At 46.7% G+C, this 266,044-nt stretch overlaps 3 protein-coding genes across 3 annotated transcripts in view; 2 read left to right on the forward strand and 1 right to left on the reverse strand.

Moving 5' to 3' along the window:
* Window positions 1–22,674, forward strand: part of LOC134983758 (zinc finger protein 271-like) — a 24,999-nt gene extending 2,325 nt beyond the window's left edge. The window contains exons 3-6 of the mRNA XM_063949399.1: window positions 3,083–3,161; window positions 3,283–3,380; window positions 3,537–4,029; window positions 17,531–22,674. Coding sequence (XP_063805469.1) covers window positions 3,128–3,161; window positions 3,283–3,380; window positions 3,537–4,029; window positions 17,531–19,431 — 2,526 coding nt within the window. The 5' untranslated portion in view covers window positions 3,083–3,127 and the 3' untranslated portion in view covers window positions 19,432–22,674. The remainder of the gene's footprint in view (window positions 1–3,082; window positions 3,162–3,282; window positions 3,381–3,536; window positions 4,030–17,530) is intronic.
* Window positions 22,675–101,353: 78,679 nt separating this feature from the next.
* LOC134983767 (zinc finger protein 585A-like) lies at window positions 101,354–242,199 on the reverse strand. The gene is made up of 7 exons (XM_063949409.1): window positions 242,155–242,199; window positions 228,064–228,253; window positions 227,136–227,212; window positions 226,916–227,017; window positions 226,140–226,775; window positions 199,477–201,198; window positions 101,354–102,983 (listed from the first exon to the last, which is right to left on the reverse strand). The coding sequence occupies exons 3-7, from the start codon at window positions 227,167–227,169 to the stop codon at window positions 101,608–101,610; spliced, it is 3,870 nt and encodes a 1,289-aa protein (XP_063805479.1). The 5' UTR covers window positions 227,170–227,212; window positions 228,064–228,253; window positions 242,155–242,199; the 3' UTR covers window positions 101,354–101,607.
* LOC134983765 (oocyte zinc finger protein XlCOF22-like) lies at window positions 157,005–162,834 on the forward strand. Its single transcript, XM_063949407.1, has 4 exons — window positions 157,005–157,077; window positions 157,196–157,293; window positions 157,578–157,824; window positions 161,284–162,834. Exons 1-4 carry the CDS (start codon window positions 157,044–157,046, stop codon window positions 162,501–162,503), a joined length of 1,599 nt encoding a protein of 532 aa, XP_063805477.1. The 5' UTR covers window positions 157,005–157,043; the 3' UTR covers window positions 162,504–162,834.
* Window positions 242,200–266,044: the final 23,845 nt, after the last annotated feature.

Below are 266,044 nucleotides of genomic sequence, written 5' to 3' on the forward strand. Positions count from 1 at the left end.
GGAGCTGTCCACCTTGGAATCCCTGACACCCGTGGTCTACTCGTTACATATAGTGGGGTGATGATCTGTGTTACCTGTCCCAGTATAAGCATAGCCCCACTGTAGATCCGTGGGTGTGGCTCCAGAACATACAGAAGTCCCGGTTATTGGCACCTGTCTCTGATAGGTGGGGGGTGCTTAGTCTTCCTAGTGTACCATTTCCAAGTTTAGGTGACCCTGCGCCCTCTCCGAGCTGCTTTCATCATTATACACCACCGCACTCTTTATGACTGCTACCCGGCTGGTCATTATCTAATGGATATAGAGTCTCTAGAGGTGCTATTTGTACTCCTCAGATCCACCGATTCTGCTGGTCCCTGTGCTACTGTGCTGGCGGCTGGTACTTTAATTGTTAAAGGATGATAGGAGAGTATGCAGATTAGCAGGATTTATATGGGGGCATCCTGCACTTACAATGATAGTGTGCCCGGTCTGGACCTCCCCCCCGACTCCGCCTCCACCAACAACCGGGCTCTTCCCGCGGGTTGGATGGGATGAGGGACACAGCTCTGCTTGGGGGGGGAAACTGTCTGCTACTGCTGGACTCCTGGTAGCTGCTGCCCGCACTGCGGTCTCCTCCCATGTACTAGCCTGCCCCGCCAGTGCTCTACCTCCCAGCATTCTCTGTGACAACCAGCCACCGGGTCGTCCCTACTCGGCGTCCACCAGGGGAAATTAACACAGCGCTTCTCACCCGCAGCGGAAGACATCCAATTCCTTTCCCCCACAGGGGCTCTCTCACTCGCAGGGAACCGTCTTCCTGTAATCTCCCTTGTCTCAGCCGCCAGCCTTTTTCTCTCCCCTTAGTCAGCCCACCAACAAAACCGCCGCTACACGCGCCCAGCCACCTCTCTCAGCACACGGGACCTCTGGAAGCTTCTCCGTGATCTCCCCCCGCGCACTGCACGCTAACCAGAGTCCCCTCACCTTCAGCAGGCACAGAATAATAACATGCATAAACACTATACATTATTGGATCACTAGAAAGATCCAAGTTATTATCACATATATGGTATACATCAGTTGGCAGCATCTCTATTACCTTATAGAGCTACACATTCATTAATTGATTTGCCCCCTCATAGTGTCCCAAGGCCTTCAGATCACTAGAGTACTACAGTAATAATACAGGGACATGACTGGGGAGGTGAGGGGATCTGAAAGTGTCACAATAACGTCACTTATATCTATAGTAATAATACAGGGACATGACTGGGGTCTGAGGAGACTTGGGAGTACAGTAACACCGGGGGATGTGTCTGGGTGATGACTGGAGAGGTGACTGCTGGGAATGGGACATTATACAGTAACACCAGGTGACGTGTCTTGGTGATGACTGGAGAGGTGACTGCTGGGAATGGGACATTATACAGTAACACCAGGGGATATGTCTGGGTGATGACTGGAGAGGTGACTGCTGGGAATGGTGCTTTATACAGTAACACCGGGGGATGTGTCTGGGTGATGACTGGAGAGGTGACTGCTGGGAATGGGACATTATACAGTAACACCAGGTGACGTGTCTTGGTGATGACTGGAGAGGTGACTGCTGGGAATGGGACATTATACAGTAACACCAGGGGATGTGTCTGGGTGATGACTGGAGAGGTGACTGCTGGGAATGGGACATTGGCCCTCATTCCGAGTTGATCGGTCGCAAGGCGAATTTAGCAGAGTTACACACGCTAAGCCTACGCCTACTGGGAGTGTATCTTAGCTTCTTAAAATTGCGACCGATGTATTCGCAATATTGCGATTACAAACTACTTAGCAGTTTCTGAGTAACTTCAACCTTACTCTGCCTGTGCGATCAGTTCAGTGCTTGTCGTTCCTGGTTTGACGTCCTAAACACACCCAGCGTTCGCCCAGACACTCCCCCGTTTCTCCGGCCACTCCTGCGTTTTTTCCGGAAACGGTAGCGTTTTCAGCCACACGCCCATAAAACGCCGTGTTTCCGCCCAGTAACACCCATTTCCTGTCAATCACACTACGATCGCCGGAGCGAAGAAAAAGCCGTGAGTAAAAATCCTTTCTGCATAGCAAAATTACTTGGCGCAGTCGCAGTGCGAACATTGCGCATGCGTACTAAGCGGATTTTCATTGCGATGCGATGAAAAAGAACGAGCGAACGACTCGGAATGAGGGCCATTATACAGTAACACCGGGGGATGTGTCTGGGTGATGACTGGAGAGGTGACTGCTGGGAATGGGGCATTATACAGTAACACCAGGGGATGTGTTTGGGTGATGACTGGAGAGGTGACTGCTGGGAATGGGTCATTATACAGTAACACCAGGGGACGTATCTGGGTGATGACTGGAGAGGTGACTGCTGGGAATGGGACATTATACAGTAACACCAGGGGATGTGTCTGGGTGATGACTGGAGAGGTGACTGCTGGGAATGGGACATTATACAGTAACACCAGGGGATGTGTCTGGGTGGTGACTGGAGAGGTGACTGCTGGGAATGGGACATTATACAGTAACACCAGGGGATGTGTCTGGGTGATGACTGGAGAGGTGACTGCTGGGAATGGGACATTATACAGTACCACCAGGGGATGTGTCTGGGTGATGACTGGAGAGGTGACTGCTGGGAATGGGACATTATACAGTAACACCAGGGGATGTGTCTGGGTGATGACTGGAGAGGTGACTGCTGGGAATGGGACATTATACAGTAACACCAGGGGATGTGTCTGGGTGATGACTGGAGAGGTGACTGCTGGGAATGGGACATTATACAGTAACACCAGGGGATGTGTCTGGGTGATGACTGGAGAGGTGACTGCTGGGAATTGGACATTATACAGTAACACCAGGGGACGTGTCTGGGTGATGACTGGAGAGGTGACTGCTGGGAATGGGACATTATACAGTAACACCAGGGGATGTGTCTGGGTGATGACTGGAGAGGTGACTGCTGGGAATGGGACATTATACAGTAACACCAGGGGATGTGTCTGGGTGATGAATGTATCACTGTGTGTGTCAGGTTACTATAAGGTGTCAGGATGTCACTGTCTATGTCTCCATGCAGGAGGGGGAGTATAAAGAGGAACACAGGGGTCTGTACAAGGACGTGATGATGGAGAATCACCGGCCCCTCACATCACTGGGTAAGAGGAGACTGTCATGTATTGTACAGGGGAAAGCAGGTATGGGGGCCCGCTATATAGACACATCATCTGATAATCACATATATATATACTGTACTCAGTCACTGTGTGTCTCCTACAGATGGGCCCAGTAACAGAGATACCCCAGAGAGATGTCCCCGTCCTCTGTATTCCCAGGATTGTACAGAGGAGAATCACAGGATCCCACAGGAGGATCAGGTAGGTGGGATTTAGGGTCTCCCCAATATACCAAAGTGACTGTCACTATATGATCTGTAGAGAAGCTGTGTGTGTCTTATACACTGATATTCTACTGTTTCACCTCAATTTAATCAAACAGAATGCAAATGCCATTGTATTTTTTGGGTTACTTAGGTAGAACGTCTTTCTCGTATAAAGGCAGAAGATAAAAGGAGAGAAGAAGAGACGTATGTGACTGATATAAAGGCAGAAGATATAGAGGGAGAAGAAGAGACGTATGTGACTGATATAAAGGCAGAAGATAAAAGGAGAGAAGAAGAGACGTATGTGACTGATATAAAGGCAGAAGATATAGAGGGAGAAGAAGAGACGTATGTGACTGATATAAAGGCAGAAGATATAGAGGGAGAAGAAGAGACATATGTGACTGATATAAAGGCAGAAGATACAGAGGGAGAAGAAGAGACGTATGTGACTGATATAAAGACTGAAGATATAGAGGAAGAAGAGACGTATGTGACTGATATAAAGGCAGAAGATCTAGAGGGAGAAGAAGAGACGTATGTGACTGATATGAAGGCAGAAGATACAGAGGGAGAAGAAGAGACGTATGTGAGGGGTGATCAGCAGTGTAAAGAGGAGGAGATCCCTACAGATATCAGCACAGGTGAGTAATAAACACTTATTACAGAAAAGAATCACATATTCTCCTTGCTCAGTCACTACAACAATCTCTTATCCTACACCCTCCTCTGTCAGTACAGACTAATGAGGGATATGTATTTGCCCAGTAGGGGAGTCAGGAGCCATCAGCCCCTATTATACTTTTGCTCTCCCCCTCACATCATGTCACTGTGTGTTACCAGCCCAGAGATCTGACCAGTCTCCTCCACACACTCTCTGGTGTATCTCATACATCAGGAGCCATCAGCCCCTATTATACTCCTGCTCTCCCCCTCACATCATGTCACTTTGTTACCAGCCCAGAGATCTGACCAGTCTCCTCCCCACACTCTCTGGTGTATCTCATACATCAGCAGCCATCATCCCCTATTATACTCCTGCGTTCCCCCTCACATCATGTCACTGTGTGTTACCAGCCCAGAGATCTGACCAGTCTCCTCCCCACACTCTCTGGTGTATCTCATACATCAGGAGCCATCAGCCCCTATTATACTCCTGCTCTCCCCCTCACATCATGTCACCGTGTGTTACCAGCCCAGAGATCTGACCAGTCTCCTCCCCACACTCTCTGGTGTATCTCATGCATCAGGAACCATCAGCCCCTATTATACTCCTACTCTCCCCTCACATCATGTCACTGTGTGTTACCAGCCCAGATATCTGACCAGTCTCCTCCCCACACTCTCTGGTGTATCTCATACATCAGGAGCCATCAGCCCCTATTATACTCCTGCTCTCCCCCTCACATCATGTCACCGTGTGTTACCAGCCCAGAGATCTGACCAGTCTCCTCCCCACACTCTCTGGTGTATCTCATACATCAGGAGCCATCAGCCCCTATTATACTCCTGCTCTCCCCCTCACATCATGTCACTGTGTTACCAGCCCAGAGATCTGACCAGTCTCCTCCCCACACTCTCTGGCGTATCTCATACATCAGGAGCCATCAGCCCCTATTATACTCCTGCTCTCCCCCTCACATCATGTCACTGTGTGTTACCAGCCCAGAGATATGACCAGTCTCCTCCCCACACTCTCTGGTGTATCTCATACATCAGTAGCCATCAGCCCCTATTATACTCCTGCTCTCTCCCTCACATCATGTCACTGTGTTACCAGCCCAGAGATCTGACCAGTCTCCTCCCCACACTCTCTGGTGTATTTCATACATCAGCAGCCATCAGCCCCTATTATACTCCTGCTCTCCCCCTCACATCATATCACTGTGTGTTACCAGCCTAGAGATCTGACCAGTCTCCTCCCCACACTCTCTGGTGTATCTCGTACATCAGGAGACATCAGCCCCTATTATACTCCTGCTCTCCCCCTCACATCATGTCACTGTGTGTTACCAGCCCAGAGATCTGACCAGTCTCCTCCCCACACTCTCTGGTGTATCTCATACATCAGGAGCCATCAGCCCCTATTATACTCCTGCTCTCCCCCTCACATCATGTCACTGTGTGTTACCAGCTCAGAGACCTGACCAGTCTCCTCCCTACACTCTCTGGTGTATATCATATATCAGGAGCCATCAGCCCCTATTATACTCCTGCTCTCCCCCTCACATCATGTCACTGTGTTACCAGCCCAGAGATCTGACCAGTCTCCTCCCCACTCTCTCTGGTGTATCTCATACATCAGGAGCCATCAGCCCCTATTATACTCCTGCTCTCCCCCTCACATCATGTCACTGTGTGTTACCAGCCCAGAGATCTGACCAGTCTCTTCCCCACACTCTCTGGTGTATCTCATACATCAGTAGCCATCAGCCCCTATTATACTCCTGCTCTCCCCCTCACATCATGTCACTATGTGTTACCAGCCCAGTTGGTTACTGGTCTCTTCAGGCGTCATAAAAACCATGGTGGCGGAAATGTCATCCCAGCTCGCTGGTAATAATCAAAAGACACAACAACTAAACTCTTGCCCATTTTGGCTTCCAGGGGGAATTTCTCACAGGAATCCAGGCCTTGTACTCGAGCCCTTCCGCCAGAGTATCTGTAAATGGAGTGCAGTCGGACCCTCTAGTTATCTCCAATGGTACCAGACAGGGCTGCCCACTCTCGCCTCTGATCTTTGCCTTAGTTATAGAGCCATTAGCAGCCCGCATTCGAGCCTCGCCCGACATCGGTGGGCTGAGGGTGGGGGGGTTCTACTTACAAAATATCTCTGTTTGCAGACGATGTCCTCCTATCGCTTTCCTCGCCACACACCTCTTTGCCGAACCTTTTTGACCTCCTCTTTGAATATGGCCAAGTCTCGGGGTACAAAGTTAACTGGTCCAAAACGGAAGCTCTCCCCTTCCACATCCCCCCTCCCCGATTATCCCACATGCAAAGCAATTTTAAATTCACCTGGTGCGCTTCTAAAATTCGTTATCTGGGGATCTTTATTACACGCCGCTACGGAGACTTATATAAGGAAAACTTTTCGCCACTGCTCAGAAACCTTAAAGCCGACCTCCATAAATGGCAATCACTAATTATCTCCTGGCTGGGTCGCATTGTAGCTCTGAAAATGAACATTGTCCCCCGCCTGCTTTATCTGTTTCAGACACTACCAGTGAAGGTTCCGGACTCTGTCTTAGCACAAGTCCACTCATGGTTGCTCCGCTTTGTGTGGAGAAACAAGGTGCCTAGGATAGGCTTCTCAACTCTGCGCAAACCAGTGCAGGAAGGAGGTAGAGGCTTTCCAGATATCCGTCTATACTATTTGGCCTCCCATCTCAGCCAGGCGGTGACCTGGTTTGCCCCTACACAGGCTTTACGCTGGCTTCAGCTGGAGACGGCGCTTAGCCACATCCCATCTTTGTCATCCCTACTCCTATCCCCTTTTAGAACTAGATCTCCCCACCTACAACTGCACCCGGTGCTAGATTTCACCTGTCAGATCTGGGACTACTGCACACGACGCTTTCACTTACTGTCATCTCCCTCGGCGCTTACCCCCTTATGGGATAACCCTTCTTTCGCACCGGGTCAGTCACTGACCCGCTCGCGTCCATGGGTGGAACGGAACATCCGCTTTGCCCTGGACGTGCTCTCCGACGGAACTTGTGCTCCTCTATCGGATATCATGACGAAATTTGACTTCCCGGAGGCGAACCCTTTCACCTATTTCCAGCTGAGACTCTTTGTCTCATCTTTATCAAACTCGTCCCCGTTCCAACCTCTCACCACGCTGGAGTCCTACTGTTATCACAAACCACTCGAACGTGGAATCATCTCTCTGCTGTATTCCCTTCTCCAGACTCGGGACCAGAAGACGACCCCGGCCTTCGTTCTCCAGTGGGAACGGGATCTAGGTCCGGTGCCTGATGGCTATGATTGGTCGGATATCTTCACTGCGGTCGCGAAGTCCTCTATCTCAACCCTGGTAAAGGAAAACGCATATAAAATCTTATACAGGTGGTATCTTGTCCCCTCAAGACTCCACAAAATGTTTCCCTCCTCATCACCCATGTGCTGGAGAGAATGCGGGGAACATGGCTCTTTCCTCCACATATGGTGGACGTGCCCTAAAATCACAATATTCTGGGACGCAGTCGCACGCCTGTTGAGTGCAGTACTCCAGACTCAGGTACAAAAAGACCCTTGGTCCTTCCTGCTAGGCCTCCCCATTACTAACGCGCCCCCAAACTCCGGTAAACTACTGACACAGATCCTAAACGCGGCTAGGTGCTCAATTGCCCTTCAATGGAAACAGAGGGAGCCCCCCCCCCTATTAAACAGGTCATCAACAAAGTATGGTATCTCGCAAGCATGGAAAAAATCACTGCATACCTCCATAATAGATCTTTCCAGTTTCTCCTGAATTGGGAACTATGGTTCGACTCACAGGCTCCCGCAAGTGGATTACGATCCCCCGGGAGCTCGATGGCTCTCCTGCTCTGAATTCGGTGATCTCCTACCCTGACGAGTAGTTACAAGCTTGCCCTTAAATTTGACCTTTTCGTGTCCCTCAGGTAGCACTTTCCCTTTTTATACTAACGCCCTATACGAGGTCAGCGGATCAAGGAGGCGCACTGGCGCCCCCCCCCAACCCTGGGTCTCTCTCCCCCCCCCCCCCTTATTCTATTCCCATCCCGTCTTGTCCCGTTCCCCTTTCTCTCTCTTCATGCTCTCTCTTTCTCTCTTTAGACTTCTTCTTTCTAATGCCATAGTTAAGTGTGTAATCTCCGGTTCCCATCCGACAGTAGGGTCTCTATTCACCCAGAGGTATAATCCATAACTGTTTCTCGTTTTAACAAATGTATGATTAATGGCTCATATGTTATCTTATTCTTCTTATTTACCTCCTCTCTTTCTTATCGCAAGCTGGGAACCGCATAATCTTTGTTCCAAGGTTATATCTCTGTTTTTGGTTGTATATTGTTACACGACAAAAGCTCACCCCACGTGTGGTGGGGAGCTGTGGTGATATTTATAACCTAAAAATTCAAATAAACAATTAAAAAAAAAAAAAGACACAACAACTGCAGCAGGCTGTAGCAGACCTAAAGTCCCTTTGGAAGACGCTGCAGTACAGCATTCATTTCTCTTACGTCCTAGAGGATGCTGGGTTTCCATTTAGTACCATGGGGTATAGACGGGTCCACTAGGAGCCAAGGGCACTTTAAGAGTTTAATAGTGCGGGCTGGCTCCTCCCTCTATGCCCCTCCTACCAGACTCAGTTTAGAAAATGTGCCCGGAGGAGCTGGTCACAGATAGGAGAGCTCCTGAGGAGTTTTTCTGTTTATTATTTTACAGGTAGGCTGGGTGTCACCAGCATGACTGCTTCGTGGCACTTAGGGGGGAGAACGGCCCAACTTCCTGATGCGTTAATGGTCCCGTTACTCCGCTGACTGGACACTGAGCTCCTGAGGGTCCTACTCGCAATCCCCACGGCAAGCGTACAGACCCGCAGCATGCTGCCACCCCTAACGAGCCAGAAGTAAGAAGAGAGGTGAGTATAATGCTGGCGTCCCAGCTAGTGGTTCACCAGCACAGATGGCGGCACATGGGTAGGAGCGCAGCGCTGCAAGGCTGTGGCTCCAGGCTTTCAGTACACACTGAGATGTGATCACACTGAGGGGCGAGCTGATAGTCACAATACCCAGGACACTGGCAGATACAGCCTTACAGGGGTCTTACCCATCGTGTAAGCATAAAAAGTACCTCAGGCCAGAATAAAATGCGGGAAGACCGTGCGCCATTAAGGGAGCGTTTTTTCCCCAGTAGTACTACAGGTACCAGCGGGCCCGTTTTTCACCCGCATGCTGGTACTTGTGGTTCTCCAAGTACCAGCTTGCGGGGGAGGCTTGCTGGGACTTGTAGTACTACTGGAAAAAACAATATCTTTTTATTATCACAAAAGGCTATCAGCCCCCCCCATCCGCAGCCCATTGGATGGGGGGGGACAGCCTCGGGCTTCACCCCTGGCCCTTGGGTGGCTGGGGGGGGGGGGGACCCCTTGATTGAAGGGGTCCCCACTCCCCCAGAGTACCCCGGCCAGGGGTGACTAGTTGGATATTTGATGCCACGGCCGCAGGGCACGGCATAAAAGTGACCCCCGGCTGTGGCATTATCTGTCCAGCTAGTGGAGCCCGATGCTGGTGTTAAAAATACGGGGGACCCCTACTCTTTTTGTCCCCCGTATTTTTGGCACCAGCACCAGGCGCAGAGCCCGGTGCTGGTTTTAAAAATACGGGGGATCCCTGGCCAATTTTTCCCCGGATTTTTAGAACCAGGACCAGCTCGATGAGCCCGAGGCTGGTTATGCTTTGGAGGGGGGACCCCACGCTATTTTTTTTTCCGGGTTTTTCACGGTTTTTACAGTTTTTTAAAATCGCGGCAAAATCCGCCAAATCGGCCGATTTTCGCCCGCGATTCTGGCGAATCCGTTTTTCATTGAATATGGTGAATTCCGGCAGGCACCTGCCGGAATTCACCTGGCGAATTGAGTCGGGAAAAAAAACGGCGAAAAATTGCCGCGATTCGCCGTGAATTGCATATACCCCATAGTGTGTTTTGTAGATAATATTCCCCTAAATAATGTCTGCGAGTATGTATAGTGTAAATGCTTCGTGGACATGGGGATTCCTCTTTGCATAATACGAAGGGTCAGACAAAGGTTGAACGATGGTGTTTAGTATCGATCTGCAGAGTATTTTATTAGAAACATTCCGGTGTTGGTTAGGAAGAGATTGTTTGCTCCTGCGTATAGTTATGTATAAAAGTAGTTTACAGACATTTACTGTATTTGCAGTTCATTATCCATGCGGTGGGAATCCTGAGGATACCTCCCACCTGAGCAGTCTGAAATAGTCACAGCCCACCTGTTCGAATCCACCTATGACCTTTTGTTATAATGCAGAGACACATTCCTGTGTCCAATGGACAATGAGATTGTAGGGACCATTGTATTGTACTGTAGGGTGTGTATATAAAGGCCACTGTTCCCTGACCGGCCAGTACTCTCTCTCATCAACGATCATCTGCTTGATATCGGAGGTCTGGGTCCGGGTTGCGCATGCGAGTATTCCCACGTATGGTATGTTCTCTGTAGCCACTTTGTTACCTTTTGTGTATGCCATTCATTCTCACTCTGTGTACTTGTGTTTACGATCGTTCGCTATTGTTTATATTTGTTTCATATTATTCTGTTTAGTTATTAATGTTAGGTCTGTAGTGTATAAGCTGTAACTGTTTTTCTCTGACGTCCTAGTGGATGCTGGGAACTCCGAAAGGACCATGGGGAATAGCGGCTCCGCAGGAGACTGGGCACAATTAAAAGAAAGCTTTTAGACTACCTGGTGTGCACTGGCTTCTCCCACTATGACCCTCCTCCAAGCCTCAGTTAGATTTTTGTGCCCGGCCGAGCTGGATGCACACTAGGGGCTCTCCTGAGCTCCTAGAAAGAAAGTATATTTTAGGTTTTTTATTTTACAGTGAGACCTGCTGGCAACAGGCTCACTGCAACGAGGGATTAAGGGGAGAAGAAGCGAACCTACCTGCTTGCAGCTAGCTTGGGCTTCTTAGGCTACTGGACACCATTAGCTCCAGAGGGATCGACCGCAGGACCCGTCCTTGATGTTCGGTCCCGGAGCCGCGCCGCCGTCCCCCTTACAGAGCCAGAAGCAAGAAGAGGTCCGGAAAATCAGCGGCAGAAGACTTCAGTCTTCACCAAGGTAGCCAAAGTAGCCATTGCTCCTCATGCACACCTCACACTCCGGTCACTGGTGGGTGCAGGGTGCTGGGGGGGGGCGACCTGAGCAGCAATAAAAACACCTTGGATGGCTAAATAATCACAATATATAGCCCCAGAGGCTATATATGTGATAATTACCCCTGCCAGAATCCATAAAAAAGCGGGAGAAAAGTCAGCCGAAAAAGGGGCGGAGCTATCTCCCTCAGCACACTGGCGCCATTTATCCCTCACAGCTCCGCTGGAAGGAAGCTCCCTGGCTCTCCCCTGCAGTCTGCACTACAGAAGGGTAAAAAAGAGAGGGGGGGCACTAAATTTAGGCGCAGTATAAAGATTATAGCAGCTATAGGGGATATAATTCAGTTAGTCCCTGTATTATATAGCGCTCTGGTGTGTGCTGGCATACTCTCTCTCTCTGTCTCCCCAAAGGGCTTTGTGGGGTCCTGTCCTCTGTTAGACCATTCCCTGTGTGTGTGCGGTGTGTCGGTACGGCTGTGTCGACATGTTTAATGAGGAACATTATGTGGAGGCGGAGCAGTTGCCTATAAATGTGATGTCACCCCCTGCGGGGCAGACACCTGAGTGGATGGACTTATGGAAGTAATTACGTGCAAGTGTAGACTCCTTACATAAAAAATTTGACGACATGCCAAATGCGGGACAGCCAGCTTCTCAGCTCGTGCCTGCCCAGGCGTCTCAAAGGCCATCAGGGGCTCTAAAGCGCCCGCTACCTCAGATGGCAGACACAGATGTCGACACGGATACTGATACCAGTGTCGACAATGAAGAGTCAAATTTAATGTCCACTAGGGCCATTCGTTGCATGATTGAGGCAATGAAAGAGGTATTACACATTTCTGATATAAACCCAGGTACCACAAAAAGGGGTATTATGTTTGGGGAGAAGAAACTACCAGTAGTTTTTCCCTCATCTGAGGAATTAAATGAAGTGTAAAGAAGCGTGGGCTTCCCCCGATAAAAAATTGGTAATTTCTAAAAAGTTACTAATGGCGTACCCTTTCCCGCCAGAGGATAGGTCACGTTGGGAAACACCCCCTAGGGTGGATAAAGCGCTCACACGTTTGTCAAAAAAGATGGCACTACCATCTCCGGATACGGCCGCCCTGAAGGAGCCTGCTGATAGAAAGCAGGAGGCGATCCTGAAGTCTGTATATACACACTCAGGCATTATACTTAGACCAGCTATTGCTTCGGCATGGATGTGCAGCGCTTCAGCTGCGTGGTCAGATTCCCTGTCGGAAAATATTGACACCCTAGACAGGGACACTATTCTGCTAACCATAGAGCATATAAAAGACTTAGTCTTATACATGAGAGATGCACAGAGGGAGATCTGCCGGCTGGCATCTAAGATAAGTGCATTGTGCATTGTCCATTTCTGCTAGGAGAGGCTTATGGACTCGGCAGTGGACAGGGGATGCAGATTCGAAAAGGCACATAGAAGTTTTGCCTTATAAGGGTGAGGAGTTATTCGGGGATGGTCTCTCAGACCTAGTTTCCACAGCAACAGCTGGGAAGTCAGCATTTTTGCCCCATGTTCCCTCACAGCCTAAGAAAGCGCCGTATTATCAGGTACAGTCCTTTCGACCCCAGAAAAACTGGCGGGGAAAAGGCGGGTAGGGGAAAAAGGCTGCAACAAACAGCAGGTTCCCAGGAACAAAAGTCCTCCCCCGCTTCTACCAAGTCCACCGCATGACGGTGTGGCTCCACAGGCGGAGCCAGGTACGGTGGGGGGCCGCCACAAAAATTTCAGCGATCAGTGGGCTCGCTCACAGGTGGATCCCTGGATCCTCCAAGTCGTATCTCAGGGGTACAAGCTGGAATTCGAGGCGTCTCCCCCCCGCCGTTTCCACAAATCTGCCTTGCCGATTACTCCCTCAGGCAGGGAGGCTGTGCTAGCGGCAATTCACAAGCTGTATTCCCAGCAGGTGATAGTCAAGGTGCCCCTACTTCAACAAGGACGGGGTTACTATTCCACACTGTTTGTGGTACCGAAACTGGACGGTTCAGTGAGACCCATTTTAAATTTAAAATCCTTGAACACATATATAATAAAATTCAAGTTCAAGATGGAATCGCTCAGGGCGGTTATTGCAAGCCTGGACGAGGGGGATCACATGGTATCTCTGGACATCAAGGATGCTTGCCTGCATGTCCCCATTTACCATCCTCCACCAGGAGTACCTCAGATTTGTGGTACAGGATTGCCATTACCAATTCCAGACGCTGCCGTTTGGACTGTCCACGGCACCGAGGGTGTTTACCAAGGTAATGGCAGAAATTATGATACTCCTTCGAAAAAAGGGAGTTTTAATTATCCCGTACTTGGACGATCTCCTTATAAAGGCGAGTTCCAAGGAGCAGTTGTTGGTCAGGGTAGCACTACCTCGGGAAGTGCTATAACAGCACGGCTGGATTCTAAACATTCCAAAGTCACAGCTGGTTCCTACCACACGCCTACTGTTCCTGGGGATGGTTCTGGACACAGAACAGAAAAAAGTGTTTCTCCCGATGGAGAAGGCCAAGGAGCTGTCATCTCTAGTCAAAGACCTCCTGAAACCAAAACAGGTATCGGTGCATTACTGCACACGAGTCCTGGGAAAAATGGTAGCTTCCTACGAAGCAATTCCATTCGGCAGGTTCCATGCAAGAACCTTTCAGTGGGACCTCTTGGACAAGTGATCAGGATCGCATCTTCAGATGCATCGGCTGATACCCTAGTCCTTGGAGACAGGGTTATCTCTGCTGTGGTGGCTGCAGACGGCTCATCTTATAGAGGGCCGCAGATTCGGCATACAGGACTGGGTCCTGGTGACCACGGATGCCAGCCTACGAGGCTGGGGGCCAGTCACACAGGGAAGAAGTTTCCAAGGACTTTGGTCAAGTCAGGAGTCGTCCCTACACATAAATGTTCTGGAACTGAGGGCCATTTATAATGCCCTAAGTCAGGCAAGGCCCCTGCTTCAAAACCAGCCGGTTCTGTTCCAATCAGACAACATCACGGCAGTCGCCCATGTAAACCGACAGGGCGGCACAAGAAGCAGGATGGCGATGGCAGAAGCCACAAAGATTCTAGGATGGGCGGAAAATCACGTCTTAGCACTGTCAGCAGTGTTCATTCTGGGAGTGGACAACTGGGAAGCAGACTTTCTCAGCAGACACGACCTACACCCGGGAGAGTGGGGACTTCATCCAGAAGTCTTCCAACTGATGGTAAACCGTTGGGAAAGGCCACAGGTGGACATGATGGCGTCTCGCCTAAACAAAAAACTAGAGAGATATTGCGCAAGGTCAAGGAACCCTCAGGCGATAGCTGTGGACGCCCTAGTGACACCGTGGGTGTACCAGTCGGTTTATGTGTTCTCTCCTCTGCCTCTCATACCAAAGGTACTGAGAATAATAAGAAGACGAGGAGTAAGAACGATACTCGTGGTTCCGGATTGGCCAAGAAGAGCTTGGTACCCAGAACTTCAAGAAATGATATCAGAGGACCCATGGCCTCTACCGCTCAGACAGGATCTGCTACAGCAGGGACCCTGTCTGTTCCAAGACTTACCGCGGCTGCGTTTGATGGCATGGCGGTTGAACACCGGATCCTAAAAGAAAAGTGCATTCCGGAGGAAGTCATTCCTACGCTGATTAAAGCCAGGAAAGATGTCACTGCAAAACATTATCACCGCATATGGCGGGAATATGTTGCTTGGTGTGAGGCCAGGAAGGCCCCAACAGAGGAATTTCAGCTGGGTCGATTTCTGCATTTTCTACAGTAAGGAGTGACTATGGGCCTAAAATTGGGTTCCATTAAGGTCCAGATCTCGGCTCTGTCGATTCTCTTTCAGAAAGAACTGGCTTCACTGCCTGAAGTTCAGACATTTGTTAAGGGAGTGCTGCGTATTCAGCCCCCTTTTGTGCCTCCAGTGGCACCTTGGGATCTCAACGTGGTGTTGGGTTTCCTAAAGTCACATTGGTTTGAGCCACTAAAAACCGTGGATTTGAAATATCTCACGTGGAAAGTGGTCATGCTGTTGGCCTTGGCTTCGGCCAGGCGTGTGTCAGAATTGGCGGCTTTGTCATGTAAAAGCCCTTATCTGATTTTCCATATGGATAGGGCGGAATTGAGGACTCGTCCTCCGTTTCTCCCTAAGGTGGTATCTGCTTTTCATTTGAACCAACCTATTGTGGTGCCTGCGGCTACTAGGGACTTGGAGGATTCCAAGTTACTGGACGTAATCAGGGCCTTGAAAATCTATGTTTCCAGGACGGCTGGAGTCAGGAAAACTGACTCGCTGTTTATTCTGTATGCACCCAACAAGCTGGGTGCTCCTGCTTCAAAGCAGACTATTGCTCGCTGGATCTGTAGCACAATTCAGCTTGCACATTCTGCGGCTGGACTGCCGCATCCTAAATCTGTAAAAGCCCATTCCACGAGGAAGGTGGGCTCTTCTTGGGCAGCTGCCCGAGGGGTCTCGGCTTTGCAACTTTGCCGAGCTGCTACTTGGTCAGGGGCAAACACGTTTGCTAAATTCTACAAATTTGATACCCTGGCTGAGGAGGACCTTGAGTTCTCTCATTCGGTGCTGCAGAGTCATCCGCACTCTCCCGCCCGTTTGGGAGCTTTGGTATAATCCCCATGGTCCTTACGAAGTCCCAGCATCCACTTAGGACGTCAGAGAAAATAAGATTTTACTCACCGGTAAATCTATTTTTCGTAGTCCGTAGTGGATGCTGGGCGCCCATCCCAAGTGCGGATTGTCTGCAATACTTGTATATAGTTATTGTTAACTAAAGGGTTATTGTTGAGCCATCTGTTACGAGGCTCCGTTAATATTTCATACTGTTAACTGGGTATAATATCACGAGTTATACGGTGTGATTGGTGTGGTTGGTATGAGACTTACCCGGGATTCAAAATCCTTCCTTATTGTGTCAGCTCTTCAGGGCACAGTATCCTAACTGAGGTCTGGAGGAGGGTCATAGTGGGAGGAGTCAGTGCACACCAGGTAGTTCTAAAGCTTTCTTTAGATGTGCCCAGTCTCCTGCGGAGCCGCTATTCCCCACGGTCCTTAAGGAGTCCCAGCATCCACTACGGACTACGAGAAATAGATTTACCGGTGAGTAAAATCTTATTTTTATTACTTTATTCAGCTCTTTATACACTTAACTTTGTGTTTAATATTTCAACGATTTATCTTACATACTTTACTGTACTTAATAAAGGTTATATATTATTTATTAGTGCGCAAACAGGACAGCACTTTCTCTTCTATGGTGTTTTATTATAGCAATGTCCATGTCACCTCTAGTAATCCCACATGAGCGCCTACGTCACCTCTAGTAATCCCACATAAGCATCCATGTCACCTCCTAGTAATCCCAGATGAGCGTCCATGTCACCTCTAGCAATCCCACATGAGCGCCCACGTCACCTCTAGCAATCCCACATGAGCGTCCGTGTCACCTCTAGTAATCCCACATGAGCGCCCGTGTCACCTCTAGTAATCCCAAATCAGCGTCCATGTCACCTCTAATAATCCCCCATGTCACCTCCTAGTTATCCCCCAAAAGCATCCATGTCACCTCTAGTAATCCCACATGAGCGCCCGTGTCACCTCTAGTAATCCCAAATCAGCGTCCATGTCACCTCTAATAATCCCCCATGTCACCTCCTAGTTATCCCCCAAAAGCATCCATGTCACCTCTAATAATCCCACATGAGCGTCTGTGTCACCTCTAGTAATCCCACATGAGCGTCCATGTCCCCTCTAGTAATCCCACATGAGCGCCAATGTCCCCTCTAGTAATCCCACATGAGCGTCCATGTCACCTCTAATAATCCCACATGAGCGTCCGTGTCACCTCTAGTAATCCCACATGAGCGCCCATGTCACCTCTAGTAATCCCACATGAGCGCCCACGTCACCTCTAGTAATCCCATATGAGCATCCGTGTCACCTCTAGTAATCCCATATGAGCGCCCACGTCACCTCTAGTAATCCCACATGAGCGTCCGTGTCACCTCTAGTAATCCCATATGAGCGTCCGTGTCACCTCTAGTAATCCCACTTGAGCGTCCATGTCACCTCTAGTAATCCCACTTGAGCCTTCAGTGTTGATCAAGCTCCAGTCTAAGCATCCTAGTTTTTTGTTTTTTAATAAACATAAAAGCACAGATTACAGGTAAAAATAAAAGTGTCAGTTATAGAATTATATATTGTATCCTGTTACATCCTGGGTCTTGTCTGCTCGTTTTATATATTAATGTATTTTATTTCCAGCAGATGGACCCACAAGCAGGAATATCTCAGAAGGACATCTAATGTTATCCCTGGATTGTGAAATAACAGATAACGACAGTAGACAGGATTCTCCAGGAGATAACCTCATTATCCCAATTATACATCCAGCTCTATCAACTGATCCCCCTGATCCTGGGAAATCTTCTCCTGATCACTCTGATATTGGTGCATCTATTACAGCTCTGAGATTAGATACAGAGTTTCCCTGTTCTACAGATGCCAAATGTTTTACACAGAACACAAACCGTATTACTCATCAGCCAGCTAAGGCAGGTGAGAGGCTATTTCCATGTTCTGAGTGTGGGAAATGTTTTACATATAAATCAGATCTTGTTACACATCAGAGACGTCACACTGGTGAGAAGCCATTTCCATGTTCTGAGTGTGGGAAATTTTTTACAAGTAAATCAAATCTTGTTGCACATCAGAGACGTCACACAGGTGAGAAGCCGTATTCCTGTTCTGAGTGTGGGAAATGTTTTGCACAGAAATCTGATCTTTTTAAACATCAGAGAAGTCACACAGGTGAGAAGCCGTATTCCTGTTCTGAGTGTGGGAAATGTTTTGCATCGAAATCATATCTTGTTACACATCAGAGAAGTCACACAGGTGAGAAGCCGTATTCCTGTTCTGAGTGTATGAAATGTTTTCCACAGAAATCAGATCTTATTACACATCAGAGAAGTCACACTGGTGAGAAGCCATTTCCATGTTCTGAGTGTGGGAAATTTTTTGCATCGAAATCAAATCTTGCTACACATCAGAGAAGTCACACAGGTGAGAAGCCGTATTCCTGTTCTGAGTGCGGGAAATGTTTTACATCGAAATCGGATCTTTTTAAACATCAGAGAAGGCACACAGGTGAGAAGCCGTATTCCTGTTCTGAGTGTATGAAATGTTTTACACAGAAATCAGGTCTTGTTACACATCAGAGAAGGCACACAGGTGAGAAGCCGTATTCCTGTTCTGAGTGTATGAAATGTTTTCCACAGAAATCAGGTCTTGTTACACATCAGAGAAGTCACACTGGTGAGGAGCCATTTCCATATTCTGAGTGTGGGAAATTTTTTACAAATAAATCAAATCTTGTTACACAACAGAGACGTCACACAGGTGAGAAGCCGTATTCCTGTTCTGAGTGTGGGAAATGTTTTGCACAGAAATCTGATCTTTTTAAACATCAGAGAAGTCACACAGGTGAGAAGCCGTATTCCTGTTCTGAGTGTGGGAAATGTTTTGCATCGAAATCAAATCTTGTTACACATCAGAGAAGTCACACAGGTGAGAAGCCGTATTCCTGTTCTGAGTGTGGGAAATGTTTTGCATCAAAATCAAATCTTGCTGCACATCAGAAAAGTCACACAGATGAGAAGCCGTATTCCTGTTCTGAGTGTGGGAAATGTTTTGTATCGAAACCAAATCTTGTTACACATCAGAGAAGTCACACAGGTGAGCAGCCATATTCCTGTTCTGTGTGTGGGAAATGTTTTGCACACAAATCATCTTTTGTTAGTCATCAGAGAAGGCACACAGGTGAGAAGCCGTATTCCTGTTCTGTGTGTGGGAAATGTTTTCCACAGAAATCGGCTCTTGTTACACATCAGAGAAGTCACACAGGTGAGAAGCCGTATTCCTGTTCTGAGTGTGGGAAATTTTTTGCAACAAAATCAAATCTTGTTACACATCAGAGAAGTCACACAGGTGAGAAGCCGTATTCCTGTTCTAAGTGTGGGAAATGTTTTAGACAGAAATCACATCTTGTTACACATCAGAGAAGTCACACAGGTGAGAAGCCATTTTCATGCTGTGAGAGAAATATATATGTTGAACATATTAGACATTACCCAAGCACGGAACCATTTAAATCTTCTGGAGTATAATTATCACTGTCATGCAATGTTCCTCAAGGGTCAATCCTATCTCCTATCTTCATGCAATATACAGTCTGGTCCATATATATTGGGACATCGACACAATTCTCATATTTTGAGCTCTATACACCACCACAATGGATTTGAAATTAAACAAACAAGATGTGCTTTAACTGCAGACTTTCCGCTTTAATTTGAGGGTATATACATCAAAATCAGGTGAACGGTGTAGGAATTAAAATGGTTTTTATATGTGCCTCCCACTTTTTAAGGGACCAAAAGTAATGGTACAAACTAAACAATCCTAAATCAAATATTGTAAATCAGATCAGTGCGCTCGTCCAGTTCAACAAAAAGTACTTTACTACTTAATGTGGTCGCAGCCCGGATCAGTGTTTCGTGAATTGAGCTTTCACATATTTTCCAAGGGCGATCTGATTACCATCTCCTAGATGAAGACCTGGATACAATATCCATACTGATATGCAAATATTTATCTGGTACGCATATAAATTTTGTGTGATAACAGAATTTAATCCCACATACGGAAATATACTATGCTATATAGCGATTCTTTGTGTCTCCTAGCAACATTTAGATCCCAGTAGTAACCTGGACTAAATAATGGGGGACTGATACGCCATGTGTCAAGCCGTAATCCGTACGCTATAATATTCTTGCGTGTGACAAAACTAGTGATAAGCGGATTCGGTTTTACTCTGTTCTCAAAACGGCATCTTATTGGCTTACAGATGTCATGTGTTTTGTATAGCCAATAAGATTCTGTTTTGAGATCCGAGTAAAACTGAATCCGCTCATCACTAGACAAAACTGATTGAAAAATACTACACCATAGTCGCTCTCTTGTTTCTTCCTTTGATTCCAAAATACTAAATCAAACTTTTACTTTTTAATATTTTGTTGCAAATCCTTTTGTCAGTTACAGCCTGAAGTCTGGAACGCATAGACATCACCAGATGCTGGGTTTCATCCCTGGTGATGCTATGCCAGGCCTCTACTGCAACTGTCTTCAGTTCCTGCTTGTTCTTGGGGCATTTTCCCTTCAGTTTTGTCTTCATCAAGTGAAATGCATGCTCAATCGGATTCAGGTCAGGTGATTGACTTGGCCATTGCATAACATTCCACTTATTTGCCTTAAACGATTTGGTTGCTTTCGCAGTATGCGTCGGGTCATTGTCCATCTGCACTGTGAAGCGCCTTCCAGTGAGTTCTGAAGCATTAGACTGAATATGAGCAGATAAAATTGCCCAAAACACTTCAGCATTCATCCTGCTGCTTTTATCAGCAGTCACATTATCAATAAATACAAGGGAACCAGTTCCATTGGCATCCATACATGCCCACGCCATGACACTTCCACCACCATGCTTCACTGATGAGCTGGTAGGTTTTGGATCATGAGCAGTTCCTTTCCTTCTCCATACTCTTTTCTTCCCATCACTCTGATACAAGTTGATATTTGTCTCATCTGTCCATAGGATGTTCCAGAACTGTAAAGGCTTTTTTAGATGTTGTTTGCAAACTCTAATCTGGTCTTCCTGTTTTATTGCTCACCAATGGTTTACATCTTGTGGTGAACCCTCTATATTCACTCTTGTGAAGTCTTCTCTTGATTGTTGACTTTGACACATATACACCTATCTCCTGGAGAGTGTTATTGATCTGGGCAACTGTTGTGATGGGGTTCGTGCTATTTAGTACACTAGTAGTGTACTAAATAGCATGAACAGCTTGTAACGTAGAGTGGCAAGTTTAATCTTTCTATGTATAATGGAGAGAAATAAAAGCTCCTCCCTAAGTTCCTGGATGCCAAATCACTGTCCTTAGTATCTCTGTACAGTTTTTTCTATTAGAGTACTAATTAGCAGGAACAGCTTATAATGTACAACACAGATTCTCTAACGCCGACGATCTACAGTACTGTGTTGCTCGAACAGTTAGTTGCGTCAGAATACACTAATTTATATCTACTGTTATGTCTATACGTGCTCATTACCTGCAGATTTACCCCGATTTGTGTGAAACCTGTGTGCACCCTTCTGTTGAATGTTTTACAATGGATTACACAAAAAAAAAAATAAAGTGAATGTCATTGGAACACAAAAAAAATTGACACTTTGGGAATCGAACCCGGTACTCAGCGTGGCAGACCGGAGCCTTCATCGCTAGCCCACAGCACTGCATGGAAGATTGTCAAGTTCATGTGTAAAAGTACTGCAAAAAGCGATTCCTCCCCATTGGTGTTTGTTTATGCCATTAGGGGACTCGGACACTCATTTTGTGCACTGTACATACTGTAAAGTCAATGAGCTACATTATTCCTTTCACACATTAGTTGTGTCTGCATACACAAGTGTTTTAACACGTTCATTTGCGTCTGTATAAACTATACACACAGGGATTTGGCATCCAGAAACTTAGGGAGGAGTTTTTATCTCTCCCCATTATACTTAATATTACGGGATTTGTACACTCGCATATCCCTAACATCAATAGACCATACTGTATCTGTAACACGTTCATTTGCATCTGTATATGCTGTACTATTTGCACCTTTACTGTATATACTGTTATATACTTTATGACATACTGTAGCATAATGTAGCGTAATGAGATGCACCAGTAAAGTAGTTCTTACGCTGTAGTTCAGTATTGTATTTTAATGGAGACCACACGCTTGGGCATTAGTGATTTAAAAAAGCGACATCTGGTGGATGATCTTATGTATTACACTCGAAGGTAACGCCAAATGCTCTGTGTGCCTTCCTACGACTAGGCGCGCCTCCTTGCGCCCAGGTACGCTGTGTATGCCTAATCGCGACTAATGCCTCAGCCAGCCAAGATAACGGAGGACCCGTCTGTATATTTAGTTCCTAAATAATACATCCCAAATGCTTAGGTCTTTTTTCTGCTGTTTATTTTGTATCTTGTGCTTTGTGTAACTGTGAATGTCTAATACCAGTTTGCACAATCTGTATTGCTACACGACAATATGGCGCCCATTGGAACGTGTTTTCACTTCTAGTTTGCCTAACTTGTTGCAGACACTCATCTTGATAAGGAGTGCCGAGTGTTTTCAGATACAAGATCCTATCCATATATACCCTGTACATTATCGTGTGCATTAGAGTCACCCGGGTTCCATCTGCGCTGGTTTGTTATATGTTACATCTATATGGTACGGATACTTCCCTGTATGATTACATAATAAAAGCTTTTGATTGCATCTAATTATTGCATTAAAGCTTTTATTTTTATTCTGTTTTATATTCCCGTCTGAGTAATTACGCCATAATGTCTAATCTCGGAGTGGACCCCAGAAGATGTAAAGAAACCGTGTAAGTGTTCCATCATTCTGTTTCGTGTAAGCATACAGGTAAGTGATGGCACGGTGGTCACTGTCCGTCACATTCAGGTGGTATAATGGAAGTGGGACTGTCTGGGCTTATTCTAGTCTGCTGAAATAAAAAAAATCAGCCTTTATCCTGCTTAAAAAAATGACAAAGCCCATAAATCAAGCTTGGTCGCACAAGACAGTCTCCACATTAATGGTGGCACATCATATAGGCTGAGGACCCATGCTTCTGCTATATATGGCATAACCCTCTTTGTCGACAAAAACCTTCCCTACACCATTCACAATGTCCACCATTGCCCTTTCAGAAGGGACACAACTTTGCTTGTTCCACCTACTTCACAGAGCCCAGGACCATCTCCATGACCATGTCATGTTTATCTGGGAGGTTCATTGCCTGAGATGACCACAGAACCACCAGGTAGCTGCCAAGGAGAGAGAGGGGGAGCGCTATCAATAGCAGCTGGTAAGAGGGGTGGTAAATCCCCTGGTGGATAAATATACAGCAAAAGAAAAGAATTACCAGCGCTGGCTGATCATGTATGATTAATAGGTACTATACATCCGAAAGGCTTAGTGAATTAAAAACCACAGTTATTCCACATGTAAAAACACACACAAAAAATAAATAAAAATAAATAACATTGAGAAATAAATTATTAAAAATTAGAATATGCCACAATATGCCTGTGTTGATGATTTAGATGTCCACATGAACTGCTAGTGATGGACATTTCCAGTGACATTGGTCCTCTCTGAGTGTAATTAGCCGTTGATGTGGACATCTAAATCATCAACTCAGGCATATTGTGGCATATTCTAACTTTTAATTTATTTCTCAATTTTTTATTTTTTTTTATGTGTTTTTACGTGTGGAATAAATGTGGTTTTTAATTCACTAATCCTTTCGGATGTATAGTACCTATTAATCATACATGATCAGCCAGCGCTGGTAATTCTTTTCTTTTGCAGTGGCCAAGAAGAACCCAGACTCCCCAGGAACTGGAGAGTCCAAAGATCCACCCCGCATGAGGTAAAGAAGGGACAACCACAGGGTCTGGCTCACCTATTTCCTTCCTAAAAGCTGCTCTTTACCCAGTTTGGTACCTGTGGGATCCCACTCCAATTTCCCTTGAGAGTCCTTACCCTCATTAATCCCTTCTGAACCTACCAGTTCCTTCCCCTTCCAACCACTCCTCCTTTTTAAGCTTTTCACCACCTGCTGTGTGAGTCCCATCCAACTACTCCATTCCTTGACTCATTGGTATAGCAACCCCCTCCCCCCCCCCCCCCCCCCCCACCACACTGCTACACTGCAGTTAAGCTGTGAGGCTTGCTGCTAGCAGTACTCACTACCCAGCACACTCACATCATGATTACACCGCTGTGCCAGAGACACTGTCTCGCTGACAACCAGGACGAGACACTCCCAGAAAGGCATGTATGTATGAGTACGGAGAGAGTGGGAGCAGTGGGGCTGCATGACTGACAACCAGGACGAGACACTCCCAGAAAGGCATGTATGTATGAGTACAGAGAGAGTGGGTGCAGTGGGGCTGCATCACTGACACCCAGGACGAGACACTCCCAGAAAGGCATGTATGTATGAGTACAGAGAGAGTGGGCGCAGTGGGGCTGCATCACTGACAGCCAGGACGAGACACTCCCAGAAAGGCATGTATGTATGAGTACAGAGAGAGTGGGCGCAGTGGGGCTGCATCACTGACACCCAGGATGAGACACTCCCAGAAAGACATGTATGTATGAGTACAGAGAGAGTGGGAGCAGTGGGGCTGCATCACTGACAGCCAGGACGAGACACTCCCAGAAAGGCATGTATGTATGAGTACAGAGAGAGTGAGAGCAGAGGGGCTGCATCACTGACACCCAGGACGAGACACTCCCAGAAAGACATGTATGTATGAGTACGGAGAGAGTGAGAGCAGTGGGGCTGCATCACTGACACCCAGGACGAGACACTCCCAGAAAGACATGTATGTATGAGTACAGAGAGAGTGGGTGCAGTGGGGCTGCATCACTGACACCCAGGATGAGACACTCCCAGAAAGGCATGTATGTATGAGTACGGAGAGAGTGGGCGCAGTGGGGCTGCATCACTGACCAGGACGAGACACTCCCAGAAAGGCATGTATGTATGAGTACGGAGAGAGTGAGAGCAGTGGGGCTGCATCACTGACACCCAGGACGAGACACTCCCAGAAAGTCATGTATGTATGAGTACAGAGAGAGTGGGCGCAGTGGGGCTGCATCACTGACAGCCAGGACGAGACACTCCCAGAAAGACATGTATGTATGAGTACGGAGAGAGTGGGAGCAGTGGGGCTGCATCACTGACCAGGACGAGACACTCCCAGAAAGATATGTATGTATGAGTACGGAGAGAGTGGGAGCAGTGGGGCTGCATCACTGACACCCAGGACGAGACACTCCCAGAAAGGCATGTATGTATGAGTACGGAGAGAGTGGGTGCAGTGGGGCTGCATCACTGACAACCAGGACGAGACACTCCCAGAAAGGCATGTATGTATGAGTACGGAGAGAGTGAGAGCAGTGGGGCTGCATCACTGACACCCAGGACGAGACACTCCCAGAAAGACATGTATGTATGAGTACGGAGAGAGTGAGAGCAGTGGGGCTGCATCACTGACCAGGACGAGACACTCCCAGAAAGGCATGTATGTATGAGTACGGAGAGAGTGGGCGCAGTGGGGCTGCATCACTGACCAGGACGAGACACTCCCAGAAAGGCATGTATGTATGAGTACGGAGAGAGTGAGAGCAGTGGGGCTGCATCACTGACACCCAGGACGAGACACTCCCAGAAAGTCATGTATGTATGAGTACAGAGAGAGTGGGCGCAGTGGGGCTGCATCACTGACCAGGACGAGACACTCCCAGAAAGATATGTATGTATGAGTACGGAGAGAGTGGGAGCAGTGGGGCTGCATCACTGACACCCAGGACGAGACACTCCCAGAAAGGCATGTATGTATGAGTACGGAGAGAGTGGGTGCAGTGGGTCTGCATCACTGACAGCCAGGACGAGACACTCCCAGAAAGAAATGTATGTATGAGTACGGAGAGAGTGGGCGCAGTGGGGCTGCATCACTGACAGCCAGGACGAGACACTCCCAGAAAGACATGTATGTATGAGTACAGAGAGAGTGGGAGCAGTGGGGCTGCATCACTGACACCCAGGACGAGACACTCCCAGAAAGGCATGTATGTATGAGTACAGAGAGAGTGGGAGCAGTGGGGCTGCATATCTGACAGCCAGGACGAGACACTCCCAGAAAGGCATGTATGTATGAGTACGGAGAGAGTGGGCGCAGTGGGGCTGCATGACTGACACCCAGGACGAGACACTCCCAGAAAGGCATGTATGTATGAGTACGGAGAGAGTGGGAGCAGTGGGGCTGCATCACTGACAACCAGGACGAGACACTCCCAGAAAGGCATGTATGTATGAGTACAGAGAGAGTGGGAGCAGTGGGGCTGCATCACTGACAACCAGGACGAGACACTCCCAGAAAGACATGTATGTATGAGTACAGAGAGAGTGGGAGCAGTGGGGCTGCATCACTGACAGCCAGGACGAGACACTCCCAGAAAGACATGTATGTATGAGTACAGAGAGAGTGGGAGCAGTGGGGCTGCATCACTGACCAGGACGAGACACTCCCAGAAAGACATGTATGTATGAGTACGAAGAGAGTGGGAGCAGTGGGGCTGCATCACTGACCAGGACGAGACACTCCCAGAAAGGCATGTATGTATGAGTACGGAGAGAGTGGGCGCAGTGGGGCTGCATCACTGACAGCCAGGACGAGACACTCCCAGAAAGGCATGTATGTATGAGTACAGAGAGAGTGGGAGCAGTGGGGCTGCATCACTGACCAGGACGAGACACTCCCAGAAAGGCATGTATGTATGAGTACGGAGAGAGTGGGCGCAGTGGGGCTGCATCACTGACAGCCAGGACGAGACACTCCCAGAAAGGCATGTATGTATGAGTACAGAGAGAGTGGGAGCAGTGGGGCTGCATCACTGACAACCAGGACGAGACACTCCCAGAAAGGCATGTATGTATGAGTACAGAGAGAGTGGGAGCAGTGGGGCTGCATGACTGACCAGGACGAGACACTCCCAGAAAGACATGTATGTATGAGTACGGAGAGAGTGGGCGCAGTGGGGCTGCATGACTGACCAGGACGAGACACTCCCAGAAAGGCATGTATGTATGAGTACAGAGAGAGTGGGAGCAGTGGGGCTGCATGACTGACCAGGACGAGACACTCCCAGAAAGACATGTATGTATGAGTACGGAGAGAGTGGGCGCAGTGGGGCTGCATGACTGACCAGGACGAGACACTCCCAGAAAGACATGTATGTATGAGTACGGAGAGAGTGGGAGCAGTGGGGCTGCATCACTGACCAGGACGAGACACTCCCAGAAAGGCATGTATGTATGAGTACGGAGAGAGTGGGCGCAGTGGGGCTGCATCACTGACAGCCAGGACGAGACACTCCCAGAAAGGCATGTATGTATGAGTACGAAGAGAGTGGGAGCAGTGGGGCTGCATGACTGACCAGGACGAGACACTCCCAGAAAGGCATGTATGTATGAGTACAGAGAGAGTGGGCGCAGTGGGGCTGCATCACTGACAGCCAGGACGAGACACTCCCAGAAAGGCATGTATGTATGAGTACGGAGAGAGTGGGCGCAGTGGGGCTGCATGACTGACACCCAGGACGAGACACTCCCAGAAAGGCATGTATGTATGAGTACGGAGAGAGTGGGCGCAGTGGGGCTGCATGACTGACACCCAGGACGAGACACTCCCAGAAAGACATGTATGTATGAGTACGGAGAGAGTGGGAGCAGTGGGGCTGCATCACTGACCAGGACGAGACACTCCCAGAAAGGCATGTATGTATGAGTACGGAGAGAGTGGGAGCAGTGGGGCTGCATCACTGACCAGGACGAGACACTCCCAGAAAGACATGTATGTATGAGTACGGAGAGACTGGGAGCAGTGGGGCTGCATCACTGACAGCCAGGACGAGACACTCCCAGAAAGACATGTATGTATGAGTACAGAGAGAGTGGGAGCAGTGGGGCTGCATCACTGACCAGGACGAGACACTCCCAGAAAGGCATGTATGTATGAGTACGGAGAGAGTGGGAGCAGTGGGGCTGCATGACTGACCAGGACGAGACACTCCCAGAAAGGCATGTATGTATGAGTACAGAGAGAGTGGGAGCAGTGGGGCTGCATCACTGACACCCAGGACGAGACACTCCCAGAAAGACATGTATGTATGAGTACAGAGAGACTGGGAGCAGTGGGGCTGCATGACTGACAGCCAGGACGAGACACTCCCAGAAAGACATGTATGTATGAGTACAGAGAGAGTGGGAGCAGTGGGGCTGCATCACTGACCAGGACGAGACACTCCCAGAAAGGCATGTATGTATGAGTACAGAGAGAGTGGGAGCAGTGGGGCTGCATCACTGACCAGGACGAGACACTCCCAGAAAGGCATGTATGTATGAGTACGGAGAGAGTGGGAGCAGTGGGGCTGCATGACTGACCAGGACGAGACACTCCCAGAAAGGCATGTATGTATGAGTACAGAGAGAGTGGGAGCAGTGGGGCTGCATCACTGACACCCAGGACGAGACACTCCCAGAAAGACATGTATGTATGAGTACGGAGAGAGTGGGAGCAGTGGGGCTGCATCACTGACCAGGACGAGACACTCCCAGAAAGGCATGTATGTATGAGTACAGAGAGAGTGGGCGCAGTGGGGCTGCATCACTGACCAGGACGAGACACTCCCAGAAAGGCATGTATGTATGAGTACGGAGAGAGTGGGCGCAGTGGGGCTGCATGACTGACCAGGACGAGACACTCCCAGAAAGACATGTATGTATGAGTACGGAGAGAGTGGGCGCAGTGGGGCTGCATGACTGACCAGGACGAGACACTCCCAGAAAGACATGTATGTATGAGTACAGAGAGAGTGGGCGCAGTGGGGCTGCATCACTGACCAGGACGAGACACTCCCAGAAAGACATGTATGTATGAGTAAAGAGAGAGTGGGCGCAGTGGGGCTGCATGACTGACCAGGACGAGACACTCCCAGAAAGGCATGTATGTATGAGTACGGAGAGAGTGGGAGCAGTGGGGCTGCATCACTGACCAGGACGAGACACTCCCAGAAAGACATGTATGTATGAGTAAAGAGAGAGTGGGCGCAGTGGGGCTGCATGACTGACCAGGACGAGACACTCCCAGAAAGACATGTATGTATGAGTAAAGAGAGAGTGGGCGCAGTGGGGCTGCATCACTGACACCCAGGACGAGACACTCCCAGAAAGGCATGTATGTATGAGTACAGAGAGAGTGGGCGCAGTGGGGCTGCATCACTGACCAGGATGAGACACTCCCAGAAAGACATGTATGTATGAGTACAGAGAGAGTGGGCGCAGTGGGGCTGCATCACTGACCAGGATGAGACACTCCCAGAAAGACATGTATGTATGAGTACAGAGAGAGTGGGCGCAGTGGGGCTGCATCACTGACCAGGATGAGACACTCCCAGAAAGACATGTATGTATGAGTACAGAGAGAGTGGGCGCAGTGGGGCTGCATGACTGACCAGGACGAGACGCTCCCAGAAAGACATGTATGTATGAGTACGGAGAGAGTGGGAGCAGTGGGACTGCATCACTGACAGCCAGGACGAGACACTCCCAGAAAGACATGTATGTATGAGTACGGAGAGAGTGGGCGCAGTGGGGCTGCATGACTGACCAGGACGAGACACTCCCAGAAAGACATGTATGTATGAGTACGGAGAGAGTGGGCGCAGTGGGGCTGCATGACTGACCAGGACGAGACACTCCCAGAAAGACATGTATGTATGAGTACGGAGAGAGTGGGAGCAGTGGGGCTGCATCACTGACCAGGACGAGACACTCCCAGAAAGACATGTATGTATGAGTAAAGAGAGAGTGGGCGCAGTGGGGCTGCATGACTGACCAGGACGAGACACTCCCAGAAAGACATGTATGTATGAGTACAGAGAGAGTGGGCGCAGTGGGGCTGCATCACTGACCAGGACGAGACACTCCCAGAAAGACATGTATGTATGAGTAAAGAGAGAGTGGGCGCAGTGGGGCTGCATGACTGACCAGGATGAGACACTCCCAGAAAGGCATGTATGTATGAGTACAGAGAGAGTGGGCGCAGTGGGGCTGCATCACTGACCAGGACGAGACACTCCCAGAAAGACATGTATGTATGAGTACAGAGAGAGTGGGCGCAGTGGGGCTGCATGACTGACCAGGACGAGACACTCCCAGAAAGACATGTATGTATGAGTACGGAGAGAGTGGGAGCAGTGGGACTGCATCACTGACAGCCAGGACGAGACACTCCCAGAAAGGCATGTATGTATGAGTACAGAGAGACTGGGAGCAGTGGGGCTGCATCACTGACAGCCAGGACGAGACACTCCCAGAAAGACATGTATGTATGAGTACGGAGAGAGTGGGAGCAGTGGGGCTGCATCACTGACAACCAGGACGAGACACTCCCAGAAAGGCATGTATGTATGAGTACGGAGAGAGTGGGAGCAGTGGGGCTGCATCACTGACCAGGACGAGACACTCCCAGAAAGACATGTATGTATGAGTACGGAGAGAGTGGGAGCAGTGGGGCTGCATCACTGACAACCAGGACGAGACACTCCCAGAAAGGCATGTATGTATGAGTACGGAGAGAGTGGGAGCAGTGGGGCTGCATCACTGACCAGGACGAGACACTCCCAGAAAGGCATGTATGTATGAGTACAGAGAGAGTGGGAGCAGTGGGGCTGCATCACTGACAACCAGGACGAGACACTCCCAGAAAGACATGTATGTATGAGTACAGAGAGAGTGGGCGCAGTGGGGCTGCATGACTGACCAGGACGAGACACTCCCAGAAAGACATGTATGTATGAGTACGGAGAGAGTGGGAGCAGTGGGGCTGCATCACTGACACCCAGGACGAGACACTCCCAGAAAGGCATGTATGTATGAGTACGGAGAGAGTGGGCGCAGTGGGGCTGCATGACTGACCAGGACGAGACACTCCCAGAAAGACATGTATGTATGAGTACAGAGAGAGTGGGCGCAGTGGGGCTGCATCACTGACCAGGACGAGACACTCCCAGAAAGGCATGTATGTATGAGTACAGAGAGAGTGGGAGCAGTGGGGCTGCATCACTGACAACCAGGACGAGACACTCCCAGAAAGACATGTATGTATGAGTACAGAGAGAGTGGGCGCAGTGGGGCTGCATGACTGACCAGGACGAGACACTCCCAGAAAGACATGTATGTATGAGTACGGAGAGAGTGGGAGCAGTGGGGCTGCATCACTGACAGCCAGGACGAGACACTCCCAGAAAGGCATGTATGTATGAGTACGGAGAGAGTGGGAGCAGTGGGGCTGCATCACTGACAACCAGGACGAGACACTCCCAGAAAGGCATGTATGTATGAGTACGGAGAGAGTGGGCGCAGTGGGGCTGCATGACTGACAGCCAGGACGAGACACTCCCAGAAAGGCATGTATGTATGAGTACGGAGAGAGTGGGAGCAGTGGGGCTGCATCACTGACAACCAGGACGAGACACTCCCAGAAAGGCATGTATGTATGAGTACAGAGAGAGTGGGCGCAGTGGGGCTGCATGACAGCCAGGACGAGACACTCCCAGAAAGGCATGTATGTATGAGTACGGAGAGAGTGGGAGCAGTGGGGCTGCATCACTGACCAGGACGAGACACTCCCAGAAAGACATGTATGTATGAGTACGGAGAGAGTGGGAGCAGTGGGGCTGCATCACTGACAACCAGGACGAGACACTCCCAGAAAGACATGTATGTATGAGTACAGAGAGACTGGGAGCAGTGGGGCTGCATGACTGACAGCCAGGACGAGACACTCCCAGAAAGACATGTATGTATGAGTACAGAGAGAGTGGGAGCAGTGGGGCTGCATCACTGACCAGGACGAGACACTCCCAGAAAGGCATGTATGTATGAGTACAGAGAGAGTGGGAGCAGTGGGGCTGCATCACTGACCAGGACGAGACACTCCCAGAAAGGCATGTATGTATGAGTACGGAGAGAGTGGGAGCAGTGGGGCTGCATGACTGACCAGGACGAGACACTCCCAGAAAGGCATGTATGTATGAGTACAGAGAGAGTGGGAGCAGTGGGGCTGCATCACTGACACCCAGGACGAGACACTCCCAGAAAGACATGTATGTATGAGTACGGAGAGAGTGGGCGCAGTGGGGCTGCATGACTGACCAGGACGAGACACTCCCAGAAAGACATGTATGTATGAGTACGGAGAGAGTGGGCGCAGTGGGGCTGCATGACTGACCAGGACGAGACACTCCCAGAAAGACATGTATGTATGAGTACGGAGAGAGTGGGAGCAGTGGGGCTGCATCACTGACCAGGACGAGACACTCCCAGAAAGACATGTATGTATGAGTAAAGAGAGAGTGGGCGCAGTGGGGCTGCATGACTGACCAGGACGAGACACTCCCAGAAAGACATGTATGTATGAGTACAGAGAGAGTGGGCGCAGTGGGGCTGCATCACTGACCAGGACGAGACACTCCCAGAAAGACATGTATGTATGAGTAAAGAGAGAGTGGGCGCAGTGGGGCTGCATGACTGACCAGGATGAGACACTCCCAGAAAGGCATGTATGTATGAGTACAGAGAGAGTGGGCGCAGTGGGGCTGCATCACTGACCAGGACGAGACACTCCCAGAAAGACATGTATGTATGAGTACAGAGAGAGTGGGCGCAGTGGGGCTGCATGACTGACCAGGACGAGACACTCCCAGAAAGACATGTATGTATGAGTACGGAGAGAGTGGGAGCAGTGGGACTGCATCACTGACAGCCAGGACGAGACACTCCCAGAAAGGCATGTATGTATGAGTACAGAGAGACTGGGAGCAGTGGGGCTGCATCACTGACAGCCAGGACGAGACACTCCCAGAAAGACATGTATGTATGAGTACGGAGAGAGTGGGAGCAGTGGGGCTGCATCACTGACAACCAGGACGAGACACTCCCAGAAAGGCATGTATGTATGAGTACGGAGAGAGTGGGAGCAGTGGGGCTGCATCACTGACCAGGACGAGACACTCCCAGAAAGACATGTATGTATGAGTACGGAGAGAGTGGGAGCAGTGGGGCTGCATCACTGACAACCAGGACGAGACACTCCCAGAAAGGCATGTATGTATGAGTACGGAGAGAGTGGGAGCAGTGGGGCTGCATCACTGACCAGGACGAGACACTCCCAGAAAGGCATGTATGTATGAGTACAGAGAGAGTGGGAGCAGTGGGGCTGCATCACTGACAACCAGGACGAGACACTCCCAGAAAGACATGTATGTATGAGTACAGAGAGAGTGGGCGCAGTGGGGCTGCATGACTGACCAGGACGAGACACTCCCAGAAAGACATGTATGTATGAGTACGGAGAGAGTGGGAGCAGTGGGGCTGCATCACTGACCAGGACGAGACACTCCCAGAAAGACATGTATGTATGAGTACAGAGAGAGTGGGCGCAGTGGGGCTGCATCACTGACCAGGACGAGACACTCCCAGAAAGGCATGTATGTATGAGTACAGAGAGAGTGGGAGCAGTGGGGCTGCATCACTGACAACCAGGACGAGACACTCCCAGAAAGACATGTATGTATGAGTACAGAGAGAGTGGGAGCAGTGGGGCTGCATCACTGACACCCAGGACGAGACACTCCCAGAAAGGCATGTATGTATGAGTACGGAGAGAGTGGGCGCAGTGGGGCTGCATGACTGACCAGGACGAGACACTCCCAGAAAGACATGTATGTATGAGTACAGAGAGAGTGGGCGCAGTGGGGCTGCATCACTGACCAGGACGAGACACTCCCAGAAAGGCATGTATGTATGAGTACAGAGAGAGTGGGAGCAGTGGGGCTGCATCACTGACAACCAGGACGAGACACTCCCAGAAAGACATGTATGTATGAGTACAGAGAGAGTGGGCGCAGTGGGGCTGCATGACTGACCAGGACGAGACACTCCCAGAAAGACATGTATGTATGAGTACGGAGAGAGTGGGAGCAGTGGGGCTGCATCACTGACAGCCAGGACGAGACACTCCCAGAAAGGCATGTATGTATGAGTACGGAGAGAGTGGGAGCAGTGGGGCTGCATCACTGACAACCAGGACGAGACACTCCCAGAAAGGCATGTATGTATGAGTACGGAGAGAGTGGGCGCAGTGGGGCTGCATGACTGACAGCCAGGACGAGACACTCCCAGAAAGGCATGTATGTATGAGTACGGAGAGAGTGGGAGCAGTGGGGCTGCATCACTGACAACCAGGACGAGACACTCCCAGAAAGGCATGTATGTATGAGTACAGAGAGAGTGGGCGCAGTGGGGCTGCATGACAGCCAGGACGAGACACTCCCAGAAAGGCATGTATGTATGAGTACGGAGAGAGTGGGAGCAGTGGGGCTGCATCACTGACAGCCAGGACGAGACACTCCCAGAAAGACATGTATGTATGAGTACGGAGAGAGTGGGAGCAGTGGGGCTGCATCACTGACAGCCAGGACGAGACACTCCCAGAAAGGCATGTATGTATGAGTACGGAGAGAGTGGGAGCAGTGGGGCTGCATCACTGACCAGGACGAGACACTCCCAGAAAGACATGTATGTATGAGTACGGAGAGAGTGGGAGCAGTGGGGCTGCATCACTGACAACCAGGACGAGACACTCCCAGAAAGACATGTATGTATGAGTACAGAGAGACTGGGAGCAGTGGGGCTGCATGACTGACAGCCAGGACGAGACACTCCCAGAAAGACATGTATGTATGAGTACAGAGAGAGTGGGAGCAGTGGGGCTGCATCACTGACCAGGACGAGACACTCCCAGAAAGGCATGTATGTATGAGTACAGAGAGAGTGGGAGCAGTGGGGCTGCATCACTGACCAGGACGAGACACTCCCAGAAAGGCATGTATGTATGAGTACGGAGAGAGTGGGAGCAGTGGGGCTGCATGACTGACCAGGACGAGACACTCCCAGAAAGGCATGTATGTATGAGTACAGAGAGAGTGGGAGCAGTGGGGCTGCATCACTGACACCCAGGACGAGACACTCCCAGAAAGACATGTATGTATGAGTACGGAGAGAGTGGGAGCAGTGGGGCTGCATCACTGACCAGGACGAGACACTCCCAGAAAGGCATGTATGTATGAGTACAGAGAGAGTGGGCGCAGTGGGGCTGCATCACTGACCAGGACGAGACACTCCCAGAAAGGCATGTATGTATGAGTACGGAGAGAGTGGGCGCAGTGGGGCTGCATGACTGACCAGGACGAGACACTCCCAGAAAGACATGTATGTATGAGTACGGAGAGAGTGGGCGCAGTGGGGCTGCATCACTGACACCCAGGACGAGACACTCCCAGAAAGGCATGTATGTATGAGTACGGAGAGAGTGGGAGCAGTGGGGCTGCATGACTGACCAGGACGAGACACTCCCAGAAAGACATGTATGTATGAGTACGGAGAGAGTGGGAGCAGTGGGGCTGCATGACTGACCAGGACGAGACACTCCCAGAAAGACATGTATGTATGAGTACAGAGAGAGTGGGCGCAGTGGGGCTGCATCACTGACCAGGACGAGACACTCCCAGAAAGACATGTATGTATGAGTAAAGAGAGAGTGGGCGCAGTGGGGCTGCATGACTGACCAGGACGAGACACTCCCAGAAAGGCATGTATGTATGAGTACGGAGAGAGTGGGAGCAGTGGGGCTGCATCACTGACCAGGACGAGACACTCCCAGAAAGACATGTATGTATGAGTAAAGAGAGAGTGGGCGCAGTGGGGCTGCATGACTGACCAGGACGAGACACTCCCAGAAAGACATGTATGTATGAGTACAGAGAGAGTGGGCGCAGTGGGGCTGCATCACTGACACCCAGGACGAGACACTCCCAGAAAGGCATGTATGTATGAGTACAGAGAGAGTGGGCGCAGTGGGGCTGCATCACTGACCAGGATGAGACACTCCCAGAAAGACATGTATGTATGAGTACAGAGAGAGTGGGCGCAGTGGGGCTGCATCACTGACCAGGATGAGACACTCCCAGAAAGACATGTATGTATGAGTACAGAGAGAGTGGGCGCAGTGGGGCTGCATGACTGACCAGGACGAGACACTCCCAGAAAGACATGTATGTATGAGTACGGAGAGAGTGGGAGCAGTGGGACTGCATCACTGACAGCCAGGACGAGACACTCCCAGAAAGACATGTATGTATGAGTACGGAGAGAGTGGGCGCAGTGGGGCTGCATGACTGACCAGGACGAGACACTCCCAGAAAGACATGTATGTATGAGTACGGAGAGAGTGGGCGCAGTGGGGCTGCATGACTGACCAGGACGAGACACTCCCAGAAAGACATGTATGTATGAGTACGGAGAGAGTGGGAGCAGTGGGGCTGCATCACTGACCAGGACGAGACACTCCCAGAAAGACATGTATGTATGAGTAAAGAGAGAGTGGGCGCAGTGGGGCTGCATGACTGACCAGGACGAGACACTCCCAGAAAGACATGTATGTATGAGTACAGAGAGAGTGGGCGCAGTGGGGCTGCATCACTGACCAGGACGAGACACTCCCAGAAAGACATGTATGTATGTATGAGTAAAGAGAGAGTGGGCGCAGTGGGGCTGCATGACTGACCAGGATGAGACACTCCCAGAAAGGCATGTATGTATGAGTACAGAGAGAGTGGGCGCAGTGGGGCTGCATCACTGACCAGGACGAGACACTCCCAGAAAGACATGTATGTATGAGTACAGAGAGAGTGGGCGCAGTGGGGCTGCATGACTGACCAGGACGAGACACTCCCAGAAAGACATGTATGTATGAGTACGGAGAGAGTGGGAGCAGTGGGACTGCATCACTGACAGCCAGGACGAGACACTCCCAGAAAGGCATGTATGTATGAGTACAGAGAGACTGGGAGCAGTGGGGCTGCATCACTGACAGCCAGGACGAGACACTCCCAGAAAGACATGTATGTATGAGTACGGAGAGAGTGGGAGCAGTGGGGCTGCATCACTGACAACCAGGACGAGACACTCCCAGAAAGGCATGTATGTATGAGTACGGAGAGAGTGGGAGCAGTGGGGCTGCATCACTGACCAGGACGAGACACTCCCAGAAAGACATGTATGTATGAGTACGGAGAGAGTGGGAGCAGTGGGGCTGCATCACTGACAACCAGGACGAGACACTCCCAGAAAGGCATGTATGTATGAGTACGGAGAGAGTGGGAGCAGTGGGGCTGCATCACTGACCAGGACGAGACACTCCCAGAAAGGCATGTATGTATGAGTACAGAGAGAGTGGGAGCAGTGGGGCTGCATCACTGACAACCAGGACGAGACACTCCCAGAAAGACATGTATGTATGAGTACAGAGAGAGTGGGCGCAGTGGGGCTGCATGACTGACCAGGACGAGACACTCCCAGAAAGACATGTATGTATGAGTACGGAGAGAGTGGGAGCAGTGGGGCTGCATCACTGACACCCAGGACGAGACACTCCCAGAAAGGCATGTATGTATGAGTACGGAGAGAGTGGGCGCAGTGGGGCTGCATGACTGACCAGGACGAGACACTCCCAGAAAGACATGTATGTATGAGTACAGAGAGAGTGGGCGCAGTGGGGCTGCATCACTGACCAGGACGAGACACTCCCAGAAAGGCATGTATGTATGAGTACAGAGAGAGTGGGAGCAGTGGGGCTGCATCACTGACAACCAGGACGAGACACTCCCAGAAAGACATGTATGTATGAGTACAGAGAGAGTGGGCGCAGTGGGGCTGCATGACTGACCAGGACGAGACACTCCCAGAAAGACATGTATGTATGAGTACAGAGAGAGTGGGCGCAGTGGGGCTGCATGACTGACCAGGACGAGACACTCCCAGAAAGACATGTATGTATGAGTACGGAGAGAGTGGGAGCAGTGGGGCTGCATCACTGACAGCCAGGACGAGATACTCCCAGAAAGGCATGTATGTATGAGTACGGAGAGAGTGGGAGCAGTGGGGCTGCATCACTGACAACCAGGACGAGACACTCCCAGAAAGGCATGTATGTATGAGTACGGAGAGAGTGGGCGCAGTGGGGCTGCATGACTGACAGCCAGGACGAGACACTCCCAGAAAGGCATGTATGTATGAGTACGGAGAGAGTGGGAGCAGTGGGGCTGCATCACTGACAACCAGGACGAGACACTCCCAGAAAGGCATGTATGTATGAGTACAGAGAGAGTGGGCGCAGTGGGGCTGCATGACAGCCAGGACGAGACACTCCCAGAAAGGCATGTATGTATGAGTACGGAGAGAGTGGGAGCAGTGGGGCTGCATCACTGACAGCCAGGACGAGACACTCCCAGAAAGACATGTATGTATGAGTACGGAGAGAGTGGGAGCAGTGGGGCTGCATCACTGACAGCCAGGACGAGACACTCCCAGAAAGGCATGTATGTATGAGTACGGAGAGAGTGGGAGCAGTGGGGCTGCATCACTGACCAGGACGAGACACTCCCAGAAAGACATGTATGTATGAGTACGGAGAGAGTGGGAGCAGTGGGGCTGCATCACTGACAACCAGGACGAGACACTCCCAGAAAGACATGTATGTATGAGTACAGAGAGACTGGGAGCAGTGGGGCTGCATGACTGACAGCCAGGACGAGACACTCCCAGAAAGACATGTATGTATGAGTACAGAGAGAGTGGGAGCAGTGGGGCTGCATCACTGACCAGGACGAGACACTCCCAGAAAGACATGTATGTATGAGTACGGAGAGAGTGGGAGCAGTGGGACTGCATCACTGACAGCCAGGACGAGACACTCCCAGAAAGACATGTATGTATGAGTACGGAGAGAGTGGGCGCAGTGGGGCTGCATGACTGACCAGGACGAGACACTCCCAGAAAGACATGTATGTATGAGTACGGAGAGAGTGGGCGCAGTGGGGCTGCATGACTGACCAGGACGAGACACTCCCAGAAAGACATGTATGTATGAGTACGGAGAGAGTGGGAGCAGTGGGGCTGCATCACTGACCAGGACGAGACACTCCCAGAAAGACATGTATGTATGAGTAAAGAGAGAGTGGGCGCAGTGGGGCTGCATGACTGACCAGGACGAGACACTCCCAGAAAGACATGTATGTATGAGTACAGAGAGAGTGGGCGCAGTGGGGCTGCATCACTGACCAGGACGAGACACTCCCAGAAAGACATGTATGTATGAGTAAAGAGAGAGTGGGCGCAGTGGGGCTGCATGACTGACCAGGATGAGACACTCCCAGAAAGACATGTATGTATGAGTACGGAGAGAGTGGGAGCAGTGGGACTGCATCACTGACAGCCAGGACGAGACACTCCCAGAAAGGCATGTATGTATGAGTACAGAGAGACTGGGAGCAGTGGGGCTGCATCACTGACAGCCAGGACGAGACACTCCCAGAAAGACATGTATGTATGAGTACGGAGAGAGTGGGAGCAGTGGGGCTGCATCACTGACAACCAGGACGAGACACTCCCAGAAAGGCATGTATGTATGAGTACGGAGAGAGTGGGAGCAGTGGGGCTGCATCACTGACAACCAGGACGAGACACTCCCAGAAAGGCATGTATGTATGAGTACGGAGAGAGTGGGAGCAGTGGGGCTGCATCACTGACCAGGACGAGACACTCCCAGAAAGGCATGTATGTATGAGTACAGAGAGAGTGGGAGCAGTGGGGCTGCATCACTGATAACCAGGACGAGACACTCCCAGAAAGACATGTATGTATGAGTACAGAGAGAGTGGGCGCAGTGGGGCTGCATGACTGACCAGGACGAGACACTCCCAGAAAGACATGTATGTATGAGTACGGAGAGAGTGGGAGCAGTGGGGCTGCATCACTGACACCCAGGACGAGACACTCCCAGAAAGGCATGTATGTATGAGTACGGAGAGAGTGGGCGCAGTGGGGCTGCATGACTGACCAGGACGAGACACTCCCAGAAAGACATGTATGTATGAGTACAGAGAGAGTGGGCGCAGTGGGGCTGCATCACTGACCAGGACGAGACACTCCCAGAAAGGCATGTATGTATGAGTACAGAGAGAGTGGGAGCAGTGGGGCTGCATCACTGACAACCAGGACGAGACACTCCCAGAAAGACATGTATGTATGAGTACAGAGAGAGTGGGCGCAGTGGGGCTGCATGACTGACCAGGACGAGACACTCCCAGAAAGACATGTATGTATGAGTACGGAGAGAGTGGGAGCAGTGGGGCTGCATCACTGACAGCCAGGACGAGACACTCCCAGAAAGGCATGTATGTATGAGTACGGAGAGAGTGGGAGCAGTGGGGCTGCATCACTGACAACCAGGACGAGACACTCCCAGAAAGGCATGTATGTATGAGTACGGAGAGAGTGGGCGCAGTGGGGCTGCATGACTGACAGCCAGGACGAGACACTCCCAGAAAGGCATGTATGTATGAGTACGGAGAGAGTGGGAGCAGTGGGGCTGCATCACTGACAACCAGGACGAGACACTCCCAGAAAGGCATGTATGTATGAGTACAGAGAGAGTGGGCGCAGTGGGGCTGCATGACAGCCAGGACGAGACACTCCCAGAAAGGCATGTATGTATGAGTACGGAGAGAGTGGGAGCAGTGGGGCTGCATCACTGACAGCCAGGACGAGACACTCCCAGAAAGACATGTATGTATGAGTACGGAGAGAGTGGGAGCAGTGGGGCTGCATCACTGACAGCCAGGACGAGACACTCCCAGAAAGGCATGTATGTATGAGTACGGAGAGAGTGGGAGCAGTGGGGCTGCATCACTGACCAGGACGAGACACTCCCAGAAAGACATGTATGTATGAGTACGGAGAGAGTGGGAGCAGTGGGGCTGCATCACTGACAACCAGGACGAGACACTCCCAGAAAGACATGTATGTATGAGTACAGAGAGACTGGGAGCAGTGGGGCTGCATGACTGACAGCCAGGACGAGACACTCCCAGAAAGACATGTATGTATGAGTACAGAGAGAGTGGGAGCAGTGGGGCTGCATCACTGACCAGGACGAGACACTCCCAGAAAGGCATGTATGTATGAGTACAGAGAGAGTGGGAGCAGTGGGGCTGCATCACTGACAACCAGGACGAGACACTCCCAGAAAGACATGTATGTATGAGTACAGAGAGAGTGGGCGCAGTGGGGCTGCATGACTGACCAGGACGAGACACTCCCAGAAAGACATGTATGTATGAGTACGGAGAGAGTGGGAGCAGTGGGACTGCATCACTGACAGCCAGGACGAGACACTCCCAGAAAGGCATGTATGTATGAGTACGGAGAGAGTGGGAGCAGTGGGGCTGCATCACTGACAACCAGGACGAGACACTCCCAGAAAGGCATGTATGTATGAGTACAGAGAGAGTGGGAGCAGTGGGGCTGCATGACTGACAACCAGGACGAGACACTCCCAGAAAGGCATGTATGTATGAGTACGGAGAGAGTGGGTGCAGTGGGGCTGCATCACTGACCAGGACGAGACACTCCCAGAAAGGCATGTATGTATGAGTACAGAGAGAGTGGGAGCAGTGGGGCTGCATCACTGACAGCCAGGACGAGACACTCCCAGAAAGACATGTATGTATGTGTACGGAGAGAGTGGGAGCAGTGGGGCTGCATCACTGACACCCAGGACGAGACACTCCCAGAAAGACATGTATGTATGAGTACGGAGAGAGTGGGAGCAGTGGGGCTGCATCACTGACACCCAGGACGAGACACTCCCAGAAAGACATGTATGTATGAGTACGGAGAGAGTGGGAGCAGTGGGGCTGCATCACTGACACCCAGGACGAGACACTCCCAGAAAGACATGTATGTATGAGTACAGAGAGAGTGGGAGCAGTGGGGCTGCATCACTGACCAGGATGAGACACTCCCAGAAAGACATGTATGTATGAGTACAGAGAGAGTGGGCGCAGTGGGGCTGCATCACTGACAACCAGGATGAGACACTCCCAGAAAGGCATGTATGTATGAGTACGGAGAGAGTGGGAGCAGTGGGGCTGCATGACTGACAACCAGGATGAGACACTCCCAGAAAGGCATGTATGTATGAGTACGGAGAGAGTGGGCGCAGTGGGGCTGCATCACTGACAACCAGGATGAGACACTCCCAGAAAGACATGTATGTATGAGTACAGAGAGACTGGGAGCAGTGGGGCTGCATCACTGACCAGGACGAGACACTCCCAGAAAGGCATGTATGTATGAGTACAGAGAGAGTGGGAGCAGTGGGGCTGCATCACTGACAGCCAGGACGAGACACTCCCAGAAAGGCATGTATGTATGAGTACAGAGAGAGTGGGAGCAGTGGGGCTGCATCACTGACACCCAGGACGAGACACTCCCAGAAAGGCATGTATGTATGAGTACAGAGAGAGTGGGAGCAGTGGGGCTGCATGACTGACAACCAGGACGAGACACTCCCAGAAAGACATGTATGTATGAGTACAGAGAGAGTGGGCGCAGTGGGGCTGCATCACTGACCAGGACGAGACACTCCCAGAAAGGCATGTATGTATGAGTACAGAGAGAGTGGGAGCAGTGGGGCTGCATCACTGACAACCAGGATGAGACACTCCCAGAAAGACATGTATGTATGAGTACAGAGAGAGTGAGAGCAGTGGGGCTGCATCACTGACACCCAGGACGAGACACTCCCAGAAAGGCATGTATGTATGAGTACGGAGAGAGTGGGAGCAGTGGGGCTGCATCACTGACACCCAGGACGAGACACTCCCAGAAAGACATGTATGTATGAGTACGGAGAGAGTGGGAGCAGTGGGGCTGCATGACTGACACCCAGGATGAGACACTCCCAGAAAGGCATGTATGTATGAGTACAGAGAGAGTGGGCGCAGTGGGGCTGCATCACTGACACCCAGGACGAGACACTCCCAGAAAGACATGTATGTATGAGTACAGAGAGAGTGGGCGCAGTGGGGCTGCATCACTGACCAGGATGAGACACTCCCAGAAAGACATGTATGTATGAGTACAGAGAGAGTGGGAGCAGTGGGGCTGCATCACTGACCAGGATGAGACACTCCCAGAAAGAAAAAACAATCTGGAACAGCGCTTAGCATTTAATAAAAACTTTTTTTATTTTATTGTCTATAAAATTAAATAAAAAATAAAAGATAATAAATAAAAAATAATAATATATATATGAAATTGCGGGAATTATGCAATTATACAGTTACCGGCCGGATTTCTTATAATATACATTCAATCCATAAAACAATTAATATGTATATAATACACAACTGTTGCACACAGCAAGAAATTTTAAAATAATTATATATTTAGGCACAACAGAATAAACTCCACTAATAGGAATGACTTTTTATGTTGACAGATATAACTTAGCAGGCGTCCCTGCGCTGTATAGTGCCACTTGTATTATCCGTTTAATTTGTTTGGACAAAACTTGTATAATTTATCCTTCCTTTAAGAAGCAAAAATGAAGCAACAGTCTCTGTGTGGAATATACGGCAATTCTGATGTAAAACTGTCCATGTATCAGCACAGCGGCATGATAGGAAAACTGTTATATGAACGTGGTAATTTGAGACTCCCTTTAACACCAGATAACGCACCAACCTCTATATAATGATGTTGTATAGCTCAGATGAAGGAGAGTCCTCCTTATTCCCCCTTAGCACTGGGGTCCGGAAAACCGGGTACTGAGATATGCGGTGTTTAAGAGGCAGTCAGCGTCTCCTGGAGTGAATGAATAAGCCGGCCGGCTGTAGCTCACTTGTCATCACATACGCGTTTCTCCGCCTTCATGTAACCTCGGCGGCTTCCTCAGTGAGGAAGCCGCCGAGGTTACATGAAGGCGGAGAAACGCGTATGTGATGACAAGTGAGCTACAGCCGGCCGGCTTATTCATTCACTCCAGGAGACGCTGACTGCCTCTTAAACACCGCATATCTCAGTACCCGGTTTTCCGGACCCCAGTGCTAAGGGGGAATAAGGAGGACTCTCCTTCATCTGAGCTATACAACATCATTATATAGAGGTTGGTGCGTTATCTGGTGTTAAAGGGAGTCTCAAATTACCACGTTCATATAACAGTTTTCCTATCATGCCGCTGTGCTGATACATGGACAGTTTTACATCAGAATTGCCGTATATTCCACACAGAGACTGTTGCTTCATTTTTGCTTCTTAAAGGAAGGATAAATTATACAAGTTTTGTCCAAACAAATTAAACGGATAATACAAGTGGCACTATACAGCGCAGGGACGCCTGCTAAGTTATATCTGTCAACATAAAAAGTCATTCCTATTAGTGGAGTTTATTCTGTTGTGCCTAAATATATAATTATTTTAAAATTTCTTGCTGTGTGCAACAGTTGTGTATTATATACATATTAATTGTTTTATGGATTGAATGTATATTATAAGAAATCCGGCCGGTAACTGTATAATTGCATAATTCCCGCAATTTCATATATATATTATTATTTTTTATTTATTATCTTTTATTTTTTATTTAATTTTATAGACAATAAAATAAAAAAAGTTTTTATTAAATGCTAAGCGCTGTTCCAGATTGTTTTTTCTTGTTTTAAATTAATTGTAGGCTTACAAACCAGGCCCCAGGAATGTGCAGCTAGCGTTTAATTCAAATATCAGCGCCCAATTCTGTTTTTGTTTTTTACTCCCAGAAAGACATGTATGTATGAGTACAGAGAGAGTGGGCGCAGTGGGGCTGCATCACTGACAACCAGGATGAGACACTCCCAGAAAGGCATGTATGTATGAGTACAGAGAGAGTGGGAGCAGTGGGGCTGCATGACTGACAGCCAGGACGAGACACTCCCAGAAAGACATGTATGTATGAGTACGGAGAGAGTGGGCGCAGTGGGGCTGCATCACTGACAACCAGGACGAGACACTCCCAGAAAGACATGTATGTATGAGTACGGAGAGAGTGGGCGCAGTGGGGCTGCATCACTGACAGCCAGGACGAGACACTCCCAGAAAGACATGTATGTATGAGTACGGAGAGAGTGGGCGCAGTGGGGCTGCATCACTGACAACCAGGACGAGACACTCCCAGAAAGACATGTATGTATGTATGAGTACGGAGAGAGTGGGAGCAGTGGGGCTGCATGACTGACAGCCAGGATGAGACACTCCCAGAAAGACATGTATGTATGAGTACAGAGAGAGTGGGAGCAGTGGGGCTGCATCACTGACACCCAGGACGAGACACTCCCAGAAAGACATGTATGTATGAGTACAGAGAGAGTGGGAGCAGTGGGGCTGCATCACTGACCAGGATGAGACACTCCCAGAAAGACATGTATGTATGAGTACAGAGAGAGTGGGCGCAGTGGGGCTGCATCACTGACAACCAGGATGAGACACTCCCAGAAAGGCATGTATGTATGAGTACAGAGAGAGTGGGAGCAGTGGGGCTGCATCACTGACACCCAGGATGAGACACTCCCAGAAAGACATGTATGTATGAGTACAGAGAGAGTGGGAGCAGTGGGGCTGCATCACTGACAACCAGGACGAGACACTCCCAGAAAGGCATGTATGTATGAGTACGGAGAGAGTGGGAGCAGTGGGGCTGCATCACTGACAACCAGGACGAGACACTCCCAGAAAGGCATGTATGTATGAGTACAGAGAGAGTGAGAGCAGTGGGGCTGCATCACTGACAGCCAGGACGAGACACTCCCAGAAAGGCATGTATGTATGAGTACAGAGAGAGTGGGTGCAGTGGGGCTGCATCACTGACAGCCAGGACGAGACACTCCCAGAAAGACATGTATGTATGAGTACGGAGAGACTGGGAGCAGTGGGGCTGCATCACTGACCAGGACGAGACACTCCCAGAAAGACATGTATGTATGAGTACAGAGAGAGTGGGAGCAGTGGGGCTGCATCACTGACAGCCAGGATGAGACACTCCCAGAAAGGCATGTATGTATGAGTACAGAGAAAGTGGGCGCAGTGGGGCTGCATCACTGACAGCCAGGACGAGACACTCCCAGAAAGACATGTATGTATGAGTACAGAGAGAGTGGGCGCAGTGGGGCTGCATCACTGACAGCCAGGATGAGACACTCCCAGAAAGGCATGTATGTATGAGTACAGAGAGAGTGGGCGCAGTGGGGCTGCATCACTGACCAGGACGAGACACTCCCAGAAAGACATGTATGTATGAGTACAGAGAGAGTGGGAGCAGTGGGGCTGCATGACTGACCAGGAAGAGACACTCCCAGAAAGGCATGTATGTATGAGTACGGAGAGAGTGGGCGCAGTGGGGCTGCATCACTGACACCCAGGACGAGACACTCCCAGAAAGGCATGTATGTATGAGTACGGAGAGAGTGGGCGCAGTGGGGCTGCATGACTGACAGCCAGGATGAGACACTCCCAGAAAGGCATGTATGTATGAGTACAGAGAGACTGGGAGCAGTGGGGCTGCATGACTGACCAGGAAGAGACACTCCCAGAAAGGCATGTATGTATGAGTACGGAGAGAGTGGGAGCAGTGGGGCTGCATGACTGACAGCCAGGACGAGACACTCCCAGAAAGACATGTATGTATGAGTACGGAGAGAGTGGGAGCAGTGGGGCTGCATGACTGACACCCAGGACGAGACACTCCCAGAAAGACATGTATGTATGAGTACGGAGAGAGTGGGAGCAGTGGGGCTGCATCACTGACAGCCAGGACGAGACACTCCCAGAAAGGCATGTATGTATGAGTACAGAGAGAGTGGGAGCAGTGGGGCTGCATCACTGACAGCCAGGACGAGACACTCCCAGAAAGACATGTATGTATGAGTACAGAGAGAGTGGGCGCAGTGGGGCTGCATCACTGACAGCCAGGACGAGACACTCCCAGAAAGACATGTATGTATGAGTACGGAGAGAGTGGGAGCAGTGGGGCTGCATCACTGACAGCCAGGACGAGACACTCCCAGAAAGGCATGTATGTATGAGTACGGAGAGAGTGGGCGCAGTGGGGCTGCATGACTGACAACCAGGACGAGACACTCCCAGAAAGACATGTATGTATGAGTACGGAGAGAGTGGGAGCAGTGGGGCTGCATGACTGACAGCCAGGACGAGACACTCCCAGGAAGGCATGTATGTATGAGTACGGAGAGAGTGGGCGCAGTGGGGCTGCATGACTGACAGCCAGGACGAGACACTCCCAGAAAGGCATGTATGTATGAGTACAGAGAGAGTGGGAGCAGTGGGGCTGCATCACTGACAACCAGGACGAGATACTCCCAGAAAGGCATGTATGTATGAGTACGGAGAGAGTGGGCGCAGTGGGGCTGCATGACTGACAGCCAGGACGAGACACTCCCAGAAAGGCATGTATGTATGAGTACGGAGAGAGTGGGCGCAGTGGGGCTGCATGACTGACAGCCAGGACGAGACACTCCCAGAAAGACATGTATGTATGAGTACGGAGAGAGTGAGAGCAGTGGGGCTGCATCACTGACACCCAGGACGAGACACTCCCAGAAAGACATGTATGTATGAGTACGGAGAGACTGGGAGCAGTGGGGCTGCATCACTGACAACCAGGACGAGACACTCCCAGAAAGGCATGTATGTATGAGTACAGAGAGAGTGGGCGCAGTGGGGCTGCATCACTGACACCCAGGATGAGACACTCCCAGAAAGGCATGTATGTATGAGTACGGAGAGAGTGGGCGCAGTGGGGCTGCATCACTGACAACCAGGACGAGACACTCCCAGAAAGACATGTATGTATGAGTACGGAGAGAGTGGGAGCAGTGGGGCTGCATCACTGACCAGGACGAGACACTCCCAGAAAGGCATGTATGTATGAGTACGGAGAGAGTGGGCGCAGTGGGGCTGCATGACTGACAGCTGAGCCTGTCACGTCAGTGAGGTGACAAAATGCAAGATATAATTACCTAGCTAAATCAGGCGCTAATGCAATGTTACATGTATTAAATGAGCACCAAACATATTGATTATTAGACAGCAGCTCCTATGCGGCAACTGGATGCCTTAGACGATATAGATTGTTTAAGTTTCAATAGAGACAAAAGAGCGCTGATGGTATATAAATAAAAATATTTCTAATATTTATTAGAGTTCAACACAATAAAAACAGTTATGCCAATAATAACCAGATAAAATGTAGCCACAATATTTCTGATTGTATATAAACTGTATACAGATTCAGCTGTAATCACTCACATTAGATCGATTGTATTTAAATGCAGCTGAATCAGCTGATATGTGCAGTACTGCGGTCCATTAATTAACATATTAGAGGTATATATATTAGGGGTATATGCAATTGCGGGCGAATCGCGCCTTTTTTTCGTCCGTTTAAAAATTCGCCTGCACTCGACAGCCACAGCCCTGCCGCCGGGACCATGAATTCACCATATGCAACGCAAAACGGATTCGACACACCCCTTGGCGGATAACGGCCCAATCGGCGAGTAATGGGAGTCCCGAATTCGACTTCCCGCCGAAAGCAGCCCTTTATTAGGGCTTGTTTGCTGCGTGCTCTGCAGCCATTTTGTGAACCTGCAGAGAGGTGTGAGGAGGTGCAGAGCTAACAAATTGGTTGTTTGCTGTGGTATTGTTTGGACACCCCAGCAGGCTTTATTCCAGGACAGACAGGAGGATACCTGTTACCCCGGAGGAGAGCCATTTTAGGAGCTTTTACTACATTTGCAGGTAAGTACCACATGTGGGTCTGGTGTTGCATGTATGTGTTTGTGTAGTGGGGGTTGCCATGAGGTGTACATGGGGTGTTTGGGTATGTGTGCAGGTATGTGTATAGCTCCTGTTAGTTTTGCTGCATTTTTTTGTGGAGATTTGTGTTTTGGGGTAGTTTTTCAAATTTTTTTTCTTTTCTTAAAATTACTTTTTGGGCCTTCCTTTTGCATTGGTGTACCTCCAGCATGTGCAGGATTGATTTTTAGCTAGCTTGGGCTGATTTTTAGTGTGTGTCGGTAGCAATGCGGTCGACATGTGGTGTCGTTTGTTTGCCAAACCTGTTTTTTCCCTCCTATTTTACCACTGGTGTACCTCCAGAGTGTGCTGGGATGATATCTGACTAGTTTAGGGTGATTTGGAGCAAGTCTGTGGCTGCCATGCGGTCGACATGTTGTGTCGGTTGTCAGTCAAACCTGTTTTTTCTCTCCTATTTTACCACTGGTGTGTCAGCCATTTTGTGTCAGACATTTTGTGTGTCAGACATTTTTGATTTCCAGTATGTGCAGGGATGGTGTTTTGGTCCTGCTTGAGAACTGGGGTCCCAGCAGCATGACATGTGATTGCATTTAATTATGTAATGTGGTAAATGTAAATTTATATTTATATATATATATACACACAGAGTAAAAACCACAGCACTCACCGCACCAGAAGCGGGGCACAGCTATGCACTTACCACTCACAGGGTGGGGTGCATGTAACACTGCACTCTCCACCACAGAAGCGGGGCACACAGCTGCACTTACCACTCACAGGGCGGGGTGCATGAAGCCCATGACCACATCGCTCTAATAAATACAAACAGAGGACCCAGCACTCACCAAAGTAAAGTCACTTATCCTTAACCTGTCTCAGCTGTTTTTTAGCAATCATCTTTGAGCCAGTGCAATAGGTGACTAGTGTGCCTTTAAAAGCCATAAAGTCTGTGGCAGGTACACATTACATCTAGCAGGCAGATGATGCAGCAGTGTGGTAGTCAGGTTTTAAGACTCTGTGATAGTGTAGGACCTGTATGAAGGTGGGGTACCTTGAATCGGTATACAGGCTTCCGTGCATTGGCCAATCCACCAACTAAACCCCCATCATTTATTTATTGAATTGTTGAGGATAAGTGAGTTTACTTTGGTGAGTGCTGGGTTCTCTGTTTGTGTATATATATATATAATTATTATTTTTTATTTTTTTGGTTCTTTTTAAAACAGATGTCCAGGAGGAAGAACCGCCCAGAAGATGGAAGAAGGCGGGAGACAAGCAGTCCAAAAGGAGGCCTGATGGTAAGAATACATTCACATGAGCTGTACTTCCCTTTAAAAATTTTGTATTTGCTAATGTGAGTTTTTTTTTTTTTCAGACAGGCCTGCCCAGAGGACATCACCTGCGCGCAGGACATCGCCAGCGCACGGACCATCACCTGTGCAGCAGGCATCGGCAGCAGCGCGCAGACCATCACCTGCGCAGCAAGCACCAGAAGCGCGCAGATCGTCACCTGTGCGCCACAGATCGTCATCGCGCAGTTTGTCACCTGTGCACCAGACGACGTCAGCGCTCAGACTATCACCTGTGTGCCAGACGACAGCGCACAGAACTTCACCTGTGCGCCAGACACCGTCGGCGACCACACCACAAGATGGGCGCCAAACTACTGCTTCTGCGCGCAGGCCATCACCAGATCGTCGTCTCTCCAGGAGCTCTGTGACTGAAGAACCTCACGACACAACCCTTGTGGACCCATCACCCGATCTGTTTGAGTCTACAGGGTTAACAGACGAGACTTTTCTTGGGTTTGAGGACAGCCATGCAGACGTATCCAGCCAGACCCTTGAAAAGTCTTCAGAAACGAGGACAAGTGAAGCTCCTGGAGCAGCGGCACCACAGGATTCAGAAGGTTTGTATTTAATTTGTGGGGGGGGGGGGGGGGTGCAGCTGTTTTGTATAGTTTATTAACTTTAAAAAAATTATTTTGCAAACAGTGGTGCCACGGACCAGCAGCGGACTAGCTTTGGGGATTGGTTCCTACTTCAGGCCGGATCTCCTCCTACAGGAGTCGTTAGAGGATGACGAGGTGGAAGTGCAGCAGGCTGCAGTTGCTACATCCCTGTGTGAGTAAATAGAATTGTGAGCCTTCAAACAAGTGTATGATGAATGTGTATAATATTTAAAATTTTTCTTTTCAGCTGCCCAAATGCAAGTGGTGGCAGACGTCCAGGAAGGACAGAATCCCTCAACTGTTCAGAGGGTTCACACCCTGGCATCGGAGATTACTACCCGCCAGGATACGTACACAAATGTCGTGGGAGGCAGACTGGACAACATTGAGAGGACAATGGAGAAAATGTCAAACAGTCTGCTTGAAATGCAGAAGGCTCTTTCCGACAGCACGGCCACAATGCTACAGGTCAGAATGGAAGATCATAGGGAGACAATGGACATCCTTCACATTCTGTCCGAATCCATGAGCCGGCTCGTGGAAAACACATCATGCCTGGCACACAGCAATACAAACATGTCGGAGAGCCATTGACAATCCTCATCCAGCCAACAGCTCATCGCAACAACACTGCAGATGATCTATGATAAGCTCCCAGGACCAGCTCATCAACATGCTGGTGATCCATCATTTCCGCCGTCGCAAGCCACAAGGACACCTCGTACCCTTCCTCCACTATCATCCCAGTACAGACAGTCACAGATGTACCAGGGATATACAGGGATGTACCCCACCCCCCAGATGCCTCCACCACCGGCCGCCACATCTACAGCCGCATGGGCACAGAGGCCCAGTCAACGCACTACCCAGCCTCCCAGGACATCGACGCCCCATCAGGGGGAAGAAGAGGATCCGGACAGACTTCCACCATAAGCCCGGTTGTATTGTTTTATTTACTTATATATGTTTTTCATGTATCCCTTTCTGCCCCTCCCATTAGTTTTTTTTTTCTTACTATTGTTTTTTCTGTGTTGGGCTTGCCCACCCGTGACCGGATACTACCAAGGAGCTTTGTGTAGGCATACATGCGCGGGCATGTATGCGGGAGCGCGTGGTAACGGATTAAAGCTCCTTGTGGTTACATGTATGATGGGCCAAAGAGCTATTCTGATACCACTTTTTTACCCAAAAAATCCTTTTTGTAATGGTGTACAATAGGCTTTCACTGTGTGAATTTACTATTCACTAGTGTGTGTTTTTGGCTTATTCATACGATTGGGTGGAAAATTGAAGTGGACGACTTAAGTTCGTGTTGTGCGTACCAAGGTGAGTAGAACCATGTTTCAATGTATATATTCAAGAAACTTTGGACCGCCAGCCTTTGTGGAACCACACAACCCAGCAATGGGTCATGCTGGGCTGTGTGGTTCCATGAATGTTAGCGTGTCGAAGTGCTGACCACTGACACCACTATTTCACTTTGGACCGCATGCCTTTGTGGAACCACACAGCCCAGCAATGGGTCATGCTGGGCTATATGGTTCCACAATTGTTAGTGGTGTCAGTGGTCAGCACTTTGACACGCTAACAATTGTGGAACCATATAGCCCAGCATGACCCATTGCTGGGCTGTGTGGTTCCACAAAGGCATGCGGTCCAAAGTGAAATAGTGGTGTTAGTGGTCAGCACTTTGACACGCTATTTCACTTTGGACCGCATGCCTTTGTAGAACCACACAGCCCAGCAATGGGTCATGCTGGGCTGTGTGGTTCCACAAATGTTAGCGTGTCAAAGTGCTGACCACTGACACCACTATTTCACTTTGGACCGCATGCCTTTGTGGAACCACACAGCCCAGCAATGGGTCATGCTGGGCTGTGTGGTTCCACAAATTTTCTTGTGAAAGAAATGAACATGACTTTAGTGTCTTTACTTAATATACTTTTTTCTTTTCCCCACAGATATCTATCTACACAAGAAAAGAATGTAAAGAAGAACAAACTACTTTTTTGTTTTAATTAACTTTCAAACTTTATTTAAAAAATAAAATCCTATTTTTCTTCAATAAATTTTTAAAAATAGAAGTTTCCTGTGGTTTTTATTAAAATTTGTAATGCAGTTGAATTGTACGTAAGTAGGTTGCCCAGGGAACATCAGGGGAACTGTGTCTCTTCACATCCACGCCACTTGGGAAGGATACACCGCAAGACCTGTGGAAGAGAAAAGTATGAGGTTCCAGCTATTGGTAATAGTGTCACCCTGGTACTGAAAAGAAGAGGTACAATCAACACGACACAAGCAGGTTACAGTGGGCCCAAATGCAACCCTCCGGCACTTGCGTCACTACACATCCAAACATTCCCTGACAAGCATTGGTGTATCAGGGAAAGTTTGGAAGTGCAGTTTTGCAAATTCCGGAGGGCTGCACTTTGGACATGCCGGGGTGATTTTGGACAAGGGAGTTTTGGTCAATACATCTCACCTGAGGGGGTTGTCTGCTACATGGTGGAGGGTCAGGTCCACATCACAAGTAGGTCGCCCAGGGAACATCAGGGGAAATGTCGTGTCTCTTCACATCCACGCCACTTGGGAAGGATACACCGCAAGACCTGTGGAAGAGAACAGTATGAGCTTCCAGATATTGGTAATAGTGTCACCATGGGACTGAAAAGAAGAGGTACATACAATCCACACGACACAAGCGGGGTACAGTGGGCCCAAATGCAACCCTCCGGCACTTGCGTCACTACACATCCAAACATTCCCTGACACAGCGTAAGCATTGGTGTATCAGGAGGGAATGTTTGGATGTGCAGTTTTGCAAATGCCGGAGGGCTGCACTTTGGACATACCGGGGTGATTTTGGACAAGGGAGTTTTGGTCAATACATCTCACCTGAGGGGGGTTGTCTGCTAACAGCCAGCCACCAGGCATGTTTCCTGTTTCGAACTTGTCAAACAGCGATGACTGGCTTAGGATGGAGTCGTGAGATGATCCAGGAAATCCCACAAAAATCTCATGTTTACATCACAGACATTACATTCAGGGAATGGAAATGTTTTCGGTTCCGAAAACATTCCTCCGAATTCCGTGGCGGTCTGATCTGCACGTGGGTACAGTCAATCGCGCCCAGCACATTGGGAAATTTGTACTTGTTGAAAAAGCCTAATTTAATCTCACGACATTCGCTGTCCGTCTCTGGAAATGTGATGTACTGGATCGTCAATTTGCGGAAAGCCCTAATGACCTGGGTTATACAGCGCGACAGTGTCGACTGTGAAAAACCGCATGTTTGAGACAGTGTAGGCTGGAATGTGCCTGACGCTAAAAAATGTAACGTCGCCAGCAGTTTCTGGAAACCGCTGACTGCACGATTTGTCCGTGCCCGAGGTTCCAGGTCGGCCTCCAACAGAGCGTACAGCGAATATATGTCGCGAGTCGATAAGCGATAATTTTGTATCACCTCGAACTCGCAGAGATCCCCCAGTTCACGCCTAGTGCGATACTGGCGTGGACGTGGAAATGAAACCCGCAATACTGGCTCACCCAATGCAGACATTTCCTGATCTGGATTCTGATGTTCAGCAGCACTTTCTTCCTCCATGCTTGCAGCCAGCATGAACATCACAATCTGGTCAGAGAAAGGCTCCATCATTGTAGTCAGTACAAAATAGGAATGTATTTTAAAACGCAGGAATTTTCCTAAAAAAACGATTCCACAAGAGAGCTGACTGTTATGGCTCCTTCTCCCTAGTCTCAAACCCGGGAGTGAGGAGATAGAAGGGGCTTTGCAGAAGTGTATCCTGGGTAAAACTGTGGAATCATGGGTAAATTTCCCTCACCAGAGTGAAGAAAATAAAATCTTTTTAAAAATCAATTAAATAATACTTGTGAGTCAAAAAAAGACAAACCAAGTAGATAATCCTTTCAAATATAAATAGATATGCTATTAGCAATCCTCAAATATTTAAAAAAAATCATGTACTAAAAAATGTTTATTAGATCCCGCCAGGCAACTGAGGCGGACTGAAATTGTCGACTTTGCGGTCGAAAAGCACTGTTGTCGAATTTCCAATTGAATTGAATATGCTTTTGTCGAATTGCAGCATTTGTACCATTGCAGAAAAGTCGAATTTGACAAAAGTCGAATTTCCAAAAGTCGAATTTTGAATGTCTGTGTTTTGTCGGAAAAGTACTGTATTGCATTGGCGATTTTTTTGGCGAAAAATTCGCAAAATTCGACAATTTTGGGAATTCGACCGCAATTGCATATACCCCTATGTCTCTTATAATTTTTTATCAGTCAGCTAATGCAGTATTGTTTAACGCTGCGTGTGGCAATGTGCGTTGCTTCTATTATCCCGTCAGCTTTTGAAGCGCTTCCACTCAAATATCACAGTGTGCAATATCACTTCTTATATTCAATAAAGATGTTGAAATTGTGATATTAGTGGATGCTCTCAACCATTGCTATCAGCATTATACACAAATTCACTATTCCAACGTGAACTTGCACATGACAATTGTCGTATATATGACTGCTATTGGCGTGATACGCCTAATCACATGACAACTTTATCTTGTAATATCACTAATAATTCTTGAACTTGAAATCTACAATATTTCTTAATATAGTGGAGCTTGATTCATATTGCTGAATTGCTATAATTGAGTGGTAGAGGGGATCCACTGCACTATCCCTGCATTTTATAATTAGGGCAGACTGGGGATTATTTCCCCACGTAATGCGCTGTATCAGTTGTATTGTCTGCAGCGGACTGAATTAATACAAGATTTCACACCTAGATATAAGATGTGTCCATAGTGTGAGGCATTAATTTCAACACGCTTGTCACAAAATGTCAGTGTCCTAAATACACTCCTCGAGCTATTATGGATCAGGCAACAGTTTATCCTAACGGATGGTCTGTGACTGTGTTCCACAGATTGCAGGTCCCACTCATCCATTCATTAAGGGGGAGCCATTACTTTATACATGTGGCAGTTGCAGTATGTTTGTAATGTATCACAGACAATTATATAAAAGTATCAAGTGGACACATTAAACTCTGTGTCTTAACCTGATGTTACACTGTTGCTATCTATTCAGCTGTTTGTTCACCTGTAACTAAATAATAGGCTGAGCTCTGGTAAGTATATGCTAAACCCTATCAGTATCACAGAGCATTGAGCACCAGAAGTACACTTTCACACAAATCGCACTTTGACTATTCCACACATAATTGGTATGCACAAAATGATGAATCACATAGGCACAGTGTGCATCGCCGACGTGCGTTTCACAGATATCGTTTTTTCAGATTTTTGCACAGCGGAGAGACTTTTCTCAAGGTGTATTCTGAGACTGATATCAATATCAGGCGGAAAATTACCAATACTATAAACACAGTTCAAACGAGGGATTCGAACTAGTGACTCTGACATCACTGCCTGCAGAATATATCACTGTGGGAAGGACACTTAACCATTAGGCTACAGAGCCTGCCCATGTTGTTGCACAGCGGAGAGACTTTTCTCAAGGTATATTCTGAGACTGTTACCAATATCAATATCAGGTGGAAAATGACCATTACTATAAACACAGGTCGAGCCAGTGACACTGTCATCACTGTGTGCAGGAGACTTTGGGGGTTATTCCGAGATGATCGCTAGCTGCCGTTGTACGCTGTGTAACAATCATATGGCTAATCTGCGCATGCATATGCACCGCAAAGCACACGTGCGTCGTACGGGTACAAAGTGCTTTGTGGTTTTGCACTGGTTCTAACGACGATACCAATCGCACAGCCAAAAGCAAGGAGATTGTCAGGAAGTGGGAGTTTCTGGGTGGCAACTGACGGTTTTCTGGGAGTGTTTGGAAAAATGCAGATGTGGCCAGGGCGGGTATCTGACGTCAATTCCGGGACCTTTGTTGCTAGAATCATCGCACACGATAAGTAACTACAGGGCTGGTCTTGTTTTGCACAAAATGTGTTTGCAGCCACTTGACTGCACAGGCGTTCTTACTTCTTCAGAGTGAAAATATACTCCCCTGTGTGTGGTGACAATGCGTTTGCACGGCTGCTAAAAGTAGCTAGCGAGCAACTTGGAATGAGGGCCCTTATCCATTAGGCTACAGAGCTGGTCCATGTTTTTGCACAGCAGAAAGACTTTTCTCAAAGCATATTCTGAGCCTGTGACTAATATCAACATCAGGCGGAAAATGACCTATAATATACAGGTTAAACCTGGGATTCAAACCAGTGACCCTGACATCATGGTCTGCAGGACACTTGACCATTAGGATACGTAGCCTACCCATGTCATAGTGCAGCAGAGTGACTTTTCTCAAGGTATATTCCGAGACTGTTACCATTATCAACATCAGGTGGAAAATGACCAATACTATGAACAGGTTGAACTCAGGATTTGAAGCAGTTACCCTGACATCACTGCTATTTAGGATGAATGTCAGACTGATATTAAGATAGACAATACAGAGGGAGAAGAAGAGACGTATGTGAATGATATAAAGGCAGAAGATATAGATGGAGAAGAAGAGACGTATGTGACTGCTATAAAGGCAGAAGATATAGAGGGAGAAGAAGAGACGTATGTGACTGATATAAAGGCAGAAGATATAGATGGAGAAGAAGAGACGTATGTGACTGCTATAAAGGCAGAAGATATAGAGGGAGAAGAAGAGACGTATGTGACTGCTATAAAGGCAGAAGATACAGAGGGAGAAGAAGAGACGTATGTGACTGATATAAAGGCAGAAGATATAGATGGAGAAGAAGAGACGTATGTGACTGATATAAAGGCAGAAGATATAGATGGAGAAGAAGAGACGTATGTGACTGCTATAAAGGCAGAAGATATAGAGGGAGAAGAAGAGACGTATGTGACTGATATAAAGGCAGAAGATATAGATGGAGAAGAAGAGACGTATGTGACCGCTATAAAGGCAGAAGATACAGAGGGAGAAGAAGAGACGTATGTGACTGATATAAAGGCAGAAGATATAGAGGAAGAAGAGATGTATGTGACTGATATGAAGGCAGAAGATATAGAGGAAGAAGAAGAGACTTATCTGACTGATATAAAGACAGAAGATACAGAGGGAGAAGAAGAGACGAATGTGACTGCTATAAAGGCAGAAGATATAGAGGGAGAAGAAGAGATGTATGTGACTGATATAAAGACAGAATATACAGAGGGAGAAGAAGAGACGTATGTGACTGATATGAAGGCAGAAGATATAGAGGAAGAAGAAGAGACTTAACTGACTGATATAAAGACAGAAAATATAGAGGGAGAAGAAGAGACGTATGTGACTGATATTAAGATAGAAGATACAGAGGGAGAAGAAGAGACGTATGTGACTGATATGAAGGCAGAAGATATAGAGGAAGAAGAAGACACTTATCTGACTGATATAAAGACAGAAGATATAGAGGGAGAAGAAGAGACGTATGTGACTGATATTAAGATAGAAGATACAGAGGGAGAAGAAGAGACATATGTGACTGATATAAGGGCAGAATAAATAGAGGGAGAAGAAGAGATGTATATGACTGATATAAAGGCAGAAGATACATAGGGAGAAGAAGAGACGTATGTGACTGATATAAAGGCAGAAGATACAGAGGGAGAAGAAGAGATGTATGTGACTGATATAAAGGCAGAAGATACAGAGGGAGAAGAAGAGGCATATGTGACTGCTATAAAGGCAGAAGATATAGAGGAAGAAGAGAATTATCTGACTGATATAAAGACAGAATATATAGAGGGAGAAGAAGAGACGTATGTGACTGATATTAAGATAGAAGATACAGAGGGAGAAGAAGAGACGTATGTGACTGATATAAAGGCAGAAGATACAGAGGGATATGAAGAGACATAAAGTGGGGATCGAAAGTTTTGGCACCCTAAGCAAAAATTCATTTTAATGTGCAAAAAGAAGCCAAGGAAAGATGGAAACATCTCCAAAAGGCATCAAATTACAGATTAGACATTCTTATAACATGTCAAAAAAAGTTTGATTTTTATAACATGTCAAAAAAAGTTTGATTTTATTTCCATCATTGACACTATCAAAATAACAGAAAACAAAAAAATGGCATCTGCAAAAGTTTGGGCACCCTGCAGAGTTAATACCTTGTACTGCCCGCTTTGGACAGCTGTGACCTGGCAGTGTCATGGATTGTTCTCAATCATCGTATGGAAAGACCAGGTGATGTCAATCTCAAAGGTTTTAAAAGCCCAGACTCATCTGACCTTGCTCCAACAATCGGCACCATGGGTTCCTCTAAGCAGTTGTGTAGAACACTGAAACTGAGAATAGTTGACGCTCACAAAGCAGGAAAGGCTATAAGAAGATAGCAAAGCGTTATCAGATGCCCATATCCTCTGTTCTAAATGTAATTAAGAAATGGCAGTCATCAGGAACAGTGGAAGTTAAAGCAAGATCTGGAAGACCATGAAAAATATCAGACAGAACAGCTCACAGGATTGTGAGAAAAGCAAGTCAAAATCCATGTTTGACTGCACTATCCCTCCGGGAAGATCTGGCAGACACTGGAGTTGTGGTACACTATTCCACTATAAAGAGATACTTGTACAAATATGGTCTTCATGGAAGAGTCATCACAAGAAAACCTCTTCTACGTTCTCACCACAAAAATCAGCGTTTGAAGTTTGCAAATGAACATATAGACAAGCCTGATGCATTTTGGAATAAAGTTCTGTGTACCAATGAGGTTAAAATATAACTTTTTGGGCGGAATGAGCAAAGGTATGTTTGGAGAAGGAAGGGCACAGCATTTAATGAAAAGAACCTCTGTCCAACCGTTAAGCATGTGATGGATAAATCATGTTTTGGGGTTGTATTGCAGCCAGTGGCACAGGGAACATTTCATGAGTAGAAGGAAAAATGGATTTAATAAGATTCCAGCAAATTTTGGATGCTAACTTGATGCCATCTGTGAAAAAGCTGAAGTTAAAGAGAGGCTGGCTTCTACAAATGGATAATGATCCTAAACACACCTCAAAATCCACGGTGGATTACCTCAAGAGGCGTAAACTGAAGGTTTTGCAATGACCTTCACAATCTCCTGACCTCAACATAATTGAAAATCTATGGATAGACCTTAAAAGAGCAATACTGTTACAATCACTTACCCTTATAATTTTCAGAACAGGGATGATTTCATGCGGGTTAATTTATATTTAGTGAATGGTATACCAATGACAAGCTCTAGTGGTCATATTGTAGACTGAATAGATATTTTGTAACATCACACCATCAAGTAATTTGAATATTTACAACATAGCGAAATAATTTTGTGAAATTGGTACAGCAAAGAATCACACGTGGACACGTTTTGTAATCTTTCATTCACATTTCTTTATTTTTTCTATTCACATACATGTTTGTTTTGTGATTTTAAACCTTGTTTCACTGCGTGTTTGGGATAAACATATCAACGTATGTCTCATTTTAATGTATATCTAATAAAGGATATTTCTTATGATATAATTGGTTCTGTCTAAGTGCATCAACGGTACAGATGACTTCTTCTTTTTCCTCCCCTATTCTAATTCATATATTACTGTAGTTGACAGCACCCCCTTATATATAGAATACCCAGTGGTGCAAGTATGCGGGTATGCTCGGGTACGGAGTACCCTTAAGAATTTGGTAGAGGGTACGCAGTACCACCTGCCACACCTTGCACCCCTGACCATTACCACAATTATAATGTACACAAAGCATCCTGGAGGCATTACTATTTATTATTATCAAATTGGGGGCATTACTATATGTATTTATTATACTGGAGGCATTACTATATATTTCTAGCCTTGCCCCCCGAGACCAAAGAAGAGGGTCTGTGTTGTTTGCTAGTGTCGTGTAGCCACTCCCACTAGTGACATGTGGCCACACACCCTCATAACACATAACTACGCCCATTTTTTGGCACTCAGTACCACTTAGAAAATATTTCTACTTGCACCACTGAGAATACCGCAAATCATTGGGGAAAAAGGGATCCTACCAAGTGGGTATATGATGATAAATTACATATACTCACGATATATTAGTATTATTTTGAGTGTGCAGATACCATATCTGTGTGGAGACTTAATAAATACAGACAAGTTATATAAAATCTAAAGGGGTCTCTGCAGACTGGAAACATCTATACATAAAAATGTGCATTTGGGGAAAGGTGTGATTTACATTATTCTTATATTACTGGAATATTCTAAAGTGGATCAATAAAGAATTTTATACATATTAATGCAGCTTGCCAGCGCTTTCTATTTGTCTGGTTTTTATAGTAACTATATGCATGCTCATTGCTAGTATATGCATGCTCATTGTAAGTATATGCATGCTCATTGTAAGTATATGCATGCTCATTGTAAGTATATGCATGCTCATTGTAAGTATATACATGCTCATTGTAAGTATATGCATGCTAATTGTAAGTATATACATGCTCATTGTAAGTATATGCATGCTCATTGTAAGTATATGCATGCTCATTTTAAGTATATACATGCTCATTGTAAGTATATGCATGCTCATTGTAAGTATATGCATGCTCATTGTAAGTATACGCATGCTCATTGTAAGTATACGCATGCTCATTGTAAGTATACGCATGCTCATTGTAAGTATACGCATGCTCATTGTAAGTATACGCATGCTCATTGTAAGTATATGCATGCTCATTGTAAGTATATATATGCTCATTGTAAGTATATGCATGCTCATTGTAAGTATATGCATGCTCATTGTAAGTATACGCATGCTCATTGTAAGTATACGCATGCTCATTGTAAGTATATACATGCTCATTGTAAGTATATATATGCTCATTGTAAGTATATGCATGCTCATTGTAAGTATATACATGCTCATTGTAAGTATATACATGCTCATTGTAAGTATATGCATGCTCATTGTAAGTATATGCATGCTCATTGTAAGTATACGCATGCTCATTGTAAGTATACGCATGCTCATTGTAAGTATACGCATGCTCATTGTAAGTATATGCATGCTCATTGTAAGTATATATATGCTCATTGTAAGTATATGCATGCTCATTGTAAGTATATACATGCTCATTGTAAGTATATGCATGCTCATTGTAAGTATACGCATGCTCATTGTAAGTATATACTTGCTCATTGTAAGTATATACATGCTCATTGTAAGTATATACTTGCTCATTGTAAGTATATACATGCTCATTGTAAGTATATACATGCTCATTGTAAGTATGTACATGCTCATTGTAAGTATGTACATGCTCATTGTAAGTATATGCATGCTCATTGTAAGTATATACATGCTCACTGTAAGTATATACATGCTCATTGTAAGTATATGCATGCTCATTGTAAGTATATACATGCTCATTGTAAGTATATGCATGCTCATTGTAAGTATATGCATGCTCATTGTAAGTATACGCATGCTCATTGTAAGTATACGCATGCTCATTGTAAGTATACGCATGCTCATTGTAAGTATACGCATGCTCATTGTAAGTATACGCATGCTCATTGTAAGTATATACATGCTCATTGTAAGTATATATATGCTCATTGTAAGTATATGCATGCTCATTGTAAGTATATGCATGCTCATTGTAAGTATATACATGCTCATTGTAAGTATATGCATGCTCATTGTAAGTATACGCATGCTCATTGTAAGTATATACATGCTCATTGTAAGTATATACATGCTCATTGTAAGTATATACATGCTCATTGTAAGTATATGCATGCTCATTGTAAGTATATACATGCTCATTGTAAGTATATACATGCTCATTATATAGTATATGCATGCTCATTGTAAGTATATACTTGCTCATTGTAAGTATATACATGCTCATTGTAAGTATATACTTGCTCATTGTAAGTATATACATGCTCATTGTAAGTATATACATGCTCATTGTAAGTATGTACATGCTCATTGTAAGTATGTACATGCTCATTGTAAGTATATGCATGCTCATTGTAAGTATATACATGCTCACTGTAAGTATATGCATGCTCATTGTAAGTATATGCATGCTCATTGTAAGTATATACATGCTCATTGTAAGTATATACATGCTCATTGTAAGTATATACATGCTCATTGTAAGTATATGCATGCTCATTGTAAGTATACGCATGCTCATTGTAAGTATACGCATGCTCATTGTAAGTATACGCATGCTCATTGTAAGTATACGCATGCTCATTGTAAGTATACGCATGCTCATTGTAAGTATATGCATGCTCATTGTAAGTATATATATGCTCATTGTAAGTATATGCATGCTCATTGTAAGTATATGCATGCTCATTGTAAGTATACGCATGCTCATTGTAAGTATACGCATGCTCATTGTAAGTATATACATGCTCATTGTAAGTATATATATGCTCATTGTAAGTATATGCATGCTCATTGTAAGTATATACATGCTCATTGTAAGTATATACATGCTCATTGTAAGTATATGCATGCTCATTGTAAGTATATGCATGCTCATTGTAAGTATACGCATGCTCATTGTAAGTATACGCATGCTCATTGTAAGTATACGCATGCTCATTGTAAGTATATGCATGCTCATTGTAAGTATATATATGCTCATTGTAAGTATATGCATGCTCATTGTAAGTATATACATGCTCATTGTAAGTATATGCATGCTCATTGTAAGTATACGCATGCTCATTGTAAGTATATACTTGCTCATTGTAAGTATATACATGCTCATTGTAAGTATATACTTGCTCATTGTAAGTATATACATGCTCATTGTAAGTATATACATGCTCATTGTAAGTATGTACATGCTCATTGTAAGTATGTACATGCTCATTGTAAGTATATGCATGCTCATTGTAAGTATATACATGCTCACTGTAAGTATATACATGCTCATTGTAAGTATATGCATGCTCATTGTAAGTATATACATGCTCATTGTAAGTATATGCATGCTCATTGTAAGTATATGCATGCTCATTGTAAGTATACGCATGCTCATTGTAAGTATACGCATGCTCATTGTAAGTATACGCATGCTCATTGTAAGTATACGCATGCTCATTGTAAGTATACGCATGCTCATTGTAAGTATATACATGCTCATTGTAAGTATATATATGCTCATTGTAAGTATATGCATGCTCATTGTAAGTATATGCATGCTCATTGTAAGTATATACATGCTCATTGTAAGTATATGCATGCTCATTGTAAGTATACGCATGCTCATTGTAAGTATATACATGCTCATTGTAAGTATATACATGCTCATTGTAAGTATATACATGCTCATTGTAAGTATATGCATGCTCATTGTAAGTATATACATGCTCATTGTAAGTATATACATGCTCATTATATAGTATATGCATGCTCATTGTAAGTATATACTTGCTCATTGTAAGTATATACATGCTCATTGTAAGTATATACTTGCTCATTGTAAGTATATACATGCTCATTGTAAGTATATACATGCTCATTGTAAGTATGTACATGCTCATTGTAAGTATGTACATGCTCATTGTAAGTATATGCATGCTCATTGTAAGTATATACATGCTCACTGTAAGTATATACATGCTCATTGTAAGTATATACATGCTCATTGTAAGTATGTACATGCTCATTGTAAGTATGTACATGCTCATTGTAAGTATATGCATGCTCATTGTAAGTATATACATGCTCACTGTAAGTATATGCATGCTCATTGTAAGTATATGCATGCTCATTGTAAGTATATACATGCTCATTGTAAGTATATACATGCTCATTGTAAGTATATACATGCTCATTGTAAGTATATACATGCTCATTGTAAGTATATGCATGCTCATTGTAAGTATATACATGCTCATTGTAAGTATATACATGCTCATTGTAAGTATATACATGCTCATTGTAAGTATATGCATGCTCATTGTAAGTATATACATGCTAATTGTAAGTATATGCATGCTCATTGTAAGTATATGCATGCTCATTGTAAGTATATGCATGCTCATTGTAAGTATATACATGCTCATTGTAAGTATATACATGCTCATTGTAAGTATATGCATGCTCATTGTAAGTATATACATGCTCATTGTAAGTATATACATGCTCATTGTAAGTATATGCATGCTCATTGTAAGTATATACATGCTCATTGTAAGTATATACATGCTCATTGTAAGTATATGCATGCTCATTGTAAGTATATGCATGCTCATTGTAAGTATATACATGCTCATTGTAAGTATATGCATGCTCATTGTAAGTATATACATGCTCATTGTAAGTATATGCATGCTCATTGTAAGTATATGCATGCTCATTGTAAGTATATACATGCTCATTGTAAGTATATGCATGCTCATTGTAAGTATATGCATGCTCATTGTAAGTATATACATGCTCATTGTAAGTATATACATGCTCATTGTAAGTATATGCATGCTCGTAAGTATATACATGCTCATTGTAAGTATGTACATGCTAATTGTAAGTATATGCATGCTCATTGTAAGTATATGCATGCTCATTGTAAGTATATACATGCTCATTGTAAGTATATGCATGCTCATTGTAAGTATATGGATGCTCATTGTAAGTATATACATGCTCATTGTAAGTATATGCATGCTCATTGTAAGTATATGCATGCTCATTGTAAGTATATACATGCTCATTGTAAGTATATACATGCTCATTGTAAGTATATACATGCTCATTGTAAGTATATACATGCTCATTGTAAGTATATGCATGCTCATTGTAAGTATGTACATGCTCATTGTAAGTATATACATGCTCATTGTAAGTATATACATGCTCATTGTAAGTATATGCATGCTCATTGTAAGTATGTACATGCTCATTGTAAGTATATACATGCTCATTGTAAGTATATGCATGCTCGTAAGTATATACATGCTCATTGTAAGTATGTACATGCTCATTGTAAGTATATACATGCTCATTGTAAGTATATACATGCTCATTGTAAGTATATGCATGCTCATTGTAAGTATATGCATGCTCGTAAGTATATACATGCTCATTGTAAGTATATACATGCTCATTGTAAGTATATACATGCTCATTGTAAGTATATGCATGCTCGTAAGTATATACATGCTCATTGTAAGTATGTACATGCTAATTGTAAGTATATGCATGCTCATTGTAAGTATATGCATGCTCATTGTAAGTATATACATGCTCATTGTAAGTATATACATGCTCATTGTAAGTATATACATGCTCATTGTAAGTATATGCATGCTCATTGTAAGTATGTACATGCTCATTGTAAGTATATGCATGCTCATTGTAAGTATATGCATGCTCATTGTAAGTATATGCATGCTCATTGTAAGTATATACATGCTCATTGTAAGTATGTACATGCTCATTGTAAGTATATGCATGCTCATTGTAAGTATATGCATGCTCATTGTAAGTATATGCATGCTCATTGTAAGTTTATGCATGCTCATTGTAAGTATATGCATGCTCATTGTAAGTATATGCATGCTCATTGTAAGTATATGCATGCTCATTGTAAGTATATACATGCTCATTGTAAGTATATGCATGCTCATTGTAAGTATGTACATGCTCATTGTAAGTATATACATGCTCATTGTAAGTATATGCATGCTCATTGTAAGTATATACATGCTCATTGTAAGTATATACATGCTCATTGTAAGTATATGCATGCTCATTGTAAGTATATACATGCTCATTGTATAGTATATGCATGCTCATTGTAAGTATGTACATGCTCATTGTAAGTATATGCATGCTCATTGTAAGTATATACATGCTCATTGTATAGTATATGCATGCTCATTGTAAGTATGTACATGCTCATTGTAAGTATATGCATGCTCATTGTAAGTATATACATGCTCATTGTATAGTATATGCATGCTCATTGTAAGTATGCACATGCTCATTGTAAGTATATACATGCTCATTGTAAGTATATGCATGCTCATTGTAAGTATGTACATGCTCATTGTAAGTATATACATGCTCATTGTAAGTATATGCATGCTCATTGTAAGTATATACATGCTCATTGTAAGTATATACATGCTCATTGTAAGTATATGCATGCTCATTGTAAGTATATACATGCTCATTGTAAGTACATACATGCTCATTGTAAGTATATACATGCTCATTGTAAGTATATGCATGCTCATTGTAAGTATGTACATGCTCATTGTAAGTATATACATGCTCATTGTAAGTATATACATGCTCATTGTAAGTATATGCATGCTCATTGTAAGTATATACATGCTCACTGTAAGTATATACATGCTCATTGTAAGTATATGCATGCTCATTGTAAGTATGTACATGCTCATTGTAAGTATATGCATGCTCATTGTAAGTATGTACATGCTCATTGTAAGTATATGCATGCTCATTGTAAGTATGTACATGCTCATTGTAAGTATATGCATGCTAATTGTAAGTATATGCATGCTCATTGTAAGTATATGCATGCTCATTGTAAGTATATACATGCTCATTGTAAGTATATGCATGCTCATTGTAAGTATATACATGCTCACTGTAATTATATCCATGCTCATTGTAAGTATATCCATGCTCATTGTAAGTATATGCATGCTCATTGTAAGTATATACATGCTCACTGTAATTATATCCATGCTCATTGTAAGTATATCCATGCTCATTGTAAGTATATGCATGCTCATTGTAAGTATATACATGCTCACTGTAATTATATCCATGCTCATTGTAAGTATATCCATGCTCATTGTAAGTATATGCATGCTCATTGTAAGTATATACATGCTCATTGTAAGTATATACATGCTCATTGTAAGTATGTACATGCTCATTGTAAGTATATACATGCTCATTGTAAGTATGTACATGCTCATTGTAAGTATATACATGCTCATTGTAAGTATGTACATGCTCATTGTAAGTATATGCATGCTCATTGTAAGTATATACATGCTCATTGTAAGTATATGCATGCTCATTGTAAGTATATACATGCTCATTGTAAGTATATGCATGCTCATTGTAAGTATATGCATGCTCATTGTAAGTATATACATGCTCACTGTAAGTATATACATGCTCATTGTAAGTATATGCATGCTCATTGTAAGTATATACATGCTCATTGTAAGTATATACATGCTCATTGTAAGTATATACATGCTCATTGTAAGTATATACATGCTCATTGTAAGTATATGCATGTTCATTGTAAGTATATGCATGCTCATTGTAAGTATATACATGCTCATTGTAAGTATATACATGCTCATTGTAAGTATGTACATGCTAATTGTAAGTATATACATGCTCATTGTAAGTATATACATGCTCATTGTAAGTATATGCATGCTCATTGTAAGTATATACATGCTCATTGTAAGTATATACATGCTCATTGTAAGTATATACATGCTCATTGTAAGTATATACATGCTCATTGTAAGTATATGCATGCTCATTGTAAGTATATGCATGCTCATTGTAAGTATATACATGCTCACTGTAAGTATATACATGCTCATTGTAAGTATATGCATGCTCATTGTAAGTATATACATGCTCATTGTAAGTATGTACATGCTAATTGTAAGTATATACATGCTCATTGTAAGTATATACATGCTCATTGTAAGTATATACATGCTCATTGTAAGTATATACATGCTCATTGTAAGTATGTACATGCTAATTGTAAGTATATGCATGCTCATTGTAAGTATATGCATGCTCATTGTAAGTATATGCATGCTCATTGTAAGTATATGCATGCTCATTGTAAGTATATACATGCTCATTGTAAGTATATACATGCTCATTGTAAGTATATGCATGCTCATTGTAAGTATATACATGCTCATTGTAAGTATATGCATGCTCGTAAGTATATGCATGCTCATTGTAAGTATATACATGCTCATTGTAAGTATATGCATGCTCATTGTAAGTATATGCATGCTCATTGTAAGTATATACATGCTCATTGTAAGTATATGCATGCTCATTGTAAGTATATGCATGCTCATTGTAAGTATATGCATGCTCATTGTAAGTATATGCATGCTCATTGTAAGTATATACATGCTCATTGTAAGTATATGCATGCTCATTGTAAGTATATACATGCTCATTGTAAGTATATGCATGCTCATTGTAAGTATATACATGCTCATTGTAAGTATATACATGCTCATTGTAAGTAAATGCATGCTCGTAAGTATATACATGCTCATTGTAAGTATGTACATGCTAATTGTAAGTATATGCATGCTCATTGTAAGTATATGCATGCTCATTGTAAGTATATACATGCTCATTGTAAGTATATGCATGCTCATTGTAAGTATATGCATGCTCATTGTAAGTATATACATGCTCATTGTAAGTATATACATGCTCATTGTAAGTATATACATGCTCATTGTAAGTATATGCATGCTCATTGTAAGTATATACATGCTCATTGTAAGTATATGCATGCTCATTGTAAGTATGTACATGCTAATTGTAAGTATATGCATGCTCATTGTAAGTATATGCATGCTCATTGTAAGTATATACATGCTCATTGTAAGTATATGCATGCTCATTGTAAGTATATGCATGCTCATTGTAAGTATATACATGCTCATTGTAAGTATATACATGCTCATTGTAAGTATATGCATGCTCGTAAGTATATACATGCTCATTGTAAGTATGTACATGCTCATTGTAAGTATATGCATGCTCATTGTAAGTATATACATGCTCATTTTAAGTATATGCATGCTCGTAAGTATATACATGCTCATTGTAAGTATATGCATGCTCATTGTAAGTATATACATGCTCATTGTAAGTATATACATGCCCATTGTAAGTATATCCATGCTCATTGTAAGTGTATACATGCTCATTGTAAGTATATACATGCTCATTGTAAGTGTATACATGCTCACTGTAAGTATATACATGCTCATTGTAAGTATATGCATGCTCATTGTAAGTATATGTATGCTCATTGTAAGTATATACATGCTCATTGTAAGTATATACATGCTCACTGTAAGTATATACATGCTCATTGTAAGTATATGCATGCTCATTGTAAGTATATGCATGCTCATTGTAAGTATATGCATGCTCATTGTAAGTATATACATGCTCACTGTAAGTATATACATGCTCATTGTAAGTATATGCATGCTCATTGTAAGTATATACATGCTCATTGTAAGTATATACATGCTCATTGTAAGTATATACATGCTCATTGTAAGTATATGCATGCTCATTGTAAGTATATGCATGCTCATTGTAAGTATATGCATGCTCATTGTAAGTATATACATGCTCATTGTAAGTATATACATGCTCATTGTAAGTATATACATGCTCATTGTAAGTATGTACATGCTAATTGTAAGTATATACATGCTCATTGTAAGTATATACATGCTCATTGTAAGTATATACATGCTCATTGTAAGTATGTACATGCTAATTGTAAGTATATGCATGCTCATTGTAAGTATATGCATGCTCATTGTAAGTATATGCATGCTCATTGTAAGTATATGCATGCTCATTGTAAGTATATACATGCTCATTGTAAGTATATACATGCTCATTGTAAGTATATGCATGCTCATTGTAAGTATATACATGCTCATTGTAAGTATATACATGCTCATTGTAAGTATATGCATGCTCGTAAGTATATGCATGCTCATTGTAAGTATATACATGCTCATTGTAAGTATATGCATGCTCATTGTAAGTATATGCATGCTCATTGTAAGTATATACATGCTCATTGTAAGTATATGCATGCTCATTGTAAGTATATGCATGCTCATTGTAAGTATATGCATGCTCATTGTAAGTATATGCATGCTCATTGTAAGTATATACATGCTCATTGTAAGTATATGCATGCTCATTGTAAGTATATACATGCTCATTGTAAGTATATGCATGCTCATTGTAAGTATATACATGCTCATTGTAAGTATATACATGCTCATTGTAAGTATATGCATGCTCGTAAGTATATACATGCTCATTGTAAGTATGTACATGCTAATTGTAAGTATATGCATGCTCATTGTAAGTATATGCATGCTCATTGTAAGTATATACATGCTCATTGTAAGTATATGCATGCTCATTGTAAGTATATGCATGCTCATTGTAAGTATATACATGCTCATTGTAAGTATATACATGCTCATTGTAAGTATATGCATGCTCGTAAGTATATGCATGCTCATTGTAAGTATATACATGCTCATTGTAAGTATATGCATGCTCATTGTAAGTATGTACATGCTAATTGTAAGTATATGCATGCTCATTGTAAGTATATGCATGCTCATTGTAAGTATATACATGCTCATTGTAAGTATATGCATGCTCATTGTAAGTATATGCATGCTCATTGTAAGTATATACATGCTCATTGTAAGTATATACATGCTCATTGTAAGTATATGCATGCTCGTAAGTATATACATGCTCATTGTAAGTATGTACATGCTCATTGTAAGTATATGCATGCTCATTGTAAGTATATACATGCTCATTTTAAGTATATGCATGCTCGTAAGTATATACATGCTCATTGTAAGTATATGCATGCTCATTGTAAGTATATACATGCTCATTGTAAGTATATACATGCCCATTGTAAGTATATCCATGCTCATTGTAAGTGTATACATGCTCATTGTAAGTATATACATGCTCATTGTAAGTGTATACATGCTCACTGTAAGTATATACATGCTCATTGTAAGTATATGTATGCTCATTGTAAGTATATACATGCTCATTGTAAGTATATACATGCTCACTGTAAGTATATACATGCTCACTGTAAGTATATGCATGCTCATTGTAAGTATATGCATGCTCATTGTAAGTATATGCATGCTCATTGTAAGTATATGCATGCTCATTGTAAGTATATACATGCTCATTGTAAGTATATGCATGCTCATTGTAAGTATATACATGCTCATTGTAAGTATATCCATGCTCATTGTAAGTGTATACATGCTCATTGTAAGTATATGCATGCTCATTGTAAGTATATACATGCTCATTGTAAGTATATGCATGCTCATTGTAAGTATATACATGCTCATTGTAAGTATATCCATGCTCATTGTAAGTGTATACATGCTCATTGTAAGTATATGCATGCTCATTGTAAGTGTATACATGCTCATTGTAAGTATATACATGCTCATTGTAAGTATATACATGTTCATTGTAAGTATATCCATGCTAAATGTGTTCTGTTCTGTTGTGTTTTTATGACTAATAATGTTTTTTTATTCTTCATAAAGGTAACAATGTTCCTTTCCTCCTGGGGTAGTATCTATGGATTTCCCCACAGCTGTAAGTGGATATTGTATTATTTAATAGACTGTGAGGAATGTTTTGGTAATATATTTGGATGTTGCTTTTACACTCTGATAAATGTGTCTTTCAGATGGTGGCGGCAGCATACCTGAATGCCTTATCCGGCCAACTCCAACCTGCCCCTCATCCTGAAAGGCAACGGAGGCGTGCAAGGCCTAGTATCTTCCGTACCCATGTCACCATTTTTGCGGCGCTATAGGCTACCCCCTCATGTCATCCTAGAAACTCTCTCAATAATATAGAGTGATCTAGAAAGTACAATTCGGCATCCTACAGCCATTCCACCACTGACACAGTTCCTTGCTGTTACATTTCTGCACCTCAGGGTCCTACCAGCACGTGGTTGGAGTCCTGGTAGGCGTCTCCCAGGCTGCATTTTCCAGGATCCTGAGGAGCATCATTGCTGTCTTCCTGAAAAGAATGAAGCAGTTAATTTCTATGCCATTGGATGTGGGGTCCCTAGCTGTGTTGAAGCGACAATTCTGTGAAGGGGGAGTCACTTCCCACACGTTATTGGGGCAGTGGATGGGACACATGTTACACTTGTGGCACCTAAACATAATGAAGAAATCTTTAGGAACAGAAAACTGTTCCACTCTCTGAATGTGATGGTTGTTTGTGGCCCATCCATCCAGATCCTTTTCCTGAATGCCCGGTACCCAGGAAGTGCCCATGATTCCCATGTGGTTCGGCAATCAGGGATATGGTAAAGATTAAGCTTTTTGGAATGCCGAGACACGTGGATATTGGGTGAGTTTGATCCGCATCCCGTAGTAAAGGTTACGTTTAGTTGGTGTATACTTGTTAGTCATATGTTTGATTTCTTATTGTTTTGTGTTTTTGCAGGAGATTGTGGATATCCTTGTACCCCCCTGGTTCATGATTTCTTACAGCAGATGCACTTTCAGCCACTAGGCAGCTGGTGGAGCGCACAATTGGAGTCCTAAAAGAACGCTTCCACATGCTCCACTGCACTGGTGGTGGCCTCACGTATTCACCGGAAATGGTAAGTAAAATCGTGGTCCTGTGTGCAATCCTCCACAATATCGCTGTAAGGAGGTGTGTGGAGCTGCCTCAGAATGAGGTATTGGCCCCAGAGGATGAGGAGCCAGGGGTTGGCCGGACATGGAGGCGGGCTCAGAGTCCCAGCGGGGACATGCCCTTAGGGCAAGACTAGTGCAACAATATTTCAGGTATGTAGCAGTTAAGAACACGTCAGACAAGTGTTTATGGGTGTATTTATACACATATTTCAGCAAGGTATAATGTGTAGGTACTGATTAAATTCCAAAAATGTGTTCCGATTTAGATTAATGTACAAATATTATTACTGTATTTTTTTATATTTGAAAAAATAAAAATTTGTAATCGTTTGAGGCTAAAAATAAAAGTAAAAATATGGTTTAAACATTAAAAAAGCATGTCAATATTTAATCAACACCAGTAGTGGTGTGTTGTCAACATATATATATGTATATATATATATATATATATATATATATATATATAGACTATATTAACAATGTGGTAATGTTTTTATTGACAATTTTTTTGTGTTTTTATTTTAAAATGCTGCATATATGTTTGTTATCATGCATTCATGTCTCTTAAGATATTTTTATTTTATAACATAAAATAAGAATTTACTCACCTGTAATTCTAATTCTTGTAGTCCGTAGTGGATGCTGGGGACTCCATAAGGACCATGGGGAATAGACGAGCTCCGCAGGAGAATGGGAACTCTAAGAAAGATTTAGGACTACCTGGTGTGCACTGGCTCCTCCCCCTACTACCCTCCTCCAAGCCTCAGTTAGGACACTGTGCCCGGAAGAGCTGACACAATAAGGAAGGATTTTGAATCCCGGGTAAGACTCATACCAGCCACACCAATCACACCATATAACTCGTGATAGGAACTCCAGTTAACAGTATGATAACAATGGAGCCTCTAAACAGATGGCTCGCAATAACAACCCAATTTGTGTAACAATAACTATGTACAAGTATTGCAGACAATCCGCACTTGGGATGGGCGCCCAGCATCCACTACGGACTACGAGAAATAGAATTACTGGTGAGTAAATTCTTATTTTCTCTAACGTCCTAGTGGATGCTGGGGACTCCGTAAGGACCATGGGGATTATACCAAAGCTCCCAAACGGGCGGGAGAGTGCGGATGACTCTGAAGCACCAAATGAGAGAACTCCAGGTCCTCCTCAGCCAGGGTATCAAATTTATAAAATTTTGCAAACGTGTTTGCCCCTGACCAAGCAAAGTTGTAAAGCCGAGACCCCTCGGGCAGCCGCCCAAGATGAGCCCACCTTCCTTGTGGAATGGGCTTTTACAGATTTAGGCTGTGGTAGTCCCACCGCAGAATGCGCCAGCTGAATAGTGCTACAAATCCAGCGCGCGATAGTCTGCTTAGAAGCAGGAGCACCCAGCTTGTTAGGTGCATATAGAATAAACAGCGAGTCAGTTTTCCTGACTCCAGCCGTCCTGGAAACATAAATTTTCAGGGCCCTGACTACGTCCAGAAACTTGGAATCCTCCAAGTCCCTAGTAGCCGCAGGCACCACAATAGGTTGGTTCAAGTGAAAAGCTGATACCACCTTCGGGAGAAACTGAGGACGAGTCCTCAACTCTGCCCTATCCATATGGGAAATCAGATAGGGGCTTTTACAGGACAAAGCTGCCAATTCTGACACACGTCTGGCCGAAGCCAGAGCCAACAACATAACCACTTTCCACGTGAGATATTTTAAATCCACAGTCTTAAGTGGCTCAAACCAATGTGATTTTAGAAACTCCAAGACCACATTGAGATCCCAAGGTGCCACCGAGGCACAAAAGGAGGCTGAATATGCAGAACTCCCTTGACAAAAGTCTGAACTTCTGGCAGTGAAGCCAGTTCTTTCTGGAAGAAAATCGACAGGGCCGAGATCTGGACTTTAATGGACCCCAATTTGAGGCCCAAAGTCACACCTGCTTGCAGGAAATGTAGGAATCGACCCAGTTGAAATTCCTCCATTGGGGCCTTCTTGGTCTCACACCAAGCAACATATTTTCGCCAAATGCGGTGATAATGTTTTGCGGTGACATCCTTTCTGTCTTTGATCAGGGTAGGGATGACTTCCTCCGGAATACCTTTTTCCTTTAGGATCCGGCGTTCAACCACCATGCCGCCAAATGCAGCCGCGTGAAGTCTTGGAACGGACAGGGTCCCTGCTGCAGCAGGTCTTGTCTGAGCGGCAGAGGCCAAGGATCCTCTGCAAGCATCTCTTGAAGTTCCGGGTACCAAGCTCTTCTTGGCCAATCCGGAGCCACGAGAATAGTTCTCACTCCTCGCTTTCTTATTATTCTCAGTACCTTGGGTATGAGAGGCAGAGGAGGAAACACATAAACCGACTGGTACACCCACGGTGTCACTAGAGCGTCCACAGCGAACGCCTGAGGGTCCCTTGACCTGGCGCAATACCTTTTTAGCTTTTTGTTGAGGCGGGACGCCATCATGTCCACCTGTGGTTTTTCCCAACGGTTGACCAGCATTCGGAAAACTTCTGGATGAAGTCCCCATTCTCCCGGGTGGAGGTCGTGCCTGCTGAGGAAGTCTGCTTCCCAGTTGTCCACTCCCGGAATGAATACTGCTGTCAGTGCTAACACATGATTCTCTGCCCATCGGAGAATCCTTGTGGCTTCTGCCATTGCCCTCCTGCTTCTTGTGCCGCCCTGTCTATTTACATGGGCGACCGCCGTGATGTTGTCTGACTGGATCAGCACCGGCCGGTTCTGAAGCAGGGGTCTTGCTTGACTTAGGGCATTGTAAATGGCCCTTAGCTCCAGAATATTTATGTGAAGCGAAAACTCCTGATTTGACCACAGTCCTTGGAAATTTCTTCCCTGTGTGACTGCCCCCCAGCCCCGAAGGCTGGCATCCGTGGTCACCAGGACCCAGTCCTGTATTCCGAATCTGCGGCCCTCTAGTAGATGAGCCCTCTGCAGCCACCACAGCAGCGACACCCTGGTTCTTGCCGACTGGGTTATCCGCTGTTGCATCTGGAGATGGAAACCGGACCATTTGTCCAACAGGTCCCACTGGAAAGTCCTTGCGTGGAACCTTCCAAATGGAATTGCCTTGTACGAAGCTACCATTTTTCCCAGGACTCGTGTGCATTGATGTACCGACACCTGTCCCGGTTTTAGGATGTCTCTGACTAGAGATGACAACTCCTCGGCTTTTTACACTGGAAGAAACACTCTTTTCTGGTCTGTGTCCAGAATCATTCCCAGGAACAGAAGACGTGTCGTCGGGACCAGCTGTGACTTTGGAATATTGAGAATCCAGCCGTGCTGTTGTAGCACTTCCCGAGAAAGTGCTACCCCCACTACCAACTGTTCCTTGGACCTCGCCTTTATCAGGAGATCGTCCAAGTACGGGATGTCAAAGTCAGAAAAATGTCTCTATGCACGTTGCCATATTTGCACCGCACACTGGTCCGCGCTGCGCATGCGTGCGCTCTCCCGTGAAGGCGCATACCCGCAGTAGCGTGCACTCGCAGGTGCGGTATGCGTATTTACGGTAGAGTTTATGTGGTCGTAGCGTGCGACTCATTCGTTACATATTTTCACAATTAATGTAGTTTATAGATCATGATCCCTTTGGTAGTTTCTGAAAGTTTAGTTAATATAGAAGGTCCCTGAGCTGAGGAATCCCTCTTTGCATCGTACGAAGGGTCTAACAGGAATCATACAGCAGTGTTTGGTACCCATCGGAAGAGTATTTAATTAGCAATATTCCGGTGTTGGTTTGGGGCGTATTAATCGCTCGTGCGAATAGTTATGGACATAAGAAGTTTATGTCCATTTCTATTATTTACTCATACTCAGGTATGCGGCGGGAAACCCAGTTTCCCACCCACCTGAGCTGTTGGAAATCGTCACAGCCCACCTGTATGAATCACCCTATGACCTTTTGTTATGATGCAGGGCCGAATTCCTTCGGCCAATGGACAATGGGATTGTAGGGACTATGAGATTGCATTGTGTGTGGGGCATAAATAGGCAGGCCGACCATATCCAACTTGACTCACTCTCTCATCAACGGTTATCTGCTGATAGCCGGGAGCTGGATATCGAGGCGCATGCGATCGTTACCCTTTGTGCGTAAGTTTTCTCTCCGTAATCATTGTCTTTCTGTGAGCCAATTTCTCTCTCTCTCTCTATCTCTCTCTCTCTCCTCTTTTCTCTTATATCTCTTATAGTATTATAGCATTGTATTGTATTGCATTTAGGTCAGTGTAGTATTGTCTTTTTGTATTTATAGTTTAGTTCTGTGGTTAGGAAGTCTCTGTTATATTGTAGTGTATCATTTGTACTGTTATCCCCTTTTACAAGTATATTAGATATAATACAGTTAATAGGCCTTGGAACCTAAACCAGTATCTGAGTATTTTCTATAGTGTTAAGTGTTCACTTGAGCGTCGGTGACGCTCAAGCAGCTTTGTAGTTAGTCAGGTTACACAAGGTTGCACTTACACCCTGTACTCACATTAAGGTATTCAGTGTATTTCATTGGTATAAGGTTTTAACATAAAGGTATAGTGTTGTGAGCGTCTGCATCGCTGGTGACCTCCTCGTGGTCTCGAGCGTAGGCTACGCTACAGCGAATCTTTCCCCTAGTCATAACCAATAACGTGTCCTGTGATCACTGGGCCGCGAGCGAACGTGACGCTTGAGCGTCTCGCCTACGGCTGAGCGATCGTTACGCAGATAGCGTACCATTACGGTACTTCTTAAGTAAACAGCGTACAGTGTTCTTAGCTTCATAAAGGGTTGTTTATACGACAAAGGAATTTGGCATTGTCAATTGGGGACTCGTCCGATCCTTCTCATATCTGCACTAGGTAGATCAGCAGACATTATCCCCCAGCAAAGGGTGGGAGATTGTCTCATAGTGCTGGCGGGATAAGCGTCTGCTTCGCTTAGATAAAGAGTGCTGAAGGAATCCGGTAACCGGAAGTAAGAACAAAACGCTTGTGTCTTTTTAAAACTGTTTATTTTTCTTTTGTCTTGCGTACGCACGCATATATCTGCATTTCTGTTTCATTTTTCGTATATCACTATTCCTGTTTGCCAATTTTATAGTTGATAGAAAGTGCTAAAAAGAGATTTGCTGTTATTTAATAGTAGAGGTAATAGTTAAAGTATAGAACAACACACGGTTTGTCTGAGATACAAGGCAGTCAGTGTGGATTGCGGTAGATGATCAGGGATCATTTACATTGATAAAAGTATATATTGTGTTATGGTGGATCCTTTGCATTGCGTACACGTGTCGCTAACAAAGACTAGCGTACGCAATCCAAAAGGCAAACGCACGCAGCGTTCATTACGCAACGTAGCGTCCGGTTACGCCCACGTAGCTCAAGCTGTGATAAAGTGAAGTAACGCAAAGGCGATAATTAACGCACAGCGGTAGATAACGCGACGCGGTAAATAACGCAAATCTATTTTTGGAAAATCTGAAATTTAGTTTAACAGATCCTGCTCCTAATTGGTAACACTTTTGGCCTAAAGACAATTTCTGCGCAGAAATAGATATAGAAACAAAAGTGTACATGTGTTGAGTGAGTGTGTTTTGTATACAAAAGTTTATATAACTTTAAGGTGGAACCAAAAGGAAAGCCGGGTACTCGTCAAGGGACATACGTGTAAGTGACATATACGGTGGCTAGGGAGGCATCCCTGGTTAAATAATATTTGAGCATTAGAGTATAGCGGACCGTAAGGTAACAAGACCAGGAGGTCATAAGGTAACAGACCAGGAGGTCATAAGGTAACAGACCAGGAGGTCATAAGGTAACAGGTAAAATAGACAAAGAGGTCCGCTATAAAAGTCCAGTGGCACAACGCCTGGGGTGTTGGTGCAGAACCCATATAGGCCATAAGCTCTTGCTGAAGGAATCGCGGCCGGAAACATCGATTCCATTGATCTTTCAGTACATGACAAGTAGTGCTTATGTACTGAACGATTGGACCGCACGTAATTGTGTGCAGTAGTTAGTAATCTGACCTAATACCATTAGAGTAAAGTGGTCACAAACGCTATTTGTACATTCTGACGTGATTTGTGTAATTTTTTATTTTTGGAAGGGAAGTTCGCTGGTCACTCAGGAACTATCCAACAACCGATACTTGCTGGGGAACGCGCCCCAGTAAATAAAGGTTCACAGGGGCCCTGGGTTGGGTACCGCAGCTCTGGATACAGTGATTGCAGCACAGGCCAACGTGGGCGAGAAGTAAGTGGGGTACTTGGTAAACCGCCACCGCCGGCCTGCCCAGGACTTCTTGGTTTGTTTGTAAGGGTTCGCTGAAAGCCTTGATATTCAAGGAGGAATAAGCAATGCCTGCAGATTATGGGGGCCAGTTGTTCAGGTAGGGGGCGATCAACCTCGGTTCGGGTTGATTCAGAGAACCGATCAATTGGGTCGGCAAGGTACATCATGTGTGAAAAATACGGAAGTCACACAGAAATTTTATGTGATGAATGGGAGAGAATGACTGTACAAGACAGGGACAAATTCCCAAGAATAGGTAGCTTCAGTCCAGTAGTGTTACAAAATTTAAGGAGGAGGATAAGTCTCATTGAACCAACGAAGAGACAAAATAAACATTATGAATATTTACAGTTATGGCAACAGGAAAGTGAATTACAAAGAGAGTCTATTGACTTTTCTGACTCTTATCTTGAGGGGAGAGACATGGCATCGGGAGAGGAGTTGATTGCGGAGAGAAAAGCACAAAAGTGGAACAATAAAAACGCTCTTAGCAACTGTAATATAGATTATAAGAATAAGTGTAATAAATGTAACAATGATTATTGTAATACTGTTGAATGTACAACTATTAACCTGTGCAAGCTGCACCCCATGTCAAACCTCCCTCAGGAATACAAACAAGAAAGTGAGCCCAGAACGATGTCAGCACCTCTTCCAGCAACCATCACAAAAGCCATCCAGGTGGACGCGACCAAATTGGTAAAGGCAATAATCGAACCCCCTAACGGAGGGTCAGGTGAGGTCGTGTCCACAGGTACGTACAATGTTTCATATCACGCACAAACAGATGTACCCCATATTGTAAGACCAACACAAGATGATGTAACTGAGCTCGATCTGGCCAGGGTGATCTCAGTCCCCAATGGGAAGACTGACGATCAGGGAATCATTCCCGTCAAGGACAGTGCAATGCGCTGTCTCTTGTCCCGGACCGAATTGAGATCAATTATGTCTGAATTACCCAGATCCTAGGAAAGATCTAACTGTATGATCAAAGATTCACAGAAGGTATATCAACTCCCTAGACAACAACATAATCATGGTATCCAAGGAATCAGGTAGGTACAGGGAAAGCGGTTGATGATGATGAGCATCCGAGCGTTTGAGGAGGCATCAAATCAACCAAAACCTCAGGTCATGGACACGTGGAGGAAGCCCAGGATTTGTTATCATTGTAGGAGAGAAGGGCATTGTGCTAGCAACTGTAATAACCCACATAAAGTTATACCCCCTAGACCAAGAAATGAGCAAAATTACAATACACACCATTATAATCAAGGATCACATAGGCAGGAAAGGTGATTATTAGGAATGGAGGCAAGCCTGAGGTAACGGTTAATAAATTGGGAGGTCATTCCCTGAAGACACAGGAATGACCAGGTGAAACGTTGTAAATGTATCTGTGAAATGTTTTTTTTTCTCTCTCTCTCTATCCCCATCTCTGACGAGTATTGGTAAGAATTCACACATTGCATATCCACTTGGTCCTTGCAGAAGTCTACCAAACCCCAGCATGACCTCCGCCACAATGTATTTCTGGCCAGATACAGACAGTGGAGTAATGCAGGTGCTGGTGGGGAGGGACTGCTCAAGGAGACCATTAGACACGTAGATATGACAGCCTGATAATCTGACAATGTTTTTCTAATGCTAACAATGTTTTCTTAATGTTGACAATGTTTTAAAAATGCTTTGTTTCTCTTTTCCTATTGATGGTTAATGTCGAGTTATGTAATATATATATGCATATGAATTGTTCTCTATCTCTTGTTTTTTTTTTTGTTTTCTCTCTCTTCTCACTCATGTTTTCATGGTTTAAAGATGGTATGTCACCCCTCAGTTGGACCAATGGTAATGCCAGATTTTTGCTCCTTACAGAAAGATCGTCGGTTAGGAAGGAATATTGCATCACCAGAATGATCGTTTTTGAAGACTGAGAGACAACACCTTTGAGAGGACAGCAGAACAAGAAGAACAACAAGACGAGAGAACTTATTATCGTAACGAGTTCTCTCCCCCTCAAACTGATTTTCTTATACCCCATTTACAAATTTCTTCTTTTCTCCTCCTGTAAGATGGACTTGCCCCAAGAGACTGTGATATGGATTTTTCCCGTTAACCATGATGTTGACCAGAGCAGTCTGTTTCGGTGAGAGTACCAGTGAGGTCGAGAAAGGATCCAGAAAGGTCCTGATGACTGAGACGGAGGTGTAAATTTCCAATAGCAACCCAATCACCAAGCAAAGGCGAGTACCGGGCACGATCTAACAACCATGTTATTTGTAAACAACTGTGAAGGAATGTTAGTTCAAAAAGAAAGTTGTATCTGTAGGCTCTGTAACAAAGAAATGCCAATCCAGTTTTAATATCCATATGGACCGGCATCCATTGAGTGACTATCACTCCTTAGTGGGTAGTGTGTTAAATAAAACAGATTGTTGGGTATGCTCTCAAGTACCTCAGGGTCATAGTAAATCAGGGCTAGTACCATTTCCTTTAACGGTAGGGGAGGTACTTGAGCTAAAGGGTGGGAGACCGGTGGACAGGAGGTTTAATATCTCCAGCCCTCCTAGTTTGAAGCTCCACCAATACCATGTGGATAGGTCCCTATTATGTTTTAATATCTCCAATCCCCGTAAGCCGGGAAATTGGGAAGTGTCATGGAGCAACCTTACCATGACCTTTTCACACAGAGCAGATAGAATGCCTACAGATACAGAGCTCGTACGCCACATAGCCAGTAGAGGAAAATCTTTCCGGTATCGATATACCTTAGGAAATAGGATTACTAGAGTTGGAGAGGTATCACCAGGATACTGTGCACATATCATACAAACTGATACGTGCATTAGGCAGATGGAAGAATTAGGGTCAGGAGATTTCACCTGGAAGGTTTGTAACATGGTCATGTCCTTCTCCGTCCCATATGTTCTCCCCGATGATGCATATTTCATATGCGGGAGAAAGGCGTACAAGTGGCTTGCCCCAAACTCTGAAGGATTGTGTTATATTGGAAAAGTATTGCCTGAAGTGATGACTGTTACACATGACAAAATGAAGGACATACACCGTGGTGCCCAAGCTCCTTATACTCACACTCATTACGAGCACCGAGTTAAAAGACAACTGTCAGAAAGGTTAGAGCATCCGGCCTCTGATCTTATCCATGAATCCACCGGGATTCAGTTTCTGGTAGCGTTAGATTTCACTCGTACCGCTCGGGGAGTGATGAATTATAAATACATTTCCGCACTCGCCAATTTGTTAGATAATATCACTGAAATGTATGATGACACGTTTAGATACACTGGAAGAGAACTTCAAGCTTACAAAACAGAACTAGTTCAGCATAGGATGGTTCTTAATTATCTTACAGCAGTAACAGGCGGATATTGTGTTACATTGGCAACACAGTACGGCATAAAGTGTTGCACGTATATCACAAATAGCACCGAGGATCCGGTAGAGGTCATAGACCAAAAGATGGATGATATTCTGCAATTAAAATGGGAATTTCGTCGAAAACACAATCTCACCCTTGCTGCTGTAGGTAATGAGCTGACTGGTTGGGTGTCATGGTTGAACCCGCGAAATTGGTTCTCCGGTTTGGGAGAATGGGCTCAAGGAGTCATAATGGATGTTGGAAAGTTTCTACTATGTATCTTGGGTGTCGTTATATCGATTGGATTGATATTTAGATGCGGGCAGGCTTTAATGAGGTGCAAACAAAGTACAAAAGTGATGAGCTTGAGGAGTGAGGAAACCGTAATTAACCTGGATTTGATTTATGACCCAATGATAGAAACCAGAATGTGATGAAAATGCGATTATACGGTCCGTTTCTTTCACCTGTTTTTCTGCTTTTCTCCAAGATACAAAGACCCCTTGGACGAGGAAGTTGACGAGACGGTATACAGACAAGACCAAAGATGAAGCTTTTGACCACTTGAGAAATGGACACTTGATGAACTTTGCCATGGATCCCCAGTTTCCCTAGTACTTTTAAACTCACGCTAGCCCAACATTTTTTGTAAATCTGATGGCTCAGACAAAGCTATTTGCTCATGCCCAAGGAGCAATACAGCGCAAAGAAGACGACTCTCAACAGATACCGAACACAACTCCGACGACAGATGTACATTTCCCTGACATAGAATATCATTGCATTTTCCATAAGTGTTCTTTATCTTCATCTCTACAACCCTCAGGTAATAACACACATAGTCGATAGGGAATACAGGCACAGATATCAGCAACCACATACCTCCCCCATTCATGTATCATCAACTAAAATGTGCATCCCCATTTTGTTACAACCATAGCCGAAATGAGCTCGGTAGAGTTTGACAGCCCATCCACAGACCCTTAGTACGGGATAAGAAGGAATTCAAATGTATACTTCGCAATACCTCGAAGCTTGATTTACCACACGTACGGCACGATGATACATGACCCTCCAAACATGGACTCATACACACATGCTTCTACTTTCTCACTAGGTCATACCCTTTTCACACCTACTCCTCTCTTCTTCCTTACCCCACCATGGAAATCAATTAACCCCTGACTTACATTTTTTCTCCTTAAATGTTTTGTGGCAGTTATTATTGACTGCCAAAGGGTGGACTGTCAAAGTCAGAAAAATGTCTCTATGCACGTTGCCATATTTGCACCGCACACTGGTCCGCGCTGCGCATGCGTGCGCTCTCCCGTGAAGGCGCATACCCGCAGTAGCGTGCACTCGCAGGCGCGGTATGCGTATTTACGGTAGAGTTTATGTGGTCGTAGCGTGCGACTCATTCGTTACATATTTTCACAATTAATGTAGTTTATAGATCATGATCCCTTTGGTAGTTTCTGAAAGTTTAGTTAATATAGAAGGTCCCTGAGCTGAGGAATCCCTCTTTGCATCGTACGAAGGGTCTAACAGGAATCATACAGCAGTGTTTGGTACCCATCGGAAGAGTATTTAATTAGCAATATTCCGGTGTTGGTTTGGGGCGTATTAATCGCTCGTGCGAATAGTTATGGACATAAGAAGTTTATGTCCATTTCTATTATTTACTCATACTCAGGTATGCGGCGGGAAACCCAGTTTCCCACCCACCTGAGCTGTTGGAAATCGTCACAGCCCACCTGTATGAATCACCCTATGACCTTTTGTTATGATGCAGGGCCGAATTCCTTCGGCCAATGGACAATGGGATTGTAGGGACTATGAGATTGCATTGTGTGTGGGGCATAAATAGGCAGGCCGACCATATCCAACTTGACTCACTCTCTCATCAAAGGTTATCTGCTGATAGCCGGGAGCTGGATATCGAGGCGCATGCGATCGTTACCCTTTGTGCGTAAGTTTTCTCTCCGTAATCATTGTCTTTCTGTGAGCCAATTTCTCTCTCTCTCTCTATCTCTCTCTCTCCTCTTTTCTCTTATATCTCTCATAGTATTATAGCATTGTATTGTATTGCATTTAGGTCAGTGTAGTATTGTCTTTTTGTATTTATAGTTTAGTTCTGTGGTTAGGAAGTCTCTGTTATATTGTAGTGTATCATTTGTACTGTTATCCCCTTTTACAAGTATATTAGATATAATACAGTTAATAGGCCTTGGAACCTAAACCAGTATCTGAGTATTTTCTATAGTGTTAAGTGTTCACTTGAGCGTCGGTGACGCTCAAGCAGCTTTGTAGTTAGTCAGGTTACACAAGGTTGCACTTACACCCTGTACTCACATTAAGGTATTCAGTGTATTTCATTGGTATAAGGTTTTAACATAAAGGTATAGTGTTGTGAGCGTCTGCATCGCTGGTGACCTCCTCGTGGTCTCGAGCGTAGGCTACGCTACAGCGAATCTTTCCCCTAGTCATAACCAATAACGTGTCCTGTGATCACTGGGCCGCGAGCGAACGTGACGCTTGAGCGTCTCGCCTACGGCTGAGCGATCGTTACGCAGATAGCGTACCATTACGGTACTTCTTAAGTAAACAGCGTACAGTGTTCTTAGCTTCATAAAGGGTTGTTTATACGACAAAGGAATTTGGCATTGTCAGGGATAATTAAAACTCCTTTCTTGCGAAGGAGTATCATCATTTCGGCCATTACCTTGGTAAAGACCCTCGGTGCCGTGGACAACCCAAACAGCAGCGTCTGGAACTGATAGTGACAGTCCTGTACCACAAATCTGAGGTACTCCTGGTGAGGAGGGTAAATAGGGACATGTAGGTACGCATCCTTGATGTCCAGGGAGACCATGTAATCCCCCTCATCCAGGCTCGCAATAACCGCCCTGAGCGATTCCATCTTGAACTTGAACCTTTTGATATAAGTGTTCAAGGATTTTAGATTTAAGATGGGCCTCACCGAACCATCTGGTTTCGGTACCTCAAACATTTTGGAATAGTAACCCTTTCCTTGCTGAAGGAGGGGTACCTTGACAATCACTTGCTGTGAATACAATTTTTGAATAGCCACCAACACTGGCTCCCTGGCAGAGGGAGTTACCGGTAAGGCAGATTTTAGGAAACGGCGGGGGGAGGGGGGGGACGTCTCGAATTCCAGCCTGTACCCCTGAAGTACTACCTGAAGGACCCAGGGATCCACCTGTGAGAGAGCCCACTGTGCGCTGAATTTTCTGAGACGGGCCCCCACCGTACCCGGGTCTGCCTGAGCAGCCCCAGCGTCATGCTGTGGACTTACCGGACGCAGGGGAGGACTTCTGCTCTTGGGAACTAGCTGTGTGTTGCAGCTTTTTTCCTCTACCTTTGCCTCTCGGCAGAAAGGATGAGCCTCTAGCCCTCTTGCTTTTCTGGGGCCGAAAGGACTGTACCTGATAATACGGTGCTTTCTTTTGCTGTGGGTCAGCCTGTGGCAAAAAAGTCGATTTCCCAGCAGTAGCTGTGGACACGAGGTCCGAAAGACCATCCCCAAACAGTTCCACCCCCTTATAGGGCAAAACTTCCATGTGCCGCTTTGAGTCGGCATCGCCAGACCATTGCCGAAGTCCATAACCCCCTTCTGGCGGCAATGGACATAGCGCTTATTCTTGATGCCAGCCGGCAAATATCCCTCTGTACATCACGCATGTATAAGACTGCATCTTTTATATGCTCAATCGTCAGCAAAATATTGTCCCTATCCATGGTATCAATATTATCCGACAGGGAATCCGACCACGCAGCAGCAGCACTGCACATCCAAGCTTATGCAATCGCTGGTCGCAATATAATGCCCGTGTGTGTGTAAATAGCTTTTAGGGTAGCTTCCTGCTTTCTATCAGCAGGTTCCTTTAGGGTGGCCGTATCCGGAGACGGTAGTGCCACCTTCTTTGATAAGCGTGTCAGCGCCTTATCTACCCTAGGGGGTGTTTCCCAACGTGACCTATCCTCTAGCGGGAAAGGGTATGCTGCCAATAACCGTCTTGAAATTATCAATTTCTTATCGGGGGAAGTCCACGCTTCCTCACACACCTCATTTAATTCCTCAGATGCAGGAAAACCTACAGGTAGTTTTTTGTCACCAAACATAATACCCTTTTTTGTGGTACCTGGGGTATTATCAGAAATGTGCAAAACATTTTTCATTGCCTCAATCATGTAACGGGTGGACCTATTGGAGGGTACACTAGTCTCATCATCGTCGACACTGGAGTCGGTATCCGTGTTGACGTCTGTATCTGTCACCTGAGGTAGCGGGCGTTTTAAAGCCCCTGATGACATTTGAGATGCTGGAACAGGCACAAGGCTATCCTATGTCGTCAAACCTTTTGTGTAAGGAGTTGACACTTTCACGCAATTCCTTCCATAAGTCCAACCACACCGGTGTCGACCCCGCAGGGGGTGACATCACATTCACAGGCATTTGCTCCGCCTCCACATCATTTTCCTCCTCATACATGTCGACACAGCAGTACCGACACACAGCAGACACACAGGGAATGCTCTTACAGAGGACAGGACCCCACAAAGCCCTTTGGGGAGACAGAGGGAGAGTATGCCAGCACACACCAGAGCGCTATATATCACAGGGATATCACCTATAAAAACGTGTTTTCCCCTTATAGCTGCATAATATATTTATACTGCGCCTAATTTGTGCCCCCCCTCTCTTTTTTACCCTTTTCTGTAGTGCAGGACTGCAGGGGAGAGCCAGGGAGCTTCCTTCCAGCGGAGCTGTGAGGGAAAAATGGCGCTAGTGTGCTGAGGGAGATGGCCCCGCCCCTTTTTCGGCAGGCTTTCTCCCGCTATTGTAAAAGTTCTGGCAGGGGTTAATAAGCACCTATATAGCCCCTGGGGCTATATATGGTGCCAGTTTGCCAGCCAAGGTGTTAGTATTGCTGCTCAGGGCGCCCCCCCAGCGCCCTGCACCCATCAGTGACTGAAGTGTGTGGTGTGCATGAGAAGCAATGGCGCACAGCTGCAGTGCTGTGCGCTACCTTGGAGAAGACAGAAGTCTTCAGCCGCCTATTTTCCGGACCATCTTCTTGCTTCTGGCTCTGTAAGGGGGACGGCGGCGCGGCTCCGGGAACGGACCGCGAGGTCGGGTCCTGTGTTCGATCCCTCTGGAGCTAATGGTGTCCAGTAGCCTAATAAGCCCAAGCTACCACCACTTAGGTAGGTTCGCTTCTTCTCCCCTTAGTCCCTCGATGCAGTGAGCCTGTTACCAGCAGGTCTCACTGAAAATAAAAAACCTAACAAACACTTTCTTTCTAGGACCTCCGGAGAGCCCCTAGTGTGCATCCAGCTCAGCCGGGCACAGAAATCTAACTGAGGCTTGGAGGAGGGTCATAGGGGGAGGAGCCAGTGCACACCAGGTAGTCCTAAATCTTTCTTAGAGTGCCCAGTCTCCTGCGGAGCCCGTCTATTCCCCATGGTCCTTACGGAGTCCCCAGCATCCACTAGGACGTTAGAGAAAACACTAATACAACAATCCTGCAATGTTTAGCTGAAGGAAGAGCAGAGAATTTTGGTAAGTTTGTTTGCAGAAGATCCACTAACAGTAGCATAGACTCGCAATTGCGTTCACAACTGAGAACACGTACCAGACTGTTAACTTGCAGTAATAGCAATAAAGTTTATCAATATATGTCAGCATCACAGCTGACGGCCAATCAACAGTAGGCAGACAGTATAAATATTAGCATTTGTGATGAATACGCCATTGGCACCATGCGAGCTGCCGCCTTTAGTATGCAGGAGCTTTGGCTCCTCACCATGGTCATGGACCACTGCATAGGTCGCACGGGCACATACGTGTTTAACTCCCGAAAGCATGTGGCCTACGCGGAGATCCGCATGTGGTGCATGGTCGAATGGTTCACACATGGCGGATCATTGTACAACTCGAGTGGCAGTGGTCTTACCTCTGCCGCATTTGCTGGTGCAGCTGCGCCACCAAATACTTGACAGTGAGTAATGCACACTGTGGCATTTATGTTTGCATGAGTGTGTTTGTTTTCAGGTAAATATATAGTAATATTTGCAGCCATAAATATGTGTTGTTTGGCCTGTAGATAGTGGTAGTGTATGTACAGTACCAGTCAAAAGTGTGGACACACCTTCTTATTCAATGGTTTTTATTTAAGTATTTTCTATATTGTAGATTAATACTGAAGACATCACAACTATGAAATAAAACATATGGAATTATGTTGTAAACATAAAAGTGTTACTGTACATCAAAATCTGTTTTATATTTTAGATTCCTCAAAGTAGCCCCCCTTTGCTTTGATGACAGCTTTGTACACTCTTGGCAGTCTCTCAATCAGTCTCCTGGAATGGTTTTCCAACAGTCTTGAAGGAGTTCCCAGAAGTGCTGAGCACTTATTGGCTGCTTTTCCTTCACTCTGCGGTCCAACTCATCCAAAACCATCTCAATTGGGTTTAGGTCAGGTGATTGTGGAGGCCAGATCATCTGATGCAGCACTCCATCACTTTCCTTCTTGGTCAGGTAGCCCTTACATAGCCTGGAGGCATGTTTGGGGTCATTGTCTTATTGAAAAACAAATGATTGTCCCAGTAAGCGCAAAGCAGATGGGATGGCATGGCGCTGCAGAATACTGTGGTAGACATGCTGGTTGTATGCCTTGAATTTTGAATAAATCACCAACAGTGTCACCAGCAAAGCATCCCCACACCATCACACCTCCTCCTCCATGCTTCACAGTGGGAACCACACATGCAGAAACTAGAGATGAGTGGGTTCGGATGGAACACCAGAATTAACGCCAGTTCGGTTTTATCCGGATTTTTTTTATTGGCTATCCCAAACATGTGATGTCCGTGAGCCAATAAGATGGCGTTTTGAGAACCGAGCAAATACAAGTAAACCGAACCCGGACATCTCTATCAGAATTCATCCACTCACCTTCTCTGCATCTCACAAAGACATGGCGGTTGGAACCAAAAATCTCAAATTTAGACTCATTAGACCAAAGTACAGTTTTCCACTTGTCTAATGTCCATTCCTTGTGTTTCTTGGCCCAAACAATTCTCTTCTTCTTGTTGTAAAATGGAGGTGGGAGTCTTCCTGGTGCTTCGTTTGGTACAGTGGCTGCCTCTTAATTTCACAAAAAGGACTTATCCCAACAAGTCCAAATTAGAACTATAGAAACAGGGGAATGTGAATAGGATGGCGCTACTGTGCCTATATAAATGGAAGTGTGGTAAATGATACAGAAAATTATATTGAATACCTATCCTAAGTTAATTATGATAACTGGAATTCCTTGATCCAATAGACATCCTCTTTTTGTGCTGTCAGAGTGGACGCACAGGGACATAGAAGACATAATGGTACGGAAATTATGTGTAGAAACTTCTGTTAGGGTAATAGGCTTACACCTTAACTATCAACGCCTTAGTAGCCCTTCTGTCTTGGAGATTCATGGTTCTGGATACAGCCGGCCGGAGAGCAAGAAGTCATACTAGACACAATGCCAGTATAACACTGCTCTGTCCTATGACAGAGAGAGCTTTTATTTATACCAAAAAAGAAGTGGGCTTTAACATGCCCTCCAATCACAGTGAAGTATAAAGTTAGCTAATCATATACATATTACAAGTTTCAGTGACATAGAAGGTAATATTCAGAAGACACAGTTCCAAAGTATTCCTGGAGTCTGTCTTGTCAAAGAATGAGCGATTGCTGAAGATCTCTATTTCTGTTATTCTCTATCTCCTGGCTTCACATTCTTATCTTGTAAAGTATTTTAAGGAAACCACCTGTTGTCTCACACATACAATACAAGCAACAATGACCTTATAATATATGTAAAGGGACATATATACAGTCAATATAGTGAAACAATAATACAGCAAAAGCATTTTTATCAATATTACTCTCACAAACCCCTCTTTTGATTAAAATCTTACTCTTATCCTGCCTTACACATATTGTAATAGTAATAACCTGAGCACTTCTGATACCTTATATCACCTCATATGTTATCATAAGAACCACATATGGATGGATGTCAACCGATCATTCGGAACCCATACTCCGATTAAACTATGACAACACTATTCCTTCTTAAACCATTAGGGGATGTGAGCAATACATACATGTACTTCTGTTTCCTATGTTAGGTCTTTTGCATTTGCTAAATGTTTCTTCCTTTGTGCTCACAACAAGCGCTTTTTTCTGGGGTCATACTTCTAGTAATCATTTTTCTGAAACTACAGGATAGATAACAGTTCCAAAGGATGAGCAGAATCAATAGTGCTATTATCCCTATCACTGGATGTATCAGAATGTTATGTGCTTTAGAGAATGATGGAGATTTACCTGTAAATATATCCCACCAATGATGCTGTACGTTTTCCCTTTAATTCTGCTGCTATTTCTGCAAATTTTGCTGCTTCTATAATTGTTTACATCTGAACGTGACAAGCTGAATAGTTTACTCTCTCTAGATGTAGTTCACGTTTTATCGTCTTGTTAATGGCATTGATAATACCTTGAACCTCTTTTGAGAACATCATTTGCCCCCCTGGTGTCACCTGTTCTTTAATATCTCTAAACTAAGTATTGTTATTAACACGTAAAAAGGATTCATGGTGACTTGATCTTCACAGCCAGCTTTACGAGGCATGTATTCAGGTCTCTTTTAGCTCAAGCTTGACTGCTGTAGGAGTAATTAGCAGACCCTGGAATGGACCATCAAAGCGTGGTTCTAGTGCTTTCTTTATATCCACTTAGTATAGACCCAATCTCCTGGTTTGTAATGAACATCATCCTACAATGGAGACAAGATCTGGAAGAGATGGAAACACTGTATTGTGTACATTAATCATTTGTTTGCTTAACAAGGTAACATAAGTAGTCATATCTCCATGATTACGTCACATCTGCTGGGGAAAATAACATCCTGTCTTAGGTGCTGTCAGGAATAACACTTCATATGGTGTCAGCTTGTGTTTCTTATTGGGTGTGGTTCAGAGTATAGGGCTATAGGTAGACACTCTAACCATATTTTCTTTGTTTCTGCCATTATTTCCTGTATCTTTTTTAATTTAAGGGTGCTGTTTCAGGTGTTCTACTCTGCCACTCGCCTCTGACCTGTGGAGGGGATGTGTGAAATGCCTAACTGATACCCAAGTCCTGCATTATGTGTTGCATTATTTCTCCTATAAAATTAGTTCCTCTGTCCGATCAATTGTTTCTGGAACCCCATATCTGCAGACCACATCTTCCATTAGTTTCTTAGCTGTTTGGTTTTCCACTATTACACACGCTGTTTAAAGTGCATTTAGTTCAGCTTCTTGCGCAGAAAAGTGTGGTTGGAGTTCTTGGACCAGGACTTCATCCATTGTTGTTACTGCATAAACTGTACATGGTGACCATTCATGATTATACCTGGATACATCCATAAACAGGGTAAGATCTGCATTGTCCAATACCAGTTCGATAACATTATCAAGAGGAGACTTCTCTGATTTCATAAGTTCAAAACAAACATGATGACATTTTTTTTTTTTTTGTGTGTATTTCCAGAGTTTGCTGTATCTTCTGTCATCATATAGTTCATCAGATAATGTGTACTTTCTCCCCTCTTTTGAATCCTCTACTGGTAACAATGTAGCATGATTCAATACCGTACAACTTGAAATGGTGACATTCGTAGGACTCAACAGCACTACTTCGTATTTGGTCAATCTAGCTCCTGAGAGATGTTTGGTTCTTGCTTGAATCAGAATTTCTATAACTGCGTGCGGTACCTGTATTGTTAGGGGTGGTTAAGCACAATATCTGAAGTCTTCTCTCTAAGTTTCAGGTGGACAGGTTGTACTGTCAGTAATCCAACATCTGTCTTTCCTTTGGACCAGAGTTTATGGTACCTGGTCTAGCCATTCTGGAAATTGATCACCTTGTGGCTTCTGTTCTTCCATCAACATTGTAGCAGCTAGTACAGCTTGTTGAAGTTTGTCGCTTGTTCTTGTGGATAATGTTATTTCTTTACTTGTATACTGTACTGTGGCTTGAATTGCTAAAATACATTGGTTCCAAATAAAATGACTTGACAGTCTTCAGAGATGAGGAACTGCACAGATACTAAAATGACTTCTTGTCCCACAGTTATTTTGCAGGATTGCTTTTCTTTAGAGGGACTGTTGTACTTGCCATTCCTGTTCCCAATATAGTTTCTTGTGCTTGCAGTTTTGTTGGTACCTCCTGTTATCTTAATATAGTTCATCTTGTTCTGGTATCTATAATACAGTCCAATTGTTCCCCTCCCGGTGGGGTAAGTGTGGTTGTTACTTTGGATCCAGGAGAGTCAATTACTTGGACCAAAAGGTACAGTTTTGGAGCGCCTGTTTCCTATGGGCTGGCTTCAGAGGCCGCCCTGTTCTGAGCCCATGTCTTGTATTTGGAACATTCCTTCCTCATATGTCCTTGTTCATTGCTAAAGAAACACAAACCCTTTGTCTTCGCTTCTTCTGAAGAGACTTTCCTTTAGGGCTTCTTTCCTGTGTTTCTGGACATCTGTTACTTGGATCTTGTTCCTGTTTCTTGCATACATGGACAGTTATTCTGGGTACAGAGCTCTTTTCTTTCTGTTTTCTTTTCTTCTCTTCTTGTCTTTCTTCTATGGCCTCTAAGACTTGTAGGAGTGATTCCATGGTTAAGGTAGAGGCTTCTGGTCTAACCTGGAACAATTCTCCTCTCAGGGCTTCTGTGAGATCATTTAAAAAATGTGTTTTCAAAAGCCTTTCATGTTGGGTATTGGCCACATCAAATCCTCCATCTATATGTCCTTGATGCACCATATCATGGTACTGTCTGACCACTCTTCTGTTTAACATCTGGAAATGCAGGTACTCTGTTTCTTTGCTGGTTACACCAGTGTTCTAATCTGTGCATGTACTGTTCCCCGCTTATCTTTGTCCTTTGTGCATCTTCTGCTAGTGGGGCTACTATGTTTGCAGCTGCTCCTGCTGGATATCCTCTTACTTCAGCTTCAGCTGATGAACCCAATAACACTGAGTTTAGTTCTTGAAGATCTATCCAAGATCCTGTCCAAACAAGATTTATTCTCTTCATATAATTCAAATATGCAATTGGATGCTTGTGTGGGTCTGGAGCTTTGGAAATAATGTCATTCATATCTGATGCAGCCCATGGTCTGTATTGTTCCTGTTGTCTAACAAAATTTCCTGCTAATCCCGTGGCATTAAGGTCTCTAGTGATTTGTACAGATACTGGGTATGCCGTAATAGTCTCTTCAGGATATGGTGGTGGCTGCATCTGATAAAACACCTGGACATGTGGTGCACAGGGATTACATGGACATGGTGTACTAAGGTCCCCTGATAGCATTTTCTTACACTGTTCTTTTCTATGTATTATCCTTGTCCCAATAGTCTGGGGACTATTTGCCAGAAACAGGTTGTTCTTAGAGATTATGGGTGTGTTCTGGCTATTGTCACAGTGTGGTTCGTTGGGGAATACCCAATTGTCACAAAAGGGGCAATGTTCATATCCTTCAGGTATACATTGGTGACATTGTGGACACTTTCTCTGTCTCAATTCCTTTTGCAGATCTGGATATATTGGATTGTATGGTTCTGAAGAAACCGTATACCACTTGCCATCTCTTTTCTTCAGTACCACATTAGGTTCTCGTGAGTGTAAGGGTGCTGCAGTTGTAGTCAGAGTTGGTGCTGTGTTAGGTACAAATGGTGGTGGTATCTGAATCAATGGTGTCACTTGTGGTGGTGGTGGGTTTACTACTGGTGTTGGTACTGGTATCTGTATGTCCCATGCTATGTTTTCTAAAAATGTTTGTTCTTTTTTGGGCAGATATTCTGCAGCTACTTTATTCCACATTTCTACTTGATGTTTCTTTTCTTTCTTTTCTATCCAAACATTCTGTTCCCTTAAAAATATTTCCCATCTCTTGAAATCTAGAGTTCCCTGAGGGGAAAATCCTGCCCTTTTGAATACTTTTTGTATTCCCTTAATGGCTTCAGGACCTTCCTTTTGTCTGACTATCTCAATGGGAGTCTTGGGCGCTAGGTCCGCCATACCCATGCTCCCCTGTGCCCCCATATGGGTTACTGGTCACAGTTACCTTAGTGCCCCCGTATGAGTTCCTGGTCACAGATACTTTATGTATAGTCTGACCCTTTCAAGGTCCTTATATTCCCCTCTCTCTAGATTCAATTACCTTATATACTGCAACTTCTATTACCTCCTGTATTATTTTGTAAAGACAAAAATATTTGCCCTGCTTTTATTCATGGGAAATTTAACATCAGTGATACCCAAATAATGCCTTGTAATTTCTTTAGATAATTGTGGTATGATGAGTGTGTTCTCTGACTAATATGGTCAGTGCGTATTGTGCCTTTATGTGATTCTCTAATGTACACCCCTGGAGTTGTTCCTGGAAGCAGGATTCCCTGTAAGTGTGGGTAGGGGATCTCCCTCTGTTTGGAATACTACAACTCCTGTACAATACACACAACTAAGATTAGACCCTTATTCCACCATTCAGTATTTTCCTAACACCTTGTACCCCCTGCCTAAGTTATCGAAGACAGTATAATATGACTAACAGCGCTTAGAGACACACTAAAGTAATTATCCCAATTTCTGTACCCTCCATCTAGAATCATAGAAAGAATGGGAAAATTGGAAACACTCTGCACCAGATAACAATTCCTTTTGTCATATCTATGAAAAGATCCTGACTAATATCCGTCAATAAGTTATGAATCTACTACTGGATATTCAGAGACAAAATTAGTTGACCAGTAGAAGAGAAAAGAATGTCTCTTTGTTGGTGCACGTAGAATAATTAAAAATTAACTTTTAATAAATACATAAAAAAATGTCTGATAACGAAATAAAAATAATATAACAATAATATATTTATCATACATACTTTTCAGTGAATAAAGTGGTTAATAAAGTGAAATTTAAAAAAATCAAGGCTCGCTACCTGTATCATGTATTTATTCATCAAATAGTTTGAATATATTACTATAGATCAGAGTCCAAATATCAATCTCTGATTGAACCGTTATGTGTGGAGAAAGAGGATATTAACAACCATCAACTAAATGTTCCATAATCACCACAAGAATAATTATTCAATGTTCCACATATACTGTGTCAATATATATTGTAGTCTGCCTGGTGATTATTTACCTCCATTATACTGAGCTCATACATACATACATACATACATACATATAGATAGTTCATACTATATAGATCACATTCATGTTATCTCTAAGTGAGAGCCTGCTACCTATGACAGATATATCTTTATAGACTTATTAAACTACCATCTATTCAATAGTGTTTACAGTTGTCACAAATTAATATAAGTGTAATTATTCCATCTGTTCAGTAATATGACTATTTATCAGAATTACTGAGTACTCCCTCCAGTTACATTTTCATAAGTTCACTAAGTTACTTATGAATTTTAATGAATTCCCTTAACTTCAGTATATAATACCCCAGTAGATCTCATAATATGTCTGATGGTTTTATTATAAGGTATTTGACAGCTTCCCTCATTAATATAGTGAGAAAACCTTTCAATAGTGCAGCCTTGTAAGTTCTCTACTGAATTCATACACATAAGTCATTCATGTTCAAAGAGTCTGTGCGTCTACTATTTCTGATGCTCTGAACTTCAGGGTATCCTCTTAAAAAAATAATGTTTCCTATATATGTATGTATATCTGATGCAACAGGTATATAGAGCTGGACCATAGGACACATACTATGTATCTATACAGAAATAAAACTTACTGGATAGTATGTGATCACCTTACACTAATCTTATCCTACATCTTGTGACAGATATTTTCTACTGAGATGTGTTCCTACAATTTTTGTTGCTGCAAAGACTTAACATTTAAGCAAAAACAAACAAATGCAGTTCTAACATAAATCTTGCAATCTAGACATATAACACAAATGTCATACAAGACACCCTCCAGCCTTAGGAGCCCCGTAGGGTCACCTAGAGGAAACGTGAAGGACCCTGACCTGGAATCGCGGGTACGTATCCGGACACCTTACATAAGAATGTCCACGTATCACTTCTTTCTCATGAGAGCCAAGGTCTATATGCAGAAAAGATCTTTGGACCCAGGGGCATCTATTCCCAAGAAGACAGGACAAGCCTTTAAGTTGCATTCAGGAAGGGGTAGTCTTTGGTCCTCTGATCAATTCTGCCAGCCTTTTATATTCATACAACACACTCATATCATGCAGTCATACACTGATAACAAGACAACTTATACTTTAAAGACAGAAGGTTACTGGATTCTTGGATCCCGCTAACCCGTCCCCACTGAGCCCCACCATACCTCAGGAAGAGCTGAAAGAGAGTAAGAAGGTGCCATAGCACTTGTCTTTGCTTACCCCACTGTACAGATTTATTTCAGCTGGTTCCTGGGCATCAGCGGTTGGTCTGGTCAGTGACGGCAGGAATGTAGGGGAATCGCGGACAAGACCCCCAGGAAATGTTAGGGTAATAGGCTTACACCTTAACTATCAACGCCTTAGTAGCCCTTCTGTCTTGGAGATTCATGGTTCTGGATACAGCCGGCCGGAGAGCAAGAAGTCATACTAGACACAATGCCAGTATAACACTGCTCTGTCCTATGACAGAGAGAGCTTTTATTTATACCAAAAAAGAAGTGGGCTTTAACATGCCCTCCAATCACAGTGAAGTATAAAGTTAGCTAATCATATACATATTACAAGTTTCAGTGACATAGAAGGTAATATTCAGAAGACACAGTTCCAAAGTATTCCTGGAGTCTGTCTTGTCAAAGAATGAGCGATTGCTGAAGATCTCTATTTCTGTTATTCTCTATCTCCTGGCTTCACATTCTTATCTTGTAAAGTATTTTAAGGAAACCACCTGTTGTCTCACACATACAATACAAGCAACGATGACCTTATAATATATGTAAAGGGACATATATACAGTCTTTAGAATATAGTGAAACAATAATACAGCAAAAGCATTTTAATCAATATTACTCTCACACTTCCAATTAAATATGTGGATGTATCTACAGTGGGGCAAAAAAGTATTTGGACAGCCACCGATTGTGCAAGTTGACCCACTTAAAAAGATGAGAGAGGTGTGTAATTTCCATCATAGGTACACTTCAACTGTGAGAGACAGAATCTGTAAAAAAAACAAAAAAAAAAACAAAAAAAAAACAGGAAATCACATTGTACATTTTTTAAACAATTTACTTGTATTTTCTTGAGGAAAATAAATATTTGGACACCTACGATGCAGCAAGATTTCTGGCTCTTACAGACCTGTTACTTCTATAAGAAGCTCTTCTATCCTCCACTCGTTACCTGTATTAATGGCACCTGTTTGAACTGGTTACCTGTATAAAAGACACTTGTCCACACCCTCAGTCAGGCTACTTCCTCTCCACCATGGCCAAGATCAGAGAGCTGTCTAAGGACACCAGGGACAAAATTGTAGAGCTGCACAAGGCTGGGATGAGCTACTTGACAAAAGGCAAGCAGCTTGGTGAGAAGAGATCAACTGCTGGAACAATTATAAAAAAATGGAAGAAATACAAGATCACTGACAATCTCCCTCAACCTGGGGCTCCATGCAAGATCTCACCTCGTATCAATGATCTTGAGAGTGGTAAGTCATCAGCCAAAAACTACACGGGGGGACCTGGTCAATGACCTCAAGAGAGCTGGGACCACAGTCACAAAGGTTACCATTAGTAACACACTACATCGTCGTAGATTGAAATCCTGCAGTGCCCAAAAGGTCCCCCTGCTTAAGCCAGCACATATCCAGGCCCATCTAAAGTTTGCCAGTGACCATCTGGATGATCCAGAGGATGACTAGGAGAATGTAATGTGGTCAGATGAGAGAAAAATCAAACTTTTTGGTATAAACTCCACTCGCCGTGTTTGGAGGGAGAAGAATGATGAATGGCATCCCAAGAACACCATACCCACTGCGAAGCATGGGGGTGGAAACATCATGCTTTGGGGCTGCTTTTCTGCAAAGGGGATAGGACGACTGATCCGTATTAAGGAGAAGATGAATGGGGCCATGTATCGTGAGATTTTGGGCAAAAATCTCCTTCCCTCAGTAAGAGCATTGAAGATGGAACGTGGCTGGGTCTTCCAGCATGACAATCACCCCAAACACACTGCACGGGCAACTGAGTGGCTCCGTAAGAAGCATTTCAAGGTCCTGGAGTGGTCTAGCCAGTCTTTAGCCCTCAACCCAGTAGAAAATCTGTGGAGGGAGTTGAACGTCCGTGTTGCCCAGTGACAGCACCAAAACATGACAGATCTAGAGAAAATCTGCATGGAAGAGTAGGCCAAAATACCTGCTACAATGTGTGCATACCTGGTCAAGAACTACAGGAAACGTTTGACCTCTGTAATTGCCAACCGAGGTTATATTACAAAGTATTGAGTTAAACTTTTTGAATGTCCAAATATTTATTTTCCGCAAGAATATACAAATAAATTGTTTAATAATCATACAATGTGATTTCCAGATTCTGTCTCTCACAGTTGAAATGTATGATGGAAATTACAGACCTCTCTCATCTTTATAAGTGGGTCAACATGCACAATTGGTGGCTGTCCAAATACTTTTTTGCCCCACTGTATTTTCAAGATTATTCCATAAACGAGACTATAATGCGGTACTCCTTATGAAAGTGAATGATCTTTTTTTAGTAGATTAGAGGTGGTGTACCTCACTTACACAATATAATGTGCTATAACCCTTATAATGGTTTCTTTATATCTTAACCCCACAAATAAGATATGCAGGTGATCTTAGGAACAGCATACCTCACTTACATAGTGAGGAACAGTATAACACACATCAAGGTATCGTTATAAGGTACGTCTCAAGCGTACCATTACTCACAATGAATACAGCATAACTCCACATATAAAGGTCTCTTTGCATCAAATAGACTTGTACAGTGATGCAATAAAGGTATAATTTATTTCACCAATGGTTTAAAATAGTTGTAAAAATAAACACACAAGCCTTAGGGAGGCTGTGCGAGATCCCAGCAAGGAATATATGATTTTGTTAAGCTGAGGTTCGGTAACGAAGCTCCAAATGCCAAATATATAGAAAGAAAATAGGTTTTACCTTACATGGGAGACACACATCCACCTCACCTGTGCAAAGACCTCCTTTGGGCAACACATTTCGAGTCTGCAGTGACTTTTTCAAGGCATGCCTTGAGTCACCCCAGACTCGAAACGCATACAGAAAGAGTCCCCCTCCCCCCCATAATGTCATCCCACTATTCAGATGAGCTGTCAAAATCGGACATAGCCACAATCACGAGTACATACAGTCACTACTGGTGGTTCTGGGCTCCGGCCAGTGCAAGGGAAATCGCACAGTCACAATGGCAGCGTGTGTACCCACCTTTACACACCAGATGGGGTATTTATACACAGCAACACTGATATTATGTGGACACAAAAGTAACAATACAAGTGACACATTAACAGGAAACTGTTTCTGTCACCATAGCGACAATTATCTGGAAATAAGATAATACACAGACACATAAAAAGACTCAACGGAAAACTTTTTTTAAACGACTTTATTTCATATCTTTAATACACAGATTTTTCTCTATATTTTAAACTTAAAAATACTTTTCTCTGCACAACAGCCTATGGGGGTCATTCAGACCCAGCCACAATAGCGGCCCACAGCAGTTTGCTGGTGTTGGAAAAATGCACACGCACAGCGGCTGCACAGACACACACATTGTGATCACATCCCTGAGGGGTGAACGCGAGCGGGCCGAGACCATTTTCCGGGGGGCTGCGTGATGTCACATCTGCGTTCATCTCTGATTAACCCCCTATAAGCTTCCAGAGTGCACCTCATATCTCATCTTTTCCTCAATTTTTGCAAGTTAATTCAAATGATATGAGATCGGTAGCAGCACTACTGTATTACACAGAACACACATAAAGGCTGACACAGCAAATAACTAACACATACAAGGGATTAATTAGAAATAAGGAAGCATAATCATCAAGTCTAAATATCAACTGATTCTGTGCGGGACCCATACACCTCTTTACTGCCTCCAGCATCCCCTGGTACTGCACTGCGGCCATCCGCCCTGACTCCCACTATCACCACCAGCCCTATCTCCCTAAAACCTTTCCCACCAGGACTGAGTCACAGCCAACTGGCATCACCCACACCTGGAGCTCAGCTAGACAACCATTTAGGATTGGTACTGGGCTCTCAGTACCCAGAGCAAAAGACAAGTCATCTGCATAGCAGTGGTAGATGAGGACATGACACCTGATTATTTCACCCTGCGGTAGCATGTATATTGCAAAAAGCATAGGATAGGATGAGAACCTTGAAGAACGCATGGCAATGATAAGTATACTCTAGAAGATTAAAATAGTTCCTCACCTGAGTGGTCTATTGTGTGCAATATGAGATGATTTATTTCTCAGAGTATGGAAATGGCCTCTCATCTGTGTGACTTCTCTGATGTATAACAAGATCTGATTTCTGTGCAAAACATTTCCCACACTCAGAACATGGAAATGGCCTCTCACCTGTGTGACTTCTCTGATGTCTAACAAGATGCGATTTGTTTGTAAAATCTTTTCCACACACAGAACATGGAAATGGTTTCTCACCTGTATGACTTCGCTGATGTTTAACAAGATCTGATTTGTGTGCAAAACATTTCCCACACTCAGAACATGGAATTAGCCTCTCACCTGTGTGGCTTCTCTGATGTCTAACAAGATGCGATTTGTATGTAAAACATTTCCCACACTCATAACATGGAAATGGCCTCTCACCTGTGTGACTTCTCTGATGTTTAACAAGATCTGATTTCTGTGCAAAACATTTCCCACACTCAGAACATGGAAATGGCTTCTCACCTGTGTGACTTCTGTGATGTATAACAAGACGTGATTTAAGGATAAAACATTTTCCACACTCAGAACATAGAAATGGCTTCTCACCTGTGTGACTTCTCTGATGTGTAACAAGACTTGATTTGTGTGCAAAACATTTCCCACACTTAGAACATGGAAATAGATTCTCACCTGTGTGACTTCTTTGATGTATAACAAGATGTGATTTCTGGATAAAACATTTCTCGCACTCAGAGCAAGAAAATGGCCTCTCACCTGTGTGACTTCTTTGATGTATAACAAGATCTGATTTGTGTACAAAACATTTCCCACACTCGGAACATGGAAACGGCTTCTCACCTGTGTGACTTCTTTGATGTATAACAAGATGTGATTTAAGGATAAAACATTTACCACACTCAGAACATGGAAATGGCTTCTCATCTGTGTGATTTCTCTGATGTGTAACAAGACTTGATTTGTGTGCAAAACATTTCCCACACTCAGAACATGGAAATAGATTCTCAGCTGTGTGACTTCTTTGATGTATAACAAGATATGATTTCTGGATAAAACATTTCCCACACTTAGAGCAAGAAAATGGCCTCTCACCTGTGTGATTTCTGTTATGGCTAACAAGATGTAATTTGTTTGCAAAACATTTCCCACACTCAGAACATGGAAACGGCTTCTCACCTGTGTGACTTCGCTGATGTATAACAAGATCTGATTTGTGTGCAAAACATTTCCCACACACAGAACATGGAAATGGCTTCTCACCTGTGTGATGTCTCTGATGTTTAATAAGATCTGATTTTTGTGCAAAACATTTCCCACACTCAGAACATGGAAATGGCTTCTCACCTGTGTGATGTCTCTGATGTCTAACAAGATCTGATTTGTATGGAAAACATTTCCCACACTCAGAACATGGAAATGGCCTTTCACCTGCCTTACTTATCTGTGGGTTAATAGGCTGTGTGTTCTGTGTAAAACATTTGGCATCTATAGAACAGGGAAACACTGTATCTACTCTCAGAGCTGTAACAGATGCACCAATATCAGAGTGATCAGGAGAACTTTTCCCAGGATCAGAGGGATCAGCTGATAGAGCTAGATGTATAATTGGGGTAATGGGGTTATCTCCTGGAGATTTCTGTCTACTGTCATTATCTTTTATTTCACAATCCGGAGATAACATTAGATGTCCTTCTGAGATATTCCTGCTTGTGTGTCCATCTGCTGGAAATAAAACACATTATGGTAATGTGATATTTTCTGTAACAATATTAATCTTGTAAACAATAGAAGACGACTCTCTGGGACACTTAATTGTAAATGTGTGTGTATAATAAAACATAACTTTTAATGAAGGCTTTATAATATTGTGTCTCAGACTATCATTGTGTCCACCCTCCTGAGAACACTCACAATAACAAATGTAATATTATAATAAGACTTAGATATATCTCTCTCTTGTACTGGTAACTAACCATGAAGAATAAATGGAGATGTAGTCACTCGCCAAGTCCTATGTCAGCACCAATGTAAAACAATGGATGGGGAACATATCGTATGAATTGGAGACTCTAGATCAGGGGTCTTCAACCTTTAAGACAGTGTGGGCCACATAAAAAAATGAAACGAAGCCGAGGGCCACTAAGCTATACTGCGGTATTTAGAATCTAAATTTTAATTTATGATTGTAATGAGACCTTTTCTAGACTCATAAGACCATAAAAAAGACTTCAAAAGATAATTATTGTAATTTAATGAATGAAACATGGTCTACTTTACCTTTGTTATTATAATAAGTTCATATCAGTGGGAAACTTGGCATTGTTTTTGCTTGGCCAGCTTGTCGATGTTGGCATCAATGTTAGAAGTCGCTATGCGCAGAGTATTCTCAAGATGTTGGTCTGTAAGCACTGAACTGGACTCATACGGCAGTATCACTGGACTGGTGGGTATAATGTGGGCATGCTTTCACAATATTGCTGCTGTCTGTCTGTGATGGGAGGAGGGAGGGTATGATAGCGCCTATGTCAAGACATAGGTGCTATCATACCCTCCCTCCTCCCCATCACAGACAGACAGCAGCATTGTCAAAGCATGCTCCCTGCCATCTCTGCTCTTAATACTTAATACACCCCCTGCTGGGTCCCCCGCCACGCCCCCTGCCCTCAATACTAATTTATTCACTGCCATGCTCAGGCTGCGCACCCCCGTCCCCGCCGCTCCCGCACGCCGGGTTCCTGCACTGCCCCCTGCCCTCAACACTTATACACTTTTATTCTCCTGCCGCAGCCCACCCCCCCCCCCCCCGCGCCGGGTCCCCGCCGCACACAGCCATGCTCAGGCTGCATACATGCTGCCGCACCCCCTCCGCTCCCGCCCGCCGGGTTCCCGCACTGCCCCCTGCTCTCAATGGTAACTTGCCGCACCCCCCCCAGCCGGGTCCCCGCCGCTCTCACCCACCTATTCAACACTGCAGGCGGAGGGAGACACAGGGAGGGAGACACAGTAAGGGTGACCAGACCACTGACCAGCCTAAGAGGAGCTACTCCCCTTCTTCACAGGCAACCAGTGACAGTGCGGGGGAGTCACATGACTCCGGGAAAGGGAAAAAAAAATATTTTTTTTGTGTTCACATGTGCGCTGCGGGCGGGCGCGTCGGCGGGCCATGGAAACCATAGCAGCGGGCCACCTGTGGCCCGCGGGCCACGGGTTGAAGACCCCTGCTCTAGATGAACAATAACATCAGTCATATGAGCTGATGGATCAGAGAAATGTCTCCTAACGTTACTCCTGGAAGCATTGGTAAGGTAGCATTCCTTTATGTGTGTGCTCATAAGCTGGTAAGCCTGTACATGTGTTACTCACCCATATATAAGGTATATTGCTACAGCAGAGTAGGTGTGGAACAAGGTACTTTACATGCAATACACCATATCATATCCTGTAATCATCATCATCTGCTAGGTTATAATCTACTTTCTTTTGCGTCCTGGAGGATGCTGGGGTCCATTTAGTACCATGGGGTATAGACAAGTCCTTTGGGAGCCACTGGAACTTTAAGAGTTTAATACTGTGGGCTGGCCCCTCCCTCTATGCCCCTCCTACCAGACTCAGTCTAGAAAATGTGCCCGGAGGAGCCGGTCACAGCTAGGGGAGCTCCTAGGACTTTTCTTAGTTTTTTATTTTCTAGAGCTAGTTAGGTTACAGGAAGGCTCCTGGCAACAGCCTCCCTGCTTCGTGGGACTTAGGAAAGGGAATAGGAACCAACTTCCTGAAGAGTTAATGGTTCTCTACTCCGCTGACAGGACACTGAGCTCCTGAGGGTGCTGATCGCAAGACCATGAGGCAAGTGCTCACTCCCGTAGCACAGCCGCCACTACCTAACAGAGCCAGAAGAAAGAAAAGTGAGTACAGTGCCAGCGTCCCGGTTAGCAGCAGGGTATGGCAGCACAAGGGTGGGAGCGCAGCTCTGACAGGCTGCGCTCCAGGAAGGCTCAGCAACACACAGTGTAGGCGCTTTGAGGGGCGTCCTGAGCCAGCACGGATAAACCCTACACTGGTCACGCAGCTAACAGGGGCTAATCCCCCTGTTATCACTAAAATCCTCAGGCCAGTATAAACAATCAGTGCGGGAAGCCGGGCACCATTATAAGGGGCGGGGCTTCCTCTCAGAGCGGATCCAGCACTAACCAGCACCATTTTCTCCCTGCAGAGACAATCTGTAGTGGGTATGAAGTATTCAGCTCCCACTACTTCATCTAATACCCCACCTACATACCCCAAAAACATATACTTTCCCAGATAATGCAAGCTGACACTGATACCGACTCTGTTACAGGGGACGGTGATGGGGATATGCAGGGGGAGGTGCATCTATTGCTAAAGGGGTGCAGCTAATGATTGAAGCCATTAGGGATGTTTTGCATATTTCTGAGAAGGTTCCAGGACAAGTAGAGGAATCTTATATTACAGTAAATAAGAAATCCTTGCTTACCTACCCTGCTTCTAAGGAGTTAAACTCTTTGTTTGAAAAATCCTAGGAAAACCCAGAGAAAAAATTCCAGATCCCTAAAAAAATTCTCATTGCTTTCCCTGAAGAGGATAGGAAGAAGTGGGAAAACTCACCTACAGTAGATGCTTCTGTATCTAGGCTGTCTAAAAAGGTGGTTTTACCTGTCCCTGATTCAACCGCCTTAAAGGAGCCGGCTGACTGCAAGATTGAGACTACGCTCAAATCACTGTAAACTGCTACAGGCATGGCTTTAAGGCCCACTATTGCTTGTGCGTGGATTTCTAAAGCCATAGTAAAGTGGTCAGGCACATTACTAGAGGATTTAGATACTATGTATAGGAGTGACATTGACTTTTTACGTCACATACAGGATTCTGCAGGTTTCATGGTGGAGGCCATGAAGGACATTGGCCTGCTACTTCTATGGCTGTCTCGGCACGCAGGGGACTCTGGCTACGCCAATGGACTGCGGATGCAGAATCCAAGAAAAGTGTGGAGAACCTGCCATTCACAGGTCAGGCACTATTTGGGAATGCATTGTATGCATGGATTTCCATGGCGACTGCAGGTAAGTCGACATTTCTTCCCTCCGCAGCACCACCAGCTAGGAAATCTTATCCTACACCTACACTGCAGTCCTTTTGGACCGCAAAATTTTAAAAATCCAAACCCCCTCCCACCTTCTTTAGTGGAGGTCAGGGAAGATCCAAAAAACCTCACCAACATGTTCCCAGGAACAGAAACCAGGTTTTGCTTCCTCCAAACACTCAGAATGACAGTGGACATCTCAGCCTGCAGATCAGGCAGGTGGGAGTGAGACTAAAAGATTTCAGTCACGTCTGGGCGTCATCATGCCTAGACCCCTGGGTGACAGATATTGTTACCCAGGGGTACAGACTGTACAGACTGGAGTTTCAGGAACTCCCACCTCACAGATTCTTCAAATCATGCTTACCAGCTTCGCTGACAGAAAGTGCTATTCTACAGGAAGCCATTCACAAATTGGTACAAACAAATGTCAATGTTTCAGTTCCACCTCACCCAAAAACCAAGGGTTATTACTCAAACCTGTTTGTGGTACCAAAACCAGATGGTTCGTTAAGGCCTATATTGAACCTGAAGTCGTTGAACCCCTAACTTGAGGGTTTTCCAAAACAAGAAGGAGTCTCTGAGAGCGGTGATCTCAGGTCTGGAGGAGGGGGAATTCCTAGTATCCCTAGATATCAAGGATGCGTACCTTCACATTCTGATCTGGCCACCTCACCAAGCCTATCTACGGTTTGCACTACAGGACTGTCACTACTAGTTCCAGACATTGCCATTTGGCCTCTCCACAGCACCGAGGGTGTTCACCAAGGTCATGGCGGAGATGATGCTCCTCCTACGCAAACAGGGAGTGAACATAATTCCATATGTGGATGATCTGCTGATAGAGGCATCTTCCAAGGAGAAGCTGTTGCAGAGTATTGCGCTCACAACAACTACTCTGGGATCATGAGTGGATCCTAAACCTTCCAAAGTCACATTTGGAACCGACAAGGAGATTGCCCTTCCTGGGGATGATACTCGACACAGAAGTGCAGAGGGTGCATCTACCGCTGGAGAAAGCGTTGGTCATCCAATCAATGGTCCGAGATGACTTGAAACCTCCCCGGGTATCGGTTCATCGGTGCATTCGCCTTCTGGGGAAGATGGTAGCCTCCTACGAGGCTCTACAATACGGCAGATTCCATGCACAGTTCTTCCAGCTGGATCTCCTGGACAAGTGGTCGGGATCTCATCTTCACATGCACCGGCGGATATGCCTGTCGCCGAAAGCCAGAAATTCACTACTCTGGTTGCTGCAAACTTCGCACCTGCTCGAGTGCCGCAGGTTCGGGATTCAGACTTGGATTCTTCTAACTACGGATGCAAGCCTCAAAGGTTGGGGAGTAGTCACCCAGGGGGAAAACTTCCAAGGAAAGTGGTCAAGCCAGGAATTGGTCCTTCCAATAAACATTCTGGAATTAAAGGTCATATACAAATGGCCTTCTACAAGCGGGCACCTGCTCGAGGGCCGCATGTTCGGGATTCAGACTTGGATTCTTCTAACCACGGATGCAAGCCTCAAAGTTTGGGGAGTAGTCACCCAGAGAGAAAACTTCCAAGGAAAGTGGTCAAGCCAGGAATTGGTCCTTCCAATAAACATTCTGGAACTAAAGGTCATATACAAATAGCCTTCTACAATCGGCTCATCTTCTGCAAGATCGAGTCATTCCGGTTTAGTCGGACAACATCACAGTGGTGTACTACATAAATAGGCATGGTGGAACGAAGAGCAGAGCTGCAATGTTAGAGGGAACAAGAATCCTCCGCTGGGCAGAAAGACACACTGGCGCTGTCGGCGATCTTCATTCCGGGAGTGGACAACTGGGAAGCGGACTTCCTCAGCAGACACCAGGAGAATGGAGCCTCCACCCGCAGGTATTTACAGAGGTAACAAGCCGATGGGGTGTACCTCAGATAGACATGATGGCCTCTCGCCTCAACAAGAAGCTTTGGAGGTACTGTTCCAGGTCACGAGACCCACAGGCAGTGGCGGTGGACGCCCTGGTGACTCCGTGGGTGTTCCACTCAGTGTATGTGTTCCCTCCACTTCCAGTCATCCCAAGGATTCTCAAACTAATAAAAAGATCAAGAGTTCCGGTGATCATCATTGCTCTGAACTGGCCAAGGCGGACTTGGTACGCGGATTTTCTGGCATTAGTGCTGGAGGATCCAAGGCCTCTTCCTCTTCACGAGGACCTTCTACTGCAGGGGCTGTTTGCCTATCAAGACTTACCCCAGCTACGTTTGACGGCATGGAGGTTGAACACCAGATCTTAGCTCAGAAGGGTATTCCAAATAAGGTTATTCCTACTCTGATCCAAGCTAGGAAGGGAGTAACGTCTAATTATTACAATCGGCTTTGGAAAAAGTATGTGTCTTGGTGTGAATCCAAAAAGTTTCCTACGGTGGAGTTTCAACTGGGACATTTTCTCCTCTTTCTGCAAGCAGGTGTGGATGTTGACCTACGCTTGGGTTCCCATCAAGGTCTAGATTTTGGCATTGTCTATGTTCTTCCAGAAACAATTGGCTGCTATCCCTGAGGTTCAGACTTTCTTGAAGGGAGTTCTGCACATCCAACCACCCTTTGTGCCTCCTATGGCACCTTGGGATCTTAACGTGGTGCTGTAGTTCCTGCAATCGGATTGGTTCGAACCTTTACAGGAGGTGGACGTAAAGTTTCTTACTTGGAAGGCGGTCACGTTAGCCTTGGCTTCTGCCAGACGTGTGTCAGAATTGGGGGCATTGTCGCACAAGAGCCCCTACTTGATTTTTCATGAGGATAGAGCTGAGCTCAGAACGCGTCAGCAATTTCTCCCTAAGGTTGTGTCGGCTTTTCATATAAACCAACCTATTGTGGTGCCAGTGGCTACTGACACCTCAATTACCTCAAAGTCCTTGGATGTCGTGCAGGCTTTGAAAATCTATGTGAAGAGAACTACTCGTCACAGGAAGTCGGACGCACTATTTGTACTTTATGATCCCAACAAGATTGGGTGTCCTGCTTCTAAGCAGACAATTTCACGCTGGATCAGGCGTACTATCCAGCATGCTTAATCCATGGCAGGATTGCCAATTCCAAAATCTGTTCAGGCCCACTCTACCTGTAAAGTAGGTTCTTCCTGGGCAGCTGCCCGGGGTGTCTCGGCTATTCAGCATTGCCGAGCAGTTACTTGGTCAGGGTCGAACACGTTTGCTAAGTTTTACAAGTCTTATACTTTGGCCTCTGAGGACCTCAAGTTTGGTCAATCAGTTCTGCAGGAACCTCAGCACTCTCCCTCCTGTACTGGGAGCTTTGGTACATCCCCATAGTACTAAATGGACCCCAACATCTTCTAGGACGTAAGAGAAAATAGGATTTTAATTACCTACCGGTAAATCCTTTTCTCGTAGTCCGAAGAGGATGCTGGGCGCCTGCCCTGTGTTACGTATTACTGCATTGTTACTTAGTTCAGTATTGTTGGTTCAGCCGTTGCTGAATTATTCCAAGTTGGTTACTTTGGCTTTCCTTTTTGTTATGTGTGAGCTGGTGTGAATCTCACCACTATCTGTGTATTTCCTTCTCTCAAAGTATGTCTGTGTTCTCGGGCACAGTTTCTAGACTGAGTCTGGTAGGAGGGGCATAGAGGGAAACCAGCCCACACTATTAAACTCTTAAAGTGCCAGTGGCTCCCAAAAGAACGGTCTATACCCCATGGTACTAAATGGACCCCAGCATCCTCTACAGACTACGAGAAAAGGATTTTTGGTAGGTAATTAAAATCCTATTTTGACATCATCAGTGTTTTACCTCTATACTCTCAATAGTAATAAGGATGCTGTGTGTACAGTAAGTATGATATAGAGAATTACATATCAGAATCTATACAGCTGCCGCCATACTTCTGCTTCTCATACGTGTGCTAATGGCAGCAGTGAACATCTGAGTGAGAGTGCAGGGAAGACAGCAGAGTCTGATGAGAAAGAGATTGGATCTGCCTTTGCAGGGATGTACCACACCTTCCACCCGTTAGTATATAAAATAATAAATAAGAGGAGAGTGGTCCATCCAGACGTGCTTTCTGGAGCTCACCTCACTAAGTGACTTCTTATCTACCCTACCTGATAGCTGTCAGCCACTGCTGGGACCCAGACCCAATCTATTAAGTCACCTACTCCTACTGCCCTAAAGCCGCTCACTCCGCTCACTCTGGGCACCGTTCACTGCCGCAGCCTAGTGACGCCTATGAAGCCATGGGCTGTATTCTGGGGCTATGTGCGCCCAGTCTTTCCTGTACGCTCCAGACACCTGACTTGGAGGTGCTTTTGGCTCAGGCAGGAGTACTTGCTCTTCAGATAACATAGGTGCTCAGCTCCCGCTACTGCTGGGGACAGAACGGGCTGCCCTCAGTCACCGGAGCCCGGCAGTGATACTGGGAAGTGAGATGACAGCCATTTTGGATCCTGGTGCCCGGCCAACGCATGCTTTGCCTTCTGCCTTCAATAAGGTTTAATATAAATATGTGTCCTGACGGCTGGACCGGGGTCACTACACTAAATTGAAGCATTTGCCTGGAGGTGAAACTACCTTCTATTTATATGGTACCACTATCATCTACTTCCTCTCAGTCTACATGCAGAGCCCAGTATCAAGTATCGTCTGAGTACAGCTCATTACACTCTGATTACAACCTCACAGTATATTATTTTGTGGATTTATTCACTGAATATATACTGCTCAAAAAATAAAGGGAACACTAAAATAACACATCCTAGATCTGAATGAATGAAATATTCTTATTAAATACTTTGTTCTTTACATAGTTGAATGTGCTGACAACAAAATCACACAAACATTATCAATGGAAATCAAATTTATTAACCCATGGAGGTCTGGATTTGGAGTCACCCTCAAAAGTAAAGTGGAAAAACACACTACAGGCTGATCCAACTTTGATGTAATGTCCTTAAAACAAGTCAAAATGAGGCTCAGTAGTGTGTGTGGCCTCCACGTGTCTGTATGACTTCCCTACAATACCTGGGCATACTCCTGATGAGGTGGCGGATGGTCTCCTGAGGGATCGTCTCCCAGACCTGGACTAAAGCATCCGCCAACTCCCGGACAGGCTGTGGTACAACGTGGCATTGGTGGATGGAGCGAGACATGATGTCCCAGATGTGCTCAATTGGATTCAGGTCTGGGGAACGGGCGGGCCAGTCCATAGCATCAATGCCTTCATCTTGCACGAACTGCTGACACATTCCAGCCACATGAGGTCTAGTATTGTCTTGCATTAGGAAGAACCCAGGGCCAACCGCACCAGCATATGGTCTCACAAGGGGTCTGAGGATCTTATCTCAGTACCTAATGGCAGTCAGGCTACCTCTGGCGAGCACATAGAGGGCTGTGCGGCCCCCCAAAGAAATGCCACCCAACACCATTACTGACCCACTGCCAAATCGGTTATGCTGGAGGATTTTGCAGGCAGCAGAACGTTCTCCTTGGCGTCTCCAGACTCTGTCACGTCTGTCACATGTGCTCAGTAAGAACCTGCTTTCATCTGTGAAGAGCACAGGGCGCCAGTGGCGCATTTGCCAATCTTGGTGTTCTCTGGCAAATGCCAAACGTCGTGCACGGTGTTGGGCTGTAAGCACAACCCCCACCTGTGGGCGTCGGGCCCTCATACCACCCTCCTGGAGTCTGTTTCTGATCGTTTGAGTAGACACATGCACATTTGTGGCTTGCTGGAGGTCACTTTGCAGGGCTCTGGCAGTGCTCCTCCTGTTCCTCCTTGCACAAAGGCGGAGGTAGCGGTCCTGCTGCTGGGTTGTTGCCCTCCTACGGCCTACTCCACATCTCCTGATGTACTGGCCTGTCTCCTGGTAGCGCCTCCATGCTCTGGACACTACACTGACAGACACAGCAAACCTTCTTGCCACAGCTCGCATTGATGTGCCATCCTGGATGAGCTGCACTACCTGAACCACTTGTGTGCGTTGTAGGGAGGTCATACAGGCACGTGGAGGCAACACACACTACTGAGCCTCATTTTGACTTGTTTTAAGAACATTATATCAAAGTTGGATCAGTCTGTAGTGTGTTTTTCCACTTTAATTTTGAGGGTGACTCCAAATCCAGACCTCTATGGGTTAATAAATTTGATTTCTATTGATCATTTTTGTGTGATTTTGTTGTGAGCACATTCAACTATGTAAAGAACAAAGTATTTAATAAGAATATTTCATTCAGATCTAGGATGTGTTATTTTAGTTTTCCCTTTATTTTTTTGAGCAGTGTATTTTGCCATTTGTGTCTCTCTGTGCTGAGTACTTCACGTCTGTGATCACGCTGACCTCTAGTGGAATTTCTCGGTCATTACTGTGTTATTTGAGTTGCATTACATCATGTTTACTTGAAATTTTGGCTCAGATACCCCCGTCACCCCGACTAAGAATGTAATTTTGAACTGAGTCATCTTGATGTAACCTCCTGACAGCGTACTACTGCTCCTTTTATTTATAGATCTTTGTATTTTCCTATCTCTGAGAGGTCAGTCTCTTTGTTGCCGGCTTATCATGCTTCCAAAAAAGGTTAAAAAGGTACCAAATCGGTCCCACCTGTCCATCTCTTTGGTACCTCAAATTCAGGTGGTCCTTCTGAGACCGCTACAACATCATCTGCTTCTTCTTGTCAGACGCACAGCCCAGCTGTAATGGCTGAAGACATCTTAAGACACTCTAGATGGTCCTGTTACTCTACGCTCTATACATTCTATGTTATCTAGATTTAAGGACTGAAATAACCTCAGAACTTAACTCTAATATTCAAGCTTTGAGGTCCAGTATCAGTGAGATTGGCACGCGTACAGACTAAGATGAAAGAGATTGTTGCGTCTCACAAAGATCTGATTTCAGCACATGACACCCTTCAGGAAGACCTGGTCTCTATTCGTGATAAAGTCATTAATTTAGAAGACTGGTCTCAGAGAAATAATATCAGAATAATGGGCGTTCTGGATTCTGCTACAAATGCTGAGCTTTATGATTATGCCACGGTTCTATTTTCAGAAACTTTCACAGAAGGCTTCTGCCGCAGACCTTCTTATTGATAGGATCCATAGACTTCCAAAGTACAAACAGGCCCCTATCCAAGCACAGAGGGACACTCTGCTCAGGGTCCACTTTTTTCATATTAAAGAACACATTCTACAGGCTTCTTTGTATTCCTCGTCCACAGCTGAGTGCCTGAATAATCTGTAGATATTTCTCCTGTGACGCTGGCCAAAAGGCGTCTATTCCACCCAAGGAAATGTGCAATACAAATGCAAAACGACGCCTTCACAGTGATACCTTCAACAGAGGATGGCCCTGCTATTCTGAAAAAATAGGATTTTAATACCTACAGGTAAATCCTTTTCTCGTAGTCTGTAGGGGATACTGGGATGGTCTTAGTACCATGGGGTATAGATGGGGTCCATTGGAGCCTGTCACTTTAAAACTTCTTCAGAATGTGCTGCTCCTCCCCTCTATGCCCCTCATGTAGACTCTTTCTAGGAAAACGGTGCCCGAGGAGACGGACATACTTTGAAAGGAGGAAAAGAGACAAGAAAGTGGTGAGAGAAGGAACCAGCACACAACACGAGGATAGCAACACTAACCACAACTTGAAAATAGGGACATCAAAACTAGACCCAAACCACAACACACAAGAACAACTCTTGCTGGAAAATATCAAAGCACAGAGGCGGGCGCCCAGTATCCCCTATGGACTACGAGAAAAGGATTTACCAGTATGTATTCAAATCCTATTTTCTCTAATGTCCAAGGGGATACTGGGATGGTCTTAGTACCATGGGTAAGTTCCAAAACTATAAACCGGGTGGGAGAGTGCTGAGACCCCATCAAAACTGACCAAACTGAAGGTCCTCAGTAGCCAAGGTGTTGAACCTTTAAAACTTTACAGCGTGTTCGAACCCAACCAAGTAGCTGCCCAGCATAACTGCAAAGCTGAGATACCCCGGGCAGCTACCTAGGAAGAACCCACTTACCATGTGGAGCGGGCCTGAATAAACCTGCTTCGAAGCAGGACAACCAATCTTTGAAGAATCATATAAAAAAAAAAAGCGAGTCTGATTTTCTGAGATGAGCTGGCCTCTTGACATAAATCTCCAAAGCCCGAACCACGTCCAAGGATATTGGTGTAAGACGTGCCAGTGACCACCAGAACCACCATCGGCCAAGTGATATGAAATGCTGACACCACCTTAGGCAAGAATGTCTAGCGAGTTTTAAGCACCGCTCTATCCTCATAAAACACCAGAGAAGGACTCTTACAGGATAAGGCCCCTAATTCCAAAACACACCTCACTGAGGCCAAGGCCAACAACATGATAGCCTGCCATGTCAAATACTCCATGGCCACCTTGTGGAAAGGTTTAATCAAACCGATTGGAGAAAGGCCAGAACCAAATTGAGAACTCACGTCGCTGTGGGAGGCACAAAGGGTGGTCGAATATGAAGGACACCTCTCAAGAACATTTGGACCACTGGGAGAACACCCAATTGTTCCCTGGAAGAAAAAGACATGGCTGAGATTTGAACTTTTATGGAGCCTAAACATAGGCTCACATCCACAACAGCCTGCAGGAAGTGCTAGAAATGTCCCAGATGAAAATCCACAGCAGAATACTGTTGACCCTCACACCAAGAGACACATTTCTTCCATATGCGATGGTAATGTTTTGATGCGACCATTTGGCCGGCTTTCAGCATAGTCGAGATAACCTTGCCCGGAATCTCTTTACTGGCAAAAATCCTCCCAATATATTTCCATTGCATCAAACGTAGCCGTGGTAAATCTGGATAGATGAACGGCCCTTGTGTAAGATGATCATCCTGAATTGGCAGAGGCCAGGGGCCTACGAGCAATAAGGCTAGAAAGTCTACGGGGCCAGTCTGGGGCAATCAGAACTGCCTGAACCCTGTCACTTTAAGTCCTTTGAGAACTCTTGGAATTAGAGGAACTGGAGGGAACAAGTACACCAACCAGTAAATCCATGGTGTCTCCAGAGCGTCCACTGCTGCGGCCTGTGGATCCCTCGTCCCAGAACAGTAATGCAGAAGCTTCTTGGTTAGCTGAGAACCCAACAAGTTGATTTGGGGGTAGCCCCACCGATGAAATATCTGCTGAAACACTTGCGGGTAGAGGCCCCATTCCCCCAGGTGCAGATCGTGTCTACTGAGGAAGTCTGCTCCCCAACTGTCTACTCTCTGAATTAATATGGGGGAAATGGCCTTGGGATTCCGCTACACCCAGAGGAGTATCTGTGACACCTCCCTCATTGCAGCTCTGCTGTTTGGACCTCCTTGTTGGTTTATGTACGCCCCAGTTGGTGCGTTTTCCGACCATACCTGTATGGCCTGATACTGAAGGATATAAAGAGGTCAGCAGAAGGGAATTGTAAATCGCCCTGAGTTCCAAAACATTTATCGGAAAGGAAGCCTCTTGATCAGAGCACCTTCACTGGAACCAAGCCCCTAGGGTCACTGCACCCCAACCATGGGGGCTTGCATCCATTGTCACCAGAATCCAATGATGAATTCCGAAATGTCGACCCTCTGGGAGGGAGATCAGCAACCACCATAAGAGGGAAATCCTGGCATTTGGTGAAAGGCATATCATCTGGCGCATATGCAGATGTGACCAGACCATTTGTCCAGCAGATTCAGCTGGAATGGTCATGCATGAAATCTTCTGTACCGAATTGCGTCGTAGGAGGCCATCATCTTTCCCAGTAAGCGTATGCAAAGATGTACCGTGATTTTGTTCAGCTTCAAAATGGAACGTACCATCGTCTGAATTATCTTTGCCTTTTCCATAGGAAGGAACACCTTCTGAACACCATGTCCAGTATCATTACCAGGAACTGAAGCCTCTGCGTAGGTTCTAGGTGGGATTTCTGCAGATTGAGAATCCACCCATGATCCGTGAGTAGTCGTGTTGGAAGGCTGATCTTTTCCATCAACTGTGCTCTGAATATAGCCAATATGATGAGAGCGTCCAAGTATGAAACGATGTTCACTTCCTGCTTGCGGAGTTGTAGCAACATCTCTGCCATCACCCCTGATAACACCCTCAGTGCTGATGAGAGACCGTAAGGCAAGGCCTGCACCTGGTGATGACTATCCTGCAGTGCAAAGCTGAGGTAAGCCTGAAGAGGCGGCCATATTGGGATGTGAAGATACGCATCCTTAATATCCAGTGAAACCAGGAATTCCCCTTCTTCCATGTCACGCTTGGCTTGAGTTGGGGATCTGACGACTGATAATTGACTGAGGGAGCAGCTATCGGCAAAGGAAGGAAACGAGGTGGCTGAAAGTAGTTCTTACTCATGGATTGAAGACTTAGGCCCGAAGATGTAGAGGGGTAGGCAATGAGGACAATGACCGAGAATGATACACTGAAGAAAGAGGAATTAAGTTTTAATGAGACCACAATCATACACAACGACTAGGAGAGAAGTCTGAGCGAAGAGCACAGGGCAACTTACAGCAGCAAGTAACTTGAAGTACTGGCAACATAGCTAAGCATCAATCCCTTTTTATAAGGGAAGCCGGATTGGTTGGACACAAACTGGGATACCTATTGTCTTGGATTGGTCTCCAACATGGTGGATCCCTGCACAGAGGACACATATGGAACCAGCACACAGCCACTACCTCTGGCCTCAGCCTCCCAGACGCTGCACTCCAGCAACAGGAAACTTGGAAACAGACACCTCCGGCTACCATGCTCCGCTCCCCAGGACCCGGACCCCGGCCTCCAGACCCCCGGCAGCCGCACCGGAGGACCTTGCTGCTGTAGTTCCTATCCATCGCAGCAACACCAGCCAGCTAAGAGGAAGGCCGCAGGGACCAGAACCGGTGTTTAGACTCCGGATACTCACAGTACCCCTCTTTTTAAGGTGGTCTCCGAACACCCACGCTGCTTAGTGGGATTCTTGGCATGAAAGGCACAATTCAGTCTTGGAGCATGAACATCCTCTGCAGCCACCCAAGATCTTTCCTCCGGACCATATCTATGAGATAATGGAGATGACCATACCTCTTGCAGAAGTCAAGAAACTTATGAACCTCGACTTACTCATTTTGAGCTGCTTGAACCTTGAGAGGTTAAGGGAAAGCTGCCTGGAAATGATTTAGTACAAGAGGCTTTAGCAGAGAAATGTGAAAGGCATTGGGAATTTTCAAATAGGGAGGCAGTTTCACCTTGTAAGAAACAGGATTCAACACTCTTAATAGGATATGGACCGATGAATCTTGGAGCAAACTTTTTGGAAGGAACTTTGAGTCTGAGGTTTCTGGTGGATATCCAAACACAATCTCCCACTTTGAGACTAGGAACAGCCCTATGTTTCCGATCAGCGTAGGTCTTTTATTTCTGGAAAGTATTAAGTAGCGCCTTATTTATTTGTCTCCAAATCTTAGTGAACTGATGAAGAGCGGATTCAGCAGCAGGAACCTCAAGAGGTGGGAGAGATTAAAAGGAAGGAACTAGTGGATGAAAAATATAGTTAATGAAGAAAGTAGTGGAATTGGTAGAAGAATGATATAGGTTATTGTATGCAAACTCAGCAAATGGGAGGTAATCCATCCAGTCTTCCTGAGCAGGGGACATGAACGTCCGTAAGAAAGTATCCAGATCTTGGTCGACTCTTTCAGTCTGTCCGTCAGTCTGGGGATGGTAGGCTGAAGAGAAGTACAACTTGATTCCTAGGACAGAGCTGAGAGCTTTCCAGAACTTGGTGGCAAATTGAGGACCCTGATCAGAAACTATTTCCTGTGGAAGGCCAAGCAAATTAAAAATATATGAGAAAAACAATTTGTATAGCTGAGGAGCAGAGGGAAGACCGGTGAGGGGTATGAAGTGAGCCTTCTTCGAAAATCATTCCACAATGACCCAAATGGTGTTGTGCCCTCTGGAGACTGGCAAATCGGTTATGAAATCCATAGAGATGTGAGTACAAGGCTTTTAAGGTGTTGGAAGTGGATGATTAAGACCTGAGGGAGATGTTCGTGGACTTTTATGTTGAACACACTTGGAAAAGGCTGCTACAAATTCAAGGACATCCGTTTTAAGATGAGGACACCAGTATAATCGCTGAATGAATTTGAGAGTCTTAAGACCACCGGCATGACCTATGAAATATGAAGAATGAGCCCACGTAAGTAATTTCATGCAAAATTTTGGTGCTACAGAAGTTCTCTCCGGAGGAGGTAGAGGAACAGTACGAGTTGAAGCAAATGAAGCCGGATTCATAATCAATTGTTTCTCAGAGGAGTTCAGTGAATCATCCGTTTGAAAAGAACGAGAAAGTGCATCTGCTCTTCGATTTAAGGTTCCTTGGCAGTTAAAGAGTTTGAAGGAGAACCGAGAGAAGAAGAGAGCCCACCTGGCTTGCCATGGGTTTAAACAACGAGTTTAAACAATGGGTTTAAGCCATCATGGAAGGACTTGGAGAAGACGGGATGGGAGAAGATTCTGAATGATCATGACTGGGGCTCAATGTTAGTTGATTAGGAAGAAAAGGTCTCAAGTCAGTTTGAGAGGATTCCTGTTGAGGACAAGGTTTAGCTTTCTTATGAGATGATTTTCCAGCTCTGCCCATTCTTCAGCATAACATTACGGAGATTAGAGAACAAGGTCAGGAGGCCAGTAGCGACATAGCAGAAGTATTGAAGTGTGGAAATAGGGAGACATCAGTGAGCATAGACCCACAGTGGCCATCGGTTACAGAAATATTGTGAGGTCAGTTGTTTATGGGTAATAGCAAGAAGATGCCATCCTTGAGCGGTAAAGTAATTTATAGGAGCCAGCAACTGGAGCCTGCTACTGCCCTGGACACATGGACTGTTTCGCCGTAGCTATACTGATGCCCCAAGAGCTCTAATTGGATCTTGCGGGGATTGAGGGAAGCAGGAGGGGGAAAAAACCCCAGAAGCAGTCATACAGTACGGAGGATGTAATCAGCACAGTCTGCCACCAGAGGGAGATGACAGAGCAGGAGTGGAGGCCAGGCAATAATAATAATAAAAGCAGTTCAGGCGACCACTTACTACCCAGGTAGGGCCGCAGCGGCAGAAGTCCCTGCCGGAAATCACTGAGGCTGTAGTGAAGGGCAGTGATCATGGGCTGGCAGTGTCTGTAGCTCCCAGAGAAGCGGCTGGTTTCAGGAGGGCATGTGGCTATATTGCCAGTTTTCAAGATGGCCACTTCTGGCAGGGAAGCCCAAATCAGAAGAAACTGGCCGGCTATGGTGGGTGAACCAGGTCAGTAATAAGGCAGGAGAGGAGAGGGTACTAGGATGCAGTGGCCCAGGGTAGCGTATCTGGATGCATAGGAATCCCACGTGTATGTCCTCTATAATTCACAGCTCCGCCAAATTCCCCCATAGCACCATGGGTTAGGAGGAGAGGGGGAGATGCCGGGACACTGCTGGAGTGATGACAGGCAAGCGCTCCATGTATTCCCCGACTCAGGGCTTCAACGGCCGGACAGTAGGAGAAGGCAGGCTGCAGGCGGGTGAGCTGACTAACCTGACGCGTCCCTGCTGAGGCCACCAATCCCCGTAGTATGCACTGCATCAGATGCCAGGAGAGCAGCTCCGCTCCGTGTCTCCCACCACGGTCACCGCTGATCCCCAGTCAGCCTCTCCACACGACTCCAACAGCATGGTTAGGCAGAAGAGTGGACAGGGCGCACAGCCCTCGGTGAGTAGCAGCGCTACCTCGCTGTGGTCTGGTCCGCGGTGGGATCACTGCACAACTTTAGTCCGCGGCTTTGGATCTGGGTGTTGGCCGCAACCTGCAAAAGCCAAATTAATGGCTCCCCGGCTCCGTAACCTACAAAACACACAGAGGGGCAAGAAAGGGCCCGAAATAGCCCGCAGGACAGCTGTAAAAGGCAGAAAGGACCTATATAAGCAGGAGCTCCTTTATACTGCTTCCTGCTGCCTTTCCAGTCAGGCCACACACCCCATGACATAATTTATTGATGTTGAAAACAAAAGTAATGTAGATTTTCACACCAATCTAAGACCTGCTAATCTACTTTGGGAGCCACCTCCCTTTTTTTTTAAACAGTCCCCAGCTGGACGAGTATAATTGGAATTCCATTTCTTGGAATTCTAACTTCCTACTGGGCGTAACCCAAAATTTCCATCAGCTGTTTTGGGACGTTTTAAACACAGTTGCCTTAGTTTTTAACACAGGCTCTACTGCCTCTTCTAAGGATAGAATGGCATACATAGCACTAATTAGCTTAGGTATGTCCACTGAGCGGAGACCTTCCGAAGGATGCTGAGGTCCATATTAGTACCAATGGGATGTACCAAAGCTCCCAGAACGGGCGGGAGAGCGTGGAGGTTCCTGTAGAACCGCTTGACCAAACTTGAGGTCATCAGAGGCCAAAGTATCGAACTTGTAAAACTTAGCAAACGTGTTCGACCCAGACCTAGTATCTGCTCGGCAAAGTTGCTGCGCCGAGACACCCCTGGCAGCCGCCCAGGAAGAACCCACTTTACGAGTAGAGAGGGCCTGAACAGATTTTGGACACGGCAATCCTGCCATAGAATATGCATGCTGGATGGTGAACCTGATCCAGCGAGAAATCGTCTGCTTAGAAGCAGGACACACAATTTTCTTGGGATCATACAGGACAGAGAGTTCGATTTTCTGTGACGAGCAGTCCTCTTCACATAGATCTTCAAAGGCCTCACAACATCTAAGGTCTTTGAAGCAATTGAGGAGTCAGTAGCTACTGGCACCACAATAGGTTGGTTGATATGAAAAGCCGACACAACCTTAGGAAGGAACTGTTGACGTGTCCTGAGTTACGCCATATCTTCATGGAAGACCAAACAGGGACTTTTACAGGACAAGGCCCTCAATTCCGATACACATTGCGCAGAAACTAAGGCCAACAAAGTGACAGCCTTCCACGTGAGAAACTTGACCTCAACCTCCTGTAGAGGCTCAAACCAATCTGATTGCAGGAAATGCAACACCACGTCCAAATCCCAGGGTGCCGTCGGCGCCACAAAGGGAGGCTGGATGTGCAGAACCCCTTTCAAAAAGGTCTGAACCTCAGGGAGGGCAGCCAATTGTTTCTAGAAGAAAATGGATTAAGCCGAAATCTGGACTTTGAAGGATCCCACTCTCTGGCCCATATCCACACCTGCTTGCAAGAATAGGAGAAAACGCCCCAGTTGAAACTCCACCACAGGAAACTTCTTGGATTCATGCCAAGACACATACTTTTTCCAAATGCGATGGTAATGTTCAGACGTTACCCCCTTCCTTGGAATAACAGAGCTCGGAATACCCTTCCAAGTTAAGATCAAGTGCTCAACCACGATGCTGTCAAACGTAGCCGTGGTAAGTCCTGATAGGCGAACGGCCCCTGTAGTAGAAGATCCTCCCGAAGAGGCAGAGGCCTTGGATCTTCTAATAGCAGATCTGCGTACCAAGCCCCACTTGGCCAGTCCAGGGCAATGAGGATTGCCAGAACCCTTGTTTTTCTTACCAGCTGTAGAATTCGTGGAATGAGAGGAAGTGGAGGGAACACATACACCGATGGGAACACCCATGGTGTCACCACTGCATCTACCGCCACTGCCTGCGGGTCACTCGACCTGGAACAGTACCTCCGCAGCTTCTTGTTGACGCAGGAGGCCATCATGTCTATGTGAGGAACCCCCCACCAACCGGTTACCTCCTCGAACACCTCCGGGTGGAGGCCCCATTCTCCTGGATGGAGATCGTGTCTGCTGAGGAAGTCTGCTTCCCATTTGTCCACTCCCAGAATGAAGATTGCCGACAACGCCACTGCGTGTTTTTCCGCCCAAAGGAGGATCCTTGACACCTCTGACATCGCAGCTCTGCACTTGTCGGTTTATGTAGGCCACCGTGGTCACATTCTCCGACTGCACCTGGACCACCCGATCCTGTAGAAGGCATGCTGCTTGAAGAAGGCCATTGTACACGGCTCTTAGCTCCAGGATGTTTATTGGAAGAAGGGACTCCTGACTTGATCATATTCCTTGGAAGGTTTCCCCTCGAGTGACTGCTACCCAACCTCTGAGACTTGCATCCGTGGTTAGAAGGATCCAGTCCTGAACTCCGAACTGTCAGCCCTCCAGAAGGTGAGGCAGTTGAAGCCACCAGAGGAGTGAAATTCTTGCTTTCAGCAACAGACGTATCCTCTTGTGCATGTGTAGGTGAGAGCCCGACCACTGGTCCAGGAGATCCAGTTGAAAGGGTCTTGCATGAAATCTCCCCTACTGCAGGAGGAGGCAACAATCTTTCCCAGAAGGCGGATGCATTGATGAACCGATACCCGGGTAGGCTTCAAGACATCCCGGACCATAGGTTGTATCACCAACACTTTCTCCTCTGGGAGAAACACCCTTTTCACCTCCGTGTCGAGGATCATCCCCAGGAAAGACAGCCTCGTTGTCGGTTCCAGATGAGATTTGGGATGGTTGAGGATCCAACCGTGCTCCCTGAGCAGCTGCATCGTGAGAGCAATGGACCTCAATAACCTCTTCCTGGAGGACACCTTGATCAGGAGATCGTCCAGATATGGAATTATGTTCACCCCCTGCTTGCGGAGGAGATCCATCATCTCCGCCATCACCTTGGTGAAGACCCTCTGTGCTGTGGAGAGACCGAACAGCAGTGCTTGAAACTGGTAGTGATCGTCTAGCAGTGCAAACCGGAGAAAAGCTTGATGCGGCGACCAGATCGGAATGTGGAGGTACGCATCCTTGATATCCAGGGATACCAGGAATTCCCCCTCTTCCAGACCTGATATCACCGCCCTTAGAGACTCCATCTTGAACTTGAACTCCTTTAGAAAGGGGTTCAGCGATTTTAGGTTCAAAATGGGCCTGACTGAACCATCCGGCTTCGGTACCACAAAAAGGTTCGAATAGTAGTACACACTCAAAATTACAGGACTTTATCTGGGCTTTACCCACTCTGTGGAATGCCCTCCCACGCACAATAAGACTCGCCTCTAGTCTCCAAACCTTTAAACGTTCCCTGAAAACTCACCTCTTTAGACAAGCCTATCAAATTCCAGACCCACCCACATAACCTTCAGTGCTTCCCTATCTAATTAAATCCTCTCTGTACAGTATACATAACATCACATATCTTGTCTTTCTTTACTCTCACACCCTCCTGACACTTGGCCAACATTAGGGGGTATCATCGTACAACGCATTAAGAACCTAGCAATCTGGTGGATCATTATGCAATAGATAGCATCTATCCTTGTGTATCTACGCCCATTTCCCTATAGAGTGTAAGCTTGTGAGCAGGGCCTTCCTACCTCTGTTTGTCTGTTTTTACCTAGTTTTGTTTTATTAATGTTGCTCTAATTGTAAAGCGCAATGGAATATGCTGCGCTATATAAGACACTGTTAATAAATAAATAAAATAATAGTAGCCTTTGGTTTGCCTGAGAGGAGGTACCGGTACAATGACCTGTGCCTCCACTAGCTTTCGGACAGCGTCTTGTAACACAAGATAATGCTGTCTGCCAACAGAGTCGGTAAGCCTGATTTGAAGAAACAATGAGGGGGGAGGTTCTGAAATTCCAGCTTGTATCCCTGGGATAAAATATTTAACACCCAGGGATCCAGGCCGGATGCAACCCAGACGTGACTGAAGTGTCTGAGTCTCGAACCTACCGGCCCCACCTCCCGCCTGCGCGGTCCACCGTCATGCGGAGGACTTTGGTGCAGCAGGTACCGATTTTGTTCCTGTGAACCAGTAGCGGCAGGTTTCTTGGACTTAACCCAACCTCCTTTAAAAAAGGTATTGGACGGTTTGGCCTTTCTAGACTTGTGAGGCCGAAAGGACTGCATAGCAGAAGAGGAAAAATACTTTCTGCACGGGTGCTGCGGAGGGAAGAAACGGAGACTTACCCGCCGTAGCCGTGGATATCCACGCATCCAGAGCTTCTCCAAAGAGAGCCTGACCTGTATAGGGTAGGGACTTCGCACTTTTTCTGGAATCCGCGTCGGCCGACCACTGGCGTAGCCACAGACCCCGAGCTGAAACAGACATGGAAGAAATTCCCGCAGCCATGGAAGCCAAATCTTTCATGGACTCTAACATAAAACCTGCTGAATCATGTATGTTGTATAAATACAATGCCACATCATCCTTTTCCATTGTATCCAAATCCTCAAGTAAGGTAGCCGACCACATTACTATAGCCTTGGCAATCCATGCACTAGCAATAGTGGGACGCAAGATGGCCCCTGCAGCAATGTACATTGATTTAAGTGTGTTATCAATCTTCCTATCATCCGGCTCCTTTAAGGCGGTAGATCCTGGAACGGGTACAACCACCTACTTTGAGAGTCTGGATACAGATGCGTCAACAATCGGCGGGTTTTCCTATTTTTTCCTATCCGCCTCAGGGACAGGAAACACCACCAGGACCCTTTTAGGGATGTGGAATTTTTTCTCAGGGTTTTCCCAACAGTACAATGCCGGACCCAGCCAAACAGTCCCACAGTCCCAGATCTGGTGAATTGGAGGGCCACGTGAGATGTGGTGGCACGTCAGACTGGTGCTCTGAAAACCAATCCAAGCCTTTCGGCCACTGTTCCGCTGCTGAGAGCATACCTTAAGTTTAACACTAATGCGATAGCTGTTTTTATGGTCATTATTTTGAGGCATAGCGTAGGACCTGCAGTATAGTGGGATCCCTTGTCGGGGGCTGCAGGCTTAAATGCACTGAGCAATACATGAACTAAAACTCCACTTGTTAGTTAATACAGTGAGTGCAAGACACATTTATGTATGTAGTAAGGCTACTGGGAGACCTTAGATTGAGCAATATTGGATCTGGCCATTACATTCCCTAAAGTCATAACCTCAGAACTGCACAGACCAGGAACTATTATTCACAAGTAATTAGGAATGTGTTCATCATGAACAAGTCCACAATTACCGTCTGAAGGTTACACAATTATTTCAAGTCTACACAATTTATATTTGAGGATAAAGCCTTTAACAGAAAACACCCCTGAAGAAGTCACTATTGATGAAACGCGTTGGTTGACACAATTTGGATTTAGAGTGAATTGGAGTGGATAAGTACAAGCCCGTCCATGCAAGGGTGACAACAAGTGCAAAACGCTTGTCTTGTGATTATAAAGATATGTACTTGTGATAAGCTTTTAATCTGTTTTACTTGAAGTTCTAGATTCAAATTTCTTTTTATTTCTGAATCTTATACGAATTGTATTTTGTGACCACAGGTCTACGGTATAGCAGAAAATATTTCATACCTGCATCATCTAACAAAATGCATATAAATTAGGCACTCCACAAAAAACAATACTAATTATATACATACATATATACACATTTATATATAATCACTAATAATAAACTTCTAATTGTTACTTTTAATAACATTATAGTATTGTGTGTAATAACTCTCTACATGTGAGATTTGTCATGGATAGCCTTGTGTTAGAAACACCCAACTGAGAACAGGGCTGATGGCGGAGGAGGGTGTAGGATAAGAGATTGCTGTAGTAACTGAGCGAGGAGAATATGTGACTTCTGTAATAAGTGTTTATTACTCACCTGTGCTGATATCTGTAGGGGTCTCCTCCTCCTTACACTGCTGATCACCCCTCACATACGTCTCTTCTTCTCCCTCTATATCTTCTGCCTTTATATCAGTCACATACGTCTCTTCTTCTCCCTCTATATCTTCTGCCTTTATAGCAGTCACATACGTCTCTTCTTCTCCCTCTGTATCTTCTGCCTTTATATCAGTCACATACGTCTCTTCTTCTCCCTCTATATCTTCTGCCTTTATATCAGTCACATACGTCTCTTCTTCTCCCTCTATATTTTCTGCCTTTATATCAGTCACATATGTCTCTTCTTCTCCCGCTATATCTTCTGCCTTCATATCAGTCACATACGTCTCTTCTTCTCCCTCTATATCTTCTGCCTTCATATCAGTCACATATGTCTCTTCTTCTTCCTCTATATCTTCTGCCTTCATATCAGTCACATATGTCTCTTCTTCTCCCTCTATATCTTCTGCCTTTATATCAGTCACATACATCTCTTCTTCTCCCTCTATATCTTCTGCCTTTATATCAGACAGACGTTCTTCCTAAATAACCCAAAAAATAATAAAATGACATTTGCATACAGTCAGATCAAACTGAGGTGAAACAGTATAATATCAGTGTATAAGACACACAGCTCCTCTACAGATCATATAGTGACAGTCACTTTGGTATATTGGGGAGACCCTAAATCCCACCTACCTGATCCTCCTGTGGGATCCTGTGATTCTCCTCTGTACAATCCTGGGAATACAGAGGACGGGGACATCTCTCTGGGGTATCTCTGTTACTGGGCCCATCTGTAGGGGACACACAGTGACTGAGTACAGTGTATATATGTGATTATCAGGTGATGTGTGTATAACGGGGCCCCCATACCTGCTCTCCCCTGTACAATACATGACAGTCTCCTCTTACCCAGTGATGTGAGGGGCCGGTGATTCTCCATCATCACTTCCTTGTACAGACCCCTGTGTTCCTCTATATACTCCCCCTCCTGCATGGAGACATAGACAGTGACATCCTGACACCTTATAGACACCTGACACACACAGTGATACAGTCATCACCCAGACACATCCCCTGGTGTTACTGTATAATGCCCCATTCCCAGCAGTCACCTCTCCAGTCATCACCCAGACACGTCCCCTGGTGTTACTGTATAATGCCCCATTCCCGACAGTCACCTCTCCAGTCATCACCCAGACACATCCCCTGGTGTTACTGTACAATGCCCCATTCCCAGCAGTCACCTCTCCAGTCATTACCCAGACACGTCCCCCGGTGTTACTGTATAATGTCCCATTCCCAGCAGTCACCTCTCCAGTCATCACTCAGACACATCCCCTTGTGTTACTGTATAATGTCCCATTCCCAATTCCTAGAAGTCACCTCTCCAGTCATCACCCAGACACATCCCCTCGTGTTACTGTATAATGTCAAGGGGTCAGCTTGCTGGGGGTAGCTTGCGTGGAATTTAATAAGTGTGGAATTAAGAAGTGTGATATCCGAACAGTTAAAAAAACAGTTGAACAAACATTGAGCACCATCAAGGAAAGGTAACTTACTTAAACAACCTATTCCTACACCACTTAACCCAAAATTATCTCACAAACGACCACAGCATGTTCATCAAACTACTGTTTCTTATTTCAATTCATGAAATTCTCACCAAATGTAACACGTTCCACACTCACCCTAAAACTCACCCTTCTGTGCACATTACAGCTTCTATTCTCCACCCCCTCTTCTAACCACTCATGAGCTTTATACTTACTTCTCTGCAAGTACTTTGACAACCACAATTGGCCACCAGAATAAACACTCGCAAACATCCACCAATATTTATCTCACTCTTCTGCTTTTATTAGCTGGTGCCATATCACCAAATCCATGCCCCAACCACCTGTCCCTCTCACACTCAGCTATCTCAAAACAACATAGAAATCCATCTAACCTCATAAATATCACGTGTCTCCCATCCCCCTCCAAGTCACTAAAATGTGGCTTATGGAATGCACGCTCTGTTTGTAACAAATTACCATCTATCTTCATATCTCACAACTTTAATCTGCTGGCTATAACAGAAACCTGGCTCACACAATCAGACACGGCCTCCCCTGCAGCACTGTCACACGGTGGTTTCCACTTCACCCCCCCCCCAGGCCTGGTAATAGTAAAGGTGGTGGGGTTGGAATCTTACTGTCCCAATTTTTCACATACACTGTTCTACCTCAGGTTCCATCACTCGCATTCACATCATTTGAAGTTCACTCTATCAGGATTTTCACCCCCTTCTCTCTGCGTGTTGCAGCTATCTATCGTCCTCCTGGGCAACCCAAACAACAATTTCTAGAAGATTTTTCTGCCTGGCTCCCACACATCTTATCCTCTGACATCTCCACCATCATTATGGGTCGATATCAATATAGCTTGACAGTCCACAATCTGTTCATGCATCCAAACTCCTCTCTCTAACCTCTTCTTTTGGCCTCACCCAATGGTCTGACTCCGCTACTCATCGGGAAGGCCACTGCCTTGATCTTGTATTCACCAGGCTCTGCTCAGTTTCTGAATTCATTAACACTCCTTTCCCTCTCTCTGATCACAACCTGATCACCTTCACAATCTCTTCTATTACTCTAAATTCTATGACACTAAAACCTAGCAAGCCTCCTCTAACCCGCAGAAATACTAACACTATACATTTTCAACAACTTTTCACTTCTCTGCAACAACTGCTCTCACCAATCTCTACATTTACCACACTTGACACTGCTGTATCCCACCTGCACAAGACCCTATGGATACAGAACAGGTCCAAATTCTATGCTGCTGTTGTAAATAGCCTGATCTTTATTCTCTACATTCTACTATCTGCAGAGCAATAATAACTACTCCACAGAACTACAATAACAGTGTGTTACTGTGGTGGATATATAGAAGGTAATATTGACCACGGATTTCATAGGTCAGGGATTTGTTCTCCTTATATCATACTCCTTTGATTCAGGACTCTCATTGGTGATTTGAGGGACCTCTCCACCCACGGCAGCTCCCCAGCTGGTGGGACAAGTGTCCATCACCTAACACCAAAAGCAGATCCACTTTATCTTTTCTTTCTATTTATTTCTGAACTCTCATCAATGATTCAGGAGATGGTTGCATAATAATACGGATAACCTGCTATCCTACCTCACTGCTCATGCCCAATACCGTCCGATCTTGGAAGCAAAACAGTTGAGGGCCAGGTTAGTACCCGGTGGGGGACCACCAGGAATACCTGGTGCAGTAGGTTCAGAACTAGGAGAAACTCCTGTCTAACATTGACACCAGATTCACACTTTTTCTATTATTCTAACTTGACTATCGGAGACATCCCACCTAAAATCCACCATAGCCTGTCTTCCAAACATTATCTTGATATACAGACTTTTGAGCCATTTTTGAGGCAAGGTTTGGAGATATTGTACTATTTAAACCAGTCTATCACAGTTTGTGTTTGGACAATAATTAAGTAATAAAATAAAAAATTCTCACCGCCGGTTTGGATTGCATATATTCTGATTAAAAATATGATATTTATTCTAAATATTTCACCGTTTATGCTTCCACTGCCAGACGCTTTTTACATTTGTCTTATAATTGTTCTGTTTGATTAGTCTGTAATTGTTATTTGTTTATTTGTTCTCAGGAGATTGAATAATTTCTTAATCATTTGTAATAAAAGTTAGGTTTTATTCTTTGGGAATATCTCATTATTTCTTCACAAGAGTGCGCCCACAAAGAAGTCTACTTTCTTTCTCTTGTCACTGTGACACTCCCAGGTCCCCCTCACCTGCCCAATCATGTCCCTGTATTATTACTATAGATATTAATGATGTCACTGTGACATTCCCAGATCCCCTTACCTTCCCAGTCATGTCCCTGTATTATTACTATAGATATAAGTGATGTCAAAGTGACACTCACAGACTCCCTCACCTCCCCAGTCATGTCCCTGTATTATTACTATAGATATAAGTGATGTCAAAGTGACACTCCCAGGTCCCCCTTACCTCCCCCAGTCATGTCTCTGTATTATTGCTAAAGATATAAGAGATGTCAGTGACACTCACAGACTCCCTCACCTCCCTAGTCATGTCCCTGTATTATTACTATAGATATAAGTGATGTCAAAGTGACACTCACAGACTCCCTCACCTCCCCAGTCATGTCCCTGTATTATTACTAAAGATATAAGTGATGTCAGTGACACTCACAGACTCCCTCACCTCCCCAGTCATGTCCCTGTATTATTACTAAAGATATAAGTGATGTCAGTGACACTCACAGACTCCCTCACCTCCCCAGTCATGTTCCTGCATTATTACTGTAGATATAAGTGATGTCACGGTGACATTCCCAAGAGTGTGATATACATTTGCTTCATACTGCTCCAATTATCATCTGTTACACATGCCAGGGATATTATGGTCTCTGCTTTAATATATCCTAGAATTTGAGCAATATTTTCAATCCCCACAATTACATATCATAATAATAATAATAATAATAATAATAACGACGACACTAAGGGCTGCACCCCAGTATAAAAATAATAAAATATGCTCCTGTATAATAATAAAAATGGACAACACAGACTACTTCCCCTATATTATAATAACAGGACACCAAAGGTTGCTCCCCCTGCATAATTATAATAACAACAACAGGCTGCTCCCTCTATATTATAATAATAATAACAATAAGACACCACAGGCTGCTCCCCCTGTATAATAATAATAATAATAATAATAATAGGCACCACAGGCTGCTCCCCCTGTATAATAATAATAACTGGACACCACAGGCTGCTTATCCTGTATAGTAATAATAACAGGACACCACAGGCTGCTCCCCCTGAAGAATAATAATAACAGGGCACCACAGGCTGCCCTCCCTGTATAGTAATAATAACAGAACACAAAAGGCTGCTCCACCTGTATAATAATAATAACAGGGCACCACAGGCTGCTCCCCCTGTATAGTAATAATAACAGAACACAAAAGGCTGCTCCACCTGTATAATAATAATATCAGGACACCACAGGCTGCTCCCCCTGTATGGTAAGACGCCATTACCTGATCTCCACGGACACTGGGAGGCTGCAGCAGTCGATGAAAACTCACTTCCTGTATGTGGAACGCACAGTCCGGAAGTAAGCTGGACCGCACAGGCCGGAAGTAGGGTGTGATTGGCACAGGCGATTCCTGGATACTGGCCCCTCCCCTCCTACAGCCCGGCCACAGCCCCGCCCTCTGTTATTACAATTACAATACATGTCCTCAGTGCAGGATGCCGGCGGCCATTTCTTGTAGACCAGTCCGGCAGCAGCAATAGGTTCCCTGGCCGTGTAATGACGTCAGGAGCGGCGGCCATTTTCCCCTGGTCTGAGCTCCGCCTTCCTTCTATCATTCCCACAAGGCAGCAGGAGCAGAGAGCAGCCATTGCTGTGTCTGGCAGCAGGTAATGATATTATTATTATTATTCTATAGGCTGAGCAGCTCTGGTGTCAGGTTCTGTACTACAGGGGGAGCAGCCTCTGGTGCCTTGTTATAGTGCAGCTGGAGCAGCCTCTGGTGCTGCATTATCCCTGTACAGGTGGCTGACACTCTAGTGTCCTATTACCGTAAGACAGGTGGCGCAGGCCCGCCGTTACCGTAATACAGGGGGCGCAGACCCCGCCGTTACCGTAATACATGTGGTGCAGACCCCACCGTTACCGTAATACATGTGGTGCAGACCCCACCGTTACCGTAATACAGGTGGCGCAGACCCCGCCGTTACCGTAATACAGGTGACACAGACCCCGCCGTTACCGTTCTGTCCTGTGGCATTGTACTATACAGGGGTAGCATCCTGTGCTGTCATAGTATACAGGGGGAGCGGCCTGTGTTGTCATAATATACAGGGGTAGCATCCTGTGCTTTCATAGTATACAGGGGGAGCGGCCTGTGTTGTCCAAATATATGGGGGTTGGCCTGTGTTGTCATAGTATACAGGGGGAGCGTCCATTGTTGTCATAGTATACAGGAGGAGCAGCCTGTGTTGTCATAATATACAGGGGTAGCATCCTGTGCTATCATAGTATACAGGAGGAGTGGCCTGTGTTGTCATAATATACATGGGTAGCATCCTGCGCCATCATATTATACAGGAGGAGCGGCATGTGTTGTCATAATATACGGGGGAGTGGCCTGTGTTGTCATAATAGTCAGTGGTAGATTCCTGTGCTGTCATAGTATGCAGGGGGAGCGGCCTGTGTTGTCATAATATACGGGGGAGTGGCCTGTGTTGTCATAATAGTCAGTGGTAGATTCCTGTGCTGTCATAGTATGCAGGGGGAGCGGCCTGTGTTGTCATAATAATTGGGGGTGGCCTGTGTTGTCATAGTATACTGGGGGAGCGGCCTATGTTTTCATTATATACAGGGGTAGCATCCATTGCTGTCATAGTATACAGGGGGAGCGACCTGTGTTGTCATAATATACAGGGGTAGCATCCTGTGTTGTCATAGTATGCAGGGGGAGCTGCCTGTGTTGTCATAGTATGCAGGGGGAGCGGCCTGTGTTGTGATAATATACAGGGGTAGTATCCTGTGTTGTCATAGTACAGGAGGAGTGGTCTGAGTTGTCATAATATACAGGGGTAGCATCCTGTTCCATCATAATATACAGGGAGAGTGGCCTGTGTTGTCATAATATACAGGTAGAGTGGCCTGTGTTTTCATGATATACAGGGGTAGCTTCCTGTGCTGTCACAGTATACAGGGGGAGCGACCTGTTTTGTTATAATATACAGGGGGAGCGACCTGTGCTGTCATAATTTACAGGTGGAGTGGCCTGTGCTGTCATACTATACAGGGGGATCATCTCAGTTTCGAGTTGGTGCCTGCAGTAGCAGGTCACCGAACAGGAGGGCAGCACTGGGCAGCCCTGAAAAGCTTTTCTCTTACATCCTAGTGGATACTGGGGTCTATTACTTTAGTACCATGGGGTATAGATCGGTTCCACTATAGCAGTGGTTCTCAAACTCTGTCCTCAGGACCCCACGCAGTGCATATTTTGCAGGTAACCCAGCAGGTGCACAGGTGTATTAATTAATCACTGACACCTTTTAAAAGGTCCACTGGTGGAGCTAATTATGTCACTTGTGATTCTGTGAGGAGACCTGCAAAACATGCACTGTGTGGGGTCCTGAGGACCGAGTTTGAGAACCTGTGCACTCTAGCCTGGCACTTAAAAACTTTTAGTGTGTATGTGTGTGCTGGCTCCTCCCCTCTTTGCCCCTTCCACCAGATTCAGTGTAGAAAAATGTGCCCAAGGAACCAGGTTATTTTCTCTGGAGCTCCAGAGAGTTTCCTTTATTTTTATTGTATTTTATTATGTTCAGGTAGCTCTGGTTGGCAGACAGACCACCTGCTTCATGGGACTAATGGTGTGTACACACGGCGAGATTTTTTCGGTAGCTAAAAGAGAGAGACAGATACCAAGAAGGCTTCTCAGCTCCCTCTAGTGGTTTCACTAAGAAATGTAAAATTACTCAGAGGTTTTTAACTACGTTTCGCCTCCCAGCTGAGGACAGGAAGGTATGGGACCCCCCAACCCCCCCGTCAGTCAATACGTTGGTATCCAGGGGCTATATACCTGAAAGAGCCGGCTGACCATAACATTGAGACCATGCTCAAGGCAATTTATACAGCAGCAGGTGCAGCACAACAGCACAACACCCCACAATAATTTGTGGGTGGAATTCCAGGGCGGTAGTCAAGCGGTCTGATATGGTTATTGAGTTTATACTCTCTGGTCATTACTCTGCTCCAACATATACAGAATGCTGCAAATTTTATGAGCGAGGCTATTAAAGATCTTCCCTTTCTGCAGCGGGGTACACTGGTATTCCACAGGGAATAACATTGGGGTGTAGAGTTGGATCTTGATGTGAGGCACCAACAGGCTAAAGCTTTGACTGTTCCCAGGATGCATAGCGCCGCCTCCTCTATAACCCCGCCTCCAGGCACTGGAGCGCAGTCTGTAAGTTGGTGCCTGCAGTGCAGGCAGGTAACAAGGGGGGGGGCGGCGCTAGGCAGCCCTGAAAAGAGCTTTCTAAGAAGAAAGAAGACTTCAAGGGCCGCAGCACAGGCACTTGGTGCTATATGTCATGCTGACCTTCCGTGCTGCGTCACCCTCACCTCCCCCAGCGGCGCTGTATACTCCTGTGCCCTGGTTACCGGGTACTTACAGGGGAGGCGCTCCGGTCCCATCAGGCACACATACCGCCGTTGCTCTCCTGGATCGCGTGGCCGCATCATCGGGAGGAGGTAAGAGGGTTTCCGAGGCGGGACCCGCCGAAATCACGATCCAGCGCAGTCTCCGGAGACAGTCCGCGCTGCTGGCGTGGACACTGTAGCCGTGCAGGGACCCCACTATATCCACCAGGGCAAGAGGCACAGGTCGGATTTACTAAATCCGTTTAGTATAGGCCCCGCAGTACCCGGTGAAGTCCAGCAGAGGGGATAATGTTCTGACCTGTAGCCCCTCCCCCAACCCCAGGCGCCATTTAGAGTAAATGTTCCCGCCCCGGAGCTGCATCTCTCTCTCTCCCTCACTCCCTGTCAGCGTTTGGGCGCCATTACACAGAGCTGCGCTGATTCTGGTACTGCTGGGCGATGTCTCCTCTGTAAAGCCGCCTGTCTCATCAGCGCTGTGCATTTACAGGACACTGAAGTATTCTACATGTCCTTTAGACAGTGCATACATTCAGGGATATTTAATACAAGTATCCTGTGATATACACCCAGTGGTTACTGTGCATTGTTATACAGGTTGCGTATCCCTTATCCAAACTGCTTGGGACCAGAGGTATTTTGGATATGGGATTGTTCCGTATTTTGGAATAATTGCATACCATAATGAGATATCATTGCGATGGGAGCTAAGTCTAAGCACAGAATGCATGTATGTTTCATATACACCTTATACACACAGCCTGAAGGTCATTTAATACAATATTTTTAATCACTTTGTGTATTAAACAAAGTTTGTGTACATTGATCTATCAGAAAACAAAGGTTTCACTATCTCACACTCACTCAAAAAATTCAGTATTTCGGAACATTCTGTATTTCGGAATATGTGGATATGGGATACTCAGCCTGTATCTGTATACGTACATACATAGCTTTACTTAGTATTGCTAGACCAGTGCAGTTTTATTATTGTTTGTAATAATTCCTGCATTGTACATGTGACTGTGTGTGCCTATAGCTGCTGTGTGGTTCCTATTCTGTGTATCTCACACATATTGCTATCACTATATTCTGTACCCTGAGGGGGGCTAAGTGCGTCAGTGTTTCACAGGATAGGGCAATCTGCTACCGGGACCGGGATCGTCGTACAGTCTGTCTCCTGGGTGCTCGGGTACGGCACACTGCAGACCGAGTACAAAGATTGTTGGGTGGGGTCGGGAACTACCCGGCGGTCTTGGTGCACATTTGCACCAACGACAAAGTTAGTGGTAGGTGGGATGTCCTTAAGCTGATGCCACGGATTGCTCGGAGGAAAACGTTGCAGCTGAGGGTTCAGGTATTGGGGGTTCTATACCCCCCCCAGTCAGCCTGCAGCACTGGGGGCACACGAAGACCCACCTTGGTCTGCTTTTTCCAATTACTGATTACGCTAGTAACGAGACTTAAGCCCCCTATGGGACCTCCTGTGCTATTGCAGCCACATATTGTCCCTGCAGTTAGTCCGCCATGGGCAGATACTCTGTCAACTCAGTTACAGCAATTAAATCAGTCTTTGGTTAAATAAAAACCTAACCCTCACCCTCCTAGGACCAAAGGGTCATCTAAGCGGGCCATTACTTCCACACAATCCACGCATGTTTCGGGTACTTCATCCGTATACACTGACCCCTCAGACACTGATGCAGGTGCTTCTTATGGGGAATCTATTACACAGGTGGATGTTCCTGACCTCTTGGAGGCTATCAAACTGATTCTTCAGATTGATGATGAATCTTAATCTCCGCATACGTCTAAGAAACCCGATAAGTTCAAATGTCAGAAGGCCACTAAATTAGTTTTGCCCCATTCTGACCATTTAGTTGACATACGTCAGGAATCCTGGGAGTCTCCAGGAAAGAAATTCTCCCTGTCTAAGAAAATACTCATTATCCCCTCGCTGCTGTCACAACTGAGGGATGAGGCTGACTGAGGGGAGCCTCAGATGTAGGGGTTGGCGTGTAGGTGAACCGTGGAGGTGAGATTAGGTTCCTAGACATACTGGATGATTAGAACACCATGAACCCTCAGATGTAAGGGCTGGCATGTAGGTGAACCGTGGAGGTGAGATTAGGTTCCTAGACATACAGGATGATTAGAACACCATGAACCCTCAGATGTAGGGGTTGTCGTGTAGGTGAACCGTGGAGGTGAGATTAGGTTCCTAGACATACTGGATGATTAGAACACCATGAACCCTCAGATGTAAGGGCTGGCATGTAGGTGAACCGTGGAGGTGAGATTAGGTTCCTAGACATACAGGATGATTAGAACACCATGAACCCGAAGGCGTGACCACAACAACGGAGTAAAATTATAACAGTCAGTTTATTGAACACCGAATAACTCCTGGCAATGAGATATCTTCAACAGTGAGTGCAGAATGAAATGCAGTACAGTTCCTGGGAGTGCAGCTGGTATTTGTGACTGTGGCTATGCAGAACAAGATGGTAAAGTCCTTGCCAAAATCCGGAGTTGGAAAGTCTGTGACCACAGCTAACCGCTGTAATGAGGAACGACAAGTACCACCCAGTAGGTGGCAGCAGGGCCGGATTAACAATGGGGCGGATGGAGCTGCAGCTCCAGGCCCCCCATTGCAAACAGGCCCACAGGAGACTGACAGCCATGACAGGAAAATAACTTTTTCCTGTCACACACTGTCAGCGACTGTCCTCTCTCCCATGCCCCGACGCCAGCACTCTCACCAAGAGCCACAGAACGGTGCAGGCAGTGTGGTGGCCACATCTCTCCCCCAGTCTCTCCGTCTCCGGGGTCCTGACTGAGCCTGTCACTCACAAGCTCCGCCCCCTCAGACTACACGAGGAGCTGCTGCTGCATGAAGCCTGGTAATTGTAAGTTGTACAATGGCTTCTGGATATGTAGCAGCCATTGCTTTGTGTACTGTGTGTGTAGTGTTTGTGTATGTATTTACATGTGATGGTGTGTAGTGTATGTCTGTGTAGTGTGCACTATGTGGTGATGTGTGTGCGTGTACTGTATGTTTATGTAGTGTGTACTGTGCATGTGTATATGCAGTGGTGTGTGTGTGTGTGTGTGTGTGTGTGTATATATATGTGGTGGTGTGTGTACTGTGTGTAGTGATGTGTTTGTGTACTGTATGTGTATGTAGTGTATACTGTGCGTGTGTATATGCAGTGGTGGTGTGTGTACTGTATGTGTATGTAGTGTATACTGTGCGTGTGTATATGCAGAGGTGGTGTGTGTACTGTATGTGTGTGTGTACTGTGTCTATATGTGGTGGTATATGTGTGTGCATGTGTATATATGGTTGTGGGTGCTTTATGTGTGTGTAGTGTGCGCTACGTGTGCATATGTGGTGGTGTGTGTACTGTGTGCATATGTGGTGGTGTGTAGTGTGTACTGTAGGTGTGTGCAATGTGAGTGTTTATATACAGTGGTGTGGGTGTGTACTGTAGGTGTATATGTATTTTGTCTATATGTGGTGGTGTGTGTACTGTGTGTGTTTGTGTATATATGGTTGTGGGGGTGGGTGTACTGTATGCGTGTGTATATGTAGTGGTGGTGTGTGTATTGTTTGTGTGTATATGTGGCAGTGGTGTGCGTGTACTGTCCGTGTATATATGTGGTAGTGTGTACTGTGTGTGTGTAGTGTGTGCTACGTGTGCATATCTGTTGGTGTGTGTACTGTGTGTGTGTATATGTATCGCTAGTGTGTGTGTGTATATATGGTGTGTGCGTACTGTGTGTATATATGTGGTGATGTGCGTGTGTGTGTGTACTAGGTGTAGTGTATGTGTGCGTACTGTATGTGTGTGTGTGTGTATATGTGGTGGTGCATGTTTGTTGTGTGTACTATGTGTGTATATGTGGTGGTGCATGTTTGTGTGTACTATGTGTGTGTATGTGGTGGTGCATGTTTGTTGTGTGTGTGTGTGTGTGTGTGTGTGTGTATATATGGTGGTGCATGTTTGTTGTGTGTACTATGTGTGTATATGTGGTGGTGCATGTTTGTTGTGTGTGTGTGTGTGTGTGTGTGTGTGTGTATATGTGGTGGTGCATGTTTGTTGTGTGTACTATGTGTGTATATGTGGTGGTGCGTGTTTGTTGTGTGTACTGTGTGTGTATATGTGGTGGTGCATGTTTGTTGTGTGTGTGTGTGTGTGTGTGTATATGTGGTGGTGCGTGTTTGTTGTGTGTACTATGTGTGTATATGTGGTGGTGCGTGTTTGTTGTGTGTACTATGTGTGTATATGTGGTGGTGCGTGTTTGTTGTGTGTACTATGTGTGTGTATATGGGGGTGGGCAGTCACCAGAACTGTTTGGCCAATGCTGTATTATTGTATGTAGAATTCTCATGTAATGCCGCAGTACTGTGATGCCAGGGATAAGTAATAGGGGGTGGTCTTCTGTATGCCGGCGGTCGGGCTCCCGGCGCCGGTATACCGACACTTATTTTCCCTTGTGGGGGTCCACGACCCCCATAGAGGGAGAATAAAATAGTGTGGCGCGCGTAGCGCGCCACCGTGCCCGTAGTGTGGCGAGCGCAGCGAGCCCGCAAGGGGCTCATTTGCGCTCGCCACACTGTCGGTCAGCCGGCGGTCGGGCTCCCGGCGCCGGTATGCTGGTCGCCGGGAGCCCGACCGCCGGCCAGCCGTAGTGAACCCGTAATAGGAATACCTAGGGCGTGCCATAACATATTTATTAAAAGTGAATATTACTGTACATACACATTATGCATACATAATAACAATACTGTATGTCATTAAAAATATATTAAATGAACAAGACTTCTCTTATTTCTAATCATTAAGGTTACCCAATAAGGGTTTATGGACAGAAATCCTAAAAAGTGCCATATAGAGTTTTAGTTTCAACAGTTGTATTCTGATAAAGTTGTTGTGCTTATTTATTCCAGCAATATCAGTCTCTGGAGGGGGGGGATCTGACTGTACGGTTCAAATAGGTAAATGTATTATAGCCACACGCATCATGCCGCTATAACACTTCCTGCGTCGCCTCATTACCGAGGCGAAGCAGGAAGGGACATCAACAAGATGTATTAACATCTTGTCTGCCGAAGCGCTCCCCCCTCCGGTGATGTCCCCCTGAGCACACAGCGCGTCAGCTCAGTGCTGAAGCGCTGTCTCTCCTACCCGGCCGGCTTCTCTGCGCATGCGCAGGAACTCACTACTCAGGTGAGAAACCCAGCGCAGTCCGGAGCTGGCACCCACCAAAGGCAGGGACAGCTCTGTCCCTGCTGTAGTGTATGGGCATCGCCACCTGCAGCTGTCCAAATCGGCAGCTGCAGGTGTCGGAATGGTCAGCGATGCTGACCGTTCATACATTGCCCACGCATATCCGCCTGCTATCTTTTAGATAGCCGCACGGCAGCCATCATACATGTGGGAGAAGTGGTATAGCGCACATCATGAGCGCTGATACCGCTTCTCCTCCATATTGCCAGTTCATACATTTACCCCAAAAAGAGCACGGCGCTATGCTCCACATCCTAGATGTTAAACGTATCTCCACAGCAATGATGTAACGGAATAACTTTTATGTGACAAAAGGAGGTCGCCGGGGCTCTGTAGGTAAACGTCCCAGCGCTATGCTCCACCTTTGATGATTGTAGTTACTGTACAAAGTTACTGTATATCCAAGATGCTATTAACCAACATTGGGAATGGAGAAGGAGAGCAGCTGCACAGTCTCACAATGCTGCCAGAGTACTTTACCCACGATGCTGTGGGGATAACTTTTAACATCTAGGAGGTAGAGCTTAGCGCCGCGCTGTTTTTGAACTGTACTGTCAGACGCCCTCCCTCCAGAGACTGATATTGCTGGAATAAGTAAGCACAACTAACTTTAATGGAATACAACTATTGAAACTAAAACTCTATTGTGGCACATTTTTAGGATTGGATACCATCGATTAAGGATTTCTGTCCATAAACCCTTATTGAGTAACCTTAATGATTTGAAGATAAAAGAAGTCTTGTTCAATTGTTAATTTAATATATTTTGAATGATATATTGTTATTATGTGTGCATAATGTGTATGTAATATACATTTTTTATAAATTTTGTTATTGTGCTCCCTAGGTATTCCTGATACCTTTTTTTGTTAGGGGTTAAAGTGGGTTGGAACAGGGCTGAACTGCGTTTCCGTCAGTTGTATGTGGAATAAGCGGCACTGCTACTGTGGGCATTTATTATGTGTATAAGCGGCACTGATACCTTGTGGGCATTATGGGTAGAAGCGGCATTGATACATACTGTGGACGTTAATATGTATGTAAGTGGCACTGCTACCGCGGACATTTATTATGTGTATAAGAGGCACTGCTGCCACTGGGAATTATTATGTGTATAAGAGGCACTGCTGCCACGGGGAATTATTATGTGTATAAGAGGCACTGCTGCCACGGGGAATTATTATGTGTATAAGAGGCACTGCTGCCACGGGGAATTATTATGTGTATAAGCGGCACTGCTATTTACAGGGGGTTTACTTTTGTTTTGTTAACTTTCACATTACACAGTTGATATGGCAATTAAGGTGACTGAAGGAAGGCCACACCCCCACACCACTAGCCACACCCCATGTGGTGGCTCACAATTAGGCCCTTTTTAAATTTCAGCTCCAGGCCCATGTGGACCTTAATCTGGCACTGGGTGGCAGACAGGAGACTGGGACAGGCGCTGATACACTGAGGCTGAAGAGATGTAGATAGGATTGCCAGAGACTACTGGACGGACCCGGTGTAAGGAAAGAAGTGCTGAACTCACCACTGGAGCAACAGTTCGATGGTGAGCATCGATGGATACTGTGGTTCGATGTTGTGTGGAATAATATGCAGAGCGATATATGAATACCGCTGGAGATGACGTGAAGCACCGCTGGATTCAGATGGTAACACCAATCACTGCTGGAAGCTGAGGGTGATGTGAGTGACGCGCTGGAAGCTGAGGGTGATGTGAGTGACGCGCTGGAAGCTGGAAGCCAGTGACACTTTACCACAGAAGCTAGTGAGCGATGCTGTAGATAATGGCAGCCATAATGATACCAGGACACCGCTGGAAGCTGGAGGCAGAATAGAACCAACGCTGGAAGCCATTGTCAGGACCGGGTGTGGTTCGTTTTATCGACAGTGCCTAGGTCGACAATGTTTAGGTCGACCACTATTGGTCGACAGTCACTAGGTCGACATGGATGGAAGGTCGACAGGGTTTCTAGGTCGACATGTGCTAGGTCGACAGGTCTAAAGGTCGACATGAGTTTTTTTTTTTTTTTTTTTGGTGTCGTTATCTTCGTAAAGTGACCGGGATCCCAAATTAGCGCACCGCGTCCCCTCGCATGGCTCGCTTCGCTCGCCATGCTTCGGGCATGGTGCCTTCGCTCCGCTACCGCTTCGCTCGGCACACTTTACCGTTCCAATCGTAGTCAACATGGATCGTTAAGTATGAAAAAATAAAAAAAATGAAAAAAAAATAAAAAAACTCATGTCGACCTTTAGACCTGTCGACCTAGCACATGTCGACCTAGAAACCCTGTCGACCTTCCATCCATGTCGACCTAGTGACTGTCGACCAATAGTGGTCGACCTAAACATTGTCGACCTAGGCACTGTCGATCTTCAGACCGGATCCCGTCAGGACCGCAGTAGAAAGCCAGGAAGCAGAGCTGGAACACTGCAGGAGTCAGGCTGCACCGCATGAATGGTAATTGGTGCCGGTCTCTTGGAGAAGCTGAATCACAGGAGCTGGAATCCCTGGAAAGTCAAGCTGAGAATTCACCAAACAGGAGAGACATGTATGCAGGATTGACAACCAAAGCACTGACCCTTATCCAGCCCCGGAGCAGGATATTTATACCAGCTGGTGAGCAGGGATTGGCTGGATAATTACACAGAGCCCAGACTGCAGTGGATAGGCTGAAAACAACATGTGATGCAAAACAAACATGGCTGCGCCCATGTTTGAAACTGGAGGGAAAGTCTGTTTGTATTTAATGTGTGAGAATCGGCAGTAATGGCGGCGGAGGCCGCAGAGGGCAGGAGACGCCATACTTTAAACAGATGGATGTTTTGTGTAATGTTGCCATGTCAGAGCTGCTGCGATCACAGAGGAGCACCTTGAGATACAGATATGCAGCGCGCTGCCCGCAGACAGCGCAGGTGGAACCCAGGCCTGGAATGCTGGGCCAGTCTCAGAAGGCACTTACCAGGTAAATAATGGGGGCTAATAACCCGGATCGTGACAGCTACAGAGTTAAGTAAAAATTGGGAAACACCGCCGCCGGTGGATTCGCAAGTGGCGCGTCTGGTGGTGTTATCTATGCTGCTTGTCACTTCTGTCACCTCTCTGAAGGAACCGACGGATAAGTGCATGGAGGGTTGCTTAAAGTCTATTTGCACTCTAGCGGGTGCTGTGCATACTGTAGTGGCTTCTTGGGCTGCGAAGGCTATTAAAGCCTGGATTCAAGAAGTTGAAGTGGAGCTACCTTCTAATTTTTCTGATATTGACAGACAGTGTCTTTCATATATTATCACAGCCTCTCATTATATTCAGGAGGTGGCCTCTGATGCCGGTGTCCTGGCGGCCAAAGCGTCTACTATGTCCATTATGGCACGCAGGGTTCTGTGGTTGTGGTCCTGGTCTGTGGATCTGGACTCTAAAAATACCTTGGAGGTGATCCCTTTTAAAGGAGACATCCTTTTTGGGGAAGATCTGAACAAGATTGTTGCTGACTTAGCGTCTGCTAAAACTGCATGTCTGCGTCATACTAATCCTTTGGTTCCGAAGGCTAAAAGTACCATCTTTTGTTCCTTTCGACCTCCAAGAAAAGCAAAGGGTCAGGCGTACCCGAAACAGGCACGCACTTCCAAAACCTCTAAGCCCAAACCTAAACGTTCCTGGGCTTCCCATCAGCCTGCTTCCAAACCAGATAAGCCTGCTGCATGACGGGGCGGGCTTCCCCTTGGGGGATCCCAGGGTGGGAGGCCGACTACTACGGTTTGCCCAGGTATGGTTACAGACCACTTAGGACTCCTGGGTAAGGGAAGTCGTCACTCATGGATACGCCATCTCTTTCAAGAAACGTCCCCTCGCCAGTTTTCCTAGACAAATATACCTTCGGATCCGGTGAAAGCAAAAACTCTCCATTTGGTGGTACAATCCCTCCTGGACACAGGAGTGATAGTGCCAGTGCTTCTGGCTCAGAGAGGCAGGGGGTACTATTCAACATTGTTCCTAGTTCCGAAACAGAATGGTTCCTCCCAGCCCATTCTCAACCTCAAGTCTTTGAACAAATTTGTGTAGGTATCCAAGTTCCGTATGGAAACTCTTCGCTCTATTGTTCTGGACTTGGAGCCCATGGACTATATGGTATCCCTGGACATACCAGGATGCTTACCTACATATACCTATTGCCATGTCACATCAGCAATACCTGCGGTTTTCTATTGGCAACCTACATTATCAATTCCAGGCCTTACCTTCTGGACTGACCACGGCTCCGCGAATCTTCACCATGGTCATGGCGGTTATGACGGCTCTGCTCCGCCGTCAGGGTATCGGGATCCTGCCATATCTGGACGACTTGTTGATCCTGGCAAACTCCCCAGAGGTTCTCCTCCATCATCTGGAACTGACGGTCCAATTCCTACAAGAACATGGGTGGCTCATCAACTGGAAGAAATCCTCCCTGGTGCCTGATCAGAGCATGGTGCACCTGGGGGCATTGTTGGACACACACAACCAACGGTTGCTCTTGTCCCAAGAGAAGGTCCTGCAGCTTCAGGACAAGATAAGATACTTCCTTTCTTGTCCGTGAGTGTCGGTACACTCGGCGATGCAAGTACTTGGCCTCATGGAGTTGGCTTTCGACATGGTAGAGTACGCTCAATTTCACTCTCGTCCTCTGCAGAAGCTAATCCTGGTCAAGTGGGATGGCCTGCCTCACTGGATCAGATCTAACACGATCTCCTTGATTCCGGAACTTTATCTGTCACTGAGCTGGTGGCTACAGGACCAACAATTGAGCAGGGGTCATCCCTTCTGGATCTCCAACTGGGTCCTTCTAAAGATGAATGCCAGTCTGCGGGGTTGGGGCGCGGTGTTATAGCAACACTCTCTTCAGGGTCGGTGGAACAGGGAGGAATCTCTTCTTCCAATAAATATTCTAGAGATGCTTTGATACTGGCCCTGCCTCTGTTACAGAACAGGCCTGTTCAAGTAAGGTCGGACAATGCCACCACAGTGGTGTACATAAATCATCAAGGCAGCATGCGAAGCCACATGGCAATGATGGAAGTGTCAAAGATTCTTCAATGGGTGGAACACCATCTGCCAGCCATATTGGCAGTGTTCATTCCTGGGTCCTCAACTGGGAAGCGGAGGTCCTCAGTCGTCAGGATGTACACACCGGAGAGTGGAGCCCTTCAGTCAGAAGTATTTCAACTCCTAGTGTACAAGTGGGGCCTACCATATGTAGACCTGATGGTGTCTCGACACAATCACAAGGTTCCGGTCTTCGGTGCAAGAACAAGGGATCTTCAAGCAGCGTTCATGGATGCACTGGCAATTCCATGGAACTTTCGGCTGCCGTACGTGTTCCCTCCGGTGTCACTTCTGCCCAGGGTGATAAGGAAGTTCAAGCAAGAAGGAGGAATACTACTTCTGATTGCTCCAGCGTGGCCCAGACGGCATTGGTTCTTAGACCTACAGGGTCTCTCGATAGAGCACCCTCTTTTGCTTCCGCAACGCCCAGACCACCTCATTCAGGGCCCCTGTCTCTACCAGGATTTGGCCCGACTGGCTTTGACGGCGTGGCTCTTGAAGCTTCAGTTCTGAGGGCCAAAGGTTTTTCTGAGGCGGTCATTCAAATGATGTTGAAAGCCCGTAAACCGGCTTCGGCTTGGATTTATTATAGAGTCTGGAATTCTTCACCCTGTGCGCGGCTAAGAATTTTGATGCATACAAGTTCAGTACTGCCAACCTTTTGGCATTTCTGCAACAGGGCCTGGAATCAGGCCTTTGTCTGGCCTCCCTCAAGGTTCATGTCTCAGCCTTGTCGGTGTGGTTTCAGGGGAAAAATTGCGACTGTGCCTGACGTTCATACCTTCACTCAGAGTGTTTTACGGATTTAACCTCCCTATGTTCCTCCTGTGGTTCCTTGGGATTTGTTGGTTGTTCTGGATGCCCTACAAGAGTCTCCGTTTGAACCTCTTGAGCCTGTGGACCTTAAATGGCTTACACTTAAGGTCTTGTTTTTGCTGGCTATTGCCTCTTCTAGATGGGTTTCAGACTTGGGTGCCTTATCCTGTAGGTCTCCCTTCCTGATTTTTCACAGTGACCGTGCGGTTCTAAGAACTCGCCCTGGTTATCTACCTAAGGTGGTGTCATCTTTCCACCTTAACCAAGATATTGTGGTTCCGGCCTTTATCTCTCCTGATTTGTCCTCCAAAAAGCGGTCTTTGGATGTGGTATGGGTTCTCCGTATCTATGTGAAGAGAACCGCTACCTTAGGAGATCTGATTCTCTCTTTGTTCTTTTTGGTTTTCACAAACATGGCTGGCCTGCGAATAAGCAGACCTTGGCCAGATTGATTAGTATGGTGATTGCACAAGCTTATTTACAGATTGGACTTTCAGCTCCTTTTACTATCAAGGCCCATTCTACTCGGTCTGTTGGACCTTCTTGGACGGCCCGCCGTGGCACGTCCCTTGAACAATTGTGCAAAGCGCCTACGTGGTCCTCAGTGAACATGTTCATTAGGTTCTATGCCTTTTATATTCTGCCTCCCAGGATGCTTCCTTTGGACGCCGGGTTCTTGTGCCCACTACAGTGCATCCCCTCCCATGAGGAACTGCTTTAGGACATCCCCGATGTTATTCCCTGTGGTATTCAGTGTACCCCGCTGCAGAAAAGGAGGTTTATAGTAAGAACTTACCTTTGTTTAATCTCTTTCTGCGAGGTACACTGGATTCCACAAGGCACCCACCCTGACGCACTTAGCTTCTTTGGGTTTGTATGGCATTAGCTGCTGGTACTTTCTCCTGTCGTGAGAATGTGGTGTCTGTGGCTACTAACTGTTGTCATCTCTTTTACCTGCACCCCAATGTTATTCCCTGTGGAATCCAGACTGAGCAGTGTTGTCAGCAATCTGCTTCACAATCAGCCACTGCAGATATATCAACCGACTGAGCAGTGTCGGCAGCAATCTGCTTCACAGTCAGCCACTGCAGATATATCAACCGACTGAGCAGTGTTGGCAGCAGTCTGCTTCACAGTCACTGCAGATATATCATCAGACTGAGCAGTGTCGGCAGCAGTCGGTTTCACAGCCAGCCACTGCAGATATATCATCAGTCTGAGCAGTGTCGGCAGCAGTCTGCTTCACAGTCACTGCAGATATATCATCAAATTGAGCAGTGTTGGCAGCAGTCTGCTTCACAGCCAGCCATCACAACTCAGGAGACCATACCGATTTGGGTGTCGGCTTTAACAGGATTTATGGCTGACCTATCCTCAGAATTGGCAGCTGCCAGGAGAGATAGGGAAATCCTTCATTCGCACACATTACACACCCCATTACACACCCCTGAACCTATCTGAGAGCAGAATGCGGCAAAGAGTTTTAGTTTTTAGTCATGGACAGGGTAACAAAAGAACGGTCACTCCCTGCAGTACTAAAATCGTGGTGATATGCCACCTCTAGAGAGAGGCACATTTGTGGAAGCTGAGGAGAAAACAGACTGAATCTTCCCACAAGGGCTTGAATCTCTACTAGAGACTGTGATGGGAGTCTCACAATTACCCAAGAAGAAAGGTGAGCTGCAGCAGCCTTCCTATTTGGTAGACAAGAGAGTCCCTGTGTGACCTTTCTGGTATCACTGGAACTAGATAGCCACAGTTCAAAGTCGGATAAGAAGTTTAAATCCCTAGGACAATTCTACTTTCTTTTCCTTTTCCTTTTGACAGTAGGGAACTAGGGAAAAATCCACCAACAGTGGATCCTTCGGTTACCCAGTTATCAAAGCCGATCGTACTTTTGATCCCAGGAACTCTCTTCCTTAAAGAAATCCTTATACATAAAAATCAGCAGTCTATCTCTGAGGCATCCAGGGATGTAGGACTGCTCACTCCAGGTGATCCTCGAAAGCATTTTCGGCGCATAGGATTTTGTGACTATCAATGGACAGCGGATGCAGAGTCAGAGAGGTGGAGCAGGCTTTCCATACGCAGGAGATGCCCTGTTTGGATCAAAATTGAATAAGTGGCTATCACAGGTCACGGTAGGTAAGTCTGCTTATCTCCCTTCTGCAGTCCCACCTCCAAGAGCACATACACTGGTCCTTTTCAGCTTACAGGGTTTAGAGGTAGAGCCAGGGGAGCCTCAAACGCAGAGGTGCCAGAGGTCATAGATGTCAGGGAGCCACTACTACCCATCAGAACCTGCAGCAGGACTCCCTCCCCTATTCTCAGGGATCCCAAGGTGGGAGCGTGTCCCAGAATTTTCAGTCACATCTGGGAAGGCACCTGCCGAGACGCCTCGGTCAGGGACCTGATCTGGGGGGGTTACAAACTAGAGCTCGATACTCCTCCTCTCAGAATTTTCCACACAGGTTGGCAGCTTCCCTAAAAAAACAGGTAACTCTGCAAGCGGCTATTCACAGGCTCCTGGAAGCAGAAGTCATTGTTCCAGTTCCAACACATCAAAGGAACTGTTCTTCTCAAATTTATTGGTGGTCCCTAATGACGGACAACTCGGTCAGTCACATCCTGCAACTGAATTCCCTGAATCCATACCTAATAGTCTACGGATTCAAGAGGATTCACTAACGGTGGTAATCGCGGCCTTGGAAGAGTCTGAGTTCTTGGTGTCATTTGATTTTAAGAACACATAGCTCTACTTCCCAATCTGACCTACACATCAGGTACTCCTACGGTTTGCCCCAAAGAACTCTCAGTGTCGGATCCAGGCACCGCCCTTTGACCTCTCGACAGCCCCGAGGGTTTTCACAGACGTAATAGCGGAACTGATTTATCTTACGTCCTAGAGGATAGTGGGATCCACATTAGTACCATGGGGTATAGACGGGTTCACTAGGAGCCTTGGGCACTTTAAGAAAATGATAGTGTGCGCTGGCTCCTCCCTCTATGCTCCTCCTACCAGACTCAGTTTAGAAAATGTGCCCGAAGGAGACGGTCACATCTCTGGAAGCTCCTGAAGAGTTTTCTACATTTAGTTTCTGAGTTTGTTATTTTCAGGCAGGACTGGTTGGCACCAGCCTGCCTGCTTCGTGGGATTTAGGGGGGTTAATGGCCCAACCTCTCTCAGGGTTAATGGTCCTGTTCCCCGCTGACAGGACACTAGTTCCTGAGGGAACTATTTGCAAGCCCCACCACGATGAGCGTACATTCCCGCAGCATGACGCCACCCCTAACAGAGCCAGAAGAATGAAGAGTGGTGAGTACTAAGCCTGCGTCCTAGTTAGTGGTTCGCCGGCCATTATGGCTGAGCAGCGGACACAGTACCTAGACTGGCAACAAAGACATAAAAGGAGTTGGTATCCATTTTATGCACATAAGACATACAGCCAGTATAAAGAAGAACGGGAAGACTGCGTGCCATTGAAGGGGCGGGGCTTCAGCATGAGCCGATCCAGCAGCTCACAGGCACCATTTTCCCTACTGCAGCTATACAGACGCTGACTGACAGGGAAGCGCAGCTCCTCTGGAGAGACTCCAGATTACTTCAGCGGTACCCGGGGGTCATAGCAGGGGAGAGCGATTATTAGTGTACGAAGTCCTTAATCTAGGTTATTAGTCTGCGACCCGGCTAAGCTTGACATCAGCGATAAGGGCGCCGTGTGCTGGTTCCATAATCTCTGTGTCTCCCTGGAAGGGCTCTTTGTGGGTTAATTGTGCATTTAACCTTTTCCTGTTTGTGTGTGTGTGTGTGTATGCTGTCACTATACAGTATGTCAGGCAAAGAGTGTGTTTCATGTAAGGAACAGCGTTCCTCTTGCCCAGGGGGTCACTAGTGTGCACTCAGTGTAGTATCCCTTCCCAGGCTAGTGGGGCTGAACCCGCATGGCTGGACTCCATTAGGGGAATGATTTCTTCCATTTATACTAAGTTATCTCGGGGGCTAATTCAGACCTGATCGGTGATGTGCATGTTGACACAGCAGCGATCAGGCCTGAACTGCCCAGCGACTGACAGGCAGAGGCGGTCGCTGTGCGGGCCAGAGGCATTTAGCCGCCATTTAGGGGGTGCGGTCCGTGCAACGCAGGCGTGCCCGGATCGTGCCGTGGGCGGGCAGTGTCAGCTGTGTGATGTCACACGCAACCGCTGCGACCCAAGCAGCGATGAGTAACTCCCAGCCAGTGCGCGAGAACTGCGCTGGCTGAGAGCTACTCCTACAGTACAAAAGCATGGCCGCTGTGCGATGCTTTTGTACTTGTACGACGGGGGAGGGCCTGACATGCTGGGCGGACTAGCCCTGTGCTGGGCATTCCCTCGCATGTCAGAGAAGCTGGTCGTAGTTGTGCTAAAAATTTAGCACATCTACGATCAGGTCTGAATCACCCGCTCGGAACGAGAAAGAGACACAATACTTAAGACAATCAAATGTTACAATTAAGACAATCCATGTCTGAGTTTCTGAAAAGAGACTCAGTACTCAAATCAGCGTCTCAGTCCCCTGCCATTTTCCGCAAAAACGTACTTTGGTCCATATCCTGCAGTCTGCCTCTGATGATGAGGGATCGGACATGGAGGAGGGTGAGGTGGACTCAGAGATGGGGGAGGGTACTCTGTCGCAGGGAATAGAGGCTCTCATAGAAGCTATCAGAGAAGTTCTGAATATCCCTGATAAGGTGACGGATGAGATTGAGGAATCTCATTTTAATATAAAGAAGAAATCCTCAGTCACTTTTCCTGTGTCAAAGGAACTAAATACCCTGTTTGAAGAACCATGGGTAAATCCCTAAACGGTTGTTATCATCTTTTTCTTTTTCCTCCTGAGGATAGGAAAAAATGGGAAAATCCACCAATAGTAGTTGCTCTCGTGAAAAATTGTATTGCCTGTCCTGGGTGCAGCCTCCCTAAGAAACGTCTGATTGTAAAATTGATTCTACACTTAAATCTTTGTATACAGCTTCAGGGGTGGCCCAGAAACCCATTATAGCATGTGGGTGGATTACACGAGCCATTGCTAAATGGTCAGGTAACATAATTGAGGGGTTAGATACCTTGCCTCAAGGGGAGATTATTTTGCTCCTGCAACGTATACAGGACTCTGCAAACTTTATGGTGGAAGCCATAAAAGAGATAGGCCTGCTTAATGCATGCACTACAGCTATGGCAGTGTCGGTACACAGGGGTTTATGGCTATGCCAGTGGACTCCAGGAAAGGCGTGGAAGGCCTACCTTTCACAGGCAAAACCTTATTTGGAGATGAACTTGACAAATGTATCTCCAAAGCTACTGTGGGTAAGTACACATACCTTCTTTCTGCAGCTCCCCCAGCTAGGAAAACCTCTTCAGCACCCAACCTACAGTCCTTTCGGATGGCCAAGTATAGGGGCAAGGCCAGAGGTTCTTCTGCCGCCGCCAGATGTGCTAGAGGTAAACCACGGAAACCTGCTACTTCAGGGTCGCAGGAACAGAGTTCAGGCTCTGCTTCCTCAAAACCTTCCGCATGACGGTGGACCGCAATGCCTGGAAGTCTGTCAGGTGGGAGCCCGGCTAAAATTCTTCAGTCACATCAGGACAAGATAGTGCCAGGATCCCTGGGTCATAGACCTTATATCCCAGGGCTACAGACTGGAGTTCCAGGAGCTCCCACTTCACAGATTCTTCAAATCAGGCTTACCAGATTCACAAGGTGCAAGAATAACCTAACAGGATGCCATTCAAAAACTGTTACAGACCCAAGTCATTGTTCCAGTTCTACCTCATCTACAAAACAAGGGTTACTATTCCAGCTTGTTTGTAGTACCGAAGCCAGACAGTTCAGTAACACTGATTCTGAATCTCAAGTCATTGAACCCATACTTATCGGTGCTCAAATTCAAGATGGAGTCTCTGAGATCGGTGATCTCATGTCTGGAGGAGGGGGAATTCCTAGTGTCTCTGGATATCAAGGATGCGTACTTTCATATTCCGATCTGGCCTATTCACCAGACTTATCTTCGATTGCACTGCAGGACTGTCACTATCAGTTCTCTCCACGGCACCAAGGGTGTTCACCAAAGTGATGGCAGAGATGATGTTACTACTCCGCAAACAAGGAGGGAACATAATTCCGTACCTGGACGATCTTCTGATAAAGGCACTGTCCAGGGAACAACTGTTGGAGAGCATTGCCCTCTCGACCAGACTACTTCTGGCTCATGGGTGGATTCTGAATTTTCCAAAATCTCACCTAGAACCAATGCAGAGGCTTCAGTTCCTAAAATGATACTGGACACAGAATCTCAGAAAGTATTCCTCCCCTTGGAAAAGGCGATTGTAATCCAGTGGATGGTTCGGGCTGTCTTGAAGCTGACTTGAATCTCAGTGCATCTCTGCATACGCCTTCTGGGGAAAATTGTGGCTTCTTACGAAGCAATTCAGTATGGGAGGTTTCATGTGAGACCCTTCCAGCTGGATCTGTTGGACAAATTGTTTGGATCACATCTTCACATGCACCAGGGGATTCTTTTGTCCCCTAAAGCCAGGATCTCCCTCCTGTGGTGGCTACAGACTGCTCACCTTGTCGAGAGCCGCAGGTTTGGGATTCAGAATTGGATACTGCTAACCACAAAAGCAAGCCTCAAAGGTTGGGGCGCAGTCACCCAGGAGGTACAGTTTCAGGGAAGGTGGTCAAGTCAGGAAGTCATCCTTCCAATAAACATCCTGGAACTTAGGGATATATACAACGCTTTTCAGCAAGCTGCATTTCTTTTTCAGAATCAGGCTATTCAGGTCCAGTCGGACAATGTGACGGCATTGACGTACATAAACCAACAGGGCAGAGCCGCAATGTCAGAGGTGTCAATAATTCTCCTCTGGGCGGAAAAACATGCAATGGTGTCGGTGGTCTTTATCCTGGGAGTGGACAACTGGGAAACAGACTTACTCAGCAGATACGATCTGGACCCGGGGGAATGGGGCCTTCGCCTGGAGGTGTTCCAGTGGTTGACACGTCGGTGGGGATATCCACCTATATCTCGACTCAACAATAAACTCAAGCGGAATTGTTCCAGGTCGAGAGATCCACAAGCAGTGGCGGTAGACGCTCTGGGAACTCCGTGGGTCTACCATCTGGTGTACGTGTTTCCTCCACTTCCTCTGATCCCAAGCATTCTAAACAGAATAAAAAGGGAAAAGGTTCAAGCAATCCTCATTGCTCCTGACTGTCCATGAAGGGCCTGGTATGTGGATCTTCTCGAGATGCTCCTCGAAGATCCGTGGCCTTTACCTCTTCGCGAGGATCTTCTACAACAGGGCCCGTTCGTGTATCAAGACTTACCGCGGCTACATTTATCGGAATGGAAGTTGAACGGCTGATTCTAGTCAGGAGAGGGATTCCTGACAAGGTCATTCCGACTATGATCCAAGCAAGAAAGGGGTTAACGTGTAAACATTACCAACATTTCTGGAGGAGAGCAAACAATATTCTACGGGGGAATTTCATCTGGGACGTTTCCTGCTTTTTCTGCAATTGGGAGTGAATGTGGGCCTACGCCTAGGCTCCATAAGAGTCCAGATTTGGGCCTTGTCTATTTTCTTTCAGAAACAATTGGCTTCTCTCCTTGAAGTCCAGATGTTCTTGAAAGGTGTTCTGCACATCCAAGTTCCAGGGACGTGCTGTCAGGGGAGGCAGTGCCTCTTCTGCCATACAATAGATACAGAGTTTTTATTATAAAAATCATCTGGACAGTACAAAGTAAATATTTCTAACTTGTAAGTATAATCTTTGTATTCGTCAAATAATTTTTATAATCTAGACTCACGTGTGTTGTGGTGCTCCAGGAAGACACAGAGAGAGGCGTGAGGCAGCATCAGCCTTCCCTGTGATAGTAAGGACTGCCTAGTGAAGGGGGGCGGGGCTCTGCCGTGGCCAATAATCTCATAGAGAAAACAGACCACGGGAGACAGCTACTACATCTGCCTCAATGATGATCAGCTGACCTATCCAGGACCTGACCAGGAAGTTCAGACAGCTCACTTCCGACAGAGCAGTCGGCACTGCCGCTGCCTTCATGCTCCTAATCCTCCAGTGCTCTGGCTAGGTAAGGTCCTGTAACATCCCTTTTCTGTGCCTCAGCTCTATATACTCTATACTGTATACAGTGAGTATGATCTGCACTGTTATCACACAGCTGATCTACCCTTCTCTCATGGGTAAGCTGAGCCTGCCTGCCGCCCTACACTGGTGCAGAGGACAAGGCTCATCGGCACTGGCAGCACACCCCTGTGCACAGCATGCAGCAGTCTCTGTGTGATACTGCTGGCTGGGACCTCTGCACAGGGGAACCGCAGGAGTTTGGCTCTGCACTGCAGTGCACCATTCCTGCTGCTCTAGGTCTATTAATGCTGCACACTACTAATCTGCAATTGTGTGTGGCCCTCCCATAGGCATATCATACTTGTTGTTTTGATAAATTAAATAGATTACTGTTAATAAGTGTTGGACAAAGTGATAAATCAATGCCCTCGAATAGCCACTGGCACATCAGGAGCTGCACTGACTGTCATCTGGTGTGTACAGTACTGCATGTAGCATACTCTGCACATTTCTACTGTGTGTGATTAGTGGGAGTGGCCTAGGTGGGACCTGTAGCTACAGTATGTGTCTGTTATATAGAATGCAGTTAGTGTGTGTATAGAACACTTTAAGGTGACTCCTTTAGTTAGTGTTGTTTTGTAGTGTTGCCCTCTAAAAATGAAATAACATTAACTGCAATTTGTGTTGTTATTTTTAGTTTTGTGTGTGATTTTACCACATAATTTCCAATATGTTTTTTCTTCTATTTGTCTACGTTGCATAACTGGAATAAAAAGTACTGTACCTTTACTTTGTATGCTCCCTCTTCACAATGCCGTAACTAGGCATTTTAGTACTGTGTACAAGAAACAGCACTGGCGCCCCCCTCCCCCCAATACAAGATAGGGGCAGTACGCACAGTAGGTGCGGGGAAAAAATATATATGGGCATGGCTTCATGGGGAAGGGGCGTGGCCACAAAATAATACCAATTCATACTACGGTGCACAGTAGTCTCCATTATTCAAATTACGCTGCACATTAGCGCCACTACACCAGATAGAGCCCTTTTTACACATTACGGCAGACAGCGTCCCTCTTTTTACACATTACAGCAGACAGCGTACCTCTTTTTACACATTACAGCCGACAGCTTCCCCCTTTTTACACATTACAGCAGACAGCGTCCCCTTTTTACACATTATAGCAGACAGCGTCCCCTTTTTACACATTGCAACAGACAGAATAGATAGATAGAGAGAGACAGACCGATACTTACCATCTCTTTGGTTTAGCTGCGGTGTTGAACCTACCCAATCAGCGCCTGGAGACAGTTACCCTCGGGTAATTTTCCCTTTTTTTGAATTATACAGGGAAATGACTGAGGAAGTGAGGGGATCTCGGAGTGTGATAGTAACGTCACATATAGCTATAGTAATAATACAGGGACATGACTGGAGAGGTAAGGGGATCTGGGAGCGTCACAGTGACATCACTTATCTATAGTAATAATACCTGGACATGACTGGAGAGGTGAGGGGGTCTGCGAGCGTCACCGTGACATCACTTATATCTATAGTAATAATACTGGGACATGACTGAGGAGGTGAGGGGGTCTGGGAGTGTAACAGTGACCACTTATATCTATAGTAATAATACAGGGACATGACTGGGGAGGTGAGGGGATCTGGGAGCGTCACAGTGACATCACTTATATCTATAGTAATAATACTGGGACATGACTGGGGAGGTGAGGGGGTCTGGGAGTGTAACAGTGATCACTTATATCTATATTAATAACACAGGGACATGACTGGGGAGCTGAGGGGATCTGAGAGCGGCACAGTGATGTCACGTATATATTTAGAAATAATACAAGGACATGACTGTGGAGGTGAGGGGGTCTGGGAGTGTAACAGTGATGTCACTTATATCTATAGTAATAATACTGGGACATGACTGGGGAGGTGAGGGGGATCTGGGAGTATATACATTGGTATTTGATGTTTCCCTCATTACACAGGATTACACAGTAGTGAAGACATCCAGTGAGTGTAAGACACCCAGCAGCTGTCCACTTGTGTCAGGAGGACTGAGCAGGACTCAGAGCCCCATCACAGTGCCTCCTCCTTACTCGCGGATGCATGAGAGACACAATGACCAGAAGATCCTGGAAATCACCAACAAGATCATTCAGCTGCTGACTGGAGAGGTGACTGCTGGGAATGGGGTATTATACAATAACACCAGGGGATGTGTCTGGGTGGTGACTGGAGAGGTGACTGCTGGGAATGGGACATTATTCAGTAACACCAGGGGATGTGTCGGTGATGACTGGAGAGGTGACTGCTGGGAATGGGAAATTATACAGTAACATCAGGGATGTGTCTGGGTGATGACAGGAGAGGTGACTGCTGGGAATGGGACATTATACAGTAACACCGGGGGATGTGTCTGGGTGATGACTGGAGATGTGACTGCTGGGAATGGGACATTATACAGTAACACCAGGGGACGTGTCTGGGTGATGACTGGAGAGGTGACTGCTGGGAATGGGACATTATACAGTAACACCAGGGGACGTGTCTGGGTGATGACTGGAGAGGTGACTGCTGGGAATGGGACATTATACAGTAACACCAGGGGATGTGTCTGGGTGATGACTGAAGAGGTGACTGCTGGGAATGGGACATTATACAGTAACACCAGGGAATGTGTCTGGGTGATGACTGGAGAGGTGGCTGCCGGGAATGGGACATTATACAGTAACCCCGGGGGACGTGTCTGGGTGATGACTGGAGAGGTGACTGCTGGGAATGTGACATTATACAGTAACACCAGGGGATGTGTCTGGGTGATGACTGGAAAGGTGACTGCTGGGAATGGGACATTATACAGTAACACCAGGGGACGTGTCTGGGTGATGACTGCAGAGGTGACTGCTGGGAATGGGGCATTATACAGTAACACCAGGGGACGTGTCTGGGTGATGACTGGAGAGGTGACTACTGGGAATGGGGCATTATACAGTAACACCAGGGGATGTGTCTGGGTGATGACTGTATCACTGTGTGTCAGGTTCCTATAAGGTGTCAGGATGTCACTGTCTATGTCTCCATGCAGGAGGGGAGAGTATATAGAGGAACACAGGGGTCTGTACAAGGACGTGATGATGGAGAATCACCGGCCCCTCACATCACTGGGTAAGAGGAGACTGTCATATATTGTACAGGGGAGAGCAGGTATGGGGGCCCCTATATACACACATCATCTGATAATCACATATATACACTGTACTCAGTCACTGTGTGTCTCCTACAGATGGACCCAGTAACAGAGATACCCCAGAGAGATGTCCCCGTCCTCTGTATTCCCAGTATTGTACAGAGGAGACTCACAGGACCCCACAGGAGGATCAGGTAGGTGGGATTTAGGGTCTCACCCATATACCAAAGTGACTGTCTCTGTATGACAGGGATGGAGAACATCCCAGCATGCTCTGCAACAGTTTTAGCTTAACCAAATTGCAAAACTGATGCAGGGCATGCTGGTATGTGTAGTTCATTAACAGCTGGAGGGCAAAAGGTTTCCCATCCCTGCTATAAGATCTGTAAAAAAGTTGCGTGTGTGTTATACTATTTCACCTCCGCTTCATTTGACTCTATATAAGTGTCATTATATATTGTTTTTTGGGGTTATATAGGTAGAAGATCTGTCAGATATAAAGGCAGAAGATATAGAGGGAGAAGAAGAGGCGTATGTGACTGATATAAAGGCAGAAGATATAGAGGAAGAAGAGACGTATGTGACTGATATAAAGGCAGAAGATATAGAGGGAGAAGAAGAGACGTATGTGACTGATATGAAGGCAGAAGATAAAGAGGGAGAAGAAGAGACGTATGTGAGGGGTGATCAGCAATGTAAGGAGGAGGAAATCCCTACAGATATCAGCACAGGTGAGTAATAAACACTTATTACAGAAAAGAGTCACATAGTCTCCTTTCTCAGTCACTACAGCAATCTCTTATCCTACACCCTCTGTCAGTACATACTAATGAGGAAAATGTATCTGCCCATCAGCCCCTATTATACTCCTCACCCCCTCACATCATATCACTGTGTTACCAGCCCAGAGATCTGACCAGTCTCCTCCCCACACTCTCTGGTGTATCTCATACATCAGGATCCATCAGCCCCCATTATACTCCTGCTCTACCCTCATCATGTCACTGTGTGTTACCAGCCCAGAGATCTGACCAGTCTCCTCCCCACACTCTCTGGTGTGTCTCATACATCAGGAGCCATCAGCCCCTATTATACTCCTGCTCTCCCCCTCACATCATGTCACTGTGTGTTACCAGCCCAGAGATCTGACCAGTCTCCTCCCCACACTCTCTGGTGTATCTCATACATCAGGAGCCATCAGCCCCTATTATACTCCTGCTCTCCCCCTCACATCATGTCACTGTGTGTTACCAGCCCAGAGATCTGACCAATCTCCTCCCCACACTCTCTATTTTATCTCATACATCAGGAGCCATCAGCCCCTATTATACTCCTACTCTCCTCCTAACATCATGTCACTGACCAGCCCAGAGATCTGACCAGTCTCCTCCACACACTCTCTGGTGTATCTCATACATCAGTAGCCATCAGCCCCTATTATACTCCTACTCTCCCCCTCACATCATGTCACTGAGTTACCAGCCCAGATATCTGACCAGTCTCCTCCCCACACTCTCTGGTGTATCTCATACATCAGGAGCCATCAGCCACTATTATATTTCTGCTCTCCCCCTCACATCATGTCACTGAGTTACCAGCCCAGAGATCTGACCAGTCTCCTCCCCACACTCTCTGGTGTATCTCATACATCCGGAGCCATGAGCCCCTAATATACTCCTGCTCTACCCTCACAGTGTGTTACCAGCCCAGAGATCTGACCAGTCTCCTCCCCACACTCTCTGGTGTATCTCATACATCAGGAGCCATCAGCCACTATTATATTTCTGCTCTCCCCCTCACATCATGTCACTGAGTTACCAGCCCAGAGATCTGACCAGTCTCCTCCCCACACTCCCTGGTGTATCTCATACATCCGGAGCCATGAGCCCCTAATATACTCCTGCTCTACCCTCACATCATGTCACTGTGTGTTACCAGCCCAGAGATCTGACCAGTCTCCTCCCCACACTCTCTGGTGTATCTCATACATCAGGAGCCATCAGCCACTATTATATTTCTGCTCTCCCCCTCACATCATGTCACTGAGTTACCAGCCCAGAGATCTGACCAGTCTCCTCCCCACACTCTCTGGTGTATCTCATACATCCGGAGCCATGAGCCCCTAATATACTCCTGCTCTACCCTCACATCATGTCACTGTGTGTTACCAGCCCAGAGATCTGACCAGTCTCCTCCCCACACTCTCTGGTGTATCTCATACATCAGGAGCCATCAGCCACTATTATATTTCTGCTCTCCCCCTCACATCATGTCACTGAGTTACCAGCCCAGAGATCTGACCAGTCTCCTCCCCACACTCTCTGGTGTATCTCATACATCCGGAGCCATGAGCCCCTATTATACTCCTGCTCTCCCCCTCACATCATGTCACTGTGTGTTACCAGCCCAGAGATCTGACCAGTCTCCTCCCCACACTCTCTGGTGTATCTCATACATCAGGAGCCATCAGCCCCTATTATACTCCTGCTCTCCCCCTCACATCATGTCACTGTGTGTTACCAGCCCAGAGATCTGACCAATCTCCTCCCCACACTCTCTATTTTATCTCATACATCAGGAGCCATCAGCCCCTATTATACTCCTACTCTCCTCCTAACATCATGTCACTGACCAGCCCAGAGATCTGACCAGTCTCCTCCACACACTCTCTGGTGTATCTCATACATCAGTAGCCATCAGCCCCTATTATACTCCTACTCTCCCCCTCACATCATGTCACTGAGTTACCAGCCCAGATATCTGACCAGTCTCCTCCCCACACTCTCTGGTGTATCTCATACATCAGGAGCCATCAGCCACTATTATATTTCTGCTCTCCCCCTCACATCATGTCACTGAGTTACCAGCCCAGAGATCTGACCAGTCTCCTCCCCACACTCTCTGGTGTATCTCATACATCCGGAGCCATGAGCCCCTAATATACTCCTGCTCTACCCTCACATCATGTCACTGTGTGTTACCAGCCCAGAGATCTGACCAGTCTCCTCCCCACACTCTCTGGTGTATCTCATACATCAGGAGCCATCAGCCACTATTATATTTCTGCTCTCCCCCTCACATCATGTCACTGAGTTACCAGCCCAGAGATCTGACCAGTCTCCTCCCCACACTCCCTGGTGTATCTCATACATCCGGAGCCATGAGCCCCTAATATACTCCTGCTCTACCCTCACATCATGTCACTGTGTGTTACCAGCCCAGAGATCTGACCAGTCTCCTCCCCACACTCTCTGGTGTATCTCATACATCCGGAGCCATGAGCCCCTAATATACTCCTGCTCTCCCCCTCACATCATGCCACTGTGTGTTACCAGCCCAGAGATCTGACCAGTCTCCTCCACACTCTCTGGTGTATCTCATACATCAGGAGCCATCAGCCCCTATTATACTCCTGCTCTCCACCTCACATCATGTCACTGTGTGTTACCAGCCCAGAGATCTGACCAGTCTCCTCCCCACACTCTCTGGTGTATCTCATACATCCGGAGCCATGAGCCCCTAATATACTCCTGCTCTCCCCCTCACATCATGTCACTGTGTGTTACCAGCCCAGAGATCTGACCAGTCTCCTCCACACTCTCTGGTGTATCTCATACATCAGGAGCCATCAGCCCCTATTATACTCCTGCTCTACCCTCACATCATGTCACTGTGTGTTACCAGCCCAGAGATCTGACCAGTCTCCTCCCCACACTCTCTGGTGTATCTCATACATCCGGAGCCATGAGCCCCTAATATACTCCTGCTCTACCCTCACATCATGTCACTGTGTGTTACCAGCCCAGAGATCTGACCAGTCTCCTCCCCACACTCTCTGGTGTATCTCATACATCAGGAGCCATCAGCCCCTATTATACTCCTACTCTCCTCCTAACATCATGTCACTGTGTGTCACCCGCCCAGAAATTTTACCAGTCTCCTCCCCACAGTCTTTGAGTGTTTATTATACTCCAGTCCAAGCTTCCTAGTATTTTTAATTAAACATAAAAGCAATGCTAGAACTATAGTACTGGTTAATGTCAGTTACAGAATTATATAATGTACCATGTAATATCCTGGGTCTTCTCTACTCATTTATAGTAATTTGCCATTTTTGAACATAAACTACAATATTTAATTTGTTTCATTCAAGTTTATTTGTGCATAATGTATTTTACTTCCAGCAGATGGACACACAAGCAGGAACATCTCAGAAGGACATCTAATGTTATCCCCGGATTGTAACATAAAAGATAATGACAGTAGACCGGATTCTCCAGGAGATAACCCCATTACCCCAATTATACATCCAGCTCTATCAGCTGATCCCTCTGATCCTGGGGAATGTTCTCCTGATCACTCTGATATTGGTGCATCTGTTACAGCTCTGACAGTAGATACAGTGTTTCCCTGTTCTGTAGATGCCAAATGTTTTCCACAGAACACAAAGGCTCTTAACTCACAGACAGGTAAGGCAGGTGAGAGTCCATTTCTATGTTCCGAGTGTGGGAAATGTTTTACATACAAATCAGCTCTTGTTATACATCAGCGAAGTCACACAGGTGAGAGGCCATTTCCATGTTCTGAGTGTGGGAAATGTTTTGCACATAAATCAGATCTTGTTACACATCGGAGAAGTCACTCAGGTGAGAAACCATTTCCATGTTCTGAGTGTGGGAAATGTTTTACACTGAAATCACATCTTGTTAAACATCAGAGATGTCACACAGGTGAGAAACCATTTCCATGTTCTGAGTGTGCAAAATGTTTTGCACATAAATCAGATCTTGTTACACATCGGAGAAGTCACACAGGTGAAAAACCATTTTCATGTTCTGAGTGTGCGAAATGTTATGCACATAAATCAGATCTTGTTGCACATCGGAGAAGTCACACAGGTGAGAAACCATTTTCATGTTCTGATTGTGGGAAATGTTTTACACAGCAATCAAATCTGATTACACATCAGAGAAGTCACACAGGTGAGAAACCATTTCCATGTTCTGAGTGTGGGAAATGTTTTACACTGAAATCAAATCTTGTTACACATCAGAAAAGTCACACAAGTGAGAAACCATTTTCATGTTCTGAATGTGGGAAATGTTTTACACTGAAATCAGAACATGTTACACATCAGAGAAGTCACACAGGTGAGAAACTATTTCCATGTTCTGAGTGTGGGAAATGTTTTGCACATAAATCAAAACTTGTTACACATCAGAGAAGTCACACAGGTGAGAAACCATTTTCATGTTCTGAGTGTCGGAAATGTTTTACACAGCAATCAAATCTGATAACACATCAGAGAAGTCACACAGGTGAGAAACCATTTCCATGTTCTGAGTGTGGAAAATGTTTTACACTGAAATCAAATCTTGTTACTCATCAGAGAAGTCACAGGTGAGAGGTCATATCCATGCTCTGAGTTTGAGAAGTAAATCAGCTCTGTTTCACACAATAGACATCACACAGGTGAGGATCCTTTTTATTCTCATCACCTTTGCCATGCAATTTTCCTCAAGGTTCTTATCCTATGTCCTATGCTTTTTGCTGCCACTGGGTGAAACAATAAGACGTCATGCTCTTGTCTACCACTGCTGTGCAGATGACCTGTCTTTTTCTCTGTGTACTCGGAAACCCAATACTAATCCTAAGTGTCTGTCTAGCTGAGCTCCAGGTGTGGGTGATGGTAGTTGTCTGTGGGGCAGATGTATTAAGCCTGGAGAAGTGATAAAGCAGTGATAAATGCAAGGTGATAATGCAGCAGCCAATCAGCTCCTAACCGTAAATTTAAATTTTGGAGCTGATTGGCTGGTGTGTTATCACATTACATTTATCACTGGTTTATCACTTTTCCAGGCTTAATACATCTGCCCCTGTGACTCAGTCCTTGAGTAACAGAGGTCTTTATGATAGAAGCTCACAAACAAAGGTCAAGACTACAGCTTCACCAACCAACTGAAGTTACGCTTTGGGGTTCAGTTACAAAATGCTGGTCATGGGCGGAGTCTTGGCATTGTCTTGGATTCTGTCTGACACAATATTCGAATCCTCGTTCTTTCATCAGTGGACCATATCCAAAATCAAGCACCTGATTCTTTTCGAAGATCTACCTGAAGTCATACATGCACTTGTATCATCACGCATAGGCTACTGCCATACCCTCTACCTGGGTCTCCCAGCAAAAGAATTGCACCGCTTGTAGCTTGTACCTAACCTTCCCGTTCCGCCACATAACACCCTTTCTCTGCTCCTTCCACCGGCTGCCTATAAGATGGGGACTGTATTACATAATCTTACTGACTCTCCCAGCCCTACATGACCAGGGTCCATGGTACCAGAAGCAACTTCTGCCTCCTTACTGCCCTGGTTACATCCATCTACAGATAAAGGACCTAACCAGCAGCACCAAGAATCTCCATTAATTCACTTGAGGATGATCTTTTAGCATTGTAGCCCTGACCATGGAACCTGCTGCCTCACACAGTCCAAGAGACCTCCACTCTGGAGACCACAAGCAGACTGATGATTGTGACTCACGCGTTTCATTAATGTTCCTTAATTTCTAAAATAATACATCCCACATGCTGAGGTCTTTATTCTTTTCTACTTATTGCGTATCTTGTGCTCTGTGTAAATGTGAATATAAAGTTCTGTGAGTGCTATTGGTAGGAAAGTGCTGTTTAAGTAACATTATTACTGAGGAGAATGACAGGAGTCAGATCTAGTTACACCATACGTTACATATACAGAAGGGGAAATGTATAAGTAACATTATTACTGGTGAGAATACCAGGAGTCAGATCTAGTTACACCATACGTTACATATACAGAAGGGGAAATGTATAAGTAACATTATTACTGGTGAGAATACCAGGAGTCAGATCTAGTTACACCATACGTTACATATACAGAAGGGGAAATGTATAAGTAACATTATTACTGGTGAGAATGACAGGAGTCAGATCTAGTTACACCATACGTTACATATACAGAAGGGGAAATGTATAAGTAACATTATTACTGGTGAGAATGACAGAAGTCCGATCTAGTTACACCATACATTACATATACAGAAGTGGAAATGTATAAGTAACATTATTACTGGTGAGAGTGACAGGAGTCAGATCTAGTTACACCATACATTACATATACAGAAGTGGAAATGTATAAGTAACATTATTACTGGTGAGAATGACAGGAGTCGGATCTAGTTACACCATACGTTCCATATACAGAAGGGGAAATGTATAAGTAACATTATTACTGGTGAGAATGACAGGAGTCAGATCTAGTTACACCATACGTTACATATACAGAAGGGGAAATGTAGAAGTAACATTATTACTGGTGAGAATGACAGGAGTCAGATCTAGTTACACCATATGTTACATATACAGAAGGGGAAATGTATAAGTAACATTATTACCGGTGAGAATGACAGGAGTCAGATCTAGTTACACCTTAAGTTCCATATACAGAAGGGGAAATGTATAAACATTATTACAGGTGAGAATGACAGGAGTCAGATCTAGTTACACCATACATTACATATACAGAAGGGGAAATGTATAAGTAACATTATTACTGGTGAGAATACCAGGAGTCAGATCTAGTTACACCATACGTTACATATACAGAAGGGGAAATGTATAAGTAACATTATTACTGGTGAGAATGACAGGAGTCAGATCTAGTTACACCATACGTTCCATATGCAGAAGTGGAAATGTATAAGTAACATTATTACTGGTGAGAATGACAGGAGTCGGATCTAGTTACACCATACGTTCCATATACAGAAGGAGAAATGTATAAGTAACATTATTACTGGTGAGAATGACAGGAGTCAGATCTAGTTACACCATACGTTACATATACAGAAGGGGAAATGTATAAGTAACATTATTACTGGTGAGAATGACAGAAGTCAGATCTAGTTACACCATACATTACATATACAGAAAAGGAAATGTATAAGTAACATTATTACCGGTGAGAATGACAGGAGTCAGATCTAGTTACACCTTAAGTTCCATATACAGAAGGGGAAATGTATAAACATTATTACAGGTGAGAATGACAGGAGTCAGATCTAGTTACACCATACATTACATATACAGAAGGGGAAATGTATAAGTAACATTGAATAAATAATCACCTGCGCTCCTTGCTTAAAGTCTGGCTGCAGAAATTAAATGTGACTCACACCAATCACTAAAACACAATATAAACACAAAAAACAAAATTCCTGTGCACTGATCAAGGGTATAAGAGACTCTGTTAGATGTCAGTGAATGAAAAAACCCATCTAGGTTTAGCGTTCAAAATGGATCCGAAAGAAAGTCTCAGTAGGTCAATTTCAGAGACAGTTAATGTTCAAAGATACTACAGTCAGTCCTTTTACTGATTTCCTTTGAATATAGAAGATCAGGCCGATAGTTTGAAGCAATGTCACAATAAAATGAATTTTAACAGTCAAATGTAAATTCTCTTATCTGGTCTCGTCCTGGGTCCTCCAACCAAAAAGTAAACGTGATAAAGCTTGAATTCAGTCAGCCCCACCGTTTTTCAATTCTTTGTCTCTGTCCTCAAGCAATGGTACATGAAAGACAAATGATCGGGAAGCATAGTGCAGACTTATAAAAGTTTATTTGAACACATTTACAATTAAAAGACTTAGCAAGCGTACCCTAATGCTGCTTCACATCGCAAAACCTGCTTTTGAAATGGTATTTGAAACGGTTCTTAAAATAGGTCTGAGCAGTTAAACCCCTTTCACATCTCATGTTGTAACCAGTAAATTACCATTTCATTACCGTTTTGGTACCTTTCACACTGAACTCGTTTCACCCATAGAAAACAGTGGTTGTCATTATAAATGGACTTTTCTGGCCCACACATTATTAATAATTATTAATTAATTATTAATAATTTGGATAGTCGTATGATGGAACCCAGCAGCTTGAAGCATTGTGCTATGTTTTTATATATGAGGGTATCCTTAACTGTCCCAGTAAATTGGCAGCAGATTTCCTCATCCCCTCTGATCCTAAAGCAGCTCCCTCACCTCTTCATCACTCCAATTAGACATTTTATAATGGCTTTGCAGTCTAAAAGTTTTTATAAAGCCACTCTCACATGTGTCTCCTGTGTTTTCCAAGCTGTTTCCTGGTTGTGGCTGCTGACATCACACATGGAGACAGCCTATGACCTGCTGGGGCTTGCAAATACCGTTTCAGACCCTTTCACACTGCACAGTGAAATGGGACTGAAACGGGTAGGACCCTTTTTTACCGTTTCAAAATACCTGTATTTTGAAAGCGGTAAATTGAAGGGGACCCTTTCACATCGCAGCTTGACCCGTTTAGGAAGCCAGTTAAAACTGCAAAATACCGGGTACAAGCTGCGGTGTGAAAGGGGTATAAGTAACCTTCGGTGGAAGGCATAGTAATAGACATATAGGGGTGATAAAGAAGCTTCCCCTATTAAGCTTTTACCTTCACCGAGTTCTGGGCCGCAGGAAACACCAACGCGTTTCAACCGGTATGGTCTTGATCAATGTGTATAGAGTGTATGGAGGACCAGGTATTTAAAGATAACCTAAACCACACCCATTTCCTGTTTACAATGGGCGGGGTTTACAAGCGAATTTCATAAAACAAACAGTGGATCAATGTTCCTACATATAATGAAAGGATTATTCTCCTCACTAATAATAGTTAACCTGGTGTTGGTTTCCAAGGCTAAACATAACTCAGAAAAGATATAAAACACCATACGTTCCAACTCCTGGAATGCATGGCGTGACTTCCAGTTCCGCCGGAAGTGAGGTAGCGGCCAGTCCGTTTCACCTGTGGGGGTACGCGACGTCACTTCCGGTTCCGCGGGAAGTGACGTTGCGGATAGCCGGGGATTAGTGAGAGTGTAACACCATCTCTTTCTCCCTCCGGAAAGTGTTTGGGCACCATTTTAAGTGTGGGCAGCATGGTAACCCTTTCCCAAATACGGATGGATGACTACATGAAACTGTAAAAAATGCATTCAGCGGCCATTACTACCCTCCACCATTCAAAATAGTAGTATCCATACTATTCTAAAAACAATAAAAATATACAGCCACATAATCATAAGTTTCCAATAACAAAACATTTCATAACCTCAGGATTCTGCTTACAGTAAAGAAATGGACACATGAAAGTGGAAGTGTTACGGCAACGCGGCTGGATTCTAAATATTCCAAAGTCGCAGTTGGTTCCTACGACTCGTCTGCCTTTCCTGGGCATGATTCTGGACACAGACCAGAAAAGGGTTTATCCCGATGGAGAAAGCTCAGGAACTCATGACACCGGTCAGGAACCTATTAAAACCAAAACAGGTGTCAGTGCATCACTGCACTCGAGTCCTGGGAAAGATGGTGGCATCATACGAGGCCATTCCCTTTGGCAGGTTCCATGCAAGGACTTTTCAATGGGACTTACTGGACAAGTGGTCCGGATCACATCTTCAGATTCATCGGTTAATCACCCTATCCCCCAGGACCAGGGTGTCATTCCTGTGGTGGCTACAGAGCGCTCACCTTCTCAAGGGCCGCAGATTTGGTATTCAGGACTTGGTCCTGGTGACCACGGACGCAAGCCTCTGAGGTTGGGGTGCAGTCATACAGGGAAGAAATTTCCAAGGTCTGTGGTCAAGTCCTTTTTTTTATATATAATACCTGTACCCTTGCTCTGCTGCCTCAGGTCAGAATATTCTGTGGCTACTGGTTATACTGAACTTGGAACAGTTTGTGAGTTCTTGCGATCCATATTCATACATAACTAAGTAACACATTACGGTACTGTTATGTCTTTTAAATGATTTTTCTCTGACGTCCTAAGTGGATGCTGGGGACTCCGTAAGGACCATGGGGAATAGCGGCTCCGCAGGAGACTGGGCACATCTAAGAAAGCTTTAGGACTACCTGGTGTGCACTGGCTCCTCCCCCTATGACCCTCCTCCAGACCTCAGTTAGAATCCTGTGCCCGGCTCGAGCTGGATGCACACTAGGGGCTCTCCTGAGCTCCTAGAAAGAAAGTATAGTTTAGGTTTTTTATTTTACAGTGAGACCTGCTGGCAACAGGCTCACTGCACCGAGGGACTAAGGGGAGAAGAAGCGAACCTACCTAACTGTGGGTAGTTTGGGCTTCTTAGGCTACTGGACACCATTAGCTCCAGAGGGATCGACCGCATGGAACTGTCCATTGATGTTCGGTCCCGGAGCCGCGCCGCCGGCCCCCTTACAGAGCCAGAAGCAAGAAGAGTCCGGGAAATCGGCGGCTGAAGACATCAGTCTTCTCCAAGATAGCGCACAGCACTGCAGCTGTGCGCCATTGCTACTCATTACACATTTCACACTGCGGTCACTGAGGGTGCAGGGCGCTAGGGGGGGGGGGGGGCGCCCTGAGCAGCAATAAATACACCTTGGCTGGCAAAAATATCACAATATATAGCCCCAGTGGCTATATATGTGATAATTACCCCTGCCAGAATACAGAAAATAGCGGGAGAAAAGTCAGCCGAAAAGGGGGCAAAGCTATCTCCCTCAGCACACTGGCGCAATTTCTCCCTCACAGCTCCGCTGGAAGGAAGCTCCCTGGCTCTCCCCTGCAGACTACACTACAGAAAGGGTAAAAAAGAGAGGGGGGGCACAAATTTAGGCGCAATATAAGTGTACAGCAGCTATAAGGGGATTAAATTTAGTTAATCCGTGTATTATATAGCGCTCTGGTGTGTGCTGGCATACTCTCCCTCTGTCTCCCCAAAGGGCTTTGTAGGGTCATGTCTTCTATCAGAGCATTCCCTGTGTGTGTGCGGTGTGTCGGTACGGCTGTGTTGACATGTTTGATGAGGAGGCTGATGTGGAGGAGGAGCAGGTGCCTATAAATGTGTTGTCACCCCCTGCGGGGCAGACACCTGAGTGGATGGACTTGTGGAAGGATTTACGCGAAAGGGTCGACTCCTTACATAAAAAATTTGACGACATGCCAAATGTGGGACAGACGGCTTCTCAGCTCGTGCCTGCCCAGGCGTCTCAAAGGCCATCCGGGGCTTTAAAGCGCCCGTTACCTCAGATGGCAGACACAGATGTCGACACGGATACTGATACCAGTGTCGACGACGATGACGCAAATGTAATGTCCACTAGGGCCACTCGTTATATGATTGAGGCAATGAAACATGTTTTACACATTTCTGATGTAACCCCAGGTACCACAAAAAAGGGTATTATGTTTGGGGAGAAAAACTTCCAGTAGTTTTTCCCCCTACTGAAGAATTAAATGATGTGTGTGAGGTAGCATGGGCTTCCCTCGATAGAAAATTGGTGATTTCGAAAAGATTACTAATGGCGTACCCTTTCCCGCCAGAGGATAGGTCACATTGGGAGACACCCCCTAGGGTGGATAAAGCGCTCACACGTTTGTCAAAAAAGGTGGCACTACCGTCTCAGGATACGGCTGCCCTAAATGAGCCTGCTGATAGAAAGCAGGAGGCTTTCCTGAAGGCTATATATACACACACTGGTGTTATACTGAGACCAGCTATTGCTTCAGCCTGGATGTGCAGTGCTGCAGCGGCGTGGTCAGAATCCCTGTCAGAAAACATTGACACCCTAGACAGGGACACTATATTGCTTAACATAGAGCATATTAAAGACGCGGTCTTTTACATAAGAGATGCACAGAGGGATATTTGCCGGCTGGCATCTCAAATCAGTGCGCTGTCCATTTCTGCCAGAAGAGGGTTATGGACCAGGCAGTGGACAGGAGATGCAGATTCTAAAAGGCACATGGAAGTTTTGCCTTATAAGGGTGAGGAGTTGTTTGGGGATGGTCTTTCGGACCTAGTGTCCACAGCAACGGCTGGGAAGTCAGCTTTCTTACCAAATGTCCCCTCACAACCAAAGAAAGCACCGTATTATCAGGTGCAGTCCTTTCGTCCCCAAAAGAACAGGCGAGGTAGAGGCGCGTCCTTTCTGCCCAGAGGCAGAGGTAGAGGGAAAAAGCTGCAGCATACAGCCAGTTCCCAGGAACACAAGTCCTCCCCCGCTTCCTCTAAGTCCACTGCATGACGCTGGGGCTCAACAGGCGGTGACAGGTACGGTGCGGGCCGGTCTCAAACATTTCAGCAATCAGTGGGCTCGCTCACAGGAGGACCCCTGGATCCTTCAAGTGGTATCTCAGGGGTACAAGCTGGAATTCGAGACATTACCCCCCCCGCCGTTTCCTCAAATCTGCCTTACCAACGACTCCCTCAGACAGGGAGGCTGTGTTAGAGGCGATTCACAAGCTGTATTCCCAGCAGGTGATAGTCAAAGTGCCCCTACTTCAACAAGGACGGGGTTACTATTCCACAATGTTTGTGGTACCGAAACCGGATGGTTCGGTGAGACCCATTTTAAATTTAAAATCCTTGAACACATATCTAAAAAGATTCAGGTTCAAAATGGAATCGCTCAGGGCGGTGATTGCAAGCCTGGAAGAGGGGGATTACATGCTATCTCTGGACATCAAGGATGCTTACCTACATGTCCCCATTTACCATCCTCACCAGGAGTACCTCAGATTTGTGGTACAGGATTGTCATTACCAATTCCAGACGTTGCCGTTCGGCCTGTCCACGGCATCGAGGATATTTACCAAGGTAATGGCCGAAATGATGATACTTCTTCGAAAAAAGGGAGTTTCAATTATCCCATACTTGGACGATCTCCTGATAAAAGCGAGATCCAGAGAGCAGTTGTTAGTGGGCGTAGCACTATCTCAGGAGGTGCTACACCAGCATGGTTGGATTCTGAATATTCCAAAGTCACAGCTGGTTCCTGCGACACGCTTACTGTTCCTGGGACTGATTCTGGACACAGTCCAGAAAAAAGTGTTTCTCCCAGAGGAAAAAGCCAAGGAGCTGTCATCTCTGGTCAAAGGCCTCCTAAAACCGAAACAGGTGTCAGTACATCACTGCACACAAGTCCTGGGAAAGATGGTAGCTTCCTACGAAGCGATCCCATTCGGCAGGTTCCATGCCAGAATTTTTCAGTGGGACCTCTTGGACCAATGGTCCGGATCGCATCTTCAAATGCATCGGCTGATAACCCTGTCCCCAAGGACCTGGGTGTCTCTCTTGTGGTGGCTGCAGAGTGCTCATCTCGTGGAGGGCCGCAGATTCGGCATACAGGACTGGGTCCTGGTGACCACGGATGCCAGCCTTCGAGGCTGGGGGGCAGTCACATTGGGAAGAACTTCCAAGGACTTTGGACAAGTCACGAGACTTCCCTACACATAAATGTTCTGGAATTGAGGGCCATTTACAATGCCCTGAGTCAGGCAAAGGCCCTGCTTCAAAACCAACCGGTTCTGATCCAGTCAGACAACATCACGGTGGTCGCCCATGTAAACCGACAGGGCGGCACAAGAAGCAGGGCGGCGATGGCAGAAGCCACAAGGATTCTCCGATGGGCGGAAAATCACGTGTTAGCACTGACAGCAGTGTTCATTCCAGGAGTGGACAACTGGGAAGCAGACTTCCTCAGCAGGCACGACCTCCACCCGGGAGAGTGGGGACTTCATCCAGAAGTCTTCCAAATCCTGGTAAACCGTTGGGAAAGACCACAGGTGGACATGATGGTGTCCCGCCTCAACAAAAAACTAGAAAAATATTGCGCCAGGTCAAGGGACCCTCAGGCGATAGTGGTGGACGCTCTAGTGACACCGTGGGTGTACCGGTCGGTTTATGTGTTCTCTCCTCTTCCTCTCATACCCAAGGTGCTGAGGATAATAAGGAAAAGAGGAGTAAGAACGATACTCGTTCCGGATTGGCCAAGAAGGTCTTGGTACCCGGAACTTCAGGAGTTAATTTCAGAGGACCCATGGCCTCTGCCGCTCAGACAGGACCTGCTGCAGCAGGGGCCCTGTCTGTTCCAAGACTTACCGCGGCTGCGTTTGACGGCATGGTGGTTGAACGCCGGATCCTAAAGGAAAAGGGCATTCCGGAAGAAGTCATCCCTACGCTGATTAAAGCCAGGAAAGATGTAACTGCTAAGCATTATCACCGCATATGGCGAAAATATGTGGCTTGGTGTGAGGCCAGAAAGGCCCCAACAGAGGAATTTCAACTGGGTCGATTTCTACACTTCCTACAGGCAGGAGTGACTATGGGCCTAAAATTAGGCTCCATTAAGGTACAGATCTCGGCTCTGTCGATTTTCTTCCAGAAGGAACTAGCTTCACTACCTGATGTTCAGACATTTGTAAAAGGAGTGCTGCATATTCAGCCCCACCTTTGTGCCTCCAGTGGCACCTTGGGATCTCAACGTGGTGTTGAGTTTCCTAAAATCACATTGGTTTGAACCACTGAAAACCGTGGATCTAAAATATCTCACGTGGAAAGTGGTCATGTTATTGGCCTTGGCTTCGGCCAGGCGTGTATCAGAATTGGCGGCTTTGTCATGTAAAAGCCCTTATTTGATTTTACATATGGATAGGGCAGAATTGAGGACTCGTCCTCAGTTTCTCCCTAAGGTGGTGTCAGCTTTTTACTTGAGCCAACCTATTGTAGTGCCTGCGGCTACTAGGGACTTGGAGGATTCCAAGTTACTGGACGTAGTCAGGGCCCTGAAGGTTTATGTTTCCAGGACAGCTGGAGTCAGGAAAACTGACTCGCTATTTATCCTGTATGCACCCAACAAAATGGGTGCTCCTGCTTCTAAGCAGACTATTGCTCGCTGGATTTGTAGCACCCTAAATCTGAAAACGCAAAACTTATCCTGCACCAGACTTAATATAATTAATTAACTAAATACTAGTTGAGCAAGCCCAGGTGGTGAAACGTACGTCCAAATTACGGCCCAATGCACGGTCTCCTCACTGCAGGGGGAGCCGTGATCAGCAGCAGCAGTTTCCAGCAATCGAGCGACTTTGATCAATTAACCGCGGCTAGCAGCGGGGGAGACGTGATCAGCAGGAGCAGCTCAAAACGATCGAGCGGCTTGGATCAACGGACCGCTGCCAGAGCTGTGACGGATAGCGATTTGCGCTTCAGACACAACAATCCGGTACTCCCCATACCCTTTCTTCTCTCCCTCTCTTATTTCATGGATGGACATTTGGTCTCCGGTGGCGCATCCGGACCCTGCAAGGCTAAAATAGCATCAGGGTCCGCCTAACACCACATACGGCTTCTCAAATGCCACCCGGTTTTCTTCTTTCACGGTACAGCCCACGATCCTACTCTCATCTGTCCTCCGCTCTTTTGATGAGGTCAGACAGCAGATGGGATCAGTGAACTGGAGTGCCTACTATCCCTTTTTTTCAGCCCTCACTAGCCAGGCATTTTCAAACACATTTTTCTAATAGGTATATGTCTCTTTGAAAGATATGGCAATGAGCAAGGTGCAACAAAGGTGGACACACCAATATTTGTACTAATTAGCCAATACTTATAAGGTTATATAATAAAACTAGCCTTTATTAATTGAGGAGCATTTCAGATGTGGGCAATTGCAGTTATAAAAATTAACAACTTTGCTTTAAAAACAAAAGTTTTATTGATTTCATTTTTTCATTAAGCTGAAAGCAAAAATTTAACCTTTACTCTGTAATACTTCCCCTTTTATTTTTATTTTCGGCCTCTGGCTCTGGCCCAAGTGGCGCATTTGGACCCTGCAAGGCTTGCTAGCATCAGGGCCCACCTAACACCACGACGGGGTCTTCAGCCAATGTGCCTGTCTTTCTCATTTCTACGGCACAGTCGACGGTCCCACTCTCATCTTTCCTCCGCTCTTGGATGAGGTTAGACAGCAGATGGGATCAGTTGACTAGAGTGTCCATATTTTTGTTTTCTCCCTTTCCCCCCCCCCCCTCCTTCTCCCCCGCTTTCTTTTGTCATATTACAATACAATTTTTGTCTATATGTTTGTAATGTATAACCCTTTCTTTCAATGAGATTATGTGCTGATCAAACTGTGACTGGAATCTGGCTTCAATAATAGATGGTCATTTATGCACCAACATCTGCTCTATACAATTGTGATATAATATATGTCAGTCTCTTGTTTAAAGAAGTCAGATTGCAACTTTGTACTCTTTATTCACCACACAGTTATGGATAGCACTACTGTTTTTCTCTATGAGAAAATATCAGTCTCTTATATATAAATTGATTGGATTGTGGGGAGAAGCTGATCTAAATAAATTTTCGAGTACTATCTATACCGCTTGATCGAATTCAGACACATATAACTGGTCTGAAAAATCTATTTTGTGATATTAAATACCCAAGAGGTATTAAAAATTTTTTTTGAGCATATGAGAGTAAGTAATATCACCACTGCTGCTTACCTGATTATTTTGATAGATTACTATCACTGTATTCTTCAATTTGTGGACAATTACATCATTATATAATAAACGATTGTAATTGTCCTTACTCACAGATTTTTACCACTGTTTAAAAGGGGACTCATCAATTATAGCATACCCCCTTTATAATTTTTTAGTCAAGTAAGGATTAATAAAAGTTAAGTTTTAATACGAACACATTTTTCAAAAATTCACATATATTTTTCAAAAGAGTGCTCCTAACAAAGGAATTTCTTTTCTTTTGGTGAGTTGTGGGTTCTTCTACATCCACCAAATTTATATGTATTTAGCACCCTAAATCTGTAAAGGCCCATTCCACACGGAAGGTGGGCTCATCTTGGGTGGCTGCCCGAGGGGTCTTGGCTTTGCAACTTTGCCGAGCTGCTACTTGGTCAGGGGCAAACACGTTTGCAAAATTCTACAAATTTGATACCCTGGCTGAGGAGGACCTGGAGTTCTCTCATTCGGTGTTGCAGAGTCATCCGCACTCTCCCCCCCCCCGTTTGGGAGCTTTGGTATAATCCCCATGGTCCTTACGGATTCCCCAGCATCCACTTAGGACGTCAGAGAAAATAAGATTTTACTCACCGGTAAATCTATTTCTCGTAGTCCGTAGTGGATGCTGGGCGCCCGTCCCAAGTGCGGTTTGTCTGCATTACTTGTATATAGTTATTGTTAACTAAAAGGGTTATTGTTGAGCCATCTGTTGAGATGTTATGTTCATACTGTTGACTGGGTATAATATCACGAGTTATACGGTGTGATTGGTGTGGCTGGTATGAGTCTTACCTGGGATTCAAAATCCTTCCCTATTGTGTCAGCTCTTCCGGGCACAGTATCCTAACTGAGGTCTGGAGGAGGGTCATAGGGAGAGGAGCCAGTGCACACCAGGTAGTCCTAAAGCTTTCTTAGATGTGCCCAGTCTGCTGCGGAGCCGCTATTCCCCATGGTCCTTACGGAGTCCCCAGCATCCACTACGGACTACGAGAAATAGATTTACCGGTGAGTAAAAACTTATTATTTCTTTCATCTCTCTGCACTGTTTATCAAGGCACTGATAGTACTGCATAGTATGCGTATACCATTGAGATAAAGGGAAATTGCCTCATCCTAACTGATGCCGCTGTATTATTATGTTATTTGATAGTCTAAAGTACATAGATAAGATATTGTAGGATTTATGCCGGCTTGAATAGAAAAGTGAGTTTAGTTTTGGATTTTGATGTTGTTTTAGTTACGGAATAGTATTCCCTGTGAAGGAATAAGGGAATAGAGAAGTGAGTCACTTGTTGATATAACGTATAGTTTGGCATCACAAATTTCTGAAAGACGCTCACGCACTGTCTATTTGAGACTCTTTGTGGCCACAGAGAGCAGTCCAGGCGACAAATTGGGAGAAATAATATACTGTGTTGTTGAAAAATGGGAAGCGACTCTTCAGAGAGTAATGACAGCACTGCTGTTACTTGTATGTTCAGCCTTTATGGACAACCGTGTGTCCAGTATGTTTCTAAGTGGAATGACATCACACAGGATGAGACCGTACCATTTCCTAAAACGGGCAGTTTTGACCCCGTAGTACTTCAATGCCTTGAGAAACGGGTAAAGTCAGTTATAAAACCTAATGAGCGCATTAAACATTTGCAAGTTTTAGATTTATGGAAAAAGGAAATGTGTAACTGGACTGCAGATAACGTTAAGATTAACCTCTGTATTGACACATGTACTGACACCAAACCCACACAGTAATCCTCCACCATACAACAATATCACAGCATCACCAGCATCTCTATATCAGTAAGAGAATTAGTCACTACAGAATACACCTAATGACATATCCAGCCTAGAGGATGACGCAGCATTCATCCAGTTTCCAGCTTTACACAGTGCAGTTCCTCCTGCTGTACAGCCTTCTTACATACCTCCACCAGCACAGGACGCCCAGGGCTCTGCCCCTCCTGTAATATCCACAAGTACACAACACATAGTCCATCTACGGCACATGGCTCTGACCAAAGAAGCCCACACCAAGAACAAGATGGTGACACAGAACAAGACATTGACATATTACAGGAAAATCTTACACCTTGTCTCTATAATCTCTGATGACTCTTCTGCTTCTCCTGTCTCCCATCCATCTGCTAACTCCCCTGATTTCTATCAGCTTCTGCTACCTAAGCTTTCCTTTGCTACTCCACCAGTGACCTCTCCTGTATATATAAGTGGTAATCAAGCATGTCTCAATGTCACCAGTATACCTGGACATATTGCACAGTCCATAAGAATACTCAGAGATGGACCCAGGTTTAATTACAGAATACTAAATAACACAGGACAGCGTGTATTCCACCGCATAGGGACAAGAGAAATCATTGAGGCAGACAAGATCAGCTTGCAGCGTACACCATACAAGTGCCTACAGACCAAGCCATCATAGATACTGACAGTGAGACCGTAGCACTGAATACTATGCACACAATGAAATTACTGGGTAGGGCAGAAGTGAAAGGTGAAGGCAATACTGTTGTAATCCCGGCTGTACCAGCTTCTTCAGTTGAAGTCAGTTGCCCACTATCAAAAACTGATCTGTTAAGTATAAAAGCTGGATTCCCAGACCCGAGGAAAGATTCAGATGCCACATGTAGGTACCTCTCACAGGAGTATTATGTACATAAGTTTACTTGCAGGGATCTAGAACAGATATATGCTTGTTTATATGAGGATTTAGCACAATCCCTCACAACCAGTATTGATCTCTCTGCAAATGATTATGGTGACCCAACTAAAGGAAAGATAGAGGCACTTAATGCTAAGCTGCGTGACCTATGCCCACCAGTCCCCAAATGGGATGGTTTGTTTAAGATCAAACAGGCAGATAATGAAACAGTGGATGAGTATTTTGATAGATTTAAGTTAATGGTGCCCACATTTACTGCTGGAGAAGTGATAGTTAAACCAAATGAGGCTAGTTCCATGTTTTGTGGAAGGTCTAAAGCCTGCAGTAATGTCCGCACTCAAGACTACTAAACTAGCATGGAGAGATGCCCCAATAAACACTGTAGAGGGAGAAGCAAGAGCTTGTGACCTTAATCTTGTCAAACCCATTCCTGTTCTTGTTGTAGATCAGATTGCTCCTACACAACCCCAGCAACTGACAAATATAACAAATCCCCAGGGAGTCCAAAACAGTCAGGGACCACCTGTGCAAAACCTTTGGGACCCCAGAGAGCCAAGGCATAGCCAGCAAAAGAGAAATTCATGGCAGGGACAACAAGGAGGTAAGTACACCACAAATAGAAACACAGGACCAACATACCAAGGTCCTAGACACCCAGACCCAATGCCATGCTTCATATGTGGTAAGTATGGCCATAGAGCTAGATATTGCAGAAGTCAAGTATCTTCTCAGAACAGGATGTACCCACATGGAAATGCGGGAACACCCAGCGGCCCTACACAACCCCCCCTACCACCAACATTATAATCAAGGACCCCAGATGGGCACTCATGCCCCACACAATGGTCCCCACAATCAGTTGTCACGCTGGCAGCAGCAATCATACTGATGTTTAATCCATCCAGTGTCTTCATTATGCAGCGTGCAATGCCAACACATTGAGGAACCCACGGTTACTGTGTATGTAAGCTGCTAAGTCACTACTTACCACTGCACTACCTTCACAGACGTTTTCATGGCACACGGTCCCAGCGATAGGAGCCTCAGGACAAATACAGCACTTACCAATACTAGCTGATAGTAATATACAGATGGGACCATTGAATGATACACACGCTTTCTTACTAGCATCCAACGCACCAGCAAACTTGCTTAGCCGTGACCTACTATGTAAACTCAAAGGCACCATTTACTGCACTGCGGATGGTATTTATTTAGACATTCCTAAATCGTTAAAAAGCAATGCACAAGTGCTGGTAGACACACCAGTCCCACTCCTGTCATTGCACCTTGAGCAAACCAACTCCCATATGCGTGAAACCATACTGGAAGCAGTTCCTAGCTGCTTATGTGCAAATTATAAGGATGAGGTAGGTTTACTTCAAGATGTGGACCCTATTATGGTAAAGCTGCAGCCAGAAAAGTCCCCACCATGCATTTCACAGTATCGATTGAAGCCAGAGATGGAGAAAGGGGCGTATCCATCCATCCACTCACTTCTGCACCAGGGGTTCTTGTGCAAATGCGTCAGTGCCACAAATTCTCTGATCTTTCCTGTCCAAAAACTGGGCCCCGCGCAAACTTACCGTATCGTGCAGGCCTTGCGCGCACTTAATGCAGTCATACAAGCTTGCCACCCTGTGGTGCCAAACCCGGCTACAATACTTACGCAGGTCCCGCCTGATGCGTTGTTTTTCACAGTTATTGACCTATGCTCAGCGGTTTTCTCCATTCCATTACATACAGGCTGTCAGTACCTGTTTGCATTTACATTTAAGGGTCAACAGCATACCTGGACGCGAATGCCTCCAGGGTTACTGGATGCACCGTTATTTTAGCCAAGCCCTCCATGATAAATTGCAGAATTGGTCCCCAACACACAACTCAGTACTTATTCAATATGTTGATGATTTGTTATTGTGTTCACAGACAGAGGAGGAATCCTGGGAAGACTCAGTGTCCCTGTTGACTTTCCTCACCTCCATGGGGTTGAAGGCCAGCAAAGCCAAATTGCAGCTGTCCCAGCAGAAAGTGCAGTATCTAGGTCACTGCCTCTCCCAAGGACAGTGTCACCTCTTACCATCACGCATCCAGGCCATACAGAATATGACTATGCCAGTCACCCAAAAGCAAATACGCACCTTTCTAGGGATGACCTCTTTCTGTAGACACTGGATACCAGGATATGCTGCTATAGCACTACCTCTCCAGGAACTGGTAGCCATAAAAAAGCCTGATCCGGTCATCCATGATGACACCACACTACTAGTGTTTCATCAGTTGAAGGAAGCCCTCACTGCCACCCCAGCCCTAGGCTTCCCATGTTACACTAAACCATTGTTTCTCTTTCGTACAGAGCTCGACGGCTGTTCTGCAGGAGTACTAACTCAGAAAAATGGGGACTGGCACCGCCCAGTGGGATATTACAGCACACAGCTGGATACAGTAGATAGGGGTGTGGTTCCTTTTGTCGACAATGTTTAGGTCGACCACTATAGGTCAACAGTCACTAGGTTGACATGGATGGAAGGTCGACAGGGTTTCTAGGTCGACATGTGCTAGGTCGACAGGTCTAAAGGTCGACATAAGGATTTAAAAAAAAATATTGTGTCGTTTTCTTCGGAAAGTGACCGGGATCCCAAATTAGTGCACCGCGCCCCCTCGCATGGCTCGCCATGCTTCTGGCATGGTGCCTTCGCTCCGCTACCGCTTCGCTCGGCACACTTTACCATTCCAATCATAGTCCACGTGGATCATTAAGTATGAAAAAATATATATATATATAAAAAAAACCTCATGTCGACCTTTATACCTGTCGACCTAGCACATGTCAAACTAGAAACCCTGTCGACCTTCCATCCATGTCGACCTAGTGACTGTTGACCTATAGTGGTCGACCTAGACACTGTGGATTTTCAGATTGGATCCCGTAGCTAGGGGGCTGCCGCAATACTTGTGCACGGTGGCTGCAGCAGCTACACTTGTTGACAAGACAGCATAGTTCTAGCACACACTCTACCTGAATGTTCCGCACGCAGTTGCTGCTTTATTAAATGGCTCAGCCACAAAGCACATCACAGCTTCCAGGATAACCAAATGGGAACTCGCGCTTCTTATGCCCCCTAACATAATATTGCAGCGCTGCACAACTTTGAATCCAGCAAATTTCCTCCCAGGTGTGACTGGACAGTCACAAAGTGGGGAGAAGGTAGATGATCATGATTGTAAAAAGCTGACCCAGACTTTATGCACTCCAAGACTAGATATAAGAGACACTGAGATACAGAATGCAGACCTGAACCTGTATGTTGATGGTAGCTGCCACCGCCAGAATGACATGGGCATTCTGACATCTGGATACGCCATAGTGGACAATACACGTCATTGAAGCACTCCCGCTTCCACCACCCCACTCTGCTCAAAAAGCAGAACTCATAGCATTGGGAAGGGCATGTTACTTGGCACGAAACAGAATTGTTAACATTTATTCAGGAAGTGACCAAGCCCGACGTACGGGCGAAACGCGTCTTCCATCCCGCTCGCCTGCCCTGCTGTCTACCAACATGGACTGATCCTCCTGCCACCTACTCATCTGAGCCATCTTCTGTCCCGCTCGTCTGCCCTGCTGTCTACCGAAACGGACTGATCTTCCTGCCGTCTTCCACAGCCGACCTGTTTGAGCCGTCTTCTGTCCCGCTCACCTGCCCTGCTGTCTGCCTAAACGGACTGATCTTCCTGCCATCTTCCACAGCCGACCTGTTTGAGCCATCTTCTGTCCCGCTCACCTGCCCTGCTGTCTGCCAACATGGACTGATCTTCCTGCCGTCTTCCGCAGCCGACTCCTCCGAGCCGTTCCACAGGGTCATACTCTCCAGGGAAACAGGAATCTGCATTGCGCTGGATTCCAGCCTCCGCAGCGGCACACTATTTCATTGGTAATCAAAACTTTTCTGCATTTTACATCAGAGACCACCGCTACGGGAGATCAATACTTATATATTATTTTTAAATTATCTACCAGCGGGGCACCACGTCTCTTTTATATTAATGAAAGTGATCCAAACGAGCTTATTTACATATATAGCAAGCCTGTCGCAGGATCAACCTGTGGCAACAATATTCACATTTTGATTAGACATATATTCTCCTAGCTTATCTCTAGTATTTTGCAACAATATTTCATTGCAGTTTCAAATGACATTTGTTATACTATAAAATCTCCTTTCTTCTTTTCTCTTTGTTTTCTGTACCAATTGATACAATATTTTTGTGCAACATTAGCAGTTCATTGAGTGTTTATATGGATCATTCACACCCCATCTTTCTGCTCGTGATTCATTTAGCCCTTTCTTTATCAGCTATAGTCCTCATAGCCACTAATTGTTAATTAAGCATCTCCCTTATTTTCTTAATTTTTACCACAGTATTACCTGATAACCCAGCAAGTTGCTATTGTGTGTTCATCCATACTGGTACTATTTACAGTATTCTTTGTTTGCCAATATCAGGACCTTTTTTAGCACCAGTTTCAGATTCCCATGTCAACATTACTTACTTTCATGTCTTTTCTATCTTTCTGGACTCTCACCAACGATTCAGTCTCCCATCTGTAACGCTGGCAGCAGATCCATCTATTCTCTTTCCACTTTACTTTTCTGTTGCCACCTTTTTTCATTTTTTTGTGAACTCTCATCAGTGACTCCAGAGTGACAAAAATCATCTATGTACCACTCTACTATCATACCACACTGGAAATGCCCGAATCCATCCCATCTTGGAAGCTAATCAGTGTCGGGCTGAATCAGAACTCAGGTAGGAGACTCCTGAGGAAGATCCAGTTTAGTAGAGCACAATTACCATGTCCAGTGTTTAACACTGACAGCAGATTCACACTTTTCTAATTGTTCTACTCTTAATTTTACTCACTCATCACCTTCTTTTGGCGGCTCTCATTGTCTGACCGAACAGATGTCTTGAAATTATTGCATAGGCTTAGGTGTGTTATATATCCCTTTTATCATCAAATTTGATTAAATTATGTACTGTGATCAATCTGTGAACCTACCATATGCAGGATAATCCTCAATTAACTACCAAAGCATGGCAGACAGTAGTGATTTGTAAATTATCACCAATCTTTATTGTTATTTTTGTTATCATTAATTTTGTTATCTTTAAATAATCAATCAAACTACCGATATATTTTAATAGGAATTTAATAAAACTAAATTAATTTAATATTTTCATGATTCATTACTTCTATTGACTTTCCTATGATACAAAGAGTGCACCCACAAAAGAGTCTTTTTCTTCTCCCTCTGTGTCTGCAAAGCTTTATACTGACTCAGGGTGCACCACCCAATGTAGATCTGGATAGAAAATATTATTTTCTCAGACTCCATTACTTTAGCTTGGTACTTAGAATCTAACATTATATCTAGCCTGTGCGGCATACCTCCATTGCTAACATTTATACCGACTCACAATATGCATATTGTGAGTCGGTATTAATGTTAGCAATATATACCCAGCGGTAGCCTGCACAGCACATTTTACAGCTAAGAAGCTAGTACAAGAATTTGTATCTAGATATGGTATTCCAGAGATCATTGAGTCCGATCAAGGCACACACTTCACAAGTAAGGTTTTCCAAGAGATGTGTAGGATCATGGGTATAGAGTCCAAACTTTATTGTCCTTATAGACCTCAAGCGGCAGGCCTCATATAGTTAATTATACCATAAAGAACAAACTTTCCAAGGTCATAGAAGAGACAGGCCTAAACTGGGTAGAGGCACTGCCCATCGTACTACACAGCATTAGAGTGACTTCCAAACCTCTCAGTCTGTCCCCTTATGAGGTGTTATTCGGAAAACATCCCAACCTGATGATAGGCCCAGAAGAAAGAAATTTCTTACGCTCTGGTTCATTTGTAAACAGGTGGGAGGGACCATACCAAGTACTGTTGACCATGCCCACAGCTATAAAGGTGGCAGAGAAATCGACTTGGATACATGCATTAATGTTATGATTCTAATACTCAGGTCTGTGGTGATCTTATATGAAGGGACCTGAATACCAGAACGTAATGCTGGGAATGGGGAAAGGAATGGGAATAGCCCCTGGCACCCTATCTCCGTTGTCTCGCCCGTGCTGTCAGAACACTCTTGCGAGACTATGGTTTCTTGGGCCCATGACAGCCGCGTTTGAAGGGCGGATTACGTCTGCCCAACTCCGATGCCCCCTTAGGTCTTAATGAGAGACAAAGAGTGAACCGAGACAGTGTGATAACAAGGGGCCCTCTAACTAAACAACAAGGCCAGGGGCTACTAACAAACCTAAAACTAAAGTATGCGCGGATTACCGCCAGGGAAAAGAACTACCAAAATATTTCACTTGTCCATTCTCCTACACGGCACCGCCGAGTACCAGAGAGGACTGTGGAAGCGGATACCTCCACAAATGCTACAAAACCAGAAAACAATGTGAAGCGGCCTAGGACGCAGCACGTGGCAGAGCCGCCACTCACGAAACCAAACGAGATTCTCTATAGACTGTCACAGGTAACTGAGGACCAGGAGAACTCCTTGGGATGAGATGACAAACACCAAGACTCAGAAACTCAGAGGACTGGAACGACCGGGCACAGCAGACCAGGAACAGACGTTCACCAATATGAGCAGCATGCAGGAAACTATCACCGCCGTCTGTGTGAGACCCTGAGAAGGCATTTAGCAGAGAATCCTCCAATCAGAGTACAGAACCTAATTACAATAAATGTCGTGCAGCTGCCTTGCTGCACGACCACAGAAACATGTGTGCACACTAATTAATTGACCCAGCAACGGGGAACGCGGTCCGCCTGTGGTGTCCCCGTTGCTAAGGTCCCGGCGGCTCGGCGCGCCCGGCGTCCTAGCGTTGCTAGGGACCCGGCGGCTCAGCACGCTTGACGTCCTAGCGTTGCTAGGGACCCGGCGGCTCAGCGCGCCCGGCGTCCCTAGTTGCTAGGCGCCGGGTAACGCTGCGCCTAACAATTGCATTGCAAGAAAGAGGATGGAAAGAGCAAAGAGTCCCAGAAAAGCCAACCAGAGGAAGAAGCTGCAGAAACATTAAACTTGCAGGCTCTTTTTGAGGAACCCCAGTAACCAGAGACTAAGAGATAAAATGGCCTGGTTTGGTAAGATGTATGTTTAAAATGATATGGGACAATCCGTGTTGCTAAACCCCAACCAGGTGCAGAAAAGATCCAGAAGGGCTACCGAAATTGGAGTATTGGTTCTAAGCCTGGGAGTAATAATATGGATGGGGGGATTGTTGACTTACTACTTACTAACTAGGATGACTGAGGGTCCAGGGCAGGGGCAGTCTGATGGGGTGCATGAGGTGGCTTCCCCAGAGGGTATGTTTCTGATGACCTTTGAGGAAGTAATACATCCCTATCCTAGTCATGTACCTCTCATCACACCCCTCGACACAAGAAACAAAAGAAAAGAGGAAAAAGAAGAGTACCCAAACAGATGTCAACAGCTACCCCTGATATCCAGATGTATTTGTAAATATTGCTGACAAAACCCTGAACAAAGATGGATAGATTGGTGCCATGATGATCCACTGTTTTTGGAGGTGCACGCACAGTCAGGGCCCCCATAGAATAGACTGAGTGCCACAATATGGTAAATGTGTATAGATGTATCTGTGTACACTGTGGGAGAATCCCCCAGAATGATTGTATAGTATGGTGTTATGAAGGTGAGGAGAGGAATCAGACACAACATTCAGACACACACCATACAATCCATGGGAGAATCAGGAATCATCAGGAATGGCTTCTCGTGGAAAGGGAAAATAAGAATAAAAACACAAAGACAGATGAAAGCCCCTATGAGGGCCCAGTGGAAAAAGCTAGGGTATATGAGAGGAACACCTTTGTAGAACTGGCCCCAGCTGCTGCCCATAGTAATGCTTTCTGTGTAGTACCACCCAAACATGTAGGAGAAGCTTACAAGACCTGCTTTATATGTATTCCAATAACAATAGAAGAAATGCAGAAGATAGAATTGCTACCAGGAAAAATATCACCTTTATAGACATTAACATGGAAACATTAGGGACCAACAACCCGGAAGATAAAATTGGGTGGTATCACACCACTGTCACAACTGAGGGCCTGAGCTGACGGGAGGCAGCCTCAGTTGTAGGGGCTGAGATGTACCGGAACCTGGGAGGTTGTATCAGACCCCTGGACATGTAAGTAACATGTAGAATAACTGCCCGAAGGCGTGACCACGACAACTTGGGTAAAAGTCAATTATGTTTATTTATGACAAACTCCGTAACACAGCAGCAGTAAAGAAAACATAAAAATCAGCAGAGGATAAATACAGTTCCTGGGTACTACAGGGTGGCAAGAGCCACAGGGCTCTGGTAGTGTGAGATAGTTCTTATAATCTTCTAGTTGGAAAGTCCTTACCAAGCCCGACTGTAGCAATGGAGATAGCCCAGGATCGTACCAGCTGGTGTTCCAGGAAAAGCTGGGCTGCTGTGGATAAAACGGCTGCTGTGGGTACTGGCTGGAACCAGACTGATGTTTCCACGGAGTGGATACTGGCTGGAACCAGTTAAATAATAAATGAACTTGAGAGCGATGAAATATGAGATGAAGTTTGGAGTTTTGAGAGCGGTGAAATTATAATGCCGGTGATAAATGATAATCTGCAGAAAAGGGTACCGGCACTTTAAGAAGAGCTGACCTCTGCTGGAAGCTGAATGCTGAAAGCAGGTGGATCTGTGGCTGGAAGCAGATGAGTCCAAATGGATAGGAGAGTCAGGCTACACCGCAGGTGGAATGCTGGTGCGGGTCTCTTTAGTGGAAGTGTGGAGACAGGAGCTGGAACCTGGAAAACAACCACAGGAGAGAGACAAACTGGAACTAGGTTTGACAACCAAAGCACTGACGCCCTCCTTGCTCAGGCACAGCATATTTATACCTGCAGCAAGGAAGGGGTTGGCTAGGCAATTATGCAAATCAACAATGCAGACAGCAGATTGGTGGAAATGAACAGATGACAGAATCCAAGATGGCTGCGCCCATGCAGACACTTGGAGGGAAGTTTGGTTTGTAATCCATGTGGTAATGAAAACAGTAATGGCGGCGCCGGCCACCGGAGACAGGAGACGGCAGGCTGATAAGTGCACATCTAAACCACGCGGACACAGCGGAGGCCGCGGCTGACGTAATCGCCACTCTGACACTCTGCATGCAGAAACTCAGGGACGGCGGCGGAGGCCGCGGGAGACGCCATGCCAGATGTAATATGGCGCTACTGTGACAGCGTCTCAGAGAAACAGGAGAGGAGGCAGGAATGTGGACATCAGGATAACAGATGGGATCCGGTCCTGGAGCGCTGAGCCAGCCTTAGGAGACATCTGATGGGTAAGTAATGGCGTCCAGAAACCCGGATCGTGACAACCACCAGGTATAAGCTGGAGATCCAGCCTAGTATATCTGAAAAGAACGGTTGGGATATTGTTGGTAAGCCACAGTTTGAGTCTTTAGGGGTTACCCCAAAGTATACTTCCTTGGTAACAATAAGCAGCCCTAGAATTGATATATACATGCCATGGGGCTTATTTTTAGTATGCGGAGATATTGCATTCTCCTATTACCCAGCAAATCACGGGAGTTTGTTATTTGCGCAGACTCACTTTTGTAGCAGCTCACACAAACATAACTACTTTGGACTCTCACAGTAAAGAAAAAAGGTGTTTAGATCCTGATTGCCGATCAGACTTGTCATGACTCAGCAAGGCACAATACTCAGCATTAGCCTTTTCACTCATAGGAGTCCCAGGACTCAGCCTGTATAACACAAGGGTGATAAATAGCATAGCTTGTGGATTGGCTAAAACCATAAATGCCACCAGTACGGCTATTGCTCTTATAAATGAAGAACTTAGAGAAGTAAGAGATGGTATGATACAAAATAGGGTAGCCATTGAGTTATTGCAGGATATACAAGAACATATGGCCCAATCGGCTGGTTGGGACCCCTTCGGATGGATGGGAGCCGGAATCTCAAAATGGCTTTACCACATACTACACTTCAGATGGATGGGAGCCGGAATTTCAAAATGGCTTTACCACATGCTACATTATGTTATGATACTACTTATAATTTGTAGAAGTTATGTAACAATCAAATGCCTGCCTGTCCTTGGACGATCGTGTGGGAAAGTATTCACACGGCCTGAAAGGAAGCCAAGAACCAAGCTTATGGTAATGACTCCCGTTACCTACACTGCAGTAGCCACACACAGTGAATCCGTAGTATTATCACACATAGTAATATAGTAGTATTATCACACACAGTGAATCAGTAGTATTATCACACATAGTAATATAGTAGTATTATCACACACAGTGAATCAGTAGTATTATCACACACAGTGAATCAGTAGTATTATCACACACAGTCAGATTATCAGAAATATACCCTAATAGGTACTTACACGCTCATGCTTCATATATGTACACTTAGTAAGAAGGAACCTCCACCTATAGCCAGGTTGAAGAAGACAAGAATACATCCTGTCGCTACCTCTTTCATTTCTCTTATCTGTCCAAGTTTTCTGGAGGGTTGAGACTTTTCGCATCGATACTCAATGGACTCGTGCCGGCGATTGCATCCAGAGAACGGATTTTCCTTTTCCTAGCTCATATCTCACACTCATTTGAAAATTAATTTTAATATAATGAATATTTGATTTACTATATGTTGTGTTTAGAGATTAAACAAAAGACAGGAATGATGGGAGGAAAAATCAAATATACATCTGTATTGCCTCAGAAATTGTGCTTTCAGACTTATAGGCCCTACACACTGGCCGATTTTCACTCCCCCCGTTACTGCCCCCCTGCCACCGGGTCGCTCGTCGGACGTATCCGCCGTCCGGCAGCTCGGCGGCGGGTCGGCCAGTGTGTAGGGCCCCTTACAGTTATATATCTGTAATTGGCACTTTAATTCCCATAATGGTCATTCTTTCTTACAGTGGAGTTTTCTGTCATCCTTTGTCCTAGCTTGTGACTAAGACTGTACGTGTCTAAATAGAGAGCCTTGTATTTAGATAACCAGAACTTAATGACATTTTATGGGGTTTGATAAATAAATATCAGATGAACCTTCAGCTCTGAAAAGAGCACCATGACATAGGAACAGGAATAACCTCTTTGCTGACGAAGCTTATTGAGCGACTCTATTGATGTGAATGGGAGATCCAAGACTCATGGAACCAGTCTGCCATCTTCAGGAGAAGATCAGCCATTACATCTAGCCCAGCTGACCATATTTGAGATTTCCTGTTGGTGACCAACAACCAATCTATAATCCCCTTGTTATCTGAATACACGCCCCATTGATTAATCAATGATGAATTATTGTATAATTCTGTACTATATATGTACGCCTGAAATCCCCTGAAGGGACGGACATCATTGATGAAGTCTGTGTAGGGTCACGTCTCTCTGCGCAGAAAAATATAGGCGTGGCCTCTTCTTTGATAATAAATTCTATATGCTGAATATTATCACAATGGAGACTCCCCAATTCCTTTAAAATAATTAGGCATTAACATAGTGATTGACATTAAGTGGGTGTTTCTGGGTGTCAACTGACCGTTTTCATGGAGTGTTCAAAAAAATGCAGGCGTGCCAGGAAAAACGCAGGCGTGGCTGGGCGAACGCAGGGCGTGTTTGTGATGTCACATCAGGAACAGAACAGTCTGAAGTGATCACAAGCGCTGAGAAGGTCTGGAACTACTCTGAAACTGCACAAAATTATTTTGCAGCCGCTCTGCGATCCTTACGTTCGCACTTCTGCGAAAGTAAAATACACTCCCAGTGGGAGGCGGCTTAGCGTTTGCACGGCTGCTTAAAACTGCTAGCGAGCGAACAACTCGGAATGACCCCCACAGTCCTCTGTACTGGACGATCCTCTTTTTTTACATTTATAAAAAAAAAAATTCTAACTTTTTTTTTAGCGGTTTGAAAAATTGTTGTTGCCCTTACCCTAGTCTCTTCCTCCAAGTGATCTGTATTGAGGTCATTAGTACCACAGCGTTGGTTTCTTGACCTCATTGTCTTGGACTTCTGATCATTGTGATCTATGCTCTTCTTGTGTTCCTTCGAAAAGCACTGTTCAGAAATCTGCACTTTATCTTCTCTCCCCAATGTATGGTGGCAGCGCTGATATTCTGTGGGATACGCCTGATTCCTCTACTGGTTACTGTTGGTATAGTCCTTGCTACAAAGGCTCTTGTTCTCCTGATAGAGTCACTGAATCCAGACCAGAATTGGTAATTTTCTTCTATTTTTTATATATAAAGTTTTTTTTTTTTTTTAACTTGTGTTGTGTTTTTCTTGTTTAATTAATGGCTGTTAATGCAAATGTCATTTTGTGTAACATATTTTTTTAAAAATCACAGGGTTAGCGAGACGTTATGGAGCCAATGTATCATTTACTATTTGCTTCTCATTCTCCCAAATGTAAGTAGAAGGAACTGAAGCAGGTATCTCCCATACCTTCATACATAGACATTTCCAGGCAAGGGTCAGGTAAGTTTTTTTTTTTAAAACAACAACCCTAATTCACCTACAAGTTGTCAAAGTAAAATTGCACATTTCGATAATAAGATTTTACTTACCGATAAATCTATTTCTCGTAGTCCGTAGTGGATGCTGGGGACTCCGTCAGGACCATGGGGAATAGCGGCTCCGCAGGAGACAGGGCACAAAAAAGTAAGCTTTTAGGATCACATGGTGTGTACTGGCTCCTCCCCCTATGACCCTCCTCCAAGCCTCAGTTAGGTACTGTGCCTGGACGAGCGTACATAATAAGGAAGGATCTTGAATCCCGGGTAAGACTCATACCAGCCACACCAATCACACCGTACAACTTGTGATTTGAACCCAGTTAACAGTATGATAACAACGAAGTAGCCTCTAAAAGATGGCTCACAACAATAACAACCCGATTTTTTTGTAACAATAACTATGTACAAGTATTGCAGACAATCCGCACTTGGGATGGGCGCCCAGCATCCACTACGGACTACGAGAAATAGATTTATCGGTAAGTAAAATCTTATTTTCTCTGACGTCCTAGTGGATGCTGGGGACTCCGTCAGGACCATGGGGATTATACCAAAGCTCCCAAACGGGCGGGAGAGTGCGGATGACTCTGCAGCACCGAATGAGAGAACTCCAGGTCCTCTTTAGCCAGAGTATCAAATTTGTAAAATTTTACAAACGTGTTCTCCCCTGTCCACGTAGCTGCTCGGCAGTAATGCCGAGACCCCTCGGGCAGCCGCCCAAGATGAGCCCACCTTCCTTGTGGAGTGGGCATTTACAGATTTAGGCTGTGGCAGGCCTGCCACAGAATGTGCAAGTTGGATTGTGCTACAGATCCAACGAGCAATCGTCTGCTTAGACGCAGGAGCACCCATCTTATTGGGTGCATACAGGATAAACAACGAGTCAGATTTTCTGACTCCAGCCGTCCTGGAAACATATATTTTCAGGGCCCTGACAACATCCAGCAACTTGGAATCCTCCAAGTCGCTAGTAGCCGCAGGCACCACAATAGGTTGGTTCAAGTGAAAAGCCGAAACCACCTTAGGGAGAAAATGAGGACGTGTCCGCAGTTCTGCCCTATCCGAATGGAAAATCAGATATGGGCTTTTGTAAGATAAAGCCGCCAATTCTGATACTCTCCTGGCTGAAGCCAGGGCCAGTAGCATGGTTACTTTCCATGTAAGATACTTCAAATCTACCGATTTGAGAGGCTCAAACCAATGGGATTTGAGAAAATCCAAAACTACGTTTAGATCCCACGGTGCCACTGGAGGCACAATCGGGGGCTGTATATGTAGTACACCTTTTATAAAAGTCTGAACTTCAGGCACTGAAGCCAATTCTTTCTGGAAGAAAATCGATAAGGCCGAAATTTGAACCTTAATAGACCCCAATTTGAGGCCCATAGACAATCCTGCCTGCAGGAAATGTAGGAATCGACCCAATTGAAATTCTTCCGTTGGGGCCTTCTTGGCCTCACACCACGCAACATATTTTCTCCAAATGCGGTGATAATGTTGTGCGGTCACTTCCTTCCTGGCTTTAATCAAGGTAGGAATAACTTCCTCTGGAATGCCCTTTTCTTTTAGAATCCGGCGTTCAACCGCCATGCCGTCAAACGCAGTCGCGGTAAGTCTTGGAACATACAAGGTCCCTGCTGAAGCAGATCCCTTCTTAAAGGTAGAGGCCACGGCTCTTCCGTGAGCATCTCTTGAAGTTCCGGGTACCAAGTCCTCCTTGGCCAATCCGGAGCCACGAGTATTGTTCTTACTCCCCGTAGCCGTATAATTCTCAGTACCTTTGGTATGAGCGGCATAGGAGGAAACACATACACGGACTGGTACACCCACGGTGTTACCAGAGCGTCCACAGCTATTGCCTGAGGGTCTCTTGACCTGGCGCAATATCTGTCCAGTTTCTTGTTGAGGCGAGATGCCATCATGTCCACCTTTGGTTTTTCCCAACGGTTCACAATCATGTGGAAGACTTCTGGATGAAGTCCCCACTCTCCCGGGTGAAGATCGTGTCTGCTGAGGAAGTCTGTTTCCCAGTTGTCCACTCCCGGAATGAACACTGCTGACAGTGCTATGACATGATTTTCCGCCCAGCGAAGAATCCTTGCAGCTTCTGTCATTGCTCTTCTGCTTCTCGTGCCGCCTTGTCTGTTTACGTGGGCGACTGCCGTGATGTTGTCCGACTGGATCAACACCGGCTGACCCTGAAGCAGCGGTTTTGCCAGGCTTAGAGCATTGTAGATCGCTCTTAGCTCCAGTATATTTATGTGAAGAGACGTCTCCAGGTTTGACCACACGCCCTGGAAGTTTCTTCCCTGTGTGACTGCTCCCCAGCCTCGTAGGCTGGCATCCGTAGTCACCAGGACCCAGTCCTGTATGCCGAATCTGCGGCCCTCTAACAGATGGGCACTCTGCAACCACCACAGAAGAGACACCCTTGTTCTTGGTGACAGTGTTATCCGCTGATGCATGTGCAGATGCGATCCGGACCATTTGTCCAGTAGATCCCACTGAAATATTCGTGCGTGGAATCTGCCGAATGGAATTGCTTCGTAAGAAGCCACCATCTTTCCCAGGACTCTTGTGCATTGATGTACTGACACATTTCCTGGTTTTAGGAGGTTCCTGACAAGTTCGGATAACTCCCTTGCTTTCTCCTCCGGGAGAAACACCTTTTTCTGAACAGTGTCCAGAATCATTCCCAGGAACAGCAGACGTGTCGTCGGGGTCAATTGAGATTTTGGAAGATTCAGAATCCACCCGTGTTGTTGAAGCACTACTTGGGTTAGTGCTACTCCGACTTCCAGCTGTTCTCTGGACCTTGCCCTTATCAGGAGATCGTCCAAGTAAGGGATAATTAATACGCCTTTTCTTCGTAGAAGAACCATCATTTCGGCCATTACCTTGGTAAAGACCCGAGGTGCCGTGGACAAACCAAACGGCAGCGTTTGAAACTGATAATGACAGTTTTGTATCACGAACCTGAGATACCCTTGGTGTGAAGGGTAAATTGGGACATGCAAATAAGCATCTTTTATGTCCAGGGACACCATGAAGTCCCCTTCTTCCAGATTCGCTATCACTGCTCTGAGTGACTCCATCTTGAACTTGAATTTCTGTATGTACAGGTTCAAGGATTTCAGATTTAGAATAGGTCTTACCGAACCGTCCGGCTTCGGTACCACAAATAGTGTGGAATAATACCCCTCTCCCTGTTGTAGGAGGGGTACCTTGACTATCACCTGCTGAGAATACAGCTTGTGAATGGCTTCCAATACCGTCGCCCTTTCTGAGGGAGACGTTGGTAAAGCAGACTTTAGGAACCGGCGAGGGGGAGACTTTTCGAATTCCAACTTGTAACCCTGAGATACTACTTGCAGGATCCAAGGGTCCACCTGTGAGCGAGCCCACTGCGTGCTGAAAGTCTTTAGTCGACCCCCCACCGCCCCTGAGTCCGCTTGTACAGCCCCAGCGTCATGCTGAGGGCTTTGCAGAAACCGGGGAGGGCTTCTGTTCCTGGGAAGGAGCTGCTTGCTGCCCTCTCTTACCCTTTCCTCTGCCTCGGGGCAGATATGACTGTCCTTTTGCCCGCTTGTTCTTATAGGACCGAAAGGACTGCGGCTGAAAAGACGGTGTCTTTTTCTGTTGGGAGGGGGTCTGAGGTAAAAGGTGGATTTCCGTTGCCGTGGCCACCAGATCTGATAGACCGACGCCAAACAATTCCTCCCCTTTATACGGCAATACTTCCATATGCCATTTGGAATCCGCATCACCTGACCACTGTCGCGTCCATAAACTTCTTCTGGCAGATATGGACATCGCACTTACTCTCGATGCCAGAGTGCAAATATCCCTCTGAGCATCTCGCATATAAAGAAAAGCATCCTTTAATTGCTCTAAAGTCAATAAAATACTGTCCCTATCCAGGGTATCAATATTTTCAGTCAGGGAATCCGACCACACCACCCCAGCACTGCACATCCAGGCTGAGGCTATTGCTGGTCGCAGTATAACACCAGTATGTGTGTATATACTCTTCAGGGTAGTTTCCAGCCTCCTATCTGCTGGATCCTTGAGGGCGGCCGTATCAGGAGACGGCAACGCCACTTGTTTTGATAAGCGTGTGAGCGCCTTATCCACCCTAGGGGGTGTTTCCCAGCGCGCCCTAACCTCTGGTGGGAAGGGGTATAGTGCCAATAACTTCTTAGAAATTAGCAGTTTTCTATCTGGGTTAACCCACGCTTCATCACACACGTCATTCAATTCCTCTGATTCTGGAAAAACTACAGGTAGTTTTTTCACACCCCACATAATACCCCTTTTTGAGGTACCTGCAGTATCAGAGATATGCAAAGCCTCTTTCATTGCCGTGATCATATAACGTGTGGCCCTATTGGAAAATATGTTTGTTTCTTCACCGTCGACACTAGATTCATCTGTGTCGGTACCTGTGTCGACTGACTGAGGTAAGGGACGTTTTACAGCCCCTGACGGTGCCTGAGACGCCTGGGCAGGTACTAACTGGTTTTCTGGCCGTCTCATGTCGTCAACTGACTTTTGCAGCGTGCTAACATTATCACGTAATTCCATAATTAAAGCCATCCATTCCGGTGTCGACTCCCTAGGGGGTGACATCACCATTACCGGCAATTGCTCCGCCTCCACACCAACATCGTCCTCATACATGTCGACACACACGTACCGACACACAGCAGACACACAGGGAATGCTCTTATCGAAGACAGGACCCCACTAGCCCTTTGGGGAGACAGAGGGAGAGTTTGCCAGCACACACCCAAGCGCTATAATATATATGGTAACAACCTTATATAAGTGTTGTTCCTTATAGCAGCTTAAATATATCAAAATATCGCCAAAAGATGCCCCCCCTCTCTGTTTTACCCTGTTTCTGTAGTGCAGTGCAGGGGAGAGTCCTGGGAGCCTTCCTCACAGCGGAGCTGAGCAGGAAAATGGCGCCGTGTGCTGAGGAGAATAAGCCCCGCCCCCTTTTCGGCGGGCTTTTCTCCCGGAGTTTTAGATATATGGCATGGGTTAAATACATACATATAGCCTCAATGGCTATATGTGATGTATTCTTTTGCCCTAAAGGTATTAAATATTGCTGACCAGGGCGCCCCCAGCAGCGCCCTGCACCCTCCGTGACCGTTTGGTGTGAAGTGTGTGACAACAATGGCGCACAGCTGCAGTGCTGTGCGCTACCTTCATGAAGACTGAAGAGCCTTCTGCCGCCTGATTCCGGACCTTCAATCTTCAGCATCTGTAAGGGGGGGTCGGCGGCGCGGCTCCGGGACGAACCCCAGGGCGAGACCTGTGTTCCGACTCCCTCTGGAGCTATGTGTCCAGTAGCCTAAGACTCCAATCCAGGTGAGTTGAAATTCTCTCCCCTAAGTCCCTCGATGCAGTGAGCCTGTTGCCAGCAGGACTCACTGAAAATAAAAAACCTAAAAACTTTTTCTAAGCAGCTCTTTAGGAGAGCCACCTAGATTGCACCCTGCTCGGACGGGCACAAAAACCTAACTGAGGCTTGGAGGAGGGTCATAGGGGGAGGAGCCAGTACACACCATGTGATCCTAAAAGCTTACTTTTTTGTGCCCTGTCTCCTGCGGAGCCGCTATTCCCCATGGTCCTGACGGAGTCCCCTGCATCCACTAGGACGTCAGAGAAATTTAGAATACACTATGGAATTTACCAATGGATGTGTCCACGATGCATGCGTCAAATACGCATGCTAATGGCTAATACGGTAGGGGGTGCGAATGACTGTAACGGCAAGTTACTGTGCGCATTACGGTAGAAGATGCATTTGTTAATAAATATACTGTAACAAAATAGCAAATATTTCTTACATACACTCAAATGTATTACAGCCAGAAATATAAATTCCTATAGTGTGTAACATACAGTATCAGATTGCTCTGTCCAAACAGCCATTGTTTCCATGGAAGATAGACCTTGGACTGAGTGAATGTGTAAATACCGTTGTTTGCCCCAATTGCTAACACGAACAATTGCGTCTTGGTCCCGTGTTGCTCTAACAAACAAGAAGCCAGATACGAAACAATAGCTAAAGATACGCAGATTCTTGATCGTGTGCTTAACACACATTCATGCACACCAGAATCCTGTGTATTTATATTCAATAATATACAGACCAGATATTGATACTTGTATTAAGAGTGATATGTCATATATATTATGTATTCTAGCTTTATGGTTTACACAGCACTGACCTGTCTCCTACACAATGAGTTATACATAGCCTTTACACAACTGGTTAACTGTGTGTGTGTGTATATATATATATGTATATAGGTATTGTTCCATTAAATATTAAGGACACCATGTATGGATACCGTGTGTGGGATCAAATTGTTCAGGGTCACATAAGTAATAATTCGGTGGTTGCGAGGATATTGTCACATATTACGGCAACAAGTTATTAGCAATACCAGATTCATGTATATTACTGTATGATACTGTGGTCGGTTTGAACTGGTCTTTAGGTGGGAGCCCAGAAGTAACCTGTAATCACATCACAAGATTAGGTGTCGCTCAGTGTTCCAGCTGACCAATGACCCACGGTGTACTGAATATGTCCCGCCCCTGGACCAATGGAAGATCTTACATTCCCCATTGTACTGTTATTGGAACATTGTATAAAAGGACGCACCTGGGCCAGGTTTCAGTCACCTTTCTCAGAGGTCATCTTGTAAGACTGAGGCCTGGAATCCGGTGGCGCAGCGTATGTATGAAGGTAACTGATCCTATTGTATTGGTATAGTTGTATTGCTAATTGTACTCGCATTTATTTCCCGTGTCGGTTGTATATTATTGTATGTATTACTGTATCTTTGAATTGTATTGTGTTGCTACAGTGCAGCATTGTTATCCCTTTGTGTCCGCTAGGGACTAATATATATAGTTATTGGGTTGGACCTCTAATCCTAATTTACCCATCTGTCTCCACTAAGTTATTTTGTTAATCTGGCGAAGCGTCAGGGACACTTCCGACACTATACTAAGGTCTAAGTGTGTTATATTGCTGTAGCCATATATATTCACGAAGGTGTTACGAGAGCGTCACACCGCTCAAAAGGTACGCTAAGTGGTGCTACACATAGCGTAACATTGAGGAAACTGCGCAACTGACTTATCGTCCATCGGTTTATTTTAAAAACAGTTTATCACAAAGTTAAAAAAAACAACAGTACATTTGAATAGACATAATTTATTTAAAACCAACAAATGATAAAACTATTTAATTACACAGAGAGACCCCCCCCCCTTCCCCCGTAATATCATCCAACTATTCAAATGAGCTGTCAAAATCAGATATAGCCAAATTAAACTGGAAATATTTTGCTTTTAAACAACTTTATTTCATATCTTTAACACATATTTTTGTCTATATTTTAAACTTAAAAAATACTTTACTCTGCACAACAGCCTATGGGGGTCATTCAGACCCAGCCGCAATAGTGGCCCGCAGCAGTTTACCCGGTGGTGGCAAAATGCACATGCACAGCGGCCACACAGACACACACATTGTGGTCGCATCCCTGAGGGGTGAACGCGGGCAGGGTGGGATGATTTTCTGGGGGGGCTGCGTGATGTCACATCTGTGTTCATCTCTGATTAACCCCCTATAAGCTTCTAGAGTGTACCTCATATCTCATCTTTTCCAAGTTACTACAAATGATGAGATCGGTAGCAGCACTACTTTCAGGATTATTACACAGAACACACATAGAGGCTGACACAGCAAATAACAGTAACACATATAAGGGATTAACTAGAAATAAGGAAGCATGATCATCATTAAGTCTAATTATCAACTGGTTCTGTGTGGGACCAATACACCTCTTTACTGTCTCCAGCAGCCCCTAGTACTACACTGCAGCCACCTGCCCTGTCTACCACCCACTACTGCCACTATCCTGTCCCCCCCCCACTACTGCTACCCACCTTGTCTCCCCCCAGTACTGCCATCCACCCTGTCTCCACCACTGCCACCCACCCTGTCTCCCCCCACTACTGCTACCCACCTTGTCTCCCTACCTACTGCCACCCATCCTGTCTCCCCCCCACTACTGCCATCCACCCCATGTCTACCCCCACTACTGCCATTCACCCCTTGTTTCCCCCCACTACTGCCATCCACCCCATGACTCCACTACCACCCACCCTGTCTCCCTGCTCTGACACTTCAGCGCTGCTTGGGGACGTTTACCCACATAGATACTGCCTACAGCAGCCCCCGCTACTGCACTACTGCCACCCACCCAGTCTCCCCGACATCTAAGCACTGCTTGGGAATCTATGGTACTGCTAAGTCCTTCATCAACAGATGGAAGAAGCTTGGGCAGTACGGAGGCAGAAGCTGCTTCTGGTACCGTGGTCATGCAAGGCTGGGAGAGTCAGTAAGATTATTTAAAAGCGGGTCTAATTCAGTAAGGATTGCAGATGCTACTAATTAGCAGAATTAGCAATCCTTTTCCTAGCGCGCTAGGGGCCGCCCATCACAGGGCAAGGCCACCCAGCATGCTGACCGCCGCCTCCCCCCTGATGAAGCAGAAAATGCGATTGCCTCACAATTTCTGCTTCATCGTAGAAGTTAGTGAAGCCTCCTGCTGCAGCTCAGTTGCGCCCGCAGGAGGCCCGACGCATTCTTCTCGAATACAGCGGCTGCATGTGATGTCACAAAGCCACCATGATGATGTCCGTTTGTCCGCCTTTGCCCTCTGTTCGCGCTACACTGCCCCCGCACCGATTCGCACCTCCCTGGAAATGGAGCATTGCCCACCAACCCTCGTGACCGCCTCTGCCTGACAGGCAATCACATTTTCTGTGGCCCCTCCGCAGAAAATGCGGGCGCATACGCATCATGGGCATAGCGGATGTACCCGCAACTTTTTCAGAATAATTCCATTTGGATCACACACTGCGATCCAACCTGAATTAGGCCCAGTCACCATCTTACAGGCAGCCGGTGCAGGGACCAGAGAATGGGTGTTATGTGGCAGGAACGGGCTAGTTAGGTAACAGCCTGGCTGCTGCATTCTGTACATGCTACAACTGGTGCAATTCTTCTGCTGGGAGACCCAGGTAGATGACATTGCAGTAGTCTATATGAGATGATACAAGTGCATGTACGACATCAGGTAGAGAATTAAGTGCTGGAGTCTGGCTATGGTCCACATATGAGGATCTGATTCTGGCTGATACCGGATGTCTAATGGTGTCACTCCACCATCCAGGACACTAATATTCTGCACATGACCAGCATTTTGTAATTCTGAACCCCCAAGCGTAAGTCTGGCTGGTAGCAAAGCTGAGCTGTAGCCCTGCCCTTTGTTGGTGAGCTTCTATCATAAGGACCTGTTTCACCAGGACTGAGTCACAGCGAACTGGCATCACCCACACCTTGAGCTCAGCTAGACATTTAGGATTGGTACTGGGTTCTCAGTACCCAGAGCAAAAGACAGGTCATCTGCATGGCAGTGGTAGATGAGGGCATGACACCTGATTATTTCACACTGTGGTAACGTGTATTGCAAAAAGTATAGGAGAGATGATAAGAACCTTGAAGAACAACACATGGCAATGATAAGTATACTCCAGAAGATTAAAATGGCTTCTCACCTGTGTGTCTTCTCTGGTGTGTAACAAGTTGTGATTTCTGTGTAAAACATTTCTCACACTCAGAACATTGAAATGGCTTCTCACCTGTGTGATTTCTGTGATGTATAACGAGAGCTGAGTTGTCTGCAAAACATTTCCCACACTCAGAACATGGAAATGGCTTCTCACCTGTGTGACTTCTGTGATGTATAACAAGATATGATTTCTGTGTAAAACATTTCCCACACTCAGAACATGGAAATGGCTTCTCACCTGTGTGACTTCTGTGATGTATAACAAGATATGATTTCTGTGTAAAACATTTCCCACACTCAGAGCAAAAAAATGGCTTCTCACCTGTGTGACTTTGCTGATGTCTAACAAGATCTGATTTGTGTGCAAAACATTTCCCACACTCAGGACATGGAAATGGCTTCTCACCTGTGTGACTTCGCTGATGTCTAACAAGTTCTGATTTCTGGGCAAAACATTTCCCACACTCAGAGCAAGAAAATGGCTTCTCACCTGTGTGACTTCGCTGATGTCTAACAAGGTCTGATTTCCGGGCAAAACATTTCCCACACTCAGAGCAAGAAAATGCCTTCTCACCTGTGTGACTTTTGTTATGACTAACCAGATCTGATTTGTGTGTAAAACATTTCCCACACTTATGACATGGAAATGGCTTCTCAGCTGTGTGACTTCTGTTATGACTAACAAGATCTGATTTGTGTGCAAAACATTTCCCACACTCAAGACATGGAAATGGTTTCTCACCTGTGTGACTTCTCTGATGTGCAACAAGAACTGATTTCTGTACAAAACATTTTCCACAGTCAGAACATGGAAATGGCCCCTCACCTGTGTGAATTCTTTGATGTCTAGCAAGTTGTGATTTCTGTGCAAAATATTTCCCACACTCAGAACATGGAAATGGTGATGTACCTGTGTGACTTCTCTTATGTGCATCAAGAGTTGATTTGTATGTAAAACATTTCCCACACTCAGAACAGGAATATGGTTTCTCACCTGTATGTATTCTCTTATGTATTACAAGAAGTGATTTGTATGTAAAACATTTCCCACACTCAGAACATGGAAATGGAGTCTCACCTGTGTGACTTCGCTGATGTTTAACAAGTTGTGATTTCCGGGTGAAACATTTCCCGCACTCAGAACATGGAAATGGCTTTTCACCAGTGTGATTTCGCTGATGTGTAACAAGATGTGATTTCAGTGTAAAACATTTCCCACACTCAGAACATGGTAATAGGTTCTCACCTGTGTGACGTCTCTGATGTGTAACAAGATGTGATTTCTCTGTAAAACATTTCCCACACTCAGAACATGGAAATGGCTTCTGACCTTTGTGTCTGCACTGATGTGAAACAAGTTGTGATTTGCAGGTAAAACATTTCCCACAGTCAGAACATATCAGTGGCCTCTCACCTGCCTTAGCTGCCTGATGGGTAATAAGCTTTGTGTTCTGTGTAAAACATGTGGTATCTATAGAACAGGGAAACTCTGTATTTACTGTCAGAGCTGTAACAGATGCACCAATATCAGAGTGATCAGGAGAACATTTCCCAGGATCAGAGGGACCAGCTGATAGAGCTGGATGTATAATTGAGGTAATGGGGTTATCTCCTGGAGAATCCTGTCTACTGTCATAATCTTTTATTTCACAATCCGGGGATAACATTAGATGTCCTTCTGGGATATTCCTGCTTGTGTGTCCATCTGCTGGAAATAAAATACATTATGGAAATGAGACATTTTCTGTAACAATATTAATCTTGTAAACAATAGGAGAAAATTACATTCTGGGACACTTAATAGTAAATGTGTGTATTAAAACATAACATTTAATGAAGGCTTTATAATAATGTCTCCTAACGTTACTCCTGGAAGCATTGGTAAGGTAGCATTCCTTTATGTGTGTGCTCATACGCTGGTAAACCTGTACATGTGTTACTCACCCTTATATAAGGTATATTGCTACAGCAGAGTAGGTGTGGAACAAGGTATTTTACATGCAATACACCATATAATACACTGCAATCATCATCATCTGCGAGGTTATAATCCATTGTTACACCCCCATCATCAGTGTCTTACTGTACCTCTTCTCTCAATAGTAATAAGGATGATGTGTGTACAGTAAGTATGATACAGAGAATTACATATCAGAATCTATACAGCTGCCGCCATACTTCTGCTTCTCATACGTGTGCTACTGGCAGCAGTGAACATCTGAGTGAGAGTGCAGGGAAGACAGCAGAGTCTGATGAGAAAGAGATTGGATCTGCCTTTGCAGGGATGTACCACACCTGTCACCCCTGTTATTATATAAAATAATAAATAAGAGGGGCGTGGACTATCCAGACGTGCTTTCTGGAGCTCTCCTCACTAAGTGGTTTCTTATCTACCCTACCTAATAGCTCTCAGCCGCCGCTGGGACCAAGACCCAATCTATCAAGTCCCCCACTCCTCCTGCCCTAAAGCCGCTCACTCGGCTCAGTCTGGGCATCGTTCACTGCTGCAGCCTAGTGACGCAGCTGAAGCCACGGGCTGTATTCTGGGGCTACGTGTGCCCAGTCTTTCCTGCACGCTCCGGAGACCTGACTTAGAGGCGCTTTTGCCTCAGGTGGGAGCACTTGCTCTTCTGCTACTGCTGGGGACAGAACGGGCTGCGCACAGTCACCGGAGCCCGGCAGTGTATTGGAAAGTGAGGTGATGATCAAGCACTCTTGCTCTTTCTCCAAATTCCACTAGCCGATCTGCTAAGATATCCGTGTCGAACCCCCTACCCCGGAGACGTTGGACCTCTGACCCTGCTAGGTATGAAACATAGCTGCTGCTAGGAGAGAGGGTGGGGCTTGTGGGGCTCACCGGTTCTGTACGAATGTCCACTGGTAGGCCACCATCTTCAATGCCAACGCCCTTAGCACTCTACCTCCGCCCAGAGGGACATCTCCAAGCTCACAAGTGCCGCCCTCATGATGCTTCTGGATGCGTTGAAAGGGATATCCACACCCTTCTCCTGATACACGATCTACAGATCGTCCTTAGACATTCCGCTGAAATCCACCATCTTGTGCTTTCTCCTGCGCTGCAGTTACTCCTATATTAACTTGGCTTCTCCAATCAGGTGACCGAAAAGCCACCTAGGATTATCCCACCGCTATGCTAGCAATTTCTGTGACCGGATGGTTCTCTATGAAAGCCCTCGCCCTGCATCGCGTCCCGCCCCAGTCACAGAATGGATGTTTAGGTCACAGAGGATCTGGCCAATTAGGGGATTCCCACTTACTGTCAGTAACCGCCTACTACTGACACCACCCACTGCGCAGTGGGCGGGTAATACACTGTTACCACTAGACTCCTTGTTGCCAGGGAGTCTGGAACCATGGTACTGCTCTGTATGCATCGACACGCTAACCACACCTGTGTGGTGTTGACGAATCACTAGTGGCTGGTCTAGGACTCTGCACGGTAGCTGGCGGGAGGCGGAGCTTGGAGACGCTGAGTGCACCCTGGACAGCCAGAAAACAGAACTATGTTCGGCATAGCTCTGCAGATCACAAGATGAAGCGGTCGTCTTGAGGCAGATGTTTATTCACCCAGTCTTAAAAAAGACTTCCCTATTGCTAGGGGCAACAAGAATACAGCAAGATGTTTACAGCAGAGTGAAAATTGTATAATACCTCTGGATGCTCATAGGCCTCCTCTTTTTATCTTACTCTAATATACATACCACAGGGGGTAAGTCCACCATGCTATTCTCAACCATTGTTTATCCATGTGATGTGCATGCCTTGGCCACATGCACAGCTACCATTGTCCTCTATGGACGGTGGGGAGTAGTCACTCTCCTTTGACCGTCCCATCCTGGAGGGTTAGTATCCGCCCTGGTGACGCTCAGTCTAGGCTGGGGGAAGTTTTCCCATCTAAACTACTTCCAGGAATCTGCCCAGGTACCCAGCTCACCATCTCCAGCCTAAAATTGGGCTCCAGAGATGGGCAGCCTAGATCCCCGGTCAGGGTTTCCTGCCCACCGAGGGTGATCGCTATGGAGCTCCAGAAAACCACTCAGCTTGTTTTAAAGCTGAGCTGCTCCTCTCTCTCCCCATGATACTTCCATGTGGGAGGCTAGAGAGGAAAGCATTCCATTTTGGGGGGAAAGTACTGGGGGAATCCAACAGCCTACACCAGGCATGTTCAAACTGCTGCCCTCCAGCTGCTGTGAAACTACATATCCCAGCATGCCCTGACAGTTTTGCTGTCAAAGAATTCTAAAGCTGTGTCAGGGCATGCTGGGATGTGTAGTTTCTCAACAGCTGGAGGGCAGCAGTTTGGACATGCCTGGCCTACACAGTTATGGATTCCCCCCTCCTGGAACACACAACCAAGTGCATTTCACTTTAAATACAATTCAAATACACTATACACATTGTTGCTTAAATATACACTGAGCCTGTGCCCTACACAGGCTCCACATACCCAGTCACTGCAGTGCCTCACCATACTAACTATATATATATATATATATATATATAGCGCATCACATGTCCATCCCGCAGCAAAGTCACTAGTATAGACAGGACCAGCACACTGTAGTCTAGTCAAAATGCAGTATTTACTCCATATGTGTGAATAAAGATACAAGGCTCAGCATATACTCATCGTTAGCAAGCACAGGGAAACCCAATAGACCTCCCGAACAGCCGTTTTCGGACTTAATCCATCATCAGGGGAACAGTCATCAAAAGTGCCATAGTGCCTTGTGCAAAAAATGCCTGTATAAAGTGCCAAAACCAAGCTCACTTGTGTGCTCTATTTAAGCACACCTAATGGCGCTTACCTGCCGCACCTGTGATCTCCACCACCGCCCCCCCCTCCCCCCGATGATCGTATCCACCACCCTGCCTGTCTGGGTCCCCCGCCGTTGGAACGCAGTGGTGCAATGTGAATTGGTACTATGATGTGGCCACGCCCCTTCTCCACAAAGCGATGCCCCTACATTTTTGATGGGCGCACACTGACTTTGCTTTACAATATGGGAGGGGGAGCACCAATGCACTTTCTGACAAATTGTCTAGTTCCATCTCTGGTGCAGAGTGTCCGGTATAGCTACACAGCCCAGCAGCACTGTCACCCCCTCCCTCCCCCTTGCAGCACTGTCACCCCCTCCCTCCCCCTTGCAGCACTGTCACCCCCCCTCCCTCCCCCTTGCAGCACTGTCACCCCCCCCCCCCCATCCCCCTCCCCCCTGCAGCACTTTTGTAGTGTCCAAATCAAGGCTGAGTTTTTATATTTAAATCATTAATAAGAACCTTAATTCCGATGGAACCCAGAAAAGCACAGGTAGGACCCAATTTTGAAAAGTGAGGGGTCCCTGGGACCCACTTTTTTTTGGGATCATCGCGATCACTCGCTGGAGTGCTGAGGTGCCGGGAGCATAGCTCCCAGACCCCAGCGCCCTACGATCCCCCGTGAGTGGCGCACACTCCTGCAGCTTGGGGCGCTCGTACCGGCTGCCGTGGCTTGCCACCTCTGTAGTGCTCCGCTCACAACGGCACACACAGCGCTGCCGCAGGATCTGATCTCCTGGCTGCAGTGGTTCCGCTCTTCCCCGGCACACCGGGGGGGTTTCCCTCACTGCCGCGGTCGCCGGAAAGGTCCATACATTTTAAAGATGGCACCTAGCGCCAGTATACACCACCGTTCAAAAGTTTGGGGCCACCAAGACAATTTCGTGTTTTCCATGAAAACTCAGTTATTTATCAAATGAGTTGCACAATGAATAGAACATATAGTCAGGACATTGCCAAGGTTAGAAATAATGATTTTTATTTGAAATAATAATTTTCTCCTTCAGACTTTGCGTTCGTCAAAGAATGCTCCCTCTGCAGCAATTACAGCATTGCAGACCTTTGGCATTCTAGCTGTTCATTTGTTGAGGTATCTGAAGAAAGTTCACCCCACGCTTCCTGAAGCTCCTCCCACAAGTTGGATTGGCTTGATGGGCACTTCTTGCGTACCATACGGTCAAGCTGCTCCCACAACAGCTCAGTGGGGTTGAGATCTGGTGACTGCGCTGGCCATTCCATTACAGACAGAATACCAGCTGCCGGCTTCTTCCATAAATAGGTCTTGTATAATTTGGAGGTGTGCTTTGGGTCATTGTCCTGTTGTAGGAGGAAATCCCTTTTACCTTGTACAAATCTCCCACTTTACCAGCACCAAAGCAGCTCCAGACCATCACATTACCTCCACCATGCTTGACAGATGACGTCAGGCACTCTTCCAGCATCTTTTCACTTGTTCCGAGTCTCACAAATGTTCTTCTGTGTGATCCAAACACCTCAAACTTCGATTCATCTGTCCATAACACTTTTCTCCAATCATCCTCTGTCCAATGTCTGTGTTATTTGGCCCATATGAATCTTTTCCTTTTATTGGCGTTTTCTTTGCCACTCTGCCTAGAAGGCCAGCATCCCGGAGTCGCCTCTTCACTGTAGACGTTGACACTGGCGTTTTGCGGGTACCATTTAATGAAGCTGCCAGTTGAGGACCTGTGAGGCATCTATTTTTCAAACTAGAGACTCTAGTGTACTTGTCTTCTTGCTCAGTTGTGCACCAGGGCCTCCCACTTCTCCTTCTGCTCTGGTTAGAGCCTGTTTGTGCTGTTCTCTGAAAGGGTTATGAACCACAGGTAGTGGTTCATTCCTGTTTTCCGTATTTTATGTTTATAGTTGTCTTGCAGGCCAGGATTTCCCGTTGCTCTGGTTTAAGAAGATTCTTGTTTGCTGCCAGTGGTGAGTCTGTGTAATTGCAGCTCGTTCCCATGTGTTCAGCCTCACCTGTCTGTTGATTGCACCTCTCAGTTGTGCAGCAGGGCAGCTGCACGACATAATTAATTAAGACTCTCTGTTATATTTTGGCTCAGTGCAATTCACAGACGCTGGTGATATTTCCAGGGTTCCAGAGTTCTGAGCTAGTCCCTGCCAGTTCCTGAGCTCCTGTCTAGCAGTGTCTGTCTAGCTGCTTCCAGTGTCAGTTCCTGAGTGTCAGTTCCTGTGTCTGATTCCGTGTCCTGCCATGAAGCATTCCTGTCCAGAAGTCCTGTGGCTTTGTCTGTGCCTGGTCGAATATCTGGCTTCTTGTTGTCCACCAGTCTGTCGTTTGGGACTCTGCCTGTTCTCCAGTTCTGAGAGTCTGTGTCGGCTACATTGGGGGTTCCTGTCCGTTTGCCAGTATTTGTACCGGTTCCGTGAGTAGCGGCTTTGCTGCATCCGTCGGCCTAGGCCGCAGTATTCTTTAGTTATATTTAGTTACTGGTGTTTTGCAGAGGGTTCTGCTTATGCTGTCACCGCCGGTATGCAAAAGTATTGTGTCGTCGTGTGGACAACATTTCCTTTGTTGTTCTTTTCCTTTGGCGGCGTGCCGCACATATATTTAGTTTTAGGGTAGTTAGTAGCCCCTAGCTTTCTGTTTTAGTTAGAGGTCCGCTTTTTATTATCCTGTCTCTATTCACGCCTTGTTTCACACAAAGACCTGGGGGCATCGGAGTTGGGCAGACATAATTCGCCCTTCAAATGCGGCTGCCATGGGCCCAAGAACCCATAGTTACTCAGGCGTGAACTGACCACAAGGGTAAAACAACGGAGGTAGGGTGCTAGTGGCTATTTCCACACCACACCTTATTTCAACGTCACGTTCTGGTGCTCAGGACTCACTACGCAACATCTCCCTTGTTCTGAGCACCAGGAACCTAACATTATCACCAGCCATACCACAAAAAAGAAAAGAAAAAAAACTTTTTTTGGCCCAGTCCAGTGTCTAGTCTAGAATCCAGTCTTGTCAAAAATCCAGTCCTGTCTAAAACTCAGTGTGCAGAATCCAGTCCGGTGTTTAGAATCCAGTCCTGTCTAAAACTCTGTGCAGAATCCAGTCCGGTGTTTAGAATCCAGTCCTGTCTAAAACTCTGTGCAGAATCCAGTCCGGTGTTTAGAATCCAGTCCTGTCTAAAACTCAGTGTGCAGAATCCAGTCCGGTGTTTAAAAATCCAGCCCAGTCTTATCTTGTTTAAAAGTCCAGTCTAATCTTGTCTTACAATCTTGTCTTGTCTAGTTTGAAATCCTCCTATGCAAGCCCTGCAAGCATCTCTCAGCCCTGAACTCTGCTTTCAGTGCTTTGAAACCTGAGTGGCTGGAAGTTTTGCAGCAATCCTTAAGGCAACTGCAAACCTTCTGACCAAATTTTTGCTTATTTTGCCAGAAGTTGTTGAGAGTTCATCCTATAAAGAGACTCTTGCTCACAGTATGGTGACAAGTGAATCCTCAGGTTTAATTAAAGAGAAAAGGTTTAAAAGTTTTCCACGGCCCAGGCTAGTCTAGAATCCAGCCCTGTCTAAAACTCAGTGTGCAGAATCCAGTCCGCTGTTTAAAAATCCAGTCTTGTCTAGTTTAAAAGTCTAGTCTTGTCGTGTCTAACAATCGTGTCTAACAACAATCGTGTCTAACAACAATCGTGTCTAGTCTTGTCTTTTTTGAAATCCTCCTATGCCTACTATGCAAGCCCTGCAAGCATCTCTCTCAGCCCTGAACTCTGCTTTCAGTGCTTTGAAACCTGAGCAGCTGGAAGTTTTGCAGCAATCCTTAAGGCAACTGCAAAACCATCTGACCAAAATTTTGCTTACTTTGCCAGAAGTTGTTGAGAGTTCATCCTATAAAGAGACTCTTGCTCACAGTATGGTGACAAGTGAATCATCAGGTTTAGTTAAAGAGAAAAGGTTTAAAAGTTTTCCGCGGCCCAGGCTCTCAGAATAGGAGCGTCTGCATCGCAGAATCTTAGATTTATGCCTATATTGTGGGGGTTTAGGCCACTATTTGCAGACCTGTGAGTTGAGCAAGCCAAAGTGTGGCGACAAGTCATGCCCTCTGGCCAAGTTGAGTCAGGATACATGACCTACTCCTGTCAACTGTGGCAGAGGTGCTTGTCACACAACCCACACTAAAAAGCTCTCTGTCCTATAATTGGGGTTTTTGGGCTAGGGAGCCCCATTATAGATTCAGGAACCAAAGGAGAATGTTTCTCTCCTCTCTTGATTTTCCTGTGGAAGCAGAGTTGCAAACCCCTGGAGCCGTGCCCAATGCCCAGAGTCCTGGAGCCGTGCCCAATGCCCAGAGTCCTGGAGCCGTGCCCAATGCCCAGAGTCCTGGAGCCGTGCCCAATGCCCAGAGTCCTGGAGCCGTGCCCGGTGCCCAGAGTCCTGGAGCCGTGCCCGGTGCCCAGAGTCCTGGAGCCGTGCCCGGTGCCCAGAGTCCTGGAGCCGTGCCCGGTGCCCAGAGTCCTGGAGCCGTGCCCGGTGCCCAGAGTCCTGGAGCCGTGCCCGGTGCCCAGAGTCGTGCCCGGTGCCCAGAGTCCGGAGCCGTGCCCGGTGCCCAGAGTCCTGGAGCCGTGCCCGGTGCCCAGAGTCCTGGAGCCGTGCCCGGTGCCCAGAGTCCTGGAGCCGTGCCCGGTGCCCAGAGTCCTGGAGCCGTGCCCGGTGCCCAGAGTCCTGGAGCCGTGCCCGGTGCCCAGAGTCCTGGAGCCGTGCCCGGTGCCCAGAGTCCTGGAGCCGTGCCCGGTGCTCAGAGTCCTGGAGCCGTGCCCGGTGCCCAGAGTACCGGGTGCTCTAGGTTAGAGAGGGACATCGAATATTATAGCTCAGGTGTCAATACCAGAAGGGGTCTCAGAAGCTGTTACCCCAGGTAAGGACTTGAAAAGAGCAACCCCAGAAAGGGTATCTAAAACCATATAGTTCCAGAAGGGAACTCGAGAAGCAAAACTCCAGAAGGGATCTTTGAAGTAATATCCCCAAGTGGGGTCTCGAGAGACGCAGCCCCTAAGAAGGGTCTAGAGGTCGCTTGTCCAGGAAAGCACTTAAGAGGCATAGCGTTAGTGGAGGTTCTGAAGGTTATAGCTTCAGCAAAAGTCCCGGAAGTCATAGTCCCGAGAGAAGTTTTTACTGGAACCGACGGCCCGGTCCCAGTAAAAGAATCCGAGGTGCTGACAGCAGCGGGGTTCCCGAAGGCCACTGACGCAGCGGGGTTCCCGAAGGCCACTGCCCCGGCGGGGTTCCCGAAGGCCACTGCCCCGGCGGGGTTCCCGAAGGCCACTGCCCCGGCGGGGTTCCCGAAGGCCACTGCCCCGGCGGGGTTCCCGAAGGCCACTGCCCCGGCGGGGTTCCCGAAGGCCACTGCCCCGGGTGGGGTTCAGAAAGTCACTGCCCCGGGTGGGGTTCAGAAAGTCACTGCCCCGGGTGGGGTTCAGAAAGTCACTGCCCCGGGTGGGGTTCAGAAAGAGTCTCAGCCCATTGCTTTGACTACAGGATGTGCTTTTCTGTCATCTTCTAAAGTTTCGGTACCTAGGGGAATGCAACCAATCTATGGTCTGCTCTCAGATTCCGAAACTGATAAGGTTTCTTATATGCCGGGGCACTCTGGTAGGAGACGGAAGAAGCATCTGATTGCTCGACCTATATGTTTTGAAGAATGTTATGAGCCAGAGATTTCTTCCTTTCCTGGTGTCGCCAAGCAAGCACAGGGTAAAAAAGAAAAATAAATTTCTCTTTCATCCACTAGGGGACACTGGAGTCCTATACAATAGGGGTGTGAAGCTTGCAACCGGAGGTGTGGTACAATCTAAAATTAGCATTGCCTGCACAGCCGGTTCCTCCCCCTTCACATCCCTCCTCCCTCAGTTTAGAAAATTGTGCCGAGGAGGTAACAGGCACTGAAGAGAGCTCCTGCTCCATGAAGTTTTGTTTATATATTTATTTATTTTTAATCCTTTATGACTGGCCCAATCCCTCCTAACTAAAGGGAGGGTGCAGGTCTTAAAAGACAAGATGGTAAATGCCCTATCCCACCTAAATGAAAGGGGGTGCAGGCTTTACCAGAAGTGAAAGCTGCGTCCCCCTAATAAAAGGAGGACAAGGTTCAGGATTGAGAGACAAGGATTCCTTCTAAAGGGGTCTGCATCTCTCTCAACATACAACTGTGAGTACTGGTTGTTTTATTGCAGGCGCGCCGGACAGCGGTCAGTGTGGGGCGGGATCCCCTGTCAGCAGGTGCCGCTACGGGACCCGGGGAGAGGAGGAGAGCGGTCCCGGTGCATGCCGTCTAAAACATAGTGCTGCGCGGTTGAGATCCTTCAGCCACGTGTGGGGGAGGCCAGCGGGGAGCGCACAGTAGATAGCGCACTTTAAGTCTTCCCTGCCAGCAGAGAAAGACGCCGCTACGGGAGCTGTGAGAGCGGTCCCGGCGCGCGACGGCCAGCGGGAGATTTGTATTACAGCGCTGTGGAGCACTTAACCTCAGCCGCCGGAGGCGGGGAGGAGACGCTACAGTGAGCACGAAGCTGAGGAGAATTCCTCAGCCGCGTGAAGACACGGCCATAGAGTGTAAGCAGGGGGGCTCACCAGTGGAAGATCCCCCTTCTAAATAAAGTGTCCAAAATTTTTAATTGTCGGCCATCTTAAAAATCATGCAAGCATGGAGTGCACCTCCCCCTATTATAGATTAATAGTAACACAGCGCACCCTGCTGGTGAAATGTTATATGAGAATCTCCTGAAGAATATAATGGGATTATGAGGTCTTTTCAAAGGAACTCTATTACAAAGAGCCTACAGAAAATACGTAGAAGCAAGTGAAGCCAACTCTAACACCGTAGCTGACGTACAGTTGGGTGTGAGGCGGTTGCAAGTCGGCTGGTGTAAAGACAAAAGAAATTAAATATTTTTAATTTATTTTTTATTTATATTTTCTTCTCTACAATATAGAGATATTTCCAGCCAGGCAACTCAATACCTTTTGCTTCCGTCATATATCACAGTCTTTCTCTTCCTAGTTTAAAGGGTGAAAGCGCTGCGACGCGGTCTGGTAAGGGGTTTGGTCAACATGTCTAAAACACCAACCAAGACATCCAAGACCTTTTATGTTTGCATGTAACGGAATGAGCATGCGGATGGCAGCTCCGAGGTGTGCGATTCCTGCTTAGACAAGGACATTCCACCTGAGAGCAGTGCTCCGGCTAGGTCATGGAAAAATAACCTTGCAGATAAAATCTCCAATGAGATGGCGGACTCCCGCACACAACAATCAAAGGCTGCAGGATTCTCAAAGACGATGGAACACGTTCTCATCAGGTTAACGCCGCCCGCACAAGCCGTAACAAATGTATGCAGGGCAGTTAAAAGGCCTAATCCTCTTGTACCAGAAGCAGAGGAGAAAAGGGTCTTCTCATTGATACAGAGGAGATGAGTTCATTGAATCTAACCTAGCTGCCGATTTTCCAGAAGAGGACACGGCAATTTCAGGTATTGATTCTTTAAGCGAAGCGGTGAAGGCGATCCTAAACTTTAAGGTAGCAGAAGTAAAAGGAGCCAGAAGAATTCAAATGGTTCGAATCCCACAAACCGCGTTCAGCAGCGTTTCCTATTTTTAAATCCCTCCAATCTCAAATGGAGGAGGCTAAATGGAGACAGCCTGACAAACGTTTTCAATTTTTGAACACAGTGTTTCAAGTACCTTATCCCCCACCTAGTGGTGTAATGGATAAGTGGGAGACTCCACCGGTAGTGGACGTTTCCCCAGGAAGGTTGTCAAAGATGACAATCTTACCGTTACCTAATGTAACGACTTCACGAGGTTGACACAGCTTTAAAGTAAATTTTTGTAGTAGAAACTGAGACCTACTGTCGTCTACGCTTGGGTTACCATGGCCAGGGGCACATGGTCTGGACGTATTGTACAGGCTATTGAAGAAAAAAATTGCTTGGCAGAAATTACCCAACTTGCGGAACACATTCAAGAATCCGCTTCATACTTGCGTCAAGCCTCTAAAGATATTCGCAGGCTAGCATCGCGCATCTCTGCATCAGCCATAATCGGCTAGACGGACGGAGAATGGTGAGAAGACTGACACCAAGAGGGCGGTAGAATCCATCCCCTTTGGGGGTGAGATACTTTTAGGTCCAGAGTTGGACAAGTGGATTTTGCAAGCTACAGCAGGGAAGTCCTCTTTTCTGCCTACTCCTTATACAAGAGCCACTCCACAAGTTAGGAGAGGTTATTCGGGAACAGCGTTTAATTCATTTAGATCGCCGTCCTTGCGAGCCAGAGGAAGAGGCTTCGGTACACAAGTACGTGGGGGCAGAGATAGAGGCCGCTCACAGGCAGCAGCCAAAAAGATAAACCTGCTGAAGAGACGAGACCAGGGCAGGACGGTCTCCCGGCTCACCTGAGATCCCCCTTGATGGTGCACATCTGGACGGTTTCGGAACATCTGGGCCAACACCGCACCAGAATTTTGGATAAATTACCTAATCTCCCAGGGGTACAACCCGTGTTTTCCCACAGAGGCCTCACAGTCAGTTTTTTTTTTTATACAAGGATTGCCTCTGTGCCCTCAGTAAGCAAAAGCACGACTGCCTGCATCAAACATTGCTGCGGTCAGAGGTCATTATTCCGTTTCCCGCCTCTGAGAGGTACGGGTCTCTATTCCAATTTTTTGTCATGCCAAAGCCAGATGGGACGGTCATGCCGATACTCTATTTAAAAGTTTTAGACCAGTTTCTAAGGGTCTACAGATTCCAGATAGAACCACTCCAGTCGGTCATTGCAGGCTTAGAACAAGACGAGTTCATGGTATCCATGGACATAAAGGCTGCATATCCCAATCCGGGCCCTTCACCAGGCTTACATAAGGGTCGCACGGGTGACGGATCCCTACCAATTCAGGGCCTTGCCGTTCAGTCTATCATCGGCCCCAAGACTCTGTACGAAGATCATGGCAATCATGGTTTCAGAATCGGGACTATTGAGGGTTACGTTTAGTCCTTATCTAGACGATGTACTAATCAAGGCATCCTCTCGGGAACAGTTGATCAAGGATGTTCAGACATCTCATCAATTTCTCATTCAACATGGATGAATTGTGGATTTCCAGAAATCCTACCTCATGCCAACTCAACGGATTCAATTCCTCGGTCTCATCTTGGACACGGTACAATTAAGCGTATTCCTACCAGAGAATAAGGTCCAGGACCTATAGAGATCAGTGGCTCCGGTACTGAGGTCACAAACGGTTTCTCTACACCTCTGGGTGCAACTTCTCGGGATGATGGTGACGTCTGTCTAAGCTCTCCTGTACGACAGACTTCATTCCCGACCATTACAGATGAACCTCATTGCTCAGGGAGCAGGGTTGCACCGGCTTCCACATCAAAGAATACGACTTCCAAGGCAAGAGATTCGGTATTTGGGATTGGAGGATCCTGACAACAGACGCCAGTCTCAGAGGTTGGGGTGCCGTTTTAGAGATTGCTACTGGAGAGCAGACTTACCCGTAAACATTCTCGAACTAAGAGCAGTTTAAAATGCACTTTTCTTAGCCGAAGACCAAGTCATGGGCCAACACATAAGGATGCAGTCGGTCAAGGTCACGACGACGACATGCATAAACCGTCAAGGTGGAACACGGTGCAGGGTGGCGTTAAAAGAAGCCACACAGATATTGTGGACAGAAAAGCGAATCATCCTCCTCTCTGCAGTGTTCATTCAAGGTGTGGAGAACTAGGAAGCAAATTATCTCAATCACCAGGACATGCATGACAGTGGTGCCTACATCCACTGAATTTTATTTTTTATACATGGTGGTGAAGAGATGGGGTCTACCTAAAGTCGACCTAATGGCGTACGACAATACAATCTGCTGCCCAGATATGTGTCCAGGACAAAAGATCCAGCAGCACATGGAGTTGACGCATTCACACTTCCTTGGTGTTACAGGAAGGTTTTACATTTTTCCACTTTTCCAACTCGTACCCAGGTTTTCTGAAGACGTTAAAACGAGAGCGAGTGTGGTCGGTTCTAACCGCACCAGATTGGCCCCGCAGGAGTGGGTACTCAAACCTGCGAGGGTTACTAGCGGAAGATCCTTGACGGATACCTCAGAGAGAGGACCTGCTATCTCAGGGACCGTTCCAACACCCAGACCTGAACGGGTTACGTTTAACGGCATGGCTATTGAAACCATGGATGTCAAGAATGTGGGTGGAATTCGACGAACTTCCACTTTTCCAGACTTCTACTTTTCCTTTCGGCCGGTCTGGAGGTAGGACTGAGGCTGGGCTATCTGAAGGCTCAAGTTTCGGTTCTCTCCATCCTATTTCAAGAACGGTTAGCATCCTTGCCAGAGGTTCAAACCTTTTTACAGGGTGTTCAGAGGATCCACCCCCCTTTTTCGTCCTCCCACTGCACCTTGGGATGTAAATTTGGTGTTGGAATTTTTGTGACCACCAACTTTTGAGCCTATAGGAAGAACGGTCCTGACATATCTACTCTTGGATGTTCGCATTACTGCTTGCCTTAGCTTCGGCCGGGCGGGTTTCTGGGTTGGGAGCCTTATCGTGTAAAGGCCCCTTTTTACATTTTTCATGAGGATAGGGCAGAACTCCGTACAAGAGCAGATTTCCTTCCTCAGGTTGTTTCGGGGTCTCACGTAAAACAGTCACTTGTGGGTCCATCTTTCCAGGATCTCGCAGTTGGGGACGTGTCCTGGGATGTGGCCCGAGCTTTACGGGTAAACGTACAGGTTACGTCGTCTTTCAGATATTCAGGCTGTTTGTCTTAAGGATGGGCCAACGAAGGGTTGACCAGCATCTAAATAGTCTTTGTCTAAATAGATTAGACTTGCCATTTCGGCAAGCTTATATTGCCTGTGGGAAACAGGTTCCGGTTCAGATGGGTGCTCATACTACCCGCTCAGTGGGTGCCTCAGGGGCGGCTGCCAGAGGTGTTTACACTACTCAACTTGCAGAGCGGCATTGTGGTCCTCAGCCCACACGTTCGCGAAATTTTGCAAGTTTGATGCCTTTGCGTCCGGAGACTCTACGTTCGGACGTTTGGTTTTGCAGACCACCGACAGCACTCCCTCCCTGGAAGATAACTTTGGGACGTCCCCTATTGTATAGGACTCTAGCGTCCCCTAGTGGATGAAAGAGAAAAGAGGATTTTGGTACTTACCGATAAATCCATTTCTCTGAATCCTCTAGGGGACACTGGACGCCCGCCTCGGTGCTGTCGACCTGCTGTGTTCAAAAGTTCTTGTTAAAACAGTTTGTGCAAACAGCGTTAGTTTTTCTGTCAAAAGAGTTATTGGTTGCTGTTTGCTTTGTTGTACGGTTCGGTTATGGGCTCTAGTATCATGTCCTATTCTCTCGGTCAAATTTTCCAAACTGAGGAAGGAGGGATGTGAAGGGGGAGGAACCGGCTGTGCAGGCAATGCTAATTTTAGATTGTGCCACACCTCCGGTTGCAAGCTTCACACCCCTATTGTATAGGACTCCAGTGTCCCCTAGAGGATTCAGAGAAATGGATTTATCGGTAAGTACCAAAATCCTCTTATTGCTGACTCTTGCCTTGTGGTGTATATAAAAAAATAAGAAAAAAAACAACATTTTTTCCCTCGTCTTGTGTCCAGTGGCCACCGTCAAGAGGGGGGCACTGTTACAAGCTGTTGCCACAGCTTGGGGTAAATTTACTAAAGTTGGGAGATTTTTAGAACTGGTGATGTTGCCCATGGCAACCAATCAAATTCTATTTACCATTTATCAAGCTGCTTCTAGCAGATATAATCTGATTGGTTGCTATAGGTAACATCACCAGTTGGTAAAATCTCCCACCTTAGTAAATTGACCCCCTTGTTTCTGTTTCTTGTCTTTGTCTGTTTGTTCCAGTGTCAGGTTTATTAATGTATACCTTGTTTTAGAAAGTCTGAATTTTGGGGTCCTTTGGCTCCTCCTCAAAGTGGGGGTAATGTTATGAGCGACAGCTGTGGCTCATTCCTGTTTTGCATTTTGGTTATGTATTTTATGTTATACTTCTGTTTATGTTCCCCGTGGGTGTCATGGGGTGTTCGGAGCTCACCCTTAAGGAGAGGGTACTGTTATGAACCACAGGTAGTGGTTCATTCCTGTTTTCCCTATTTTAGGTTTATAGTTGTCTTGCAGGCCAGGATTTCCCGTTGCTCTGGTTTAAGAAGATTCTTGTTTGCTGCCAGTGGTGAGTCTGTGTAATTGCAGCTTGTTCCCATGTGTTCAGCCTCACCTGTCTGTTGATTGCACCTCTCAGTTGTGCAGCAGGGCAGCTACACGACAATTAATTAACTCTCTGTTATATTCTGGCTCAGTGCAATTCACAGACACTGGTGATATTTCAAGGGTTCCAGAGTTCTTGAGTTCTGAGCTAGTCCCTGCCAGTTCCTGAGCTCCTGTCTAGCAGTGTCAGTCTAGCTGCTTCCAGTGTCAGTTCCTGTGTCTGATTCCGTGTCCTGCCATGAAGCATTCCTGTCCAAAAGTCCTGTGGTTTTGTTTGTGCCTGGTCGAATATCTGGCTTTTTGGTGTCCACCGGTCTGTTTGGGATTCTGCCTGTCCTCCATTTCTGAGAGTCTGTGTCGGCTACATTGGGGGTTCCTGTACGTTTGCCAGTATTTGTAACGGTTCCGTGAGTAGCGGCTTTGCCGCATCCGTTGGCCTAGGCCGCAGTATTCTTTGGTTATAATAAGAATTTACTCACCGGTAATTCTATTTCTCGTAGTCCGTAGTGGATGCTGGGAACTCCGTAAGGACCATGGGGAATAGCGGCTCCGCAGGAGACTGGGCACAAAAGTAAAGCTTTAGGACTAGCTGGTGTGCACTGGCTCCTCCCCCTATGACCCTCCTCCAAGCCTCAGTTAGGATACTGTGCCCGGACGAGCGTACACAATAAGGAAGGATTCATGAATCCCGGGTAAGACTCAAACCAGCCACACCGTACAACTTGTGATCTGAACCCAGTTAACAGTATGATAACAGAGGAGCCTCTCAAAGGATGGCTCACTACAACAATAACCCGATTTAGTTAACAATAACTATGTACAAGTATTGCAGACAATCCGCACTTGGGATGGGCGCCCAGCATCCACTACGGACTATGAGAAATAGAATTACCGGTGAGTAAATTCTTATTTTCTCTGACGTCCTAGTGGATGCTGGGAACTCCGTAAGGACCATGGGGATTATACCAAAGCTCCCAAACGGGCGGGAGAGTGCGGATGACTCTGCAGCACCGAATGAGAGAACTCCAGGTCCTCCTCAGCCAGGGTAACAGATTTGTAGAATTTAGCAAACGTGTTTGCCCCTGACCAAGTAGCTGCTCGGCAAAGTTGTAAAGCCGAGACCCCTCGGGCAGCCGCCCAAGATGAGCCCACCTTCCTTGTGGAGTGGGCATTTACAGATTTTGCCTGTGGCAGGCCTGCCACAGAATGTGCAAGCTGAATTGTACTACAAATCCAACGAGCAATAGTCTGCTTAGAAGCAGTAGCACCCAGCTTGTTGGGTACATACAGGATAAACAGCGAGTCAGATTTTCTGACTCCAGTCGTCCTGGAAACATATTTTCAGGGCCCTGACTACGTCCAGCAACTTGGAGTCCTCCAAGTCCCTAGTAGCCGCAGGTACCACAATAGGCTGGTTCAGGTGAAACGCTGAAACCACCTTAGGGAGAAATTGAGGACGAGTCCTCAATTCCGCCCTATCCGTATGAAATATCAGGTAAGGGCTTTTATAGGACAAAGCCGCCAATTCTGATACGCGCCTGGCTGAAGCCAGGGCCAACAGCATTACCACTTTCCATGTGAGATATTTTAAGTCCACAGTGGTAAGCGGTTCAAACCAATGTGATTTTAGGAATCTCAAAACCACATTGGAGATCCCAGGGTGCCACTGGAGGCACAAAAGGAGGCTGTATATGCAGTACCCCCTTGACAAACGTCTGAACTTCAGGAACTGAAGCCAGTTCTTTCTGGAAGAAAATCGACAAGGCCGAATTTTGAACCTTAATGGACCCTAATTTTAGGCCCATGGACAGTCCTGTTTGCAGGAAATGCAGGAAACGACCTAGTTGAAATTCCTCTGTAGGGGCCTTCCTGGCCTTGCACCACGCAACATATTTCCGCCAAATACAGTGATAATGATGTGCGGTTACATCCTTCCTGGCTTTGATCGGGGTAGGGATGACTTCATCCGGAATGCCTTTTTCCTTCAGGATCCGGCGTTCAACCGCCATGCCGTCAAACGCAGCCGCGGTAAGTCTTGGAACAGACAGCGTCCTTGCTGGAGCAGGTCCCTTCTTAGAGGTAGAGGCCACGGGTCCTCCGTGAGCATCTCTTGAAGTTCCGGGTACCAAGTTCTTCTTGGCCAATCCGGAGCCACGAGTATAGTCCTTACTCCTCTCCGTCTTATAATTCTCAGTACCATGGAAATGAGAGGCAGAGGAGGGAACACATACACTGACTGGTACACCCACGGTGTTACCAGAGCGTCCACCGCTATTGCTTGAGGGTCCCTTGACCTGGCGCAATACCTTTCTAGTTTTTTGTTGAGGCGGGACGCCATCATGTCCACCTTTGGTTTTTCCCAACAGTTTACAATCATGTGGAAGACTTCTGGATGAAGTCCCCACTCTCCCGGGTGGAGATCGTGTCTGCTGAGAAAGTCTGCTTCCCAGTTGTCCACTCCCGGAATGAACACCGCTGACAGTGCTATCACATGATTTTCCGCCCAGCGAAGAATCTTTGCAGCTTCTGCCATTGCCCTCCTGTTTCTTGTGCCGCCCTGTCTGTTTACGTGGGCGACTGCCGTGATGTTGTCCGACTGGATCAACACCGGCTGACCCTGAAGCAGAGGCCTTGCTTGACTTAGGGCATTGTAAATGGCTCTTAGTTCCAGGATATTTATGTGAAGTGACGTTTCCAGACTTGACCACAAGCCCTGGAAATTTTTTCCCTGTGTGACTGCTCCCCAGCCTCTCAGGCTGGCATCCGTGGTCACCAAGACCCAGTCCTGAATGCCGAATCTGCGGCCCTCTAGAAGATGAGCACTCTGTAACCACCACAGGAGAGACACCCTTGTCCTTGGAGATAGGGTTATCCGCTGATGCATGTGAAGATGCGATCCGGACCATTTGTCCAGCAGATCCCACTGAAAGGTTCTTGCGTGGAATCTGCCGAATGGAATCGCTTCGTAAGAAGCCACCATTTTCCTCAGGACCCTTGTGCATTGATGCACTGACACTTGGCCTGGTTTTAGGAGGTTCCTGACTAGCTCGGATAACTCCCTGGCTTTCTCCTCCGGGAGAAACACCTTTTTCTGGACTGTGTCCAGAATCATCCCTAGGAACAGCAGACGTGTCATCGGAATCAGCTGCGATTTTGGGATATTTAGAATCCACCCATGCTGCCGTAACACTACTTGAGATAGTGCTACTCCGACTACTAACTGTTCCCTGGATCTTGCCCTTATCAGGAGATCGTCCAAGTAAGGGATAACTAAAACTCCCTTCCTTCGAAGGAGTATCATCATTACTTTGGTAAAGACACGGGGTGCCGTGGACAAACCAAACGGCAGCGTCTGAAACCGATAGTGACAGTTCTGTACCACAAACCTGAGGTATCCTTGGTGAGAAGGGTAAATTGGGACATGGAGATAAGCATCCTTGATGTCCCGAGACACCATATAATCCCCTTCTTCCAGGTTCGCAATCACCGCTCTGAGTGACTCCATCTTGAATTTGAACCATTGTATGTAAGTGTTCAAGGATTTCAGATTTAAAATAGGTCTCACCGAGCCGTCCGGCTTTGGTACCACAAACAGCGTGGAATAATACCCCTTTCCCTGTTGTAGGAGGGGTACCTTGATTATCACCTGCTGGGAATACAGCTTGTGAATGGCTTCCAATACCGCCTCCCTGTCGGAGGGAGACGTCGGTAAAGCAGACTTTAGGAAACGGCGAAGGGGAGACGTCTCGAATTCCAATTTGTACCCCTGAGATACCACCTGAAGGATCCAGGGGTCCACCTGTGAGTGAGCCCACTGCACGCTGAAATTTTTGAGACGGGCCCCCACTGTGCCTGAGTCCGCTTGTAAGGCCCCAACGTCATGCTGAGGACTTGGCAGAAACGGGAGAGGGCTTCTGTTCCTGGGAACTGGCTGTTTGCTGCAGCCTTTTTCCTCTCCCTCTGCCACGGGGCAAAAATGAGGAGCCTTTTGCCCGCTTGCCCTTATGGGGCCGAAAGGACTGCGCCTGATAATACGGCGTCTTCTTAAGTTGAGAGGCTACCTGGGGTAAAAATGTGGATTTCCCAGCCGTTGCCACCAGGTCTGTTAGACCTACCCCAAATAACTCCTCCCTTTTATAAGGCAATACTTCCATATGCCTTTTGGAATCAGCATCACCCGACCACTGCCGCGTCCATAACCCTCTTCTGGCAGAAATGGACAGCGCACTTACTCTTGATGCCAGTCGGCAAATATCCCGCTGTGCATCACGCATATATAGAAATGCATCTTTTAAATGCTCTATAGTCAGTAATATACTGTCCCTATCTAGGGTATCAATATTGTCAGTCAGGGAATCCGACCAAGCCACCCCAGCACTGCACATCCAGGCTGAGGCGATTGCTGGTCGCAGTATCACACCCGTGTGAGTGTATATACATTTTAGGATATTTTCCTGCTTTCTGTCAGCAGGTTCCTTAAGGGCGGCCGTATCCGGGGACGGTAGTGCCACCTGTTTAGACAAGCGTGTGAGCGCTTTATCCACCCTAGGGGTGTTTCCCAACGTGCCCTATCCTCTGGCGGGAAGGGGTATGATGCTAAGAACTTTTTAGGAATTAACAGTTTTTATCGGGGGAAACCCACGCATCATCACACCCTTCATTTAATTCCTCAGATGCAGGAAAAACTACAGGCAGTTTTTTCTCACCAAACATAATACCCTTTATAGTGGTACTGGTATCAGAAATATGTAAAACATTTTCCATAGCCTCAATCATGTAACGTGTGGCCCTACTGGAAGTCACATTCGTCTCTTAATCGTCGACACTGGAGTCAGTATCCGTGTCGGCGTCTGTATCTGCCATCTGAGGTAACGGGCGTTTTAGAGCCCCTGATGGCTTTTGAGACGCCTGGACAGGCACAGGCTGAGTAGCCGACTGTCTCATGTCAATCTTTTGTAAAGAGCTGACACTGTCACGTAATTCCTTCCATAAGCTCAGCCACTCAGGTGTCGACTCCCTAGGGGGTGACATCTCCATTACAGGCAATTGCTCCGCCTCCACACCATTTTCCTCCTCATACATGTCGACACAATTGTACCGACACACAGCACACACACAGGGAATGCTCTGATAGAGGACAGGACCCCACTAGCCCTTTGGGGAGACAGAGGGAGAGTATGCCAGCACACACCAGGGCGCTAGCTAGATAGATAGATATATATATATATATATATATATATACACACACACATATATATACACACACATACATATATATATATATATATATACATATATACATATATATATATATACACACATATATACACATATATACACACATATATATATATATATATACACACATATATATATATACATACACACACACACACACACACACACACACACACACAGGGATAACCTTATAGAAGTGTTTTTCCCCTTATAGCTGCTGTTTTATTAATACTGCGCCTAATTAGTGCCCCCCTCTCTTTTTTAACCCCTTTCTGTAGTGTAGTAACTGCAGGGGAGAGCCAGGGAGCTTCCCTCCAACGGAGCTGTGAGAGAAAATGGCGCCAGTGTGCTGAGGAGATAGGCTCCGCCCCTTTTTCAGACTTTTCTCCCGCATTTTTATGGATTCTGGCAGGGGTTAAAATACATCCATATAGCCCTGGGGGTTATATGTGATGTATGTTTGCCAGCCAAGGTGTTTTTATTGCTGCTCAGGGCGCCCCCCCCCTAGCGCCCTGCACCCTCAGTGACCGCAGTGTGAGGTGTGTATGAGGAGCAATGGCGCACAGCTGCAGTGCTGTGCGCTACCTTGGTGAAGACTGGATGTCTTCTGCCGCCGATTTTCCGGACCTTTTCTTGCTTCTGGCTCTGTAAGGGGAACGGCGGCGCGGCTCTGGGACCGGACTCCATGGCTGGGCCTGTGTTCGGTCCCTCTGGAGCTAATGGTGTCCAGTAGCCAAGAAGCCCAAGCTGGCTGCAAGCAGGCAGGTTCGCTTCTTCTCCCCTTAGTCCCTCGATGCAGTGAGCCTGTTGCCAGCAGGTCTCACTGAACATAAAAAACCTAAAACTAAACTTTCACTAAGAGCTCAGGAGAGCCCCTAGTGTGCACCCTTCTTATAGAGGGAGGAGCCAGTGCACACCAGGTAGTCCTAAAGCTTTACTTTTGTGCCCAGTCTCCCGCGGAGCCGCTATTCCCCATGGTCCTTACGGAGTTCCCAGCATCCACTAGGACGTCAGAGAAATGTGTAATACATTTTTCATTGCCTCAATCATGTAACGGGTGGACCTATTGGAGGGTACACTAGTCTCATCATCGTCGACACTGGAGTTGGTATCTGTGTCGACATCTGTGTCTGCCATCTGAGGTAGCGGGCGTTTTAGAGCCCCCGATGACATTTGAGACGCTGAAACAGGCACAAGCTGAGTAGCCGGCTGTCCTATGTCGTCAAACCTTTTGTGTAAGGAGTTGACACTTTCACGTAATTCCTTCCATAAGTCCAACCACACAGGTGTCGACCCCGCAGGGGGTGACACCACATTCACAGGCATTTGCTCCGCCTCCACATCATTTTCATCATCATACATGTCGACACAGCAGTACCGACACACAGCACACACACAGGGAATGCTCTGATAGAGGACAGGACCCCACTAGCCCTTTGGGGAGACAGAGGGAGAGTATGCCAGCACACACCAGAGCGCTATATACCACAGGGATATCACTATACAGAGTGTTTTCCCTTATAGCTGCATATATATTTTATACTGCGCCTAAATTTGTGCCCCCCCTCTCTTTTTAACCCTTTCTGTAGTGCAGGACTGCAGGGGAGAGCTAGGGAGCGATCCTTCCAGCGGAGCTGTGAGGGAAAATGGCGTCAGTGTGCTGAGGGAGATGGCTCCGCCCCTTTCTCGGCGGCCTTTCTCCCGCTTTTTTAGTAATTATGGCAGTGGTATTTTTACACCTATATAGCCCCTGGGGTTATAGATGGTGTTAGTTTTGCCAGCCAAGGTGTAAATATTGCTGCTTAGGGCGCCCCCCCCCAGCGCCCTGCACCCATCAGTGACCGCAGTGTGAGGTGTGTATGAGGAGCAATGGCGCACAGCTGCAGTGCTGTGCGCTACCTTGGAGAAGACAGAAGTCTTCAGCCGCCGATTTTCCGGATCTTCTTGCTTCTGGCTCTGTAAGGGGGACGGCGGCGCGGCTCCGGGAACGGACGACGAGGTCGGGTCCTGTGTGCGATCCCTCTGGAGCTAATGGTGTCCAGTAGCCGAAGAAGCCCAAGCTGCCACCAGTTAGGTAGGTTCGCTTCTTCTCCCCTTAGTCCCTCGTTGCAGTGAGCCTGTTGCCAGCAGGTCTCACTGTAAAATAAAAAACCTAAACTATACTTTCTTCCTAGGAGCTCAGGAGAGCCCCTAGTGTGCATTTAGCTCGGCCGGGCACAGAAATCTAACTGAGGTCTGGAGGAGGGTCATAGGGGGAGGAGCCAGTGCACACCAGATAGTCCTAAATCTTTCTTTAGATGTGCCCAGTCTCCTGCGGAGCCGTCTATTCCCATGGTCCTTACGGAGTCCCCAGCATCCACTAGGACGTCAGAGAAATTAATATATCTATTAGCACACGCCGGTCTATATGGATTATCTATAGACCGGCGTGTGCTAATAGAGACACTCAGGGCATGTAATACCATAGGCTGAGGTACTGCTAGCACACAGTATGGCTGCTGGTGACAGTGACATGATGTGAGGGGGAGAGCAGGAGTATAATGGGGGCTGATGGCTCCTGATGTATGAGATACACCAGAGAGTGTGGGGAGGAGACTGGTCAGATCTCTGGGCTGGTAACTGTGACATGATGTGAGGGGGAGAGCAGGAGTATAATGGGGGCTGATGGCTCCTGATGTACGAGATACACCAGAGAGTGTGGGAGGAGACTGGTCAGATCTCTGGGCTGGAAACTGTGACATGATGTGAGGGGGAGAGCAGGAGTATAATTGGTGCTTGCTGTCGGAGGCCCTGGCGGCCACATGGTTAATAGCAGCCGTGGCACTGAAGGGGTTAACACTAAGTGTCCGGCGCCATTTACAGGACACTAGGCGCTTGGTGACACTTTTAAAATGCACTGACGCTAGGCACCAGGTATTGAAATGTAAAAAAATCATCGATGGCGCGCTGCTGCGGCCCGGATCCTCTCCAGTGGCAGCGAAGTGGTAAACCCCCACGCGTACACACACCAGCGCCAGAGGGGAGAGTGCTGCAAGGCGCCGCAGCTGGGAAACCAGGACCTCCGGCTCTAGGTGTATGCGCCGGAGAAAGGAGCCACAGATGACCAGATTGCGCCACAGATGGGGGACCAGGCTAGCCGGCTCCCTGTGCGGCGGGAGGAGACAGGTGCTGAGGTCCAGGAGCTGGGCTCCCTGCGCCTCAACATTGCAGTGGGAGAGGGCCGCGGCGGCCAGTATGAACGTCATGGGCTGCCGGGCTCCAGGAGGGAGCAGACACGGACACCGTGGGTGCGCCACTCACAGGGGACCGGGCTAGCCGGCTCCCTAGCGGCGGGGGGATCCATAGAGATCACCCTCGGTGAACAGAAAACCCTGACAGAGGATCTAGGCTGCCCATCTCTGGAGCCTGAATTCAGGAAGCAGCTGGTGAGCTAGGTCCCGGGCAGATTCCTGGAAGTAAGTTTCAGCAGGAAAACTTTCCCCCAGCCCAGACTGATCATCACCAGGGTGGATCCCAACCCTCCAGGATGGGACGGTCAAAGAAGAGTGACCACTCCCCACTGTCCATAGAGGACAATGGAAGCCGTGCATGTGGCCAAGGTTTGCACAGCTCATGAGTAAATAGTGATTGGTTACCCCCTGTGGTACTGTGTGGAACATGGACATAAAAAGGAGGCCTGCGAGCCTCCAGAGTGTGTTATACCATTTGCGTTCTGCTGTAAACATCTGCAGTATTGCCGAGTCTTTTTTAAGACTATTTTGGGCAAATAAACATCTTCTGCCTCAAGATGACCGCCTCATCTTGCGACCTGCAGGGCTAGGCGAAACCTAGCTCAGTTTTCCGGCTGTCCAGGGTACACTCAGTGTCCCCAAACTCTGCCTTCCGCCAGCTACCGCGCAGAGTTCTAGACAAGCGACAAGTGGGGAATAGTCAGCACCACACAGGTGTGGTAAGACAATGTGTCGACGCATACAGAGCAGAACCGTGGTTCCAGGCACCACAGCAGGGTAGGAGTCTGGTGGTGGCATCATAGTCGGTAACATGCGATTACTGACGGTAAGTGGGAATCCCCTATCTGGCCAGGTACTGTGTCACCTAAACATCCATTCTGTGACTGGAGGCGGGACTCGAGGTGGTGAGGGCCCTCTTACGGAACCGTCAGGTCACAGTGCTGATGGCTCCTGACTCCCCCCACTGGAAAAATACACATTCATTAGTTTGTACTGACAGAGGAGGGTGTAGGATAAGAGATTGCTGTAGTCACTGAGTAAGGAGAATATGTGTTTATTACTCACCTGTGCTGATATCTGTAGGGATCTCCTCCTCCTTACACTGCTGATCATCCCTCACATACGTCTCTTCTTCTCCCTCTATATCTTCTGCCTTCATATCAGTCACATACGTCTCTTCTTCTCCCTCTATATCTTCTGCCTTTATATCAGTCACATACGTCTCTTCTTCTCCCTCTATATCTTCTGCCTTTATATCAGTCACATACGTCTCTTCTTCTCCCTCTATATCTTCTGCCTTTATATCATTCACATACGTCTCTTCTTCTACCTCTGTATCTTCTGCCTTTATATAATTCACATACGTCTCTTCTTCTCCCTCTATATCTTCTGCCTTTATATCAGTCACATACGTCTCTTCTTCTACCTCTGTATCTTCTGCCTTTATAGCAGTCACATACATCTCTTCTTCTCCCTCTATATCTTCTGCCTTTATATCAGTCACATACGTCTCTTCTTCTCCCTCTATATCTTCTGCCTTTATATCAGTCACATACGTCTCTTCTTCTCCCTCTATATCTTCTGTCTTCATATCAGTCACATACGTCTCTTCTTCTCCCTCTATATCTTCTACCTTTATATCAGTCACATACGTCTCTTCTTCTCCCTCTATATCTTCTGTTTTAATATCAGACAGACGTTCTACCTAAAAACACAAAAATTTGCACAGTCAGACTTAACTGAGGTGAAACAGTATAATATCAGTGTATAAGACACACAGCTTCTCTACAGATCATATAGTGACAGTCACTGAGATATATTGGAGAGACCCTAAATCCCACCTACCTGATCCTCCTGTGGGGTCCTGTGATTCTCCTCTGTACAATCCTGGGAATACAGAGGACGGGGACATCTCTCTGGGGTATCTCTGTTACTGGGCCCATCTGTAGGAGACACACAGTGACTGAGTACAGTGTATATATGTGATTATCAGATGATGTGTGTATGTAGGGGCCCCCATACCTGCTCTCCCCTGTACATTACATGACAGTCTCCTCTTACCCAGTGATGTGAGGGGCCGGTGATTCTCCATCATCACGTCCTTGTACAGACCCGTGTTCCTCTATATACTCCCCCTCCTGCATGGAGACATAGACAGTGACATCCTGACATCTTGTAGGAACCTGACACACACAGTGATACATTCATCACCCAGATACATCCCCCAGTGTTACTGTATAATGTCCCATTCCCGGCAGTCCCCTCTCCAGTCATCACCCAGACACATCCCCTGGTGTTACTGTATAATGTCCCATTCCCAGCAGTCACCTCTCCAGTCATCACCCAGACACATCCCCTGGTGTTACTGTATAATGTCCCATTCCCAGCAGTCACCTCTCCAGTCATCACCCAGACACATCCCCTGGTGTTACTGTATAATGTCCCATTCCCAGCAGTCACCTCTCCAGTCATCACCCAGACACATCCCCTGGTGTTATTGTATAATGCCCCATTCCCAGCAGTCACCTCTCCAGTCATCCCCCAGACACATCCCCTGGTGTTACTGTATAATGCCCCATTCCCGGCAGTCACCTCTCCAGTCATCACCCAGACACGTTCCCCGATGTTACTGTATAATACCCCATCCCCAGCAGTCACCTCTCCAGTCATCACCCAGACACATCCCCTGGTGTTACTGTATAATGTCCCATTACCAGCTGTCACCTCTCCAGTCATCACCCAGACACATACCCCTGGTGTTACTGTATAATGTCCCATTCCCAGCAGTCACCTCTCCAGTCATCCCCCAGACACATCCCCTGGTGTTACTGTATAATGTCCCATTCCCAGCAGTCACCTCTCCAGTCATCCCCCAGACACATCCCCTGGTGTTACTGTATAATGTCCCATTCCCAGCAGTCACCTCTCCAGTCATCATCCAGACACATCCCCTGGTGTTACTGTATAATATCCCATTCCCAGCAGTCACCTCTCCAGTCAGCAGCTGAATGATCTTTTTAGGGAGTTCCAGGATCTTCTGGTCAATGTGTCTCATGTGTCAGTGAGTGAGGTGGAGGCACCGTGATGGGACTCTGGGTCCTGCGCAGTCCTCCTGACACACGGGGATGGCTGCTCGGTGTCTCACACTCACCGGATGTCTTCTTCACTACTGTGTAACCCTGCGAAATGGGGGAGACATCACTGTAAATACACACAGATCCCCTCACCTCCCCAGTCATGTCCCTGTATTATTACTACTGTGCCAATAGACACACTCATCCCAACCCATACAGTGCACCTGTCCTATAACGGGCACACTTACCTCTGCATTATGGTTACCTCCTTTCTACTCAATGCACCTACCAGACATACACACCAGGGACGTGCGGTGAGGTACATTTATCAGGAGGCACTGGCTAGTACCAGAGCCAGATTTACACACAATATATGAGCCCAAGGATTACACACAGGTGCAGCAGGATACACCCGTGGGCACTTACACAGGTGCAGCGGTATACACCCGTGGGCATTATACACAGGTGCAGCGGTACACACCCGTGGGCATTATACACAGGTGCAGCGGTACACACCCGTGGGCAATATACACAGGTGCAGCGGTATACACCCGTGGGCAATATACACAGGTGCAGCGGTATACACCCGTGGGCAATATACACAGGTGCAGCGGTATACACCCGTGGGCAATATACACAGGTGCAGCGGTATACACCCGTGGGCAATATACACAGGTGCAGAGGCATGCACCCGTGGGCATTGTACACAGGTGCAGAGGTATACACACCCGTGGGCATTAGACACAGGTGCAGAGGTATACACACCCGTGGGCATTGTACACAGGTGCAGAGGTATACACCCGTGGGCATTGTACACAGGTGCAGAGGTATACACCCGTGGGCATTGTACACAGGTGCAGAGGTATACACCCGTGGGCATTGTACACAGGTGCAGAGGTATATACACGTGGGCATTAGACACAGGTGCAGAGGTATACACACGTGGGCATTAGACACAGGTGCAGCGGTATACACACGTGGGCTATATACACAGGTGCAGAGGTACACACACGTGGGCATTATACACAGGTGCAGAGGTATACACACGTGGGCATTATACACAGGTGCAGAGGTATACACACGTGGGCATTAGACACAGGTGCAGAGGTATACACACACGTGGGCATTAGACACAGGTGCAGAGGTATACACACGTGGGCATTATACACAGGTGCAGAGGTATACACACGTGGGCATTAGACACAGGTGCAGAGGTATACACACGTGGGCATTAGACACAGGTGCAGAGGTATACACACGTGGGCATTAGACACAGGTGCAGAGGTATACACACGTGGGCATTAGACACAGGTGCAGAGGTACACACGCGTGGGCATTAGACACAGGTGCAGAGGTATACACACGTGGGCATTAGACACAGGTGCAGAGGTATACACACGTGGGCATTAGACACAGGTGCAGAGGTATACACACGTGGGCATTATACACAGGTGCAGAGGTATACACACGTGGGCATTATACACAGGTGCAGAGGTATACACACGTGGGCATTATACACAGGTGCAGAGGTATACACACGTGGGCATTGTACACAGGTGCAGAGGTATACACACGTGGGCATTGTACACAGGTGCAGAGGTATACACACGTGGGCATGATACACAGGTGCAGAGGTATACACACGTGGGCATTATACACAGGTGCAGAGGTATACACACGTGGGCATTGGATACAGGTGCAGAGGTATATACACGTGGGCATTGTACACAGGTGCAGAGGTATACACACGTGGGCATTAGACACAGGTGCAGAGGTATACACACGTGGGCATTGGATACAGGTGCAGAGGTATATACACGTGGGCATTAGACACAGGTGCAGAGGTATACACACGTGGGCATTATACACAGGTGCAGAGGTATACACACGTGGGCATTGGATACAGGTGCAGAGGTATATACACGTGGGCATTGTACACAGGTGCAGAGGTATACACACGTGGGCATTAGACACAGGTGCAGAGGTATACACACGTGGGCATTAGACACAGGTGCAGAGGTATACACACGTGGGCATTAGACACAGGTGCAGAGGTATACACACGCGGGCATTATACACAGGTGCAGAGGTATACACACGTGGGCATTATACACAGGTGCAGAGGTATACACACGTGGGCATTATACACAGGTGCAGAGGTATACACACGTGGGCATTATACACAGGTGCAGAGGTATACACACGTGGGCATTAGACACAGGTGCAGAGGTATACACACGTGAGCTATATACACAGGTGCAGAGGTATACACACGTGGGCATTATACACAGGTGCAGAGGTATACACACGTGAGCTATATACACAGGTGCAGAGGTATACACACGTGGGCATTATACACAGGTGCAGAGGTATATACACGTGGGCATTATACACAGGTGCAGAGGTATACACACGTGGGCATTGGATACAGGTGCAGAGGTATACACACGTGGGCATTGTACACAGGTGCAGAGGTATACACACGTGGGCTATATACACAGGTGCAGAGGTATACACACGTGGGCATTATACACAGGTGCAGAGGTACACACACGTGGGCATTATACACAGGTGCAGAGGTATACACACGTGGGCATTATACACAGGTGCAGAGGTATATACACGTGGGCATTAGACACAGGTGCAGAGGTATACACACGTGGGCATTATACACAGGTGCAGAGGTATATACACATGGGCATTATACACAGGTACAGAGGTATATACACGTGGGCATTAGACACAGGTGCAGAGGTATATACACGTGGGCATTATACACAGGTGCAGAGGTATATACACGTGGGCATTAGACACAGGTGCAGAGGTATACACACGTGGGCATTATACACAGGTGCAGAGGTATACACACGTGGGCATTATACACAGGTGCAGAGGTATACACACGTGGGCATTATACACAGGTGCAGAGGTATATACACGTGGGCACTATACACAGGTGCAGAGGTATACACACGTGGGCATTAGACACAGGTGCAGAGGTATACACACGTGGGCATTATACACAGGTGCAGAGGTATACACACGTGGGCATTATACACAGGTGCAGAGGTATATACACGTGGGCATTATACACAGGTACAGAGGTATATACACGTGGGCATTAGACACAGGTGCAGAGGTATATACACGTGGGCATTATACACAGGTGCAGAGGTATACACACGTGGGCATTAGACACAGGTGCAGAGGTATACACACGTGGGCATTATACACAGGTGCAGAGGTATATACACGTGGGCATTATACACAGGTGCAGAGGTATACACACGTGGGCATTATACACAGGTGCAGAGGTATATACACGTGGGCACTATACACAGGTGCAGAGGTATACACACGTGGGCATTAGACACAGGTGCAGAGGTATACACACGTGGGCATTATACACAGGTGCCGAGGTATACACACGTGGGCATTATACACAGGTGCAGAGGTATATACACGTGGGCATTATACACAGGTACAGAGGTATATACACGTGGGCATTAGACACAGGTGCAGAGGTATATACACGTGGGCATTATACACAGGTGCAGAGGTATACACACGTGGGCATTAGACACAGGTGCAGAGGTATACACACGTGGGCATTATACACAGGTGCAGAGGTATACACACGTGGGCATTATACACAGGTGCAGAGGTATACACACGTGGGCATTATACACAGGTGCAGAGGTATATACACGTGGGCACTATACACAGGTGCAGAGGTATACACACGTGGGCATTAGACACAGGTGCAGAGGTATACACACGTGGGCATTATACACAGGTGCAGAGGTATACACACGTGGGCATTATACACAGGTGCAGAGGTATATACACGTGGGCATTATACACAGGTACAGAGGTATATACACGTGGGCATTAGACACAGGTGCAGAGGTATATACACGTGGGCATTATACACAGGTGCAGAGGTATACACACGTGGGCATTAGACACAGGTGCAGAGGTATACACACGTGGGCATTATACACAGGTGCAGAGGTATATACACGTGGGCATTATACACAGGTGCAGAGGTATACACACGTGGGCATTATACACAGGTGCAGAGGTATATACACGTGGGCACTATACACAGGTGCAGAGGTATACACACGTGGGCATTAGACACAGGTGCAGAGGTATATACACGTGGGCACTATACACAGGTGCAGAGGTATACACACGTGGGCATTATACACAGGTGCAGAGGTATACACACGTGGGCATTATACACAGGTGCAGAGGTATACACATGTGGGCATTATACACAGGTGCAGAGGTATATACACGTGGGCACTATACACAGGTGCAGAGGTATACACACGTGGGCATTATACACAGGTGCAGAGGTATACACACGTGGGCATTATACACAGGTGCAGAGGTATACACATGTGGGCATTATACACAGGTGCAGAGGTATACACACGTGGGCATTATACACAGGTGCAGAGGTATACACACGTGGGCATTATACACAGGTGCAGAGGTATACACACGTGGGCATTAGACACAGGTGCAGAGGTATACACACGTGGGCATTAGACACAGGTGCAGAGGTATACACACGTGGGCATTAGACACAGGTGCAGAGGTATACACACGTGGGCATTATACACAGGTGCAGAGGTATACACACGTGGGCATTATACACAGGTGCAGAGGTATACACACGTGGGCATTATACACAGGTGCAGTGGTATATACACGTGGGCATTATACACAGGTGCAGAGGTACACACACGTGGGCATTATACACAGGTGCAGAGGTATACACACGTGGGCATTAGACACAGGTGCAGAGGTATATACACGTGGGCATTATACACAGGTGCAGAGGTATATACACGTGGGCATTATACACAGGTGCAGAGGTATATACACGTGGGCATTATACACAGGTGCAGAGGTATACACACGTGGGCATTATACACAGGTGCAGAGGTATACACACGTGGGCATTGGATACAGGTGCAGAGGTATATACACGTGGGCATTATACACAGGTGCAGAGGTATACACACGTGGGCATTGGATACAGGTGCAGAGGTATATACACGTGGGCATTATACACAGGTGCAGCAGTATATACACATTTGGGCATTATACACAGGAGGAGTAGTATAAATTTGGTGAGTGCGGGTAAGGTAGGTGGAGGGGGGGGGGGGGGCACTGCCTCACCTACCATAGAATTTTTACTTCAGACCTTTGACTACAGAAATAATTAGAATAATTCAAAGATGATATTTATATGTTCTTTGTATTTTACATATACTGTATATAGTGAAAACTGTGGTGTATACGTTAGTATGACAGGAACAGCTCCGTCTCCCCGCACGTCACTGATACATAGGAACACCCAACCCCATGTGTGCGGAGCGTTCTACCCTCACTTCTGCTGTGCACACTTCTCCCACCACAACCTAGCTGTGATGTGTGCGCATCCTACCCTCACTGATGTGCCTACTGGTCACCTACCCCGCACCCATGTAGCCACCTGACACGCACCCCTCCCCCATGCAGCCACCGGTCACACATCCCACCCTCACTGATGTGCCTACTGGTCACCTACCCCGCACCCATGTAGCCACCTGACACGCACCCCTCCCCCATGCAGCCACCGGTCACACATCTCACCCTCACTGATGTGCCTACTGGTCACCTACCCCGCACCCATGTAGCTACCTGACACGCACCCCTCCCCCATGCAGCCACCGGTCACACATCCCACCCTCACTGATGTGCCTACTGGTCACCTACCCTGCACCCATGCAGCCACCTGACACGCACCCCTCCCCCATGCAACCACCGGTCACACATCCCACCCTCACTGATGTGCCTACTGGTCACACACCCCACCCCCATGCAGCTACAATCACACATCCCACCCTCACTATGCTGTGCCTGCTGGTTATACCCCCAATGCAGCCACCGGTCACGCAACCTCACCCCCATGCAGCCACCGGTCACGCAACCTCACTCCCATAAAGCCACCGGTCACGCAACCTCACCCCCATGCAGCCACCGGTCACGCAACCTCACTCCCATAAAGCCACCGGTCATGCAACCTCACCCCCATAAAGCCACAAGGTCACACAACTCCTCCCTCATGCAGCCACCGGTCACACAACTCCTCCCTCATGCAACCACCGGTCACACAACTCCTCCCCCATGCAGCTAACGGTCGCGCAACTCCTCCCCCATGCAGCCACCGGTCACACACACACAACTCCTCCCCCACGCAGCCACCGGTCACGACGACAGGTGACGGCCGGGGGAGGGGGGGGGGGGCGGGGAAACGACAGGTGACGGCCGGGGGGGCGGGTGTTGAAACGACAGGTGACGGCCGGGGGGGGTGGGCGCGTCGAGTACGACGACAGGTGACGGCCAGGGGTGGGGGAACGACAGGTGACGGCCATGGGGGGAATGCCAGGTGACAGTCAGGGGGGACAGCAGGTGATGAAAAGGGGGTGGCAGGAGAGGAAGATGTGTCAGGGTACAGCCAGGCAGATGCAGGAGAGGCAGGTGATGAGTAGGGGGCTGCAGGTGAGGCAGCAGGGTGCAAGCAGGAGAGCCAGGTGACGGACATGTGGGTGGCAGGAGATGCAGGTGGTGGAAGATGACGGGCAGGGGGTGGTAGAAGAGGCAATGGAGGAAAGGTACAGGCAGAGAGGCACAGGTAAGACAGGCGGTGGCAGGTGAAAGACAGCGGGTGGTAAAAAGGCAGGTTACAGGCAGGAAAGTGGCAGGTGATGGGCAGGGGGGTGGTAGGAGAGGCAGGTGGTGGCAGGTGACAGACAGGGGGTGGTAGGAGAGGCAGGGGGCAGCAGGAATGTCAGTCAACTGGCAAGCGGCTGCAGACGACTGGCAGGGTACAGGACAGGGTGGTAGGGTATAGACTGAGGATGGCAGGTGGTGGCAAGAGAGGCGGGTGACAGACGGGGTGGCAGGGGTGTGGTAGGGTACAGGCAGGGGGTGGCAGGAGCGGTGGGTGACAGGCAGGGGGTGGCAGGAGTGGTGGGTGACCGGCAGCGGGTGGCAGGGTAGAGGCAGGGTGTGGCAGGAGAGGCGGGTGACATACAGGGAGTGGCAGATGACATGCAAGGGATGGCATAAGAGGTGGGTGACATGCAGGGGGTGGCAGGAGAGGCAGGTGACATACAGGGAGGGGCAGATGACAGGCAGTGGACGGCATGAGAAGTGGGTAACAGACAGGGGGTTGTAAGGTACAGGACGGGGTGGTAGGGTATAGACTGGGGGCGGCAGGAGAGGCGGGTGGCAGGGTACAGGCAGGAGGTGGAAGGAAAGGTGGGTGACAGGCAGCGAGTGGCAGGGGGAGGCAGAGACATGCAGAGGATGGCATGAGAGGTGGGTGACAGGCAGGGGCGTCAGCAGAGGCGGGTGACATACAGGGAGTAACAGATGACAGGCAGGGGATGGCATGAGAGGTGGGTGACAGGCAGGAGTGGCAGGGTAGAGGCAGGGGGTGGCAGGAGAGGCGGGTGACAGACGGGGTGGTAAGGTACAGGCAGGGGGTAGCAGGTGACAGGCAGGGGGCAGCAGGTGAGGAGGCATTAGGAGAGTGTCAGGGGCAGCAGGTGATGGGGCATTAGGACAATGTCAGGGGCAGGAGAGGGGGCATTAATAAGGAGAATGTCAGGGGCAGCAGGCATTAGGAGAATGTGAGGGGCGGCAGGTGAGGGAGCATTAGGAGAATGCATAGGCAGCAGCTAAGGGGGCATTAGGAGAATGCAGGGGCAGCAGGTGAGGGGGCATTAGGAGAATGCAGGGGCAGCAGGTGAGGGGGCATTAGGAGAATGCAGGGGCAGCAGGTGAGGGGGCATTAGGAGAATGCCAGGGGCAGCAGGTGAGGGGGCATTAGGAGAATGTCAGGGGCAGCAGGTGAGGGGGCATTAGGAGAATGTCAGGGGCAGCAGGTGAGGGGGCATTAGGAGAATGTCAGGGGCAGCAGGTGAGGGGGCATTAGGAGAATGTCAGGGGCAGCAGGTGAGGGGGCATTAGGAGAATGTCAGGGGCAGCAGGTGAGGGGCCATTAGGAGAATGTCAGGGGCAGCAGGTGAGGGGCCATTAGGAGAATGTCAGGGGCAGCAGGTGAGGGGCCATTAGGAGAATGTCAGGGGCAGCAGGTGAGGGGGCATTAGGAGAATGTCAGGGGCAGCAAGTGAGGGGGTATTAGGAGAATATAGGGGCAGGTGGGAGGCTATTAGGAGAATATAGGGGCAGGTGAGGGGGTATTAGGAGAATATAGGGGCAGCAGGTGAGGGGGCATTAGGAGAATATAGGGGCCGCAGGTGAGGGGGCATCAGGAGAATATAGGGGCCGCAGGTGAGGGGGCATCAGGAGAATATAGGGGCAGCAGGTGAGGGGGCATTAGGAGAACATAGGGGCCGCAGGTGAGGGGGCATTAGGAGAATATAGGGGCCGCAGGTGAGGGGGCATTAGGACAATGTCAAGGGCCGCAGGTGAGGGGGCATTAGGACAATGTCAGGGGCCGCAGGTGAGGGGGCATTAGGACAATGTCAGGGGTCGCAGGTGAGGGGGCATTAGGACAATGTCAGGGGCCGCAGGTGAGGGGGCATTAGGACAATGTCAGGGGCCGCAGGTGAGGGGGCATTAGGACAATGTCAGGGGCCGCAGGTGAGGGGGCATTAGGACAATGTCAGGGGCCGCAGGTGAGGGGGCATTAGGACAATGTCAGGGGCAGCAGGTGAGAGGGCATTAGGACAATGTCAGGGGCAGCAGGTGTGGGGGCATTAGGAGAATGACAGGGGCAGCAGGTGAGGGGGCATTTAGGAGAATGCAGGGGCAGCAGGTGAGGGGCCATTAGGAGAATGCAGGGGCAGCAAGTGAGGGGGTATTAGGATAATGTCAGGGGCAGCAAGTGAGGGGGTATTAGGAGAATATAGGGGCAGGTGAGGGGGTATTAGGAAAATATAGGGGCAGCAGGTGAGGGGGTATTAGGAAAATAATAAGATTTTACTTACCGATAAATCTATTTCTCGTAGTCCGTAGTGGATGCTGGGACTCCGTAAGGACCATGGGGAATAGCGGCTCCGCAGGAGACAGGGCACAATAATAAAAGCTTTAGGATCAGGTGGTGTGCACTGGCTCCTCCCCCTATGACCCTCCTCCAAGCCTCAGTTAGGATACTGTGCCCGGACGAGCGTACACAATAAGGAAGGATTTATGAATCCCGGGTAAGACTCATACCAGCCACACCAATCACACCGTACAACCTGTGATCTGAACCCAGTTAACAGTATGATAAACGCAAAGGAGCCTCTGAAAAGATGGCTCACAACAATAATAACCCGAATTTTTGTAACAATAACTATATACAAGTATTGCAGACAATCCGCACTTGGGATGGGCACCCAGCATCCACTATGGACTACGAGAAATAGATTTATCGGTAAGTAAAATCTTATTTTCTCTGACGTCCTAGTGGATGCTGGGACTCCGTAAGGACCATGGGGATTATACCAAAGCTCCCAAACGGGCGGGAGAGTGCGGATGACTCTGCAGCACCGAATGAGAGAACTCCAGGTCCTCCTCAGCCAGGGTATCAAATTTGTAGAATTTAGCAAACGTGTTTGCCCCTGACCAAGTAGCTGCTCGGCAAAGTTGTAAAGCCGAGACCCCTCGGGCAGCCGCCCAAGATGAGCCCACTTTCCTTGTGGAATGGGCTTTTACTGATTTTGGCTGTGGCAAGCCTGCCACAGAATGTGCAAGCTGAATTGTACTACAAATCCAACGAGCAATCGTCTGCTTTGAAGCAGGAGCACCCAGTTTGTTAGGTGCATACAGGATAAACAGCGAGTCTGATTTTCTGACTCCAGCCGTCCTGGAAACATATATTTTCAAGGCCCTGACAACGTCAAGCAACTTAGAGTCCTCTAAGTCCCTAGTAGCCGCAGGTACCACAATAGGTTGGTTCATGTGAAATGCAGAAACCACCTTAGGTAGAAATTGAGGACGAGTCCTCAATTCTGCCCTGTCAGAATGCAAAATTAAGTAAGGGCTTTTATATGATAAAGCCGCCAATTCTGACACACGCCTGGCTGAAGCCAAGGCTAACAGCATCGTCACCTTCCATGTGAGATATTTTAAGTCCACAGTGGTAAGTGGTTCAAACCAATGTGACTTTAGAAAACTCAACACAACACTGAGATCCCAAGGTGCCACTGGAGGCACAAAAGGAGGCTGTATATGCAGCACCCCTTTTACAAATGTCTGAACTTCAGGTACTGAAGCCAGTTCTTTCTGGAAGAAAATCGACAGGGCCGAAATTTGAACCTTAATGGACCCTAATTTTAGGCCCATAGACAGTCCTGTTTGCAGGAAATGAAGGAAACGACCCAGTTGAAATTCCTCTGTAGGGGCCTTCTTGGCCTCACACCACGCAACATATTTACGCCAAATGCAGTGATAATGTTTTGCGGTTACGTCCTTCCTGGCTTTGACCAGGGTAGGGATGACTTCATCTGGAATGCCTTTTTCCTTCAGGATCCGGCGTTCAACCGCCATGCCGTCAAACGCAGCCGCGGTAAGTCTTGGAACAGACAAGGCCCCTGCAGTAGCAGGTCCTTTCTTAGAGGTAGAGGCCACGGTTCGTCCGTGAGCATCTCTTGAAGTTCCGTGTACCAAGTCCTTCTTGGCCAATCCGGAACCACGAGTATAGCTCTTACTCCTCTCCTTCTTATGATTCTCAGTACTTTTGGTATGAGAGGCAGAGGAGGGAACACATACACTGACTGGTACACCCACGGCGTTACCAGAGCGTCCACCGCTATTGCCTGAGGGTCCCTTGACCTGGCGCAATATCTGTCCAGTTTTTTGTTTAGACGTGACGCCATCATGTCCACCTTTGGTTTTTCCCAACGGTTTACAATCAGGTGGAAGACTTCTGGGTGAAGTCCCCACTCTCCCGGGTGAAGGTCGTGTCTGCTGAGGAAGTCTGCTTCCCAGTTGTCCACTCCCAGAATGAACACTGCTGACAGTGCTATCACATGATTTTCCGCCCAGCGAAGAATCCTTGCAGCTTCTGCCATTGCCCTCCTGCTTCTCGTGCCGCCCTGTCTGTTTACGTGGGCGACTGACGTGATGTTGTCCGATTGGATCAACACCGCCTGACCCTGAAGCAGAGGTTTTGCTTGACTTAGGGCATTGTAAATGGCCCTTAGTTCCAGAATGTTTATATGAAGAGATGTTTCCATGCTTGACCACAAGCCCTGGAAATTCCTTCCCTGTGTGACTGCTCCCCAGCCTCTCAGGCTGGCATCCGTGGTCACCAGGATCCAATCCTGAATGCCAAATCTGCGGCCCTCTAGTAGATGAGCACTCTGCAGCCACCACAGAAGAGACACCCTTGTCCTTGGCGACAGGGTTATCCGCTGATGCATCTGAAGATGCGATCCGGACCATTTGTCCAGTAGATCCCACTGAAACGTTCTTGCATGGAATCTTCCGAATGGAATCGCTTCGTAAGAAGCCACCATTTTTCCCAGGACCCTCGTGCACTGATGCACTGACACCTGGCCTGGTTTTAGGAGGTTCCTGACTAGCTCGGATAACTCCCTGGCCTTCTCCTCCGGGAGAAACACCTTCTTCTGGACTGTGTCCAGAATCATTCCTAGGAACAGTAGACGTGTCGTTGGAATCAGCTGCGATTTTGGAATCTTTAGAATCCACCCGTGCTGACGTAACACTACCTGAGATAGTGCCACTCCGACTTCTAACTGTTCCCTGGACCTTGCCCTTATCAGGAGATCGTCCAAGTAAGGGATAATTAAGATGCCTTTTCTTCGCAGAAGAATCATCATTTCGGCCATTACCTTGGTAAAGACCAGAGGTGCCGTGGACAATCCAAACGGCAGCGTCTGAAACTGATAATGACAGTTTTGTACTACAAACCTGAGGTACCCTTGGTGAGAAGGGTAGATTGGGACGTGGAGATAAGCATCTTTGATGTCCAGAGACACCATATAGTCCCCTTCTTCCAGGTTCGCTATCACCGCTCTGAGTGACTCCATCTTGAATTTGAACCTTTTTATATAAGTGTTCAAGGATTTCAGATTTAAAATTGGTCTCACCGAGCCGTCCGGCTTCGGTACCACAAACAGCGTGGAATAATACCCCTTTCCCTGTTGTAGGAGGGGTACCTTGATTATCACCTGCTGGGAATACAGCTTGTGAATGGCTTCCAAAACTGCCTCCCTGTCGGAGGGAGACTTTGGTAAAGCAGACCTGTATATTATTACAATACAGGCCACTACTCCTGTATACTATGACAGTACAGGACGCTGCCCCTGTATATTATGCTACTACCCCTGTATACAATGATGGCACAGGATACTACCCCTGTATATTATGACAACACAGGCCGCTCCACCTGTATACTATGACAGCAGATGATGCTACCCCTGTATATTATGTAAAGACAGGCCACTCCCCCTGTATACTATGACAGCACATGATGCTACCCCTGTATATTATGTTAATACAGACCGCTCCCCGTATACTATGACAGCACATGATGCTACCCCTGTATATTATGAAAACACAGGCCGCTCCTCCTGTATACTATGACAACACAGGCTGCTACCCCTGTATATTTTAGCAACACAGGCCGCTTCCCCTGTATACAATGACAGGACAGGCCACTCCTTCTGTATAGAAAGCCAATACATGCTGCTCTCCCTATATAAAAATAGTAACAAGACACCACAGGCCCCTCCCCCTGTATACTATGACAGCACAGGCCGCTCCCCCTGTATTCAATGACGGCACAGAATGATACCCCTGCATATTATGACAATACAGGCCGCTCCCCCTTTATACTATGACAGCACAGGATGCAACCACTGTATATTATGACAACACAGGCCGCTCCTCCTGTATACTATGACAGCACAGGATGCTACCCCTGTATACTATGACAGCACAGGCCACTCCTTCTGTATAGAAAGCCAATACATGATGCTCACCCTATATAATAACAGTAACAAGTCACCACAGGTTGCTCCCCCTGTATACTATGACAGCACAGGCCGCTCCCCCTGTATACAATGACAGCACAGGCCGCTCCCCCTGTATATTATGACAATACAGGCCGCTCCCCCTGTATACTATGACAGCACAGGATGCTACCCCTGTATATTATGACAATACAGGCCGCTCCCCCTGTATACTATGACAGCACAGGATGCTATATATTATTATTATGACAACATATGCTGCTCCCCTGAATATTAATACAACACAGGCCGCTCACTCTGTATAGTACAATGCCAAGGACACAACACCTGTAATGTTCCGTTTATGGAAATACAATAACGGAGGGGTCAGCGCCACCTGTATTACGGTAACGGCGGGGTCTGAGTCACCCGTATTACGGTAACCGCAAGGTCTGCGCCACCTGTATTACGGTAAGTCCGGGGTCTACGCCGCTTGTATTACGGTAACGCCGGGGTTTGCACCACCTGTATTACGGTAACGGCGGGGTCTGCACCTCCTGTATTACGGTAACGGTGGGGTCTGCGCCACTGTATTACAGTAACGGCGGAGTCTGCGCCACTGTATTACAGTAACGGCGGGGACGGCGCCACCTATATTACGGTTACGGCAGGGGCTGCGCCACCTGTAATACGGTATCGGTGGGGTCTGCGACGCCTGTATTACGGTAATGGCGGGGTCTGCGTCACAGTATTACGGTAACGGCAGGATCTCCACCACCTGTATTACGGTAACGGCGGGGTCTGCGCCCTCTGTATTTCGGTAACGGCGGGGTCTGCGCCACCTGTATTACAGTAATAGGACACTAGAGTGTCAGCCACCTGTACAGGGATAATGCAGCACCAGAGGCTGCTCCAGCTGCACTATAACAAGGCACCAGAGGCTGCTCCCCCTGTAGTACAGAACCTGACACCAGAGCTGCTCAGCCTATAGAATAATAATAATAATATCATTACCTGCTGCCAGACACAGCAATGGCTGCTCTCTGCTCCTGCTGCCTTGTGGGAATGATAGAAGGAAGGCGGAGCTCAGACCTGGGGAAAATGGCCGCCGCTCCTGACGTCATTACACGGCCAGGGAACCTATTGCTGCTGCAGTTGATGCCGGACTGGTCTACCATAAAATGGCCGCCGGCCTTCTGCACTGAAGACTTTTATGGTTTTTGTCATTACTGGGGGCGGAGCTGCGGGCGGGGTGAAGGAGGGGAGGGGCCAATAACCAGGAAGCAGATTTTGCCAATCATGCCCTACTTCCTGCCTGTGCGTTCCACCTTACTTCCGGATTGTGCGTTCCACATACAGGAAGTGAGTTTTCATCGACTGCTGCAGCTTTCCAGTGTCCGTGGAGATCAGGTAATGGCGTCTTACTATACAGGGGGAGCAGCCTCTGGTGTCCTGTTATTATTACTATACAGGGGGAGCAGCCTCTGGTGTCCTGTTATTATTACTATACAGGGGGAGCGGACTGTGGTGTCCTGATATTATTATTATACAGGGGGAGCAGCCTGTGGTGTCCTGATATTATTATTATTATTATACAGGGAGAGCAGCCTGTGGGGTCCTGTTATTATACAGGAGGAGCAGCCTGTGGTGTCCTGTTGTTATTATTATTATTATTATTATTATTTTACAGGAGGAGCAACCTGTGGTGTCCTGTTACTATTACTATACAGTGGGAGCAGTCTGTGGTGTCCGATTATTATTATTATACAGGAGGAGCAGCCTTTGGTGTCCTGTTATTGTTGTTGTTATTATTATTATTATTATCATCATTATAATAATACAGGGGGAGCAGCCTGTGGTGTCCTGTTATTATTATTATTATTATTATTATACAGAGGGAGCGGCGTGTGGTGTCTTGTTTTTATTATTATACAGGTGGAGCGGCCTGTTGTGTCCTATTATTATTATACATGGGGAGCGACTTGTAGTGTCCTATTATATTTTTTCTGGTGGAGCAGCCTGTTGTGTGATTTTATTATTAATATAAAGGGAGCAGAATGTGGTGTGCTGTTGTTTTTAGTGTTATACAGGGGGAGCAGGTTTTTGTGTACAGTTATTATTATACAGGGACAGCATCTTGTGGTGTTCTGGTATTATTATTATACATTGGGAGTGATGGTGATTTCCTACAATACAGGAGGAATGGTCGGTGGTGTTCTGCTTTTAAATACATCTGTTATTATTTTTATACTGGGGTGCAGCCTTTAGTGTCGTTATTATTATTACTACAGGTTGAGTATCCCATATCCAAATATTCGGAAATACAGACTTTTTTGAGTGAGAGTGAGATAGTGAAACCTTTGTTTTTTGATGGGTCAATGTACACAAACTTTGTTCAATGCACAAAGTTATAAAACAATATTGGCTAAAATGACCTTCAGGCTGTGTGTATAAGGTGTATATGTAACATAAATGCATTCTGTGCTTAGACTTGGGTCCCATCACCATGATATCTCATTATTGTATGCAATTATTCCAAAATACGGAATAATCCGATATCCAAAATACCTCTGGTCCCAAGCATTTTGGATAAGGGATACTGTGGGGATTGAAAATATTGCTCAATATCTAGGATGTATTATAGCAGAGACCGTAATATCCCTGGCATGTGTAACAGATGATAATTGGAGCAGTATGAAGCAAATGTATATCAGACTCCTGGGAGTGTCACAGTGACATAACATATCTATAATAATAATACAGGAACATGACTGGGGAGGTGAGGGGATCTGGGAGTGTCACTATGACATCACTTATATCTATAGTTATAATACAGGGACATGACTGGGGAGGTGAGGGCATCTGGGAATATCACAGTGACATCACTTATATCTATAATAATACAGGGACATGACTGGGGAGGTGAGGGGATCTGGGAGTGTCACAGTGACATCACTTATATCTATAGTAATAATACAGAGACATGACTGGGGAGGTGAGGGGATCTGGGAGCGTCACATTTACATTACTTACATCTATAGTAATAATACAGGAATATGACTGGGGAGGTGATGGGATCTGGGACCATCACAGTGACATCACTTATATCTATAGTTATAGTACAGGTACATGACTGGGGAGGTGAAGGGATTTGGGAGTGTCACTATGACATCACTTATATCTATAGTTATAATACAGAGATATCACTGGGGAGGTGAGGGGATCTGTGAGCATCACAGTGACATCACATATCTCTAGTAATAATACAGGGACGTGTCTGGGGAAGTGAGGGGATCTGGGAGTATTTGCAGCGATATTGATGTCTCCCCCATTTCGCAGGGTTACACAGTAGTGAAGAAGATATCTGGTGAGTGTGAGACACCCAGCAGCCATCCTCGTGTGTCAGGTGGACTAAGCAGGACCCACAGCCCCACCACAGTGCCTCCACCTCACTCACTAATACATGAGAGACACAGTGACCAGAAGATCCTGGAACTCACCAACAAGATCATTCAGCTCCTGATAGGAGAGGTGACTGCTGGGAATGGGGCATTATACAGTAATACCGGGGGATGTGTCTGGGTGATGACTGGAGAGGTGACTGCTGGGAATGGGGCATTATACAGTAACACCAGGGGATGTGTCTGGGTGATGACTGGAGAGGTGACTGCTGGGAATGGGGCATTATACAGTAATACCGGGGGATGTGTCTGGGTGATGACTGGAGAGGTGACTGCTGGGAATGGGACATTATACAATAACACCAGGGGATGTGTCTCGGTGATGACTGGAGAGGTGACTGCTGGGAATGGAGCATTATACAGTAACACCAGGGGATGTGTCTGGGTGATGACTGGAGAGGTGACTGCTGGGAATGGGACATTATACAGTAACACCAGGGGATGTGTCTGGGTGATGGCTGGAGAGGTGACTGCTGGGAATGGGACATTATACAGTAATACCGGGGGATGTGTCTGGGTGATGACTGGAGAGGTGACTGCTGGGAATGGGGCATTATACAGTAACACCAGGGGATGTGTCTGGGTGATGACTGGAGAGGTGACTGCTGGGAATGGGGCATTATACAGTAATACTGGGGGATGTGTCTGGGTGATGACTGGAGAGGTGACTGCTGGGAATGGGGCATTATACAGTAATACCGGGGGATGTGTCTGGGTGATGACTGGAGAGGTGACTGCTGGGAATGGGGCATTATACAGTAACACCAGGGGATGTGTCTGGGTGATGACTGGAGAGGTGACTGCTGGGAATGGGACATTATACAGTAACACCAGGGTATGTGTCTGGGTGATGGCTGGAGAGGTGACTGCTGGGAATGGGACATTATACAGTAATACCGGGGGATGTGTCTGGGTGATGACTGGAGAGGTGACTGCTGGGAATGGGGCATTATACAGTAACACCAGGGGATGTGTCTCGGTGATGACTGGAGAGGTGACTGCTGGGAATGGAGCATTATACAGTAACACCAGGGGATGTGTCTGGGTGATGACTGGAGAGGTGACTGCTGGGAATGGGACATTATACAGTAACACCAGGGGATGTGTCTGGGTGATGGCTGGAGAGGTGACTGCTGGGAATGGGACATTATACAGTAATACCGGGGGATGTGTCTGGGTGATGACTGGAGAGGTGACTGCTGGGAATGGGGCATTATACAGTAACACCAGGGGATGTGTCTGGGTGATGACTGGAGAGGTGACTGCTGGGAATGGGGCATTATACAGTAATACCGGGGGATGTGTCTGGGTGATGACTGGAGAGGTGACTGCTGGGAATGGGGCATTATACAGTAATACCGGGGGATGTGTCTGGGTGATGACTGGAGAGGTGACTGCTGGGAATGGGGCATTATACAGTAACACCAGGGGATGTGTCTGGGTGATGACTGGAGAGGTGACTGCTGGGAATGGGGCATTATACAGTAATACCGGGGGATGTGTGTGGGTGATGACTGGAGAGGTGACTGCAGGGAATGGGGCATTATACAGTAATACCGGGGGATGTGTCTGGGTGATGACTGGAGAGGTGACTGCTGGGAATGGGGCATTATACAGTAACACCAGGGGATGTGTCTGGGTGATGACTGGAGAGGTGACTGCTGGGAATGGGGCATTATACAGTAATACCGGGGGATGTGTCTGGGTGATGACTGGAGAGGTGACTGCTGGGAATGGGCCATTATACAGTAACACCGGGGGATGTGTCTGGGTGATGACTGGAGAGGTGACTGCTGGGAATGGGACATTATACAGTAACACCAGGGGACGTGTCTGGGTGATGACTGGAGAGGTGACTGCTGGGAATGGGGCATTATACAGTAACACCAGGGGACGTGTCTGGGTGATAACTGGAGAGGTGACTGCTGGGAATGGGGCATTATACAGTAACACCAGGGGACATGTCTGGCTGATGACTGGAGAGGTGACTGCTGGGAATGGGACATTATTCAGTAACACTAGGGGATGTGTCTGGGTGATGACTGGAGATGTGACTGCTGGGAATGGGGCATTATACAGTAACACCAGGGAATGCGTCTGGGTGATGACTGGAGAGGTGACTGCTGGGAATGGGGCATTATACAGTAACACCAGGGTAAGTGTCTGGGTGATGACTGGAGACGTAACTGCTGGGAATGGGGCATTATACAGTAATACCAGGGGAAGTGTCTGGGTGATGACTGGAGAGGTGACTGCTGGGAATGGGACATTATACAGTAACGCCAGGGGACGTGTCTGGGTGATGACTGGAGAGGTGACTGCTGGGAATGGGACATTATACAGTAACACCAGGGGATGTGTCTGGGTGATGACTGGGGAGGTGACTGCTGGGAATAAGGCATTATACAGTAACATAAGGGGATATGTCTGGGTGATGACTGAAGAGATGACTGCTGGGAATGGGGCATTATTCAGTAACACCAGGGGACGTGTCTGGGTGATGACTGGAGAGGTGACTGCTGGGAATGGGGCATTATACTGTAACACCGGGGGACGTGTCTGGGTGATGACTGGAGAGGTGACTGCTGGGAATGGGACATTATAGATTAACACCAGGGGATGTGTCTGGGTGATGACTGGAGAGGTGCTTGCTGGGAATGGGACATTATACAGTAACACCGGGGGATGTGTCTGGGTGATGACTGGAGAGGTGACTGCTGGGAATGGGACATTATACAGTAACACAGGGGATGTGTCTGGGTGATGACTGGAGAGGTGCTTGCTGGGAATGGGACATTATACAGTAACACCGGGGGATGTGTCTGGGTGATGACTGGAGAGGTGACTGCTGGGAATGGAGCATTATACAGTAACACCAGGGGATGTGTCTGGGTGATGACTGGAGAGGTGACTGCTGGGAATGGGACATTATACAGTAACACCGGGGGATGTGTCTGGGTGATGACTGGAGAGGTGACTGCTGGGAATGGGACATTATACAGTAACACCAGGGGATGTGTCTGGGTGATGACTGGAGAGGTGCTTGCTGGGAATAGGGCATTATACAGTAACACCAGGGGAAGTGTCTGGGTGATGACTGGAGAGGTGACTGCTGGGAATGGGACATGATACAGTAACACCAGGGGATGTGTCTGGGTGATGACTGTAGAGGTGACTGCTGGGAATGGGACATTATACAGTAACACCAGGGGACGTGTCTGGGTGATGACTGGAGAGGTGACTGCTGGGATTGGGACATTATACAGTAACACCAGGGGATGTGTCTGGGTGATGACTGGAGAGGTGACTGCTGGGATTGGGACATTATACAGTAACACCAGGGGATGTGTCTGGGTGATGACTGGAGAGGTGACTGCTGGGAATGGGACATTATACAGTAACACCAGGGGATGTGTCTGGGTGATGACTGGAGAGGTGACTGCTGGGAATGGGACATTATACAGTAACACCAGGGAATGTGTCTGGGTGATGACTGGAGAGGTGACTGCTGGGAATGGGGCATTATACAGTAACACCAGGGGATGTGTCTGGGTGATGACTGTATCACTGTGTGTGTCAGGTACCTATAAGGTGTCAGGATGTCACTGTCTATGTCTCCATGCAGGAGGAGGAGTATATAGAGGAACACAGAGGTCTGTACAAGGACGTGATGATGGAGAATCACCGGCCCCTCACATCACTGGGTAAGAGGAGACTGTCATGTATTGTACAGGGGAGAGCAGGTGTGGGGCCCCCTATATACACACATCATCTGATAATCACATATATACACTGTACTCAGTCACTGTGTGTCTCCTACAGATGGACCCAGTAACAGAGATACCCCAGAGAGATGTCCCCGTCCTCTGTATTCCCAGGACTGTACAGAGGAGAATCACAGGATTCCACAGGTGGATCAGGTAGGTGGGATTTAGGGTCTCCCCAATATACCAAAGTGACTGTCACTATATGATCTGTAGAGGAGCTGTGTGTATTATACACTGATATTATACTGTTTCACCTCAGTTTAATCACTATGTAAATGCCATTGTATTTTCTGCTGCGGGGTATACTGGGCTCCACAAGGATTAACATCGGGTGTAGAGTAGGATCTTGATCCGAGGCACCAACAGGCTCAAAGCTTTTGACTGTTCCCAAGATGCTCAGTGCCGCCTCCTCTATAGCCCCGCCTCCTCTATAGTCCCGCCTCCGTGCACAGCTCAGTCAGTAGGTTGGAGTCTTGCAGTAAGCAGGCACATAACAGGGGTGCTGCATTAGGCAGCCTATTGATGGGTTTATTGTAAAGGAAAAGACTGAAGATTCTTCTGACAGAGTAACAGGGCTGCAGCCGGTAACGTCTCACAGACGTCCCTGACTGCAGCTCCATCACCCCCAGCGGCGCTGTATACTCCCGCGCCCTGGTTGCCGAGTCACTGCAGCAGAGGCTCCGGTTCTTTCACAACATCAGTCACACACACACCGCCGTCCTCCCGGATCGTGGGGCCGCAGGTACGGGGGAGGTAAGGGGTCTCTCTGGCCGCACTTTACCGCGATCCAGCGATCTAGTAAAGGGTATTTCTCTAACGTCCTAGTGGATGCTGGGGACTCCGTCAGGACCATGGGGAATAGCGGGCTCCGCAGGAGACAGGGCACATCTAAAAAGCTTTTTAGGTCACATGGTGTGTACTGGCTCCTCCCCCTATGACCCTCCTCCAAGCCTCTGTTAGGTTTTTGTGCCCGTCCGAGAAGGGTGCAAACTGGATGGCTCTCTTAAGGAGCTGTTTGGTAAAGTTTTTTTTTAGGTTTCTAATCAGTGATTCCTGCTGGCGACAGGATCACTGCAACGAGGGACTTAGGGGAGAGACTTGCAACTCACCTGCGTGCAGGAGGATTGAAGTCTAATAGGCCCTACACACCTAGCGATAATTTGAAAGATATGAACGATCTCGTTCATAAATGAACGAGAACTCGTTCATATCTTTCAGTGTGGAGACTACAGCGATGAACGATGCGCGTCCCCGCGCTCGTTCATCGCTGATCTCCCGTCGGCTGTGCATGCAGGCCAATATGGACGATCTCGTCCATATTAGCCTGCACTTCAATGCAGCCGGGTGACGGGGGGAGTGAAGAAACTTCACTCCCCCCGTCACTACCCCCCCGCCGCCGGGTTGCTCGTCGGCCGTATCGGCCGTCGGGCACCTCGGCGGCGAATCGCCGAGTGAGTAGGGCCTATTAGGCTACTGGACACTGAGCTCCAGAGGGAGTCGGAACACAGGTCAGCCTGGGGTTCGTCCCGGAGCCGCGCCGCCGATCCCCCTTACAGATGCTGAAGAAAGACGGCGGAACGGAGGTCCGGAAACAGGCGGCAGAAGACTTCACAGTCTTCAGAGAGGTAGCGCACAGCACTGCAGCTGTGCGCCATTGTTGTCACACGGCTCACTGACATGGTCACGGAGGGTGCAGGGCGCTGCTGGGGGCGCCCTGGGCAGCAATATAAATACCTATTTGGCAAATAAATACATCACATATAGCCATTAAGGCTATATGTATGTATTTTAACCCAGGCCAGTTCTTAAAAAAACGGGAGGAAAAGCCCGCCGAAAAGGGGGCGGAGCTTATTCTCCTCAGCACTCAGCGCCATTTTCCTGCCCAGCTTCGCTGGTGAGGAAGGCTCCCACTCTCCCCTGCACTGCACTACAGAAACAGGGTTAAAGAGAAGGGGGGCATAAATTGGCGATATAATTATATATTAAGAGCGCATATATAGAAACAACACCTTCTAGGGTTGTTATATACATTATAGCGCTTTTGGTGTGTGCTGGCAAACTCTCCCTCTGTCTCCCCAAAGGGCTAGTGGGTCCTGTCCTCTATCAGAGCATTCCCTGTGTGTGTGCTGTAGGTCGGTACGTGTGTGTCGACATGTATGAGGAAAATTGTTGGTGAGGAGACGGAGCAAATTGCCTGTAATGGTGATGTCACTCTCTAGGGAGTCGACACCGGAATGGATGGCTTACTTATGGAATTACGTGATAATGTCAACACGCTGCAAGCCGGTTGACGACATGAGACAGCCGGCGGACAAATTAGTATCGGTCCAGGCGTCTCAGACACCGTCAGGGGCTTGTAAAAACGCCCAATTACCTCAGTCGGTCGACAGACACTGACACGGACACTGACCCCAGTGTCGACGGTGAAGAAACAAACGTATTTTTCTTTTAGGGCCACAAGTTACATGTTAAGGGCAATGAAGGAGGTGTTACATATTTCTGATACCACAAGTACCACAAATAAGGGTATTTGGTAGGGTGGGAATAAACTACTTGTAGTTTTGCCTGAATCAGATAAATTAAATGAAGTGTGTGATGATACGTGGGGTTCCTCCGATAGAAAGTTATGGGCGGTATACCCTTTCCCGCCAGAAGTAAGGGCGAGTTGGAAAACACACCTTAGGGTGGATAAGGCGCTCACACGCTTATAAAAACATGGCGTTACCGTTTCCAGATACGGCCGCCCTCAAGGAGCCAGCTGATAGGAAGCTGGAAAATATCCTAAAAAGTATATACACACATACTGGTGTTATACTACGACCAGCAATCGCCTCAGCCTGGATGTGCAGCGCTGAGGGGGCTTGGTCGGATTTCCTGACTGAAAATTTTGATACCCTTGACAGGGACAAGATTTTATTGACTATAGAGCATTTTAAGGATGCATTTCTATATATGCGTGATGCGCAGAGGCATATTTGCATTCTGGCATCAAGAGTAAATGTGATGTACATATCTGCCAGACGAAGACACGGCAGTGGTCAGGGGAGGCAGATTCCAGACGGCATATGGAAGTATTGCCGTATAAAGGGGCGGTCCATTGGACCTGGTGGCCATGGCAACAGCTGAAAAATCCACTTTTTGTTACCCCGAGTCACATATCGGCAGAAAAGGACACAGTCTTTTCAGTCTCAGTCCTTTCGTCCCCATACGGGCAGGCGGGCAAAGGCCAGTCATATCTGCCCAGGGGTAGAGGAAAGGGAAAAAGACTGCAGCAAGCAGCCCATTCCCAGGAACAGAAGCCCTTCACAGCTTCTGCCAAGTCCGCAGCATAACGCTGGGGCCGTACAAGCGGACTCAGGTGCGGTAGGGGGTCATCTCAAGAGTTCAGCATCACTCGCAAGGGAACTCCGGGATCCTACATGTAGTATCCCAGGTGTACATTGGAAATTCGAGACGTCTCCCCCTCACACAATTCACAGGCTGTATTCCCAGCAGGTGATAATCAAAGTACCCCTCTTACAACAAGGAAGGGGGTATTATTCCACACTATATTGTGGTACCGAAGCCAACCGGCTCGGTGAGATCTGAAATATTTGAACACTTACATACAAGCGTTCAAATCAAGATGGAGTCACTCGGAGCAGTGATAGCGAACCAGGAAGAAGGGGACGATATGGTGTCACTGGATATCAGGGACGCTTACCTACAGGTCCAAATTTGCCCTTCTCACCAAGGGTACTTCAGGTTCCTGGTACAGAACTGTCACTATCAGTTCAGACGCTGCCGTTTGGATTGTCCACGGCGCCCCGGGTCTTTACCAAGGTAATGGCCGGAATGATGAATTTTCTTAAAAGAAACATGGACGCTTTCCTGATAAGGGCAAGGTCCAGAGAACAGTTGGAGGTCGGAGTAGCACTATCTTAAGTAGTTCTACGACAGCACGAGTGGATTCTAAATATTCCAAAATCGCAGCTTTTTCCGACGACACGTCTACTGTTCCTAGGGATGATTCTGGACACAGTTCAGAAAAACGTGTTTCTCCCAGTGGAGAAAGCCAGGGAGTTATCCGAGCTAATCGGGATCCTCCTAAAACCAGGAAAAGTGTCAGTGCATCATTGCACAAGAGTCCTGGTAAAAATGGTGGCTTATTACGAAGCAATTCCATTCGGCAGATTTCCCGCAAGAAATCTTCAGTGGGATCTGCTGGACAAATGGTCCGGATCGCATCCTCAGATGCATCAGCGGATAACCCTATATCCAAGGACAAGGGTGTCTCTCCTGTGGTGATTACAGAGTGCTCATCTTCTAGAGGGCCGCAGATTCGGCATTCAGGATTGGATGCCGGTGACCACGGAGACCAGCCTGAGAGGCTGGGGAACAGCCACACAGGGAAAAAATTTCCAGGGAAGTGTGATTAAGTCTGGAGAATTCTCTCCGCATAAATAAGCTTAGAGCAAATTTATAATGCTCCAAACTTAGCGAGACCTCTGCTTCAAGGTCAGCCGGTATTGATCCAGTGGGATAACATCACGGCAGTCGCCCACGTAAACAGAAAGGGCGGCAGAAGAAGCAGGAGGGCAGTGACAAAACTGCAAGGATTTTTCGCTAGGGAAAATCATGTGATAGCACTGTCAGCAGTGTTCTTTCCGGGAGTGGACGACTGGGAAGCAGACTTCCTCAGCAGGCATGACCTCCACCCGGGAGAGTGGAAACTTCATAGGGAAGTTTTTCAGCATGATTGTGGACCGTTGGCAAAGACCAAAGGTGGACATGATGGCGTCCCGCCCGAACAAAAAACGGGACAGGTATTCCGCCAGGTCATGAGACCTTCAGGCGATAGCTGTGGATGTTCTAGTAACACCGTGGGTGTACCAGTCAGTGTATGTGTTCCCTCCTCTGTTTCTCATAACCAAGGTATTGAGAATTATAAGACATAGAGGAGTATGAACTATACTAGTGGCTCCGGATTGGCCAAGAGGGACTTGGTACCCGGAACTTCAAGAGATGCTCACAGAGGACTAAGGGCCTGGGGAGCTAAGAAGGGACTTGCTTCAGCAAGTACCATGTATATTCCAAGACTTACCGCGGCTGCGTGTGACGGCATGGCGGTTGAATGCCGGATCCTGAAGGGAAAAGGCATTCCATAAGAGGTCATACCTACCCTGGTCAAAGCCAGGAAGGAGGTGACAGCACAACGGCATCACCACATGTGGTGAAAATATGTTGCGTGGGTGAGGCCAGGAAGGCTCCACGAAGGAAATTCAACTAGGTCGATTTCTACACTTCCTGAAAACAGGAGTGTTTTGAGCCTCAAATTGGGGTTCATTAAGATTTAAATTTCGGCCCTGTAGATTTTCTTCCAGAAAGAATTGACTTCAGTTCCTGAAGTCCAGATTGTAAAGGGTGTATTGCATATACAGCTCTTTTGTGCCTCTAGGGGCACCGTGAGATCTCAACATAGTGTTGGGATTCCTTAAAATCATATTGGTTTGAACCGCTCAAATCTGTGGATTTGAAATATCTCACATGGAAAGTGACCATGCTGTTGACCAATATCTCACATGGAAAGTGACCATGTTGTTAGCCCTGGCCTCGGCCAGGCGATTGTCAGAATGGGCGGCTTTGTCTTACAAAAGCCCATATTAAAATTTTCTATTTGAACAGGGCAGAACTGGGACTCGTCTCCAGTTTCTTCCTAAAGGGGTGTCAGCGTTTTCACCTGAAACAACCTATTGTGGTGCCTGCGGCTACTAGGGACTTGGAGGACTCCAAATTACTAGACGTTGTCAGGGCCCTAAAAATATATATATATATATATATATATATATATAGTTAGGACGGCTGGAGTCAGAAAGTCTGACTTGCTGTTTATATTGTATGCACCCAACAAGCTGGGTGCTCCTGCTTCTAAGCAGTCTATTGCACGCTGGATTTGTAGTACAATTCAGCTTGCACATTCTGTGGCAGGCCTGCCACAGCCGAAATATGTAGATGCCCATTCCACAAGGAAGGTGGGCTCATCCTGGGCGGCTGCCCGAGGAGTCTCGGCATTACAACTTTGCCGAGCAGCTACGTGGTCAGGGGAGAACACGTTTGTAAAATTTTACAAATTTGATACTCTGGCTAAGGAGGACCTGGAGTTCTCTCATTCGGTGCTGCAGAGTCATCCGCACTCTCCCGCCCGTTTGGGAGCTTTGGTATAATCCCCATGGTCCTGACGGAGTCCCCAGCATCCACTAGGACGTTAGAGAAAATAAGAATTTACTTACCGATAATTCTATTTCTCGTAGTCCGTAGTGGATGCTGGGCGCCCATCCCAAGTGCGGATTGTCTGCAATGCTTGTACATAGTTATTGTTACAAAAATCGGGTTATTACTATTGTTGTGAGCCATCTTTTCAGAGGCTACTTCGTTTTCTTATCATACTGTTAACTGGGTTCAGATCACAAGTTGTACGGTGTGATTGGTGTGGCTGGTATGAGTCTTACCCGGGATTCAAGATCCTTCCTTATTGTGTACGCTCGTCCGGGCACAGTACCTAACTGAGGCTTGGAGGAGGGTCATAGGGGGAGGAGCCAGTACACACCATGTGACCTAAAAAGCTTTTTAGATGTGCCCTGTCTCCTGCGGAGCCCGCTATTCCCCATGGTCCTGACGGAGTCCCCAGCATCCACTACGGACTACGAGAAATAGAATTATCGGTAAGTAAATTCTTATTTTCTCTGACGTCCTAGTGGATGCTGGGAACTCCGTAAGGACCATGGGGAATAGCGGCTCCGCAGGAGACTGGGCACAAAAGTAAAGCTTTAGGACTACCTGGTGTGCACTGGCTCCTCCCCCTATGACCCTCCTCCAAGCCTCAGTTAGATTTTTGTGCCCGGCCGAGAAGGGTGCACACTAGGGGCTCTCCTGAGCTTCTTAGTGAAAGTTTAGTTTTAGGTTTTTTATTTTCAGTGAGACCTGCTGGCAACAGGCTCACTGCATCGGGGGACTAAGGGGAGAAGAAGCGAACTCACCTGCGTGCAGAGTGGATTGGGCTTCTTGGCTACTGGACACCATTAGCTCCAGAAGGACCGAACACAGGCCCAGCCTCGGAGTCCGGTCCCAGAGCCGCGCCGCCGGCCCCCTTACAGAGCCAGAAGCAAGAAGAGGTCCGGAAAATCGGCGGCAGAAGACATCCTGTCTTCACCAAGGTAGCGCACAGCACTGCAGCTGTGCGCCATTGCTCCTCAGCACACTTCACACTTCAGTCACTGAGGGTGCAGGGCACTAGGGGGGGGCGCCCTGAGCAGCAATAAAATCACCTTGGCTATATGGATGAATTTTAACCCCTGCCAGATTCCACAGAAAAACGGGAGAAAAGGCCGCCGAGAAGGGGGCGGAGCCTATCTCCTCAGCACACTGGCGCCATTTTCCCTCACAGCTCCGTTGGAGGGAAGCTCCCTGGCTCTCCCCTGCAGTTACTACACTACAGAAAAGGGTTAAAAAAGAGAGGGGGGCACTAATTAGGCGCAGTATTAATAAAACAGCAGCTATAAGGGGAAAAACACTTCCATAAGGTTATCCCTGTATATATATAGCGCTCTGGTGTGTGCTGGCATACTCTCCCTCTGTCTCCCCAAAGGGCTAGTGGGGTCCTGTCCTCTATCAGAGCATTCCCTGTGTGTGTGCTGTGTGTCGGTACGTTGTGTCGACATGTATGAGGAGGAAAATGGTGTGGAGGCGGAGCAATTGCCTGTAATGGAGATGTCACCCCCTAGGGAGTCGACACCTGAGTGGCTGAGCTTATGGAAGGAATTACGTGACAGTGTCAGCTCTTTACAAAAGATTTATGACATGAGACAGCCGGCTACTCAGCCTGTGCCTGTCCAGGCGTCTCAAAAGCCATCAGGGGCTCTAAAACGCCCGTTACCTCAGATGGCAGATACAGACGCCGACACGGATACTGACTCCAGTGTCGACGATTAAGAGATGAATGTGACTTCCAGTAGGGCCACACGTTACATGATTGAGGCTATGGAAAATGTTTTACATATTTCTGATAATACCACTACCACTAAAAAGGGTATTAGGTTGGGTGAGAAAAAGCTGCCTGTAGTTTTCCTTGCATCTGAGGAATTAAATGAAGTGTGTGATGATGCGTGGGTTTCCCCCGATAAAAACTGTTAATTCCTAAAAAGTTATTAGCATCATATCCCTTCCCGCCAGAGGATAGGGCACGTTGGGAAACACCCCCTAGGGTGGATAAAAGCGCTCACACGCTTGTCTAAACAGGTGGCACTACCGTCCCCGGATACGGCCGTCCTTAAAAGAGCAGAAAATATCCTAAAATGTATATACACTCACACAGGTGTTATACTGCGACCAGCAATCTCCTCAGCCTGGATGTGCAGTGCTGGGGTGGCTTGGTCGGATTCCCTGACTGACAATATCGATACCCTAGATAGGGACAGTATATTACTGACTATAGAGCATTTAAAAGATGCATTTCTATATATGCGTGATGCACAGAGGGATATTTGCCGACTGGCATCAAGAGTAAGTGCGCTGTCCATTTCTGCCAGAAGATTATGGACGAGGCAGTGGTCAGGTGATGCTGATTCCAAAAGGCATATGGAAGCATTGCCTTATAAAAGGGAGGAGTTATTTGGGGTAGGTCTAACAGACCTGGTGGCCACGGCAATGGCTGGGAAATCCACATTTTTACCCCAGGTAGCCTCTCAACATAAGAAAACGCTGTATTATCAGGCGCAGTCCTTTCGGCCCCATAAGGGCAAGCGGGCAAAAGGCTCCTCATTTCTGCCCCGTGGCAGAGGGTGAGGAAAACGGCTGCAGCAAACAGCCAGTTCCCAGGAACAGAAGCCTCTCCCGTTTCTGCCAAGTCCTCAGCATGACGCTGGGACTTTACAAGCGGATTCAGGCACGGTGGGGGCCCGTCTCAAAAATTTCAGCGTGCAGTGGGCTCACTCACAGGTGGACCCCTGGATCCTTCACCCAGCAGGTGATAATCAAGGTACCCCTCCTACAACAAGGAGAGGGGTATTATTCCACGCTGTTTGTGGTACCGAAGCCGGACGGCTCGGTGAGACCTATTTTAAATCTGAAATCCTTGAACACTTACATACAAAGGTTCAAATTCAAGATGGAGTCACTCAGAGCGGTGATTGCGAACCTGGAAGAAGGGAATTATATGGTGTCTCTGGACATCAAGGAGGCTTACCTCCATGTCCCAATTTACCCTTTTCACCAAGGGTACCTCAGGTTTGTGGTACAGAACTGTCACTATCAGTTTCAGACGCTGCCGTTTGGATTGTCCACGGCCCCCCCGGTCTTTACCAAGGTAATGGCCGAAATGATGATACTCCTTCGAAAGGAAGGGAGTTTTTAGTTATCCCTTACTTGGACGATCTCCTGATAAGGGCAAGATCCAGGGAACAGTTGGAAGTCGGGGTAGCACTATCTCAGGTAGTGTTGCAGCAGCATGGTTGGATTCTCAGTATTCCAAAATCGCAGCTGATCCCGACGACACGTCTTCTATTCCTAGGGATGATCCTGGACACAGTCCAGAAAAAGGTGTTTCTCCCGGAGGAGAAAGCCAGGGGGTTATCCGAACTAGTCAGAAACCTCCTAAAACCAGGCCAAGTGTCAGTGCATCAGTGCACAAGGGTCCTGGGAAAAATGGTGGCTTCCTACGAAGCAATTCCATTCGGCAGATTCCACGCAAGAACTTTCCAGTGGGACCTGCTGGACAAATGGTCCGGATCGCATCTTCAGATGCATCAGCGGATAACCCTGTCACCAAGGACAAGGGTGTCTCTCCTGTGGTGGTTGCAGAGTGCTCATCTTCTAGAGGGCCGCAGATTCGGCATTCAGGACTGGGTCCTGGTGACCACGGATGCCAGCCTGCGAGGCTGGGGAGCAGTCACACAGGGAAGAAATTTCCAGGGCTTATGGTCAAGCCTGGAGACATCACTTCACTTAAATATCCTGGAGCTAAGGGCCATTTACAATGCCCTAAGCCAAACAAGACCTCTGCTTCAAGGTCAGCCGGTGCTGATCCAGTCGGACAACGTCACGGCAGTCGCCCACGTAAACAGACAGGGCGGCACAAGAAGCAGGAGAGCAATGGCAGAAGCTGCAAGGATTTTTCGCTGGGCGGAAAATCATGTGATAGCATTGTCAGCAGTATTCATTCCGGGAGTGGACAACTGGGAAGCAGACTTCCTCAGCAGGCACGACCTCCACCCGGGAAAGTGGGGACCTCACCCAGAAGTCTTCCACATGATTGTAAACCGTTGGAGAAACCAAAGGTGGACATGATGGCGTCCCGCCTAAACAAAAAAAATTTGGACAGTTATTGCGCCAGGTCAAGGGACCCTCAGGCGATAATTGTGGACGCTCTGGTAACACCGTGGGTGTACCAGTCAGTGTATGTGTTCCCTCTTTTTTCCTCTCAGATCAAAAGTACTGAGAATTATAAGACGGAGGGGAGTAAGAATTATACTCGTGGCTCCGGATTGACCAAGAAGGACTTGGTACTCGGAACTTCAAGAGATGCTCACGGAGGACCCATGACCTCTACCTCTAAGAAGGGACCTGATCCAGCAAGGACCCTGTCTATTACAAGACTTACCGCGGCTGCGTTTGACGGCAGGGCAGTTGAACGCCGGATCCTGAAGGAAAAGGGGCATTCCAGAAGAAGTCATCCCTACCCTGATCAAAGCCAGGAAGGATGTAACCGCAAAGCATTATCACCGCATGTGGTGAAAATATGTTGCGGGGTGCGAGGCCAGTAAGGCCCCGAGGGAGGAATTTCAACTAGGTCGATTCCTGCATTTACTGCAAACAGGAGTGTCTATGGGCCTAAAATTGGGGTCCATTAAGGTTCAAATTTCGGCCCTGTCGATTTTCTTCCAGAAAGAACTAGCTTCAGTTTCTGAAGTTCAGACGTTTGTAAAAGGGGTACTGCATATACAACCTCCTTTTGTGCCTCCAGTGGCACTTTGGGATCTCAATGTAGTTTTGGGGTTCCTAAAGTCACATTGGTTTGAACCACTTGAATCTGTGGAGTTAAAATGTCTCACATGGAAAGTGGTCATGCTGTTGGCCCTGGCCTCGGTCAGGCGCGGGTCAGAATTGGCGGCTTTATCCTGTAAAAGCCCTTATCTGATCTTCCATTCAGACAGGGCGGAATTGAGGACTTGTCCTCATTTTCTCCCTAAGGTGGTTTCAGCGTTTCATCTGAACCAACCTATTGTGGTACCTGCGGCTACTAGTGACTTGGAGGACTCCAAGTTGTTGGACGTAGTCAGGGCCCTGAAAATTTATGTTTCCAGGACGGCTGGAGTCAGAAAATCTGACTCGCTATTTATCCTGTATGCACCCAACAAGCTGGGTGCTCCTGCTTATAAGCAGACTATTGCTCGCTGGATTTGTAATACAATTCAGCTTGCACATTCTGTGGCAGGCCTGCCACAGCCAAAATCTGTAAAAGCCCACTCCACAAGGAAGGGGGCTCATCTTGGGCAGCTGCCCGAGGGGTCTCGGCTTTACAACTTTGCCGAGCTGCTACTTGGTCAGGGGCAAACACGTTTGCTAAATTCTACAAATTTGATACCCTGGCTGAGGAGGACCGGGAGTTCTCTCATTCGGTGCTGCAGAGTCATCCGCACTCTCCCGCCCGTTTGGGAGCTTTGGTATAATCCCCATGGTCCTTACGGAGTTCCCAGCATCCACTAGGACGTTAGAGAAAATAAGAATTTACTCACCGGTAATTCTATTTCTCGTAGTCCGTAGTGGATGCTGGGCGCCCATCCCAAGTGCGGATTATCTGCAATACTTGTACATAGTTATTGTTAACTAATTGGGTTATTGTTGTTGTGAGCCATCCTTCGAGAGGCTCCTCTGTTATCATACTGTTAACTGGGTTCAGATCACAAGTTGTACGGTGTGATTGGTGTGGCTGGTATGAGTCTTACCCGGGATTCATAAATCCTTCCTTATTGTGTACGCTCGTCCGGGCACAGTATCCTAACTGAGGCTTGGAGGAGGGTCATAGGGGGAGGAGCCAGTGCACACCAGGTAGTCCTAAAGCTTTACTTTTGTGCCCAGTCTCCTGCGGAGCCGCTATTCCCCATGGTCCTTACGGAGTTCCCAGCATCCACTACGGACTACGAGAAATAGAATTACCGGTGAGTAAATTCTTATTATCTATGGTAATAGTACAGGGACATGACTGTGGAGGTGAGGGGATATTTACAGTGATATTTATGTCTCCCCCATTTCACAGAGGTGTGAAGAAGACATCTGGTGAGCGTGTGACACCCAGCAGCCATGCTCATGTGTCAGGAGACTGAGCAGGTCCCAGAGCACCATCATGGTGCCTCCACCTCACTCACTGATACATGAGAGACACAGTGACCAGAAGATCCAGGAACTCACCAACAAGATCATTCTACTGCTGACTGGAGAGGTGACTGCTGGAAATGGAACATTGTACAGTAATACCAAGGGATGTGTCTGGGTGATGACTGGAGAGGTGACTGCCGGGAATGAGGCATTATACAGTAACACTGTGGGACGTGTCTTGGTGATGACTGGAGAGGTACTCCCGCGCCCTGGTTGCCGGGTCACTGCAACGGAGGCTCCGGTTCTTTCACAACATCAGTCACACACACGCCGCCGTCCTCCCGGATCGTGGGGCCGCAGGTACGGGGGAGTTAAGGGGTCTCCCTGGCCGCACTTTACCGCGATCCAGCGATCTAGTAAAGGGTATTTCACTCAGCGGGCTATTCCTATATTGCTGTACCTGAGGGACTAAGTGTATCAGATTTCTTTCTGTATAATATAGGATTGTATCACAAGATATACTTGCTGTGTATTTTTCCTTGTGATTTATAGTCACCATATTGATTTATATCTCTTGAACTCCCGGTTTGTGCTGTCATAGTCACATCACCGGGTGTTCTTGCTGGGTATATTGCTGCTACACCTTGTACCAGGTTGCCCGATATTGTGCACGCTCTTATGTCTGCTACACGTGGCAACGACGCTGGGGCTTCTCCCACACTGCGTGGTAGTGAGGCCGCAGACGTAATGGAGGAAATGGTTGTTTCCTCTGCTCTACAAGTAACTACCGTCACCTCCCTGAAGGAACCGACGGATAGACGTGTGGAGGGTTGTTTAAAAGCAATTTATACCCTAGCAGGGGCTGTGCATAGGCCAACCATTGCAGCAACTTGGGCTGCTGAAGCTGTTGAGGCGTGGGCTCAGGAGTTTGAGGCAGATCTGCCATTCCAATGCGTCTGAGCATGTTCGACAATGTCTCTCGTATATTACCACGGCTTCTCTGTACCTTAAGGAGGCAGCCTCCGATGCCGGGGTGCTCGAGACCAAGGCTGCTATTACGTCTGTCTTGGCCAGACGTATCCTTTGGTTGAGATTCTGTTCGGTGGATGTGGTTTCCAAGAAAACCCTGCAGGTGCTTCCTTTCAAGGGAGACATTCTCTCCGGAGAAGACCTCAATAAGATTGTGGCTGATCTGGCTACTGCTAAAACTGCTTGCCTACCTAGTACGGCTCCTTCCGCACAGAAGGCTAAAAGTACTTTCCCTCTGCCCTTTCGTCCTCCAGGAAAAGCAAAAGGTCAGGCGTGCCCAAAGCAAGCTCGTGCTTCCAGACCTGCCAAGCCCAGACCGAATCGTGCCTGGGCCGCCCATCAGCCTGCTTCCAAAACTGACAAGCCTGCCACATAACGGGGCATGCCTCCCACTGGGGGATCCCAAGGTGGGGGGCCGACTTCCAGGTTTTGCCCAGGAATGGTTGCAGACCACTTCGGATAACTGGGTAAGGGAAGTCGTCGCTCGAGGTTACGCCATACCCTTCAAGAATCGTCCCCCTCATCGATTTTGTTTGACAGATGTGCCTCTGGATTCGGCAAAAGCAAACACTTTGCATTTGGTGGTGCACTCCCTCCTGTCCACCGGGGTGGTGGTACAGGTGCCTCTAGATAAAAGAGGCAACGGGTACTATTCATTGCTGTTCCTAGTCCCCGAAACCGGACGTTCCTCACGGCCCATTCTCAATCTGAAGTCCTTGAACAAGCATGTGCGGTCTCCCAAGTTTCGTATGGAAACTCTGCGCTCTGTTGTTCTGGCCTTGGAGCCTGGGGGCTTTATGGTCTCCCTGGACATACAGGATGCCTTCCTGCATATTCCTATTGCGGTATCTCATCAGCAGTACCTGAGGTTTGCGGTGTGCAACCTACGTTACCAATTTCGGGCGTTACCCTTTGGTTTGACAACGGCTCTCCGAGTTTTCACCAAAGATATGGCGGTCATGACTGCTTCACTCCGCCGTCAAGGGGTCAGGATCCTACTGTATCTGGATGAATTGTTGATCCTGGCGAATTCCCCAGATCTTCTCTTGTGTCATCTCGATCTGACGGTCCAGTGCATGAAAGCCCATGGGTGGCTGATCAACTGGAAGAAATCCTCCCTGGTTCCTGCTCGGAGCATGGTACACCTGGGAGCGTTATTGGACACTCACAACCAGCAGTTGTTCCTGTCTAAGGAGAAAGTCCTGAAACTTCAGGACAGGATTCAATGCTTCCTATCTCGTCCGCAAGTGTTGATTCATTCGGCAATGCAAGTGCTAGGTCTCATGGTGTCGGCTTTCGACATGGTGGAGTATGCTCAATTCCATTCTCGCCCTCTGCAGAATTTGATTCTGTCCAAGTGGGACGGCCTGCCTCACCGTATCAGGTTTCACATGATCTCCTTGTCTCTGGGGGTCCGCCTGTCACTATGCTGGTGGCGCCAGGACCAACGGTTGTGCAGGGGCCGTCCCTTCTGGATATCCAACTGGGTCCTGCTGACGACGGATGCCAGTCTAAGAGGTTGGGGAGTAGTGTTGGAACAGCACTCTCTTCAGGGTCGGTGGACCAAGGAGGAGTCTCTACTCCCGATAAATATTCTGGAACTGCGGGCAGCGTTCAATGCGTTGACAATGGCCCAGCATCTCATACAGAACAGACCTGTTCAAGTAGAATCGGACAATGCCACTATGGTGGCGTACAGCAATCAGGGCGGCACTCAAAGCCGCATGGCATTGAGGGAAGTATCACAGATTCTTCAGTGGGTGGAACGTCATCTGCCAGCCATATCAGCAGTGTTCATTCCGGGGGTCCTAAACTGGGAAGCGGACTTTCTCATTCATCAGGACGTAGATGCCAGAGAGTGGAGCCTCCATCCAGAAGTGTTTCAACTCCTCGTGGACAAGTGGGGCCTTCCAGATGTGGACCTGATGGCATCTCGACACAATCACAAGGGTCCAGTCTTCGGAGCAAGGACAACGGATACTCAAGCTGCGTTCGTGGACGTTCTGGCAATTCCATGGAGCTTTCAGATACCGTATGTGTTCCCTCCGGTGTCACTCCTGCCCAGAGTAATACGGAAGTTCAAGCAAGAAGGCGGAAACCTACTTCTGGTTGCTCTAGCGTGGCCAGATGGCACTGGTTCTCCGATCTACTGGGTCTCTCGTGGGATCATCCCCTTCTACTTCCACAATGACCAGACCTCCTCGTTCAGGGCCTTTGTGTTTACCAGGATTTGGCCCTTCTGGCTTTGACGGCGTGGCTCTTGAAGCTTCCGTCCTGAGGGCCAAGGGTTTCTCTGAGGTGGTCATTCAAACTGTGTTGAAGGCCCGTAAGCCGGCTTCTGCTCGGATCTACCATAGAGTCTGGAATGCTTATTTCACATGGTGTGCGTCTCATAATCATGACGTTTTCAAGTTGAGTACGGCCAAACTATTGGCCTTTCTACAACAGGGCCTGGACTTAGGCCTGCGTCTGGCCTCCCTCAAGGTTCACATCTCTGCCATCCCTCAAGGTTCACATCTCTGCTTTGTTGGTTTGGTGTCAGAGAAAGATAGCTACCCTACCTGATGTCCATACATTCACTCAGGGTGTGCTGCGGATTCAGCCTCCATATGTGCCACCTGTGGCCCCTTGGGACTTGTCGGTGGTTTTGGAGGCCTTGCAAGAGTCTCCGTTTGAGCCTCCTGCCTCTGCTGACCTTAAGTGGCTGTCCCTTAAGGTCCTCTTCTTGCTGGCGATTGTTTCAGATAGAAGGGTATTGGACTTGGGTGCCTTATCCTGTAAGTCTCCCTATTTCATTTTTCACCGTGACCGGGCGGTTCTTAGAATGCGGCCGGGTTATTTGCCTATGGTGGTGTCTTCCTTCCACCTTAACCAGGAGATTGTGGTTCCGGCTTTTAATTCTCCTGAGTTGTCTTCCAAAGAGCGGTCTTTGGATGTGGTACGGGCTCTCCGTATCTATGTGAAGAGAACTGCCTCTTTTAGGAAATCTGATTCTCTTTTTGTGTTGTTTGGTTTTCACAAACGTGGCAGGCCTGCTTCCAAGCAGACTTTGGCCAGGTGGATTAGAATGGTGATTGTACATGGTTATGTACAGGCTGGTCGTCCGGTTCCTGCTACCATTAAAGCCCATTCTACTCGGTCGGTTGGACCTTCTTGGGCGGCCCACCATGGTGCAACCCTTGAACAGTTGTGCAAGGCGGCAATGTGGTCCGCTGGAACACGTTTATAAGGTTCTATGCCTTCGATACCGCTGCTTCCCAGGATGCTTCCTTTGGACACCGGGTTGTTGTGCCCGCTACAGTGCTTCCCCTCCCATAAGGAACTGCTTTAGGACATCCCCGATGTTAATCCTTGTGGAGCCCAGTGTACCCCGCAGCAGAAAACAAGATTTATGGTAAGAACTTACCGTTGTTAAATCTGTTTCTGCGAGGTACACTGGGCTCCACAAGGCGCCCACCCTGACACACTTCGCTTCTTTGGGTTGGTATTGGCATAGACGCTGACACCCTTTCCTGTGGTGAGTTTGCGGTGTACTTGGCTACGAGCGATTGTCATCTCTGATACCTGCTACTACATTGGGCTGGTTAACAAAACTGAGCTCCTGTGCACGGAGGCGGGGTTATAGAGGAGGCAGCGCAGTGCATCTTGGGAACAGTCAAAAGCTTTGAGCCTGTTGGTGCCCCGGATCAAGATCCTACTCTACACCCGAATTTATCCTTGTGGAGCCCAGTGTACCGCGCAGAAAGAGATTTAACAACGGTAAGTTCTTACCATAAATCCTTTTTTTTTCTGGTTATTTAGGTAGAACGTCTGTCTGATATTAAGGCAGAAGATATAGAGGAAGAAGAAGAGACGTATGTGATGGATATAAAGGCAGAAGATATAGAGGGAGAAGAAGAGACGTATGTGATGGATATAAAGGCAGAAGATATAGAGGGAGAAGAAGAGACGCATGTGACTGATATGAAGGCAGAAGATATAGAGGGAGAAGAAGAGACGTATGTGACTGATATAAAGGCAGAAGATATAGAGGGAGAAGAAGAGACGTATGTGACTGATATAAAGGCAGAAGATATAGAGGGAGAAGAAGAGACATATGTGACTGATATAAAGGCAGAAGATATAGAGGGAGAAGAAGAGAAGTATGTGACTGATATGAAGGCAGAAGATATAGAGGGAGAAGAAGAGACGTATGTGACTGATATGAAGGCAGAAGATATAGAGGGAGAAGAAGAGACGTATGTGACTGATATAAAGGCAGAAGATATAGAGGGAGAAGAAGAGACGTATGTGACTGAT

The sequence above is a fragment of the Pseudophryne corroboree genome (assembly GCF_028390025.1).
Source record: "Pseudophryne corroboree isolate aPseCor3 chromosome 3 unlocalized genomic scaffold, aPseCor3.hap2 SUPER_3_unloc_23, whole genome shotgun sequence".
NCBI classification, from domain to species: Eukaryota; Metazoa; Chordata; class Amphibia; order Anura; family Myobatrachidae; genus Pseudophryne; species Pseudophryne corroboree.

Coding starts and splice junctions, on each gene's coding strand:
- LOC134983767 (XM_063949409.1), bottom strand. CDS start 227,169: ATGATGGAGAATCACCGGCCCCTCACATCACTGG. Junction 226,776..226,915: donor CCCACAGGAGGATCAGGTAG/GTGGGATTTAGG, acceptor GTTTTTAGGTAG/AACGTCTGTCTGATATTAAA. Junction 102,984..199,476: donor ACACCAGAGAAGACACACAG/GTGAGAAGCCAT, acceptor TAAGTAAGGCAG/GTGAAAGGCCATTTCCATGT.
- LOC134983765 (XM_063949407.1), top strand. CDS start 157,044: ATGATGGAGAATCACCGGCCCCTCACATCACTGG. Junction 157,078..157,195: donor CCGGCCCCTCACATCACTGG/GTAAGAGGAGAC, acceptor TGTCTCCTACAG/ATGGACCCAGTAACAGAGAT. Junction 157,294..157,577: donor GGACCCCACAGGAGGATCAG/GTAGGTGGGATT, acceptor GGGGTTATATAG/GTAGAAGATCTGTCAGATAT.